At 44.0% G+C, this 280,194-nt stretch overlaps 31 protein-coding genes, 3 long non-coding RNA genes and 1 pseudogene across 45 annotated transcripts; 18 read left to right on the top strand and 17 right to left on the bottom strand.

Annotated features, from left to right (window-relative positions):
- Positions 3,803–6,981, bottom strand: LOC8067908 (UMP-CMP kinase 1). Of its 5 annotated transcripts, none has more exons than XM_002436307.2 (10): positions 6,719–6,981; positions 5,918–6,027; positions 5,693–5,747; positions 5,481–5,598; positions 5,221–5,377; positions 4,972–5,052; positions 4,774–4,881; positions 4,538–4,612; positions 4,310–4,382; positions 3,803–4,191 (listed from the first exon to the last, which is right to left on the bottom strand). In XM_002436307.2, exons 2-10 carry the CDS (start codon positions 5,933–5,935, stop codon positions 4,160–4,162), a joined length of 717 nt encoding a protein of 238 aa, XP_002436352.2. In that variant the 5' UTR covers positions 5,936–6,027; positions 6,719–6,981; the 3' UTR covers positions 3,803–4,159. The 5 variants fall into 5 exon arrangements, with proteins under 5 accessions (XP_002436352.2, XP_021304736.1, XP_021304732.1 ...); XM_021449061.1 differs by lacking the exon at positions 6,719–6,981 and adding an exon at positions 6,574–6,688; XM_021449057.1 differs by lacking the exon at positions 6,719–6,981 and adding an exon at positions 6,132–6,531.
- LOC8066887 (proteasome subunit beta type-7-A) lies at positions 10,713–14,115 on the bottom strand. Its single transcript, XM_021450394.1, has 9 exons — positions 13,955–14,115; positions 13,647–13,792; positions 12,414–12,555; positions 12,225–12,321; positions 12,078–12,147; positions 11,890–11,994; positions 11,653–11,751; positions 11,064–11,154; positions 10,713–10,978 (listed from the first exon to the last, which is right to left on the bottom strand). The coding sequence occupies exons 2-9, from the start codon at positions 13,785–13,787 to the stop codon at positions 10,902–10,904; spliced, it is 822 nt and encodes a 273-aa protein (XP_021306069.1). The 5' UTR covers positions 13,788–13,792; positions 13,955–14,115; the 3' UTR covers positions 10,713–10,901.
- LOC8066886 (haloacid dehalogenase-like hydrolase domain-containing protein Sgpp) lies at positions 18,133–20,539 on the top strand. Its single transcript, XM_002437646.2, has 5 exons — positions 18,133–18,369; positions 18,939–19,047; positions 19,164–19,318; positions 19,693–19,954; positions 20,044–20,539. The coding sequence occupies exons 1-5, from the start codon at positions 18,332–18,334 to the stop codon at positions 20,233–20,235; spliced, it is 756 nt and encodes a 251-aa protein (XP_002437691.1). The 5' UTR covers positions 18,133–18,331; the 3' UTR covers positions 20,236–20,539.
- LOC8067907 (haloacid dehalogenase-like hydrolase domain-containing protein Sgpp) lies at positions 26,496–27,909 on the top strand. Of its 2 annotated transcripts, none has more exons than XM_021450270.1 (2): positions 26,496–26,831; positions 27,004–27,892. In XM_021450270.1, the coding sequence occupies exons 1-2, from the start codon at positions 26,824–26,826 to the stop codon at positions 27,740–27,742; spliced, it is 747 nt and encodes a 248-aa protein (XP_021305945.1). In that variant the 5' UTR covers positions 26,496–26,823; the 3' UTR covers positions 27,743–27,892. The 2 variants fall into 2 exon arrangements, with proteins under 2 accessions (XP_021305945.1, XP_002437690.1); XM_002437645.2 differs by having other exon boundaries at positions 26,503–26,831; positions 27,001–27,909.
- LOC8067906 (cell division control protein 48 homolog C) lies at positions 27,763–32,417 on the bottom strand. The gene is made up of 10 exons (XM_002436305.2): positions 31,480–32,417; positions 30,227–30,840; positions 29,735–29,887; positions 29,387–29,503; positions 29,191–29,295; positions 28,970–29,035; positions 28,825–28,889; positions 28,539–28,740; positions 28,256–28,399; positions 27,763–28,146 (listed from the first exon to the last, which is right to left on the bottom strand). Exons 1-10 carry the CDS (start codon positions 32,291–32,293, stop codon positions 28,099–28,101), a joined length of 2,328 nt encoding a protein of 775 aa, XP_002436350.1. The 5' UTR covers positions 32,294–32,417; the 3' UTR covers positions 27,763–28,098.
- On the bottom strand, positions 33,359–41,267 carry LOC8067905. Its single transcript, XM_002436304.2, has 4 exons — positions 41,020–41,267; positions 40,523–40,771; positions 34,197–37,558; positions 33,359–33,963 (listed from the first exon to the last, which is right to left on the bottom strand). Exons 2-4 carry the CDS (start codon positions 40,532–40,534, stop codon positions 33,960–33,962), a joined length of 3,378 nt encoding a protein of 1,125 aa, XP_002436349.2. The 5' UTR covers positions 40,535–40,771; positions 41,020–41,267; the 3' UTR covers positions 33,359–33,959.
- LOC8067904 lies at positions 42,829–44,214 on the bottom strand. The gene has a single exon (XM_002436303.2). The coding sequence runs from the start codon at positions 43,818–43,820 to the stop codon at positions 43,221–43,223; it is 600 nt and encodes a 199-aa protein (XP_002436348.2). The 5' UTR covers positions 43,821–44,214; the 3' UTR covers positions 42,829–43,220.
- On the bottom strand, positions 44,556–47,936 carry LOC8067903 (WAT1-related protein At3g30340). The gene is made up of 6 exons (XM_002436302.2): positions 46,652–47,936; positions 46,429–46,491; positions 46,189–46,305; positions 45,301–45,718; positions 45,004–45,155; positions 44,556–44,862 (listed from the first exon to the last, which is right to left on the bottom strand). The coding sequence occupies exons 1-6, from the start codon at positions 46,840–46,842 to the stop codon at positions 44,730–44,732; spliced, it is 1,074 nt and encodes a 357-aa protein (XP_002436347.1). The 5' UTR covers positions 46,843–47,936; the 3' UTR covers positions 44,556–44,729.
- LOC8067902 (WAT1-related protein At4g01440) lies at positions 48,169–52,743 on the bottom strand. The gene is made up of 6 exons (XM_021450498.1): positions 52,470–52,743; positions 52,255–52,317; positions 52,020–52,136; positions 51,493–51,898; positions 48,743–48,894; positions 48,169–48,461 (listed from the first exon to the last, which is right to left on the bottom strand). Exons 1-6 carry the CDS (start codon positions 52,658–52,660, stop codon positions 48,317–48,319), a joined length of 1,074 nt encoding a protein of 357 aa, XP_021306173.1. The 5' UTR covers positions 52,661–52,743; the 3' UTR covers positions 48,169–48,316.
- Positions 76,308–77,587, top strand: LOC8066884 (E3 ubiquitin-protein ligase RHA1B). Its single transcript, XM_002437644.2, has one exon. The coding sequence runs from the start codon at positions 76,560–76,562 to the stop codon at positions 77,046–77,048; it is 489 nt and encodes a 162-aa protein (XP_002437689.2). The 5' UTR covers positions 76,308–76,559; the 3' UTR covers positions 77,049–77,587.
- LOC8067900 lies at positions 78,582–79,383 on the top strand (annotated as a pseudogene).
- On the bottom strand, positions 81,758–85,984 carry LOC8066883 (homeobox protein BEL1 homolog). Its single transcript, XM_002436298.2, has 4 exons — positions 84,967–85,984; positions 83,601–84,007; positions 83,390–83,450; positions 81,758–82,734 (listed from the first exon to the last, which is right to left on the bottom strand). Exons 1-4 carry the CDS (start codon positions 85,588–85,590, stop codon positions 82,252–82,254), a joined length of 1,575 nt encoding a protein of 524 aa, XP_002436343.2. The 5' UTR covers positions 85,591–85,984; the 3' UTR covers positions 81,758–82,251.
- Positions 96,298–97,512, top strand: LOC8066882 (expansin-A17). The gene is made up of 2 exons (XM_002437642.2): positions 96,298–96,594; positions 96,660–97,512. Exons 1-2 carry the CDS (start codon positions 96,411–96,413, stop codon positions 97,304–97,306), a joined length of 831 nt encoding a protein of 276 aa, XP_002437687.1. The 5' UTR covers positions 96,298–96,410; the 3' UTR covers positions 97,307–97,512.
- On the top strand, positions 104,473–105,512 carry LOC110430949 (B3 domain-containing protein Os06g0107800-like). Its single transcript, XM_021449211.1, has one exon. It carries the CDS (start codon positions 104,473–104,475, stop codon positions 105,196–105,198), a length of 726 nt encoding a protein of 241 aa, XP_021304886.1. The 3' UTR covers positions 105,199–105,512.
- On the top strand, positions 108,093–109,216 carry LOC8067899 (B3 domain-containing protein Os06g0107800). Its single transcript, XM_002437641.2, has one exon. It carries the CDS (start codon positions 108,388–108,390, stop codon positions 109,102–109,104), a length of 717 nt encoding a protein of 238 aa, XP_002437686.1. The 5' UTR covers positions 108,093–108,387; the 3' UTR covers positions 109,105–109,216.
- On the bottom strand, positions 113,691–119,117 carry LOC8067898 (WAT1-related protein At1g09380). Its single transcript, XM_002436297.2, has 7 exons — positions 118,608–119,117; positions 115,345–115,407; positions 115,056–115,172; positions 114,711–114,957; positions 114,468–114,626; positions 114,203–114,354; positions 113,691–114,029 (listed from the first exon to the last, which is right to left on the bottom strand). The coding sequence occupies exons 1-7, from the start codon at positions 118,886–118,888 to the stop codon at positions 113,876–113,878; spliced, it is 1,173 nt and encodes a 390-aa protein (XP_002436342.2). The 5' UTR covers positions 118,889–119,117; the 3' UTR covers positions 113,691–113,875.
- On the bottom strand, positions 123,207–128,329 carry LOC8067896. 3 transcript variants are annotated; one of them, XR_002448408.1, is made up of 10 exons: positions 127,996–128,329; positions 127,686–127,808; positions 127,479–127,594; positions 127,331–127,400; positions 127,166–127,251; positions 126,780–126,855; positions 126,220–126,321; positions 125,949–126,100; positions 124,451–124,841; positions 123,207–123,751 (listed from the first exon to the last, which is right to left on the bottom strand). It is a non-coding gene; the product is annotated as an uncharacterized LOC8067896 (long non-coding RNA). The 3 variants fall into 3 exon arrangements; XR_002448407.1 differs by having other exon boundaries at positions 124,451–126,100; XR_002448409.1 differs by having other exon boundaries at positions 124,451–126,100; positions 126,783–126,855.
- On the top strand, positions 138,427–141,182 carry LOC8066879. Its single transcript, XM_002437639.2, has 4 exons — positions 138,427–138,751; positions 140,139–140,205; positions 140,345–140,552; positions 140,753–141,182. Exons 1-4 carry the CDS (start codon positions 138,546–138,548, stop codon positions 140,980–140,982), a joined length of 711 nt encoding a protein of 236 aa, XP_002437684.1. The 5' UTR covers positions 138,427–138,545; the 3' UTR covers positions 140,983–141,182.
- On the top strand, positions 142,953–146,214 carry LOC110430965 (motile sperm domain-containing protein 2). 2 transcript variants are annotated; one of them, XM_021449278.1, is made up of 8 exons: positions 142,953–143,329; positions 143,442–143,593; positions 143,999–144,151; positions 144,395–144,541; positions 144,812–144,964; positions 145,386–145,508; positions 145,593–145,700; positions 145,813–146,214. In XM_021449278.1, exons 2-7 carry the CDS (start codon positions 143,477–143,479, stop codon positions 145,668–145,670), a joined length of 771 nt encoding a protein of 256 aa, XP_021304953.1. In that variant the 5' UTR covers positions 142,953–143,329; positions 143,442–143,476; the 3' UTR covers positions 145,671–145,700; positions 145,813–146,214. The 2 variants fall into 2 exon arrangements, with proteins under 2 accessions (XP_021304953.1, XP_021304954.1); XM_021449279.1 differs by having other exon boundaries at positions 142,989–143,280.
- LOC8067895 (ferredoxin--NADP reductase, leaf isozyme, chloroplastic) lies at positions 146,520–149,495 on the top strand. Its single transcript, XM_002437638.2, has 8 exons — positions 146,520–147,044; positions 147,124–147,257; positions 147,367–147,445; positions 148,239–148,330; positions 148,416–148,493; positions 148,597–148,659; positions 148,783–149,017; positions 149,126–149,495. Exons 1-8 carry the CDS (start codon positions 146,708–146,710, stop codon positions 149,191–149,193), a joined length of 1,086 nt encoding a protein of 361 aa, XP_002437683.1. The 5' UTR covers positions 146,520–146,707; the 3' UTR covers positions 149,194–149,495.
- On the bottom strand, positions 149,510–152,418 carry LOC8066878 (WAT1-related protein At3g30340). Its single transcript, XM_002436293.2, has 5 exons — positions 151,545–152,418; positions 151,229–151,291; positions 150,597–151,125; positions 150,323–150,474; positions 149,510–150,213 (listed from the first exon to the last, which is right to left on the bottom strand). The coding sequence occupies exons 1-5, from the start codon at positions 151,739–151,741 to the stop codon at positions 150,051–150,053; spliced, it is 1,104 nt and encodes a 367-aa protein (XP_002436338.1). The 5' UTR covers positions 151,742–152,418; the 3' UTR covers positions 149,510–150,050.
- Positions 150,036–150,663, top strand: LOC110430966. Its single transcript, XR_002448410.1, has 3 exons — positions 150,036–150,176; positions 150,259–150,482; positions 150,573–150,663. It is a non-coding gene; the product is annotated as an uncharacterized LOC110430966 (long non-coding RNA).
- On the top strand, positions 161,962–163,781 carry LOC8067894 (60S ribosomal protein L9). The gene is made up of 3 exons (XM_002437637.2): positions 161,962–162,487; positions 162,597–162,719; positions 163,436–163,781. Exons 1-3 carry the CDS (start codon positions 162,125–162,127, stop codon positions 163,520–163,522), a joined length of 573 nt encoding a protein of 190 aa, XP_002437682.1. The 5' UTR covers positions 161,962–162,124; the 3' UTR covers positions 163,523–163,781.
- Positions 164,086–166,147, bottom strand: LOC8066877 (uncharacterized membrane protein YjcL). Its single transcript, XM_002436292.2, has 4 exons — positions 165,603–166,147; positions 165,295–165,524; positions 165,082–165,192; positions 164,086–165,003 (listed from the first exon to the last, which is right to left on the bottom strand). Exons 1-4 carry the CDS (start codon positions 165,881–165,883, stop codon positions 164,279–164,281), a joined length of 1,347 nt encoding a protein of 448 aa, XP_002436337.1. The 5' UTR covers positions 165,884–166,147; the 3' UTR covers positions 164,086–164,278.
- LOC8066876 (desumoylating isopeptidase 2) lies at positions 166,605–170,251 on the bottom strand. 3 transcript variants are annotated; one of them, XM_021449491.1, is made up of 6 exons: positions 169,991–170,251; positions 168,975–169,236; positions 168,742–168,809; positions 168,148–168,307; positions 167,173–168,066; positions 166,605–167,092 (listed from the first exon to the last, which is right to left on the bottom strand). In XM_021449491.1, exons 1-5 carry the CDS (start codon positions 170,117–170,119, stop codon positions 167,960–167,962), a joined length of 726 nt encoding a protein of 241 aa, XP_021305166.1. In that variant the 5' UTR covers positions 170,120–170,251; the 3' UTR covers positions 166,605–167,092; positions 167,173–167,959. The 3 variants fall into 3 exon arrangements, with proteins under 3 accessions (XP_021305166.1, XP_002436336.1, XP_021305167.1); XM_002436291.2 differs by having other exon boundaries at positions 167,173–168,307; positions 169,991–170,250; XM_021449492.1 differs by lacking the exons at positions 166,605–167,092; positions 167,173–168,066; positions 168,148–168,307 and adding an exon at positions 168,318–168,588.
- LOC8066875 (probable polygalacturonase) lies at positions 177,467–181,255 on the top strand. Its single transcript, XM_002437635.2, has 6 exons — positions 177,467–177,621; positions 178,222–178,572; positions 179,241–179,361; positions 179,620–179,794; positions 179,982–180,052; positions 180,157–181,255. The coding sequence occupies exons 1-6, from the start codon at positions 177,577–177,579 to the stop codon at positions 180,879–180,881; spliced, it is 1,488 nt and encodes a 495-aa protein (XP_002437680.1). The 5' UTR covers positions 177,467–177,576; the 3' UTR covers positions 180,882–181,255.
- Positions 181,579–185,074, top strand: LOC8067892 (protein CWC15 homolog). Its single transcript, XM_002437634.2, has 7 exons — positions 181,579–181,815; positions 183,442–183,548; positions 183,730–183,774; positions 183,857–183,944; positions 184,367–184,457; positions 184,565–184,671; positions 184,794–185,074. Exons 1-7 carry the CDS (start codon positions 181,685–181,687, stop codon positions 184,915–184,917), a joined length of 693 nt encoding a protein of 230 aa, XP_002437679.1. The 5' UTR covers positions 181,579–181,684; the 3' UTR covers positions 184,918–185,074.
- LOC8067891 (protein ACCELERATED CELL DEATH 6) lies at positions 185,395–187,088 on the bottom strand. The gene is made up of 2 exons (XM_021450100.1): positions 186,312–187,088; positions 185,395–186,234 (listed from the first exon to the last, which is right to left on the bottom strand). Exons 1-2 carry the CDS (start codon positions 186,744–186,746, stop codon positions 185,524–185,526), a joined length of 1,146 nt encoding a protein of 381 aa, XP_021305775.1. The 5' UTR covers positions 186,747–187,088; the 3' UTR covers positions 185,395–185,523.
- On the top strand, positions 193,634–195,102 carry LOC110431242. The gene is made up of 2 exons (XR_002448638.1): positions 193,634–193,823; positions 193,938–195,102. It is a non-coding gene; the product is annotated as an uncharacterized LOC110431242 (long non-coding RNA).
- Positions 196,117–196,737, bottom strand: LOC110430948. The gene is made up of 3 exons (XM_021449210.1): positions 196,597–196,737; positions 196,392–196,490; positions 196,117–196,292 (listed from the first exon to the last, which is right to left on the bottom strand). Exons 1-3 carry the CDS (start codon positions 196,709–196,711, stop codon positions 196,117–196,119), a joined length of 390 nt encoding a protein of 129 aa, XP_021304885.1. The 5' UTR covers positions 196,712–196,737.
- Positions 210,673–213,613, bottom strand: LOC8066872 (putative septum site-determining protein minD homolog, chloroplastic). The gene is made up of 2 exons (XM_002436287.2): positions 212,879–213,613; positions 210,673–211,311 (listed from the first exon to the last, which is right to left on the bottom strand). Exons 1-2 carry the CDS (start codon positions 213,381–213,383, stop codon positions 210,878–210,880), a joined length of 939 nt encoding a protein of 312 aa, XP_002436332.1. The 5' UTR covers positions 213,384–213,613; the 3' UTR covers positions 210,673–210,877.
- LOC8066871 (protein REVEILLE 6) lies at positions 214,696–219,616 on the top strand. The gene is made up of 9 exons (XM_002437631.2): positions 214,696–215,110; positions 216,010–216,067; positions 216,521–216,644; positions 216,733–216,876; positions 216,960–217,058; positions 217,678–217,787; positions 218,487–218,546; positions 218,874–218,947; positions 219,039–219,616. The coding sequence occupies exons 1-9, from the start codon at positions 214,842–214,844 to the stop codon at positions 219,052–219,054; spliced, it is 954 nt and encodes a 317-aa protein (XP_002437676.1). The 5' UTR covers positions 214,696–214,841; the 3' UTR covers positions 219,055–219,616.
- Positions 223,526–226,144, top strand: LOC8066870 (WAT1-related protein At5g47470). Its single transcript, XM_002437630.2, has 5 exons — positions 223,526–224,025; positions 224,156–224,221; positions 224,895–225,011; positions 225,117–225,650; positions 225,832–226,144. Exons 1-5 carry the CDS (start codon positions 223,826–223,828, stop codon positions 225,962–225,964), a joined length of 1,050 nt encoding a protein of 349 aa, XP_002437675.1. The 5' UTR covers positions 223,526–223,825; the 3' UTR covers positions 225,965–226,144.
- Positions 229,967–238,796, top strand: LOC8067888 (protein transport protein SEC16A homolog). 2 transcript variants are annotated; one of them, XM_021448580.1, is made up of 13 exons: positions 229,967–233,172; positions 233,251–233,574; positions 234,283–234,408; positions 234,482–234,604; positions 234,707–234,868; positions 235,429–235,554; positions 235,636–235,770; positions 236,311–236,438; positions 236,531–236,642; positions 236,722–237,042; positions 237,117–237,221; positions 237,313–237,584; positions 237,660–238,796. In XM_021448580.1, the coding sequence occupies exons 1-13, from the start codon at positions 230,146–230,148 to the stop codon at positions 238,369–238,371; spliced, it is 5,673 nt and encodes a 1,890-aa protein (XP_021304255.1). In that variant the 5' UTR covers positions 229,967–230,145; the 3' UTR covers positions 238,372–238,796. The 2 variants fall into 2 exon arrangements, with proteins under 2 accessions (XP_021304255.1, XP_021304254.1); XM_021448579.1 differs by having other exon boundaries at positions 237,114–237,221.
- Positions 248,824–254,177, bottom strand: LOC8066868 (protein arginine N-methyltransferase 7). The gene is made up of 14 exons (XM_002436285.2): positions 253,801–254,177; positions 253,463–253,688; positions 253,019–253,144; positions 252,759–252,923; positions 252,573–252,691; positions 252,395–252,495; positions 251,587–251,840; positions 251,063–251,299; positions 250,885–250,958; positions 250,329–250,422; positions 250,079–250,228; positions 249,921–249,995; positions 249,307–249,403; positions 248,824–249,191 (listed from the first exon to the last, which is right to left on the bottom strand). Exons 1-14 carry the CDS (start codon positions 254,136–254,138, stop codon positions 249,052–249,054), a joined length of 2,196 nt encoding a protein of 731 aa, XP_002436330.1. The 5' UTR covers positions 254,139–254,177; the 3' UTR covers positions 248,824–249,051.

The raw sequence follows: 280,194 nt of genomic DNA, 5'->3' as shown, positions 1-280,194 counted from the left end.
CACCCCCTCCTAGCTAATAATGTACACGTTGTTGTGTTTGCTTAGAGTGCAAGGATTGAAAGAGGAAGCAGGAACCATGGCCACGAAGCAGGCACCGTACGTGATAAACCTATCGTTGAGATTCAGACACGTATCTACTCCCTCCGTCTCACGATACTAGGCGCAACTACTTTTTTAAATTGTCCCAGGATACAAGGCGCTGCTGCATGCGCCGCTCGCTCCGCGCGTGTGCAGTTATTGCCGAATACGGCGGACGTCTCGTACCCCCGCCTTCCGTTAGCAAAGGTAGACGGCGAGGCTTATATGCACCTGCACCTGCCGCGGGCTCGGTTTAACGACGTGGGACGGAGCAATGTTTCACGCGGTTATTTTAAAATGGAAACGAAGCATCGTTTCTTGGAGCACATGGTAATTATTACGCTCCTTGGTCTCCGTGATTTTTGAGTCACGCCTATTATCGTGAGACGGAGGGAGTATGTATCAAACGCCCCCCGAGAGAGAGTTGTATAGTTTTCTGAGTTCATGTTAAATCCTCATCTGCTCATATGGGTACGTGTCATCAGGGCTGGCTCTACAATTTGAAGGGCCCTTGGGCAAGCAAGAAGAGATAAGGATCCATTAATTAAACTAATGTTGATCTCAAATAATTTTTCAACGGTTTTAATTTGGAGAAATTTCTTTTGTCGACTGATGCTACTGATGGGCCTTGAAAAGCTTGTACATTAGTTTATGCCAAATAGAATATAGTAATAATCTATATGGTTTTTGGCCCTCCTGCGGTTGCACTACCTGCCCTCCTCCTAGAGCCGGGCCTGTGTGTCCCCAATTAGTTTGCTTTTACTTTTTTTAAGACTCACATGGAGACATAGATGCTCATAATACGAGCATACGCTCCTATAAACGTGCCTTATCTTTATAATATCTCCAAATTAAAGGACTTAATTGAATTGACAAATTTTAAGATCAATAAAGTTACCATAGACATCTAATTGTCAATGGACAAATCACCTACCATTAAGCTTAGATTTTTACTACGACAAACCTAACCAACAGAGATATACTCAGTTTCGCTTTTTTGGATGTGGCAGGTCGCTAGATACATCCCCATTATTGTTTTTCCTGGATGTGTGACCAGCCGGCTGGCCGGAACCATATCACCGACGACAAAGGCACCTTTCCGACATGAAAGTTCGTACCAAAGGCAACGGCGATGGAGAAATGGAGAGACGATGTTGCTTGTCTCCAAAATTAAAGTTGCAATTATATTAGCGTCTCCTCACTAATTTCTCTAGCTAAGCTATCTATAGGCCGGCAAATGGTATCTCTCAAACAAAAAGAAAACAAAAGTAGTGGCCATGCATCAGCTAGCATATGTCGTCTTCTCTACCTTAGCTACGACTAGTAGCTTATTACTACCTTGTTGGTTTTTCCTTATTTATCTTCTCTCTATCTCAGCAATAACATAATTTCATTGATTAATTTCAAAGAAATATTCCTTTTTTTTTTCTCTCTTTGACGAGACGAGGCTACTAGTAGTTCTTTTTTTTGTATATATAAGAAACAGACGATAAACGTCTTGATGAGGACCAAGTTGCAACTTTCTGGGCCGGTCGGCGCGATCTGCTTCGTTGGTTCACAGGCCCAATCACACGTGGGCTCGAACATAGCTGGGCCACTTCCTTAAAAAAAACACAGCTGGGCCACCTCACGGCCGTGGTGGTCTGCTTCTTCATTCATTCCCCATCCAAAATCCCAGCCATTATTTTCTTCATGCAAACTGAACAAAGTAGCAGCTCTGACTGATCACCACTATATTCGTATTATTTGATTTGATTTGCATACACTGATCCAAAGCAATTTCATACCAAAACTCAAGCTGTTGTGAGAAAAATTGGTAATTCTCTTATTGTACATTAACATGATGATTATTCAGTGATGATCGTCGGGGAAATCGACCATCTGCTCGACCAAGGCCTGGGCGAGGTTCGCCCGGTTGGCGACGTCGACGGCGTCCTTCCACAGCGCCCTCTTCAACTCGCCATCCTCGTACGACACGCGCTGCCAGCAGTCGCCCGCCGCGTCCATCACCCTGCCGGCGCACTCCAGGTAGTCGAACGGCGCCTGGAAGTCGCCGGGGCTGTACTCCTCGACGATCACGCGGCACGCCGGGAGGACGGCCGCCACCGTGCCGTAGTCCATCACGCAGTACCGGAGCGAGAACTCCGTGTCCCTGTCCTTGCCGCCCCTGCCCCCCGACGACCGGAGCGCGCTACGCGCCTTGGTGCTCGCGCTCGCGGCGGCGGTGCTGGCCAGGTCCATGGCCACCAGCGCCAGCTCCCGCGTGTCGTTCGCCGCCGCGCTCCGGTTGTCCGACCGGAGCGTCGTCTCGCAGAAGTCCTTGGTCAGCGCCGTCAGACCCAGCCCGCGGAAGTGGTGCGCCTCGTGGCCCTTGGCCCTCTCGCACGCCGTCGCCACCAGGTCGCCGTCGTCGTCGTCGTGCCGTTGTTGGTTCTGGCAGACAGCGGCGGCGGCGGCGTCGGTGGTGAGGCAGGGTGCTGATGCCGCGCAGGCACCGAGGAGGAGCACCACGGCGAGCGCGGTGGTCAGGAACGCCATGGCCATCGATCGAGCTGCCATTGTATAGCTAGTAGCTTGGATCAGTTGGTGAGTGCAGCTGATTTATTTGTAGGGCTAGCTAAGCTTTGAGAAGCAGTAGCAGTTGCTACCACAAGTAAGTAGTGTGTATTAATTAATTGCTTAATAATTAATTAATGTTAAACATGTAATAAACATGGTGACAGATCATCGTGATATATCCAAACAGGAGGATTCACGCGCATTAGTGTAAAAAAAATGTTGGATTAAAAAATTATTGCTACTCCATCCATTCAAAATTATAGGTCCATTTAATTTGCTTTGTTCTAAAGTTAAACTTTTCTAACTTTTAACTAGTATAGTATAAAATTGCAACAGACATCTATGGCATCAAATTAGTTTTATTATTTTTGTCATAAAATACGTCTTGGTATAGTGTATTGGTATCTAGTGCTGTAGATATTAAAATATTTTTCAAAAAGATCTAGTAAAAAATTGAGAAAATTGAATTGAACAAAATAAAAGTGGGCGATAGTTTGGAACAGTAGGAGTAAATGACAAGCAAAAGTGGAACCATGATGCTAAATTGAGTTGAAAATAAATAAACAAGCCTGGAAAGCTATTAGCCATGAACAGTCACTCACAAGCATCAGCTCAATGTAGCAAACTGAATGATCTGCACACATCACATCCATAGGACCAGCGGTTGTCTCCTCCCCTACCGCTAGATCCGTCCCTGCTTCGAGATGCTTATCTTGGAGCTAGTAGGAGCAAGAAATGGCCCATCTATTTGCAAGGTACTAGAGATGCTGGAGAGCGATGGATCAGAGTTGTAGCTGCCTCCAAAGAGAAATGGGTTTTAAAAGAAAAGAAAAACTTATCAGTCTACCCTATAGTCTTTGTGCTTACCGAGATCTCTCTCCATGTAGTAGCTGACTGAATAAAGCATCTGAACATATCGTTGATCTATACAAGAACAGGACAAAATAGGTAAAACAGGTCAACTCGTACTTGGTGCGAACAAACCATCTGATCAACTAGCTGCACTGCAATGCAGAACTAAGACCAAGTATTAACCATATATAATAGTGTATTCAGATAACAATGTTGATGCAAAGTGATATAAATTAGATACAGTTTTCTTCGCATTTCGCATCTTGTGTACAGGGATAATTACGGTGACTTAACAATGTTGATGCAAACTGAATGATCTGCACACATCACATCCATGTCCTGCACTTAAAATTACAAATGCAATCTGTGTGTTACAGGTGCAGCTGGGCAGGGCCATTCTCTGTTTTTTTTTTTCAACTAGTTTGTACATACACACACACACACACTCCGCCAATGGCATACTGGCAATGGATGGATCACAGCAAACTCGACAGACTGAATCTACACAACACGCACACTCAGATATGGACACACTTCAAGTCTTCAACCACACACAGCAAGTGTTATCTGAATCCTTTTTGGACGTATGTTGTTGCTTCAGCCTCGAGGACTGAACAAGGATGTACATACACCACTAGCACACAAGAATTCAGAACTACCATCTCATCAGTTAGCTTCTCGCTTCCTGCGTCCCAAAGCATCCTGATAATCAGTCAACCAGAAGACATTCATCATGAGTTTAGTTTCCGCCGAGGTCGATGCCAAATACTCGACGACAAATTGAAGTACTGATTGTGGTATCATCCATCTCAAAACTTACCACAGAGCAGGTCCAGGAACCGCTTCAGTGGATTGCTCTGTACTCTGCTGCTCATACTGCTACCTTGGTTTTCCTAGTGAAACGAAAGATACAGGATAAGGGCAATTATAGATAAAGTATCATCGATCCAAGAGGGTGAGCCACAAGGACGAACATCATCATTTAGCCATGCCTGACATGTTTCCTGAACTTAAGCAATTGTAAGAGAGAACATGAATGTGAGTGCACCTGAGTAGTGTTCAGTTGAGAGAATATAGCCTTCACATCTTCAAAAACTGCATCAGGGGATTTGGCGCCATCGATCTGCGTAGAGTACAAAGGGATATATATGTGAAACATGAAAAACTCAATTAAGTGAGATTAGGTTAGTTACAGTTCATATTTACTCTACGAAATTACAAATTTTAGCACAGTGCACGTTTCATGTAAAAACCAGAGCACTTCCTCAATGCTAGTTAAGTTACCTTTCGAAGCTTCCCCCTTTTCTCATAGTACTGAACAACAGGTAGAGTTGACTCCTGGAAAACTTCAAACCGCTTCCTAATAGTGTCAATGTTGTCGTCATCTCTTCCCTGTATGCAGTCAACCAAAAAACAAAACAAAAGTAACGAATGAGACAAAAGCTACAAGCATGTGCTGAGAAAGACAAGAGCAAATAAAACCTGATTCCGGTGTAGAATGCGCCGCTCCAACTCTTCCTTTGGGCAGTCGATGAACAGAATGAACTCAGGCTCAATACCAATCTGGTAACAACAAGACATGGCAAAATTATAGCGCTATTTCTTCCATGATGAAATCGTACATATGGCTGATGTGAATTAGCTCCTTTTATTAGAATCAAAATAAATATAGTATATGCCGATAGGTAGTTCAGAGTCAGGCATCAGGGGAAAAAAAGAGAACAGGCTTACAACACTCTCATATGCTTGGCGGTTCTCTTCGTTCCGAGGAAATCCATCAACAAGGAACTTATCATTTCCACTCTGAAGCATGGCCTTCAGCAGAAGCTTGATGATCAGCTCAGACGGCACAAGTTTTCCTTCATGCATCAGGTTCTTTACCATCGTACTGAGAGAAGAAAAAAAATTGGACATGTCTGAATGGTGCCCACAACATGTATACTCCTATGTGCAGAGCAAGCCGGTTTATAGGAAGAAAGGTTGTTTGTTACCCTTGTTCAGTATCAGATTTAGCTTCTTCACGCAGAAGGTCGCCAGCACTCAGATGGGTGAAGCCAAACTGTTTGACAATGTTGGAACACTGAGTGCCCTTGCCACTGCCTGGGCCACCTGCGCAAAAAAGTTCAGATCATGCCTGTGGTAAAGTACTTGCACGCTACATGTACATTTGTTCAAGGTTTGCTCAAATGATACACAAGCATACCTAGTACAAACACAACCGTTATCTTTTTCCCAGGAGGAAACGACCCAACTTGACTCTGCATCCAACAATCAATCCATTAGCAAGTTCTGGATGACGTTTGTGTGTGAAGACATAAGAAACTAGTATGACTGATGGGGCAGCATTCACAAGTACAGGGAGGGTATTGTCATCAGACTATCAGAGCACCGGATCGTCAGAGTTAGCAGTTGATGATGGATCACATACCTTGATCGCATCTGCCATCTGGGGGCGGCGTGTGGATGATGAACAACAATATGGGTGGGTGAGTAGAAAAGAAGCTCAATTACTGAAATCGACTGAATGCGAAATTAAACCTGTTCCAGATTCCAGAAGATGTTGTGATATGTGAGTGAGTGAACAATAAATAAGATAAAATAAAATAAAATAAAATAAAATAAACAGAGGAAGGTATTCAGACAAGGTGCACATTGGAAGTAACCAAGAATTATTATAAGCAGCTTTGTTTGATTTTATTGGACAAACCAGCACAATCGTCCAATCTTTCTAGTATATGAGTACGAGGCTTCAGGAGCTGGCAGGTTCAAAATTTGCATTTCTTCTCTTTTCATAAATGAAAAAAAAAAACTAAAAGAAACAGAGAAAGAAATTGACGCTGACGACGCGTGGTGTCTGTACTCTGTACTACTAGTAGCTAGAGGCTTCTTCCAAGTGCCACGTACGCAAGGTGAGGTGGTGTAGTCCATCTAGAAATGTCTTTTCTTTCTGCTATTTATTTTTCCCCCTTTTTATATATATTTAGGATATGATCTTTAGAACAAACTTAATTGCATCTTTTGTGATACAGTACTATATAAAATGAAAAAGGGAGGAGAGGAAACAGATAAAATGATTCATTATACCTACTGGAGTACGTGCTAGAAAGAATATCCGAGCAGGAACAAGAAAGCAGGAAATAAATCAAATACATGCAAGTTAGAAATCCATAATTATATACACATGCAACTTAAGAATGAAGCGATGATAGATGAGTGAAGATCTTAGTACCATGCATGTATGCCAGCAGAGGGAGAAGGAGGGATTCTTGATTATGTTGGCCGGCAATGGTGGCGGAGGAGAGGTTTTGGTGTCGGGAGCCCTCCAGAAGAAGCAAAGTGACATACTAGCTGCTACTAGTTGCAGCAAAAGGAGAGGAGGAAGCTGAAAGAGAGGGGCAAAGCTGGGATTCCCATTCAGATTCTGATTCTACTGGGAGAGGAGACCACTGGCAACGACGCGCAGGATCTGGCCCATTCCGTTGCATCCAATCCATTCTTGATTCTTCTTTAGTGCTAAGTAGGAGTATTTACTAGTACTAATAGCTAGTAGTACTTGTCTATGTCCTTTTCAATTTCATCTAATAAATAGATACAACCAAAGGCGTGGGGGATACTGCACAATCTTATATCTAAGCACCCGTCAGGTTCCAATGCGCGTCTTCTGGTTGACCTCTTCTACTTGATTAGTTTCTTTTGCATAGCTGATTAAACTCCCTCGGCTCTAAAATACAGTGGTAACTTCATTCTGAACACCAAAAATATACCTAGTGTTTAATTAAAAAAATCTAACTTTGAAGGGCCAGGAAAAGAATTCTTTATCTTTATGGTATCATATAAGAAATTCTCTCTAAGTAATACACTAATAATATACTCCCTCAGCCCTAAAATATAAAGGATCTAAATTTATTCTAAGTCAAACTATTTTAAGTTAGATTAAATTTATAAAGAAGAGTATTAAAATTTACCGCATCAAATAGATATATTATAAAAATGTATTTCATAATGTATCCAAATAAGCTAATTTGAGATTCTAAGTATTTTTTCTATAAATATGATCAAAATTAATATAGTATCTTATACTTCGTGACGAAGAAAGTAATACCTATTAAATTTGTGCAACTATTTAACGTAAAACTGTTTTTGTCCTGTTTTTTTTGTATTTTAAACATAATTTTTAAATATTACAAGACCGAGGATAGAAGATGAGGACTGGGCGAGGGCAAGCACTACCAAAATAGTGGATTTTTTTTTCTAAAGTTTTTAAATAATAGTAAAACACTATCACTTGATATAGCACATGAAAATCTCGCTAGAAAGCATTTAGTAAGGAAATTTATACAAAATTTTGAATGCTAAAATACTACTCCCTCCAAGATAAAGTATCTTAAGGCCTTGTTTAGTTCGCAAAAATTTTCAAGATTTCCCGTCACATCGAATCTTTGGTCGCATGCATGGAGCATTAAATAAAGATAAAAATAAAAACTAATTACACAGTTTACCTGAAAATTGTGATATGAATCTTAAGTCTAGTTACTCTGTGATTGGACAATGTTTGTCAAATAAAAACGAAAGTGCTACAGTAGCCAAAAAACCAAAATTTTGTGAACTAAACAAGGCCTAAGTCTGATCAAAATTTAAATGATAAAATAATAATATTTATAATATCAACTAAATATCATTAGATTCTTTGTTAATTATATTTTCAAAGTATATCTATTTGATCTCATAAATCTTTATAATTATTTCTATAATTTTAGTTAAACTTGAGATGATGTCTATCTTACTAGAAGAAATCTAAAATTCTGGTTGTGAAGGTATCAGTACCATACCAGCAGCAGATGAGGTGGTGATGAGGTACCTGCTTTTGACAATAGTGGTACGGTGGACAGAAGAGGCATAGGGGAGAAGCCCTGCCCTCGAGAAGAAGCAAAGCAAGAAGCAACGCGGCGGCCGGCGGGATTCCGATTCGATTCCACTGGATTCCGGCCGGGCCTAGAGAACGCCGCAAGAGGCAACGAGGTGGTGATGCATGCACTGGCACTGCACACGCCGAATCCGATGCGTACCACTCTTTTGTCCAGAAACGTAACGTTGTCAACTTTCAGATGTGTCTTGTTCTTTGGACTGTCCAAAGTCCAAACCACCACCGTGTTTTCTGTTTCCCTCCTCTTTTTCTCCGTTCCTGTTTATTAGATCTAGCGTGTGCGAGTTTTCGACTTGTCACAGCTTCGGCCCTCTTTGGTATGGAGTATTAGGCCTTGTTTAGTTCACCTAAAAAACTTATCAAGATTTTCCATCACATCGAATTTTGCGGTACATACATGGAGTATTAAATATAAATGAAAACAAAGACTAATTACACAGTTTGCCTATAAATCACGATACAAATCTTTTAAGCCTAGATACTTCATGATTGAACAATATTTATCAAATAAAAACGTGTCAGAATCAAACAGCTTTATGATCTAAACAAGTAGTTTTGAATTAAGGCATTATCATCGACGTACAGTATATATGGAGGTTTTATATAACCAATGTGCCAAAAGTGGTATAGATATATGATTTTTAACTGCATATGTCTCTTAATCTTTTTTCGAAAGCATGCCTAGCCCGTGCTTCGTCAAGAGAGGTTATAGTTAGTACGAACACGATCTTGCGGTAAACAATGGCAAGATGCCGAGGGCGCCGCACAGACAAATACTTACAAAGATCTTAAACGGTGGTGGAGCTTAGAGGAACGTACTAACTATAGTGCACTAATGTTGCGATGAATGGAGGGCAAGCAAGCTCAGGAGCGCTCATAGTACACCACAGCGACCAGTGCGGCTAGGCACCGGTATCCGGCAGCGATCTAGGAGTCGCCCTCCTCGCAGCTCAAAAGGAGACGACCTGGGTCGGCGATTTGGCAACATTACAAACATGTTCGTTTGAAAATATTGAGATTGAAGTTATCATAGCAAGTAAAAGACCTCGAGTCCTCATTCATTCGTTCCATGCATGTGCACATGCAGACTGCCTCAGGGGCACTCCCAATGCTAGAAATTACATATAGTTTCTAACCTATTAATTTTTATAGACACTATATATAGAAACTATGATCCCAATAGATAGTTTCTATAAAATATTTTTATATCTAATCAGATTCATTCTCTCTTCATTCTTAGCCAATCATATCATTTTATGTCTTGGATTTTGTGTAGACATAGTTTCTAACTTAGACCCAGTTTCTATGATTTTTATTCTCTATCTTCAATAACTACATTGTCACATCAGCAAAATACTTAGGTGGCACTGTAATTAATATCTTAAAAAAAAACCCACAATAGTTTGTGTGCTCCTCACGCGCGCCATCCCCAGCGGGCCGCCTGCGTTGACAAGACGCTCGGCGGCTCAAACGCTAGCAGTTGCTACCACGTTTTGGCCGGTCCGTCCATGAGCAATGGAGGGTTCATAATATCTTCCAGATTTGGGGTATATATATATATATATATATATATATATATATATATATATATTGATGAACTAACACAAGTAAATCCTTTGGCAAAACATGCTACGACCACATACATCTCGCTTAGCCAAGGAACTGAACTGAGGGCTTGATGCAAAAACTTTTTGAATTTTGACACTGTAGCACTTTCGTTTTTATTTGACAAATATTGTCCAATTATGGAGTAACTAGACTTAAAAGATTCGTCTCGCGATTTACAGGCAAATTGTGTAATTAGTTTTTATTTTTATCTATATTTAATACTCCATGCATGTGTCGCAAGATTCGATGTGATGGAAAATCTTGTAAAGTTTTGGGTTTCTGCATGCATCTAAACAAGGCCCGAATATAGGGCCTTGTTTAGTTCACCCCGAAAACCAAAAACTTTTCAAGATTCTCCGTCACATCAAATCTTGGAACACATATAAAGCATTAGATATAGACGAAAATAAAAACTAATTGCACAGTTTGCCTGTAAATCACGAGATGAATCTTTTGAGCCTAGTTAGTCCATGATTGGATAATATTTGTCAAATAAAAACGAAAATGATACAGTGCCGAAATCCGAATTTTTTTCCAAACTAAGACCTAGATATTCGGATCAAAAAACAAGCGAGACTTGACAGAGCTACTGTTTTGTAATCGAGACAGACCCCCTCCTTCGCAGTTCGCACATGCGCCAACCAACCGACGCAGCAGTAGGAACTCCAAGGAAATACCATACCGGCACGGGTTTTAGACATTCAGAAACAACAAGCACTTTAAAATGTGTCAAACATTAGAAACACCTTTGGCATAAGAGTCTGGTTTCGGTCCAGCAAGTACAACAAAGATCTTCATTTCTTTTTTTTTTCCTTGTTCTAGCTGCTCCACTAATCAAAGTAACACAAATTCATAGTAGTCTGAAAGCAAGCACACAAGATCATTCCTCCATCGCATCCCCGCCCTCGGCGACCTCAACCTTCTGCTTCAGAGGTGTGATCTTTGTGGACAGTACCTCTGCAAACAACAGAATCATGCATTTACTTTATACCGTCCAATATGCCATATCCTATACATAACAATTCATTAGCAAGGAACTCACCAGTCTGCCCCTTGGTGAAGCTAAATCCCTTCGAGCTAGCATAAGTTCTGGGATTCGGCAACTGGTGGTTTCTCAAGTATTCTGTCTTTCCCTGGTAATGTCAATAAGTGTTGATCAGCAAAGCACTCTGAAGAGTTACTAGTAGTATATTCATGTTCTTCGATTTGCTCAAAAGGCACCGCTGACAAAGAGCAGCATGCAGGATGCAGTGTTACACAGCTCAAATGAGCATTATTGGAAATTAGTGATCTCAAGTGTGAATCAAACCATATGTAAGTGCGACATATATCATATCAAAGCTGACAAATATAATGCTACGGATATAGTTCGAAACTTCATACTCTAATATGTAAATAATATACATTTTATTTCGATTTTTTTATTCAACACTTGCAGTGCTCTGTCAATTTCACTCAATAAACAGAAAATGCATCTTGCGGTTGAGATTGATCTATGTCACACACGAGATGAGGGCATGTTATGCTATAAAACCAAGTAAACACATGTTAATTTGGTCTTTTGCAATGGATTCGGACCAGGGCTTGGCTCGGTAAGGCTGTAACTCTATTAAAAAACTGAAAATGCATACCTTGGTTATCACACAGACATCAACATTGCTGCCACTGCCAAGGTCATTGAAGATACCAGCGCGGATTGCATCGGACACCAGTTCTATTCCGTCCTCCCTCTAGAAGATAAAAAGGAATTTAATATTAAACTTTTGCCATCATACCAAACGCCATGAAATGCAACTTCAGTCACCACAGAAGACAATACTCCATTAGCAACATAGTTAAATACAGAAACTATTGCCTGATTCACTTACAGTAAGCCCTTCTTTGTATTTTGATTCAAACACTGACATTGCAGCAAGAGAACCAGAGCCCATCGTTGCAAAAGGAAGAGTATCGGTGGAGCCGTGTGGATAAACCTGCACATTCCAAAGTTAACGTAACTACCCTACATCAAACTTTACATACAACAAGTAGAAAACAGGTATCCTCAGTTACTAACAGTGTGTAGATGTGGTCCAGTACAATCCACTCCACCAAGAACAAGGGCAGCACTGACATGGCCTTGGTACCTAACATAATGGCATAAGCAGGTCAGGTGTTGGCACAACGACAGAAAGTTGTAACTGTGCCTGTGAGAGGAGCTCACTTGAAGAGGTGTGACTTCAGTAGTGTAAGAGCAGTTACAACTCTTGATTCACGGCCCGTTGCATAGCGGTGAAGCTGTAGCTGGGAGCTTACCATATCTGAAGTAAGTGAATCAAATGTCGATAAGGAATTCAACAGAAGAAATGAGAGTGTGAAAAGGCAGCAAGATCTCATTCTTGTAGTCATCTACCTGTAACAGCCTCTGTGTCAGCAGCAGTTCCTGCTCCACAGCAATATATATTGGGCGCCATGAAGTGGATTTTTTCGCAGTTCTTATCAGCAACTATAGGGCCCTCAGTTGCTCTTGTGTCTGCCCCAAGAACAACCCCATCCTAGATATAAAAACATGGCTTAGTCCAACATTAACCTCAATGAATATGGGCAAATGAAACAATGTCCACTCAAACACAATGTTGCAAAGTCTTTCATTTATTGGCACTGGCTGAGAGCACTGGTGTGTATACCAAAAATTGTTATAAAGTTGTTAAGACAAAATTACTATCCATTAGATTTGTTCAACTACAAGTTGATGCAAATCACGGGATTCAATTAGGATTTGTCAGATAATCATTTGGAGTATGTTTTTTTTTCCGTTAGGATGTAGAAATTTGTATGTATATGTTTTCCCCTATCCTAATACAATGGAAACCAACATAACAAAAGAATGGGGGCTTTCACTGCTAGGAGGGTGGTTAGCGCTGGACATTTTCCTAGTTTGTATCATCGGCATGTAGAACAATGTGGCCATGTGTGATAGGAAGTTAAGCGTGCGATTGATATCAGAAAGATTTTTCCAATATTTAGTTGAGATGCTGAGCGCCCTAAAGAGATTTCAAAACTAACTAACATTAAGAAACAGCAGCACTAGGCTGATGCCTACAAAATCCGCAGATACAGTAATTGTCAAATATCAAAAGGTATTTCATATCTTAGCACTGGTTAAGACTTAAGAGCAGCGGTACACGTAGTAAAAGTTGCTACACAATTGTTGAGGCAAAATTACCATCATTCATTAGATTTATCCAATCAAAGTTGATGCAAAACATGATTAAAATAGGTAGGATTTGCCAGAGAATCAATTGTAGAGTATGTCTGCATCATCAGGATGAAAAAAAAAATGTATACATAACTTTTCCCCTGAACTAATACTCCTACAATAGAAACCAACACAACGAAAGAATGTGGGTTTTCATCACCTTGGAGGGTGGGTTTTTACCAATTTGTATAATCCGGTGGTTTTCTCTTTTTTTTTCCAATTTGTATAATTGGCACGTGAAAAATGAAGTTAAGCATGGGAGTGATACCAAATTCGCAGACACAGCTAGCTCTGAACGAGCAGAAGGTAACCACACCAATTGCCGGAATATACTAGAAGGCAACACAACGAGAGTGGTGGGTGGGGGGGGGGGGGGGGGGGTTGCACCTGAAAGACGAGGCCGACGATGGTTGTCCCGGTCTTCAGGAATCCCGGGAGCTTGAGCCCGTTCTTCTCTAGCATGTTGTTCCGGCGGCACAGGTCGAAGTCGAACCCGCCCTTGGCCGGGAGATCCATGGAGCCCGTCATCGTTCCTGCACCGGCAAAGGCACCGTCACGCATCAAGGTCACGGCGAATCGTATCGCCACGGGAAGAAGCAGTGGGGTGAGATCCAAATACAAATCGCTTGCAGGGTTCCGCGGCGCGCGCAGCAGGAAGGGAAAGGAGGAGGCGGCGGCGGCGGCGGCGAAGGTACCTGGTGGATGGATGGATGCTCGTCGGTGAGGGGCGCGCGGCGCACCTGATCTGACGTGCGTGCGCTCCGGGGACGAGACGAGGCGAGAGCGGCGGGCGGCGAGGCTTCTTCCGCTTGCGGTGGTACCCTTTTTGTTTTATTTAATTTAATTTAATTGACTGGAGTTGGAGTTGGATTGGGGGAGAAGAAAGAAAGAACAAGGAGCGACGCCCGCGCCAGTTTTCGTGCTGGGCTTTCGTTTCTGCTAATGTTTGGGGCCGTCGTGGGCTTTTACATGGAGGCCCTATCAAGATTGGGCGACTAGCCACAGCGGCCTGGAGTCTTGGCGGTAATGTTACGGTCACGTTTGCCATGTGTGGTGGAGGTAATTTTTACCAAATTGTAATTTTCTCTTTTTTTTTTTCACTTGTCTTACCCTCTACTCGCTCTTGTTTTTTCTTTATACTGATCGGGTATAAGGTACCCTGATGCATATTTTGTCTAAGGAATTTTTTTTTACCTTTGCTCTATAATTTGTTGGCAATCTCTCAGTCTGCCCTCGCTGCTAAGCCCATGACCCTCTTCTCTACTACTTGTAGCCACCAACAACAAGGTTGTTAGGATACACATCCGTATCCTAAAATATTATCAGTAATATATTATGGGTCTCAATATAAATCTCTAGAACATATTACAAATCTTATATAAAAAAATATATTTACTAAAATCCAACAAGATCCTGATAGTACAATCCAATACCGTGAGAGAACAAATGATCCTATCGATCTAAGACACTAATCAAAACAATCTTATTAGTAACAAGAATATCATCGTAACATGCTTATCAGTATGATGAACCTCGAGTTGATCTCTTCTCACTAAAAATACAATTGTATTTGAATACCACTCACAAGGTTTTGCAAGATAATAAATTAAAATGCCGCCTATCACTGCATTTAGTTGGTACTCAATACAATTACATATACCACTAGCATGCTTTTGCAAGTTGGCAGCTAGCTAGACATGGTGCGTCAAGATAGCTAAGCTTGTAAATTGGCATAAACATCATCACCTATCATAGCACGCATGCCAGATATTTTTGTATTCAATAGATGAATCTTAATGTTTCCTGATAGGAACTTGTTTCAGTTTGCTCTAAAATCTCAACTGATTTGGCAACCCACGTAATTATTGAATACATAAAGAGTGGCATATGACCATATGAACAAACACACTATGAGCCCAAGGGAGATTATTATATATATATATATATGTAAGGGCACAAGGGATAGTATAATATATAGGTCTAAGAAGATCACAGATAGTTGTATCAACAATGTTGTATGTGTGATTTTGAAAGGTGTAACTCATGAGGTAGGAGGGATGCATGAAGAAACTTACGTGCTCATACAATTATTGTGCTATTGTGTAAGCAACAAGGCATTTTTTCTAATAAAAAGCAACGAGGCATATGCCAATGCTAGATTATTTTTTTTTTTGCAAATGGAGGAATATTTATATTGAAATATGGCATAGTATATCCTCAAATTACTCATTAAAAACCTAAAATAAAATTTTATCAAGATTTCCTCCCATATCTTCTATCCTAATGGCTTTTGTCGATATCCTAGACGAACAAAGTTCAATATATAGAACATTGAACCCGTTGACCAGCTATAAACCTCAGACATACCGTAAGATCTAACATCCCACATCGGGCTGAAACACATTTGCATCGATAAAAGAACATCAGTGGTTGAAGAATCAAATACAACACACGCGACACATTGAGCATAATGTTTGTATGAAGGATCTTGGTCATTGTAAGGTGCTTAGATATTCAGATAACCTCATAGATGTTTGTTCTACACAAGGAAGATTGGATGATGTTGCAGATGGGGTGGAAAAAACACGTAGGTGGATTTGGTGTTCTTGAATTGTGATGGATTTGTATAAAGGCGTGGCACAATATTCGTATAAATTGTGGTGGGTTTAGTCCTTGTTTAGACTTTGGAAGCTAACTGGTGTCCCATATGCTGATGATACATAATTTTTTTTAGAATTATACGCAGACACTTATGACATATATATATATACTCACTCCTATAAAAACACGTATGCAAATTCTACCCCTATGAATATCTCTGAAGGACTTAGAACCGGCAGTTAAACTTGGTTTGGCTCTTAACAAATTTATTATGGTTACTACTTAGTATGGGTCGCAAAGAATCTGTCATCCTAGCTATAGAATATGCGGTTCTTTAATTTTGTGCGATGGAATCTGATGCTGGTTGCCGACAGCGTTTTAGGATCTCATTACAGGTACATCTATGGCATATTCGGCTGAGGCTGGAGGTTGGGCCTTGTCCTTTTATTTTCATTTTCCTTTTTTTTCCTTTAGCCAGATATCATTTCTTTTGGTAGATGAATTGACATGTGTCACAGATAGGGCCCAACCCAAAAAGAATATATATGTGAAGTTTATTTTGCTTTGACTATTCCTATTCCTATTAGTTTGTTCACTACAATAAAAAAGGAAATACTACGCTTGAGAGGTACTGATTCTGCAGCTGCCGTGATCAGCTATGAACAGAGCCTATATTACACTTACTCCGTCCTAAAACAAATTAACTATTAGAATCATGCTAAGTACATTTTTTTAGATAATGGAATCATGCTAAGTACATGCTAAAAAAAAGAATTATGCTAAGTTAAACTATGTTGAGCTTGACTATCTTTATAGTGAAGAGTAACAGAAGTTATGGTATAGAATAAATAAACTATGAAAACGCAAAAAAAAAAAACCGCAATGTAAGGCGTGGGCCGTGTAGGGCCTAGCCAAGCAACGCCAGTGAGGAAGGTTGAGCGTTGGAGCCATTTTGCTACTGTTAAGGCCATCCTCAATACAAGTTTTATGACAAAGTTTGCAACACATTTATATAATAAAAGCAGTGTAGAAGAATTTTATAGAGATGAAACTCTCTCTACTCCCATAAAACTCTTATCATCTCTCCATTAATACTGTGTCATATCAACATATTTAATATGCATGACTAATAAAACTCCATTAAAACTAGTTTAAGAGACCAAAACAGTGGGGAGTGCCTCGGTGCTTGCGCCAGCTGGGCGAAGCTAGGCTAGGCGAGCAGTCTCTAGAACCAACTACACCCTAATTCCATGTATAATAAATATCAATGTTTTTTTGTCTATAAATTTAATTAATCTTGAAACTCGAAATTTGATTTATTTTAAAACAGTACTCAATCAATCCTAAATTATAGGACATTTGACCTTTTGACACCAAATTTAACCATTCGTCTTATTAAAAAATTTATACAAAATATTACTTCTTTTGCTGTGGTTTGGTTTATTAATAAAAGTTTTGCAAGAATGACTTAAATTTAACTATGTTTGTATATTTTTTTAAATAAGACAAGTGGTCAAACTTGAAGTTAAAAAAGTCAAATGGCATATAATTTAGGGCCTGTTTAGATTGGAGATGAAAAATTTTTGGGTGTCACATCGGATATGTCGGAAGGATGTCGGGAGGGGTTTTTAGGAACTAATAAAAAATAAATTACATAGCTCGTCAGGAAACTGTAAGACAAATCTATTAACTATAATTAATCTGTCATTAGCACATGCGGGTTACTGTAGCACTTAAGGCTAATCATGGACTAACTAGGCTTAAAAGATTCGTCTCGCGATTTTCAACCAAACTGTGTAATTAGTTTATTTTTTTATCTACATTTAATGTTCAATGCATGTGTCTAAAGATTCGATGGGATGGATGAAATTTTTTTTGGGTAGGACCTTAGCATGGAGGGAGTATTTATCAACAAAACAGGACAAGAAGAAAAAGGAATAAATCGTCAGCTGTGCACGTCGTGCGTATACCACTGACTTACATTTTCAGCTCGTCGTATACCATCCACGGCAACACAAATCACAATTTTTTTTTTAAAAAAAAAACAGGTCAAACGACTTACATTTTCAGCTGACGATTTGCAACACAAGGATGGGCAAGTGTGATTTGCGGCAGAAGGATGGACAAGTGTCACCGTGTGGTGGGGCCCAAAAGACAGGCGACCAAAGGCCACAACCCAACCAAGGCGAGACGACGCGGCCGGGCCACAGAAACAGGGGAGACAAGGACAGATCCAAAATTCCCTGGATCTGTGTAAGAAAAAAAAAAGAGAAGATTTTCTGTGTATAAAGCTCGCGCCACGGGAGTCCCCGCACGCGGACGCCGGCACATTCGCGAAACCCATCGCATCGGCCATCCCCGCGGCTGCCTCCTCCTCGATCCATCCGGGAGAGATTTCTCTTGCCTGCTCGTCTCTCTCGCACCCGCCGGCCGGCCGGTGCTCTTCCCGGCCCACTTCGTTTCGATCGACCATGGCGGCTTCCGTCCCCAACGGTAGTCCCACTGTCAGGTACGGCTCCCTCCCCTTCCTTTTGATTTCCTTTGCTGTTGTTTTTTTTTTCCCAATTCCAACAACAACTAGCTAGATTCTCGTCGCCATCGATCCGCGTGCTTTGTTTCGTCATGTGGCGAGAGTAACAAACTATCCTCTTGTTTGTTTGTTATTATTACTCTGACGCTCTGTAAAGAACACAACGGCGATCTGTGTTGGGTATCAAAAGCTCATTCATTTTCTTTTCTTTTGTCGACGATTCGCTGAGTCGCGTGAACAGAACGCCACCCAATTAACGCTAGTTCGTCTCGTTAAAGTTTCAGATTTACCACCCACCCGTTCCAAGTCTGTGCGTGGTTGGTCAATATAAAATACTGCCGTTCGTGTGAACTGAATTACATACTGTTCCTCTTCTTCTTCTGAAACCGTCGAGTTGCGTGAATAGTGACTACCATCGAGCCATGCAAGTTACCAACTTGCAGCACCAGACACACTTGTTCAAGCTTCTGATCTGCTGATGATTCAAATGCACACTTGTTCCAAGTTTCTGATCAGCTGATGATTCAAATGCTGGGCATGATCTGCAGCTCTCTCGCGACGACTGTTCCCGTCCAGGCGGTTCTGTTCGACATCGACGGGACGCTGTGCGACTCGGATCCCCTCCACCATCTCGCTTTCCAAGAGCTGCTTCTCGAGGTGCGGTGAAATGGATGGATTTCCTACACACTTCTTGCGTCTACGTTTCTTACTTTCTTTAACCAACAAGCTGTGATGTGATTTGATTTGATTCACCAAATGGCTGGCATTCGCAGATTGGGTACAACAACGGTGTGCCGATAGACGACGAGTTCTTCATCAAGAACATCGCTGGGAGGAGTGACGTCGAAGCTGCCCAGAACCTGTTCCCGGACTGGCCCCTTGAGAAGGGGCTCAAATTCCTGGATGACAAGGAAGCGAAATACAGAAGGTACATACATAGTTGTGATTTGCTCAGTTTTTAAGATTAACTCAAAGTCCTCGCAAAAAGGATAACTAAATGATTCAGAGAATCAGAGTGTTATCCATTATTACAGCAGCAACTCATTCGTGTACCATATAGCACGTAAAAACATCAAGTTGAGCCATGTCACATGAAAAACATCCATGCTACTCACAAAGCGATATCAGCATTTGGTAGTACTACACTAGGTTGTTGAGGGCTTTGTCATTTCTTACAGCATCCGGTTGCTGCTGAATGTGATCCTTTAATAATCATTGCATTACATCACAGAACTGATAGGTTCATTAGCCATTACGATAACACACGATGGACTGAATGTTTCTAGTTGTCCCTTGTTTCAGTTTGGCAAAAGAGCGCTTGGTACCTGTAAAGGGCCTCGAGAAAGTGGTTCAGTGGGTCAAAGACCACGGGTACAAGCGCGCAGCAGTAACCAATGCCCCAAGGATCAACGCGGAGCTCATGATCTCCCTTCTGGGCCTGTCAGACTTCTTCCAGGCCGTTATCATTGGAGGCGAATGTGAGCAGCCAAAGCCTGCGCCATACCCTTACCTCAAGGCCCTCAAGGAGCTTGAGGTGTCTGCACAGCACACCTTCATCTTTGAGGTAAACCAAACACAGCTTTATGACTGGAACTTTGTGATCTGATGATTGTATCATAGGAGTAGTCACTGATCAGAGATTTTGGTGTGTAGGATTCTCCTTCTGGTATACGGGCAGGCGTCGCAGCAGGAATGCCTGTTGTTGGTTTAGTGACAAGGAACCCAGAGAACTCATTGCTGGAAGCAGGAGCCGCGTTGCTCATCAAGGATTACGAAGATCCAAAGCTCTGGGCAGCACTTGATGAGATCGACAGAGAGGAAGCGAAGCTGAAGGCTAGCGCATGATATGATCTGATGATAAACAATTGATTAATTAGATTTATTGCCGATCGAAGTTGGCTCAAATACATTTCTGTTCCTAGTTATGCTGCAGCTGTGACCGTGAGTAACGGCAGAGATAGCTCATCAGGGTCTTTTTGAGACTAGTTTGGTATATTATGTCCTTTTTTCTTGATGGAACTGAAGACTAAATAAGAACTCAGGAGTCTTCTGCCAGCGGTTACGATTGTTTGGTGGATACGAGTATGGGATTCGCTCTGTGAAAATTGACTAAGCAGTTGTGCCTCGTTGCGTATCATCTGTGTATTAACTTTGTTGCTTCTGTTAGTCGCTGGATCCTTGCTCTAGGAGTGAGCAGGATCCTTACTCTCATTGAGAGGATAGCACACTGAGTTGGGGCAATTTTCTGGATTTATTTCTCACACAATGCTATACCAACCTGAGGGATTGGGGATACATATTTATAGGGCTGCTAACCAGCCAGCATATGCCAAGATGCTAGTCTAAGATGCTGTCCTACAGATGCTAACTGCTGTCCTAAAAGCAGTCAAGATGCTGTCCTACAGATGCTAACTGCTGTCCTAAAAGCAGTCAAGGATGCTGTCCTACACAAGGACCATGTGCTGCCTACTGCAGCCCACAACCACCAGCCAACAGAGACTTATCCATCATTCTCCCCCTAAGTCTTGTGTGGCTCCTTGTGGGGTATCTGAGCCATCCCGATCCTGGCGCGAAGTTCCTGGAACTTGACTCGTCCAAGGGACTTGGTCAGAAAGTCGGCGAGCTGGTCTTGGGTGTTGATGTAGTTGGCCCGAACGCTCCCTTCCTCCAGGCAGCTCCTGATGAAGTGGTACCTCACCCGGATGTGCTTGCTGCGCTCATGGAAGACTGGATTCTTCGCCAAGGCCAAGGCGGACTTGCTGTCCACCCTGAGCTCCACTGCCTCTGCGTCTCTGCCAAGGAGATCACCAAGCAGCCGAGCCAGCCACAGAGCCTGAGTAGAAGCGGTAGTGGCTGCGATGTATTCTGCCTCGCAGCTGGACAGAGCCACCACCTGCTGCTTGACCGACTGCCAGCTGATCGGACACTTGCCGAGGAAGAAGAGCGTCCCGCTGGTGCTCTTGCTCGTGTCGATGTCGCCGGCGTGGTCGCTGTCACTGTACCCGATGAAATGTGCTGCACCGGGGCACCTCGGGTAGTGCAAACCGTAGTCGGAGGTGCCCGCAACGTAGCGGAGGATCCTCTTCACGGCCTGCTGGTGCTCCGTCGTCGGTCGCTGCATGAACCGGCTGACGTAGCCGACGGCGAACGCCAAGTCCGATCGCGTGTGGACAAGGTAGCGAAGGCTGCCCACAATGCGCCGGTACTGCGGCGCGTCCACCTCTTCCTCCGTACTCTCCCGACTCAGCCTCAGCCTCTCCTCCATAGGAGTGTGGGCTGGGTTGCAGCCGGTGAGACCGCCCAGCTCCACAATGCGCTTGGCGTAGGCTGTCTGGCGGAGAGAGGTGCCGGAGCTGTCCTGGTGGACCTCGATCCCCAGGTAGAAAGAGAGAGGGCCCAAGTCGCTCATCTGGAAGGTCGCCCTCATCTTCTCCTTGAACGCCTCGATCTCCACCTCCTCGGTGCCGGTGATCACAAGATCATCGACGTAGACACCCACCAGCAGGGCCTTTCGTCCCCTGCCCCGCCGGTAGATGGCCGCCTCGTGCGGGCTTTGCTCGAAGCCCATCCCCTTCATTGTGGAATCCAGTTTGGCATTCCACGCCCTCGGTGCCTGCCGCAAGCCATAGAGGGCCTTGCGCAGACGAAGCACCTTGCCTTCCTTGCCGGGAATCACAAATCCCGGCGGCTGGTGCACGTAGACCTCCTCCTTCAAATCGCCGTTAAGGAACGCCGACTTGACATCCATGTGATGGACACGCCAGCCCTCCTGGGCAGCTAGCGCAAGGAGAAGTCGCACGGACTCCATCCGTGCTACGGGGGCGAAGGCGTCGTCGAAGTCGACCCCCTCCTGCTGCACGAAACCTCGAGCCACCAAGCGAGCCTTGTGCTTGACGATGGCACCGGCTTCATCCCTCTTCAGCTTGAACACCCACTTAAGGGTGATCGCGCTGTGACCACGAGGGAGATCAGCAAGCTCCCAAGTGCGGTTCTGCTCGACCGCGTCCATCTCCTGCTGCATCGCGGCACGCCATGCCGCGTCTCCCTCCGCCTCAGCGAAGGAGCGAGGTTCACCGTCCTCGTGTGCCAGGTGCAGCTCCGCCTCGAAGTCGTGTACCGCTAACCCAGGGACACGTTGGTTACCGAGGATGTTGTCCATGGTGCGGTAGCGTAGAGGCTCATCGTCGTGGTAGGCGTCGACGCGATCCTCGTCGCCGGACAGTGGAGTGGCGAACTCCACCGAACGCTGACGGACCAAAGCTGCTGGTGCCGACCTTGGAGTTGCCGGTGCCGGTGCAGGAGAGTGGGGAGCCGGTGCAGGAGTGCGTGGTGTAGCCGGTGGTGTTGGACTCGTTGGTGGTGAAGGCGGTGGTGGGCTCGCCGAAGCTGATGGCGAGCTGAGTGCCGAGGAGGGCGAGCTCGGTGAGGACGAGCTGCTAGCTCCCCCGGCTCCCTCCAAGTGGACGTAGTCGACGACGAAGTCCCTGAGGGTCGAAGCCGAGCCGTCGTCCACCGCCTTGTCCCAAGTCCAGCCTCGCCCTTCATCGAACACGACGTCCCGGGAGATGCGGACGCGCTGTGTCACAGGGTCGAGGATGCGGTAGGCCTTGGCGCCCTCCGCATAGCCGATGAACACTCCTGGAGTGCTGCGGTCGTCGAGCTTGCCGACGTGAGTGAGCTCCTTGGCCAACGCCAGACAACCGAAGATGCGGAGGTGGCTCACCACCGGCTTGCGCCCGTGCCAAGCCTCGTACGGCGTCATGCCGTCAAGCGCCTTGGTGGGCGAGCGGTTGAGGAGATGGATAGCGGTCATCACCGCCTCTCCCCAGTAGATCGCCGGCATCCCTCTCTGCTTGAGGAGGGCGCGGGCGGTGGCGACCACCGTCTGGTTGCGGCGCTCGACGACGCCGTTCTGCTGCGGGGTGTACGGCGCGGTGAAGTGGCGCTGGATCCCCTCGTCGGCGCAGTGCGCCGCGAACTCAGCCGCCGTGAACTCGCCGCCGTTGTCCGTGCGCAGCACCCGAAGCTTGCGGCCGCACTCCTTCTCCGCAGCAGCTTGGTGGTGCCTGATGGCGTCCGCGGCTGCCCCCTTGGTGTCGAGGAGGACAGCCCACATGTAGCGGGACGCGTCGTCGACGAGGAGGAGGAAGTAGCGTCGTCCTCCAGGTGTAGCCGGTGTCACGGGGCCGCAAAGGTCGCCGTGCACGAGCTCCAGCTTCTCCTTGGCGCGGAAGCTTGCTTGGCGGGGAAAGGGCAGCCGTCGCTGCTTGGTGAGGACGCAGGTGTCGCAGAACTGCTCCACGTGGTCGACGCACGGCATGCCCTGCACCATCTCCTTGTTGCCGAGCTGCTTCAGGGCCTCGAAGTTGAGGTGCCCAAAGCGCTCGTGCCACCGCCAGGCTTCATCGTCTCGCCGAGCTGCAAGGCAAAAAGGTTGCGCCACCTGTACGTGAAGGACGTAGAGGCGGTTGCTCCCCCTGTTCACCTTGGCGAGAAGTCGGTGACGAGGATCCCAAATGCGAAGCACGCCGTCCTTGATCTCCACGCGCGAGCCATTCTCATCCAGCTGTCCCAAGCTGATGATGGAGTTCCTCAGCGCGGGGATGTAGTAGACGCCGGTGAGCAGCCAATGCTCACCATTCTTGGCGACGAAGATTACGGAGCCGGCGCCCTTGATCTCTACGGCGGAGGCGTCCCCGAACTTGACGGAGCCTCGAACGTTGGAGTCGAGCTCGGAGAAGAACTCCCGCCGGCCTGTCATGTGGTGGGTGGCGCCGGTGTCGAGGCACCACCCATCGATCTTGTCGCTGCCGCCGGACCCGCTGCTGAGGAGGGCGTGTGCCTTGGCCTCGTCGAGGTGGAGAAGAGCCGCTGCAGCCGGTGCTGCTGGAGATGGCTCGGCGCTAGCATGTGCCATGAACAGAGCTGGCTGCTCCTCCTCCGCCTGCGCGACGTGGGCCTGGGCGCGTCGTGGCTGCCTGCAGTCCTTAGCCCAATGGCCAGCAAGACCACAGTTCCTGCAGCAGTCATCTTGTGCCGGCTTGGGTTTTTCGGCGGCGGCGCCTTGGACACCTCCGCGGGCACCTCCGTTGGCACGCCCTTGCGCCCCGGCCTGGGCGCCTTTGCGTGACTTGCCGCGCTTGCCACGCTTGCGGCTGGCTGCTGCAGAAGAAGGCTCCCCCTTCTTCTTGTCACCTTGCCCGGCAGCCCACTGCTCCCGGGTGAGAAGGAGCTTGGGCCCCGAGGAGGGTTGTGGCTCGTCAATGTCGACGACCTTGAGGCGACCTATCGCCTCCTCGATCGACATCGTGGAGAGGTCTAGCAGGGACTCGATTGAGCGAGCCATCTGCTTGTACTTCTCGGGGACGCAGCGGAAGAGCTTCTCGACAGCTCTCTCCTCGCTGTAGGTGTTGTCACCAAACTGCACCACTTTCCGCATCAAAGTGTTGAGACGGAGAGCAAAATCATCAACGTCCTCACCTGGCTTGAAGGCCAAGTCCTCCCACTCCTTGCGGAGTTGCTGCAGTGTGGACTTGCGGGCGCGATCACTGCCGATGCGTGCTGCAGCAATGGCGTCCCAAGCATCCTTGGCAGTCCGCTTGCTGGTAAGTGAGAACTGCATCTCGGTCGGGACTGCAGCGATGAGGGCATTCAGTGCCCGTCGATCCTGGTCGTAGTCGACGTCGCCGTACCGGACTGCCTCCCACATGTGCAGCACCTGAAGTCTCACCTTCATCACCGCAGCCCACTCAACATAGTTGGTCTTGGTGAGGGTAGGCCACCCACCACCAGGGCCAACGTCCCTGGCAACAGCATGGTACCCGTGGTAGCCACGGTACCGGTCCGGGGAGAGAGAGCCACGCGGCCTGCGAAGGCCGTGCTCTTCCTCGACCCGTCCACCGCCGTTGCCATGTGCGCCTCCTCCAGGAGCGTCGCCGGCTCCACCACGGTACCGGTCCGAGGAGAGAGAGCCACGCGGCCTGCGAAGGCCATGCTCTTCCTCGACCCGTCCACCGCCGTTGCCGTGCGCGCCTCCTCCAGGAACGCCGCCGGCGCCTCCACGCCTGTCTGGATTGCGGCCACGCTCGTGGGCGTGCACAGCTGCCCACTGCGCCGCTCGCCGGCGTGCTGCATCTCTCTCCAGCAGCTCCAGGTCTGGGTCAGCACTGTCATCAGCAGCGATGGAGCTGCTGTGACTGCTGCGCAGGTCCTCAACCTCCGCTGCCGCTGCACGCGCTGCATCTGCAGCTGCTGCTGCCTCCACCTCCGCTCTGGCTGCTGCCAGCTCCGCTTGGGCCAGCCTCGACGCCCTCGTTGCTGCTGCAGCGGTCGCTGCCGCTGCTCGCCTGCGCTCCTCTGCTGCAGCGAGGTCGGCCTCCTGCCGACGCCGCGCGCTCGAGGTGCCCGAGTGCTGAGACTGCCCTTCTGCGGCCATTGCGCGCTGCTGCGCGGAGAGCAGAGGCAGCCGGAACAGCTGCTGCTGCCAGCCGGGGCTGCTGCGAGGCAGGGAGCTCGACTGGAGAAGGGATTGAGCAGGAAATGCTTAGGCTACAGGATACTACAGCTCTGATACCACTTGTTAGTCGCTGGATCCTTGCTCTAGGAGTGAGCAGGATCCTTACTCTCATTGAGAGGATAGCACACTGAGTTGGGGCAATTTTCTGGGTTTATTTCTCACACAATGCTATACCAACCTGAGGGGTTGGGGATACATATTTATAGAGCTGCTAACCAGCCAGCATATGCCAAGATGCTAGTCTAAGATGCTAGTCTAAGATGCTGTCCTACAGATGCTAACTGCTGTCCTAAAAGCAGTCAAGATGCTGTCCTACAGATGCTAACTGCTGTCCTAAAAGCAGTCAAGGATGCTGTCCTACACAAGGACCATGTGCTGCCTACTGCAGCCCACAACCACCAGCCAACAGAGACTTATCCATCAGCTTCAGCTGTGTTTGAGTAGTCTTTAATCTGAAAGAAAGATGAGATGGAAACTCCCTCTCTCTGGGAAAATGTGTTGAAATGCGCCATGCTGATTGTCAAATTCATCGTTTTTTTAAAATTTTTTTTAAAACTCTAACTGTGATATGGAAACCGTGTTGAAAGTAGTTTCTGGGGCTATGCAGAATTTTGTTGTGGCTCGTAAACTTGAGTCAGAGATGCCAAAAGATAGCAAATAATTTGAACGCCGTTTTGAAAGGCAGCCACAGGTCAAAACTCAAAAGGAAGAAAAAGGTGTGGAACATGAGATGAGGAGTAGCAGCCACCAACCGCGCCAACTGAACGACCGAATCCTCACCAACCAAACCCCCCAGTCTTCAATCTTCTCCTTATAAAATGTCCAGGCAGCATCAGCACTTCAGCACTGACCACAGATAAAAAAAAATAAAAATAAAAATAAAAAAGCCCCAGTTTGGCATCCAGCAGCAACCTGCCATGGAAAGGTAATCCTGCTCACAACCATCATCATCTAGAGTATTTTCTGCATGATTTCATTCACTTCTATCTATTTCCCCTAGAGACTGACTGCCAAGATTTCATTTCAATCCAAACAAAGTTCTCTGCAACCATGGCCATCCCAGTTGATCCCTCTGTCTCTGTGCGTGGTTGCAGCAGTGGGATCGGCAGAGTGGCTCCCCTGGAAGCGGTGCTCTTCGACATCGACGGCACCATGGCCATCTCGGACCCGTTCCACCACCGCGCCACGTCGGAGATGCTCCTCAAGGTAGGCTACAACAACGGCGTTCCCATCACGCCGGAGTTCGGCATGGCGCACATGGCCGGCCGGAGCAACGACCAGATCGGCCGCTTCCTGTTCCCGGACTGGGACCAGGCGCGGCTCGACGCCTTCTTCGCCGAGAAAGAGGCGCTCTTCGCCCGGTACGCCGGCGAGGGGCTCAGGGAGATCGCCGGCCTCACCGCGCTCTGCCGCTGGGCCGACGAGCGTGGGCTCAAGCGCGCCGCCGTCACCAACGCGCCCAGGGCTAACGCCGACCTCATGATCTCCATCCTCGGCCTCTCTGACTTCTTCCAGCTCGTCGTCACCGCCGAGGAGTGCGAGCGATTTAAGCCCTTCCCGGACCCGTACCTCAGGGCGCTGGAGCTGCTTGGCGTCTCGCCGGAGCACGCCGTCGTGTTTGAGGACTCCACCACCGGCGTGCAGGCAGGCGTTGCGGCAGGGATGCCCGTGGTTGCCATTGCTGAGGAGAGCCGGGAGGGCAAGCTTCTCGCCGTCGGTGCCACGCTTGTCATCAGGGACTACGAAGATCCCAAGCTGTGGGCGGCATTGGACAAACTGGACATCGCCAAGCCTGAAGCTGCTGCTGAGGCCAATGGAACTCATACACAACTGTAGCTGAGGACCACAAATACTAGTAGCGAAAAACAATTTCTTGCTATATTTCACTTTCATTCACGCATGATTGAATTATAACCCATTCGTGTATGATGTATTTTGATGAGATTGAGGTCATACAAAATTGCCTGTAGGCCAGGCTGTTACACAGATGAGTGATAACAAAACTGATTGCGAGAAAATACAGAATTCTATATCTATAATCTATCTATTCTCCCGCAAGAGCTCACACGAGATTAAGCACTTCAGAAACAGTAAGCTGGTGACGGTGCACATTCCTTGCAAACATGGAACAGACAATACATTTTTCACAAGGTCCTCGTATACACACTAAGATGTGGAGAGATGGTGATGGATCAGTTCGACGAGTATCTCTTTGACAACGCCTCGTAATGTTTGATTTGCTGCAGCAAAAGAGAACAAAATCAAGGGGCAAATAGGGAGATGGAAGCACAACGGAAAGCAGAAAAATTAGCACTGACATCAGGAAGTAATTCTAGCATTTGCCTATACCTGTTCAGATACTGATGGCTTAATCTTCGATAGAGCACGTTCAAAGTGCGAGATCTCAATCAAACAAGAGGAACTCATTGAGGATGTCCCATTCTCAAGGAATTCCAATCTCTCTTCCAATGCTGCCATGGCTGCTTCATTGACCTAATGAAAAAAGCACATTAGTTTGGTACAGATATCTTGTCGATTAAAGCTAGATTGAATTCATTGTGCAAACTGAAGAACTAGTGCTCCATTTGGGCTACATAAAGAAAACTGTTCAATGGAATATCACAAATATTACCAGTGATGCTAGGTCAGCACCAGTGAGATTGTTGCATTCAGCACGACGTGCAAGTGCATCCAAATCAACATCAGCTGAGAAAGGCTTGCTACGAGCATGTGCTTTTAATATTGAAACCCGTTCGTCTGCACCAGGTAAAGGTACATAATGTTTCTTTCCAAATCTACCAGGCCGTAAAACAGCATCATCTATCACATCAATCCTACATCAGAAAGGGCTGCAGGTATCAATGATATATTCAAGGATAAACATGTAAAATGGTAGAACATCAACTGCTGAAGATTACCTGTTTGTAGCTCCTATCACATAGACACCTTGTCGTTGATCAGCACCATCAAGTTCGATGAGTAACTGCGAACAGAAGAATATGAATAACACAGAACAGAAAAGCAATGAAGAGGCAGGTGCACAAACTAGGACAATACTCAAACCTGATTTAAGAGACGTTCAACAACCCATCCTCCCTCTTTCCCTCTTTTTGTTGTCAAAGCATCAACCTGCCACATCATATGGAATAAGAACTTGCAGAGACATCTCTCCAAACCATGTTGCTAAGTATAAATGTATGAAACATCCCAAACTTTATGACGCAATTGATACAGGTTCTCCTCAACATAATGTATTAGAGGACAGGCTACATGCAATCTCATACCTCATCAAAAAACAGGATGCAAGGAGAGTTAGTACGTGCACGAGTGAATATTTTTCTAACTTCAGATTCACTCTCCCCAACATACTTGTTCAATAGCTCAGGCCCCTAATGAACCATAAAAAAGGAAAATATCAGAACTACTTTGTATGGCTTTAAAAAGCTCAAGTGAAATTATGAAAATCCAAACATCAACTACCTTGATGTGAATAAAATTAGCCCCTGCCTCATGTGCCACTGCTTTTGCTATTAGTGTTTTCCCGCAACCAGGAGGTCCAAACAGAAGGAAGCCAGCTTGCATATTCACTCCAAATACCTTGGAAGACATGAAACAAAGAGAGCATGAAAACAATACTCAAATGTAAAAATTACATACAAAAGGTTAACAGTCATAGAAAAAAAACAGTATGGATGTGTATTTACTTATGGAGAAATAATATAGTGCTCACAATTTCTACAGTATCACAATCGTTGATGGAATACTAGACAAAATACATAAGAATTGTAAAATAAACTTCTGGGGCGGTAAATTCAATTCAGCATTCACCTCATAGTCTTCAGGGTGCTTGATACAACGAATAATGCAGCGGTCAAACTCTTTTCTTAATGAATCAAGACCTCCAACATCATCCCATGTGACATCAGGGACAGAAGAAAACCCTTCTCTTCTCAAAGATGGTTGAACCATTTTCGTTGCTTCCTTCAGAAAGTGAAGTGAGGATTATTAGAAATGATAGTCCATGTATCTGATAAAAATCTAACAACAGAATAGAACTAGAGGAGAAGGCATGCCCATGATATACAGAGGTGGCAAGAAAAGAAGACAAATCTATCATGTTGCAAGTGGTAGCAGCTTAGATGACACAAAATTAGAAGTAAAAAAAAAAATAAAAGGTAACTGAGCAAATACATGCCCTGAAAATTATAAAAATAAGAATATAAAGGTTCTGGGGAAAATGGATCAAGGTATAAATCGAGCTACACTGGATTAACTAATAGAGTTATATTGGTCATCTGCTGCTCATAGTGCAAAGCATACCTCAAAGTCATCCATAGTAATATGCAGGCCCTCCACCTCACTTTCATCCCAAGGTTGTCTCCACCAGTCATGATTGGTATTCCCATCGTGCTCGCGGCGATATTGAACTCTTCTTTCATCAATTATTCTCTTCATTGCTAGATTCCCTGCTTTATCCACTAATGCCTTCAAGTCAGCACCAACAAAACCTGGTGTTGCTCTAGCTATCTTGAACAAGTCAAATTCGCCTTCAAGTCGAAGATGCTGAGTAAGCATCTTCAGTATTTGTTTCCGTGCATTCTCATCTGGGACACCAAGAGATATCTCTCGGTCAAATCTTCCTGGCCTTCGCAAAGCTTGATCCACAGCATCAGGCCTATTTGTGGCTCCAATGACAATAACATAACCAGGTTTTTTTTCAGATGATTCAGCATCCAAATTGCCACTGCCTGATCCAATATTCTGGTGGAATTGATCCATGCATGTCATTAATTGAGTAACTATACGCCGTTCCATCTCTCGTTGCAGATTCTCCCTCTTGGATGCAATTGCATCTATCTCATCAATAAATACAATTGAAGGAGCAGTCCGATAGGCCTTCTGAAACAAGCCCCTGATGTTTTCCTCAGAAGCTCCTGCAAGAACATACACACATAATAAGGTGAGCTTCTGCATCAATCCTGACAGAGAATTTGAATTTATCCTCATGCAGGAATGAATGTGTAGCCACACAAAGAGAATATATATCCTCCCATTTGTTGGATATGCCATACGAACTGCAAAGCTGGATGAATAGACGGTCCTTTCAAAATATATCCTCACATCTGAATTTTTCAGCACCTATTTAGTATGGTTCTGATTTCATAATGGCTAACCAGGTTAAACATCTGGTAGTGCCTTGTTAGTAACAAAATACTATTGGCTTATTGAGCACTACACTGATATTGGGAAAAACTTGTCCACATATTGACAGTGCCTAAACAGAGCTCACACTTTTTCATCAATTCCTAGATTGTGCAAAATATTAGTAACACCAATCTTCCACAGTTACAGCTATGTTCAGTATGCTAAATACACATTGTGCAAGGTAAACAGCACTATTTATTTTACAGCCTGCACTGATGATATCTAATCAAGCAGAGGGCACAGGCAGCACACATGTTCAGAACCAAACATGACTAGCAGCTTAAACTCATTTGTCCAAATACTCTACATGAGCAAAGCATCAAGCTTTGTTCCCGAATATTTTGATGCAAAGGAATCAGAAAGCATACCAGACACCCCAGACACGACTTCCGGTGCGGAGATCTTGTAGAACGGCACGCCAGTCTCATTAGCAATGGCATGGGCTAGGGTGGTCTTTCCGCAACCGGGCGGTCCGTGCAGTAGCAGCCCCGCGACAGGCCTGACGCCAAGTCGGTGTGGCAGCTCCGGATGGCACAGGGGCACGACCACCTCCATCATGAGCTCCTCGATCACCGCCTCCAACCCGCCGAGGTCGGCGAACCTGGGCCCCTTGTCCCCTCTGCCGAAGCCTTCAGCAGCAGCCGGGGCGGCCTCCGGCTTGGCGTCACCGCCGCCGCCGCCGTCGGCCGTGATGAGGCGGCGCGGCTTCTCCGCGGTGACCTCGATCTCCAGCTGCTGGTTCCGCTTGGGCGTCTGCGCGGCGTAGTTGGAGCGGATAATGGATTTGGTGAGGTCGAAGGTGGGGGCTGGTGGCGACGAGTGAGCGGCGGCGTCGGAGACGGAGGTGGAGGACGAAGTGGTGGCGTGGGCGTCATGGCGGCGGCGGCGGCGGCGGGAGGCCGAGGAGCCTTCGTCGTCGGAGGAGGATTCAGAGGAGGAAGGGGAGGAGGGGGAGGGGATGGGAATGGAGGCGAGAGCGCGGCGGACGCAGGCGAGGAAGGGGCCTTGCTTGTGGCGGCCGAGGTCCGGGTGGTGGATGCGGAGGGTGTTGGCGACGTCCTCGGCGGAGGCGCCGCGGCGGGCTAGGCCGCCGTTGAGTATGTGGCGGTGGAGCTTCCACTCTAAGGACGTCATCTGGGAGCGGCCGGCGCCGTTGCCGGCGTGGCGCGGGCGCTTGGCCATGGGCGCCGTGACGAGGGGGTCGCGCGACTGCCGCGTGCGACGGAGAGGAGAGAGGCGGAGGGGCGGCGGCGGCGGCCTGGCCAAACCCTAATCGCGCAAGCCCCGCGGCCGCAGCGTGCAATCCAACGGCAGACGAGCTGATGCGTTCTCTTTTTTTGCTTCCGTTTGTGTTACAAGGCCCAAAGAAAGCCCAAATGAAGGATTTTCTTTTTTTTTAGGGTCCAAACTGGCCTTAAACTGCGTAGACTGTTCGATTTTTTTTTTTTTTTGAGTTGTGCATGACAAGCGATGAAGAACTCGCTAGCGAGTTGCTTTTTAACTGTACTTCTCCATGTTGGACATCAGCCGGTGATGTCGCTGACTGTTGGGGACACCCTAAGGGAGTGTGACCTCTTCAAACTTGTCAAAAGGTTAAAAAAAAGATGCTGATTCAGTAGTGATTCTAGTTCGAGATAGGAAAATTTACAGTGATTTTCCTTTCCTTTTTTTACTAGAGACTAGAACCACCTCCAGAGCAGTTCCTCCCGATTCTGATTCTTACTCTACCTGCTCTAGAAATATTTATAGTGATCCTTCTTCAAGTAAAATCAATTAACATCGATTGACTGGTCGCTTTTGAATTGTTATTCTAATCTATTTTTATGATTTTTTTTCATGTAAAACAATGATTTTTGTCATCCTTCAAGATCGGAATCCAACTAATACCTGCTGCTAGCCAAACAATCTGAGAGAGCCATTGTAATTCATCGAAAGAAATGTTTCTAAGCATCTGCATCTCTAGCAAATGCGGCAGAGTAAGAAGCTTTCCCATGCTTATTCCGTTGTTGCACTTGCACCGGAGGGTCAGTATCCATGTGTTAATCGGTGCATGTATACTACAATAAGGTACTGACACAATATTTAATTTAATTACTGACACAAGCAAACCATATAGACATGGACCATGCATCTCTAGTACGATTTGATCGAGTGCATTATTTACCCTAATATTTAATTTAATTACTGATACAAGCAAACCATATAGATTCTCCAATGACATGGACCATGCATATATAAAAAGCCAATATTCACACGTGTTTTTACATATATATACATACACATAGCTGTCAAGTTATTATTTATTACAAATAATTATGTCTCAATCCCGTAGCTGGCAAATATAAATCTCACGCATAGATGCACACTCAAAGCACACATTACATTACATGGGAGCATAGCACGGTACAACACCAAGTAGGATCTCATCAGAGCAAGGTGGTGTGCATGCATCCACTCCCTTCTCTGCTCATGCCTGCCGCTGAAGCTGATGGCGTACTGTACTGATGAGCTCCTTATTTATATTTATATATATATGTATATATATTCCTCACAAGCTCACCAAATTAACCAAACAGAAAACAGAAACCATGGCCGCATGGCAGCATATTAATTAAAAGATGCTGAGCACACACAATGCAAGCTAGCTAGCATCCATCCATGATATGATCCATATCCATGTTATACGATATGCATGCAGGCAGAAGGTGTAGAAGCGAGAACACAGAGGTAAGACTTGAAGGAAGCAGAGTAATACAAGCATCCCTTTCTCCTGTGGCGAACAATGATCGATCTATGCCCAGCTGATGATCGATATCCATGTACGGGGAGGATATTGCATACTGCCTGTCTACCTACATAAGGAAGGAAAATAATACGTCAGCGATGCATGCATGATCTAGTACTGTACATCGTTTAGGCAATTAACAAACTGTTTTGTTCCATATAAACAAAATAAAAGGTAGCTAGCGTGGGTCAATATAATGCATATGCATGCATGCAACAATTCAAACCAACGAATAATTAATAAGGAAGAAGTACGTATATATTAGGAGGAAAGAGGGAGTCATGGGGGGTCATGCATCACCTGAGTACAGAGGCTCTCAGCAGGGTCCTCTTGTGGTATGCAGAGTGGCACGGCTTGTAGTGCCAAGGATGGTGGCCAAACTCTTCCCCACTCCACTCAAGGCCATTCCACCAGTCCTCCTCACAGTCCACCGTTGGCAGTGTCGATTGGGCCTTATCCTCGTCGGATTCAAAGCCGTCTAATGACACCACGCTATCCAACAATTCTGCCTCAGCCACAGTGCTTAGTCTATGACGACGACGAGGGGGTCGTCGAACGGCCGGCAGACGCTTGAGGCTCCAGCAGCCTCTAATCTTCACAGTCTCAAGGTTACGGGCCAACATATGGTGCCTGTAGATGTGCTCTAGCATGGGTAGCTCATACAAATGGATGCGCTTCAGCCTCGGGAATTCTCTAGGCTTTTGTTCATGCACTTCTGTATCCGTTGGGAAAACCTCTTTGAGCTCACAACAACATACAATCTCGAGGGTTTCCAAGTTATAGCATCCACTGTCATTTGATATGTACAATGGGAGCACATGTACTAGCCTGGGGCAGTGTTCCAGGTGTAAGAATGTTAGATTATGGAAGGAATCTTCTCCTGGGAGAATGAATGTTGTGCCCCAGTGCCATATATAGCGAACATTTTGCAGCTGGGATGCCCAGAACGTCTCCAAGCACTTGAATATGTCCTTTTCATTCTCTCGTATTGAAGGGGGAGTGAAGACAGATCCTTCTAAGCTGGGGCATCTCTCAACTCGGCACCATACTAGTTCATCCCAATTCAAATCTACTATACCAGTAGGTGCCGCACCAGGTATACTAGTGATGGATAAACTGTCGTGCAAGTGTAGGATCTTGGTTCTCTCATGCACAAAACTTGGCAAAGTAATCCTAGTTTCTTGTCTAGTATTACTAGTAGTATACCCTTCGACATGCAGTTCAGGTGGTGTCTCATCTTGTATGCTAATGTAGCAGTGGACCCAACTAGAATTCATAGGAATAGGTGGGCAAGGCCACATCCACATGATCGCTGTTGGAGCAATATCAATATCAACGACATCTCCTCCATTGGCACCAATAGTTTCATCAGAATTATCTTTGAAGGTGGAAATGATATCATCCATGCTGTACAGACTACCACTAGTCTCTTGCAAGCTTATGGTTAATGGCACTGGTAATTCATTATAGCTGCAAGTAGTATCATTAGCTCTTGGAGCGACACCTTTGTGACCACCAATAGATGAAATCTTGACATGTAAGAATTTGGCAAGTTTGATGCGCAGCAGTGACCGAAAAAGCCTTGGATCCCTCAAGGAAATATATGAATCTGAGTAGGCCAATGATTTGTCGTTGCCATGCACTGCAACCAACGATGACTCTATACTTGTAAAATTACCATTAGTAGACTCTTCCTTCTTGGAGGCATATTCCCTATCCCATGTTACATGTGTGGTGTCAATGAGCAATACCTCCAGCTCTATCTTCTTGTTTTCCTTCCATGGCCATAGTATTGCATAGAGATTCTCACATCCCAAAAGAAAGATTTTCCTGAGCCCTAGGGCTTTCACTGCCCTAAGGTCAAGGGTTTTAACTAATGTGTCAGACATGTCCAACTCCACAAGGCTACCAAACCATCCTGTAAGCAACATGGATTTCAATTTAGCACATCTTGAGAAGCAGATGCTCTTTATCCTTGTAGCGGCGATGTTGTTGGTGAAGCTAAATGACTCTAGAGATGGGGGCAAGGCATTGTATCCAATTTCCTCCAACTCACCACAACCATCAAGGATGATACTTTTAAGAAAATGCCAGCTTGATATGTCTGGGAATGATGAAACTTGATCTCTATTGTCACCAACACCATTTATGCCATAGTCCTTATTAGATGATCTAGTTAACACCTGAGTTGACTGAACTAGCTCGTCGTCTTCAATTGACTTTGTAGTCACTACCACTCGGAGCTTGATGATACTACTTTTGGAGCCACTACAATGATGTAGATACCTCATACTCATATTGTTTGCTCCTTTTACATTCAACTCCCTAAGCTCAACCATTAGATCCAACATCTCTTTTGATAGCAGCCAATGCCAATTAGTGTAACTTAGCTCTAGTACCCACAAGGTATGAAAGCATGTTTTAATGTCTTGGCTGCAACCCTCCTTTTGACCATCATGTGGTTCAAGTTTCTTGTCTTCGCAATGGTCAAGCAGGAGGAACCTTAGGTTGCTACAACCTAGGAATGGAGGAGATGAATAGCTAAAGATGCAGTGAGAGAGATGTAACACACGCAGCTTGCTCATGTATGATTGCTCAAACATGCCACCAACTAATATCATATTGTCAAAAGTAAAGAAGGATTTTGAGACTTCAGTTGTTGCTTCATCTTGGCTAGTGAGTGAAACCCAATGTTCACTATGCCTCCAATTTGTGTCACGTAATATTCTATATAAATCATCCATCACACTCATAGACCAATCTAAGTTTATGTTCTTGTGCAAAGCATCACCAATCTCCCATGCTGGTCTACCATAATCATTCTCATCCTCTATGATTCCATCACATACCCAATAGTTGGCTGCATGAATACCCCAATCTATGTTGTAGTTCCGTCTTAACACCTTGTAAAAGATGCATTCCAAGACAATCTTGCTAGAGTTAGGTCCAGGGACACCACTGTACCTAGCAACTTCATCAGCCTCAGCTAGTAGAAAGTGCAATATGATATCATTCTCATTCATAATTGCATTCTTGTTAATATAAATATGTGGACTAACCCATATGGCCACATCACTCAACCCAGCTAACTCCTCCATTGATATCACATCCTCCTGGGTTCTACTATGATGAAGCAAGAACCTACCTTGGGAGGCCCACAACACCCTCTTGCTCATAACACCCATGACAGGGACACCACATTCCCATAGATCCACATAGTTGCCACTCCCGTTGTGGAAGACCACAAGGAATTTACAGTTGCTAAGTTCATTCAAGATTGCCCATTTGACATGCGGAATCACACCTCTAGCAACTTGCTCTATCCCATCAAAATCATCCTCCTCATCACCCTGGTCGAAGAAGGCCATGACTTCCTGGGGAAGCCTTAACTCCTTCGCAATTGCCTTTTGCAAGGACCTCTTGTTTTGCCAAAGTGAGCAATCAATGTGGATGATCTTATCCAAGCCTGCTGCTTTCCTAGTAGCAGTCCTTGATAATGGTGATCTAAGTTGTTTGACGAGTGCATTGAGGATGGCAGATGCCCCCAGTGCCGATCCAAGCCAGCCATCAACATATATCACACCCCATTGTCTTGTATGCTCTAGAAAGCCAATTATCTCCTCCACCGCACCATCAATATTGTTCGCTTTGATCGCAATCTCCTGCAATATTGATTACTAGTAAATAAGTGACACTTCTGGTGGATCTGGGTACTATATGGATGTTAATATTGTAGTGGGATATGGTTATTATTCAAGGTATGCATTTATCAGATTGCATTGTCCAAATCTATATGCCTTCTATTGTAGATGGAAGCTATACAAAACTACGTGCCTTATGTTAGAGATGGAGAAATGTTTATAGTGCTATAATTAAGAGGCAACATCATAAACTTTATATGTTATAAAGCTCTATCTTAGAAAATATATAAATGAAACTATTTTAGTTTCCCACATAAAAATTAATTAACATCAATAGATTTAAATAATTTTCACAAATTGTTAGTATGTTCATAAGTTTTAGGTAGTGTAAATTACATAGTGCCAAAATCATGGTTCCTTCACTAATAGCATGACCTGACCTAGCATTCCAATGATACATGAACATCTGCACCAAATTGACCAAATTAATCCCCTTTTCTTAAAACTAGCAATAAAGGAGATTGAAGCAAAAAAACATGCTCTAACAATCCCCTTTTTTCTAATTTTTTTCTCAATCCTTCAAAATCTTCCCTTAATCCCTCATGGAATGAAGGGGACCAATCACCACTCTAGTTTTTCTCAATCCCCTTTTCTCTTGTTCCCATCACCGACATTCGTCCTATCGTCATAGCTCTGGGCACCACCACCGTGCTGCGCATAGAGGTCGGTGCTGGCAGCTAACATCGAGCAATGGACCGGCTGGTCAGTAGCCACGGCCGCATCATGCATCCGTGCAGGCCAGTCCTAGCCATGCCACACACCCGTGCAGGCTAGGCGAGCAGCCACCGCCGCGTGTCAAGCGGGCATCCACAGCTTTGCCTCGTGCCATGCATGCGCCACACTCCGCAACATGGAGCCCCTTCCAACTGTTGCATGGGGTACTCTCCTATAACTTTCAATTTAGCTTTTCAATCCCCTGTAGGAAATTTTAAGGGAAGGAGAAAGGGAGATATCTTTGTCATTGATACATGGGTCGCACATTGCAGCGGTACTCTCCTATAACTTGCAATTCTCAGCTTTTTCAATCCCTTATAGGAAATTTTAAGCGAAATAGGATACTCAATGTGATGGAGATACTCTAAGGAGATACTCCTATATTGCTTTTTCAGTTTTCCCCATAGAAAATTTTTAGGGAAACATGATACTCAATCTAGTGGAGTTACTCTAAAAGAGAGAGACTCCTATATAAAATAAACAACAGAATGTGGGCTCACGTGTACGTGCTTGCTTTGAAGAGAGAAGAGGAATGCTTGCTTTGCCAATGAATTCAGAAAAAGAAAGATTTATACTTGAGTCAAAATAATTAATAACACTCGTAGTATATTTTCACTACTAGCTAGTACGCTACAAATATTGAAATGGTTAATTAGATTTAATCTATGATACAGTACTTTATGCGCTGATATCATTAGAAAAAAAATGATTGCTTAAGATCAAGATTCTACTGGCAAAACTACCAACACAGGAAGTATAGATTAGCCAAATGGAAAATTTTATGTCAACCTAAAATTTAGGGCGGTTTGGGCATACAAAATTTGTACTTACAAAACAAGTATTTGTTAAGTAAATGGTTATTTAAATTGTTGAAGAAAATGGCATGTGGCAAGAACTTTTGAGGAACAAATACATCAAAGATAAGATTGTAGGGAGCTGTAGTAAAAAACCAACAAACTTGCATTTATGGAAAAGCTTGATGAACATCAAAGAGACCTTTAAAGACAAGTTCTTAGTTTATCTCCACTAAATATTTCTTTTCGCCGAAATTTTGTGGGTGCGAACTAAAGGATTGGCATAAAATTGTAGCTTCTTTACACGATTTGAACTTAGAGGAGGAAATGGATGTTTTCGTTTGGGCTCTTCAGGCATCCGGAAGTTTTACAATTAAATCCATGTATGCTGTGTTAATTAACAATGGGGTAATTGTTTCATAAGATGTTTGGGGTATAAAAGTCCCTATGAAAATACAAGTATTTTTGTGGTACTTAAAAAAAGGTGTGATTCTAACCAAGAACAACCTAGCCAAGCGTAACTGGAATGGTGACAGGAGTGTTGCTTCTATCATTGTACAGAAACTGTTCAACACCTTTTTTCAATGGTCTTTATGTCAAATTTTTGTGGTGCGTTGTACATTTACTTTTTAAAATTTTGCCTCCTTGAAGTATTGATGATCTTTTTAATAGATGGTCAAAATTGGCTAGTAAGAAATATAATGCATTGTTATTAATAGTAGCATCGATGCTTTGTTGGGCAGTTTGGATAATAAAAAACTAGGTGGTTTTTTATAAATGTAGACCAAAATTTTTTTTTGCAAGTTCTTTTCATGGGAACACACTGGCTCTAGCAATGAGCACGATTACAATGACATGATGACCTGCAAGAACAGCCGACACAAGCTGGTCAACATCTAGAGATGTCGGCCTTACACTTCTTTGCTTTTAATGGGCGGTTATCCATTAGTCGTATTGGTCTTGTTTAGTCAAAACTTTACTCTCGTTCTATCCTTCCTTCCATTTGGCTATAAATGAAATTATTTGCAGCTTGTGTGTTAACGGGCAGAACATTTTAGTAATTGATCTGATTCTACTTATTGATAAATGAAGCTGAATATATACTATCCTTTATTATAAAATTAAGCCCGATCGGACAACCAAACTGTGCAATGCAACGTACGTAAACAACAGTAATGACAAAGAGAAATTAAGGGAGCAAGATTGAAGAGTCAAATCCAGTCGATTGAGAAATATAGGATAGGAGAGGGTGAGGCACGATTATTAGAAAAAACAGTAACGGAGACAAATATAATTAGCACATCGTATCGTCAAATTAATGTGCAAACAATATTAGTAATATAGAGGGATCGAGTATATGTAGCGACCATTTTTGTAAAAGAAGAAGTACTGCATATGCATGAATAATTTAGTTTACCTGCAACGGCATGATGAGTCGATCGATCTGTCGCCTGCTAGTTGTCTTAGACTGCTTAATTGATTGCAATTTACAAGCTACGGCCGGGCTCAACACCTTTGATGAGATCGATCATATGCTTTCTGGATCTGCCGCCTCGTACTACAGACTTCGATTCATCTCTGAGAAATCTATATATCATTTGCATGTAGCAGAGCCATGAGCCCGTCCATGATGAAGCTCCAGATTCTGCTCCACCAGTAGATCAATCTGTACATGTGCATATATATAAATATGTAGATTGAGGAAATTAGAGTACATTATTAGGCAAACTACTAAATGCTAACCCCAGCACACTAGTCTCAGGCAAATTACTAAATGCTAACCAAACAGCACCTAAATGCTAGAGTTGATAAGGAGTATACAGAATAATACTGTAACTATGTCAATGCACGGACGAATTAATCGTATTTGGAGTGGAAAGAAGGCTACAATAATATTGCTCAATATATAATTACCTTGATCGATCACGGCGTCAAGAAGAACAGTCCAGATAGTTAAGAGTGCTAGACTAGATAGCTGAACACGTACATGATCTACCTCTCTGCAGTAACTTATTAATGCATTCCATGCTGCATGCTTGAAGTTAGATGAAGACGATGAATCGATCAATCTCAGCAGGTGCTCATGAAACGAAGATGAACGATATATGTCAGCAGTATAATGTTTGTGAAGTCCACCGACAACCCTAAATATATATGGTTCTGTCAGCACTCCCGCAATCTCGCACGCGGCACGCAAACAGCTAGCTGTGTGCATTACTTGCTGCTCTAATATTATTCCTTGCGTGCTTCCTTTTGCATGCTTTAGTTGTGCTCTACTTCACGCATCATCGATAAACAGATTCTTTGTTGGTAGATGGTAATATAAAGGTAAAGTTAACGCGGTAAAGGTTAAAGTCTGTGTGTCTGAATCTCTGTAGTGTAATGATGAAGAAAACTTTTTTTTTAGGAAACTGGAGGGATTGAATTTATTAGTTACTCCCTCCATCCTTGCTGCAAAATGAGAATGTTAGTACACATGAAGATAGCTGACTGAGGGTTCCCACCTCGGGCCTTGTTTATACTCCAAAAATTAAAAAAAATTTAAAATTTCCCGTCACATCGAATCTTACAGCACATGCATGGAGCATTAAATATAGAAGAAAATAAAAACTAATTTATATATCGCGAGACAAATCTTTTAAGTCTATTTACTCCATGATTGGACAATGTTTATCAAATAAAAACGAAAGTGCTACAATGTTAAAATCCAAAAACTTTTTAGATCTAAACAAGGCCTCGGTGTCGACAGGTTCCACATCGTCGAGAATGCTTGCGCCGCCAAGGGTGAACGACCCCTAATAAGCAAGGTCGTTCGCCACCGCACACGTCCGCGGTTGATGCGGACCTCTCCCTCGTTATATCTGGTGAGATATAACCTCTAGATTTTAACTTGGCTTATTAGTGGTGTTAGAGCAACTCCAGCAGGGCCCCTACTCAAGCCCCAATAGCTAAATATGGGTGCCCATGCTAAAAACATTACTCCAGCAGGGCCCCTACTCCAGACCCCATATTTGGCTGGGCACCCATATTTCTCCCCCAGACCCCATTCCTGTTGGCCCAACAGGGCAGCCCCCATCCTCCATTGTGTGTTCTAGCCCCAGCGCATGCTCCCTCTCTCTTTACCCTTGCATGTGCATGACACCCTACGGTAACCGGCTCGATGCTCTAGTTGTGTCCATGTCCAAAGGAAGAAGAAAGAGGAAGAAGAAAAAGACACTGACGAGTGGGTCCCTTCTGTCATTCTATCTGGAATAGGTTTGGGGGCTCAAATTTGGGTGCTACTGTTGGAGTTGAAGCAAAAAAGTAGAGCCCCAAGAAGTAGGGGGAGCACCCAAATTAAAAATAGGGGCTTAGTTTTGGGGGGCTACTGCTGGAGTTGCTCTAAATGTAGGCATGTAGCCCATTGTTGGTGCTATGTAAGCATGCAACTCGTGAACCCCAAGTGTATGGTGAAGTTGTAGATTTTCCCTCAAAGTATCAATTCCAACCCATGTTTATATTGAATTAATCCACAATGAATAAGTGTGGATGGCTTTGTTATTTACTAATCTTTACTAATGTAAGGCTTAGAAAGTGCCTAAGCTAATCCAATAAACTACACCAAAGACATGGTTTAAAACTAACTATATTGTCAAACGAGGTCGAAATCAAGATAGATAACACATCTCTACTACACCAACAGTGATGCTCAAGCCATGCTAGTAATAGTATAAAAAGATCATATGACAATAGAAATGATAAGATAAACAGAAATAGAGGGGGGAATTAGCCCTTGCAAGATCTTGTGTGGTAGTTCATTCAAGATGTGATTTATATACTTACCACCATGCAACCGTTCAAAGTCCTACAAACCCAAAGAACGAACAACAACAGATAGGAGTGTATATGTATCGCCCTACATACATGCACGCATGCCCTTTCTACATACATGCATGTCAGGATTATATTTCCAACTTCCAAGGAGACAGATGATGCGACTTTATATAGCTTTTATGATGACGACTTGACGACAGCCATGGCGTCGTCAATGGCGTTCGGGCTGACAAGTGTAATGGACCGATCGATCGACGCGATGATGAATCGATGAGACGACAGCATTAGCGTAGTAGGCGCGATCAAGCGATGCCGCTGGTGAGGCCGAGCGCGACCAACGCCATGCGGCCGTACTCCCTGTCGTGCGCGGCGACGGGGACGTGCTCCTCGCCCTTCCAGACGTCCTCGCAGCTCTCGGCGGCGCCCAGCGCGGCGGCCAGCTGCTGGGACGCCTTGCCGTAGACGCGGGCGTGGAGGTTGTCGAGCGCGTCGCGCAGGACGTCGGCGGCGGCGTTGTAGAGGTCCAGGCAGTGGTGCAGGCGCGCGCGCGCGTGGGGGCTCTCCTCCACCTCGCCCAGGTCCTCGATCTTGGCCTCCGTCGCCGCCGCGTGCTCCACCGCGATCCGCGCGGCCAGCGCGGCCAGGTGGTGCAGATCCGCGGCGTCGCGGCTCCGCGCGTCCGACGCCAGCGACGCCACGCAGTGGTCGTAGCTCACTTTCCCCGCGCCGCCGCTCGTCGCCATCCGGCACGCCTCCTCGATGGTCACCACCACCTGCGCGCTGCACGGCGCCACGGCGGTGCTCAGCAGAAGCAGGGCCGAGGCCGCGGCCACTGCCAGGTAGCAGAGCGGCGTCGTCACGGTGACACCACCCATGGCGGCGGTGCGGCGGCGTTCTTGCATTGTGCGTTGTGACGACGATGGCTTCGTTCTTCGATCCGATCGTGCTGGATATGATTCACGCACACTGTTTCTGATCTTGCTGGTGTAGAATGAATGCAACTATGTGTTTTATCGCCCAGATGTGTGCTAAGAGCTGGGAGGCGAGGAGTTGTTGTCGGAGCGGGAGAGACAAGTGTCTGATGCAGAGACCTTTACTGACCGAGCGAGCTAGCAGAACCATTCAACAGCTACTAGTAGTAGAGTGCTTTGCTATTCTTGAGCGACATGAGGCTCTCTGGACCCACTTGTCAGCGACGTACACGTGGATGGTGGCCCAACCGTACCACCAGTCGATAGTGCTGTACGTTAGCTCTGAAATAGTGAAGCCTGAACTTTGGCAGCCTCTTTCTCAACACTTAGGGCCTGTTTAGATTGGGAATGAAAATTTTTTGGATGTCACATCGGATGTGTCGGAAGAATGTCGGGAGGGGTTTTTAGAAACTAATAAAAAAACAAATTACATAGCTCGTCAGGAAACTGCAAGACAAATTTATTAAGCATAATTAATCTGTCATTAGCATATGTGGGTTACTGTAGCACTTAAGGCTAATCATGGAGTAACTAGGCTTAAAAGATTCGTCTCGCGATTCTCAACTAAACTGTGTAATTAGTTTATTTTTTTATCTATATTTAATGTTCCATGCATGTGTCCAAAGATTCGATGGGATGGATGAAAAATTTTTGGGTGGGAAACTAAACAGGGCCTTAAGAGAATTTTATTTACAGCATTAAGAGATATATTTGGATGACCTAGTAGAATACAAGCAGCAGTAAGAGCTTGGAGATCATATACACTCTGTCACACTCACACAGGCTTCTTCTAACTGTATGGTCTCTGCTCTGTCACACTGTGATGAGTAATAAAAAGAATCACACTTTCTCTTGCTGTTCTACCTCGGTCTCCTGAACTGGCTTCGCCGAAGCAGCAGCAGCAGCAGCTTCCTCTTTCTTACCCCACAGCACAAGGTAGAGTCCGATAATAACCAGCACTGATCCTAGCACGCTGCAACGTGAAAACAGAGCAACAGTTAGCTAGGGTGAATGTTCAGTGAGGAACGGCACAATGTTCAGTCTTCAGTGAAAATGAGGCTGCAGTTAGGTAGCAGATCGATGGGATGAGCAGCATTGCGTTGTGACCTCTCACCTTCCAAGGTAGAGAGGTTCATGGAGAATGGAGAGATCGATGCCGGCGACGAAGATCTGCGCGAGCGGGCTGAAGGCAGCAGTGAACACAGGGCCTCTCTTCTCCACGCAGTATGTGAGCAGAAGGTACCCAATGCCAGATGCCACTATACCCTGCATGCACAAACATGCATTCTGCATCATCAATGCTGCCCAATTAGTTTATATGGAGATTAATTAGCAAATACTAAATCCAAGCACGTAGCACATCAACAGCAGTAACAAATGTGTCTGCAGTCTGCAAGACAAGAAATCTTACACAGTAGACCACCGTGGCGATCTCTAGGGTGCCCCTGAGAGCCCACACGGCAAGGCTGCTCCTCTGGATCGACAGAGCGAGCGCTCCGGCCTGGACGAAGCTGAAGAGCGACATGAACGCCGTCGCCGAGTACACGGTCGGGTACTTCCGGGTGAACTTCCGCTGCAGGAGCAGCCACAGCGCGAAGCCGACCACGTTGGCGAGCATGGAGACGGAGCCCAGCACCCACCGGACCGTGCCGTGCTCGCCGCTGCTGCCGGAGGAGGATGGAGCCATGGATGACAGCGACGGCGATGTGGTGGTGTGGGTCAGTGCTGAACCCTTGTAGAAGGTGAGCATCATTGCGCCGCCGAGGGAGATGAGTGTCCCTGAGATCTTGGCGCTCCCTGACCTGCTCCTCACCTCCAGTGCTTCAAATCTGAAAGATGAAGTTGACTATCGTGAGCTTATATAATATATTATTAAATGGTCAGGTGATGAGTTGACCTAATGTGCTCTGCTGGGGATCGTTAGTCGTTGTAGCATGTGCTTAATCTGGGGCGCATTTTAAAACCAGCTAACTTTAATTTCTCATGGGAACAGAGTTGAAGTGTCCTTTTTAGGCACTTCATTTAGGATGTACTGGTTGATTTGGAAAGTATAAGGTTCCATAGCAGCGATGGCACTATATCAATTTCTTCTTCTTTTCTTAGTAGCAGTGATAGCACACTCTGCTACCTCTTTTTTTTTGTTTTTTTTTGCGAGTGACACAGTCTGCTACTTTGTAGTCAATTTTTTTGTGCCATCCAGTTTTATAATGCAAATTTACGGTATAGATTTTGCAAAAACAAAAGATATAGAGAAAGGGGGAGCCTTTCAAGCTGCTGCTGAAAGAAGGTGGGTTTTTACCTGAAAGCCAGTGATATCAGAAAAGTAACCACCGGAAGCAAATTTCCGAAAGTTGCAGCAAATGTTGCTGTCGTGTAATCCAATCCGACAAACAATGTGTACTGAAGCAGCACCGGCCTGCAGCCGGCAACAAGTGAAATTAAGAAACGATTTACATAATTAGTCCAGGAACAATGAAGAACAACCAACTGAATCATTAATAGCATAGTGTGTGTGAGAGAGAGTGGAGTTGGTGTTTACCCAAGAATTCCACTGAGGAACGTGTAGACAAAGATTTCGGTAGTGAACTTTGGTCTCATCTTCCTGGTTGAAGGGAAAAGAAAAAGAAACAATGGCCGTCAACAATATAATATATAGTGAAATATATACCCATGAATGCTTGAAACGACCATCTACTGTTCATATTTTTCCCTTTGGATGGCTTTTTGACACCACAAAATTAAGCACGTACAGCATCACCTACCTTTCCTTGAAGTAGGCAATGGGGCCAAGGAACAGGGTGGCCAGCATCTGCCGGAAAGTGATGAGGACCAGCCTGTTCATGCCCTGGTTCAGTGCCTGCTTGATCAGCGCGTTCATGACGGCGATCACGACGTTGGTGGCCACCATTGCCGCCGTCGGCGCCCACTGTTCCATGCATCCTGCACTCCACATCTCGATTCAATTCAAGCAGCAGCACAACTAACCAGCTTCAGATAGCCCTAGCTAGCTAGCTAGCTATAGCTGTTCTCGATCCTGAGCTAGATAGCTTTGATCTGACGATGGCTTTGTGTGATGACCTGAGCAGTCTGTTCTGGTTATGTCATGGTTTTATAGTGCTGCTAGCTACATGCTGAGGTGCTGATGATGTTTGCAATGGCATCTGAAAGGATGTTCCCAATCGACCTCGTTTCGATCGTTTTCCTAACACGTGATCATGCTCTAGCTTGAGTTGTGACTAATAGGGTACGGTTTTGCATTGGGTATAGGACAAAGCACTTAGCAACCATTGGCTTACATTATTTGCATGCTTTGCTGACCTGAGAATATTATATTTGCAATCTGGAAGATGTGCATGTTTGATCAGTGAGCAAATTGTGCAGCCAAGTGAACAGAATACCCAGCTCTTTAGGTAGTGCAGTGCAGTGGATCGAACATTTAAAAGCTCCTCATCTTTTTTATCAGTTTTGGCAAGCAGGGTATTGTTGTGACCTGACCCGTGATAGGATGTGTCAATCGCTTCTACTGTAGGGGCATTGGATGCTGCCTGCTTCAACACTCATCAGGCATATTGTCATGACTACCTCTATTTAGGGCTTGTTTAAGAACATGCACCGATATGTAGCTAGGAAATAAAAAACATGCACCAGTATGCATGTATCTTTTTCCATGAGAAAGGACTAAAATCCAATGCCCACTGTCTCTGCTTTCATTGGCAATACGTTGCTTTAGGTCCACATCAAATCCGGAGCATCTATTCTCGCTCGCTAAGCCGCCCTCATAGGAGAATGGCGAATTTGGGGTACAAGACAACCGCCATGTGTGTATGAAGAACATTTCTCTCCTTTTCTTCCTCCCACGCACCCAATGCAGTTCCGTGTTCAATGTGACAGAAAAAAACTTCTAACGTGTCGAATTATGGGTGACAATCTTCCACCGGCCCCCTTCTCTAAGATCCTAGATAGGACTGAACTTTGGAGAGATTAATTGCATGCATGGTAACTTTTTCCATGCATGGTTGAGCTTGGGCACACTAAGAAAACTAGGATATTAATTAGAGTAAGCAAAAACAGATGCTAGAATACAAGTAGTGCTATCTTTATTTTTATGGGGAAATGAAATACTAATGTTTCTTTTTAGACAGGAAACAACACAGATGCTTATATATATATACCAATTTGGCCTCAAAGGAAATTAAAATACTGTATATACTAGCAGAATTATTAGACCATTCTTCTTAGTACATTAGTACTAGTTCCATCTAGAGGAGTACTGTAATAGTAAATCATGAAAGAAGGAAATTATTATATTAAGTATATATGTCAAGTATCCATCACAGTCCAAAGAACTGTATCTTTTGGTCCTCCTCATCCTCTGGTTTAATTTGTTTGTTTTGGAAAAAAAAAAGATAAGAGTGGTCTGCTGGTCTTCATGATCTGACTTGCTTCTCTTTGTCCTCCTCCTCCTCCTCCTCTTCCTTGTCAGCAGCTGATGATGATGCTTCTGAGGCATCCCTCTTCTTTCCCCACAGCAGAATATAGAGGCCCAGAATCAAGAGTATGGATCCCAGAACACTGCACGCATGGATAACAACAAAACACAAAAGTGATGCAATTTCGTCCATCCATTGCAGTTCCAAAAACCCAGCTAGCTGCATGCCATCACCTCAACGTGATGTACTATATATGTAGGCGTCTGCAGAGCTAGCTATATAGTATGGATACTCCTGTTTTTATTTATTTTTTTCTTATGGCCTGCTCATGCATTTTGCTAGCCAACAGCTTTCAATTCTTCAGCTGATGATCGATGCGATGTTGATGAGGACAATAATAAAGCTAGCAGATAGCTTAATTACCTTCCAAGATAGAGATTCTCATGGAGAAAGAAGAAATCGATCATGGCAACCATGATCTGGATGACAGGGATGAAGGCTGACGTGAACACCGGCCCTCTCTTCTCCACGCACCACGTCATCAACACGTAGCCCACTCCGGACCCCATGACTCCCTGAAACATAAACATGATATATATATGTGTGTGCTTGAAATATAAATTTTGATTTGATTTAAGTTGTGCGAACAGATACATGAATGAGAATTATTCATCAGCTTGTGATCCTTTTTCTAAGACAAGAAACATTTGCACAAAAATTGTTGTGTCGTTTGTGTGGTGTGTACTCTCCCGTCTGGATTTACTTATCAAGTATAGTACTGAACATTTGTATTCACGTGAGAGGCAGATTAGAAGGGCCACCCAAGCTCATGCATGTGTGCTTTGATAATCTAGCTAGCTACATCGGATCGCGTTAGATGAAAAAGAAGAAGGATGGGATGGGATTAAATCGCGCGCGCTGGCAATAGTCTTTGTTGAATGCATATGGACTGCGTCAAATTGAGAGAGCCAGCAGATAAGACACAAATCAATCCAACGAGTGGTGAGGCGTTCATGACAACAATCATATAAGGTTCATGGAGATCTTGTGTTATTGACGTCTGTTTGCATGCATCCGTTTCCACCGATCGTCCCCCCTTACATAGAGGTTGCAGGGATCAAGTCCGCTCTTTAATGTTAGGTATAATTCATGTATGGATGGGGAATCCGACTTTTATAACAATGGCGGATCCAGGACAAATATCTTGTAGGGCTCAAGAAATCAAGTTCATACTATGGTGAGAAGGCATGAAGCTATTCTTTTGGCAATACAAAAGCAAGTTTTCACAAGGTTTTCTACTCTGCCTCCTTGTATTCTGTCAAAAAAAACTCTGCCTCCTTGTCGTGCACTCGTTCCCGATCATCCCATTGGACATGTTCAGCCGCTGAGAGTCGTGCCTGCGCCTACCCCTTGTGCATCCACCCATCCTCTCTGTCTCCCTTGCGCATCTACACTTTCTGGTAGCACTCTGGTTGCTCTCATGCCACATCCCCCACCTACCATAGCTCACAACTGACAACCAAGGAATTGAGAGAATGAGGAGCACGAAGAAGGTAGAAAGGTGGGTTACCAACGGGTCTTTTCACTTCATTGAAGCCCATAAAAAACTTAACCCACTCTGCCAGCCCAAAATCATGAATTACATATCATTTTAACCTCTGACAACTTCAGTCTCTCCTCAAGGTGCATACATGGCAAGAATTCCTCGGAGGGGCTAAGGAGGGTCCATGGGTTTGGTGGCAGCAGAGGGGATTGAGCCCTCCTCGCCCCACCGCTAGATCCGCTCTTGGTTACTGAAGAGTGAAAAATTGCACCATGGCCACCTCCGCCTTCGTGGAAGCCTCCACCACAATCCTCCTCGTTGTTGTGGCTCTCGGCGCCACCACTCTCGTCGTCATCACCACCTCCACTTCAGTTGAGGCCTTCGTGACCCTAGCTTCCTCCACCGCTACCCCCCTTGCTATTGTGGCTCTCGGTGTTGCCGCTCTTGTCGTCATCAACTCTGCCACCTCTTCTATCATTGTCGCTGCCAAGAAGTGGTCTAAGAAGCAACCGCACTTCCAGTGGACGTCAAATGCTACAACTACTCTTCTTGATATCCTTCTTTGGACCTGTAAGGAGGCCAAGTCCGTGGGGGCTACTTCCATTTGAGGGAGGGCAGTATGGGAGGAAACTTCTATGTTAAGCCCCTTCCTATCCTTTCTTTTAGCCCCTTCTTGCCTTGAGGTATCCGTCTTAAGTGTGAGGCTTCAGTTTTGGAATTAACTTAAGCTTGTGTTCTCTTCCCATCCCAAGGCTCTTCACATGCTCAAGGAAATCACTAAGACAAGCGATGCCTGTCAAGCCAGGTAGGATTCAACTATGGGCTACTACAAACATAATAAGGGCAACGTAATCGGGGAAAAACTACAAGTTCAAGGATAAACTTGACTAGATTGTCCCCTTGCAACACCTCCTCCTCCTGACGGTGGCGTCCCTTGACTATAACATTGCTTCACCGATCCTCAAGGTGTATCCATGACAAAAATTTCTAGGAGGGGCTAAGGGGGCTCCATAGGTTTGATGGCAGTAGGGATCTAGAGCCCCACCCCACCCCCACCGCATGGCGTCGCCCCACCGCTGCATCCGCCCTATCTTATATGTGGTTGCACATAGGGTAGATTCATAAGCCTAGACCCACTTGTCATGATTTTGAGAGGATAAAAGAATAAACTCTCCATAGATACTTCAATACTAGATTATTTAAAGATAAAGATGAAAAAAAAGTAATAAGGAGTTGTGCGCTAATGGCTAAGTTATTTTATTACTAACTTTCCTAAGTCAAAGCTACATGGGGTTTTAGGATAGATTCTTCCTGATCTATGTCAAAAAATGTGGCATCCATCTTAATACTACGTACTTTTATCTGAAAAGGCTATGTACAACTTATCAAATGTACTGTTATTACTACCGTGCCGACAATGGCTTCACTTAGCCAAGCAGGGATTGGAGGGCTTTTTAGATTTTAATATATACCAAAAAAAAAAAAAAACAGAAGTAGGCGAAAAGATGATATTTTTCCTCAACACGTAAAAAGTTTATGCGTCTTTGCATCGAGGTAGAGAGAGTCGTAAAGACGATATAACAACGGAAAGTGGCGATAAGGAAAATAAGGTCGTCATCAGCTTACTTACTGTATATAAGACCGTAACGATCTCCAGCGGCCTTGTCAGAACCCACACCGAAGCTCGCCTCTGGATGGCCGCCGTGAGGGCCCCGCCCTGCAGCGAGCTGATGAGGAACATGTAGGCCGTGCTGGAGTAGAGCGCCGGGTATTTCTTGGTCAGCCTGGACTGCAGGAGAAGCCAGAAGGAGAAGCACAGGCAGTTGGCGAGCAATGCCAGAGTGCCCAGCGTCCAGCTCTTCCTGTCAGACGACGACCCTGGTGCTGCTCCGTGGTGATCCGGGCTAGGTTCGTCAGCTAGGTGCGTCAGGGAGACGCCCTTGTAGAGGGTCAGGAGCATGACGCCGGCGAACGACGTGAGCGTTCCGACGATCTTCGCTGCTCCTGCCTTGTTCTTCATGTTCAGTGACTCCACCCTGAATGGAAGGAACGAAAGGGCCGGTTTCAGACTTTCAGTTTCAGAGTTTCAGCAGTTTCAGAGTTTCAGTTTCATCAGATGAGCAGGTTCAGGAGACTGAAAGATGCTGGAAAGAGCACCTTAGCAAGACTGCAATGAGGAAAGTGAGCACAGGAGCCACGTTGGTGAAAGTTATGGCGAACGTTGCGGTCGTGTACTGAAGCCCGTAGAAGAAGGTGTACTGAGAGAGTGCGGCGCTGGACAGGATCACAGGACAGGAGCAGCAAAAAAGGAATAGTGAATCAGACAGAAATGCTATGAATCCTCATCATAAAGAAAAAAAAAAGACTGACTAGAATCTGTGACTGTACGTACCCAAATGCTGCACTGAAGAAGAGGTAGACTAGGATCTCTAGTGTGAGCTTAGGCCTTGTGTTCCTGCATGAAAGGACAAAAAAGAGGCATGGCAATGCACCAGCATTAGCATCACATTACAAGTTTACAACATCATAAGCTTTGCAGTAGCGAGGTTGGTTCTGAATCTGAACTTTGGTCATTCAGTTCTCTGAAAAAATGTCACATGCATGTACCGCTCTCTGAAGTAGGCAATTGGAGCGAGGAAGACCGTGGCCACAAGCTGCCGCAGCGTGATGAGCACCAGGCGGTCGAGCCCTTCCTGCAGCGCCTTCTTGATCAGGGCTGTTGTCACGGCGGAGATGAGGTCGAAGACTAGCATCGCGATCACCGGCTTCCACTCGTTGATGCGTGCCATCCCCAACATTGCTGCTTTGAGTGTGCTGTGTAACCGTTTGGCCACCGGCTTCACCACCTCACCTGAATTTTGCCACAACAATGCTCCTGCAATGGACTATTTATAGGTCTTTTACTTCGTTCGTAGTGCGCCTGATAAAAAAAAAGAAGAGATGTGACAGCATATGCCTAGTTACCCTTTACCCACAAACAAAAGGCGATAAAGGCTCTCCAATGCGGATCGATGACTTGAAAAACATATAAATGTGTGTGTGTGTGTGTGTGTGTGTGTGTGTGTGTGTGTGTGTGTGTGTGTGTGTGTGTGTGTGTGTGTGTGTGTGTGTGTGTGTGTGTGTATGTTCAGCTGGTAAGGACACATATGAGACATCCAGAATCAATGCAAATCAGTCGTGTAAATGAATAAGATAATATGAAAGTGAAGAATCCTGGAACAGTCCATCCTGATATAATTCTCTGCTAGCTCTTGAGCACCATGAAAAGTTATTTTAACCCCACAAATGTCTTCTCAATTTTGTCCTGAATTTGAGAGTGGAGGTAATTAACAAAAAGTAGGGAACATTCAGCACTACTGACTGAAATGAAGGTTATGCAAGCAGCTAGCAGCAGGCAGGCCCAACCCAATTGCTTGCACACTTTGGTGAGCGTTGGAAAGTCCTGCCTGTCCTACAAGCTCCACGCCTTTCGCATCAGTGATGAGCGTGCAGTACTACTCCGTAGCGAAAGAAAGGCGCCGCTGCCCAATCCAAAGGGAAAGCAGGAGAATTAGTGGGGTGATCACCTCGTATATCCATGCATGTTTGAAAGCTCTGTGCCTCATCCACCATTGTGATCAGATCACCTGTGCATAACATGGATATAGTACTTACCTCACTCCTGTTTCACTGGTGGTGCATCAGTATTAGTATCACTGGCAACAAAGGAATGGACAGAGCGGTGCGCAAGCGCAACACATGCCATATATTGTGCCTCTGCACTTGGCTGCAACAAGTGGCCAGCATGACCTGGATGGACTGGGGGCTCTTCATCTCGCTGACGACAAGAGCTAGTAGACATTGTGTAGTGAGCACCTGCTCAATGGTCATTTTCAGTTTCAGTGGTACTAGCTAGTAACTGCGCATGCAAGTTAATATCCACTTGCACCAGCATATATACGTGCATCTGGCAACAATGGTCACTTTCAGTGGTTAGATTCAGAATTCAGACAAGATCCTGAAGCAGAATTCGTGCCATGTTCTGGAGATTGTGTTCCAACACCAATATCTTCTCCACCTTAGCTACAAGAAGGGAGGTACCACTCTGAAGAAGAAAAAAAAAAGAGGATCGGAGCACATTCAAGGAATGGAAAAGCAAAGCAAAGATAAAAAGGAGGTGCCCAGGCTTGTGTGGCCATGCCCTAGCCACCAAAGTGCTTACTGCTTACCCTCCATACTGATGATTGTTGTAAAGCAGCTTGTGTATATTATTAGGCCTTTAGTTAACATAACATAACAAAAGCTTTTTGTCTTTTGCATGCATTGGCATTGTCACTACTTGATTTTCTTTGGGGAAAAGAGGTTATGCGTACTAGATATTGGTAGTGGATCTGCTCTTGTCACTGACAGAGCATCTTACGAAAAGAGAGGCCTTTAACGGCTAATAAACAACCGTAATGCTAGTGCGCATTGTAATCAGCAACACTTACATTGTGAGCAGTGACTAATGGGCGTCAGCTTCGTATCCATCTATTGCTCATTGTACGGCATGGCGTGCATGCCATCATGGACCAAAGCTAAGTGATAAAATTATTCAGATCCTTGCCTTTATTTGGACCTCTAGCATTGGAAGACGCAAGCTCCTTTTCAATCTGTTGTAGTATATGATAAAAATCCTGGAACGAAGTGAAGCAACGAACCTTCCCAATCCCATCCATGTAAAGTTTGCCAAGAAGAGATACAGTGGCTTTATATTACTAGCTAGAGGTGATCAGTACATGCTGCTAGACCTTCCCAATACTTATAAGAGTATAAGAGTGCTACACGTCTATCTCTCCATCCACAAAAGAAGAGCTGTTGAATCTTTTCCAATTCTCTAGTTGTTTGGGTTCTCCTTAATAAAATCTAGTATATATATATTCACGAAAAAATAGGATAGAAGAATAGCTTAAAGTTAACTAGCCTTTTAAATCTTCTTCATGGGCGGTACAATCCTAAAATATGTTTGCAATTACTATTATTATTTCTTCTAGGCTTACTTATGGTGCCAAATAAATGTTGGGTCTGGGCTTTCTGGGCTTTTTTTTAGTGATGAAATGGAGATTACTTATGTTACGTCTGCCCTTGCTTGGGCCTTGGGCTGAAATTGCAAAACCAGAGACAGAGAGAAAAGGAGGTTTGCTGTTGCTGTCATTCCGAGGCACGCGCGCGAGAGCGACGTACGGCCTACCCACGGGAACGGGATGGATAGCCCAACGGCCACCGTGCATGCATCTGTGGGCCCCGTCCCGGTCCACGGTGGGCTGGCCCCATCGGCCATCCCATCTTGTCTCTGTGTCGTCAGGGGGCCAGGGCTACCCATCCAGCTCCTGTTCCTCGTTCCTCCTAGCAGCTCTCATTAGGCCTGGTTTACATCTAGGATTTTGATATGTTAACATTTCTGTTTGTATTTAATAATTATTATTTAATTATAAATTAATTAGTATCAAAAGATTTATATCATAAATTACAATTAAACTGTATAATTAGTATATTTATATCATTGACTGAGGCTTTGTTTAGTTTCGAAAATTTTTTAGATTTCGGTACTGTAGTATTTTCGTTTTTATTTGATAATTATTGTCTAATCATAAACTAACTAGACACTCAAAAGATTCATCTCGTGATTATTTTCGTCTATATTTAGTGCTTCATGCATGCGCCGCAAGATTTGATGTGACGACGAATCTTGAAAAAGTTTTTGGTTTTTGAGTGAACTAAACAAGGCCTTACCCATAGAGAGCCTTGGTGGTGTCCGTACAACTGCACATGCATGCACTACTACATAAAATTAACTGAGGTGTTTTTTTATTTACCGAGATGGGCATTACAAACGCCTCAAATGAAAAGTCACGATAAATCAATCTTTGTCGAGGTGGTTAAAATATCCACCTCGGTAAATCAAATAAAAAAAAGGAAAAACCTGTGGACAAAGCCCAGCAACCTCACCCACGGGGCCACTGAGCCCATCCACAGGCTGCCACCGCCTTCACTTGCCGGATCAGGGGCCATCGCCATCATCATTAGATCCGCCACTGCAATTTTGCTGTAGGGGCCACACTAGATCCACGTGGATTCACGTGAAGCGGCCACTGCTCGGGGTCGCACCTCCACTAGCGAAGTCAACGCCGCACACGGAGAAGACTGGATCCAAGAGGAGGGGCCGGATCTGGGCCACGACTGTTGGATCTGCCCACTGCCATTGTGGATCTGAGCACCAGCGAAGGAGAGAGGCTGCGAGCACCGGCCACTCCTGTAGTAGGTGCCTCCTGAAGGGCCTTGGGCTCATCACATCTAAGGGAGAGGGTGGAGGAGGGAGGCACCTGGCTCGTTGGATCTAATTAAGGGAGATGGAGCCACCGTTTGCTAGCTGCTCATCGGATCTGAGGGAGAGGGTGGGGGGGGTGGTGTCGCCACTGCCGTTGTCTGCTCAGTTCTAGAGCGCGTCGAGAGAGAGAGAGAGAGAGAGAGAGAGAGAGAGAGAGATCGCAAGGACGGAGGAAGGGCATTGCTCAGGCTCATCTTGGAGGGAGAGGGAGGTCGCCAGGGAAGGGAAGAGGGAAGGGCACGGTGTTGAGCGTACCGCAGAGAGAGAAGGGTGCTGGAACTACGTGGCGAGGGAGAGAAAGGAAGGGAGAGTGGAGTGTTTAGGGTTTCTAGTTTCGTTTATATAATGGATATGGTAGTGGGTTGGTGTAGGCTAGCATGCTAGATCTAATTTACTAAAGCAGTTGCATTATAATACCCGCCTCAGTTAATATTCATTAACCGAGATGGTTAGGTTAAGTTGCTCGCCTCGATTAATGGTTTACCAAGGTGATTGCATTAGAATATATTTCTCATTAACCGAGGCGATTAGTGGGGCGGATGTCCTGTCATGAATAAGCGAGGCGGGCAGCCGACCCAACCAGCTTGGAGCCCATTTTTAAAACGCCTTGTAAATTTTTTTTAGTAGTGCTGTATTCATGCCACCGGCCGTCAACATCCATTGTAGCTTAGGCGGGCAGCATGCACCGGCTGGCAACATATGGCTACGACCCTTTTTCACAATGCCAAGCCCTGTTAGCTGCAGTGAAGCTGGCTGCGGCTACAGTTTTTGAATTGCTAGCTACTATAGTTTGGATGGACGATCACACAGCTCAAGCGAACAAGCCCATAGATAGGTACATAATGGTTGGGCAAACAGCGACTTTGTCTACAATTAGTTGTAATTCTCACTTCTCAATATATTTCTCTTTTTCCAATGCATCTTAATCTTTATCTCTCTCCTTCTCGGTTCCTATGTACTACACCTTTTTCATTCCTGTTTGCCCAGAATTAAAACACCATCTCTTATGGGGCATAGGGAGTACAGCATTTGGGTACCCAAAAATGTTAAAATATTTGTATACGTATGCATGCTTATATATGTAGCATTGAGATTCAGGTAGCGGGAATGCATGGAAAGAAGAACGTCGCTGGCTAACACAATTCGTCGTTCACTAGTTTTCAATCCAGCGAACTCTCACGGTCGTTCAGTAGTTTTCAATCTAGCGAACGATATCCAGCGAACGATCTGACACCTGATACATACTGGTCGCCCACCCTCCTTCCCCCTCCTCCCACTTCTCTTTCTGCTTTTGACGTCATCATGAAAAAAAGCAAAACATTTATTTCAAATTACTATAACTTTTAAATGATGTATCTATTTTTAATTCTGTCTACACCGGTGTGTTCAACGTGACGAGGCGAACAAAACTAGACCCCACTTCTGTATGTTTCGAAGATTTTTATTTTTCTAGTAGCAATTTATTTATATTAACTTATAACATATAAGTTATATTACTAACTTATTCTGCTAAGTTATGCTGCTAACCTATTATGCTAAGTTGTATTGTATAACTTCTGTTTGTGTATAATAACTATGTAACTTTCTATATACACTAGCGTATTAGTTGTGTAACTTATGTACATAAGTTGTATTGTGTAAATTATGTCTCCCTCTATTCCAAATTATAAAATGTTTTGATATTTCTACATATATTGATTTTGTTATGTATATACATATATAGTTGTGTCTAGATACATAGTAAATTCAATTTAGAAAAGTCAATATGCCTTATAATTTGAAATAGTGGGAGTAAACTTATGTACATAAGTTATATAGTACAACTTTTTTGAGAACGACTAAGTTAGCAGTGTTTAGTTATTTCTCGAACTTATGTTGTCTAGAAGCACTGCTAAGTTAGTACTGTTAAGTTTATCGTGAACGTTATGCTTTTTAATTCTGTTTTATAAGTTATGAGCACATGCTTCTTAAAAAAATAAAAAAATATTAAAGGACGGGTGATCTAGCAAAAGAAAGTGAAAAAAGAATCGAATGTCTTAAAAAATAAAGAGAAACGATTCTTATTCTGTAAAAAATAAAAAATAACATATGTACTTTCCAAAAAAGAAAAAAAATAGCTGTCGGAAATTGACCGCTGCTTTCCTTTCCGCTGAGCGTTCGTGAAATAGTAGCGTCGGCTAGCTAATAAGTTATTCCTTCGTTTCATGTTAGAAACTATATATATATATATATATATTCTAACTTTCTAAATATATAAGTAAAAGTTATGTACCTATAATAAAATCTATATATCTAGAAAAGTTATAACAACTTATATAATCTAAAAAGGAGAACGTATATTTGTCTTCATCTATCTTTTTATTAGCTGCTACATGCCGCAGTGAAGGACAAGACACCTATGCTCTATGTAGCTGTTATGAAGTGTCCGACAAGGACCACTGTCCACTTACATAGTGTTATAATATATTATTCAGCTTAATTAAGGCTATCTCCAACAGGGAGACCCATTTGGGAACCAAACCTAAAATGGGTCTCCAACACAATACCTATAGCCTCCAACAGAGTACCCATACAGAAGACTTATTTTTGGTATCAGGAGAGGCATAACCCAAATTTGGGTATCCTCTCTCCTCGAGACCCATTTGCAGAGAGTGTTGTCTTTTAGGTCTTGTTGTTGGAGAAGACTAAAAATAGGTATAGAACCTTTTACTTGTAGCGCTACCCAAAAAATAAATGGGTCTTGTATTTTGGGTGACGATTGTTGGAGATAGTCTAACATATATATATATATATATATATATATATATATATATATATATATATATATATATATATATATATATATATATATATATATATATATATATATATATATATATATATATATATATATATATATATATATATATATATATATATATATATATAGTGATCAACAGGTGCACCCACATGGCGTGCCGGCCGGCCAAAGTCGGTGGCTACATATATCCAATCCCAATTCCAATGCATGCATGCATCATCGATCAGAGCTTGCATTGGTTGCTTGCTTGCTACTCCCGACCGATCCAACCAGCACGTACGGCCTAGCTACCCCTACACATAAATAGACACATGCTGAAGTAGATAGCTTCCTCTTGTTGCTACCTATAGCTACTCTCTCTCATCCATCATCGATCGCATAAAACTTTACATGTACTACAAACATCTATCTCACGACCATCTCTCATTGTCGCCATGCATGCATGCATGCTCGACAAACTTAGTTGCATTCATATATGTGTGTGTGTCATATATATTATTAGCTGGTTTGATCCGTGCATCTTTAGATTAGTGCGGCTCATTAGATTCACATGTCATGTCTCCTTTCTGTCTCCTGTAGGCTAGGAGCCTAGGAGACATGGTAGGGCATGACCAGTACACATAGGTATGGTGACATATAAATATTAGGTTTTTGCTATGAATCTAGAAAACATTGATCTGTTCACCCTAAAGAGATGATTGTCGTTTTTATCTAGATTCGAAGTAAAAATGATCTAATAGAATCATAGCAAAACTAATCCAATACTTTAGATTTCTTTCACCAATTTCTTTTTTTACAAATCATAGTACAAACACAGATGCAGACACAGGTATTCATACATGTATGTATACTCACTCCTATAAACATGCACACACACCTTACCTATTTGAGCGCCGACGGATACATCACTTACCACTAAAAGAAAAAATTGTTAAATTTTTAAAAAATTACGAGCACCCGCATTAGGTCAAGGACATGAATCAAAGAATCCAACTAGCTAAGCTATGCTCACTTTGCAGTTTCACTAATTTATATTTTATCCTCTGAGCATTTTCTCATGAAGCTGGTAGTTCAATATTTATTTTTCTTTAGTGAACATTCACGCTATTCAGATTAGTGAACAATTTCTTTCTTGAGTGGTACATTACTTTTGTTGATAGGAACATTTTTTTCTAACAATAACATTTGAAAAATGAGGCCAATGGGTTTGCAAAATATCAATCACTTGATGATGAGAAAATATGTCTTAAAGTATATTATGTGAGATACAGAAAATTAGAAAATACTTAAAAAGTACATTGTGAGTCCTTGTTTGTTACCCTGGCCAGATTATATAGTCACCTTATAGGTGCTAGATTACATAATTAGACTTGTGACTGGATTCATGGCTATAAGTTAGATTATATAAGTTGGGCTAGGTGTTTGTTGGCACCCTAGATATATAAGCTGGTTTATTATTAGATGTGTGCAAAGCAAAGTTGAAATAAGTTGTGGAGGTGTAGTTGGGAGATAGATTATATAAGGTGTGGTGTTTGCTGGCCACATGAGCTTAAGTTTAGGGGTATACAAAATAAACAAAGTTCTAAATAATTGAGGAATATGCTTGCATGTTATTGCTAAGATTAGTTGGCACGCTAGCAAAAGGCCAAAATCAGTTTACATCTTGTATTTTTGTGCATGCCCAACAAAATGTTAATTATTTGTCTAGGTTTAGAGTTAGAATGATTTTTTCCCATTCCAAAACAAGTGACATTTTTATTTTTTAGATATCTTGTTCGACCATTCATCTTATTTAAAGTTTTTATATAAATATTATCTATTTTGTTATGACTTACTTTATCAGTAGATGACTTATTTTATCAGTAGAGATACTTAATAATGATTTGTTTATTTTGTAATCTAAAAAATAAATAAGGGCGTGTTTGGTTGTAGGGACTAGAGTTTAACATGTGTCACGTCAAATGTCACATGAGCTAGCTTATGGGATATTCGGATACTAATAAAAAAATAAATTACAGATTTCGTCAGTACCCACAAAAAATTTTTATTAAGCATAATTAATCCATCGTTAACATATGTGTTATTGTAGCAATTAGTGTCTAATTATGGACTAATTAGGCTTAAAAAAACGTCTAGTCTCTAGCTATATTTTTAGTTTCGTAAATCTAACTTAATACTTAATACATATGACCAAACATTTGATATGTTAAGTTTGAAAATCAAACACCCTTTAAGATAGATGGTCAAACATGATATGTAAAAGTTAAAGACGTCACTTAGTTTGGGACACGTGATTGTGAGAAGAGAGGGTCGGTGATGATTGATGAGTGATGAGGAGGCACGCATGCACGTGACATAGCAGCTATGTGAGCGAGAAGGCCAGGTAGAAATAGAAAAATGTGACGTGTGAACGACTGAGAGACCAGGGGAATATTTTCGTACAGGTAAATGAAAATGGCAGCAGCCTGCAACAGCCAACAGCCATGCATCAGGCCACGTCCTCTCCTCCTGCTCCTGTCTGCTGCCATATATGATATATGGTACGAACGAACGACTTGTACCATGCCTCTCGATCTTGTTTAGGGCCTGTTTAGATTAGGAATGAAAATTTTTTTAGGTGTCACATCGAATGTGTCGGAAGAATGTCGGGAGGAGTTTTTAGAAACTAATAAAAAAACAAATTATATAGTTCGTCAGAAAACTGCAAGACAAATTTATTAAGCATAATTAATCTGTCATTAGCATATGTGGGTTACTGTAGCACTTAAGGCTAATCATGGAGTAACTAGGCTTAAAAGATTCGTCTCGCGATTCTTAACTAAACTGTGTAATTAGTTTATTTTTTATCTACATTTAATGTTCCATGCATGTGTCCAAAGATTCGATGGGATGGATGAAAAATTTTTGGGTAGGGAACTAAACAGGGCCTTAGTCCGATACGTGAAAAGTTTTCGGAACGTTAGCACTTTCGTTTTTATTTGACAAATATTATCCAATCATAGAGTAACTAGACTTAAAAAATGTATCTCGTGATTTACAGGTAAACTGTGCAATTAGTTTTTATTTTCATCTATATTTAATACTCTATGTATGTGGCGTAAGATTTGATGTGACGGGGAATCTTGAAAAGATTTTGCTTTTTGAGTAACAAGGCCCAGGTTTGATTAGCTTTTATTTTGAACAATGATATGCCTTTTCAGTTTGCTGTGTTGATTTCTTGTTTCTTCACTGTTTAAAAAGGCAATAAATTTTAACTCTGCAATTTCTCTTATAATATACTCCTTTTGTCTTATAAAGTTATAATACAGTGTATTTTATAAATTTTAAGGCAACTTAAGAGAACACTTAAATGATACATGTACTCGTAGATTATTTTAATTATAAAGTTTTCTCATCAAATCATGGTTTTTTTAAACAAACTTTATTAAATTGAAACATAGTCATTATGGAGAATGTATTGTATTTCAATATAAATTTTAGAAATCATAATATACTCTATTTCAGGACGGAGGGAGTATAATAGTTAGTTTCTAAAATACTAATATGAACTCAAAGCCCCTTTCAACCCAAGTATATTGACACAAGTTTTATGTTCTAAGTTTACATATAAGTGTAAGTTAAGGTTTTTTTTCTGATCATCTTATTTTTAAACATATATATAATCTATGTTTTTTATATAAAAAAACTATGCATGCCCTACCTTTCCCCCTACCTTTTTAAACTGTACATGTCCTGCCCATCCTCCTACCTTTTTAGATTTGTACATGCCCTACCACCCTTCCTCCTTGCTTATTCAACACATATTGATCGACACATATACTCATTCCATCCTAAAATACTTGATCTTATGGACTTGGGTATCAGAACTTTTTAGAAGAAATAAGGTGTGGTGTGCACAGAAAACAAAAAAAAAGATAGAGAATGATGAGGATATAAATATATTGAAAAAGGAGAAAGGTGTATTGGAAAAGAGAAATGTAGTATACTGAGATACTATAAGATCAAATATTTTGGGATAAAGTCTGAAAGTTATAAGGTCAATTTTTTTTTTGGGACAAAGGGAGTACCCCATATCCATGGATCATGACAGTAGTATATGTAGTCAATTTCTAAAATGTTAAAAATGAACTCAAAGGTCCTTTCAACACAAGTCTATTGACACAAGTTTTATGTTCTAAGTTCCGTTTAATTGTTGGTTAAGACTTATATTTTTTCTGACCAAATATATATTTTTATTATTTTAAACATATAATATATATAATTACTCCCTCCATACCAGGATTAGATGACGTTTAGGACATGATTGTGCTTACCAAGGAGTCATTAATTAGGGGCTAATTTTCCAGTTTTGCTCTTATTAAATGTAGCCGAAGGTGTTCCCTAGACATTAAAGATTCTCTTCTCTATTGGTTAGAGGGACTGGTTTCAAGGCATGCGTGGGTGAGGGCAGGAGCTTTTTTCTCTTGGCCGTCATTTTGCTGCCTTGTGGCGTGCGTCTGTTGGGAGCGGGGACCGAGACGCGCGCCTTGAATGCGGCGGCAGAGGAAGAGACGGGCGGCAACGGACGCATTCGTGAGGGGTATTCGCGTCAAGTTTAGTCGTGTCGGGTATTCGCGTCAAGTTTAGTTGTATCTGGTTCAGAACGTCATCCTTTAAGAAAATAGCATGGGTGCCCAAAATGTCATCTAATTGAGGTATGGAAGGAGTATATTAGTCTGCTATGACCTTTTTTAAAACTGTGCATGCCCTACCTTTCCTCCTACCTTTTTAGAAAACTGTACATGCCCTGCACTTCTTCCTACCTTTTTTAGAACTGTACATGCCCTACACACCCTCTTCGTCGTCCCTGCTTATTCAACAAGTATTGATCGAGACATGCTCATTGCAAGTCTCTCTTCCAAGGACGGTCAACATTTTTTTTCAAAAAAAAAAATCAAATACATGTGTCAAGTATACACATAGGTATATAGTTGCATTGTATCGAGACGTCAATATATCTATCCCTAGACAAGATTGCAAGGGCAAGCGAAATGCCAAAAATTAACTCCATCACACATGAGGTCCTCCATTCTACTGTTCCCCTAAAATATTTTGTCCAAAAATAAAATCACTAAAAATCTACCCTAGATCCCGTATGATAACTACACGAGGCGAGTGGCTGGCGACCCAGCGTTCGGCATGACCATGACGGGCAGGACGGTGAAGAGATCGAAGGCAAACTGGTCAAGTTTGTTCAGTTTAGATTAGAGATGAAACCTGGGAGCATCTCTAACAACTCTTTAAAATAACTTGCTATCCTTATAAATTTGGCAAAATCACAAAATCTCCTCTCCAACAACTCCTTAAACTAACTTGCTATTTTTCCCAATTTGCCAAATCAGGCCTCGCGCGCGCATTCTTCCGCGCGCGGAGCAACTTGCTATCGGCGTTTTCCCCCACGCGTGACCGCACCTGCGACGAAACAGAGAGAAGGGGCGGCCACCGCCAGTCGGGCGTCGGCCCCGCGGCCGCAGCGTCGCGCCGGGCAGGTGCAGAGCCGCGTCGCGCGGGGAAGAGCTGGCGGACGCGGAGGCGTCGCTGCGGGCGCTACGCCGGAGCTTGAGCGCCCGGAGAAGCGGAGGCCGGGGAGGAGCCCGCGCGCGGCAGCGCGGCGCTGGCCGGAGCGGAGGCGCTGGCGGACGCGGAGGCGTCGCTGCGGGCGCCACGCCGGAGCTTGAGCGCCTGGAGAAGCGGCGCCGAGGAGCCCACGCGCGCGGCAGCGCGGCGCTGGCCGGAGCGGAGGCGTCGCTGCGAGCGCCACGCCGGAGCTTGAGCGCCTGGAGAAGCTGTGCGACGAGCTCGCCAGGGGCGTCGGATCCGCAGCAACGTGGGCGACCAGTGGAGCAACCTGCAGGGCGACTGCGCCGGGGACCGCGTCTTCAAGGTGCCCAACCCCATGTACTTCGTCCCGTGATCTCATCAGGAGCACCCAGTGATGTCCTCGCAAAAAAAAGAGCACTCGGTGATGTCGTGCGTGCGTGCGTGTCCCTGCCTGCGTGATGTCGTGTGTGCGTGCGTGTCTCTGTGCCGCTCGCCGTCGTTGAGCGGATTTGGGCTCGTGATGCCGCCGGAGAGGAAAGAAGATGATTTCGATAGACGCAGCTGGTGATGGGCTTCTTCGTTTTTCTCGAATACGCAAAAGGCTTGCGTATCTTTTGTATTAAGTAGAAGCAAAGTTTTTACAACCGTGTCGGGCGCGAGGTGGCCTGATACCCAAGGATTTACATAGGTCTTAGCTTGCCCCCCCTTTTTCTGTATGGCCTATTACACCATGATTAGACAACCCAAGTTCTTTGCTCCGGCTTCGATCCACAGATCGGCGGTGTGCTTGATAGTGGACAGGAGCTGGCTGCAGGTGGAGGAAGCACTTCGGAAGCAACGCGCGTTCCGTTCCTTCCAAATTTCCCACGCGGCCAAGGCGAAGAGAGTGTCGGCTCCTTTTTGCTTGTCTCCGTGCCATCGTCTCCGCCATTGGTCCCACCAAGCTAGCAGGGACGTGCTGCCCACCTGGGATGCGTCTACTCCGAGGACGGCTAACATAGTCCACTAGACTTGGCGCGAGTACGAGCACGAGGCGATGATGTTATCGATGGTTTCGGGGTCTTGGTCGCAAAGGTAGCAGTGATCATCTGCGGGCAGCCCGTGTCTCCTCCTTCTGTCCGCGGTCCAGTGACGTCCCCGGATGGCCAGCCATAGAAAAATTTTTACCCGCAAGGGTGCCCATGTCGCCCATATCCTGGAACATCCTGGGATCGGGTGGGAAGCTGTGAGCAGCGCCTGGTACGCGGACTTGGGGGTGTACTTGCCGTCCGCTGTCCAACGCCAGATCAATCTGTAATCGCTATCACTTAGCTGGGTTTGGGACACTAGGTCCCACAGCCTGAGATAGTCTAGGATGGCCGGGGTAGTGATCCCTCCGGATATCTGACGTACCCAAGCTCGTCCGGCTAATCCTTCGGCGACGGTCGTCGTCTTGATGTCTCTTTGGCTGACGAACTCCAGAAGTGAAGGCGCTAAATCCTTGACCGCCTTGCCTTGGATCCATCTCCCCGTCCAGAATGCCGTAGATCGGCCGTTCTCGAGTATCGTGTATGTGGATGCGTCGAAGAACGCCTGCACTTCCTTGGACGGAGCGATGGGCAGGTTCGCCCAGGCCCTGTTCTCGTCGACTCGCTGTAGCCATAGCCACCTGGTTTGTAGGGCGATGGCAGTGAGGTGTAGATCCGGAATGCCTAGTCCTCCGAGTTCTGTCAGGCGGCAGACAGTCTGCCAAGCCACCATGCATTTCCCCCGGACGGAGCCCTCTTTTCCGGTCCATAGGAATCTACGGCAGATTGCGTTAATCTCTTCTATCGCCCACGGTGGAAGGCCGTCCTCAATGAGTGTATAGATGGGGATGGCGGAGAGGACCGATTTGATCCAGATGAGCCGCCCGCTTCTGGCCATGAGTGGTCCGTAGCAACCTGGGAGTCGTCTTCCGATGGCCTCGATGGTGGACTGGATCCTCGCCTTCGGTATCCTCCTTGTGCTCAAGGGCAGGCCGAGGTATGTAATAGGGAATTCGGTGATCTGGAATCCTAGAATCTGCTGGAGATGAGGTAGGTTGTCGTCTGGTGTGTAGATCGACGTGATCGAGCATTTGGCTAGGTTCGTCTTGAGGTCGGATACCTCGGCGAAAATGCAGAGAATTTCCTTGACGGCTCTGGCGTCTCTGGCACTTGGTTGCATGAATATGATTACGTCGTCTGCGTATAGGCTGCAGTGGTGTCGTAGGGAGGGTGGCTGCGTCGGCTGAAGCAGGCCGTCATCTGCTGCCGTGGAGATGAGGCGGGCGAACACCTCCATGGCAATGATGAAGAGCATGAGGGACAACGAGTCCCCCTGTCGCACTCCTCTCTTGTGCCTGATTGGTGGCCCGGGCCTTCCGTTTAGCAGGATGCGAGATGTAGCCGTAGCCAGCAACACAGTCACCCATCTGCGCCAGGAGGTGCCGAAGCCGAACGCATGCAAGGTGTTGAGCAGGAAGGGCCAGGCTACCGTGTCGAACGCCTTGCTGATGTCGAGCTTTAGGAGCGTCATAGGCGTTCTGCTTTTCCTCATGAGCACAGCAGCCCGCTGGACGAACTTGAAGTTGTCGTGTATTGTCCTCCCGCGAATGAAAGCGTTTTGGTTCTTGGAGATGATGTCTTGGAGTTTTGGTGCAAGTCTCAATGCCAGCAGCTTGGAGGCTAGCTTTCCGAAGCTATGTATCATTGTGATTGGCCTAAAGTCGCCTGGTGTGCTGGCGCCCAGCTTCTTGGGCAGCAGCGTGACGTAGGCGTTGTTCAGACGGCCGAAGGCTCTGGAGTCTCCGAAGAACAGCGCATTCAGGGCGGCCATGATGTCCGGCTTTATAACCGGCCAGGCGGCTTTGTAGAACGTCCCCGTGTAACCGTCCGGCCCTGGCGCGTGGTCTGGAGGCATCCCCCTGACGGCCGTCTCGACCTCCTCCTCAGAGAACGGAAGGTCTAACGCGGATAGGTCGACGGGGGTTATCCCGAGTGCTTGGAAGTCAAGCGTGTGGGATCCCGACCCGGGCTGGCCAAACACTCCCTTGAAGTGGTCATAGATCATGGTTTCCAATTGCTCGTGTGATGTGTAGATCGTGTTGTTGTCGTCTCGTAGGCGGGTGATCGCGTTCCTGCGCTTTCGCCCTCGGGCAAGCAGGTGGAAGTATTTTGTGTTGGCATCCCCGTCGGCTAGGAAGCGCACCCTCGCCTTTTGACGTGCCATGGTTCGTTCAAGGGAAGCCAGGCCTAGGGTCTTTAGCTTGAGGTCTTTTCGCAGCTGGTGCTCGCTGTCCGAGAGTTGCCTGAGGTCGGCCGCTCTGTCTAGCCGGAGGATGATGGCTCGAGCCATCAGCAGCTGTTCCCTGATGTTGTCGATCCTGTGCGCGGCCCACCTCTGGAGTTCGCGTGTCAGGTTCCTGAACCGCTCGTCGAGCTGGCGAAGCGGGTCCGAGGATCCTGAAGTGCTGACCCATCCTTGTATAAGCGCCTCCTGGAAGCCGGCTGTCTTGGGCCAGAAGCTTTCGAAGTGGAAGCGCCGCATGTGGTGAGAATATAGGTTTGTTTGAAGGAGGAGGGGGCAGTGGTCCGAGGCGTCCGAGGAGAGTGCCAGAAGGTGGCAGTCCGGATGCAAGGCCTCCCATTGAAGCGAAACTAAGGCTCGATCCAGCCGCACCAAGGTGGGCGATCGGCGCTCGTTGCTCCATGTATAGCGTCGGCCGTGGAGGTGCAGGTCGATGAGCTCTAGCTCGGTCACCGCCTGTCTGAAGCGTCATAGATTGCGCCTATTGATTGCGTCGTTGTTTTTGTCTGCCTCGTCGAGGATGAGGTTGAAGTCACCGATATAGCCCAAGGGCCGGAGCATGCGTCTCTGACGGCTGATAGCTCTTCCAAGAAGAGGACCTTGTCGCTGTCTTCCTGCGATCCGTAGACTACTGTGAGCCACCATGGCTCTCGCTCGCCGACGGTACCTGTGTGCACCCTGACAGTAGCGGAGAAGCAGCCTATGTGTACATCGGTGAGGTGGATGTCCGGCTGCCGCGCCGCGATTAAAATTCTGCCGCAGGACCCGACGGCCGGCACAAACGTGTAGTCAACGAAGTTCATTCCAAACAGCGAAAAGATAAGCATTTGAGGTACATCATTCAGCTTTGTTTCTACAATGCATGCGATCTGCGGCTTCTCGGTCTGCACCAACGTGCGGACGGAGTCACGCCGGGCGCGTCCGTTCAGTCCGCGCGCATTCCAGCATAGGATTGTATTGTTATCCATTACAAGCTGCTACCGGAGCTTTGCAGGTCAGCCCTACGTGGCGTGTTGCCTCGTGGAACGCCGGGGACGTTCACCGTCGGGGAAGAGCTCTCGCATTGCTTCCGCATGTGTCCCTCCATCGCTTCCTAGGAACATGGCGTCCAGTTTCTGCTGCGCCTCCGCGATTCCTGCTGCAGGTGCGAGGCCCAGCCGCTGCATGACGAGGATATCCCCTCTTTTGGCCACGGGCACCTTGGAAAGGGGCTGAGCCGCGATCCTGCTGCTTCGTAGTGGCATTTTGGAGGAGGAGTCGAAGACTTTGGTAGGCAGCAGAGGAGTTGTGGCCTTCTTGAGTACCTTCTTTGCGAACTGCTTCAACCGGCCGCTGAGGGAGCCCGTGCGCTGGTCACTGGCATCACCATCTAAGCCGTGGATGCGCCCTGGAGTGCTGTGGCCAGTGCTGGCCTTAGCTGGTGTGGTGCTGGCAGCAGCGTCATTGCTGCCGAAGTTCGCTGGCGGGGTTGGCTGCTCCGGGTGTTCCTCCAGCTTCGATGAGCCCTTTAGGGAATGGCCCGGGGGGTTGAAGTCGCGCAAACCTCGTGCTGGGGGTGCATGCTGGGGTGGACTCTTGTCCGCTGTGAACCGCGGGCGTTGCTCCTCGTGCTGGGGTGGACTCCTGTCCGCCATGAACTGCGGGCGCTGCTTGAGCGGGGGATCCCCTTGCGGGTGCCTCTTGGCTCTGGCTGACGGCGACCACGGAGGGAAGCGGACCCTCGAGGGCGATGGCCCAGTCGGCGTTTATGTCTTGCGTCCCCTAGCAGTGGCCTCGATCCCACTTTCAGGCGTATAGGAGGTGGCGCTGTGGTCGGGACGTTGTGTGTCAGCCGTCGGGGGGTCCACGGCGTCGTTCTTGGTGTGCGCTGGGTCATCCTCCTGCGCACTTCCCGTGGCGGGAGCGAGCTCCGCCAAGCTCTCGTGACGCGGGGCCGTATCGCCGGCTTGGGCGGGCAACCGTACCCCAACAGGTCTAATGCTGCGCTGCTACTGCGGTTTGGTCTCCGGCCGGATCGGTCTCCAGACCTGGCGTGTGGGATTCTTGTTCTGGCGCGCGGCCGCTGTTGTTCGTGGGCCGGGAGCTGCGCTTGCGTTCCGGTGGCGCGCCGCCGTTGCCTGCTAGGATGGAGGGCCACGGCGCGCAGGTCCGGCAGGTCCCGCGCTTGCGCACGCCCGCGCTGCCTGAGCCTGGAGACAGGCGGGCCCATGCGCGGACCCGCACCCACCGTGCCTTTGGCTGTCGTAGTCAGCGTCGCCGTCTGGGATGCCGCGGTCTTGGAGACAGACAGGCCCTTGCGCGGACCCGCGCCCACCGTGCCTTCGGCTGCCGTAGTCGGCGTCGCCGTCCGGGATGCCGCGGTCGCAGGCGAAGGCATGAATCCTTGGCCCGCTTCCCCTGGAGAAGTGGTAGCCGTCGTCGGGGTCGTCGAGGCCGCTGCTGTCCGCGTCCGAGGGCGGAGACCCCCCCGGTCTCGGCGACGGAGACCGCGGGTTGAAGTCTGCGACGCTCCTGATGTGGATGAGGACCTTGTAGGCCAGCGTCTTCTTCTCCCTAAGGTAGGGCGGCAGGGCTGGTCCTCCGGCGTAGAGGTGACAAGGTGGCTCGTCCTCGGATATGCCCGGCCAGCAAAGCAGAGGGATGTAAGACGGGTGAGCAGTCCAAGCGGTTACCTTGAAGGTGGATAGGTCGTCGGCGGTCCGCGTGGTGTTGTCGATCTCCTGGATCCAGCAGGAGGGCGTGAGGATCTTCGCCGCGGTGTCTTCCCGCCACGCATGGGGAGGAATGCCTTCGAGGACGATGTTGACCCGGTAGCGCAGCGTGGACGCCTCGGCATGGCGGAGCTTGGTCCACGGGCGCAGCACAAGGGCAGTGGAGCCGATCGGCAAAGGGGACACGACGAGAACCTGGTCCTTGATCTCCTGGGAGCCGCAGAGGATGATGAAGTTCTCCGGGTAGAAGTGACGTAGCAGGAGGTCCTCCGGCCTGACCCCGGCCGCGGCAGCGATGGCCGCCCTGGCGTCCTCCGCTGGAATGTCGAAGGAGCCGCAGCGGGTTTGGGCGACCACGGAGAAGCGCAGACTCGTCTCCGTGTTGGAGATCGCCGCATCTCGCGAGATGTAGCGCCAGCACTCCCGCGGGCGCGAATCAGGTGCCCCTGGAGGTCCCGTGACGTTGTCCCCGTCGATGTCTGACGTCGGCGGCGGCGGGGACGGCATCCTCCCGCTTGCTCCTTCAGGTGTTCCCGGCGAAGGCGGCGGAGGGGTGGGCCCGCTCGCGCCAGGCGGTGTCCCGGGGCTTTGGCCACGCCGTTGGCGGACGAACCGGCCGTCGTTCCTGGCTGGCGCCCCCGTGCCGCCGGATGACCGCGGCCTCTTGCAGTCCTTGGCGACGTGGTTGGCGTCGTGGCAGTTGAAGCAGCGTGTGGGGCGCCGGCATGTCGCGACGCGGTGCGCCGCCGAGAGGCAGTTGAGACAGCGGTCCTCGACCTCCCTGGGGAGGACACGCTCTCTGCTCGGCCCCCGCCGGCGTTGCGATGCGTTCTTCCCCCTGTACGTCGCCCCGTTCGCTCGCGCTGCCCGGGCGGGTCGCTGCGGCAACACGTGCTGCCAACCTTCCTGGTCAGGCGCCGTTGCCCGGCGGCGAGGCCCCAGGCGCTGGTGGACGGGGATCCGCCCTGGCCCCGGCAGTCTTCCGGCCGCCGTCCCCGTTGGCGCGTTGGCGTTCGTCGGCCTTCTCCGTCGCCTACGCCGTCTGCGACGCTTGGGCCTGGGGTTGCTTTTTCCTGGCGGCGCCTATGTCCCCTCGGCGTCCGCGGCGGTTCGTCTCCGGGGCTGCGCCGCGGCGGAGCCAGGTGTCGAAGAGGGCGCCGAGGACCCGGATCTGTGGTGGGGGGCGCTCTTCGGCGGCTCGCTGGAGACCTGCGTCAGCGGCTCCTTGTCGGCGGCTCGACGGGCGGCGGCGAGGTAGGAGCCCCCCGGAGCGCACGCCTCAGGAGCGCGCGTCGGCGCCGCGGGTCCCCCCCATCTGGCGGGGGGGAGACCCTGGCGAGTCGTGGAGGGAGGCCCGGCGGTCGGCATCGGCGAGCCGGCGCTGCGGCCCAAGGTCGTCAGCCTCGTCGTCGGAGCAGATCTCATCCCACCTCATGGATTTGGATCTGCCGCAGGAGGTAGGGCGGAAGGGGGTGGCGGAGGGGGCGAGGGGCTTACCGCACTGACAGGTGGGTCCCATCTAGTACCCTCTATTTTTAACAAGTTGTAATAGCAAATTGTTGGAGAGAGATCTTTTTTGACTTGCCAAATGAAATAGCAACTTGCTAAAACTCAAGATTTGATAAGTAATTTTTACCAACTTGTTGGAGATGCTCTAATTATTTCTTCACAACTTAAACTCTTCCTTACTTGCGTAGAGATATGAAAGGTTTAGAAAAAAAAATAAATTAAAGGTCTTGATTGATGAGCTTTCTATTATATTTTTCTCAAATTAATGCTAGCATTTCCAGTAGCGACTGGTAGTGTTGAGAGGGTCTTTTATTTCTCAATACAATTATGTGAAGAAGAAATTAACAAATAAGATGGCGGGTGATATATACTTGAATGGTTGCTTGACCATATATATACTATTTATCTTGCAAGTGCAAGCAAGCTCTCTCGATCATGGGAGACAAGGCGGGGCTCCCGGGCAGCGACGCGGCAGCTAATCCCGTCCACACTGACAGTGGACAGTCAGGAAGACATCACACATGGATCCGATTTCTGCCTGAAAGCAGCAGCAGGAAGGCAAAGGAGGAGGAGATGAACAGAACAGTGATGGGGATGGATGGCGCCATTGGAGGAGCAGGCAGACAAGCGCACCTGCCCTGCCTTGCTCGGCAGGCACAGGCAGTACTGCCGCTGAGAGGGAAGCCTGTGAGAGTGATGAGTGAGAGCTAAGCTATCCCTGTGTTCTACGACGATGATGGTCTCGCTGCTAGGATTCGATCTGCACAGGCACAGCGTCCTCGATACTTCGGGCCTGTTTAGATTGGGAACGAAAATTTTTTTTGTGTCACATCGGATATGTCGAAAGGATGTCGGGAGGAGTTTTTAGAAATTAATAAAAAAACAAATTACATAGCTCGTCAGGAAACTGCAAGACAAATTTATTAAGCATAATTAATCTGTCATTAGCATATGTGGGTTACTGTAGCACTTAAGGCTAATCATAGAGTAACTAGGCTTAAAAGATTCGTCTCGCGATTATTAACTAAACTGTGTAATTAGTTTATTTTTTTATCTACATTTAATGTTCCATGTATGTGTCTAAAGATTCGATGGAATGGATGAAAAAATTTTGTGTGGCGAACTAAACAGGGCCTTCGATAGAGACAGCCATCTGACCAGGAGACGCGCCCTTCGTCAGAAAAAGAAAAACACAAATAATTCTAGCGCAGTAGCAAGTCAAAACATAACTGCGAATGTGATCAAGTGTATACAGAAAAATAGTAATACTTACAATATCAATACAATATCAATATAGTTAAAGCTTTCGTTGAATATATTTTGATAGGAATACCCGTTATAAGTATTTGGATAAAATTTAGATGATTTGACTAAGGAGAGAGAGAGAGAGAGAATTCAATTCTTTTTAGGATGGATCGATGTAGTTATCAACTTGTGTTTGCGGTGTAATGTATCTCATAAGTTTTTAAGGGATATATACTTGTCATGTCATTTTGTTTACTAGGATTTGTTTAGTGTGGTCAACAAGAATTTTTACATTTCCCTGATCAGCATCGTAGCTTTACCGTGGTTGTCGTATGGTGGCTCAAATTCTATTTGTAGCAGAACTTAGAGGATGTTTGGTTGGCCGCCATAGCCTACCACTGCATGTGTGGCGCTACCGTAGCTTTTTCCTTTTTGACTGTGGCTCTCCACTCTGCAACGATGACAACACCGAACCTTAGGCGATGACTTTTGGCGCCACAGCTCTGGCGTGGTTTTGTGTAGGGAGTAGCATTAGCAGCCACAACTTTCACAAGAACCAAGCAGGAGCCACCGAAGCGGTGGCAACCATAGTCTATGGCGTGGCTCACGTCGGTAGGAACCAAACAACATCCTAGCTCGCTCTTGGTAGCGGCCACATGTGTGGCATGGCACACATCGATTGGCAACCAAACAACTCCTCAATAGAGATGTACTATCAGAACTTCTAGGATTTAAGTATAGAATTGTACTAGGAGTAGGACTGCTACTTGCATGTATGTAAACCTTGGAAATGACTATATAAACAAGGGGTAGAGGACATATGCATCAGCCAAGCCAACAAAAGTATCTCATCCAGGACTTGTAGAATCAATCACGAGCGTTCAAAAGGATTAGGCTAGAGTTCTACTGCACTAATTTTTTTTAAGGGCAAGAATTAGTAGGCCCAAGAGGGTCAAGTAGGGTTGCGAGTGCTACACAATCACTTTGCAATCGTTTGGAATTGTGCTTATAGAATTGGTGGTCGTTGACTTTACCAAAATCTTAATCTCTTGTCCCTCGTTACTTGTGCTATTGAACTACATCGTTCTTGATACGGTACAAGGTTGTGTCATATTTGCAATATCCTTTCAAAGATCCGAGAACTATTGTGCATAAATAAGGGTATCATATTATAACAGTAGTGACTCCAAGATTACGATGAATGAATACATATATAATATAAGACACACACATGCACACTCCTCTTATGTGCTAAGGGATATTATGATCTAGGTTTATGAACTTTGGAGGTCCCTCTCATACCTAAAGGTGGTGATGAGCATGCCTTGATCAGCTGAGATGAGAGGTGAAGATGAGGGTATAGAGTTCTTAGAGCAAATGCACCACTATTGAGTGTGGTATGACCATATGAACGGTGGAGAAAGCGTCTGAAGCTAGATCGATGCTCTGCTATTTGCATCTGGTAGCATTTGGCAAAGGACGCTCTAGATCTTAACTTACAAACTCGTAGCCTTATAACCCGCCTCCTCTAGCCTCGATAAAGATGTTGAACATGGGGTAAAGAAGGAATGAGTGGAAAGAAGGCCCACGTGTCCAATGATGGAACATTTCTATTATAGTTTGGGATTCACCTATACTAAACTATCTACATGACATGCTAACTATATGATGACGTTACCGCTAATGTGTGAGGTAAATGTCGTCTCATTTTCTCTCTTATTTGCTTCCCCACCGTTGAAGGCTCCTTGTCACATTAAGGTTTGGCACAACTAAGGTATGCTTGTACCAGTGGTGATTGTCTCATTATCATCGCTCGTTCCAAAGATCCACTGTCACTTCATAATATGCATGGCTAGCTCACTGAAACGAAGAAGAAGGCTAGAGAGAGAAGGGAAGGAGAAGGTTAGAAGGAGATGGCGTTGACAAATGACAACCACACCAAATATGAGAGCGACATCATTGTACGGTCAGTGTACCACACAAAAGCGGTTTAACACAAGTTTCGAAGACTTTAGACCTAATACGATACAATTAGTAAGTTTAGTAAAAATATATTTTGCAAATACTGAAACCTAAATAAGAACGTTGGATAAGTTTGAGGACTGCTAACAAAATGTACTCTTAGATTTAACACAAATGCTAGATTTGATATAATATACTCCCTTTGTCCAGAAAAGAATGTAATTATGGGAAACGTGCCACTCAACGTAACCCAACTTTGATCGAGTTTATAGTAAATAGTATTAACATTTATGTCTCGAAATAAATTTATTATAAAAATATATTTTTATAACTAATCTAATGATACTTATTTTTTTATAATTTTAGTCAAAGTTGAAACAATTTGACTTCAAAATATGAGAATTGCATTCTTTTATGGCAGGATAGAGTAATGATTAAGTTTAGAGTGTTTGTGGTGTAATTTGAGAGTAGGACTTTAGATGGAAATGCGTGCACGTGACAAGTCGAAGGACACAACTAAGCCTTGTTTAGATTAAAAAGTTTTTGGATTTTGATATTGTAGCACTTTTGTTTTTATTTAATAAATATTATTCAATCATAGAGTAAATAAATTTAAAAAATCCGTCTACTAATTTACAGGCAAATTATGTAATTATTTTTTATTTTTATCTATATTTAATGATCCATACATGTGCCACAAAATTCGATGTGATGGAAAATTTTGAAAAGTTTTTGGTTTTTTTTTATGAACTAAACAAGGCCTGATTGTGCGAACATCTGATCCGTACGGATACTATGAATCCTGTTGTAACAAAAAAAAAAACAGTATGTCCTGTTTTATACTACTACTGTATACAGTATGCACTGCCGTCTGCAGGGACGTACGTACGTGTATTACTGCAGGAGTAAGTGCGTTAAAATAAAAAATAATAAAATAATACTAGTAGATCTCTGTCACCGTCCTGCGCCTCCCATCACTTTTTTAATGAGCTGTTTGCTCGCTGTCAGTGTTTGTTCGCCCGCCTCTTCACTGCTCTGCTCTGCTCTGCTCGTCTCCTTCCCTGCTTGTGCTTGCTTGCTTTTTATAAAGCCCTGCCCCGCCATCCATCCATACTCGCTGGTGCACTGCTGCAGTCACACAGACAGACGCCATCTCCTTCCTCCATCCAAAACCAACAGCTGATACTAGTGTGCAGTGCAGCCAAGAAGCTCTCCATTGGACCTGCCCCGTCGCGATGCTGATGGGATTCCCCATGGGCTACTCGGAGATGCCCAAGCTGGTGCTGCACCTGCTCTTCCTCCTGGGCCACCTGCGCCGCCTCTCCTCCTGGCTGCTCCGCCTAGCGGGCGCCTCCGCCGACGCCGACAGCTGGGCGTCGGCATCCGACGCGGACCACCACCCGCGCCACCCCGCCGCCGCCCAGCGCCTGGAGGAGCACTCTCCGGCGGTGCGCTTCGACTCGCTGTCGTCTGGCGGTTCCTCCTCCGCAACTGCCGGCGAGGTGCCGCGGCCGCTCCCCGAGGGGTGCTGCGTCTGCCTGGGCGACTTCCACGCCGCCGCCGAGGTGCGCCGCGCCCGGGGCTGCCGCCACGTCTTCCACCGCGCCTGCCTCGACCGCTGGGCCGCGCACGGCCACCGCACCTGCCCGCTCTGCCGGACCCAGCTCCTCCCGCCGCCGCTGCTGCTCCCCCTGCCCCTGCCCCTCCCGCTGCCGCCATCGTAGGGGATCCGAATTACCTCCTTCCTGCTGAGCCTTTGTGCAAAACAACCGCTCGACCCGCTTGACCAGGCCAGGTGGGTCTCTCTGGTTTGTTGTTATTTTGGAAAAACCTCAGGGGGATCCGTGTCAAAGTATACTGCTCTGGGAAAAGCCCCCCCAAAAAGAGGAAAGATGGTGATAGACAAGTTTAACTTGGTAATTAGGGAAAAGTTAAATAGAAAGACTACTTATCACGTAGAGTAGATAGAGCAAGTTGCCAAGAGATGTGGCTCTGCTCATTTTCCTTTTCTAATTATTTTTATTTTCTAATTTCTGTTTTTGTTCTTTCCTCTCCACTGTTGGTGGGTGGAGATGATACATAACATACAATACGGGCGTATCCTGATTTCACTGTTTTGTGGGTCAGATTTTACTGTTGGAGTGGATGGAGATAGCCAATAGGGATGGCTTTTTAGTTATTATTACTTTATACCTGGATGAATTTGTATGTTGGTTGTGGTATATTGGTAATCTGGTATGCACGTTCAGATAATTGTGCAGCTTCAAACTACCTGGGTTTGGCTTGAACATGCATCCAGTGCAAAAACCATTTTATGTTATCTTTGTGAACTGCAGAAAATAAAAAAGCACTGTATTAATCTTCTTGATAAAACAAAGTATCTGCAGAGTAAAGAAATACTTGGTTTCAGAGTTTTAAGAAGTATATTTTTTTTAGAAAAAGAAATAATTCTAGCCGCTGCAAATAAGAAGTATATCTACCTATATCTATCTATTCGCTACTTTGTACTTTGCATGTATCTATGTACTATGTAACTATTCTGGAGCTGTATATAGTGCTCGCAGAGGGTAAAGAAAGTTGGATAGACTCTCGTTAATCTAAAAATAGAAGGTCTGGATTTTCAATGTTTAGTTCCAATTTTTTTTAGTTTTCGCTATGGTAGCAATTTCGTTTTTATTTGACAAACACTATAAGTAATTAGGCTTAAAAGATTCATCTCGCGATTTACTGTGCAATTAATTTTTATTTTTATCTATATTTAATATTTATGCCGCAAGATTCGAATCTTAAAAAAGTTTATATTTTTTTAGGGTGAACTAAAGAACGCCTGAGTCAAATAATTATGTGTTTACCAGATGATGAGTACATGGGCCAAGTCGAACGGGCTCAATTTGTGTTGTCGTGGCACTCGGAAGCACATGGGCCACTGGGAAAGAAAAACCGTACGGGGGCCCATTCACAGCCCATTGGGCTGTACGGCAAAAGCTTCTAAAAGCCTGCTAACGGCAGTGCATGTGGCGACGACGCACGCCAGTCCGACTAGTGCTAGTGCGAGTACACGAGGAGGCACGCAAGACAGAGACTGAGCAAAGCCCGCGTGTCGTGTTCATTACTCTTGAGCTCTTGGCCACACAATTAATCATCAGAATGCAAAAGCTAGCTAGCGTGGCATTGCACACTAGCTACACATCGACGACACTGATGATATATACGTGCAAGCACAAGATATATATATAGCTTCTCTCTTCAACTCCTAAACAAGTGCCGGCCGTCGGCGGCGGCAGCGCTGGTGGTGGCACCGCCGGCGGCCGCGCTGCTGCGACGTCTGCGGTGCCGGTGCTGCGAGGACACGCTGGGCGTCCCGCGCCGGCGCCTGCAGCAGCTCCCCGCCGTCCCCGGGCTACAAGTGGACCGTCCGCCAGTTCGAGGGACTCGACAACCTCGCCAACGGCGGCGCGCTCGTCATGCAGACCGGAGAAGGAGGGAGGTACAGTACAGCCTCCTCGTGCACCACACCGCCGACGAGCTCAGGGCGTTCGGGCTCACCGACGAGATGCTCCAGGACCAGATGTGGCAGAAGACGGCTAGGCCTGGTGAGCTCAACCACCGCTTCATGACCAATGGACAGTCCTTCTTCCATCCATTTACTACAATCTACTAGTCATTGTGTTAACTAGTACTCCGTACTATATATATGTACTAATAATAATTACTATATAAGCTGCAGAATACGGAGTATACAGAGGAGTAACTTACTACTAGCAACTTGTTCTGCTTGTATATGATATACAGAGGAGCAAGCAGAGTTCTTCCAGTGGCTTTCCATCAACCGTATAAAATTTCAATTAATTAGTTAACTAGTTGTGCTAATTGCGTTGATTCATCTGGGTCTTTGCGTTGGACACTCACCATTAATTAATATATTGTAATGTGTGTGTTACACTGTTAATTACGTGCGCACAAGCACACAGAATCATCATTCCTGTCAACTACTTGACTGTAAAGTTGTATTTTTCTTATGTTTTCAGTTGTGCATAAAACGAAAGAAATGTTCTTTTATATGCATGGCAACAACAACTCATACGAAAATGAAAATGAAATGGCAACAGCTACTTGACTCTGCATCACCTACAAGGAGCCATCAAATATTCTGCTTTTTTCTAGATACTCGGGTTCAAATACCCATGATTTTTTTGTTTGTTTACTGGCTTCATATAATTCTGAAAACACAAATTTTCTTGAAGCCTCTTGCTCATATCTCTCATCAAAGGGTGCTATTCTATAATGTCTCTTTAGCAGATCCCCTGCTAATCCGAGCGAGCTTTCACATTCATTCGTGAGGGTACTCCTAAGGGAGCTTTTCATGCTGTCCTATATTCAAAGTTTCTTGGATTTACGGAAAAGCCTTTCTCTTTCTTTTTGGTGACGTCGGATGCCCGCCTTTGGCGCTCAGAAGTGGATTCTCCTTCAAAGAGGTTTTTTCCCTCGGCGAAAGGACACCATTTCTAGTCCTATAGTGGAAGAGCAGGTAGGATCATACCTACACGTAAGTTCGTTCGTTGGGTTAGTGGTGGTTGAATTAGATTGAAGATAGCATCATTTATGGACAATCAAATTGAACCCATCAGAATAGTTATTTCAATATAAAAAGGAACCGCTAGCTGCATTTTGAAATTTGCAAGCTCCTAAAATTATCAAATAAAGATGAAGTATGCATCCCTACAGTCTAGAGATAACTACAAATCCTTTGCGAAAGGGCAATGTAATAAAAGATGTGTTACACTCTCCTCAACATCATCATTAGTGCATAGAACACAACTATATGAAGGTAGAGCTTTGCACTTGAGAAGCACTCAAGATAGCCAGAGACAAAAAAATGCTTGTGTTTGGCATGATGATTTTCATAACCATTTGAAAGCATTATGAATCATTGTATGCCTGACTAGAGATTTACAAGCTTTTGTCGAAGAGAAGAGAGAGGAGACCCATATATATGACCACTGGCAGACCCAGGGTCTAGCGACACGGGCGCTTGCCTAGGCTCCGGCATCGGCGTGAGCATTGCGCTGCACTTTGCAATAAGGTAAAAAAATAAGCGGTGTCATGAGCGATATCACGTAGAATCACTTGGGACGTTGAATCCGCTACTGTATACGACCAAAGATCACCCTCATAAGAGTTAGGCACATTGAGAAGTGAATGGTCAAACCCTTGAGACTATTCAAGGGCTTAGATTTGAGAAGTGCAAGTGGAATAAGTATTGTGAGGAAGCTGCCTCTTTGGCTTTGAGTAGAGTCATCCTCTTCTTATTTGCTAAAGAGAAAAAACTCAGGGAAACATTGATTTAGGATTTTGCTATTTCAATGGTCATGCCAAAGTAAACAAGTGGATCCATCTGAAACTATGACTGAAGCTATACCTTTGAATTGGTCAAGAGTTTTAGAATGTCACACTACCAAAATGATGCTTTTATGAAAACATATAGTAGCTTACCATTTGAGTAGTGTCTTTCCAAATCAAGTTGACCCATATGGTGTCTAGATTATCAAAAGGCTCTTTTGGTTTCTTTGAAGCAAATTATGTCACACTAGATCTCAATTATTTTTATCTTCCAATCTCTCTTATTATTTGTTTATTGCCATTCATATCATCGGAAAAACAGAAGGCAGTAAATACTTCATGCATATCATAAGTATGAAAATATAGCCAATAGAAGAAGCAACATCCATAAAAGGTGTAGGACCAAGATCACAAGTAACCTTTGGGATTGGAAGCATATATATAGAAAGGCTTGGAACCTCTCGGTTTAAGAAAATCAAGTTTGGCTTACCAAAGCCACCTATAATCCTATATATAATTCAAACTGATTATCTTAGAGTTACCTTTTAATCTTTCACCAAAGAAATTGAAAGAGTATGGAGAACCTTCCTTCTAATAAGTTCTATAAAACATGATGGCTTAAATGGTGGTTTTTCTCAAGAAGTGCTCCGACAACTATATAGCGGAGGAATTCTATAAGCTTTGTGGTGCCTTTTGATAACAGAATATTTGTTGGCAAAGTATTAGTTTGCTCATACATTACTTTAGCAAAAAAAAGACATCCTCGAGGTACTTGGAGATTTAGGCTAACTTTCCTCTTAAATTCTTATATTAAACTTCATTAAGCTTCTAGCTAATAGACTATAAGTCATAATCCTACAACTCATGCACGCAAATCTTTGAATATATTTGTATCTCTGTCACAACTCACGAGTCCAAAAAAAGGCGGCATCCTTAGGCTAGATTTTAAAAGTCTAGCATGAGGTAACTATAGATATTCTCTTTGGATATACAAGTGGATGTCATGGATACACAATATCTTGAATCTTGGGACATTTGCTCCCCCTACACAAAACTTATTACTAGAAGTGAATAAAACATATCCAGATCACCATTTACACAACTCAAACAATCACAAAAATATTCAATAACAAAATGTCTTTTCTGCAAATGAAACTACAAACTGTTTGGTAAGATGAATTACCTAAATAAATCTTGTGTCAAAAGACAACGCCAAATATAATAATTCCTAATTACTAAGTACTTCTCATCCGAAAAATATACACCTTTTCCCAAACATAATAAACGGCTGAATTAATTATTGACGACAGAAAAATGATACTCTCCTATATGCACCAGGCGTTTGGTGTGCTTCACTTGAATAAGTAGAGCAGCTGCACTTCTACTGAAATTAAATAAACTAGCTCTAAACATATAGGATCCAAATAAAGCACATGGTTGCTCGAGAAATTAAATATACAGTATATGCATGATTTGCCCGGCCGGCGGAAAGCTAGTAGCAAGCTAGGAACCAATTTGTGTGTTTTTATAGTGTAGTCATGAAATTAAAACAGATTTTACCCCACCCTCCTAGTAGACCTAGCTAAGCTACCCTGCGAAATCATGCAGCAACTGAGACCCCATAAGGTCTCTGTACGGCAGCACCGGCTCTTGCTCGTCACCATGCAACATCAATGGTCGCTGGTGGTGCATCATCGTCGACACAAACGGCTGCTGTTGGAGCCCTAGGGTAAGCGACACGGCGCCGCCGTGACTCCTATGCATGCTCGGATAACTACTGAACAGATGGTCGCCACCGCCACTGCCACCGCAGTCAGCAGCAGTCATCAAAATGGAGGATGAAATCATGGAGCTGCTAGGGTTCCCAGCACTAGTAGCTAGGAAGTGGCTATGATCTCCTCCAATGGCGGCGGGCACCGCCGTTGTGCTCATCTGCTCAGGTTTGATGACGCCGCCGCCGCTAGGGTTTTGCGGAGTCGCGTTTGATTTCTGGTTGACTTCTTCCGTGTACATCTCCTCTATCATTGGCTTCCACAACCTCACCCTGGCGTTGATGAACCAATTGGAAACCTAGAAAAGAAATTTGAGAGTAATTTATTTTTCATATGAAAGCATATAGATTCTGACACTGATTATTATGTTCTCCTCTACGCAACCTTAGTAGACAATGGCGACACATATAGCCTTGTTTACTTCCAAATTTTTTTTGCAAAATATAAATAGTAGCACTTTCGTTTGTATTTGACAAATATTGTCTAATTATGGACTAACTAGGCTCAAAAGATTCGTCTCGTCAATTCCGACCAAACTGTGCAATTATTTTTTATTTTCATCTATATTTAATACTTCGTGCATACGTCTAAAGATTCGATGTGACGAGAAATCTGGAAAATTTTGCAAAATTTTTGGGAACTAAACAAGGCCTATGGTTCCATCAAGTATTAATTAAAGATGTGGAAAGAAAGAAAAGAAAACTGAAATCTAGTCCACACGTTCATAATAGGGACAGATACAGGTGGTGGTTGGGTGTAGTACATAACAAGAAAAGTGTGTGAATTTACACATTATTATATATTTGTCTGCTGGTTAGCTCACCTTGTACCTGACGAACTGTTACAAACAGTATGTGGCTGTCCAGTAACTGTACATATATGCTGATGATGGAATTGGAAGGCACATGGATGGATCATGCATAAATTTAGCAAATACTATGAATTATTATTACCTGGCTTCTTGACAATCCTGTCTGGCGCGCCAGAATGTGCTTGTCCACATCATTTGGATACCTGCATCAGTTCATAGTCCGGTCGAATTATTTAATTACCACACATGGTTGTTAACAAAATTAATCTGAATGAATTGGTAAAGACATGGAAATAAACTAGAGTGATGAAATAATGAAGGGAGGGAGAGGGACGACGACGACGACGACGTACGGGTGGAGGAAGTGCTCGAAGAGCCAGGCACGGAGGACGGCGACGGCGCGCTCCGGCAGGCCGCGCTGGGGTCGCCAGGGGTAGTTCTCGATGGTGCCGGGGTGCTGGAACGCCCGCTGCTGCCGCAGGCACTGGTCCAGCACCTTGAGCCTCGGCGTGTCGCCCTTGGTGGCGCCCGCCGCCGTCGCCGCCGCCGCCGCACCAGGTCCGCCGTCCCGCTCCCCCATGGCCTTCCTCAGCGCGCGGACCTGCGCCACCAGCGCGTCCCGCAGGCACCGGAAGTGCCGCGACATGGCGCGCAGCGCCAACCTTGTGTACACCTGCGACGCGCCGGCTCCGGCCACCGCCTCGAACGACACCTCCACTGCCCTCATCTGCTCACGGTATCGCCGGTACCGCCTGTCCACCTGACCATGCATGATTCATCGATCGATTTGCATATGTTTATGATATACTTGTAGATAAAATTGACCGAAATGCTAAATTGAGTATAATAATTCATAGTAGCTGATCAGATCGATACTACTGTAATTAATAAGGCTCTAGGTGGTCATGATATACATCGCTTTCTTATATTGAGAAAAAGAAGAAAATTGAGTAATTTGCTCCTTTTGCTAGAGGACATGTACATCATCTTTGGCAAGAATGAATAGACAAAGATTTTATTTAGGGTTAAACAATTTTTTTGATAAGTAACAGAGTATTAAAAAGTAAAGTTTCTAGGGGTAACTTTTTTTTTTTTGGAAATAGGAACTACGTACGACTACCAATTGCTGTAGTAGAGAGAGAACGAACTTGATAAAGGAAGAAGAATCCTGGAAATGGTGAGCAGGCATCAAATAAAAACAGTATGTCACACATCATGATCAGTAGCTAGTATTAGTCTTGTCTGAGATATATAGCAGGCAAGATGCCTCTAAATGGGGGTGAAAAGCTAGGCGATAAGTGAGAACAGAAGTTTCTGAAAGTACATATGTAGTGGCTGTGTCGCTGGGCATCCACTGTTTGCCCAATGTCGACATGTGTGGATTCCTTTCGAGGAACGTAACATGAGTTGTGACCAAGGAACTCATCAAAAGGCAACAGTGATTTACAATAATAATGGTCCAAAGAACCGACGACTAGAATAATAATTTAACTGAAATTAAAAATCTAGCTGGATGGAACTGCAAAAAAAAATGTATGCATGCACCATATGCAGTGCTAAGCAGGAGTACTACTATTTAGTAGATATATATGGTAAAGTGACAATTACCTCAATGGTATCAATTGAAGCAAAAAAAGAATTGCTTGCTGGTTGCATGTATGTATGATTAAGAAAACACCGTGTGCTGATGTACATGCTAGTAGGAGCTAGCTAGCCTACCTCTTCAACCATGGACAAGAGCCTGGCCTTCCGCCTCTCAAGCTCCAAGAGATCCATGGAGCTCAGGGACGGGTGCCCCCAGAGGCCAGAGGAAGACGACGACGTCTCCACGTCGTCCCACTTGTTGCCTGCTCTCGGAGCTCTCTTGTTCATGGCGTGCAGCAGGTCCCCTTCAAGGCTGCAGAACTCGCTGAGCAGGTCCTGCACGGGGGCCAGATACTTGGAGCTCCTGAGCTGGAACGGCTGCTGCATGCTCGACGTCGTCGTCGGCAGCTGCTGGTGGTTAGGCAGTGCCAACGCCGCCGCCGGGGGCATGGCGCCGAACTGTGGCTCGTCATGGCCGAACAGCGACGACGACGAACCTCCCGCCGTGTTGTCGTAGTTGTACAAGGACAGGGAGACCGCGGCCTGCGGCGCCCATGCTGCCACCGTGTCGTCGTCGGCGAGGGCGCGGTGAGGCACGCCTCCTCCTACGGACATGCCGACGCCGCCGTCGACATGGAGCCCGAGGAGGTGGTGGTGGTGGTGGCCACCATGGTCGAAGTGGGGTGCGGGCGGCGCCTCCATGGCCACCGTGTTCGGAGGTGGCGAGAAGTCGAGCAGGTGTGGGTGATGGACGGCCATGGACGATCAATTGGCGAGCAGCAGCAGGAGAGAGGCCACACTCTGCTATGCTTAGCTTTTGACTTAAAGACTAGAACTCGCAAATAAAGATGCTACTGCAAGCGGTAGTACTAACTATGCATGTGTTCCTTCCTTGTGGCTATGAGGCTATCCTTAATCCTTACCACATAAATACATATATACCTACTAATTAAAGAGTGTATTTACATACATAGCATAGCTTTTGTGTGTGTGTACGCCCAAAATGGAGGAGAATTTGAAGGTAGGGTTTTTGTGAGGGAGGTGGGGGTTCAAAAGTACTTCAACTAGGAGTATATTGGATATGTGGGGGATAGCAGGAATCATTCACATGCACCCTATTGTGTTGCTAACTGTTGTTTGCTGCAAAGTGATGCCTTTTTAGAAGTTGTCCTATATATGCTTTGTGTGGCACTTGTTATGCTTATGCAGTGGTCACCTAGGATGTATGGATATGGATCAACATCATCTTCACATGCCGAGAAATAAATTCTATGGTACCTAGGCTCTCTCTCTCTATCTAGCTCCCTCTGTCGGTCCTATTTGCCTCAAATCAAATTTTGTCATCAAAGTAGTGTAGCTACTAGGTCATATATAGTATATAACAGATTCCTACCATTTCATTAAATATAAGATTGATAAGCAAGGTGAGGAATTAATAATACTTCCTCTATTCCAAATTCTAAGTCATTTTTACTTTTTTTATATCTAGATATATAACAAATTCGATGTACCAAAAAAAAGCTAAAGATAATTATAATTTCGAATAGAGAGAGTAGAAAAGAACATGTGTCAAATGAATTCATTACCAAATGATGATTTAAAATACTCAAACACACTACCCGACTCTGGTGTTTTGCCGACAAAGTCTTTAGGGTTTAGTGAGGTCATCAAATTTCGAGGGAGGCCCTGGCCAGCCGCTCCATCATTGAAGTCATAAGTCGCGGCATTTTTCGCACAAAATATGTGGGTAGTGGGATTCGAACCCATGAACTCCCTCTTGTGTGTCTTCCGCACTAACTAACGCACCACATTGTCACTTATGTTTATATTGCATTTTAGTTTCTCATATATTATACCAAACCACGTGTATATTGATTGTTTGAGGTCCTAAATAATTTCAAACCAAAAAGTTGTCAACTACAAAGTTTTTTTTGAGATCTACAATTTTTATTTAGGGAGCCGTTTACAAAATCTGAATCTGAAATTTGAGAAATTCAAACATAGTTTTTGCATTACAAGATGATATCAAATAAAAAAGTTGTCAACTATAAAGTTTCATAACTTTTTGAGATCTATAAAGTTTATTTAGGAAGTTTTTAAATCCGAGGCCGTTTAAAAAAATCAAAATTTAAAATTTTCAAATAGACATAGTTTTGCATGACAAGATGAACTCAAATAAAAAAAATTGCCAACTACAAAATTTTATAACTTCTCAAGATCTATAAAGTTTACTTTGATTGTTTGGTCATTTGTTCATCTAACATGATGATTCTACCATTTTTCATAAAAGTTATATAGCTTCTTTGCCGAGTGCCTGAAAAAACACTCGGCAAACCATTTGACACTCGGCAAAGAGCTGGATTTCGGTAGTGACTACTAAATACAAAAGATGCATTTTTGAGGTTTCCAAGAAGATATATAAATTGTAAATGTTGGGTTGGGTGTGGTGCTACATGCATATATATTCCAATGAATTATTCGCCTTGTACATCCATGGATGGATCCCTCCGGGCGGCCGGTGGAGCTGTTGGCTTCCCAGCAACTTGCCAATTGTGGTCCAAGCTTGGACTGCGACACCATTTCAATTTGCATCGCTACCAGCTAAGCTACTAGCCCTTCGCCTCTTCTCTTTGGTCTCCTGCCATCTGCGTCCAGCAATGGACGCCGATTGGCCACACAGGGACGTACTACGAACATTCAACTCGAGATAATGAAACAATTTATTCATTTATGAATAAATGCTCCGACGATCCAATGTCTAAGTTTCCTGTAGCCAGAGTGCGTGACAGGAAAATGTATCTGTGCCCTGCAATGTTGAAAGCATCATGCAACTAATTATAATTAAGTGTCAGACCAAATAGGCCATCATGAGGGCACCCGTAATAGTTAGAGCTAGTTACTAGTTCTAAGACAACTTCTTCAATAGTGTTAACTTTTACCGTATAGTTTTTAACATAGATAACCTCATATAACACTGTCACATAATCTTAAAATGTGTGCTAAGAGCTTCAATAGTGTTAACTTTTACCGTATAGTTTTTACCGTATAGCTTTTCTATCTCTTCTATTAAATGAAGAAATGCTTATTAGAGCTAACAAGATCGATTGTTGGAGCTGTCTGGGAGATAAATAACCCGTCCGGGTTAATGCACCTAAGACCTAGCTTGCATTGTATTGTTCTACATACAGTAGTACAACATCTCTGTCCACACTTTTGCTGCACCTATGCTTCATGTATGCCCACCTCACTTAATTTCCCATGCTTCCCCATAAAGAAAGAGAACATAAAGCTGCTACTGTTTAGAAATTAAATTGACCATGTTTCCCAAAACTGAATTTTTTCCATTTCTCATGTATTATGGGCTTGTTTGGCACAACTCAACTTCACTAGTAAAACTGTTTTTTTAAAAAAAAAAAAAATAGCTTCATGAGTGACTTTCTAGATGAAGCTGAGCTGTTTTGGAGAAAGTATTTGGCAAAATAGCTTTACCAACTACTTCATGCATAGTTGAGACTTGAGAGAGAGAAATGAGGAAAAAGCTACAATAAGCTACTTTTTTTCCAGCTTCATCCAACTTATGTCTTTGTGAGAGGAGGAAAAAAATAGCTTCACCCATGAAGCTGTTTTGGAAATAAGTGTTTGGTAAAAAAAACAGCTCACAACAGCTCATGAAGAGCTGTACCAAACAGGCCCTATATATGTATAGCCTAAAGTGTTAAGCTGATCAGTTGTTTCGGTTTGTTGTGGTAGAATTTATATCCACACGACTCACCGGAGGTCCTCATTTTTGGCTAATTATTGTTTTAGTGGTAACTTGTCTATTGACGTTGACGCCACGCTATCTAGGCCTTGTTTAGTTTTAAAAAAATTGCAAAATGAAAATTATAGCAATTTCATTTGTATTCGACAAATATTATTTAATAATGGATTAACTAGGCTCAAAGATTCTTCTCGCAAATTACAGACAAACTGCGCACTTAGTTATTACTTTTATCTATATTTAATACTTCATGTATGCGTCGTCAGATTCGATGCGATAGGAATCTGAAATTTTTTAAATTTTTTTTGAAAACTAAACAAAACCCCAGTAACTTTGTCAATGTCAAAAATCTGCATATCTTCACCGAGACAAAGGATGTACATGTCAGCTATGGTCCATGGCGGGGGTCAACTTCCCGAAGCCTCTATTTATTGTGCAGCAAAATATTATGTAATAACGACCTTAAATTCATTAAAAATCCCCGTAGCTTAGGCTGCGGGGAGGAACGCCACTCGCGTATGTAATGACTGTCACTTTCCTCTCCATATTATAAATCACGCTGGGCAATCAGATCTTTCAAAAAAAATTTGCATATCCAATATCTTTGGAGGCAAATTAAGGTATATATATGTTCATAGGAGTGTACTTGAGAGCGGGCATTTGGGTTGTCTGTACCATATATTGAAGGAAAATACTGTAAATTAGGTGCATGCAAGGAGAGATATATATGCTCCCTCTATTTTAAATTATAAAATCATCTAAAATTGTCTAGATATATAATTTTTCATGATCCTAGCTAGGTCTACCTTATATGTGTCTACGTATGTAGTAATATATATCCACAAAGGACGTTTTCAGTTTGAAATAGAGAAACTATGATTATTATGCATGCATCAAAATAAACTATACAGAGTATGTATTTCAGGAAACAGTTAGCTAATAAGCTAGCATCCGACAGCCCTCATTCAATTTTCTGTGCATAACACTGGAATAATAAAGTGGGCACGAGCGAGGCGGCCGGGCCGGTGTGCCCAAATTTCGTGTCTGTCGGCATCAGCTAACATGCACCAGGGCCAGTTCAATAATAAAAACTATACACAATGTCTAAGAATATCATGTTAGCAAAAATCATATATAGAAACCAATTCACACAATGATAATAAGTCTTTGCGTAATAAATATATTTTTCTCTCTCACCCATGTTCCTTCCTCTCTCATCTCATCTTCTACTTCTCTCCAGCACCCTGAGCGCGCAAGCGTAGCACGGCCAGTAGAGCGAGCACGCACATGCACAGTCCTAGCATGGCTAGTAGAGCGAGCAAGCACGCACGGCGGCGATGGCGGAGCCAGGATTTGAAACTTAGATATTTCCTTGCTGGTGTCTGATGGGCCGTTACTCAACTATTGCCTCTAACCTCATGACCGACGTGTGTCCTTAGTCCTTACTGGTCACCATGTAGGCGTAGCATAGAGACAGAGGTCGCGCCTGCGCTGCACGTCCCGCGCCGCTAGGAGCTCAGGATACTGGGAACCAGCAGTGCCGCCACCACGTATCCCTAGTCGGCTAGGGTTAGAGATTTCGGAATGAGGATTATGGAATTGCCTCCCACTCATGCCTCGTTCGCTCACACGAAAAGAATACTTTGTTATACATGTTGCCATGTGCATATTCCGATTTGTCTTGAAAAAGAGTTTGGAAATAAGATATGATTTGTACTAATATTTGGTGACATAAGTCAATATGTATATGGTCTGGAGATAAATAATTATATTTTCATTTGCAGAAACAACAAATTAGAATAATTTTGACAATCGAGCTAACATAGAACCTATGTGAAAAAAGGAATACAAGGATAGACTAGAAAATGAGAGAAAAAAAATTATTTGCTAAATATAAAAATGCTATATATATATATATATATATATATATATATATATATATATATATATATATATAAGTTGAGTATTCCTGGGATTAGGGTTGCAGCACACCTAGCTAGGCCCTATTGCGAGGCATCCAGCACGGCTGGCTTGGCGTATCGCAGCGGCAAGCGAGTGCGCTGGCGTCCAGCAAGCAACGCGCGGCAGCCAGTCAGCAGAGCACGCACGCACGCGCAGCGATGGCACCTCCGGCGAGCAGGTGCAACACAGTCTTGGTGCGTATCGCGGCACATCCTGCGGGCCGGCGATCGAGCGCGACGGCGGCGTGGCCTAGTGCCTGGGCCGGGCGGGGTGACGGCAACGACGTCCTGCTTGCTTCCTGCTGTCCTGCATGGCAGCGGCGAGCGCCGAAGAATCATTGGCAGCGAGAATTCTCATCGCAGGAGCAGTCCTATCGCGGGCCTCACGGCATAGACTCTGCTCATTGGTTTCTACGTGCATCGTTTCACGCATAAACGTAGTTTCTCTCATGAGAAATTATTTCTTCAAGATTTCTTCTCATTCTTCATTGATTCGAATACCACATTAGCATTTTGCTTAGTTGGCAAGGTATTTAATAGACATAAAAACTATTATTAATATGCTATTGGGACTGCCCTCGGTAATAGATGCATGTATGACCAAAATGAGAAGCAAGAAGTTATTACTACTAGTATTTTTTTGTGCAATGTGCGTCCATGACTGTGGAGAAAATAGAATTGGTGTGGAATTTTGTTTATATTGCATTGGGCCTCGTAGACTATAGAGCTAATACCTCATGTAGATAAACAATGTTGTACTATTCTTATTTACTCTAACTTCCGTATGGTTACTCAAAAGTTACTCTAACATTTTGTCAAAGTCATAGCAGTCGATGTATCACATATGCTGTGGATGGGCGAAGAATATAATTCTAACATAGGGCTATGTTTTAAGATTTTATAAGTTTAATTAATTATGATAAAAATATTAATATTTTAAATAAATAAATACCATTAGATTATTAACTATGAAATGTATTTTCATAATAAATTGATTTTGGAACTATTAATGTAAATTTACTTTAACTAATGTTAGTTCATAGTTATATTTTTTTTGGGGGGACAGAGGAATGAGTAACTTTTGAGCTATCCATGGAATGAACGTTAATAATTCCACGTGCGCTTATAATCTCCGCTTGATGGATGGACCACAATAAAGTTAGTTGGAGTTGGGCGCATCAACGGCCCTACACGGTTGTACGGTGATGGCTACGGATGAAATGACCTGCCTGCGGGTTTCGCAGGTGGCTAAGCCTTGTTTACTTCCCAGAAAATTTTGTAAAATTTTTCATATTTCCCGTCACATCGAATCTTTAGACGCATATATAGAGTATTAAATATAGACGAAAATAAAAACTAATTGCACAGTTTGGATGAAATTGACGAGACGAATCTTTTGAGCCTAGTTAGTGCATGATTGGACAATATTTGTCAAATACAAACGAAAATGCTACAGTGACTGTTTTGCAAATTTTTTTGAACTAAACATGGCCTAAATTGTGTACTCGCGTCACCTTCAGCAAACGTACCTGAACCAAACAACTAGCTAGCTATGGGAGCCCCGGCCGGCCGGGTCTTTTCTTTAAGAGCAAACGGTGCTTCATTCATTGATCTATAATACGCCGTAAGCCTGATGCATGGTATAGTACATACCATTCCTCCACCAAATTAGTAAGTGATATTGGTTTATCACATTCATAAGCTAGCTTATTACAAATTTTACTAGAGAAGAGAAAAACAAATGGGTGCGGTCACAAGTCATGCTTTAAACAAGCCAGTAGCTAGAGAGATGAGAACACACAAAATTTATCCTTAAGGACCTTCTCATGTGCATGCATATATCCCCATGTGCATACAAGGGTGCATACATATGGGGCACATGCTATGCTGTACACGAATCATCATGTGCATCCAACGATGCATGCATAGGGGGCAGATGTCCTTAAGGGCCAAAATAACTTCCTCACGTGGCATCCCCATATAAGCCGACCTCAACTAGTGCAACAACAGCTGCTGAATCTGCTGGCATTGCTGCCTCTGTCCCGATGTCAAGTGTGGGATGTTCATCGACAAGGACTGTCATAGTCCCTCCACTCCAAGCTAGGCAACAAATGGTCCGCCATCGCCACCGCCAAGCTCCCTGGGTGAGTGGGCTACGACATAAAGAACCATTGGAACATGGACCTTAGTAAGAACCAGCTCGTCAACGTGGATGGTGGCAACGGTGCCGCAGTCGCAAGGAGCACTCTTACTGGGGCGATGATGATCGGGAGCAACAACGTCGGTATTGTCGGCGTCGTCGACCACATTCGACATTGCGGCCTCGCCCTGGAAGACCTAGACTTCGACCCCAACAACGACTAGTGGAAAAACTGATTTGAGGAGTTTTTCTATGAAGATGCAATCGGCGGAATAACACTATGTGCTCTTAAGGGTATGCGATCTGATGTTCATCACCATTTGGATGTACATTAGGATACGTGTGCAGTAGCAGAGAGAACTCTCTGCAATTTGCTCTTAAGGGCATGTGCCCCATGATGCACATGGGGATGCGTGTGTAGCAGAGAGTTCTCATGCGTGTGCAGCAAGAGAGAGAACTCACGCATCCCATGTGCATCCAATGATGTATGCACATGGTGACACAAGTTGGTTTGTTGTCATTGGTTATATTTGGTAGGTGCTGATGATTTTTTTTAAAGGATGCGGCAAAGAGTTACTGATTATACCCAAACTGGGCATTATTACAACATGGAGTGGAACAGTCCCAAACAATCCATATATAGGGTTTAGGGTTTAACACATATGACAAGAGAAATACCGAATCAAGAGAGGACACCAAGATTCATGTAGAAACCTCTTTCAAAAAAAAAAACAAGAGCGACAGTGATACAATTCCACTATGAGATGAACCAAATATAAGAGGTGAGAGCCAACGAGTATGGGAAGGCTTTGGATCCCCTCAGATCTCTCTCTTTTAGTAGTGGATTTTGTAGATCAAATCCTCTCCACTCCTCTCCCTAACCTAGCTCTCGAGAACCTAAGAATACTCTTTTATCTGTCTATTACCAAGCTAGGGATGAAGGCTTATAAGGGCTATTTCAGAAACAACCTCAATTTTAGCATACAACACGTATAAGTTGAGTTAATTGACTTCTGAATATTGAAATTAGTAGGATATCACAAAGACATAAGCCCCAGTTGCAAAAGGTGATTTCCCAGTCAAATGCTTTGCTATGCTATCCTAGTCTTTTTCTCGAATACGCAAAAGGTTTGTGTATTATTGTAATTAAGAAGAAGAGTTTAAACCACACACATATCACGCTTCTAATGAGCGCCCTAGGAGGTCATACAGTTGTGACTGGTCCTTCCTAGCATACTACTTCACACTTTGATATTACATAAAAGCAAATACCCGACCTAAGATCAGCATCGTAACCTACGGAACTAGGCGTCCCCACTGCTGGCCGCATGACCTTGCTTCGTCATCTGAGAAGAGTCTTCTACCAGTCCAAGCATTGGTCACCGAGAACAACAATGAGCCAACAAGATGAAATGTGTTTCATAGACTTGTAATCTAGCGAATGACGACAAATCATATAGTTGCATGTTTTTTCAACTATCGACTATCTTTATCCACCGATCATTCAAGAATTGCATCCTTTTTTCCCAAGCAAAAGGAAAAATAACAGTTTACCATGGAGGCATCAAACCTCCACATGTACATCCCTCAAATTGAACAACAAATGAGCCCCCATATTGCTCTACCACTTCAGCCAAGACAATGGACTGTATCACGACGTTGCTACGAGATCGAGACATGTATTCATGGAAAAAAAGAGAAGGGGAAGAAGATGAATAGGTTCTAATTGGTTTTAGACCATATGATTGCAATAGTAGGAATATAGTATATCTATTATCGATGGCTAACGATAAAAAAAATCCATGCAAATTTATTACCTTATTACATCACAAAAAGGGAGATGTGGCAAAATTAGGCTCCTCAAAATTGTGGGAGCAATTCAACTAATGATATAATCCATGTTAGATCATCTCCAACAGTTTAGCAAATGACTTCCCATCCATAATTTTTTTTAGCAAAATAAGAAAAAACTCTCTCCAATAGTTTGACATCTCAATTTTCCATCTTTTCTAACTTGACATATCTTCCTATCTAGCATGCAAATATGCGTGCGGGCTTCGTGCTTGGCATCAATATTTCTTCCCATGCTTAGCGGGGCTCTTCGTTCGCTTAGCGGGGCTCTTTATTTTGTTAGCGGGTTTTGGAGCTTTTGAAAATGAAATTTGCTAAACGGTTGTAGATGAGATCTTTCTTTTCTCTTCATATTATTTTGGAGGTTGGCAAACAATAAGATTTAGGAAATAAATTTTGCCAAATGGATGGAGGTGCTCTTAGATAGAGGCACGAAAGGCCTTAAACCAGCCACGTTTGATCCTAGACTAGGATAACTACCACCATCAACCAAACCAACATACATGAAAGGAACGTATATAAATATAATAAAATAATAATGTTTCCTAGCTGAAACAACAACAATAAAGAAAAGTCAGCAAGGATCTTTTTGTGGATGGAAAGTTTTATCATTTGTAGCCAGATTCCCTGTTATGGTCCTAGTCCCACATCATCAAAATGAAAAGGAGCTAGCATGTTGCACGGTTAAGGCAAATAGTTTAGCTCTATTTTTTTTTTTGCAAGACCTCGTATACACGAGTACACATTCATCTCTATAAATACACACACATACTTTATTCCTATGAGTATCTCTAAATTAAAGAATTAAGTTGAACCGGTAAATCTGGTGTGTTTGACACAACATGAGATCTTTCAGGCATGCAAAACAAAAATCTGGGACCTTATTTATTTGCGTGGCATTGTTTGCCCTAGCTGCTTTCTGATCATGGTTTTTATTTCTATGACATATAATATGAAACTATTGCTAATATTTTTAATCATAATATAGACACAAATACTCATATATGCATGCTCATTCATCCTTACGAGCGTACGTATATATACTCTTTCTCTAAGGTCACCTCTAAAAGATTGAACTGATAAATCTTGAGAAGTTGCTGTTAAATTTTTTTTTTTGTTCTTTTTTCTTTTTGTGAGCTTGCTCTTTAATAGTCAGAGGCTGGACTAATAGGGATTGTCTGTGTAACACTGCAAGTCATGCGGAAACCTGAAAAAAAAAAGTCTAAAAAGTAGTATAGTACATTGTAAACTGTGTGCAGAAAATTATTTTGAGACATACCGTTACCACCAGCACGTCGCTTTGGTTGATGGGCCGGATGTTTGAGGCCCACGTTGCTCAGTAGATTTGGGCTGCGCTGCGTCCCTTAAAAAAAAGGAAGAACTTGGGCCAATCTTGCTATCGGAATAGGATTCCTAACCGTCGCCGTCCTACCTACCGGCGGACGATGGATGTTTCACACACACACACACACACACACACAGTGCTGCGTGCCTAGCATGTTGTGCTGTAATGTAATGAGAAGCATATGCATTCCTCGGCGAGCAGAGATCGAATTGAAGCAAAGCTCGCGCGGCCATGGACACCACCATATATGCATATAGTTTGACCAGCTGCAAAATAATTATATCGTGCGGCCAACAAACCAACTCTAGCTCGGAGACGAAGACGAAGACGATGTGCTTTATAAACGTGCTGCCCAACACGTCGTACCGGCGGCCGGCCGGCCGCTAACTGCTGCTGCTTGCTTTATAAACGACGTCAACCCGGCCGCTCAGCTCGTCTGTGGTGGCCAGCAGAGCGAGAGCACGTCCGCATATCCATCTTGATCCGTCGACCAAGGAGATACACATTACAGCGCGTACGACCATGGCGTCGTCGTCCAGGGCTCCGGCGATGATGGTGGTCGTCGCGGCCGTGATCATGGCGGCGGCACACCTCGCGAGCGGCAGCGGCTATGACAGTGCTGCGGCGGCGCCTTTCACCAAGTCGGACTGGCAAGACGGCAGCGCCACCTTCTACGGCCAAGACTCCGGCCTTGGCGCAGACTTCGGTACGTAGCATGCGTTCATTTGAACTAATGCTGGAGGGAGTCAAATGCTCATCATTGGAATGCAGGCGGCGCGTGCGGCTACGGCGCCAACGACATCCTGTCGCTCTACTCGACGCGCACGGCGGCGCTGAGCACGCCGCTGTTCGCGAGCGGCGCCGGGTGCGGGCAGTGCTACGAGCTGCGGTGCGTCAGCTCCCGGTGGTGCAACCCGGGTTCGCCGTCCGTCGTCGTCACCGGCACCAACCTCTGCCCGCCCAACTGGAACCTCCCCAGCGACAACGGCGGCTGGTGCAACCCGCCGCGGAGGCACTTCGACATGGCGCCGCCGTCCTTCCTCATCCTCGCGCAGCGCGTGGCGGGCATCGTCCCCGTGCAGTTCCGCCGCGTCCCGTGCCAGCGCTCCGGCGGGGTCAGGTTCTACGTGCAGGGCAACTACTACTGGCTCCTGCTCTACGTCATGAACGTCGGCGGCAGCGGCGACGTCGGCGACCTCGCCGTCAAGAGGGCCGGCGAGCCGGACTGCAACTACGTGCCCGCGTCGCGCAACTGGGGCATCACGTACCAGGTGTTCGCCGCGCTCGGCAACAGCAAGGGCCTCGTCGTCAGGATGACCACCTACAGCTTGCCGCGGAAGATCATCGTCGTCGACGACGCCATCACCGCCGGGTGGTGCACTGGACTCTCCTACCAGGGATCCAACAACTTCTATTGATTATCGATCATATTCCTTCTTAATTTGTTTCACTTGTTTTTCGTGCATGATGGATCGATATGCCTGCATACATGATCCTTGTACATCAATTTCAGTTGTTTTTTCGTTTCCTGGATGCTCTCGCTTTAATTTTGTTTTGGATTCATAGCTAGGATCTATCTATCTATATATGCTGCTAATTGGTCTTATTCAGTTCGAATTGAGTATGTTTTTTTGTTGTTGTAAAAAGAATAATCTTTTGCGTCGACAAATATACTTTAATTATATATGAACACAGTATTTACTAAGCATCCCTGAAATGTGTTTGTTTTCTGATATCGTTAAGTTGAACCTGATCAGAGCAGCAATTGTTGTAAAATCGACATGTCTGGCAGGTTGAGTCGTTAGCGCAAGACAACCGGAGTTCGTGGCTTCGTGCCAACGACGTTTATATATGCCATTTATTTATTTCATGCCTCAAGCTAGCTAAACTGCGTAGCATGTCTGCAAGCCTGTATGTAATCTACGACAATGAGATGAGGTACAGTAGGAGAATCCTGCAAGCCTTTAAATAAAAACCACTACTACTAACAGCCCAACACTGGCGGTTCCAAAAACCAACTTCACTGTCGGTAACTGGCGGTAAGTGATCGGCAATGGTACCATCTACCAAGTGATACCAAAAAGACGGGATACTAGAGTTCTACACTGTAGAGAGAGCCAGAGAAAAGTAGTAATTGGCAAAATTGTCTTGCCTTTCCCATTACAGCAGGCTTGGTATATATCCCTCCCAATATACATAATTAACCTGAGGTAAACAAGTTATAAGAGTAAAAAATTGTATGCAGCCGTTCCAGTGTTTCACCTGCGGCATGCCGTGTCGCTCTTCTTCAGTTATCTTCAGAGTTTCGGCATCAGATATTCAGATTTCACCATCAGACATTCAGACTTGCCCCTGACAGCACCGGCCGGTCCATCAAATTGTATGATTGTATTTTTTTTTTTTTTTTTGCTACTTCTTTTACAAATGCCGCCCCTAACGTGACACTATTAGCTAAATATTTTTAATTCTCCCTTTTTAGCTTGCACTTGTTATCGTCTTCTTTTTTTGAACTCTTTTTTTTTTCTTTTGATTTGATTGATGAAGCGACGGTTATTATCATACAAAGACATGGAAGCGAGCCGGAGCTAAACGCCTACGTGCATTCAGCCCATACTCAGTCGGGCCGGCCGCCCGGCCCATGGTCACTACTGTGGTTAACCTGATGGGCTCCTTTGTCAGCCTGTTGATCTGGGTCAAGGCCCATTATTCACATGCCCATCTACTCGTGGTTTACCTGACAGCCTCATTTTTATTTCTTCCGGTTCCAGATTAATCCAAACTAAAACCAATATGACAAATTGGAAAATGCCGTGCATTACCCGTGTTAACTAACATCCACTTGTGCCTTTGGTAACGTTGAAATGCAAATAGATTAGAATTACTGTAGTAAATTAGAGGTTCGAACAAATTGATGTATCATATATACGTACATGCACCTGCACTATATTATGGTTGGCCTGTATATATATTTTATTGAAGTAATATGAAATAATGGCATGTCGTTCTTCCTCCTGTCTCAACGGTGGTGGCAGGCAGGGTAAATAATTAATCGTAGTCCTTGTAAAGGTGACACAGCTTGAGTAAACAACCAGTTTTGACAGGCGAGTGGACAGTCAACGAGATGGATAGGATTACAGCTTACTGCACCATTCATATGAGAGTTTGGAAAGCAGACTATCGCAACTTGTGGCAAATGAAAGAATTTCCTGAATTTAATGGTTATCTATATGACTGTCAGCCACTCAGGGAGCGCAGATAGAAATAGAATCATGCATTGCTCCTGCTTCGTTCCTGACCCTTTTTGCTGAATTCTGTTTGAACTTCCCAGTTCAGAATCGAATGGAAACTGAGTCTGAATTGAGCCGATTCTTGTACATGTTTGGAAAATTCAAGTGGTAGGAACACTGGAACAGGTAACTGCATATGTACATGTTTCCCTTTTATTACAAATGCATGTGCCTTGGAATACCAACTTAATTCTTCTCAAGAACAATGCCAAGCCATACCGACTTAATTCTTCTCAAGAACAATGCAAGGTGGTAGCTAGTTAGTCGGCCAATACAGATACAGGAAACCAACAATCGCCGACGATGAAGAGCAGTTTTGAAGAGCAGTTTTGATTTTGGCAGAGAACCTGAACCTTTGGTTTCAGATACACATGTGGGATCAAATGCAGTGCACTACTCTATGGCATTCATATATCAAGTACTTAACCTCTAATAACCTACTGCAAAAATATGTGGCGACTAGTCTTCAAAGGCAATAAGGGCACTCACAATGCAAAACTCTATTATAGAGTCCAAGACAATTAATTATATATTATTTATGCTATTTTGCTGATGTGGCAGCATATTTATTGAAGAAAGAGGTAGAAAAAATAAGACTCCAAGTCTTATTTAGACTCTAAGTCCACATTGTTCGAGGTAATAAATAACTTTAGACTCTATGATAGAGTCTGCATTGTGAGTGCCCTAAGGGCCCTGCACCTAGCTAGACAATCTCCTGGCCAAGGAACTTGCATGCCCATTTAATTTTTTTTTGTTTATTTTTTCATAAACAATTGGTATGTGTTTGATTAGTTAAGGAGCAACCTGTAGCTAATCAGAATCCGCGGCCTTGAACGAATTTTGTTTGACTAATGACTTGACCACGGGCAAATGGCGCTTAACTAGTAGGCTGACATACACCACCTTTCCGAATTCCGAGGGTGACATCATGCACCAGGCTGGCCAGTGGCATTATATTCTCAACTAATTATGTTGCAACTGTATATGTGCCCACACTCCATCATTGTCTTTCTAAGACTAAAAGATTGTTTACTCCCAGTTGCAATAACAATGGCTGTTGTAGGAGGCCGACAAGCCCCCCACCACACAGCACATACCTAAATTTGAGTTCAGTTCATTTTTAATTTGCCCTTTTTCTCAAAATATGCAGACTGATAATAGTAATAGCTACTACCATTTTTGTTGTGTTTTAATTTTCAAATATGTTGTCCTGGCATCATCAGTTTATGCATGAACGTCCCTTTGACCAGTCGGTGTTCGATTCAGTAGCAGCCAAGAGCCAACAACACGGAATTTTTTTAGCGATGTGGATATATCTATCTATAGATAGTATGTTTATCACTACAAAAGTTTCCAATAGTTTCAGACAAGCTGATGGTGTGTCCATGTCAAAGCAGTTTCGTTCAGAAAAGGTTTCATATTCATCTGGGAGAGAATTTCGATCTTCTGCATATATTCATCAGACAGACTTGCATAGCTAGCGATTGTTTGACTGTTCTTCGCCATACCAATGCATGCAATAATTACTCTGTTGTTTAGGCTAGATCACAGCTTGCTTGCTAAATACGCGCTTTGTCAATAAACCTCTCACGTTTGCTCGATCGCTCTCTTTGATCAATTTCTGCAACTAAAAATCATGTTGGATAGCCACCAAACCACTGAAGCCAAGGACACCTGGACTTTCATTTGGGGTTCAGAGGTATTTTCTTCATCCAAAATCTATAAACAGATCAGAGGACTCAGCAACTCCCATGCAGCATTCAACTGGCTATGGAAGAGCGCCTGCCAAAACAAACATCGTGTTTTCTTCTGGTTAGTGTTAAATTTCAGACTCAATACAAGGGGGGTCTTAAGAAGAAGAAATATGAATCTAGAGTGCTATGAGTGTGTTCTCTGCAACCAGCAGACTGAAGAATCAATTGAACATCTCTTCATTGGTTGCCCATTTGCTGTACAAGCCTAGCATTCCATCAACCTAGATGTTAATTCTGATTTACTTCCACTTCAGAACCTAGAACTCCTTAGGATCCAAATCAATGAGAGCTTTTTTATGGAGGTCATTATACTGCTCTGTTGGGCGATCTGGATGTGCAGGAACAACTTCATCTTCAGACAAATACCCCCCTCAACCCAGAACTGCAAATTTATCTTCAAGACTGAATTCAACTTGCTTCTATGCAGAGCAAGAAGAAAGTATTTCCCCAAGATCCAAGAATGGCTAGACAACCTACTTTAGCCTGGCGTTTCCTTGTCTGGGAAATGTATCTTTTCTTCTTTCCTTTCTTAGTTCCCTAGTTCTTTTCTAGCAGTATTATTGTTTATTGTTTTGTTTTGTTCTGTTTTGTTTTTCCTTTCTTTGTACTTGTTTCACTATTTTTAATATATTCTCAGTAGGGGCTCCTTGCCCCTCCTGTTCTTTCAAAAAAAAATAATTGCAGTATTTATAAGACTTGCAGGAACTTTTGGGTACATATATATGTGTATCCAGCTTGATGCAACTCATCCAAGCCTAACCAATTTATCATTGTTAATATCTCCCTGCACTATAGGCTATAGATTAATAGGCTATACGTCTACCATATTGTCCTTTTTTTAGAAGAGCAAAATGCACAGACATGGCATCTCAGGCACCCATGAGTACTTACAAGTACAAAATCTGAGCGAAGACTTTTCAAACGATGCGATAAAGCAAAGGAGTTTGACTTTGTTAATGAATTGGCGTGTGCGTGATCAAGAGTTTACTAAGAACAATTATGTAGGTGGAATAGGGGCAGATAGGAGAACACCATGATTGGCTTATGCCTGCTAATTGAAATTATCTAATGCGAATAAACACCAGTCAAGTCGCATCATCGTCGCTTGCATTGCTAACAACTACGCTCTCTAATCCCTGGCCTCTGCATTAACCAGCTGACATGTTCTTCCTTCCTGGCCATAAGCCATGGACGATCTAGTCGTTTTTGACAAACTCACTGATCTGCTTGACCGAGACTGTGCGCGTTGCATTGATTTCACATTGACAGCGAGCTAGGTGAAGATTAATTACCGATTATTACTGGAAGAGCAAGCTACATACATATAGGTACAGCTGATGGAGTCAGTCTCGATGATCCAGAAGGAAGATGAGGCAGCTGTGACCAGGAATGCACCCATGGTTTCACATTTGTTTTTCTACCATGTTACGCATGAGAAATGATGAAAGCACATACACAGCAGCGCTCGTTTTCCTTTCGTTCCAGATTTGCATTGCTTCGAATTCGAATGACATATGCGTGGTATATACATATATAATCTTGTAAACCACGGCGAAGAAATATTCATATAATCTCGTATTGAACAGGTAGTAACAACGAAGTTACGAAGTAAAACAATCTAGGTAGAAGTTAAGATTTATGTATATTTAGCAGAGGAAATTTAAGAAGCTCGCCAACCCAGTGGTAGTTACAAGATGTAGAACATTTGGAAGAAAATAAACAGAAAGATCTTTCGAAACGTGGTGATGGACGCACAACCAGATTTTTCAATTTCTCCTAGTAGTGTGGGGTTCTTCTAGTGTTTTAGCATTCAAAATTTAGTATAAACTTTCCCTAGTAAATACCTCCTAGTGAGGATTCCCTAGTGTTTTGACTAGTGGTAGTGTTTTATTACTAACTAAAAACACTAGGAGAACTCCACCATTTTGGTAGTGACGCTCACCAAGTGGTCTCTAAAAGCCAAAGAAGACATTGATAGGCGCTCTAGGAACTTAGCCATTTATAGCCTGACCCCAAGGAGAGGTGGGATCATGTGTTTGTATAAGCCCTTTGGTGTATTTCGGTATTCGTACGACCCTGCGCATAAACCTCTTTCCTTCCAGATATAGCTCTTGCCAAGTTTCAAAAAAAAAGAAAAAATTAAGATGCTCATGTGCATGCTGCAAATGGTTCATATATACATATAGGCTTTGCTGTGGTACACTTAAATGACTATGAGCTGTTTATTTGATTAGATCGGAGGGTTAGAATCATCTATTACTTCCTAGGAGGTAATAAATGAAATAAGTAAAGTTTTAGATATGAACATCTTTTTTAGATCTAATTGATGCATGCATAATCTATTAGATGTGATAAATCTTTTTATTTTTTGCAACTTTAAAAATTTAAGAATAAACTAATTCTTTTTTATGCACTTGTTACATATGCGTATATATATGCCCAACTTACATGCAAATATACAAATATGAAACTTTACTTAGTTACATGTCTTATTAGGAAATCATATCAATTATATATATATATATATATATATATATATATATATATATATATATATACACCAGTTTTTAGTTTTAACATAGAACATCATTGAGCTTTATACATAATAATGAACCTGTTAAAAATTAATTTCTAGTACTCTGTTGTTATTGGTGTACAATTTTAACCTTATAATGTGATACACATTAGGACATGAGAGTGATGAAAGTTTTCATTTTAGTTTAACTATGAGAATAAAATAAAAAAAGGACATAACACAATCGCGCAAAAGAAAAGATACAACCATGCATAAGAATAAGGAACAATGAAGGGACTACATGCCCACCTGTGTCCTCGCATGATTAGAGGGATTTGAGAGTATTTTCCTTTTAAAATTAATTAATTGATTTAAAAATATATAAAAATTTAATGGCTCAGATTTATTTAAGATATTGCCTCCTAGAAAGTAGAAAGTAAGAAGTGTACCATATATAGCATTGCCCTATACATATTAATATTTTCAGTTTCACTAATAATAACAAGAGCGAAAATGCCATTGTGTGGCCGGGCTTAATTTATTTGTATCAAATATATCATATATATACAAGTACTATCTATGTCAGCTACCTGTAGAGTAAATAAAGCTATAATAAATAAATAAATTAGACCAACGATGGATATATCATCAGTAAACGACGAACAAGCTCCGTACGGTCAAGGAAGCGTAGGTGAACCAGTGCGGTCCATGCGGGCTGGCCGTTGGATCCAAAGCACCAACGGATGCGGATTGCTGCTTGCCAACCGACCGCGATCCACACGGCATGCATGCATGCAGAAAAGTCAGAGACCCCAGGTCCAAATGCCACTGCATGCTTCCCTTCCCTATAAATTCAGACGGAGACAGCGCCCGATTATTCATCAAAACTAGCTAGCTAGCTAGCAGTCGCAGATATATATATATATATATATATATATATATATATATATATATATATATATATATATATATATATATAGCTGGATCAATCCAGTGCACTACTGCATCATCGATCGCTTGGCTTCCAGATGGCCCTGACGCTCGCGTTCGAGCTGGATTCGTCGGCGCCGGGCGGCGGCGGCGGAGGAGTCGGCGACGTCGACTACAGCCACATCGGCAGCAGCAGGCGCGAGCGCATGTTCGAGAAGGTGGTGACGCCGAGCGACGTGGGGAAGCTGAACCGGCTGGTGGTGCCCAAGCAGTTCGCGGAGCGGCACCTGCCGCTGCGCGGCGCGGCGGCCAGGTCGCGGGGCACGGTGCTGTGCTTCCACGACGCCCGCGGCGGCGGGACAGCGTGGCGGTTCCGCTACTCGTACTGGAGCAGCAGCCAGAGCTACGTGATGACCAAGGGCTGGAACCGCTACGTCCGCGACAAGCGACTCGCGGCCGGGGACACCGTCACCTTCTGCCGCGACGGCGCAAGGCTCTTCATCGACTGCCGCCGCCGGCAGAGGAGTAGTCGTACCGGGGAGCAGGCCGCGGCGGTGCCGCATGCGGTCGTCGTCCCGGCGGCGATCCTCGCCGTATCGCCGACGACAGCTGGGCACCAGCAGCAGAAGCAGGGCTTGGTCATCTTCTCCGGCCAGCACCAGCGCCAGCAGGTGGAGGAGGCGGTGGCGGTCGTGGAAGCAGCAGCAGAAGCGGAGGAGGACGACGAAGAGGCGGGGCGGCGGCGCGGGCGGTGGCTCCGGCTGTTCGGCGTCAACCTGCTGCAGTTTCGTGCCGATCCGGTGCTGCTTGATCTGCAACTTTGACGACGACGTACATTAATTGAATGAAAGAATGAATTGGCTTCGATTCTTGCTTGTAGCATACTGCCAAAGAGTCATAGGACTACTTCTCAAGAACAACAAAACAACACAGGCATGCAATGCTAAGTGCTACTTAGTTAGTTTTTTTTTTTTGATAGAAATTGGAGGGGCTCGGGCTCCTCCTCCTGCAGGAATTTATTTTTTTTTTTAAAAAGTCTTAAAAGTACAGGGAAACCGAAATTGAAAAGAAAGAAAGGAAGAAAACAAAGCTAAGCAAAAGAATTACAACAGATTTTGGATCCATAAATTCAAGATGAGAGTCTTTTGTCTTGACCCTTAGGGATGAGCTGGATTTCTTTTCTGAACACTTTCTTTCACTCGACGAGCATATGGTAATGTAGTTGAAGATGAATCATTTCTAGTAGTCTAGCTGGCTCAGGACATCAGGATGCCAGAAATCATGAAAAATCGTTGATTGAAGTCTGTTCGCTTGAGGCTTATTAGCCGAATCTATCAGCCATTTAGCAGTGTTTTTGTCTCACAAGAAATCAGCCAACAGTATTTTCTATGATGGCTTATTAGCCAAACGAAGTCCAGCAATCCTTGGCGAATGGACAATCCAAAAACAGATGGTTGGAGGTTTCTTCTACCGAGAGGTTGCATAGCACGCAGTTGTAAGAATCTAACTGCTTATGTTTCCTTCTTAGAATGTTTCTTGTGCTTAGTCTATCTCTGAGAAGAAGCCAGAAGAAGACCAGGTCTATTTGTAAGCTTGATGCACTTCTCTGTGACCAATTAAGAACTTATAAGCTCTTGAGGGTGAAAAAATTCCCCATATTGAGCTTCACACACATCCTGTGTTGCTCTGTCAGAGGAAAGTGATCTGTAATAGACTCCAAAGACTGCAATTGAGTGAAGGCTTTCAGCTGACAGAGGCAGACTAAACAGATCAGTAGTTGGATGCTGAGCATACAAGCTATGCACTGAAATCCATTTGCAATTGAGTGCCTGTGCTAGTTACTTAGTCGGCCAATACCAGAAACCAATAATCCCCAAAACCTCTGAACCTGAACCTGGGGTTCAGATACACACATATGGGATCAAATGCAGTGCACTATGTGCTACGACATGCATCAAGTGCTTCTTAATCTACTGCAAAAATGAATGGCGACTAGTCTCCAAAGGCAAGGCCTGCACCGTAGCTAGACAATCTCCTGGGTCCTGGCCAAGGAACCTGCTCATTTGAAGAAAAACAAATTGCCATAAACAATTGGTCAAGGATCGACTTGCAGCTAATGGGAATCCCTGAACTTTGTTTGACTAATGACATGACCAGCAGGGGCAAATAGCTTAACTAGTAGGCTGACATATACCATCTTTCCAAGGGTGACATCATATAATATTTCAACTGTACATGTGCCCATTGTTATATGTTTGTTACTTCGCTCCTCATCTTTCTGAAACTGAAAGATTGTTTACTCCAAGTTGCAATGCAATAGTTAATAATGGCTATTGTAGGAGGCCGACAAGCCCCCCACCACACAGCACATACCCAAATTGCAATAATGTTTCATCCATTCAGTTCATTTTTAATTTGCTGCAGTTTAAATTAATTATGCAGATTGATAATAGTGTAGCTAGTACCCTTTAATTTGATGTGTTTAGTTTTGAATTTTGCTGTCCTGGCACCAGTTTATGCATGCATGAACCCTTTGACCGGTCAGCGTCCACTAACAGCCAACAAGAGCCAACACAGATTTTAGTGATGTAGATATGTCTGTACGTAGTACGTTTTATATCACTAAAAAAGTTTACAAGTTTCAGGCAACCTATTGATGATGAACTCCATGTCAATGCTAGTTTGGTTCAGAAAGGTTTCATATTCATCTGGGAGAGAATTTGTTTGCATATATTCACCAGATAGACAGATTTGCCTAGCTAGCTAGAGGCCTGCTAGAGCTCGACTGTTTGAACTGTTCTTCCATACCAATGCAGTAAGAGTTTACTGTGTTGTCTAGGGCTCTATGCTGGATCACAGCTTGCTTGCTAAGTACGCGCTTTATCGATAAACCTCTCACGTTTGCCCGATCGCTCGCTCTCGATAATGGCAGTATATATAAGCCTAAAGCTGTAGTAAATGATACTCTAAGACTTGCAGAGGCACATATATATATGTAGTATGTATCCAGCTTGATGCAGCTCATCTCTAAGCATAATCAATTCATCATTATTAGTGTCTCCTGCACTCTAAGCTATAGATTGATAGGCTATGTATATATCTGCCATGTTGTCTTTGTTTAGAAGAGCAAAATGCCTGGCATCTCGATCATCTTGTCGTGCTAGCTATATACAGTATACTAGTACTTGCAAGTACAAAATTTGAGCAAGGACTATTCAAACAATGCGACAAAGCAAGGAGTTGACTTTGTTAACCAATTGACCATTATTCAAGAGTTTACTGTTAATCAATTGACCATTATTCAAGAGTTTACTAGTACGAGCACCCGGTTGGCTTATGCCTGCAAATGGATTTTTTTTAGCAAAAGAAAAAAAAAACAACTGAGCAAAGCACAATACAACACAGAAGAATATGAGACAGATTGCACAAACTGCTCTAGCCATGAAACATTTAAAGGAAAATGCCGCTTCTTCGTCTAAAGAATATCTAGGCTAAAGACTTCTTTGAAGCAGTGCTTGCACCTTTCCAACGATGTTGCTTGTCCTCTGAAAATGCGGCTCTCTTTCGGACAGACCAAATGCTCCAGCACATCAAGACAATAATAATCTCCATGAAAAAGGAAACATTAAGCTGGGATTTTAGACTTTCCAAAATCTGCAAAAGGAGCCACTCAATTTGGAAAGACTTATTTGAGCTCCCACAAGAATCCAGCAGGCTCTGGCGAAATGACAATGGAGGAATAGATGTGTTACAATTTCCTCACAGGACAGGGAACACATTACATAAACACCCGTCGTCATATTGCTAAACTACTCTAATCCCTCCCTTGTGCAGAAAAGTCAGAGACACCCTACTAGCTAGCACTAGCAGGTCCAAATTGCTTCGTTCTCGTTCCCTATAAATTCAGATCAGACGAGAGACAGCCGCGGATTCACCATCCATCAGCTACCAGATATCGATCCAGTGCACTGCATCTGCATCATCGATCGCTTGGGGCTTTGGCTTGCATACAGATGGCCCTGACGCTCGCGCCGGAGCTGGAGTCGACGGCGGCGGGCAGCAACTACAGCCACAGCAGCGACAGCGGCAGCGGCAGGCGCGAGCACATGTTCGAGAAGGTGGTGACACAGAGCGACGTGGGGAAGCTGAATCGGCTGGTGGTGCCCAAGCAGTTCGCAGAGCGGCACCTGCCGCTGCGCGGCGCGGCGGCCAGGTCGCGGGGCACGGTGCTGTGCTTCCACGACGCCCGCAGTGGCGGGACGTCGCCGGCGGCGTGGCGGTTCCGCTACTCCTACTGGAGCAGCAGCCAGAGCTACGTGATGACCAAAGGGTGGAACCGCTACGTCCGCGACAAGCGCCTCGTGGCCGGGGACACCGTCACGTTCTGCCGCGACGGCGCAAGGCTCTTCATCGACTGCCGCCACCGGCAGAGGCGGAGTAGTCGTCGTACCGGGGAGCAGGGCGCGGCGGTGCCGCATGCGGTCGTCGTCCCGGCGGCGATGCTCGCCGCCTTGCCACCGGTAACACTACGGCACCAGCAGCCGCAGGGCTTGGTTGTCTTCTCCGGCCAGCACCAGCAGCAGGCAGATCAGGATGCAGTTGTCGTGGAAGACGAAGAAGAAGAGGAGGAGGCCCAGCGGCAGCGCGGGCGGTGGCTCCGGCTGTTCGGCGTCAACCTGCTGGAGCTTCGTACGGAGGCGCCGGTGCTGCTTGATCTGCAGCTTATTTGACGACGATGTAGATTAGTAATTTACACCCTCGCATGAATGCGTGCGTTGCCAAAAGCCAGAAATTAATAATAATATAAATTACAGGGATTTTTTTACATGTATATATATGGATCAAATCGATCCATGGTCGACTGGTTGTCGTAGCCGAGGAAGCAGGCTTTTAAATAGCGTGCTAAGCCTCTTAGCGGCAGTCTCTATACAAGGCTAAGAAAAGCTATAGCGCGCTAATAGCGGGCTAAGCCATTTAGCGGTTGAGCAAAAAATATGTCAAATATCATGTAATTTTACACATAATAAAGATGAAAACATTATGAATACCAATAGTGATAGATATTCAAATGGTTACTAACATATTACATCAAAGTTCGTAGTTCATACATGATATATCAATAATAACATACATCACATAGGAGCATATCCCTGCTATTTGGGCCTCCAAGTTATTCGGGCCGATGAAAATGAATCCCAAGGCCAAATAGCGGCGCTAAACTAACCCAATTTAGCGAAATTAGCGCGCTATTAGCTGCTAATAGCGGGAACAATCATTTAGCGTTAAAATCTCCATAGCTTAGCAGTCCTCTTCCAGAAACGCTAAATAGCGCTATAGGGTCCGCTATAGCGCGCTATTTATAGAACAGGGCCAGGAAGCAACGAGGAACTTCCCGCCCGTGCGCGTTGACCGGTCGACCGGTTTCCCATTCCTCATGACCAGTCACCACTCGTCTCTTTTGCCACGTACGCACCCTTCATCTCCGACAGGCGGCAGCGGCGCTGCCACTCATCAAAAGTAACCGCCGCCAGTCGGCCTACTAAGCCACCTCACCGCCGGCCACCGCTAGGTCCAGCCGTCCAGGTGCATGTATGAGATGGGCAGCGGGACAACAATACGGTCTTAAAAGTCTAACTTTGATTTTTTTTTTATAAAAATATTTATTAAAAAGTATTATATATATATATATAATACTTTTGAAGACAAATCCATTTATATGATTTTTATATTTCTAAACTTAATAACTTAAAAATTATTTATAATTTATATTTCCAATATTTAATCTAAATCTGATCTAAAATAACTTTTTTATGGTCTTATAGGTATAAAGAGAGTACTAGGCTACTAGCTCGCATGCTCATTGCATCGGCACGAGGACGGAAAACATGCATGCATGCAAGCCGGGTTGGGCCCAAGGCGCCGGAGCCTATTGGGCCGACTGGGCCGCAAGAGAAAGCTTCTCGTCATGCTCCCAAGTCCCAACCCGCTTTTTTTCTTTTTTTTTTGTTTGATGATGATAAAAACCTGACTAGTTAGAGAATGCGGTCTTCGTGTTTTTTGGTTAGCCATTTTTTTCAAGAACTGATGAGTCAGATTTATTTTGTAAACTAGCATTGTAGTGGTTAACTAGCAATAATTTTGTGATTTTCTCTCTTTAGAGAATGAAGCCGGAGTCAAAGAGGATATTCAACAAAGGAAGAGGACATTAGCTAGGAGGAGATAATCTACAAAACTGTAATTGTTTTCCTTAAGGGGGCGCGCCCTCTCCACCTATATATAAACTACTATTTCCTCTCTTAATTGAAAGACAGAGCTCCTGCCATTACGTTCAAAAAAAAATCTTCTATTATATAAAAAAGTAGGAGGTTTGCCAATGCAAGTAGCTACTGGATTAACCCCGTTTAAATCCATATCTCATATGTTTGGTAATTGATTAACAGGCATATTGAAAAATGAGAAGATATTGATTTGTGGATCTTGCAGCTCTTCGCGTTGAGTAATATGATGTACAAACAATGACTTTGTTTTTGAGAAAAAACAATACACACTTTTTATTTACGTAGCCTACCTTATTTGGATACTGGTTGCAGTTTTGGACATTATTGTAACACATGATGACGCAAGACGACAGGCGAGCAGAGCTTTAGAGGTTTTTTTTTTTTGAGTCGAAGCAGAGCTTTAGAGGTTGTGCATTTCGACATTTTCACCAAAAAAAAGGATTTAGAAGCAACAAAGATGGCACACTTGCTGTTGAAATGTAAGGAGGCCAGGGGCTGCGGAGAGAGCTAAACATGGAGGAGACAATAAGATGCAGACTAGCCGAGGCTAATTCAGCAAAGGAGATGATGGAATACATTCTTTTTTTTCGCGACCAGGCCATTCACCAGTATTTCATTAAGAGGTGATGGAATACATTCTCAGGGTGGGGAGAAAGGAACAGCTAACAACGGTTATGCTGCTGTGGCTCGGGAAATAAACAAGTTCAGAGAAGGAGAAAGAAGATCGGCCTCTGAAGTTGTATATACAGCGCTATTGACTGACACTTTTCAGAAAACACACGGAAAAAGGATTGTGCCAGAAAACTGTGAGAGGAAGCGATGGTTAAAACCTTAACTGGCATAATAAATGAATGGCAATAATACGTGGCTCTTTTGTTGGGTAGACACGTCATCTAGCTAGCTAGCACGCGATCTTATAAGCAACTCACCGGTACGTCGCCAACAATTGGTTCATGAATACCATCTGCACCCTGTCCCCGGCCTGAAAGGCTGAAATAAGAAGAAGAAAAAAAATGGATGATCATCGACGATATGATTTGTGTCGTGCATATTATGCATGAATATATGGTCATGCCATAATCACATTGTCTAGGTAGCTTATTAACATAGTTTTTGGCCTGGAGCAAAATTCAAGAGACTGAAACAAGATTGATAGATATATCATGCAACATGCATGCATGGAGGGAAACACGTCAAGTCGTCAACCCTCAATGCAGGCTTCATTGCAATTCTGCCCATTCAATATAGCTAACATTAAGTACGTCATATATATGTACTGGACTGCATGTGATGAATTCTGAATATTTTTTTTTTGAAGGTCACCGGAGGAGAGGCGTTCCCCACCTGAATTTTATAAATATAGTGGCCCAAAACGGCCGGATAAAGTTACACATTTGTTTACATGTTTACAACGGCACACGCCCAAGCAGGGGGTGAAAAGTGCCAGCAAGCAAAGGAGAGGAGAGAAGAGTAGAGAGAAAAGGAGAAGAGCAAGAACAACAACCGCACTACCACAATCACCAAGACACATGAACTCATTGACGATGCCTCCATGGAGGTGAACGACGTCGCAACGTAGTCATCGTCAGCCAAGCATGAAGAGGAGCTCCACATGGGCATTGGCACGGCTTTCGCCCAAGTCATGTGCCAGAGGTGTTGAGCGGGTCGAAACGAGGAGACTGCAACCAAAACTGAGGTTCTTCAGTGACGCCTTTAGGAAGGAGATCTCGTCACTGGCCCAAAAACATCTGAGCTAAGCTTTCGCCTAGAACCATTGCAAGTACTCCCCGTTGACACGCCCAAAACGGCGTTGACACCTACACAGACAAGCAAAGGCGCATGGACAGGGAGGTAGTGGAAAGACCGGTTGCCGCCAAACCGCGCGGAGCCGAAGCCGGACTCGCCCGCGACAGCAGTAGGCACGACAACATCCAAACCTAGCCGGACGGGGGCCGGAGTGCTTGCCAGCCGCCGCCACACCTCGCGGAGCCGTTACCGGACTCGCCCACGGAAGTGGGAGGCGCGCACTGGCAAGTTACGACGAGACGGGGGCTAGGGAGCTTGCCAGCCGCCGCCACACCTCACGGAGCCGTTACCGGACTTGCCCGCGATAGTGGGAGGCGCGCACCGGCAAGATACCATGCCGAGACAGAGAGGGTCGCCGGTCGCCGTCACACTACGCGGAGCCGTTGCCGGACTCGCCCGCACTAGTGGGAGGCGCGCACCATGACCAGCCATACGTCCGGTCCTAGCCTGCCACGGCTGCTGGCCAGGACCGCACGACAGGCCAGCCGCGGCCCCCGGCCCACCGGAGACGAAGGGGAGGAAGAGCGCCGTTGTTGTAGATGTAGAACTCACGCCGGTGGTGGCGCAGTGGATCAGCCGCACCCGCCCCTGTGCCGGAGGTGTCGTTGGAGGGGAAACGGAGCTGACGGGGAAGGCTGAGACGCACAGGGCGAAGAAGCCGCGTCGTCACACGCCGTCCGACGATCCAGCGCGAGAGGACGACGCCCGGGGCAGCAGCGCCAGCAGGACACGCCACCGCGCGCCGCGCCCTGGGACAGCCACAAGGCGACTGCCCAGGTGCTGCCGCGGCAGGCCAGCACTTCAGCAGGACACGCCACCGCGCGCCGCGCCCTGGGACAGCCACAAGGCGGCTGCCCAGCTGCTGCCGCGGCAGGCCAGCACGTAGGAGAGGCCTTCACCGCACTGGCTCCCTGAGCGCGGATCCAGGTAGGCAGGACCCGGATCCGGCCATGGAGGGCGCGGATCTGACCCAATCCGGCCACGCCGGCCGCCGACCACCATGGAGAGAGGAGGCTCGGAAGGAGGAAAGGGGAAGCGAGTGGAGGGAGCATGGGGTTGCGGACAGCAGCTTTGTTGGGCGCCGCCGCGGGCCGCCGCCGCCGCTCTCCGGTGAGCAGCGACGGCGGCAGAGGGCTTGCTCCGTCGAGGTAGTTTTCCGGCCGCCGGTGGTGTTCGCCCCCGAGTCGCCTGAGCGACGACGCGGGGGGGGGGGGGGGGGGTTGGCATGAATTCTGAAAATATGTTCTCTTTTCTCTTTCAGGTGTTCAATTTAGCATGGATGATATATCATCAGTCGTCTTACCTTACCATCACTAGGTTTACATATATTGCCTCACAGTATATAGTTAGACTACAATTGCTACTAGCACCCCCATAATCATAATCAGGTTGTTGCTAGCAACTTATTAGAGACTAGCTAGGTCATCTCGCTTTCGCCCCGCCTCTGCTCCTCCTCTTCCTGCTCTTGCTCCAGCTTCTTTTTCTTTTCCGCCGCTGCAGCCTGCAGCTCCTTGCCTTTCCCCCACAGGAATGCGTACAGCCCCACGATGATCAGCAGCGCCCCCACCACCCTGCGCTTGCACATATATAAACACCACTTATTAGTAGTTATATACATACATATGCCATATTGCCATCTGAATTTTACTGATCACCGGCCACTAGACTAGCTCAGTTGTCGGATTTGCTACAGTTACAGTACAGTAGCATCAGGCCTGAAATGAAAAGGTGCAGGCTCACTCACCCTCCAACGTAGATCTTGGTGCCGAGCAGCAGCGAGTCCATCACCACGGTGATGATCAGTGACAGTGAATTGAACATGGAAGGGTAGATGGGCCCACGACGGCTCACCGCCCATGAGATGAGGACGAAGTTGATGCCTGTGTTCAGCACGCCCTGGTGCATGATGATTCGTCATCAGCAGAAGATAAATGTGTAATCCATCAGGATTCAGGCTATTGATCATACTAGTTGATCACTCTGGTTTGTCAATCAGTATATATAATTACCGAGTAGACCACTGTCAGAAGCTGCAGGTCCCACTTGAGCCTCCAGTCTGCCCTGTCATGGCTGAGGAACAGGCTGACGACGAAGGCCTGTATGCTTCCTAACAGACACGTCAGCATCGTCCCCCAGTACATTGATGGAAACACCTTCCCGACCCTTGCCTATCGTCATTGGATGCACGATGGAGCGATCAGGGAGATGTGGATTTCGATCAGCTCTTCAAAGCAAATACTAGATATATATACCTGCACGATGAACCACACGGCGTAGCTCAGGCAGCTGCCGGACAGGAACAGTGTGCCGGTGAGCATGTCATGGTGATGGCCGCCGCTCGCCGGTGCACTGCCGTGGGAGAGTTTCAGCAGGTGCGTAGGCCACAGGTGCAGAAGATGGCCTTTGAGCAGGCTCACGATCATCGTCCCGCCCACGCACGTCAGGGCGCCTAGGACCTTCAGCCTGCTAGGCCACTTCCCCAACGCCACCTTCTCGGCTCTGAATGCATTTACATACGAATCACACCACACGCGCAAAATGGGAGACATGCATATATACCACCAAAGATCCATGTATGTTTTGGTTTGTTTGCGTACCTGACCAAGATTGCAATGGCGAAGGTCACGATGGGGATCAGGTTCAGGAAGACGACGGAGTACGCGGCGCTTGTGACCTGCAGGCCGTAGTAGTACAGCCCCATCGCCAACACCACTCTGCGTCATACGTAACAACAATTTTACTTCTTCCAAGCAGATCATCAAGTTATATGTATATATAGATCAATGAAGTAAAGGTTTCCATAACAGTTTCTCTTGTCTTGTAGCATTCGTTGGGAAAAGACAGGGGAGTATGACAACTGAAATCAGGCTGAGTGCGAGTGCTCACGCAAATGTAGCATTTAAGGAAATCAAACCCAACACAGCCAAGTTCAGTTTCTTCCACATTTCCCTGCAACAAACCAACATGGAAAGAAATCATGAAAAGGAATCGGAGAAGATCAATCGATCGTGCTATATCAGGAGTCAGGACATATGTAGTCAACAGTTTCTAACTGCTGTGTTAACAAGAAGTTGGTAGTGCATCGTGATCGTACCATGAAGAAGAACAAGTATGTATAACAGAGACGGATGAGCAATAACATTGGAAAACACTGAAAATGGAAGTAGTAGGTACGGATCTGTCATCAACCTTTGGCATACACATTGTGTGTAGCAAAGCTGAATTCGCCTTCTCTTGATATCTTTTTGCATTAATTAGCACGCAGAGAACTAGGCATCATACGATAAGGGTGTCCGCAACGATAATTTACAAATAGCTAGTTAGATGGGGCAAAGAAATTAAAAAATGAACATTGTAGTGGAAAGTTTACATGAGTTGTGAGAGGTGCTTCTGAGAGATCGTGCTAGACTAGCTATTTAGGAGTCGCTAACTATTTGATCTCTCTTTTTAACAACCAATGAAATTCTTTATAAAGTAGCTATTTAGAAACCATTGAGGACGTCCTAATGATATGCAGGTGCTGACAGTGCAGTAAGAATCAATGGAGTGAGGGTGAGGGACAGACACAGACTCATGGGGGTCTTTTGGTCATGGAGGCAGCAAAAAGGCATGATCTCAGTCATCGCTCACAAGAGGGTGAGGCGTGAGGTTCGCTATATCTGTCTGTGAGGCATGAGACGCGACGGCGACATGAGTCTGACAGAGACAGCTCTTCGATTTTCTGTCTCCTGACTGACTAGTGCTGAATCAGATGGCCATGCATGCATTACCCATTAGCACTGCAATTAGTGGAAGCCATGCACATCGACAAGCCACTCTAAATCCTGTCCCTGTTCATCAGAGAAGTACTAGCTAGCTCTAGTTGTAGCTCGTAGGCACTAGCTAATCCAAAAGGACGACAAAGACAGAGATCAAATCGCTTTGAAATTTCGCGGTTTCTTCGAATCTGAACGCAGCAGGGGTCAATGGAGATGTGCACTGCAATGGATTCAGGTTGAGGTTGTATCGTCTTTTGGGGGTAACAGGGTACATATACAGTTGGCAGTCAACAGATAGTAGCTGCTGCCCCTTGGATCCCGGATGCAAATAGTCATCAATCCAGTCATCTATCTTTTTCATTCAAGGACCCAAACTATTCTATTATTAAAGTATCATATTTGATATATATGTTGATTTAATTAATTGGTATCTGTAACTGTGAGTACGTACATATTGCTGTGTTGAAATAGGCTTATTTATTTTATTTATACAAACACTAGTTATTCCGTTTTATAAGGCATGGTTTGGAATGGTACGATCTTCTAAATTACTTACCTCGGTCCCAAAAAGTCTCAAAAAGAATGTAATCCTCGTATCCCGAAGAGTCAAAGATTTTTAATTTTGACCAAATATAATTTAAAAGGTATTGATATTTATAATGTGTAATAAGTATCATTTGATTAGGCATAAAATATATTTTCATAATAAACTTAATTAGAGATCTAACTGTAACATCTTATATAAATTTGGTCAAACTTAAAGATCATTTGACTTCTCGGAAAGTAAGATTTACATTCTTTGTGGGACAAAGGGAGTATTTTTTGACTATTTATTTACTTTATATTATTATTAATTATGTTTATAAATTTATGATTATTGGATAATACAATTGCTTATGAATCTACATATCAATTTTAAATTATGATAGTTAAAAATTAAAAATTGTTAGACAAACTATTAATTAAAGTTTTTAGAGTTTGACTTTATGCATGTGCGCCTTATTAAGGGCCTGTTTAGATTGGGAACGAAAATTTTTGAGGTGTCACATCGGATGTGTCGGAAGGATGTCGGGAGGGGTTTTTAGAAACTAATAAAAAAAACAAATTACATAGCTCGTCAGGAAACTGCAAGACAAATTTATTAAGCATAATTAATCTGTCATTAGTATATGTGGGTTACTGTAGCACTTAAGGCTAATCATGGAGTAACTAGGCTTAAAAGATTCGTCTCGCGATTCTTAACTAAACTGTGTAATTAGTTTATTTTTTTATCTACTTTTAATGTTCCATACATGTGTCTAAAGATTCGATGGATGGATGAAAAAATTTTGGGTGGGGAGGGCCTAAAGGGAAGGGAGGTAGTATACTGTTGTCACGTGGCATCCGGACGGGTGATAGCTCAACTGAAAAATGTCGTTCCTTGGCGTTAAAATATATTTCCATGTAGTCGTATTCGGTATATATGCACACACATCATCAAAAATGTGCATGCACGAACAAAATCTTCTACAGTAGTATTTAATATGAATATATACTTATACATATCTATAATATGTACTTACTAGATACGTACGTACAGAGCGGTACAGGGCAAAGTGTACTGCATGTGCACGCTATTGTCAACTACTCCTTTCGAAAAATAAAACATGTACGGTGATTGTTGTCAACTTGTCATGCCATTTCAAGATAATTAGATAAAAATAAAATCTTTAGGATGACTAGTACTGTTGACATGCTGTTTCAAAATATAAAAAATAATAAAATGAAATGTGTTGTACCGTTGCCATGCGGCGCCGACCAGGGCGTGCATGCATGCGAGTGCAACTGAAAAATCTATGTACATATCTTTTATGGATTCAGTTCAGGTCAAAGCAAACAAAAAAAAATCTTTTGTGAAAAATATATATTATTGAAGCGCGCATCATCATGTACTACTCGTGTTGACATAGCGACGTATACGTACGTATGTATCTAGAGACCAGCAGGAAATAAACAATTTTGTATGTGCATTTAGTTTGTGTATTAGTGCTTTTTCACATCACATATTCACAGGAGGTGTTCGTGTAACCACCTACTATGCATGTATGTGAGAATAATTAATGAGAAGAAATGTGTCTAGATTAATTCTATATGTATATATATCTTGTGAAGAATTAGCAGAGTTAATGTTATAGACTTATATATATTGCTATATAATTGTGCATATGCTATACGAGTTATTTTTCAAGTAACGAGAAGAAAGAAATCGACAAGGAAAAACTAACAATAGCACACAATGCATGACAGGAATTTTTAACTTGCATGACAAAATAAATTGTTTGCAGGTATGTATTCTCGATTGATCGCAACTAAAAAAAAAGCTGGAAGTTTATTCGCACAACGTAACCGTACCTCTCGAAGATTAAGGTGAGTGGTGCGACGGCGGCGGTGGCGACGAGGTTGCGGTAGACGATGAGGACGCATGGGCGCATGCCGGTGTTGAGCGCCAGCTTGGACAGGAGCAGCATCACCACCGTGAACGCCTGCACCACCACCATGCTCAGCGGCAGCGCCGCCGTCTCCCACGCCGACGCCCCCGGCGCTGGCTTGACGGGCATCTCCACTACGATCTCCTCCTCCTCCGGCGCCGCTGCCATCATCGCCGCCTGCCGATCTTCCCCGTTCGCCGCCATGTGTGTAGTCAACTGCTTTCCTCCTCCTTAGCTAGATAGATGCCGCGAGCGCCGCCGCCACGTAGACGACGACCGATCGAGGAGGCCGGAGGACACGAGCAGGAAAAGGAAGCAGCTCTAGCAATGCACGGGCGCGGGCCGCGGCCGGCAAGAAGGGTGGGTGGAGAGCCCGCCCGCCCGTTGGCATGCAATGGAGATTGACTCTCGGCCGGAGGAGCCAGGGAGAAGAAGTGTAGGTGACTCTACAAGATGATGATGAATTGAAGGTGTAGTAGTAGTCAGTCGTCTATATCTATATATAGGAAGTCGAAAAACAAAGTTATTAATGGCGGCAGTGAGAATTAGATGGATGGAGACGGAGGGAGGTGGGTGGGTGCCGAGCGATATGATCGATCGAATGCCGCAGCTGCACTTGTTGCATGCATCGTCGGGAAACAAATTAAGATGCATGGGAAACGAACGAACCCGGCCGGCCGTCCGTCCGTCCGTCGATCCGTGCACGGGAGGGATTCTTCTTCTTTCATTGATATTGATAAATCTGGTTGAATGGACCGTCATCCCATTCTGCTCATGGTTTGCCTGCTCGTTTTTGGTTGGGTTTGATTTCTTCTCCAATCCGATCCGATCCTTGCTAGCTGGTAGCCTGGTACCAACACAGCACAACAGTGGATATGACTTGCTACGTTCCGCCAAGGATATATTGCATTGCATCTGCATGGATGATGATAGCTAGCGGTTCTATCGTCCCACAGTTTGACTGGCCACTGCTGCGCTAGCTGCATGCTGGTAATTTCATCATCATCGTATCAGTGTGCGTCCTGTCTGCGTGTGCATACATCCATATGCATCAATGCTTGCTTGTTATGACTATGAAGTTCCTTACATTGGATTTTGTTTATATCTTTTATTCATTTACTAGCACATATACTACGTTGAAGGAAGATATATTATTTATGAACAATGATATGTTTATCTGCATGTGGGCACATCTTCTTAACGATTTCATCCATGGCAAAATCTATATCTCTCAGATTTTATTATTTAGTTTGTACAGATTAGTCTAAGAAGAAAAACAATGTGCTAATACAATCCCAGAACCAGGAATTAATTAAATACTCCAGGTACAGAAATCAGATCAACGTTTTATTGTGAAAATCGCAAAGTATTTTGTCATTTCATATTTTCCACCCACGTACTTTTCAGTCCACCGGTTACACATGAAAGATTTGGAGCTCAAATCCATTGATAGTCCAAATAAATATAGTATCTAGTAGATATTTATCTATCTGCTCCGTCTTGCCTAAATTTTCAATAAAGTTCGGTGGGCCTTTTTGGGTACATATACCAGCACTGGCATTCATGCTATCTAGTTTTGTTCTGTGTGCTATATCCTGTGGTTTCACAATTCATGTTTCATTGGACCAAAACGATTTCCAACATGTAGTTCGATTTTGATTTTCTGTTGTAATATGGCCAAAAAGAATAAAACTATATAAATTGATCAAAGTACTTCTACAGACTATTTTAAGAGCTATCGACGACAGTGCTAATTCTTGAATTTGACCTCATCTTTGTCCAAAATGACAAGAATACGTACACCAGGTAATAAAATATCTAGCATTAGATTCAACATTGTCAAATTACTATGGATTTGTTATGCATACTAATGTCAACCTTGTTGTTATGCATATCCTTGTCTCAGGTTTTGATGCATAGATGAGTGTCCCCATGGACGGATCTTGCACTAGGTCCGAGTACCACTACTTGGATCATGGAGCCCCTCATAAGTCACTCCTATAAATTTTTCAGCCGCCGTAGTAGAGACTTTGAAAGAGCCTACCCTAACATATTTTACTAGATCTGCCTACGTTACACTTCCCTTTGCTCTCCAAAATATGTAAGGATTGTTTTTTGACTCGAGCATGGTACGTGCAGTGCCTTCATCTGAATTGTATTGATATAGTATAGCATAACCACATATACATTACCTTATTTTGGGGGGAAAATGAGGCAAATTAAACTCTACATGACTAGCTAGTTACAAAATCTCTTGTATTTATTTGCAAGATTATATTCTAGCTAGAAGAAACTAGTAGCCAAATAGACAGATTTGTGCAGACAAAGTTAGATTATATTTATGGACGGAATGAGTAATGGTATTTTAGTAGGATCTTTTTACAGTCCTTGGTAAGGTACCACAACAATATATACACACCAAGCAATCCTTCTAGAATACTCCTTCCGTTTTTTTAAGTGTCACATTTGGTTTGTCCTAAGTTAAATTGTGTATATTTGACCATTGATTTTTTTTAAAAAAAATATATAGTTTCATGTCACAAGATTTATATTTATATATTTATTACAAGAAATACTATCATAATATAATTCATATATTGTCAAACTATAAGGATTTTTTAAAAAAATGGTTGGTTAAAGATTTCAATGTATGATTTAGGACAAACCAAATGTGACACTTTAAAAACAGAGGGAGTAGTATTTAATTGCAGTTTACTTCTCGGTGCTGAAATTTAATATTTTGGTAAATAATAATAAATTGATGGCGCCTTTTCTCTGTACTTGAATAAATGAATTCTTAGAGTTATCTTAAGTTAAACTTTTAAAATCTCACAGAATTTATAGGAAAAAAAACCAAGTTTTTGACACCAAATTAATATCATTAGATCCACCATAAACTATACTTTTGTAATATGTTGTTTTGGTGTCGTAAATATTTGTACTTTGTACTATAAATTCAATCAAACATAAAAACAAAGGTTGACTTAAGATAACTCTAGGAATTGGTTTATTTAGGAATGGAGATATAATTCCTGTCAACGATACAGTAATAAAAGATACTGATTTTTAGTAACACGATAATATAACAAAGCTGGCGTAATTAACCTAGCTAAGGGTATTTGTTATTCATTATCTAAAAAAAGGGGTATTTGTTATTCTCTGCCATGCATAATCTAAAAAGGGTTGGGCTAGCTGAGAAGCCTAGCTAGCATATGCATATATCCGGGTTTGTAGGGTCACACATACCTGCATCGATCTCCAGCTAAATCGTAGTGGGTGTTTGATGCGTGTAGGTCTTGGCTTGATCACTCAACTCAAGCAAGCTCATTGCATTGGCGTGACGACGGAAAACGTGCATGCATGTAGTAAGCCGCATTGGGTATGAACGGTGGGCCCCAAGGCGCCGGGGCCTATTGGGCCTATTTTCTTTTCTTTTTTTTGTTTGAATGAGAAACACTGGAAATTGGATCAACTCCATGCCTGCAAGGCGGCGACTCAGACACCGTGTGTGGGGATATGAGTCGCACTGACGACAGCACCAGACCACCAGTAGTAATTTCTCTAACTTTTTTTTTTGAAAAATAAAATCCTCCAACTCTAATAGAGTATTAATTTTAGTAGGCCACTCAAATAGCTTGAGCACTTGTTTCCGATTCTAGAAGTACTCCACCCCATGGTCAGCTTCCCTACTTTTTATTGTTAGGCCTTCCTAAACAAAAACTTTTTACCATATCTCATAGAATATTTGGACACATGGAGCATTAAATATAGATAAAAAAGAATAGTTTGCATGTATTTTGCGAGAGAAATCTTTGAACCTAGTTAGTCCATAATTAGACAGTAATTGCTATAGTTATACATGTGCTACAGTACCCAAAAACTTTTCAGGGTGCGAACTAAACATGCCCTTAGTATTCTGTTGTATTTATGCAATTAGCCTATTTCTCAGTAGAGAGTTTTGTATCATTGTTTTCTAACACTGTTATAGCATGTAAAATAAAATAAAATAAAATAAAATAAAATAAAATAAAATATGGATAAAACACCCACTCCGAATGTATAATTAACTTCATTCTATTATTTAATAGACATTTACTTTTGTGAAACTCACTTCTTTTTCTCTTCTATAAAAATATTATCATGTTATCAAAAATACCTATTTTGACATACAATTAAACGTAAATGAAACTCTCATTAAACTTTCGCTGAGATAGACCTGGTGAAATTTTTGGTTTCTAGCTTTCCAATCTAGGGACGCCCATAATGAGAAAACCAGATATACGGATCTAAAAATTGTGAAAGTTAGGTGTATTTTGAAAGTATAGTAAGTACTACTTGCATTGGCTGTGTTTATGTCCCGTTTTGTGACTGTAGCAAAAGGTTACTTATATCTTCAATCTTCTCAAACTAAACTAGGACAAGTGCAAGTGCCACCACTATTTTTGACTTGATCAGTTTTGGTTACTCCGTGGAGTGTAGCGGCAAGGAGCCGGAACCATTCCTAGTCATATCCAATGGCGAAGCTAGAGCAAATTAGAGGGGATGCATTTAGCTTGTGGTTGTATAGACATCTTTTATAGAAGGTGCATATATAGTGAAATTTTAGACCTAATCACTGTTTTTATAATTTTAGAGATACATTTGCACCCCCTAATGTGTATGTAGCTTCACCACTGGCCATACCAAATATGATTTAGAGTTTGCTCTCTGCTATCTCTATTAAAAAATGTGTGGATTACGCTGGATTCTTCCTTTTTCTTCGCTACTACTGGAGCTTTAGCACGAATATCCTACAGATATTGTTTGTGTCAGGATTATTACTGACAAATTATGTTTGACGAAGAACAGCTATCGAAGATGCATGAATAAAGAATATTACTGACAAACTATATTTGACAAAGAACAACTACCAAAGATGCATGAATTAAGAAACAAGTGCAACATATGAATCCACAAATAAATTAAATCTTCTGATTTATCTTCATCAGAATCACTGTCACAGCTATCAGATTCTTGGGTCTTCTTTTGCACAGAGGCAACAGGCTTCTTTGGGTTAGCAGCAGGTTTCTGAAAAGCAAGAAAGCAAGACAAATGTCAGTGAAACCAGGAAAAATGAAATCAAGGTAAGCTGAAGATTACCTTTTTTTTAATCATGTAAGCTGGAGATTACTGATTACAGTAACCGAGCACAGAAATTACAGTGGTGCCGGATTGTACATTAGTACATGGGTTGTATCTATACATGTGTTCCTCTATTATTTTTACATATGAAACTTATAACTGCCTAATTTCACAAATAAAGAGAAAATATTATAAACATTTAAATGCATCCTGTGCACATTAGTTAGCAAATAGTAAATCTTTGTTGTCATCGTTTAGATAGGTGTCCAAAGCAGGAGCAAATCCAGCCCTTGCTATCAGGATGAATGCACCCAAACGGAATTCTGTAATTTTTTAGCTAACAAATTGTTCTTGTTGATGTTAAGTTTGACCTCAGTAATTTATTAGAGCTGATCCTGGTGTCATTGTGGGCTGCCTCATAGGACATCTCATAGTTAGAAGGGTACTATTTCATTCATCTAGTGCAGTGTGGGAGCTCAAGATGCACGAATAAGAACATTAATAGGATGTGAACCATCATTTTAACACATAGCAGATGAAAAAAGAGACTGCAAATGTCATCAATGGAAAGAAAAATCCAAGAATAAGAATCCAAATAGCATTCAAGATTTATCTCTCAAGATAGAATAGGAAACAAATACTTACTTCATCCTCATCTGAGCTACTGTCGGAGCTGCTGCTATCGGACTTAACCTGTTTCGAACCATTACTAACTGCTGTGACAGGCTTCTTTGAAAGGACAGTGGGCTTTTTTGCAGGTTCCTCATCAGAACTGCTATCATCACTGCCACTGCTGTCATCACTGCTGCGACTACTGGCAGGTGGCTTATTTACCGGCAACTGGTTTTTTGGAAGGTTCTTAATTTAAGGAAAAAAATAAGTATGTATGATCTTAGTAAAAAGAAAGCCCCAAAAGCAAGTGGATAATGCTTGCATCATCTGAGGAGCTCTCAGAGCTACTGTCATCACTGGACTCCTGTTTAGCAGGTTGTGTACCTTTCTTTGGTTGAATAACCTTCTTGGGCTGGACCTTAGCCTGCAAACATGTCTTTTTTCTAGTAAGAAGTTTCTAACAGAAATCAAATGAAAAGCCAAAGTTTCATTCATACACTAGCTTCCTCTTAAGCACAAGAGGAACTGCAAACTGATGTCATTAAACAAGTAAATTTTTTCTTTGTTAATATATATCAAGGAGAAAAGCAAAAGGTGCAAAACCATGTTGCTTTTCAAACACTGTTGTAATTGACAACCAAGGTATTAACAGCATGTGAAACAATAATACAAACATCTAACAAATAATTGATGTTAAATCTCAGTTCTAGGTATTTAGATGATCATATCCAGATACCAAAGAATGATAAGGAATTTTTTTGTTGCCTTTTCCTTGATGACATACATTTTTATGCAATTGGTTACTTTAAACATATTATAAACTTTTCTCACATATTCAATAAAGGAATTGCAACACCAAATAGATAGCACACAGCTAGCTCTCAAGCCTAAGAGTATCAGAGAAACTAAATAAAATCAATCAATAGCACACAGAATATGTAACAATGAAAACACTACCGTACAATCAATTATGAGTTTTTGACATAGTCAAGGTACTAAATAGCGTTTGTAGCAGCCGCAATAGCGGCCCCTTACCACTACCGCTACAACATGGTGGGTTGGAACTTAGCGCCCGCAATTTGACACAGCAAGCCGCTATAGCGGCCATTATTTGACGTAGCAATCCGCTATAGCAGCCCAAGTCTAGAACATAACTAGTTCATTCTTAATTTAAGATATATTTGATCGAGAATCAACTCTCCAAATACAATTAAATATCTATATTATTTAAGTTATATGTTTATTAGTCTATTATTAATTTGTACTTAGTTAATTTGCTAATGTTTAAAAAAGTCATTATTTAAGATATACATATATCTAAATTATATGAGATTATTAGATAATATTATTGGAACTTAAGTCCGCTATACGTAATCCACGATGTAGACATCAATCTGCTACAGACCTGGTTACCGTTATTTGTTACCTTGGACATAGTAAAGCAAAGCAGTCAGTTCAAGCATATAGCTTATGATTATAAGTTTATAACTAAGGGTCAAACATGAGCCAAAAGAGAAGAACGTGATAGCACCTCCACTTCAGAATCTGAAGAATCCTCCTCAGAGCTGCTGCTCTCTACTTTCTTTGGAGGGGGCTGCTTCTTAACCGGCACGACCTTTTCAGGTAGCTTTTGTTTCTTGGCACTCACAACCTTCTCAATTTCATCTTCTGCATTTCTCTTCCCTGCATATTAAGATTAAAAAACTCTTGTGACACTGATAAGCACGGTACATCCAAAGCAACAAGACAGAAACATAACCAGCAATTATTCCAATTTGCAATAGAGCTATCAAAAGCTTTACCGTTCTTTACAGATTTACCCTCTGGAACCAAGAGAGCAGCAGGTGCAACCTCAACACTGAACTTCTTGTGTTACTTACCCATAATAATGCCTCAGCTAAACTCTACAGAAAAAAAAATGGGGCCACTAATTTAAGAACAATCTATAACAACACTAATAGAGCACATGCACAACAACAAAAACATATATATGAATATAGCCATTCTATCACAGGCAGAAGACACATCTTAACATAAAGGAAAAGCTTTAAGTCCCACTACATCGTAAATATTGGTCAATCCAGGTGTAACATATTAATTTTTTTAGTCCAACAACATCTCGATTCCACTAAACTTTTGCGGACACTTAGCCTGAACCAAAGTTCCTGAACAAAGATGAAGATGGTTAACTTTCATATTAATCTGGTCACAAGTCCACAACAGGTGCTCATAACCAGCAAACAACTATCAAAGCAGAAACTTGCTTCAGCTAGTTCACTAAGTATTGACACTACAAGTAAAAAAACCTCTAAATCTATGCTGCAGTGGGGGAGAGAATCAAAGAAAAGCAGGCTGCACTCACTACCCGAGCTGGTGCTTGGAGCTTGGTGAAGAACGGAAGGAGGAGCGCCAGCCTATCATGCTGCCATGACCATTGACTGTCCATAATACAGAGAGTGGATGTCATCACAGCATGAACCTAAAAATATTCAAGGAAACAAAACTACAATGGTCTAATTCACATCAGATTGGTTCCATGCATAAACTGTCATTTGGTATAAAAGCAAACATGTATCCCTCCTTCCACTAGAAGATAAAAAGAATTCAATATCAAACTCAGTCACCACAGCTTACAGAAGACAGAACTCTATTACCAACATAGTTAAATGCAAATTCCCCTAAAAATAAACATAGTTGAATGCACGAATTGTCGCTCTGGTTCACTTACAGTAAGCCTTTTTTTTGTACCTCGATTCAAAGATAAACATTGCAGCAAGAGATCCAGAACCCATTGTGGCAAAAGGAAGAGTATCAGTGGATCCATGTGAATAAACCTGCAGATTCCAAAGTTAATGTAAGTACGCCAATATTTCGCTTACGACAAGTAACAAACAGCTACACTCAGTTACTAACAGTGTGAAGATGTGGTCCAGTACACTCCACTGCACCAAGAACAAGGGCAGCACTGACACGCCCTTGATACCTAACATAATGGCATAAGCAGGTCAGATATTGACACAATGACAAGAAAATTGTACATGTAGCTGTGAGAGGAGCTCACCTGAAGAGTGTGATTTCAGCAGTGTAAGAGCAGCTACAACTCTTAATTCACGGCCTGTTGCATAACGGTGCAGCTGTAGCGCATAACGGTGCAGCTGTGCTGGGAGCTAACCATGTCTGAAGTAAAGAGGCAAATGTCAATAAGGAATTCAATGGAAGGACTGAGAGTTTGAAAGGGCAGCAAGAATTCACTGTTGTCATCATCTACCTGTAACCGTGTCAGCAGCAGTTCCTGCTCCCACAGCAATATTTGTTTGGCGCCATAAAGTGAATCTTCTCGCAGTTCTTATCAGCAGCTATAGGCCCCTCAGTTGCCCTTGTGCCTGACTGCCTGCCCCAAGAACAATAGTCAAATGTTAACCTCAATGAATTCAAACACAACACAAAGTAGTTAAAGTTAAAATTATGGTCATCAGATTTATTCAATCACAACTTGATGCAAATCAAGATGGAATTATGATTTGACAGAGAATCAATTCAAGAGAATTTCTGCATTAGGATGAAAATAAACCATATACCTTTTCCCCCAGGTTTATGGAAGCCAACACGTGGTTGTCCTAGTCTTCCTGAATCCCGGGAGGTTGAGCCCATTCGACCCGAGCACATTGCTCCGGCGGCACAGGTCGAAGCTGAACCCACCCGCGGCCGGGAGATCTATGAACCCCGTCATCCTTGATCCTGCACTGCAAGTCACGGCAAAACGCCATTGGAGGAAGGGTTGGGTGAGGTCCACCTGCTTGGATTAGTGATTGGAGTGCTCGATTGCACCAGGCCGCATGGAAGAGGCGGCGACTGGGCGACCATGCCCGCCAGGCCGCAGCCGTAGGGGAGGAGGAAGCGGGCAGCGGCAGGCGGCGGCGGCGGGCGGCAGCAGAGGTAGGAAACGGAGTCGTGGGGCCTACCGGCCAGTCCTCTCTGTATACGAGGCTGACATACGGGCCCATTGGTCAACCGACCTGCCCCGTCACCGTCAGCCTGAAATTTAAGCCAGGCGCCGCCCGCTCTTTCCTTGCCTTGCCATCTCTTCGCTCGCTCTTCTACTCGCAAGTCGCAACGCCCTCAAGAAACCAAGAAACGCCGCCGACGAGCCCACGCCGCTCCAACGCCGCGCCACGTCGGCGATACGGACCTTCAGGCCGTGAACCTGCGGAGCCGCGACGACGACGAGATGGTCGTGCTAGAGCTGTGCGACGAGGACAGGCACGGCGACCGGGACAGCGTCGGCGACGTCCTCGGCATGGGGCAGCCCACGACACCGCGCCACGCCGGCGATACGGACCTCCAGGACGTGAACCTGCGGAGCGGCGATGAGGGCGAGATGGTCGTGCTGGATCTTTGCGACGAGGACGGGCACGGCGGCCGGGACAGCGTCGGCAACGACCTCGGCACGGGCCAGCCCACGACACCGCGCCACGCCGGCGATACGGACCTTCAGGCCGTGAATCTGCGGAGCCGCGACGAGGACGGGCGGCACGGCGACTGGGACAGCGTCGGCGACGACCTCGGCACGGGCCAGCACCAGAAGCACCCCGATGGCTTCCGACACACCTGGCTCGGTCTCCACGGCGCCGATTTCGTGCCAAGAAACCTCGTCGGCACCGCCCTCTTCCACCACCAGCACTGGGACGTGGGTGTGTGGCTGTTCCCGGAGCCCGGGAGCGTGCGCATGCCGTTGGACGTCGGAAGTTGGGTTGCGCGTGCGGCCGTTCGTCGACTCGGAGACGCCGGCGGCGGCGAGGATCTCGGGAGGCAACTCCTCCACCACCACCAGCAGTACGGCTACGCGGACGACGAGGTGTGCCCTGTGTACCGGCCGCTGCGCCTGCGCGGCGGCGCCGCTGAAGTTGATGTGCCTCCTACCCACAGTTGGGTAGAGGTGATGGGACTACCGATGGTCCAAACCATTCCCGGTGAGTTGTTAATACGATCGAGGAGCTCCGACTCCGACTCCGACTCCGATGGATACGTGATTGAATTGCAGAGACCTGCGCTCTGGTGGCAGCAACGGTGTGCGTAGAGGCGCAGCACCGCCGGAAGTTCGAGGCCAATCATGGGCCAGGAACCTTCGCCTGCAGAGCCGCTGCACCCCGGAAGCTCCGGCAGGCGTGCTTCCGCGAGAAGGTGTGGAACCCCTCCACTCGCGAGCACGAGCGCACCTGGGACCCAGAGAAGGGCGGGCACATGGAACGAATCTTGAAGATGATGAAGCGGCTCGGCGGTGTTCGTACCACCAACGGTCCCCCGCCGGCGCCGTTCCTCCTCCCGCTCAAGGACTGGGAGCGATACAGCTACGAGGGCGGCGGGCTCACCGCCGAGACGGCGGCGCGGCTCCTCTACGAGCGTGGGCCGTGCATCGGGACGTTGTTCGCGACCCAGCAGTTTTGCAACACCTTCGTCATTCCGGGCAGCAACAGGCCCCTCGCCGTCTTCCGTGGCTGCCGCCGTGAGGACCGGAAGGAGGTGAAGGAGAATGATCCGAATGCGTCAATGCATGCCGTGGTATGTTACGCATATTGCCATAGCAACACAGGCCGGCTCTGCATCTTCATCCTTGACAACCAAAGAGCTTCAGGCCCCGTCAGATGTGTGGATTTTGATGAGTTCGATGAGTTCTACGTGCTGTTCGTAAAGGCCCTATCTCCTCATCATCTGCTGGACTTTGATAGATTTCCTCCACTGGAATATCCACCCAGTGGTTATTAGTTGTAGTAAATCTTCAGCTGCGAAAAAAGAAACTGATTTCCTTTATCTTAAGTAATGCTTTGAAGCTATGTATGCGCTATTTTGTCTAAAGCCTATGTCAGTTCTGGTAAAGATTTCATGTATACTAGTATTATGTTACAGGTGCATTATTGGGAATGGTTTTTCTGTACTCTGATATAGAAGATCTGGATTTAGGGGCTATGCACAACATAGTCAATAGAATGCAACTTGTGGATTGAACATAGCTGAGAACAACAGAAAGATATTTAGGGTGCATTTGGTAGATATCTTGATTCTCATAAGAAACATTTCGGACGATTGAATCAAAATCACTTCTTTATATTATTTGGGGAAAAAGTCTACATCACCCACTGAACTATGGGGTGGTGTCTACTTTACCCCCCGAACTATGAAACAGTCTAATTTACCCCATGAACTATCCAAAACCGTTCAAATCACCCCCCAGAGTGGTTTTTGATGGCGGTTTTACTACAGTAACAATGGTTTTCCTACGGCAACCGTGGTTTTGACTTTATCTTTTTCCCTATTTGTTTTAATATAATCTTTGAAAAATCATAGTAAATCATAGAAAAATCATAAAATAGAAAAAATAATTTTGTTGGACTGCACATGAGTAGATCTACGCAATGAATATATAATATGGTATACTTTAGTACAAATTTTTTCTATAGCTTTAAATTAGTTAGAAAAATCAAATTTTCTCTGTAATTAATTGGAATAATTCATAGCTGCAGCTTCTGTGATCCAATTGTGGTGAAATTTTTGTGGTAGACTAATTATTCTATGCTTGAACTATAGTAAATATTTCATACTCATCAGATCATGTATAACTTAGTTATACATTTATTTATATTTAACAAGCATAAACCTGAATAAACTTAGTTATACATGATCCGATGAGTATGAAATATTTACTATAGTTCAAGCATAGAATAATTAGTCCACCATAAAAATTTCACCACAATTGGACCATAGAAGCTACAGCTATGAATTATTCCAATTAATTACAGATAAAATTTGATTTTTTCTAACTAATTTAAAGCTACAGAAAAAAATCTGTATTAAAGTATACCATATTATATATTCATTGCGTAGATCTACTCATGCGGAGTCCAACAAAATTTGATTTTCTATTTTATGATTTTTCTGTGATTTACTATGATTTTTCAAAGATTATATGAAAACAAATAGGAAAAAAGAAAAAGTCAAAACTACGGTACTGTAGCAAAACCGCCATAAAAAACCGCCTGGGGAGTGATTTGAGCGGTTTTGGATAGTTCATGGGGTAAATTAGACTGTTTCGTAGTTCAGGGGTAAAGTAGACACCACCCCATAGTTCAGGGGGTGATGTAGACTTTTTCCTATTATTTGGCTAGTAAGTTGGATTCTAAAAAAATGGGAAAAAAAAACTTTTTCATAAAACTTATATAAATTAAAATATGCTAAAAAATGATCAAAAATTTTCATGTGCAAAGAACAACTTAAATATAACATATTTTAACTTGTTGCGCTTTAAAAAGAACTAACTAAAAAAGTATGGTCACTATTGCAAAAGAGAGGCAAGAGACAAATGGGAGAAACCATCCTCCAGCCGTTCCGACTCCAACGACGTTCCAGCTTTGAATCACTTGGTGAAAGTTTCATTTGGCACTAATTCTTGCAATTCTCTTTTGAGAAACGGGTTGGTTCCGGCCATCTAAATGATCCCTTAGTTGTACAATGCTAAAATTCATACCCCAAATATGGTGGAAATAGTACCTAATGCTTCTTGCCAATTATTGCCACCGATTCTACCATGACCAAGAATCTAATTGTGCAGAATGCAGCAAGCAAGAACCAGTTTGACTTGTGTCTTATAAGGATGGTAGGGCTTGTTGTCTAGAATGCGAAAACGATTCTTCAAAACCTTAGATTGAAATGCCTCAAATTGAACAACTCCCTTTCATTTGCTGGATAGTTTCTTCCACTATATTCATTCAAGTGATACCTAGTTCCTCGGTAGGGAGCTGAATCAATGGTCTGATTTGAGTCCCGCTCGACATAGGTTTTGCACTAGGATCTCCCACACCCATTTTCTTTGCAGCCTCAAGTTCGGATATTCCACAATGGTCTTGGGTCTGATAATCTTAAGTATATGTCAGTGGTGAGGGACTTATATTAAATCTTGGCACAGTACATCCCTAAATTACACATTAAAAAATCTGAAATAAAATATATATAATATTCTTTCTAGATTTTTCTCTCGTCTTCTTCCCCAATGGCTTTCCTTGAGCGCCGAAGCCAAAGTGCAGTGCTGATGTCGAATCAAATGACCAACCCTAACATTGGACATGCCGCAAGATTCAACATTTTGGAACTAGTCCAAAACACATCTAAATCACGTATGACATAGAATGCAAATTCATCACCTTGATTTCCTCTCTACGATCATCGATGATGAGATCGATGACCTGGAGTCGTTGTCCTCATCGAGGCTCCCGGAAGCACCCCTCCCCTTGTAGATAAAGACCAAAATTGACACCTACAATAGTGATCTCGTCGTGACAATCATCAAAGTCATAGCAAGACACATGATCCCGACTGAAAATCATCTAATTTTGCCAAAAAAATTATTTAGACTCAATCCTAAGACACTAGAAAACTACAAAAAAGGATAGGTCCCACATTCTTGTCTCGAGCAGATGCACCAAAGGGGAAGGAGAGTAGCCCTAGGCGGAGGCGACGACGGCGATAAAGAGAAAGCCTTACTTGTTGGTGGTGGTGGTGGCACTTTCATGATGGCCTGTACTATCCATACATCGCCAACCAGTATCTTTGCCTCCATATAATAGAAAAATATTAAAATAGCAATATGATGTGGCAGGTTTTGAAAAATAGATGACAATAAAAGAAAAAATGGTGGATAATGCTTGCTTTTTTAAAAATATGCATTTTTTGAAGTCTCTAAGAGCATCTCCAACGATTTTGCAATTTTTGTTTTGCAAAACAAGGAGTTTGCCAAGTCTTAAATTAATATGCCAAGTCACAAAATTGAGTGTCTCCAATAGTTTTGGCAAAATTGAGTTGGCAAAATCAAGACCCGATCGTTATTTTTTCACGCGCTTTTTCTCTTCGCGCCGTCCACTCCATCGCGCGGGAAGTCTCGCATGTTCTCCCGCGCTTGTGTTGCACCGCCGCCTCCTTCAGTTCGCGCTGGTGCGTTAGCTTCAAGGAAAAAAGTGAGAGACGAAGTACTGCAGGCCGCTAGGGCATCGTGGTTGAATAAAGGTATTGATGAACATGAAAAAAACCTAAATATACTTGAAACGTGCTAGGAAAACAGATCACGGCACCACAAAAACAATACTGAATTTGACACATCAAGAACCCCAGACGATTTAGTACTAGATCAAATGAAACCTACCATTCCTACCACATTTAGGGAACTACCATGACTGATACGAACCAGGGGAGGATAGAGAGACATACCCGTCTTCTTCATGCGCGATCTGACTGGAGGCTGACGTATGATGGACGTTGGGTGGCCTTGAACTCGCGTTGAATGTCGGCGTGGGAGGGATGGAGGGCGGCCTTGAACTCATGGCCTCAGGCGGCGCGATTCTCCGACTACGACAGCGGACGACGACACGTGTGGAGGTGTTTCTGTCGCGAGGCGAACGGCGGCACATGCTGACTTTGTGTCGCGATCGGGACGGCGGTGCGTGTGGAGGGGTTTCTTCACGAGGCGGACGACGACGTGTGGTGAGACTTTGTGTCGCGAAGAGGAGTCGGAGGCCGATCGGGACTTTGTGTCGCGATATGTCACGATGGAAGTTTCCACTATATGGCGCGAAGAAGAGTCGGGGACGCGCGGGAGGAGAGACCGATCGGCCTTTGCCAAGTCGTCCTGGGTTTGGCAAAAATGCCAAGTTTCCTCCCTCGTTTGCCAACTTTGCCAAAATGCAAAACTCAAATGCAAAACCATTGGATACCTCAATTTGAGCTCTTTGGCAAATTAGTCAAATGCAAACCTCAATTACAAAACCGTTGGAGATGCTCAGAGTGTGTTTGGTTGGAGGGTTGTAGTGGGCTAGGTTGGGTCGGACCCATTTCTAGGGTTATTTGGTTTGGAGAAGAAGTGGATGGGTTCGCTCCTTGAGGTAATATCCTCTATAGATCTGGGTCCGCTCCATTTCTCAGAAATGGAGAAATAGTTTCCAACCCACATCAAACCCACATCGAGCGCTGACCCAGGGACTCTTTGAAAGGTCCTTGTTTAGTTTTGGTAATTGAATGCCAACTTAGGTGGAGTAGTTGTGTTTAATGTGAGATGCATAGGTGATTAGTCTATAGGTACATATGTGTGAGCAATATATGCCATGAAGGTGATATGTTGCAAGGCTCACACATGTGATGATGGAGAAGCTCATTGCATATCATACATAACATGGAGTTATGTGGCCAAGGTGGAGAAGATCAAGATGAGGATTGGCTCGACAGACCGATTGCAAGTGTGAAGGGTAAGTTGAAGGCTTTGAAGTGAGAGACCGTGTGTGATGGTGAAGCTTGAACAAGACTTCACCAGTGAACCGAGGCAACAATGAAGAACAAATGAGGTCGAGATAGATGAACTAATATAGTCATGTGATGATATAAAGTGGATCATATCATTTGTGATTGGTTAGTGCATGTGTTGCATCAACAAAAGAGGAGATAGAATAGAATGCACAAGGCAAAGGTATAATAACTTATAGGGTATTTCATTTCACTAGTCATAGGTGTGTAGAGAAGTTTATGACCATGTTTAGGATAGATAGCCTTACTATTAACAGGGGCAAACTTGTTTGCATGTCGGTCATCTAGTGCCACTCGAGTGATCTAACTTTGCATTGTTGCTAGGATCGAGTGTTGTGGCAAGTTGAGAGGCTAATTCCTCTGAGAAAATATTTGTGAAAAGCTAACACATGTGCACAAGGTGTGTTTACACTTAGTGGTGATGGCATATTTACAAATGAGAAGTCATTGGAGTTGAAGTGGATCAACTTGGCAAAGAAATAGAGGCGAAAGGGGATCACTAGAAGTGATCGGACGCAGGTCTCGGGGTGCACCTGCGTGTTCGGTCATTTTTTGCATGTGACCTAACTCAGAGTTCAGTGGTGACCTGACGTGGGCAAGACATTGTGCAACGTTCGGTCTTGGCGACGTGGTAGCACGCGCACTAGCAGCTCATGCAAAGAAGGACCAGACGCAGGGGTGTGTCCGATCGTGGTTGACCTACCGTCTTCAGTCGTTCCCAAAGCCTCTCGATGTAGTTTTGGGGCATGATCGGACTCGGCTGCAGCGTGTCCAGTGGTGTGGCTTGTTTCTAACCTACGCATTCGATCTTGGTGGAGAAGTGCGTCTAGTTTGTGGCGGTACTATGTTTGCGCGAGTTAGCCATTGGTGACAATGGTTGAATTCAAATGGCTAGTACACGTGGTCGCTTAGAAGTGACCAAACGTAGGGCCTGGCATGTTCGGTTATAACGACCTACACATCCAATCTTGCCGAGTGAAGGGGCAATGGTTATTTTAGTCATGGGACCTATAAATAGAAGTGCTCCTTAGCCATGGCTGAGGTTGAGCACCTTGGGGGACTTTGCGCCCATGCTTGAAAGTGCTTGGAAGCCCTCTAACTCTCACTTGTGCTTGCTAGATTGTGAATCAATAGTGAATGAGTGATTCTAGTGCATTGTATTGAGAGATTGCATCGAGTGACACTAGGTGATTGAGTTACAAGTTGGCGGTGCTTGTTACTCTTGGAGGTTGTCACCTCCTAGACGGCTTGGTGGCGAGTTCTCGGCACGCAAGAAGATTGTATGGTGCTCTAGAGAAGGATTTGTGAGGGGTACCATGCTCACCCCGCGGGAGCCGCGAAGAGCAACACTAGTAGAGCATGCCATTGAGCTACTTTCACTTGGTTTATGGCCGAGGTTCTTGCAGTGTTCAACGTGTGGACGAGGTTTGTACAACACCTCTTAGCCGTCGAACCACCAAGTGAGCGGTCGACACAACAAGGACTAGCGTATTGGTAAATACGTGAACCTCAGGAGAAAAAATACTGTGTCAACATTGTTCTTCCCGTTGATTTATATTTCTATTACATAAGTTTGTATTTACTTTCATATGCTTGTGCTTGTGAGGTGCACAAAGTTGTGTGTGTCGGAGAACACGTCCTCGAGGTACCCGTACCCCACCAAACGTCGTTGAGGTACCCGTACCCCACCAGGCGGCGCCCTCGGCTATCTCGTGCAGTGGTGTATGACCTGAGACCGAATCGGGGTGCTCCGAGGTCTGATGCCGTCGGGGAGGAGGAGGGCGGCTGCTTAAGGTGTGCGGGCGCTCATGGCCACGTCGCTCATGCGCTCGCCGCCACGGGCGCTCATCGCCGCTCCGCTTCGCTCTCTGGCTGTCGCAGCTGAGCGCTCCTCCATCACGGGTGTCACTTATTCTAATGGAGGAGGCGTGAACTTAACGTCTATATACGTTACCGTAGGAATACGTGGCTCACAATGGACCCATGTACACAAAAGACGTAGAAAATGGCATAACAAGCATGAGTTAATTTATAATGACAGTTCTCCAAATAGGACCTTGTTTAGTTCGTGAAATGAAAAGTTTTCGGCCACTGTAGCACTTTCGTTTGTTTGTGCCAAATATTATCCAATCATGGACTAACTAGGGTCAAAAGATTTGTCTCGTGATTTACAGGCAAACTGTGTAATTAGTTTTTATTTTCGTCTATATTTAATACTTCATGCATGTGCCGCAAGATTCGATATGATGAATAAACTTGAAAACTTTTTGGTTTTTGGGTGAACTAAACAAGACCTAGGTGAATTATAATAGCGTATCTTCAAACTTATAGAATTGTAATGGTATAAATAAAAAATCCAATAAAAAACCGGGATAGACGTAGATCCCCTATCAACCAAACAAGAAAGATGGGTTCAACCTGACAAAAAAAACTAGGTCAAATCAAACTCGTCCACGTGGTCATAAACCAAACAATATTAAGGCCGTGTTTAGTACGTGAAGCGAAAAATTTCACGACACTGTAGCATTTTTATTTGTTTGTGATAATTATTATCCAACCATAGACTAATTAGGTTCAAAAGATTTGTCTCGTAAATTTCGACCAAACTATGCAATTAGTTTTTATTTTTTATCTATATTTAATACTTCATACGTGTGTCTAAAGATTCGATGTGAGGGAAATCTTGAAAAATTTTGGGTTTTAGGGTGGAACTATACAAGGCCTAAAATTTCGGGTTCCCAAATTTTGGGGTGTTTAGTTCCCATTTTTTTCAAAAAATTTTGGGTTTTGGTCCATCATTTTGCAAAATAGAACTAAACACATGAAAAATTTTTGGCAAAAAGTAGTTATTCTCCATTTTGGATTTTGGCCTCAAGAGGCCAAAAAAAATCCAAAATGAGCCTCAAGAGGTTTTATAAGGACAATAAATTCTGTATTTTAGATGGAACTGAACATGACTTTAAAATTTTTGTCATTTTACGGGCTCACAACAACTTCATGAACTGTTGTGAGCTGTTTTTTTGCCAAACACTTATTTCCAAAATAGTTTCATGGGTGAAGCTGTTTTTTTCCTCCTCTCACAAAGACATAAGTTGGGATGAAGCTGAAAAAAAGTAGCTTATTGCAGCTCTCTCCCTCATTTCTCTCTCTCAACTATGCATAAAGTAGTTGGTGAGGCTATTTTGCCGAACATTTTTCCCAAAACAGCTCAACTTCATCTAGAAAGTCACTCATAAAGCTATTTTCTAAAAAAACAGCTTTATTAGTGAAGTTGAGGTGTGTCAAACAAGCCCTACATTTTATCACTCCAAAGTAGTTGACATTTTACATTTTGAATTCTATAGGAACTAGGGATGAAAACGGTACGGATATTTTATGACTGTATTCGAGACCGAATTCGTTTAGAGAGGTTTAGATCTGTCCGTATCCGAGTCCAAATATTCAACATCCGATACCGTATCCGAATACTTAATAAATCGTATATTTGTGATATCGACATCTAATCATATCTTATCCGACATGGTTGATATTATCCGTATTCGAATCCAAATTCGATCAGAAATATAAAAATAAATATGATATCAGTAATATCCATGCCTATCCGATCGGTTTTCATCCCGGAACTAAACACTCCTTTATATAGAAAAATGATTTTCCGGTGCGGTGCTGGGAATCCGCCCGGCTGCTCTCCTGTCCACCACCGTTTTCCTTTTTTGCCCCCCTCCCCAATCCCAATCCCCAGCGCGGGCCGGAGCCTCGCGAACGCGATCGAGAAGGGGATCTGGGTCCCATGGATTCGTCGGCGACGGGATTTAGGGGACGCATAGAGTGGGCGGCGCCGGCGTTGAAGGATTTGCTGCCGGATCTGTCCCGCGACGAGCAGCTACGGCTGGAGAACGGCGGCCAGGCAGACGGGCGCAGGCACAAGCACAAGGGACGACAACGCATCATCAAGCAGGACGAACAACTGATGTCCATGGCGTTGCGCACAGAAGGGTACGCCAACTATACGCTGCTGAAATTCCCCTTCCCCTCTCATCGCAACCTGGCCGCCTAGCCATACGCACACACACTACGTACTGGAGTACATGCTAGCTCATCTATCTAATCTAATACTGAGATCCCTACTGTATATCCCTATGTATTGCATTAGTATTGGACTAGAGGTGCGAATCCGACAATTAACTGCAAACATCTCATGTGATTGCTCATGGTTCTGTTGATTGATTTTTTTTTTATTTATTTAGCTGATGGAATATACTTACCTTATTAGTACTTACTAGGTCCGTGCCCCATGCCTTGCTAGTAACAGGGATCAAAATAAAGCCTAACTCTAATGTGGGGGCCATGCAAGTCTACTATGCATATGTACACATTACTATAGGTGAAGCTCATAGAATCTTTGTGTAGTGCCTGTTGTTTTAGCCACATGATTCTATATCCATCTACCATGCTTCTAAGCATTGCCTGTATGCCCTGATACAACTTAACTGAATGAACCCTTGCCTCATTGAAATATGGAAGACATAAATTTTGTTCCTATACATCTGGTTGTATATATAGTACACAAAATTAAGTGTAGTGCAAACTGCAAAGGTCATAATTAATTGGAACTGTAATTTGCAGCAAATTTTCAAATTAATGAAAAATACATCATGTTGTGTCGGAAGATATAACAGACAAAAACTGCCTAGATCATGAGTGGCCAAAAGATATTTTCAAATTTAATTGCACCTTACATATCTAACATGTAACATGTGAATGGATTCGCCTCGGCGTCGCACCACAGCAAGAGAGCGATTCGAGGGCAGGGAGGGGATTAAAAGTTAGCCATGTCACGTCGGATGTTTGGACACTAATTTGGAGCATTAAATATAGACTAACTAAAAAAATTAATTATATGGTTTGAGACTAATTTACGAGACAAATCTATTAAACCTAATCAGTCCGTGATTTGACGATGTCTGATGCCACAGTAAGCATGTGCTAATCATGGATTAATTAGGCTTAAAAGATTTATCTCGCTAATTTGTCTACTCCTGTGCAATTAGTTTAGTTTTATAATTAGCTCATGCTTAGTCCTATCTGAAAGTCTGATGTGACACGGACTGAACTTTAGCTTCTGGATCCAAACACCTAAGAGGGGAGTACCGAAGTGGAAGCAGCAGATCCACTTGTTGTGGTTAAAGGTAGACAACTGGCATAGGGACCACCTATTGGCGTTTTTATTGGATTCCTCCGCTTGTATTGGATTTGGAATAATATTTATACTAGAAAATATTTTTGAAGAATGTATACTAGAAAATATTTCCCTAGTATTCACTGCTCTTTACACATAACTTAGCAATTAAAATTTCTCCGCTTGTATTGGATTTGGACGCAGAGAGCGTGACGCCTTGCTCATCAGGAGAGTCCAACATGCTCTCTGTCACTACAATGCCAGGCACAAGGTATGCGCTTACTTCTCATTTGATTAATTCGAGTATTTTTCATGGTGACTAGACTACTACTACTAGTAGTACTACTTCCTGCTGCACCAGCGAGCTGGATGACATGCATGTATATATATATAATCGATCTCTACATCAGGGTGGTGAGTTTGATGCTGTGAAGCCCCTGATGGAAGCCCGAGTTGGTTTCAGGGACCAGGTGTGGTTCCACCTCAACTTCTGGGCTCGAAGCCGCAGCACCAACAAAATCAAGCGCTTCTTCGCCGAGGTGCACTACAAGCCATCCTCTGACACCTCCAAATACCCACGTGCAACGACTCCCATCGTCGAAATATGCACCATCATGGGTACGTACACGTCCGTCCGTGCTGACTGGACTTCCTTTCATTATTTTCTCTTCCTTCATCGTCTTAACTACTAATAATTGGAATGAATCCATGCATGCATGCTTCTATAGATGTTAACCATACTGCATGTTACTTATAGTGGAGTAATTAATATATGATCTGATGTTAGTGTTGGTTCAAACATAATACAATGCCTGCAGAAGACCCTCTTTCCCAGTACAGGAGGGCGTGTGCGTTTTGTCCTGCCAGTGACAACATTTTGCACCCAAAGGGGTGCCGCAAGTTTGTTTGCGGGAACGACAAGGACCGGTTCGAACAACGTCTCTTGCGGTGTGGGACTATGTACATCGAGCCACCATTCAGTTGCCCCTCCAAGATAGAAAGGCAGGGCCTGCCTTATCGCTCCTCATCGTCTTCACCATCACAATAAACCTCTCCTCCCCACAATTGATGCCCCTCTTCTTTCGACAATGTACGTCAGTCCAGAATTACCTTGAATAATCATACCTGATCTTACCAAAAAAAAAGTTGGGGTTGTATATATATCCAATCTTCAGAAGTGTCATAAATTTTGTTTCCATGTGCTTGATTGATTATTATATATGAAGGTGCACTTACATATTGTTGTCTTATGTCATCTCAACAAAAAAAAAAAAGAAGCATACATATAGAGTATCCTCGCTCGTGTGGATGAATCTCTAGTGTGAACAATGTTGCATATTCTGAGCTGTGGCGGTACGTAGCATATTCACCTTGAACTCAATTGTTGTTTGTGACGTCCCAGTGCTACTGATCCCCACTGTTGGAGATTGCCACCGCTGGGGTCTTGCCTGAGTCGCCTGCTAGATCATGGCTAATTGGTTACAAAAGGCTGATTGTAATACAAAGTTCTACCACGCATGGGTGAGGAGGGAAAGGAACAAAATGAAAAGAAAAAGAAAAGGTGAAAGAAGATGATGGGGGTGGCAATGGCAATGGAGGTAGCCCAACAAGAAAATGCAGCTGCATGTTCTCTGTTACGGCCCAACAGGCCGAAAAGCGTAAATCTAGGGTGACCAGCCCAAAAGCAACAGCAGCAGCAGCTCTCCTGACCTGACCTGATATTTCCTTGCAAGAAGTCCACTTTAGGTCCCTCAACTTTCGCGAAAGTCTACTTTTCATCCCTGAACTTCAAAACCGGGTAAAATACATCCCTCAACTTTTCAAACCATGCATATTACGTCCCTGACATGGTTATGAGCGGTTTTCAAGGCAGTTTTGTTTTTTTATTTTTATTTATTTTGGCTGAATATTTGTAAAATTGTAGTAAATCACATAAAATTCATAAAATAGAAAATCTGATTTTGTTGCACTCTAGATAAGTAGATCTACACAGTAAACATATAAAATGGTATGCTTTAGTACAAAGTTTTTGTTGTAGCTTTAGATCTGTGTTTTTCTATAATTAATTAGAATAATTCATAGCTATAATTTGTATAGTCTAATTGTGGTGATTTTTTATGTTGGCCTAATTATTATATGTGTTAAACTGTGGTAAAAATTTCATAATCATTAGATCATGTGTAACTTAGTTATATATTTATTAAGATTTAACAAGCATAAACCTAAATAAATCTATAACTAGTCTAATTAATTACATAAAATCATAGATCTAATTAATTATAGATTTATTAAGATTTAACAAGCATAAACCTAAATAAATCTATAACTAAGTAATAGATGATCCAATAAGTATAATTTTTTACTACAACTCAAGCATAGAATAATTAGCCCACCATATAAATTTCATCACAATTGGACCATAGAAACTTTAGTTATAATTAGTCTAATTAATTACATAAAAGCATAGATCTAAAGCTGCATCAAAAAATTTGTACTAAAACATACTTAATCCATCCCAAATTGTAAGTCGTTTAACTTTTTTAATATCAAGTTTGACCACTCGTCTTATTCAAAGTTTTGTACAAAATATCACTTTTTTTGTTGTGTATTGGTTTATTAATAAAAGTTCTTCAAGAATGACTTAAATTTGACTATATTTGCACAAATTTTTTAAATAAGACGAGTGGTCAAACTTGGGGTAAAAAAAGTCAAACGACTTACAATTTGGGATGGATGGAGTACTATATTATATATTCAATGTGTAGATCTACTCGTCTGAAGTCCAACAAAATTGACTTTTTTATTCTATAATTTTTATGTGATTTACTGTGATTTTTCAAAAATTCAGCCGAAATAAATAAAAAGAAAAAGACAAAACCGCTTTCAAAACCAGGTCAGGGATGTAATGTGCACGGTTTTAAAAGTTGAGGGATGTATTTTATACGGTTTTAGAGTTTAAGGACGAAAATCAGACTTTGGTGAAAGTTGAGGGACGTAAAGTGGACTTTTTCCATATTTCCTTTCCTCAGTCCCCCCCCCCCCCCCCAACCCCCCCACCCAAATCAATCTCCGACTCACGGCTGGCTCAGCTGCACGCTGTTGGCCGGAGGAGCACCGGCGCCAGGCTCGCCGACGGAACTGCAGGCCGCTCTGCCTGCGCTGAGCCACTGCAGCCAGCCACCACGCTTCTCCACCGCCCGGCCACCGAGTTCTTCACCTCCTCCACGCCCACGCCCACGGAGAAGACAAGGCAGCAGCAGGGAGGTCAACGGCAGCGGCAACGGCAACGGCGTGGAGCTGCCGGCTGCGTCTGCGGCCCTCGCCCTCCAGGCTCCGCGGCGCTCACGTTCACCTCCTGGCTCCCTCCCTCCCTCAGTCTGCTGCTGCATCGTCGGGTCGGGCTTGGGCCCCGCTGTTTTTGCTGCTGTCGGCCGGGTTCTCCATGGCCCGACCCCAACTTTTGTCAGCTGTAAATATCCAGAATCCCACGTTGCATTTGCATTGCAGGGACCAACAATCGCAGAATCCGAGTGAAAGCGAACATGATGACTGCCTCTTGCTACGTCTGCCGATCCGTCGTCCGTGCTCCTCCGCTCAAGTCCAGGACTGCAGTGCGCTGCCAAAGCGCCGCGCCGCCAGGTGCCACCTCCACCTCCAAGGTAACCCACACCCACCTCCAAGCCACCAGCAGAGGGATATGTAGCTTTTTATTAGGATAATAAAAGAATGGGATCATATGTAAGCTCAGAGCACCTCTAAAAGACTCTATTATTTCCTACACTCTAATAGGTTCTCATAACTTTCTTTGTGTGATAAAATCTATTACAAAATACAAACTACCATATATTGCATTTAGAGACCCATGTAGCCTCCCCAAAAACAGAGAACGACAAGAGTGGCTTTAAAAAGCGGAAAAGATTGAGAGTGATTTGGATAGTCTATTGGGAGCATGCTTTTTTGTATGTTTTCTAAATTTTGCCATGTAAAGGGTCTCTTGGACTTGGAGATGCTCTTTGACTAATGATCGACTTGTCTATGTCGCTTTGGTTGCTTCCCGTCTGAAGCTTGTCCTAGAGGTGAAAGAACGGCTAGCGAGGGAGCACCCAGGCCTCCCCACTGGCAGGAACGGGAGAGACGATGACGACATGGTCCTCTGGTTCTTGAAGGACCGCAAATTCTCTGTCGATGAAGCCGTCCCCAAGCTCACCAAGGCGATTGTATCCTCATGTTTGAATTTATTTGATGTTATCACATACTTTTATTGTTAAGAGGGGTTTTCATCCCTGATCTTTGAACCAATGTGAATTTTGATATGAAGTGATACCCTGCACACCTCAAGATTGATGTTTTGCAAGATCACCAGAAACCTAATAATTTACTCACTAAATTCCTGGTATTGTAATTTATAACCGAATTTATAGAAGCATTGGTATCTTCAGTTTTCCTTTCAACTGCATTAGAAATGGCGTCAGGAGTTTGGTGTTTCAGAATTATCAGAAGAATCAGTGAAAGGCCTCTACCAAACTGGCAAGGCATATGTACATGATTCTTTGGACGTTTATGGCCGACCTGTGCTGGTTGTAGTGGCAGCCAAACATTTTCCTTCGGTGCGTTCCTTTTGTTTCCCAATCTTGATTTGGAAAAATGTTCAACCAGGGATAGTGGCTACACAGTGTTTCCAATTTTTAGAATAGCACAAAGAACAAAGGATGACAGTATGCTGTGGAAACAATCAGTACTACTTCATACTTCATAGCAGCTCCAAAATTAAACTACATGGCTTAGCTAGCTGACTTGCAACTTACAGATGTTTCTTGTATTCGACAAGCATTTGCTCTTAATAATAATGATGACCCATGTATAATATGCTACTGCAGACACAGGATCCAGTTGAAAACCAGAAGCTCTGTGCCTATTTGGTTGAGAAGGCAGTAAGCAGACTTCCCTCAGGAGCAGAGAATATACTTGGGATCTTTGATCTGAGAGGCTTTCGTGTTGAAAATGGTGATCTCCAGTTCCTAAAGTTTTTGGTAAGTTTGATAGCTTCAAGGCATGCTAAACATCTCCGATTACCTTTTGTGTTGTTCAATGGTAGATGCATACTTTTATTTGCGACAATATGGAAGATTGTAAAAAGAGGCAGTAATGCCACAGGAAAATATTAGCAATCATTCATGCAATGTATACATCTGTTGCAAAAAGTAATTCCAGTCGAATAAAACAAGAAACTTTTTTCTGCATATGAAAACTGTGATGAGGCATTTTAATTCCAAAAAAAAGGCGTGTTCATGCTCTCAGAAGTCAGAAGAAAAAAAAACAAATTTATCTAATGGGTTAATTCAAATCACATATGGATTTCTAATTTCTTGCTTTATGGTGCAACTAATATACATATAAACATGATTTTGGGGGGTATATGCATCACAATTAATGGCCCCTCCCATTTCCCAGATTGATGTTTTTTACTATTACTACCCGAAGCGGCTTGGCCAAGTTCTTTTTGTCGATGCTCCATTTGTTTTTCAGCCAATGTGGCAGGTTGTTAAACCTCTGTTGAAATCATATGCCTCCCTGGTATGCTCTCCCTCTCTCTTAGGTTAGTGCTTCATCAAACGATATGGATAATCTTACAATCTACTGCTATGTTGCTCCTGCTAGGTAAGGTTTTGCGACGCGGAGACTGTGAGAAAGGAATACTTCAAAGAAGAAACTGTGCCTCCTGATTTCTGCAATTAGATCCCATGATCATTTCTTCAGTAATTGCAAGTCAGTTCTACCTCTGCCTTTATGGAACGATTAAAGTTCTAAATTGTGCAGATTACATTTAGTTCTTTCGATCTCTCCTAAAAATTATTTCTTTTATCGCTCCTATTTGCAGAAATGTGCAGGTGGTTTCGGAAACATGGCCTTTAATTGATCGAGAATGGTGAATGGATTTGGCACCCAGTGGGGCTGGCGCCTTCCCTATCTGTACCGTTGGATCAACTTCTCAAAAGTTGCTCAGACGGAGACTAACGGCAGCAAACGTTTGGTGAGAGTCCAGTAAAAGAATGGCCCCCGTGCTTGTACAACTTCTGTGGAGCAGAATGCTCTGTTTAGGCTGCTATCTGGAATGGTCCTGTACCATATTTTTCTGGTTCTGGATGAAGCTATATATGGACTTCATCCATCTCCCTTGAACAATTGCCAATTACAATACTTGTGTATGCCCAATTCCATGGTGTAGTACCATAACTTTTCAGTTGCAGACAACACATGGATTCCATTTTTTTTTATCAAAGTTCTATCTGCTATAAGATTGAAATCATGGCTTAGTTTCTAGACTTCATAAAGAAACACACAAACTAATCAGACCAGCGTTTGAAGAGTATGCTATGGGTACAAAGTTGTATTACATAAAAACCAGGTATGAATCAAACCAGTTGCATTCATAAAAAAAAAATCAGGTATACATCAAATCAGTTACATTCCGGAAAACTAATCTGCAACAAAAGAGAAAAATCGAGCAAGTGGGCCCGGTGGCACGAATCATGGAGCACAGAAAAGACCAAACAACATTTTCGCAAAAGACCACAACCACTTGCTTCTCATCTCCTTTCTCCCCCGCCTTCCACTCATCTTTCCCCGGCCCTGCCCTGCCGTCGTGCATCCATCATCTCCGGCCAGGCCGCCTTCATTCCTCTCCCCTCCCCTCCCCTTCCCCTCCGCCTGGTCCGGCCGCCTCCACTTTTCGCACCCCAGAAGCGTACGTCACTGTGTAGCTGCTGGCCGCCATGGCCACTACAGTCATGGCCGCGGCCGTCTCCTTCCCGTCCTCCTCGGCCGCCTCTGCGGTCGTCAAGGCGTCGCCGACGTCCCCATGTGCCGCCCCGCACTTCCTCTCTTACCGCCCTAGGCCCGCGCGGGCCGCCATCCGGGCGCAGGCGTCGGCTACGGACACCGCCGTCGAGGCGCCCGCCAAGTCCAAGGAGTCCAAGAAGCAGGAGGAGGGCGTCGTCACCAACTTGTACAAGCCCAAGGAACCGTACGTCGGCAAGTGCCTCCTCAACACCAAGATCACCGGCGACGACGCGCCGGGGGAGACGTGGCACATGGTCTTCAGCACCGAAGGTATTGTAGTCTTGTTGGTTTTCCTTCGTCCCACGATGACAGGTGCCCAATCCAACTGTTGTACACGCACTGCACGCAGGCAAGATCCCGTACAAGGAGGGCCAGTCCATCGGCATCATCGCCGACGGCGTCGACAAGAATGGCAAGCCGCACAAGCTCAGGCTCTACTCCATCGCCAGCAGCGCTCTCGGCGACTTTGGCGACTCCAAGACAGTCAGTAGTCCCCTGCTCTCTCTGAACCTGCCATGCTCCGTCATTTTCTTCATTTCTTTCCGGCAACAGGCGAGGTGAGTCGCCCGCCTGACTTGTGCTTCGTCTGCAGGTCTCGCTCTGTGTCAAGAGGCTCGTTTACACCAACGAGGCCGGAGAGATCGTCAAAGGAGTCTGCTCCAACTTCTTATGTAAGTCTCGTCACTTTCCGCCTGCATTGCATTCTTCTTCTCTGCATCTCCTCCTTCTCAAGAATTGGATTTTCTTAGAATCGAAGTCGTCAGGATTCAGATTTTGACACCTGATTCTCATGACACCGGCTTTTACTGAATGTGGATGACACTGACTTTACTAGCTGCTTCATTATCTTTCCTTTTTTTTTTGGAAAAGAGTTTTTCTTTGCTTTTAAGAAAGCAATATAGTTTGATACAAAGTCTGCTGGGATTGCCAGATCTCCAAACAAAACCAAAAGGACCTTATTACAGCTTAGATTTCAACAATGTCTGAATCGACAACAGCCAGAGGGTCCACTCCAGCACGATCGCCATTATCTTGCCAATCCTGTCTTTGTCCACCGGCTTAAGCAGTACCAGCCACTTCTGCAAAAAGATTAAAGCACGAAAAATAATCTCAGAAGGCTTATCCATTTTTTTCCAATATCCATCTTATTGCGCGGCTAATATTTTCTTCTTGTGCACAGTTACTGTCCAATTAAATCAATGGTACCCTTGGCCTTCACACATTACTGTTATATATTTAATCCACTAATCCTGACCTGACTTCATTGAGCTGACACGGTACCAAAATGGAAGCCTTAGAACAAATGTGGTCCTATACCAGCACCTTGTCGTGGCATCCATCCATAATCCTCATTTCATTAACATGTATCCGGATCTGCGCATTATATATATGATCCTTCACTTTAAAGGTTGACACCTGAATGCCTGATCCAACTTGTTTCCCTGTGCTCATATCATAATGCAGGTGACCTGAAGCCAGGTGCTGACGTCCAGATAACAGGACCAGTTGGCAAAGAAATGCTCATGCCCAAAGACCCCAACGCTAATATTATAATGGTAAGCTTGAGAGCCAACCCCTGTTGATCAGCGCCTAATAACTGACGACAGCCAGAGATTTCACAGTCATGCCAATTGCTTCCAGCTTGCCACCGGTACAGGTATTGCTCCATTCCGCTCGTTCCTGTGGAAGATGTTCTTTGAGAAGCATGACGACTACAAGGTACAGCGGTGTTCTACTTTAACCCGGCAGTATCAAACCAAAACCACCCATATCTCTTCTTAAAGTTCACAGAGAAAGACTAAACAAACGAACTCTTGTGCAGTTCAACGGTCTGGGATGGCTCTTCCTGGGGGTTCCAACGAGCAGTTCATTGCTCTACAAGGAGGTCAGTACATCCATCTCTGCTATTTTCATGAGGAACTGCACAAGTGCTACTCTCCTCTTATTTGTTTCCATGCGGCACTCAACCTATCTAGTTGCACTGCATTTGTGAATGGACATTATTCAGGAGTTTGAGAAGATGAAGGAGAAAGCACCGGAGAATTTCCGGGTTGACTACGCTGTCAGCAGGGAGCAGACAAACGCGGCGGGGGAGAGGATGTACATCCAGACCCGGATGGCGGAGTACAAGGAGGAGCTGTGGGAGCTTCTGAAGAAGGACAACACCTACGTCTACATGTGTGGGTTGAAAGGCATGGAGAAGGGTATTGATGACATTATGGTGTCACTGGCTGAAAAAGACGGTATATATATACTCTATAAATAGATAATCTTTTGAACATGTTATCTTTAGTTTGAACCCTTCTCGCTGTGAAATGCTGACTTGTGTTGCATTGCTTGCACAATGTCAGGAATTGATTGGTTCGACTACAAGAAGAAGTTGAAGAAGGGAGAGCAATGGAATGTGGAGGTCTACTGACTGTTCAATTTTGCATCTGACGTTTTGTGTTGTGTGTATCTGTACTTGAGGCGAAGGTGTACTGCGTATATAATGTAGATAGTGAGTTTGTTCTGTGTTTTACTATGGTTATTTTTTGGGGGTTTTATATGTACTCTTATATTATGTCTATTCGATTTTTGTTATGAGTAATGTCATCAGTACACACATGAAAAGAGTGATGAAGTGGCTCAGAATTTCCGTCCCCACAATTTTCTTGTAAAGCTCTTGTGGATATTTTTTTAAATTTTGGTTTATGTCAAATGCAGGAGAAGTTTTATTTACATTGAAATTGATATCTACACAATGAACATTTGCCCCTGACAACCAACATAGTTACACAATAAAGTTACATTAGCATATCCGTACTGTCTTTTTTCTGCACATCTCTTGTACTTTTTTTGTGCAGTAAATAAATATACTGATGCAGAAGCATACATAGGAAAAGGTGAACAACAGCTGCTTATATTTGCAGAAAAAATCTGCTCTCCAGTATTGCCCACACTCACTCTACTCTGTATTTCTCCAGAGGCCTACAAAATGGCTACCTGGTAGTGGTGGTTCAGTATGTGATGTTGCTATCATCAGTAAGTAGGAGTACTATATTTAAGACCGTTCTACTGTTTGGATTAGAATCTAAAACACTTTGTTGGCACCAGACTGATCGACCTGAGAAGGAAGGAAGGAAGGAAGGAAGGAAGGAAGGAACATCGCCCACCCTGAGACACCAAAAGGAAGGGGGAAAAAAAGAAAAGAAAAGGAGGGAGCCAGGCAGAGATCTTATTGCTGGGACTGTTACAACCAAACGACCAACAGTCAGAGGATGCTGCTGTCCGTCTTCAGTCGTGCTGCACTTGCTGCTGCTGCTCTTTGTCAGCAGCAGCGTCTTCTTCGGCAACCTTTGGAGGAGGAGGAGGAGGAGGAGGACAGTGCAGGGCCTCCTGCCTCTTGCCCCACAGCAGAAGGTACAACCCACCTATCACTAGCACTGATCCCAGCACACTGCATGCACAAAGGAGCAGAGCAGGTGACTTCACTTTCGATCAGGTGGATTGGAATTCAGTTTCAGTGATGGCATGGCATGGTATGGTATGGTGTCCGTACGACGTACCTTCCGAGGTAGAGCTGCTCGTGCAGGATGGAGAAGTCGATGACGGAGACGATGATCTGCACCACCGGTATGAAGGCGGCAACGAACACGGCCCCCCTCTTCTCGATGCACCATGTCACCAGCACGAACGAGACGCCGCAGCCGACGATGCCCTGAGGAAGTGAGGATCATTCATTCATTCATTCATTCATTCATCAGAATTGATTATTTGATTGATGCATGGCAACGACGAGACTGAAATAAACAACAGGGAGAGCAAAGCAAGCAGGTATACAGCGTATAGGACGGTGAGGATGTTGAACTTGCTGGTGATGATCCAGGGTGAGATGCTGCGCTGGGTGCAGAGGCCGACGACGGCGACCTGGAAGAAGCTGAACAAGGACATGAGCGCGTTGCAGGAGTAGACGTGCGGGTACTTCTTGGCGAGGCGGCCGTGGAGCAGGAACCAGCAGGAGAGGCAGACGCAGTTGCCCAGGATGGCCACGGTGCCCAGCGTCCACTTTCCGCGGCTGGCGGCGTCGGCGTCCGCGGCGGCGTGCGTCGGCCGGTGCGGCGAGGCCGCCACCGCCGCGTGGGTGAGCGCCACGCCCTTGTAGAGGGTGAGCACCATGGCGCCGGCCAGGGACACCAGCGTGCCCAGCAGCTTCGCCATCCCCGTCCTGCTCTTGAGGTCCAGCGCCTCTGACCGCGTGGCGACGGCGAGGAGGAAGGTGAGCACGGGGGCGATGTTGGAGAAGGCGGTCACGAAGGTGGCCGTCGTGTAGCGTAGGGCCACGAAGATCATGTACTGACGCAGAGCTGCCCTGCAATGGCGCAGCTTGTTGGTTTTACTTTTTGTTGGTTTCAAGATTCAGTCATGAGAATTATTGAAGCAGCTTCTTCGTTGATGAAGATGATGATACATACCCGAGCGCCGCACTGACGAAGATGTAGGCGAAGATCTCCAGCGTCAGCTTCGGCCTCGACTTCCTGAAATTTTTCCAATCGAATTCAGCTTACCAGAGAGTTGCATTTGCAGCAACAAAAGACATGCTGAGCTGAGCTTGCAAAAAAAAAATGCATATATTATACCCATGCTGCCTCCTCTAGGCTCTAGCTTCTTTTTCTTGAAAAAAAAAGAAAAGAAGATTACTTAAAAAAAACGAAGAAAGGTGCATGGGTGGGTCAGCAGTCATGAGGCTTCGATCATCTTGCTACTACTATACAGTACATGCTTACATACCTCTCCTTGAAGAATGCGATTGGCGCGAGGAAGACGGCGGCGGTGAGCTGCTGCAGGGTGACGATGACGAGCGGGTTCATGCCGCCGTTCATGGCCACCTTGACGAGCGACACCATGACCGCCGCCACCACGTTGAGGCAGAGCATGACCACCACCGGCAGGCCGCCGCCGAGGCAGGACCGCATCATCATCATCATGCTCAGCTCTCTCCGCTGCCCACTCTGGATGCCTCTCTGCTCGTTCAGACTTCAGACAGGGACGATGATCCCAGTTCGCAGGCGGCGGAAGGTCTTTTATAGTGTGGCTCGCCGGCCCCGATGGATATGGAGTCGAGTCCCCGATCGACCAGGCGATGCGAACTGCGATGCGACCCGGGCGGCGGCCCTCACGGCGAGGTAGCTAGACACGATGGCTGGAATGGATCGGTGAGGTAGCAGCAGCAGCAGCAGGAGGAGGAGGAGGAGGGAGGGATGAGATGCAAATGCAAGTATGCAGCGGAATGGAATGCGGTAATGCGATTATGCAGGGAATCGTTTCAGGTACGCCTTTTTTTTTCTCATCTCATCTCATCTCATCTTCTGACGAAGGAAAATAAATAAAAATAAAAAAAAAAAGCAAAGATGGGTGAGATTGGTTACAGAAACCTAGCTGCCATAGCTAGCTAGCTGCTGCTGGGGTAGTCTCCGACTCCGAGTAGTGCAAGGGAGCTGTAGCACGTCTCCCTGCTTTATTTCCTTCTCTCTTGCGCTTTTGGTGTGTGGGCAATGATGATGCAGTCGCCATTGGTATTGGCCTGCCTGGCCACACACCCACACCCAGCTGCTAGCAGCACAACCACACTAGTGAACACAAATGAGGATGTGGCCACCTCTCTTTCTTTCTCAAAGGCGCCCCTTGCCCCCCTTTATTTGTCACTGTTTGACATGGTTGATATACATATGCCTTTATCTGCTCGATGCACTTGCAATGATAGGTATACATATAGCACCTTTGTGTGTCTTTGAGAGAGATATATACCCAGCACGTTATTGTGTCTACAATATCAACTTGTCCAAAGTTCTCATTCTAGTCCCGCATTATACATGAGGCTCCTTAAACTTATATTGACTCCCTAAACTTATACTGTTGAACTCTCTAAACTTATTCTAAGTTCTCGATCCTGATGCTTGCAAAATACACACTCAATTCCGTAAACTTGTACTATATTGTACCATCCCAATACATCCCCACACCCCACCACCACTGCACTGTGTTGCACGTGCCCACCGCGCGCATATGCGTGTGCAGTACCACGTGAGTCCACCCATAATGGTCGCAGGTCATAGCGCGCATGGGTGCTAGGACGTGTGACCTAGTCTCAAGCACGATGTACCGACCTACAATGGTGAATGTAGAGCAAATTAAGTTACAATCATAGTGAACCTAATATTGGGTTTTTTTATCTACACTCGCAACCTATAACGTATCTTTACCACAACCGATCTAGGTTTCTGACCTGCCACACACGCTTGGGCGCCCATACCATGCTTGTCCTATTGCAAGTCACAACTGAGCCCTCACCGTCGTGGCCCTCCTTGCTTCCGCTAAACTCACTCCTGCTCCACCTTACTGCGGTGCTAGCCCCCACATCATGGCAATTGCACTTGATTATGCCACTGTTACCACCACACTCCTTCCTCTTCCCTATGGCACAGAAGCTCGTTCTCGTTCTCGCCATCTCCTTGCACCTGTTTTCCCACCCCTCCTAGCTTTCTTCGCCTCCCTAGACAAGGGCAAGGCCATCACTGGAGCCAGGTAGGGCAAGTGTGCATGGTATGGCGAAGCGGGCGGGCACAACAAGGCATAGCGTAGCAACAATGCAACACCGGCAGAAATGAGGTGATAGGGCAAGCACAAGTGCAACACTGCATAATTATTAATTGCACGGGTGAGGTCTGTGGTGCGGGACTAAGTGTACAATTAATTTGAAGTACTATTTGCACAAAAAAAAAATAGTTTGCAAGTACTAGGACCAGGGTGCAATTCGAGACAAGTTTAAAGGAGGTGTTTGGGACTACTCCACAAACTCCACCATGGAGCAAGTCCACAAAAAACTAGAGTTTGTGGAGTACCTCTTTAGGTGCTCTCACAACTCCACTTTTTTTCCTCAAACTGAGTGCGTAGAGCTGAAACTGTTTGGCTAAAAAACGTGGAGCAGAGCAGTCCCAAACACCCCTTAAGTAACAACAATTTGCATGTACGGGATCAGAACGAGAACTCGAGACAAGTTTAGGGATCCGAACGTGTAGCACCCGAATGAGAACTTTTTTGAACGAAAAGGTAAAAGCTCCTCCACTCAATTAAGAATAAGAAGAGCACCTAATCGGAATTTGGGAGAAGTTTAAGTAACACTAGTGATATATACTCCGTATATATATATTATACTCCACTTTTCACTAGCTCTGCTTGACATGCAGAAGCATCTGTACTTGATGAGGCAGAGAGGCACACACATCATCACGTATATAAGAAGCGGTTAAAGTGGGCGAGCAAGGGAATAAAAGCATATCATTTTCTGCTCTCCTGCATGCACTCGTGGAGCTGGAATAATCAGCTAGCTGAAATATAAAAACCTTAAACTACTACCAGTAACATTTACCAGAAAACTTTATGGATGATTCGATCCCTTGTGGCGTCATGTTGTCGGCGAAACATTAGATTATTGTTATATGTTATAGGAGCTCTAGACTGGGCGGACTGAAGATGGAATTGTCCACCTCAATCTCAAGGAGGAACCAATGTAACTGTGGATTCAGATGAGAAAGAGGTGAGGTGAGAAAAGAATGGTTGGAGTGGAGAGGAAAAGGAGAGCTAGCTAGTGTATGACCTCGCAATTGCTGCCACTTTAGTTTGTGTGCGTGTGTGTGTGGAGAACTGAAGATGAGATGACCTGAAACGAGAGAGATGAAAACAACCCATGCATGGCCATGACCATGACCATGAGAGTTTTTTTTTTAAAAAAAAATATGGGCACGGGGCAGCGTTGCGGCTCTCTGCCTTTTTCCCTGGGCTGGCTGCTGGCTGGGGATCGGATCGATAGTGCTAGACTGCTAGTGCATGAGAGAATCATCATCAATCATCGGTCAGTCAGTCACTAGCCGTGGCCGCAACCGCAACTAGCTCCTCAGGCTCAGCTGTGTGCACCTGCTGTTTTGCTGTCACTCAGTTCCATCGCGGCTGCCAAATTGCCATGGAAAGGAAAAGAGCGATAGATGGGGACGCCATGGATCTGATGCTACATACGTACTCTCTTTCTCTCTCTGTCTCCCTCTCTTTCTTTAGCCGAGATTGTCAGTCAGGGAAAGCGAGGAAAAAGGAGGAGCAAGACGAGTCAGCCGAAACGACGTCTTCGGTCCATGCTTAAATCGCTGTACTGTCATCATCCATCAGACTATCATTTATTCATTCATTCACAAAAAACACACAAAGATATGATTTGAATGAATCCGTCTCTCTCTTCTCCCCCGGCCCCCTTTAATTTCCTTTTATTAACACAGAAACTTAACTTCTTGATCTTGATTGCATTGTTTGAGGAGAGGAGATCGTTTCAGGACTAGTAATTTGATTCGAGCTAATTAAGCTGCCGGCCGCCTTTGATGTGTTGCCGTCTGAAACCAACCTTTTCACCGCCGCCGCTCTGATTCAGATTCACCACCGACACGACTTGACTCTTGTAATGTCAGCTTGCCTTTCCTCAACCTAATCTGTAATTCACCAGCATGGAACTGCAAACAGTGGTGACGATGTGAGGTTTCCTTCTTTTTCTTTTCTTTTTTGCCTTCTTTTCTTTTTTTTTCTTTGAGGGAAAAGATTTTATTCTCACTCTGTGTCTGTCCAGTATAGAAAAAGAGAGATAATCTTTCTCAATTATTGGTGTTATGTTTCATGGCTAATAATTTAATTTCCACCTAACTAAGCAGTACCGTACCTTTGATTTTTTTTTTCTTTTGCATGCACACTACATAGAACTTGGCCATCATAGCATATCACCTCTTTGATCTGGTTTCTGAAAGCAAGCACCCTTCTTCAGGTTCTTCTCTCCTCACCGACCCTTGTCAGCTAGCCTTCCAGTCTCCTCTTGTAACTGAATCCAGCGAGCTTTCTTCCAGTGCTGGTGGCGTGTACGGTTTGCAAACACAGGAGAAGCGCTGTGTCTTTGATGGAATCCAACCGGAGATCAACATGGTGCTTCAAGCAACAAGCAGCTGAGCAGCAGGCTTTGGAGCAGATAAGGCAGTAGTTGTCAGTTTGGGCTGCTCAGTCGTCTTTCCAAGGGCGCCAATGTATCTATCTTAAAAAAAAATATAAAAAAAAACTAAGCCGAACCATGGAACCAGCATGCAATCTGACTGTTTTTGTACTTGTAATAGCGCAGTTCTCAAACAAAAGGAGCTTGCAGGGTAACACTTACTCTGCAGATATGCTATGCAGAGCCTGAAACTTCAGCAAAAGGAGCTGCTAGCGAGACGTTTTCTTCAGACATGAAACGTGGGAGCTTAGGCAGGACCAGGAGGAGCCGTGACCAACACAAATGCTAGCTCTTGTTGTTACCCTGTTCTCATGTTCAGACCATGCATGCATATCCATGAGAGCGACACATGATCAAAAGCTCACATCGCCCTGCATATATATCTTTGAGACTTTGACAGGGAATTGCATGCAGCAGCAGCAGCAGCTAGTAGTCTCTGGTTCAGTAGCTAGCCTGCATATACATGCACAGCCACACAGCAGGGGCCGGCGCCGGCCGGGGGAGTGATCTCTTGGGAATCTAGCTAGCCATTGCACATGCGGCAAGTCCAAGTTCTTCTCCTGTAGTCCAGTCCTGTGTGCATGACCAGCAGTAGTGCCATCGGTCGCCATTATTCTGCATCTGTGTGTAAGAGTTCTTCTTTTGCATACGACTCCGATCGATCCTCTTTTGCCCAGCAAAAATATCCTGGGTAGATTCGGCACACAGAGACAGCTACCTGTGCAAGAACATGCATGCATGTGTAGTGTAGAGTTAGCTTGTATTGGTCGGTATTGCAGAGTTGCATGCAGTGGTATAGGTGTAGACGACCGACCCATGCCATGCCATGCCATGATCGTCCAGCACTCGCTCTTCATCAGCAGCAGGGTTCAGTCCAGGGCCACCTCGCACTGTCTCCTCGATCGCTCCCTCGCTCGTTTTTTCCAGCGAGACATCAACCTTCGCTTGTTGCTTTCGCGTGCCTGCCTCGCTAGCTAGCTGTATACGTACATAAAGTCATGCGCATAGTGTTGCCAAACCACACACCCCAAAAAAAAGTCATGTATACTATCAGGCAAAAAAAGAGAGTCGTGTATATAGTCTCCCTCAAATGATATGCACTGCTACTCAAAGTGCATACCTTTCTTTTCACAAGATTTGTTTTTATTTTGTTTTCCTAATTAATTTAGATATCATAAAAGTAACTTTTCTTTTGTACTAGAAAAGAGATTGCGAGGTATCCACACCTGTAGCTACAAGCCTATAAAACTGGAATATTTAATTTTATCTATCTATAATTCCATGCATGTAAGTCTGTGCTTGTGACTTTACTTTCTGGAGTGATGAAGGGGAGCGTGGTTTGTTGAGATTGATGGTGATGACTGTTGAATCACACAATATGAACATCATCAAGGAATGAAGGTATAGAGAGAGCGCTTGTTGAAAGGCCATATGCTATATATATATATATATATAGCTCTCTTTACTAACAGGTGGCTCCTATTTTTTTAGCTGGATGTGCACGTAGAAAGCCATATACCAACAAATAGACTATTATAATTGTATTATATAGTAAGAAGGTTACTTTAGAATCCTAAGAAATATTATTGTAATATGATAATAAAGGGGGGGGACAAGCTATAAATATGTTAGTACTCCATCATGTAAAGGTAGAGAAAGGAACATTTGGACGCGGCATGTGTCCACAGAAGAGTAATTTGTTCTGGTCTTAGACTCAGAAACTCTACTTTTTAGTTTTGGTCAAAAATTCTACTTTTTAGTTTTGGTCTAATTATTTTGATTTGATAAACACTTTTTCCACATTCAAATCTAATAAAATCATACATGTATAGCCTTTTTCACATGTTTTACTTTTATTTTTTAAAATTTAGATATCATAAAAGTATAGAAATTTTGAAAGATTTTCTACTTTTCTTTTGTACTAGGAAAGAGATTATCAGGTACCCACACCAGTAGGCTAGAAGCCTATAAAATTGGAATATTTACTTTATCAAATTCCATGCATATGTATGTCTGTGCTTGTGACTTTACTTTCAGGAGTGACGAAGAGGAACATCGTTTGATGAGATTGATGGTGATGAGTCACAAAATGTGAACATCAATGAGTGAAGGTATAGATAGAGTGCTTGTTGAAGGGCCATATGCTATAGCTCTCCTTAACTAACAAGTGCCCCTTTCTTTTGCTGAACGTGCACGTAGAAAGCCATATACCAACAAATAGATTGTAATTGTCTTATAATACAGTAAGAAGATTGCCTAGAATCCTTAGAAATGTTATTATAGTACGGTAAAGTGGGGTTAAAAACAAGCTATAAATACGTAAATACTCCATCATGTAAAGGTAGAGGAAGGAACATTTGGACACGACATGTGTCCAAAGAAGAGTGATCGGTTCGTTGAGATTTGTCCTTGTCTTGGACTTAGAAACTCTACTTTTTAGTTTTTGCCTAATTATTTTGGATTGGTAAACACATTTTTGGTCAGAAACTCCACTTTTGTGATAAAAGTATACATGGGTAGCCTTCTTTTACAAGTTTTACTTTCATTTTTTAAAAAAAAATAGATATCCTAAAAATATAGTGATTTTGAAAGACTTTTTTCTTCTTTTCTTTTGTACTAGGAAAAAGATTGTGTCTGGAAGCCTATAAAACTTGAATCTTTACTTTTATCTAACTCCATGCATGTATGTGTCTATGTTTGTGACTTGCTTTTAGGAGTGATGAAGGTGAACGTCGTTTGCCGATGTTGATGGTGATGAGTCGCACAATGCGAACCTCGTGGAGTGAAGGTATATATAGAGAGAGATAGAGCTTGTCGAAAGGCCAGTATGCTACAACTCCCCTTATTGATAGGAGGCCCCTCTTTTTTAGTTGGATGTGCATGTAGAAAGCCATATACCAACAAATAGACTATGATTGTCATATAAAAGTAAGAAATTGCCAAGAATCCTAAGAAATATTATTGTAATATGACAAGAATACCTTATAAATATGCTATAACATTACTCCATCATGTAAAGATAGAGAAAGGAACATTTGGACGTGACATGTGTCTAAAGAAGAGTGATTGATTGGTTGAAATTTGCCCTTGTCTTGGAACCAGAAACTTTACTTTTTGGTTTGGGACCAATTATTTTGGTTCAATAAATATTTTTTGCACCTCTAAATCTAATGATATTGTTCAATGTATTGTAAAGAATAATCCATATTACATAAAAAAGAAAACCCTACCGTTCAATGAAATTGAATGGCCCCAAACGCTTTTGAGACGAGTGTCTTTGAGACTATCAGAATGAAATCGAGCTAGGTAACTAGTCATGAGCTTGATTTAATTGGTGGTTGGATTTATCGATATCACTAAGGTTGTCGACTTACTTTTTGTGTTATAGTAGGAACAATGAGAATGGATGGCAGCAGGAGATAGAGATATGGATCGAGGGGATATGGCAAACTTAGTTTTGACGGTTTGGGGAAAATATGAGAGATTGTAAGCACCCACCATTAATGTGGTTTATGAAATTTAAGGTTGATTGGAACTTGATACAAGTAGGGAAGAGGTGGAATGTGGAAGAGAGGTTTGGGAAGGTAGATGCGGAAGCAACTGAGTTCACCTTGCGATCCATCCTTGTTAGAGATGATTAAGAGTGTAATATGTGTACTAGTACCATGTTTTTGCACAAAGAAAACAAAGAATGAATAGATCGAAGGGCTACTACTTCTAGAGTGGGGAAAATGAGGTCTAGGGCTCGATGCAGTGGAGGAGTTTCCTGATGGCACACTTTAGTTGTAGTGGGTCAATGAATGAGGTAGTGGAGGAGTATGGTGGTGCAAAACCAACAATGTCACGATGTTATGTTATTTATTTAGTTATGCAATGGGGGCAGATTATTTGTGTGTGGTGTTTTGGCAGGTTTGTATTGTTTTTATTGATTTATTTGTTAATTTTGAATTGAGGACTTGTTGGTCAAAACACTTAAAATAACTAATGTCCTGGTCAATTTCTTTCATGGTCATATGATTTTCTCTGTGGTGGTTAATTTCTTTGATATAAAGACTAATACAGTTCCTCTATGGCTGATTTTTTTGATGTGTGTGAACACTAACAACCTAATTTAGCACCACTAGTTGGTTAGCAACTTAGCATGCTGAAAACAAAGACACATGTGTTGGTTAGCTGTGGGTCAACATAATTACTCATGTATGTTATACATGCGAGTGAACATTAATCCCACCCACACTTGCCTCGCCTCGCCTCTAGAGCAAATGGCTGCCTCCTCCTCAGTGGCCGGACCAAGAAAATAGGACGATGATTTTTCAACAATTGCTCCAGATCACGCACAACCTTCACGCATCCTGCCATGGAGCCGTTCACTAGCATGGCTCACTTGCTCGACCTACGTGGTGGACTCCGTTGTAGTAGGGAAGGGGGCTCATGCCCCCTCCGCCTCACAATTGGATTGTGTGTTTACTTTCCTTTGCTTTTCGGTGGGTGGCATGACACGCCACACGCGGATGCATAGATATATATTATGTTTAGATACATAAAACAAAACCTGAATCTAGAAAAAACAAAACGACTTATAATTTGAAATTGAGAAAGTATTAATCCGGCTTGTGGTCCCATCCAGGCTTCTTTGAGAGCTCTACTAACATCAAACATTTTTTGAATAACTTGAAACTCTATAGATAAAGCTAATTTTCCATAGCTAAGCCCTATTATAGGCCATTGCTTCTAACATCTTTGGGTTAGTGAATCCTTCCTTGACCACCACCTTCGCTATTGTCAGTATGCCACTGTCATTGGTAGGTTGAGGATCCTAGCGACAACAAGATAGAGGCTGCTCGATCCAGCACATCCCTTAGTCTACATCTACATGTGCCTATATTTTCACCAGAATGCGTGTTTGGATAGCCACAATAGCAACATAAGGCTGATGGATTCCACATGTTAGCCTCACAGATAAACAAAATTGGAATGAAGGAATGTTGAATTCATAGTAGTGCAAAACAAAGGAAATAAAACATGAGAGATTTACTTGTATGGCCCTCAAAAAAATGCCTCTTCCTTGTATAACCTCTTTTTTTGAACTTCCTTCTATGGCCATCAAACGAACTTTCATTCCTTCTATGGCCTTCCGTCCGTTTTCAACACTTAATATGGTGTTAAGTGGAGGGTAAAAAGACCACAATGCCCCTAGCGTCAAAAAAACACACAAAGTTTGGTTGTTTCTTGTATATTTTGAGTAATAGTAAACAAATAAATTGACAATTTAGATATTATAACAGTACATATTTGGATCATAACTAATATTTGGACAATATCACAGTACAGTACAGTACAGTACAGTATGTGCTCAAAAATTTTATTTATACAAGAAACAAACCAAACTTTGTGAAAAAAATTTCATGCCAGAGTTATTATGGTCTTTTTATCCTCCACTTAACACGGTTAAGTGCTGAAAACGGACGGAAGGCCATACAAGGAATGAAAATTTGTTTGAGGGCCATAGAAGAAAGTTCAAAAAAAAGATCATACTAGAAAGAGACATTTTTTAAGGACCACACAAGTAAATCTCTCATAAAACATGCACTCCAACCAAGGGGGGAAAATTTTTGCTCTTCCTATCTTACTATGCTTGCTCATATACCTGCAGCCTTTTCCCCCCTCCATTCCAAACAACTCAAAGTATTCATTCTTGTGTTTTGAATTGAAATCCTACAGTTTTCCACTATTCACTCCACTTTATTCCTACATTTTTTTTTCATTCCTTTTGTTTTATATTTCTTCGTTCCAAACAAACTCTCAATATTTTTTTTACACCCATCCGCTCATATAATCCGACCAATCACACTCTCCTTGAGATTTTGTACACCATATAAGCGTGTCCAAAACAACAAGGTAGTACAAGTCCACGTCGAGCAACCAAGTATGCCCAGCTATCCACTCGGCAGCCCATATGGTCTGACAGCCCAGACGAATGGCCCAGTAGGCCCACCTGACTCCTTGGCTCGCAAACAAGGAAAGGAACGAATGGCCCAGTAGCAGTAATGGCCCACCTGATCTCTTGGCTGGAAAACAAACAAACAAACCCTAAGCCAGCGATCCGACGGCGGGGATCTCACGATCAAACCACAAAACCCTACCCGTCACCGCCTCCTTATATAAAAGGCTCGCCCTCTGCGCGCCGCAGTTCCTTCGCGCACACAAGCAAACCCTCCTCCCCTCCGCCGCCCGCCGCCCGCTCGCCCGAGGAGGAGGAAGAGAAGGCGAAGGAGTAGCAGCACCGGGCAACATGAAGACGATCCTGGCATCGGAGACGATGGACATCCCGGAGGGCGTGACGGTGACGGTGGCCGCGAAGCTGGTGACGGTGGAGGGGCCCCGCGGGAAGCTGACCCGCAACTTCAAGCACCTCAACCTCGACTTCCAGCTGCAGGAGGGCGGGCGCAAGCTCAAGGTGGACGCGTGGTTCGGCACCCGCCGCACCATGGCCGCCATCCGCACCGCCATCTCCCACGTCCAGAACCTCATCAAGGGTGTCACCAAGGGGTACCGCTACAAGATGAGGTTCGTCTACGCTCACTTCCCCATCAACGCCTCCATCACCAACAGCAACACCGCCATCGAGATCAGGAACTTCCTCGGCGAGAAGAAGGTACCCATCGTTGTTTCCTTTTCCCTTTTCCTGTGTGCTGCGGCGCAGCAGATCAGATCTGGGAGGGTGTTGATGTGTACTGACTGGACTGGCTGGTGTGCATGATCAGGTCAGGAAGGTGGACATGCTTGATGGCGTGACCATCCTGCGGTCCGAGAAGGTTAAGGATGAGCTCATCCTCGACGGCAACGACATCGAGCTCGTCTCTCGCTCCGCCGCCCTCATCAACCAGGTGAATACCTAACCCATTGATCGCATCCCGCCTGTCCTCGCTTTATCATCTCTTACTAGTAGTAAATGCAAGGTGGCTGCTAGATGCAGTATCAGGTGTGCTTTTATGTGGTAGAACTGCAGTCCCTCTCTGGTCATCCTCTTATTATTGCTATGTAATGAAGCAAGTATTTCTGGTTTAACTAAATTTTAGTAATCCGATATGAAATGGTGAAGTTTTATCACATCGGTTGTCCTTAAATGTTAGGAGACATGTGGTTTTGGCTTGAAATGTGTAGGTAGTCCATATGATGCTAGCTCTGTCAGATCAAATGCAATGTATATGTATATATATTCATCATCCATGTTTAGCAATTTTAGTTTATAGTTAAATAGTTAAATGAGCTCTCATCAAGGCCTCGTTATAGTAACAGCTATCACCTGATGCCTGGAGAGTCTTGTGATTGATCTTAGTCCTAACCTGAGTTGAGATGCACATGCTATAGATTACCTATGTGATGAATTCAGTAGGCATTTTTGCACCAGTTGCTGATATCGTGATATTTTACACATCCCTTCTTGTTTCCTGCCTGTATTTTGATACTTGATTTGCTCTGAAGTACATCATGAATTTACAGTTTTTTCCTGATCTTGCTGTTATATGATTCACCTTACTACTGGTGGATTGATGTGCTATGATTTGTGTTACTGAACTGAGTTTTCAACATTTCTCTACAGAAATGCCATGTCAAGAAGAAGGATATCAGAAAGTTCTTGGACGGTATCTATGTCAGCGACAAGGGTGTGATCGAGGAGGAGCAGTGAGCGACAACGTAGCTAAAATGCCTGGAGATGATCCAGAAGTGCTACATCTGCCTGGCATGTTGCCATTATCGTTTGGGTTGCAATTTTCGGAGACTGAATTTTGTTCTTGGTTAGGATGTGTTATGGAGCATGTTATCTTATCCTACATATTGTCGTCCCTGTTTAAGAATATGAACCTTGTTTCTCATTCCCTAAAGATAGTTGACTGCCAGTGTTGTGGTTGAAACGAAAATGGTAGGTTTATTAACTGATTTGCGCATTCGATTGGATCGCCATGCTGACTGCTACGAGTTCATCTTGTTTGAATTTTGCCTCAGTTAAAATTCTGTTTTCGAAAGGTCAAGAACATGAAAAACCGTCAAAGGCCCTTGCTGTTCTCTATTTCAACTGACCATGGAGCTCCTGTTGCACGAGCACGCTGAATGCTTGGGTGAATGAGCACTAATATGTTGTTTACTTAGATGGGATTCTTTTAAAATTTTCAAATTCACATTGAATGTTACATCTAAAATTTCCAAATTCGAACTTGTACGCGTATATACCTTGAAAAGTAGGGACGTTGGTAATGCAAAATTGCAAATTACTACTGTCTATATAGATCCAATCTATCATTAGCAGTCATAATAAGTTTAAGGATCTTTTCAAAACATCCATAAGTTTCTGAACTCTAGGGAAAACCTCTTTGTTCTAGCTAGTGTGCGACAGCTACTGGAAAAAACACATCTTGGGTCGCTCGACGACAAGTTCATGTTGAGTTCAGCCGCAGATTCTTCTGAGCACGAACATGCCGTAGCCGATGCCAAGAAACGTGGCAATGGAGATCCCGAAGATGCCGACGAGGATTCCGGGCACGACGAGCGAGGTCCAGCCCTTGGCCGTGGCCATGGCGGCGGCGGTGGTAGGCCCGCCGACGTTGGCGTTGGAGGCGATGAGCAGCGGCTTCCTCTCGAGCCCCATGACCCTGCCTGCCACAAGCACGACGGCGAGGTGGACGGACACCTGCACGAGCGCGAAGGCGAAGACGCTGGGCGCCCGGGTGACGGCGTCGACGACGTTGCCGTTGGCCCCGACGACGGCAAAGAAGAGCTGCATGAGGATGAGCGCCAGGGACTCGCCGGCCGGCGCGAGCCTGCCGAGCGGGCCCGGGAACGCCGTGGCCAGGAACACCACCAGCGCCGTGACGCACGGCAGCGTGCCGCCCTGGACGCCCACCCGCGCCGCCATGGCCGACCCGGCCTTGCAGATGATGAACGACAGCGCGACCGCCGCGCCGCCGTTGAGCACGAACAGCCGGCCCCCGCCCCCCTCGTCGTCCTTCTGCGGACTCGACGTCGCCGTCTTGGGCTCTGCTGGGATGTTTGACGCCAGCGAGAAGAGCGCCATGAAGTAGAGCGCCGAGATGAGGTTGTCCGCCGCGACGCCGGCGGCGAGGACGGATGGCGTGAGGCCCAGAGCTTCCGAGATGGCGACGTAGTTCACCGCTGCTCGTTGCAGTCGATGGTGTCATTCATCAGTGGGCAGTGGCTGGCAGTGATGAGTGAGTAAGCATTTACAGTTACCTCCGCCAATGTAGCTGCCCATGAGTGCAGCTGCGATCTTCCAGCTATCTTGGCCCAGGGATCTCATGGGGATCAGAAGATACGCCACCGTCGTGCCGATTACAGTTGCAACTGCACATCAAAATGTTCAACATTCATTCGATCGATTGATTGATAGATGAGCCTGAGCCGTACCAAAAGAAGAAGAAAAAAAATTGGGATTTTGTGAGCAACCAGATCCGAGCAGGAAGGCCTTGAGGAGGTCGCCGGTGGTGCGGACGACGCGGCGGAGGTCGGCGCCGAGGAGCAGGAGCGGGACGGCGGCGGGCAGCAGGTACTCCATGACGGCGTCGTGCGCGGGCGCGCCGGGGGTGACGAGGCCGACGGCCGTGGCGGCCAGGCCGGCCATGATGCTGACCAGCGCCCCGCTGAGCGCGGCGCCCCACGACGTGTTCTCCTCCGCCCTTCAGTTGGCGAGGAAAGGCAAGCTCCGGTCAATCGGTCGTCGGTGACAAGGCCAGGCCCGTGCTCGGGTCTCTTACCATGTGCCGAACGCGGCGGCGGAGAGGAGGAAGGCCCAGTTGCCCCAGTGGTCGCCCGGCGCGATGGTCACCGCTGCGGCGGCGGGCGGCCGGAGGGCGTGGCGAAGGCCAGGGGAATAGGAGGCGTACTTGTCGTGGCCATGGTGGTGGTGGTGCCGGATGGCGTAGGTGTGTGGGCGAGGCAGCAGCCGGCGGCGGAGGAGGAGGCTACGACGGTGCGGCGGCGACGGCGAGGGGTGGTTGGAGAGGAGGAGCTGAGTCTGAGCGGCGGGTGGCGCCATGTCGCCCCCCACCTCACCCGAAACAAAATCCCCTTTGTCCTGTTCCTGTTGAGGCGCGCCGCGCCTGGGCCATGTGTTTGCTTGCTCTTGTGCACTGGACACCGGTGCTGCCGGCCGGCTGGCCCTTTCCTCCTGTTCTTCTCCTACTGTATTTTTCTTGCCATTTTACCTGTCCTTTTAAGGGAACAATTTTTTGTTTTCTCCCATGGAAAAATTGACATGGGTCTAATGACCATCTTTGTGTTTATTCTGCTGATGATGATGGCAAAATGTTTGTGACCTTTATTTTCTTCGTTGTGTTCTTCAGAACAAAGGATTTATACGTATATATAGGATGTTTTCTTTTTTATTTTAGAGAAAAAAGGATTTTTTCTTTTGCTAATCTACGAGCGTCAAGATACCCAAGCAACCTCCAAGATTCCAAAGATGCAGGCGGCCGAACCTGGACCAATATTCGGCTGCATATAGATGTCAGTGTGACCATGCTGACACTTGTCAGTTGCCCCTGTCCGTTCCACCGATTTCCAAATGTTTGCTCGCCGGCGACGGCGATGCACAACATGACAGCATCTAACCTTGATTAGCACTATGACAGCATCTAACCTTGATTAGCACTGCTTGACTACCACTCATTTCTTTCATCATAAAAAAGTTCCATTTGAAAGCAAAAAAAAAAAAAAGAAAAGAAAAAGATAAACCATGATGTAATGACCGGAGAAGATGTTGCAGCATCATTCAGCTGTATGAAGATTGTAAACACGTCTATGAATGAATGGGTTTCAGAAAACGACGTGATACTGAAACACCACAAGGAGAGACAGAGACCAAAAGGTCTCCAGGAAACTTCTTCTGATCTTCTCCATCGGATCCAGAGTCTGTCAAGCAGTCAAGGGCCAATCAGCTTGTCACAGGTAAGGTAGGACTGCAAGTCTGCAACTGCCACACGACACAAGGATCATGGCAAAACTAATGCAAATGATTAGCGCTCAAGATGGAGACGGCCTCTTGTAACCGCTCCAGCAATCAACAAGCATAATCCCAACCAAATGCCTGTCTCTCCCGTGCAGCGGCAAAGCACTCAGCCCTGGGGGCACCACAGCCTGGCATCATTTCTCTGCTCCTCCACAAGCCTAGGATTCTGATACATTCACATGACATCACAGCCTCACAGGTGGCACTTGTCCGGCATGGCTCTCGTTCTCAATTCAGCTGCCGCCAAGAAAAATATTGTCACAAATGCGTCTTCTGTTCATCAACAAATATTCAGGTTTTGGGCTTTGGGGACATACCTACCAGGTTGGCAACAATTCCTTGCATTTCGAATATACATATATACATATAGTACATGACATCAGAGGTGAGGGGCCAAATGTCATACTACTACCTTTCAAGCCAATCATTTGTTCCTCATAGGATGCATACGTGTCTGCTCCAAAGAGACGCGTATGGACAGCAACAAGTCAAAGATTTGCAGATTCGGGCACACGGACAAACATACCAATCATGACTGAAACACACACGCCAGCAGAGGTTTCTCATACCTACAGACACTGCAGGGTTATTATAAGGAACAGCATTCTGTTGATACTACACAGAAACAAGAATTTAGCTGTCATGTCTTATGTTCAGATAAACTCCTCGACATCTATAAATAGACCACAGTAGCACGAAATTAAGCATAAGTGCAACCAGCTCCCAAACATACATCTCTTCCTTCACCGTCTGCTTCCTACTACTCTCTACGAAGAAACATCTCCTTCGTTTGACAAAGATGGCAGAGAAAGCGAGCGCGACTCGTCTCATCAGAGTTTACAGGGCTGAAAGGCAAAGGAGAGTTCGCCCGCTCCCACGGCGCGGAGAGATTAAGCTCAAGATTGCACACATTGTGGTGCGCTCCATTGCTTCCGCACTCCTCAGGGCCCTTTCGCCGCTCCCAGCTCTCAATCAGAAATGAACGTGACAAAATTGTAAAGTTAGTTTCTGCTCTAGGTTTTCCTCCCTGTGTAATCTGTTTATCAGAAAACGGCAGTATGGTAGAGGTCTTTCCTCTCTCTGCAGTATTGGTGTGAGTGAGCTTCATGAATGGCCCTGTGGTTTGTTATTCTCATTTTTGGTGCCTGGCTCCTGTGTTGCGCCTTTAGCTTGTTGCTCAGCGTTGTCATCGCTGTTAGGCCGATCGCCATCTGATACGGATTCACTCTCAGAGCTGTCACTATCTGAACTATCTACACAGACTAGACTCTTTGACGGCTTTATAGTCATACCGACGATACTTCTGATCCATGCCCCCTCAAAAAGAGAATTTCCTGACGATGTTGACCCACCCATATCCTCCGCATTTGATGAGCTGCTTGACGATGTGCCAGTCAAAAATGTTGAGGCTGCTTTGCATGCAGTCACGATCTCTTTTTTCGCTTGTTTCAGCTGAGTGCAGAGGACAAAGATTTATGAGATTCAATATGTGTCAATTTTACAAAGTAATTTCATTTGGACAGTATTGCCAATGGATAAGGCTACTGCTACTGTCTCACATAATGGCACAAATTCCTTTGCATAAAGACTTCTAAGAAATATACCAACACAATCTGACAGTGTACCACAGCAATTTTCTATGAGATTTCCTTCAGCTAGAAAGAATGCAGGTTAATTTCTGGGTCTTCTCCATTCTGTTTCAGATTGCTTAACATGATGCCATGGTCTGCTCACTATCAAGTTTTCAAAGAGTGCGATGTTGAACACAGAAGTTTAGAAGATACACAACAACTTGGGGCGAAATACATCAAATTCCATTGGTACAACAGGAGACGAAAAAATTTAGAGAGAGAAATAAAACTAGCAAAAAAGTCCAGAATGCGTACCTTTACTGCTGTAGTTTCAGCGACATCTAGAGCAGCATCACCCGCATTTGCAAAGCGATTGACCCAACCTGCACATAACCAATCACTTTGGAGTCATAAAACAGTTTAAGTTTGAATATGTTTCGTGATTGACATTCAGTTCAAAATGAAGGGTCTACATTCCAGCAGCCATTATAGACAAGGAACGACCAAATAACTTGTTTATGAGTCAAATGGTAAGAAATTGTAAGAACCTGGAAGTTTCGGCACTTCAAGTTTTTCGCAGAAGGTATTACAGAAGTGATTGCAGTTTCTTGACAGGAGTTCATATGACTGTCCAGGCCACTCCCAGCTCAGTTCCCTGAGTATCTGATTTACCTTGAGGATACAGCAGTTAGTCTTCCCCAGCACTATGGACTCGCGATAAGTGTACATGGGATTTTTGCATGGGGGGCAGCTAAAAACCCCAGTGCCACGCTCGCAGTAGCCAAAGGACCATTCTTCATCACCGTAGACCTGTTAGTCGAGATGCTCAGGAGTTAATCACAACAAAGCCTCAAGAGTAAGCACCTTCTAATGAATAGTCAGTTGCTAGGAATCCAATCGCAATAAACGCATTGATAACATGAATGGACTAGTTTCATAGGATGAATTTACAAAAATTTCATTAAAGAGAATAGTAAATATGAAGGAGCCTAAACAATCAGTGCTCAGTCTAGAGAGCCCAGGAGGTAAGCAGTTCACAGAACCAGGAGGAGAATGGGTGTAAACAATGTTTTCCTTTTTTTTTCACAATTCATTGCGTCTGCATCATCATTAGGGCGACACAGATATCTCTCTTCTACCACATGTCTGCATTCAACACTACAGGCTTAATAGGAAATCTCCAAGTTCCCAGTGAGAATTACAGTTTGAAGTCACACCCTCTTCAAGAAGCACGATGTCAGGCTAAATGGTGACTAGTGGCTAGCAGTACATATAAGGCACAGTTTGTACGCTTGTCAATTCCGACGAAAAATCAAGTTAAATTCTTCACAGGAGCAATAAAAACATAATCGCCCCAATTCAGTACCAACAGCATTGAATTATGATTTGGGGTAAAAAAAAACAATTTGACGCATTAACCAACACCACTTATATAAAAAAAGAACCGATTTCTATCTCTCCAGGAGACGAACCCGCTGGAGTCGAGATCCAATCATTGCGGGCGTTGCAGGCATTCCAAATGGAGAAAAAAATGGCGGTGGGATCGGGAGGAGAAATGGATGACCTGGATGGCGGTGTGGAAGATGCCGCCGAGGCCGAGGCCGTCCTTGAAGAAGCGGTTGATGTGGAGCACGGTGGTGTCGGAGCCGGCGGTGGCGACGTCGTAGACGTGCGCGACCACATCCTGGCCCATCCCCCGGCGCGGCGCCTCGCCGCCGGAGATCGCTGGAAGGCAGGCTTTTTGCCGTAGTCACCTTTTTGCCGGAGCAGATGACGAACCGGGCCCACCTGTCGGACGATCACCGGCTGGGTCCAGGCAGGCAGTCTACACTTTGGATGGCGCCGTTCTATTTTACGTTTCCGTTCTCTCTCTCTCTTATACTCCAAAAAAAATTAAGTCATTTTACCTTTTCAAAATACATACATTTTATTATACATCTAGATATACATCATGTGTAGACATATAATAAAGGTTACGTATATAAAAAGACAAAAGTCACAAAACAACTCATATTTTAGAATAGAGGGAGTAGTTTTTCCCTTAGAACGACTTGTTTTTCTCTATATAGCGGTTTTGCACTCTCCACGCTTGAGTTCATTGTGCATTTGAAAAGCTAATGTTTTGATCGACTCTATCACCATGCCATTTATGCTTGGTGCACATTCATCATGAGGGTTAGATTTGTAAAGTTTCATGATTTGGATTCATTGTCGAGCTTAGAGGAGCAATTATGGTAGGTCAATCAATTAGTGGCGAAACCTGAAATTAAGATCATGAGGGACAAGTGTCAATAGGGGGCTATTTACTCTTTATGTACATGGCAAATTAGCTAGGTTATTAAAGGATATAGAGGAAAACAAAAAAGTTAGGGGGAGGCTAGGCCCTCTCTAGGCCCCTATCTTTACCCATGCAAAAAATGATGGGCAAGTCGTGTATGCAGAACCACAAGGTTTCATTGAATCATCGAGGTATCACTACCATGATGGCTGACCATAGCCCACGTCAAGCCATTCACTAGTGTGGGCAGCGCTTGAACACTATTCCATAACCTTGAAAAATTGATCTTAGACTGAATCTTAATTTGTCTTGAAAATGATGTTAGATAGAAATTTGCCTTGAAAAAAACACACCCTAGGATTTCAATTTTCCGGGAGCACATGCACGATTTTGAGAGTAAATTATTTTGCAAAGCATTTAAACCTTGTATACGTCATCCCATATGTTGTATAATAAATGCATCTTGATACCCGGTAGATCTTAGTTTTGATCCGTCCTCCGTCCTCAACCAATGGGAAGAGGGAAATTAAAGAAGAAGAGATGGCTAGAGAAAAAGAAGAAAAAGAAGAAAGAATGATAAACCCTATCTAAGATTTAGGACATGTTTGGTTGAGACGCTAGACACTTTTATTTACTTGCCATGTGTCTCGCGGTTGAGATGAATGCCTATAAAAAACATTAAAAAAAAACTGCATGGCAGACCATAGCAACCAATCACATAATGTTATAGTATACTCAACTCTTTATGAAAAAAAAGGCCTCAGAGGAGACAATCGGGTTAACTAGCGGCTGCCACGCATGCTCCACTCTTTATGCTGATAAAAACCACTGAAGATATAGATGGGAACAGCAGGAAGGAAAAAAAATAATGGAAACATGTGGCTGCCACCGACCGATGGCGACGGATGCATGCGTGCAAGTAAAGTGCACGCTTGCATATGTCGTAGTTGAATCGTTAGAATTGTATATATTGAAATTTACAGGTGATCGGCACTGCTGCAGGATTAGACATTAGCACTGGTCGGGAACGGTTTGTTGCCCCGGTTCCCGAGCCGGTGCTGCCATTCCGGGACTAAAGGCCCACCCTTTAGTTCCGGTTCGGAGAACCGAGGCTAAAGCCCCACCCCTCCTTTAACACCGGTTGGTATCACCGGTTGGTATTACCAACCGGTGTTAAAGGGTTTCTTTTTTTTCACTTCTTCGGTTATGTTTATTGTTTTTATATAATAATAATAGATTTTTCAATACATGTTTTTGCTGATACAATAATATATTTATATTACACGCATATTAAGCATATATAAATGAAAATTATAGGCTTAGCTTAATAATTAAGCTTTGCCTATAATAAAATGATTCAAAATAATATATATATGGATACTAATTCATGTGAATGATTCAAAATAATAAAGTGGATTTGAGCTAAAAATAATAGAAACATCACAAGCCAAAAACAACATGAAAAAGACAAGAAACACAAAAGTTAGTCACCTCCAAACACGAACAAACGATGACGGAGTCGAAAAAGATCAACGATGGGCGTCGGAGATGAAGAACAAATGAAGAACAAGGAAGAAGAAGCTCCAAGAACAACAATGGTGAATGGTGCTCTCGGTTTCAAATGGGCAGAGAGGATCCGACCTATAAACCGGACCATTAGCACCGGTTCCGGGCAAAAACCGGTGCTAAAGGGTGAACCGGTGCTAAAGGGTTTGTCTCGGCCCGTGGCGCTGGCCGGTGCTAAAGGGGACCCTTTAGCACTGGTTTGTAACACGAACCGGTGCTAAAGGGTCCCTGCCCCGACAGCACCTGTCAGTAGCCGTTGGGTAGGACCCTTTAGCACCGATTCGTGTTACGAACCGGTGTTAAAGGAGTCTTTAACTCCGGGCCGCAAAAAGGCTGAAGTTTTTGGTCATTTTGGACATCGACCAATGCCTCATTCTGTAGCAGTGCGGAGAGAAAAATATGTGTGATGTAGGGCTGAGTGCAGGTCACAATTGGATTGAGTCGGATCCGTTCGTTCATGCGGTTTATTTTTTGAGTCGATCGTCAACCATGCATGGTGGATGGATTATATGGTACTGTATATATGTTGTGCGGATGGATAGAAAGGGCGGGTGGGCGGCTAATCGGTTTGGCTTCCGGCCACCACCGGCATATAAATTGCATTTAAAAATATAAATCATCAATAACTTTTAAAAATTGTTGAGTTTGTAAATATAAAAGACATATAAAGATTTATTTTGAAAAATACTTTCATAAATGTTTTACTGTTCTAAACGATATTTAAATGGTATACAGAGTGAGTACGGCCTTGTTTAGTTCACCCTGAAAACCAAAATGTTTTCAAAATTTTCTGTCACATCGAATTTTGTGGTACATGCATGAAATATTAAATATAGACGAAAGCAAAAACTAATTACACAGTTTAGCTGTAAATCATGAGACGAATCTTTTGATTCTAGTTAGTCCATAATTGGATAATATTTATCACAAACAAACGAAAGTGCTACAGTAGCAAAAACTTTTCACTTTTCGAAACTAAACAAGGCCTACACATCGTTGTTATCTCCGTCAGACATGGGCGCTAGCTAGGCATACACACACTAAGACACACATACTGCATGCATATAGTCGTAGTTATGGAAATTAATGGAACAACAACGTACGCACAACCGCAAATGCTAGTGACATGGCATGGCCCATCACTGGCAGTCTGCACTTTTGCAGCAGGCCGGGATCGATGTATATATATACCGTACGCGCGTGCGTGCATGCGCCCGGCAAAAAGGCCATGAAAACGACGGAGCACTAGCTAGCACACGTCCATGGTCCGATCGACCACAAAATTTCGGTGAAGATATATTATTGAGCTCATGGTGTGCCATGTCGTGAATCTATATATATACTAGATCCATACTGATTTTACACGTACTGCTGCACCAAATTAATTAGAGGTATAAATGTAGCCGATCGATGAGCAGGGCAGGGCAGGGCAGGGCAGGGCAGGCAAGCATGCATGTCTGCAGAACGAACTAACCCTTTTGCCTTTTGGACGGAAAGTGTGCCGCGCCAGCCGGCGTCGTCTCGTCTCTGGTCCATGTCCATGTAGCAGCCAGCCCCACTAGGCCACTACTAGCAAGCTGCTGTATATAGCTAGCTTCTTCAATTCAGTTCGTGGATGACAACGAATTGAATTCGTGCATGGGTGTGTTGCTAAATTTTAACTAGTAAAACTATTTTAATTATTTTTGGAGATTTAGTGAGACTAAACTATTTTACCTTATTTTTAGTTCATATATATTTAAAGTTTAGCTATTAAAGTGACTAGAATTTAGTTAACTAAAATTTAATAAGGCAAACTAAATACATGCTCTAATAATACTTGGAGAGAGAAAGATGCATGCACATATATGCATTGCAATCTACGCGGTTGCCATCTCCATCGCTAATCATCCTGAATGTGCTCTTTGTGTGTCTGTCGACAGTGGACAGTTGCGGCTGCCACCACCGACCCACGCACCCAAGAAGCAACCCACGTAGATACGCACGCACGCGCATCAGTAATTCGTGGTAGTAACTTCAGCGGATCCTCTTCTCTCTTAGATCCTCTCTCTCTCTCTCTCTTAAAACCACATTAAGAAAACTGAATTTGTGTTTTTAGATTAGAGAACTGTTCCTGCAGTAAACTAGCTAATAAGGGTCTTGTTTGGATCTCTACCTCTAAAGTTTAGAGCTCTAAAAACTTTAGAAAATTTTAGATTATTTTTAGGTCTAAAGCTCTAATATGTGAAGTGGGCTAAAGTTTAGAGCTAACTTTAGACCATTTGTTTGAATTTTTAGCTCTAAAGTTTAGAGGAGATCAGAATCCAAACAGGCCATATCCATATCCTTGTTATTTGAGTTGGTGGACCCACCTATCAATAGCTAAGCCCTCTCCTCTCTCTTAATCCTACTGTGGGTTCGAGATGCCATTGACAGAGGAAGAAAGAGGATCGAGGAAAAAAAATGTTGCTTGTTCCTATCTATTTGAGGGATCAAGGAAAAAATATAGAAAAAAGAGTATTATGTTGGATCAGGGTTTTTTGTCCCATTTCTCTACATGAGAGTTTTTAAGAAAAAGGAAATTGTCTTTCTCAATCTAGTGAGTTGCTTTTAAAATTCCTTTGTTTTTCACATGCATAAAATGCATTCATATTATTTCTATAATTTTCCTATTCCGATGAAATCGAACTGATTCTTTTGAAATTTCTGCGTGATTTCTATGAAATTCTTGTGCTTTTGTTTTACTCTATTTCCCTGTTCCTCCGTTCCAATCCTTGTTTAGTTCACGAAAATTTTTGGTTTGTTTTCGTCTATATTTAGTACTCCATGCATATGCCGCAAGATTTGATGTGACTGAAAATCTTGAAAAATTTTTGGTTTTTGGGTAGAAAACTAAACAAGGCCAAACAGAGCTAGAGCAAAGGGCTATACCCAAGGTACATAGAGTAAAGGATGCACGCACGCTTAAGCCGCAGGCGAGCTATACTATACCCATGCATTGCGTAATGTGAAGGCCGAAAGCTAAAGCTAGCACAGAGAGACAGAGAGCGATATACGTACGTACTAATAATCTTCTTCATCAGTGGGGCTGCCAGTGCCAATGCAATAATGTGATCAGAGCACTAGCTAGGCCACTAGCTAATAACCTCCCTCCCGTGATCCGGCCATGCTTTGGATTATTCACTACTGGAACCAACGACGACACGCAAATAAGGCCAGTCTCAATGCATGTTTCATGAGAGTATCATACACATTAAATAGGGTGCCACATAAGTAAAATTGCTGACTTGACAGAGTCATTAAATGAAGGAGTTTCATCAGATGAGAGAGGAGTTTTAGGGCACTCACAATGCAGACTCTATCATAGAGTCTAAAGTTATTTATTACCTCGAATAATGTGGACTTAGAGTCTAATAAGACTTGGGCCTAAGACTTGGAGTCTTATTTTTTCTACCTCTTTCTTCAATAAATATGCTGCCACATCAGCAAAATACCATAAATAATATGTAATTAATTGTCTTGAACTCTATGATAGAGTCTTGCATTGTGAGTGCCCTTATTCCCATGAAACTCCTGTGGCTCGGATATAGTCTTAATAACTGTATCATGAAACTATACATTGAGACTAGCCTAATCCTACAGCTACTGGCTCGGATTTGGAGACAGATGCACGCACGGCGACCTGCGACGACCCGTGCGTGAGTCCGTGAAGACGACCCTCTCCCTCCCTCTGTTTTTTTCCTCTGATTCTGACCACAATGCAATGCACACAGCACACGGGATGGATGTATGTTTGTGTGTGTACTCCACGTGAAGCTGCAACGACAAACACCAGCCGACGAATTGAAGCAGCAGCACTTTACCAAATAATATAGTATTACTACTGATTCATTATCACATCGAATCTTACAGCGTGTGCATAAAACATTAAATATAGATAAAAATAATAACTAATTGCATAATTTGTCTGTAATTTACGAGCCGAATCTTTTGAGCCTAGTTAATCCATGATTGGACAATATTTGTCAAATACAAACGAAAGTGATACACTGTTCATTTTGCAAATTTTTTTGGAACTAAACAAGGCCTAATAATCTCAGAAATCAATCTATCTCACAGAAATTTCAGACTCCACACAACGTTCATCAGCCAGTCTTTCACCATGCTAAACTAAAGTTGCTAATGAATTGGTGATACGATATGCCCCATGACTAGCAGTGTCAGTGATGCAGAGGTCGTAGCCTACTAGTACTAGTATTCAGGAAGAGAACAGGGCAGCTCATATCAGTATACAGGTGAACAGCCGTAATAAGCCATTATACTCAACAAAAGGCAAACTGAAACTAAAGATTTTGCATACGTCTTCCCTAGCATTAGGCCGATATAAAACACAAGCGATTAACCTTTTTCTTATCAACAAGCAATTAAGTGAAAGTAATTAAGATTGTACATACTTCTTCCGTAGTTGAGAATGACATGCATCTTAATCTTAAGATGTAAGTAGGCCGGACCGGTGAAAAGCGATTCAGGCAACTGAGATAGCTCGTCAGCAAAAGATATACTTTAATACAGTGCACTCTAACATTCAAAATTTATCTTCAAATACAATGTATTCTAAAGAACAGAAATCAATTTTTATTAAATACTTTCCATATATCAACCAATCACTGTCAATCACGTTGATGATAGCGTTTGCTTATAAAAAAATAAAATGACACAGGGAGTATAGAAGAAAAACTTTATTACCTACCATGGTTTTAGATCTTCCGCTATAACTATCTCTATCTTTTGGATATAGCTGTTTCATAAAAGTTGTCTAATTTAGCTACTATTGCCTAATTTAATCATGGATTAGTTGTTTTAAGGCAGATCGTAAATCCATAGTCTATGATTTAAAACAACATTAATAACATACTCCACCCTTCTAAATTTATTTTCTTTTCATAGTGGTACAAAAAAAGTGTAAGTTCAAGAAAAGGAGGCACTTGATAGTGGTAAAAAAAAAGAAAACGCAGGAAAAATGTAGTTGTGAACTGCATAATAAACCACCAGCTTATTTTAATTAATGATGAAGGAGATCTCAATGAACAGGAGAAGTTTGCTATTTTTCTCTGATCAGCGAAAAGTACTTTTTAGCCAAGTGAAAATAAAAGTTCTCTATTAATGAAGCAGCTGATGTCGTGCTGAACAGTGCAGCAAGGACTCCTATAAATTGGCTACCGCTCGCCCTGCCGCTACCATCCAATCCACTCCATCATCCCGTGATCTCACGAGTGAGTGAGTGAGTGAGTCACTCCAAAGCAGTTACCGGCACCAGCAGAGCAGCAATGGCGCTGCGAACGCTCCACCTCAACGCGCCGCCGCTCCTCCATGTACGAACTCGCTACTGCCTCCATCCTCTACTCTCTGCTATCACGCGTTTCTTCTTCTTCTTCTTGCTGCGCGGTTCTGTTCTTCATTACTCCACATGTCCTGCAAATCCCATCTCCCAGTTGTTGAAAGTTGCAATTGCGGAGCATCCTCTCTGTTCCGCTCTTTCATGCCTTTTTTAGTTCTGCGTTCTTCTTCTTCCCGTGATTATGTGCAGAAATTAATGATTTTTCCTCTTCGGTCGCCAGTTGCACATGGAGGTGCCTCCTAAAATGGCGCACTGAAAAGTGCCGTCTTTTTGCCTCACAAATGTGGGTTAGGTTAGGTCCTGCACCGCACTGCAGCAATCTGGTAACAAGATTAGATATACTGCTATGCTACTTTCGCATGCACAACCAAAGATTTTTGGTCTACTTCTCGTTTCCTCCCCAAAAGATTTCGCACATATTTTCCGAGAATTTTCAATGAAAACATCATTTTTTTTTTGCCCAAATTCGAATTCTACCCAGTCCAGCAATCCGGATCAGCTCATGTATGTAGGCTGTAGCAGACAATTTCTGAAGCACACACACTGACGGCCTCCCGTTTGTTTCCTGGACCAGATTCTGCGCTCGCTATGCCTCCTCGTCCTGGCCGCGTCGGCGGCGGTGTCGGTGTCGGGGCGCCACCACGCGCCCACCCCGGCGCACGGCACCGGGCAGAGCATGTACCTGGCGCCGGCCTGCCGGGCGCACACGGCGTCGCTCGCGGACTTCGGCGGCGTGGGCGACGGCACCACCTCCAACACCGCGGCGTTCCGCTCCGCGGTCGACCACCTGTCGCAGTACTCCGGCGAGGACGCCGGCGGCGCCATGCTGTACGTGCCCGCCGGGAAGTGGCTCACGGGGCCCTTCAACCTCACCAGCCACTTCACCCTCTTCCTCCACAGCGACGCCGTCATCCTCGCCTCCCAGGTCCGATATTTGGTTTTGGGCTTGTCTCCATTTTCTTTTATGATGAGACGATAACTGACAAAACCGATGTGCCAAGCATTTCAGTTAGATATTGGTATTTCTTTATGACGATAACGTAACTGACCAGATATAACAAAAACGATCTCAAATATTGCAATTTTCAGTCAGGTCGGTGTCCAGACATGGTGGGTGTCTTGGGCACATAATTTGCTGGTTGCACAATGTTGCCACCGGACAACAAACAATGGTTAAAATGAATGAGAAGATCTTGATGTACTTGTATATTCTTCTCTATATGATTGACTAAAGGTTATTCTTGATGCGTAGTCTCAGATCTTGATTTAATTACCCTGTTCGCTTGAATTTATCGGCTAGAATTAGCTATACTTTTCCAACCATAGAATAGTGTTTTTCTCTCGCAACGAATCAGCATCAGCCACAGAAAGTAGATAAAGACATGCACATATTCACATATTTGCCCTGTTCGCTTGAATTTATCGGCTAGAATTAGCTATACTTTTCCAACCATAGAATAGTGTTTTTCTCTCACAACGAATCAGCATCAGCCACAGAAAGTAGATAAAGACATGCACATATTCACATATTTGGGTCCTTTCAGTAATTCAGTTCAACATTTTTTATAACACAAAGCAAGTCTGGTGGTGCAGGACATAAACGAATGGCCAATCATTGATCCCCTGCCTTCTTATGGAAGAGGAAGGGATAAAATTGGAGGAAGATTCGCTAGCCTCGTCGGTGGATCAAACCTGACCGATGTAGTCATTACTGGTGAGTAGTTAGAAATATTCAGTATTCAGGCTGAAAGATGTTATTCAGACTGAAACATTTCATATTCAGTCTGTCTGGACTCTGGAGAAATGAATGTTCAGAGCCTGACCAAAGCACCATGTATATGGAAATGCTTTCCTGATGCAACATGCTAAAAAATGTGTTCATTTCAATACACAATCGATGTACTGATGTACAACATTTCTGATTTGGCTGTGACGACTGTGATGTCGAACGATGTGATTTTTCATGGTCCAGGTAACAACGGCACAATTGATGGACAGGGCGCGATGTGGTGGTCGAAATTCCACAAGAACCAGCTCAAGTACACGCGCGGGTACCTGATCGAGCTGATGCACTCGGACACCATCTACATCTCCAACCTGACGCTGCTCAACTCGCCGGCGTGGAACATCCATCCGGTCTACAGCAGGTAGCTGATTTGCTTGTCTGAAGGTTTTCATCTTGTCTTTCAGGAACTAAACTGAGCTCTTTACAGTCTGTATACAAACACCTGAATTCGGCATAATAATTTGCATAGCATGCTAAGTTATGTGCTGACATTATTGCTCACTCACTCCGATCCTATATATATATATATATATATACTATAAACGCAGCAACATCGTGGTGCAAGGCATCACCATCCTGGCGCCGACGAACTCGCCCAACACGGACGGCATCAACCCTGGTACGGTATATATATATGCAGAGAAGCTGCTGATTCATCATTTAGTTGGATTGTTGTTAGAAGAAAGGAGAACGCATAAGTGAAATGAACATGGATGGATGCAGACTCTTGCTCGCACGTCCGGATCGAGGACTGCTACATCGTGTCTGGCGACGACTGCGTGGCGATCAAGAGCGGGTGGGACGAGTACGGCATCTCGTACGGGATGCCGAGCCAGCACATCGTGATCCGTCGGCTGACGTGCGTGTCGCCGACGAGCGCGGTGATCGCGCTGGGGAGCGAGATGTCGGGCGGCATCCAGGACGTGCGCGCGGAGGACATCACGGCGATCAACTCCGAGTCCGGCGTGCGCATCAAGACGGCGGTGGGCCGCGGCGCCTACGTGAAGGACGTGTTCGTGCGGCGGATGACGCTGACCACCATGAAGTGGGTGTTTTGGATGACGGGAAACTACAAGTCCCACCCGGACGACAAGTACGACCCCAACGCCATCCCCGTCGTCGACAACATCAGCTACCAGGACGTGGTGGCCACGGGTGTGTACAAGGAGGCGGCGAGGCTCGAGGGCATCCAGGGCGCCCCCTTCAAGGGCATCTGCGTCGCCAACGTCACCGCCGACCTGTCCAAGTCCAGGAAGTACCCATGGACGTGCGCCGACGTCGAGGGCGTGTCGGTGAACGTCAGCCCGGCGCCGTGCCAGCCGCTCCAGGGCGCGCACGACGGCGCATGCCCGTTCCCGACCGACACGCTGCCCATCGACCAGGTCACAGTGCAGCAGTGCGCCTACGACGTCCCCGGCGGTACCGGCGCCAGCGGCGGCGGCAACTAGCAGCTCTTCTCGGGTCATCAAGAAGCAACTAGTGGATCGTGGATGCGGATCACCAGCTTGCAGCCTACCACAACTACTAGTAGTGCTCGCTCACATACACATACACTTGTCGTCCTGATCCAACGCAAGCAATTAGTACTAGTCTCAAGTCTTATTATGAGTGATGAACACAATAACGAGCGCAGCGAGCAATTAAGCTGATCCAATGTAGTATATCTTCTTTGTGACGATGTGGCTGATGATGTCCGTGTGAATTTGCGTCAAATTAATCAGCTGGCCTGAAACTGGAAAAGGTTATTTAGGCCCAGCTGTTTGTTGAGTTTGCTGTTGCTTATGCTTATATACAAAGCTACATGTCATATAATATTTATAAATATGAAGGAAAGTGGCTTCGAAAGTCCACATGCAACAAGAGATCGCTTCAAACTGGATAGTAAGGCCTTGTTTAGTTCCATTTTTTTTTTCAAAATACACACTGTAGCACTTTCATTTGTATTTGACAAATATTATTTAATTATGGACTAACTAGGTTTAAAAGATTCGTCTCATAAATTATAAATTACAGACAAACTGTACAATTAGTTATTATTTATATTTATATTTAATGTTCCATACATATGTCACAAGATTCGATTTGACGGAAATCTGAAAATTTTAAAACTTTTTGGGAACAAGGCCTTGGATGATATCTGAACAGGTGAGTAACGCCGGAGCCTAACAGACCAACCCCGGTCCGGAGCCGAAGAAGCCGGAGCGACAAGACGACGGGCACCGCAGCTTACCTCGCCGCGTAGGGTTTCCAGATGACGACGGCGGCGCGCCCCACCTGGGCGCCGGCCAAGGGCGGCAACGAGCAGGGGGGCACCCGCATTTTCGGCCCCTCCCAGAAGTACTCCTCCCGCGACCTCGCCGCGCACACCTCCCTCAAGCCCAGGTACATTCTCTTCCTCTTCCCTACACCAACCCCTTCTAGAGAATCAATTGCGGGGAACGACTAGGGTCCGTTTGCTCCTCGATTTGGGGAGATTTTCCATTCAATTTGTGTGGCCGTCTCCTACGCCGCCGCCAAACCCTAACCTTCAAAAGTTTGCGCGAAATTTCGCTTGATTAGCCTTTCTGTACCACGCGTCATGTGTTACTACAACTTAAATTTTTGAATTACCCAATGAGTGGCTACATTAGCATTTCAGAATCATTACATTAGTAAGTGCCTAAAAAGTATATGTATAAGAGATGGCATGGTTTTCATTCTTTCCAGCAAAGTTTCTCTTTGTATTATTATTATTATTATACTTCAGGGCAGAGTTGCTTACATGCTAGTACATTACACTAGATGATGGTGGTTCTGTTCAGTAGAGATTAACATCTACCACCAGTCCACCACTATCCACTGATGTCGAGTTCATCTGACAACTCATTTCACTTTAGATATTACTACTAGCATGTCTATTCGGTGGTATGCTGTAATATTAATCAGTTCATCTTTGTAAGTCCAACATTAAGAAGGTGGCTGCAGAGTCTACCAAAAACCAAAGCAGAGGAATGCCTCCTGTTTTTCAATTGCCATGAGCATCTAGTTATTGCAACTGACATCCAGCAGGAGCTCTTCCCTCCACTTTCCACCTGATCACCGATAAGATTGTTGTCCAAGAAATAAAGAAGTAGTTGGAGAATTGCTGGACGTAAAATCTGACAGAAAGTCCATTGATAATCCTATTACATGTAAGCATGTTATATTGTTCTCTTAGAGTTTTGATTCAATTGTCGAATTAACTATGTACAGATACAAGGAAAACAGTTTTAAGGATCCTGACTTGCAATCAAATAGCTTACATGGACAAGTATTTGACACTTAGTCCGAACTCCCAACCAACGGTAACAGGTTTCTTAGTTAGCTGTCAAGATGCAGGATATGCAGTAGTTCCTAGCTTGTATTTAGAAAGGACGGATACAGCATGCTGTGTTGGCCTTTTCTAAGATTTCTCACTTTTTGCATTCATGAGGCATACAAATTTAACTCATTCTCACTTTATGCTTGGTTTGGTCAAGAGACCTGAAGACGAGTTCATTATTTTTCAACAACCTCTTTAATATCCTGCTGCATGTAGAGTGCTGTTCATTTTTTATAGAATATGTGAAGTCATGTGTTTTTGCTACACTGAATTGGCATGGTGTCTCTTTAGGGGAATTTACAATGCTTAATCCCGCTTTATTGTCCTTTCTGCACCACCTGACTGCTTGCAAACAACAAAATGCATTTGCTTTTGCTCCACCTCTGATGACCGTTATGACTACCACCTGCAAATCGAAAAGGAGCACCTAGTTTCTTATGCGAGGTTGAATATTTCCTAATATCCAGCTGGTAACTTGAGATTATATATTGTCTAGGAAAATAAGGCACAAAATGTAGGAATCACCCCTCAGAGATGGTTAACATATTACTTATAATTATTCTCACTAATTATCTTTGTCAAAGCCGTTGGCTGTGTATTTTCGTTGGGAATATGTCAGGCTGAGGTTTGTCCCTCCATGACTCACTATTTTTTACCCATGTGTGCAGAAAAGACGGACAACAGACCCAAGAGGAGTTACAGAAGAGGAACCTCAGGGAGGAACTTGAGGAACGTGAGCGCAAGCACTACTCTTCCAAGGATAAGTCATATGCTGGTATACCTACTTTCTTGTCTCGTTCTTTTACTTTTCCGTTCAGGATATGTCCAAGGATAAGCCATATGCTGGTATACCTACTTTCTTTGTCTCGTTCTTTTGCTTTTCCGTTCAGGATATGTCCAAGGATAAGTTTCTAACTGGTACATACAATCAGTAACAATATGTATCTTGCCTGCAGAAGAAAGAGACCGACGGAAAAGTTCAAGCCAGCTACTCTTAGAAGGTTGTTGGAACGAACACCGCATCAATATCTGCTTATGATGTGGCTTATTGATGACTTATTCCTTTATTACTGTAAATCATAGGGTCAAAGAGAGAGGCGGAGGATAAGATAGTTCCACGAGAAATTGATGCAGATGATTCCGATGTGGAGCCTAAAAGTGATGACGAAAGGTAGGTATCATTGTCCTTATAAGTGATGAGTGTTTTATGAACCTTAATCGGTGAAATGCTGCTGGGATTCTTCATATGTTAGCAGAATGAATTAAACTTGCTGCACATTAACTAATGTGTAAAATTGTTTTGCGCCCCCCACCCCGGTCACCTTCCATAAAACTTTGTATAGGCATGCTTACTTGTGGAGCGGTCTCCATTACCCACTATTGTGCATTTCCTAGCATAGTAGCATGCTTTGTTTTGTTTCCTGTGATAAGGCTGTCTTCGCTTCAAATGGGCAGGGAAAATAAGACATCGTCTTCGTTGACATTATTTAGAACAAATATTTTATTTGGCTTTATGTTTTCATTGTTTACCACACTTCTGCTTCACTATGTTTGGTTGCTCTTTACACACATTGGGTGGCAAATTGTGTTTAGTGATGACGATGACGATGATGATGACACTGAAGCTCTAATGGCAGAGCTTGAGAGGATTAAGAAAGAAAGAGCTGAGGAGAAGCTTAGAAAGGTTTTCCTATCTTTGCATATGTGTAATAAATTCTAATGATTTGTAAACGATGTTTTTTTTTTCTATAGGTTTTGGAAACATAAATAATGGAAATCATTTGATTGCAGGAGCGGCAACAAGCAGAAGAGGAGGCCAAGATGAAGGAGGCTGAGCTGATGCGGGGAAACCCTTTGATCAATATCAACAATCCTAGCTCCTTCAGTGTTAAGAGAAGGTAGGATGTTTGCCGTGATGTTGTTGTCATATATAGTAGGCATTTGTCCTAGCATTCGATTGAATTCACAAGTGGATTATAGTGAACCTAATATCTTGTTGGGCTGGGCATATGGTTTGCAGGTGGGACGATGATGTGGTATTCAAGAACCAGGCACGTGGAGAGACCAAGACACCGAAACGGTTCATCAACGACACGATCAGAAGCGATTTCCACCGCAAATTTTTGCAGAGGTACATGAAGTGAGCTAGTGCGGGCGTGCCGTGTACAATTTAAACTTCTCTGCTGTTTGTATTGTGATGTTTGTGTATGATGAGTGAAAGATCACTATTGGGCTGCTGCTGTATGAAACTCTGAAGCAAGAGTTTAAGCATTTGCCATTGTCAAACGGGCAGCCCCTGAATGGTGTGTGTGTGTGGGGGGGGGGGGGGGGGGGGGCATGTTCCATTTATATATCTACTCAACTGTTGCATATCTAAGATCCGATTGAGCAGGACATGCCCACATGCGTGCACCGGAGTACCGTCGTTGTGGTCACCGCGTGCAAGATGCATGCGTTCACTACTACTTTAATTATCTACCTATCTATCTCAAGAGTGCACTCAGCTACACCCGTTACATAATATTCAGCACATAGCTCAAAGTGCCACAATGCGCACAGCAATGATCGATTACACATGGTTAATATATTATGCATAGGAAAAACTAGTAAGAGACAATTAATGGAGAATTAATACTTGTTCGATTAATTATATATAGCATGATGAGCTGCTAGTGCAAGGAGTGGTGACTCTGGTCCATCTTAGAATTTGTGGTGAGCTATAGCTTCTCATGAATCTTGGCACCTACGTACTACGTTATTACCTTGTCCACTTGAGAGTTGACCCGCTTGCGAATTGCTGGGAGGCCGAAGATTATTACGTAGGACCAGAAGTGTCTCAAGACAGTAAAAAATATCTTTCTTGCGTAACTCACTACCGCATATCGTTGCATTCCAATCCGAGCGAGGACCGTTGTCGCCATATGGATGATCCCCCAAAATTCCATGTTCCCATAGAGCGAAGATGCCAAAACAATGGCACAAGCAGCAATCGCACTAGCAGTATGGTGAACCACTAGCAGCAGGTAGAGTCCGAGGCCAAAAGCGGCCACCAAACTCCTTGCTGCACTCTGCAGCAAGATGGCGGAAAGCCTCAAGTACCTGAAACGTATGGAGATGTCCATAGACGGGAACCCAACATAGACAAGGGAGAAGGTAGCTGAGATGGAGCAGATGAATGCCAAGGTGTCGGCGAGGATAAACGCGTCGAAAGCATAGCTGCCAGCGAGCACTGGCTGGCCGTCGGGTCCATAGCCTCCAGGGAACGTGAAAGCTGATGCGAATGTGACAGTCGCAATAAGAGCAGTGACAATACTCATCACCTGCGTTGCTTCTGTATGCTTCTTCGCTTCCATGTCTAAATCTCTTTTGGGGATGTGTCTTGCATAGAAGAGCTCCGGCCGAGCTCCACCGTGCGGAGCTCCTGCAGCAAGTAATATCCTGCGTACACTGCTTCTTGGATTCTGCATGAACGAACGAATGAAATTGAAGGAATATAGCTAGCTAGCTAGCTAGACAATGAATAATTATGTCTGCTTACCAATGAATAATTAAACCTTGGAGGGATCCTAGTATAAGAAAGATCGACAGGTGTCATGCCGTCTTGATTTGCCACATCCAAGCGCACCTGGCGGTTGCGAAACAGGCAGCTGAAGACGGCAAGGTTGCCAGCACGAACAGCGGCGTGCAGCGGCGTGTCCCCGTTGCTGTCTTGCGCATTCAGAATCATATCTGCAGACGATGAGACGACGACATATCGGACCAGAGCGAGGCGCTCCTTCTCGGCGGCGACATGGAGGAACGTCCGTCCTTGGCCATCTCGCAGGTTGGCGCAGTCGGGACACCACTCCAGCAGCAGCTTCACCACGGCGAGGCTGCCTGCTTGTGCAGCGACGTGTATGGGGTATGACCCTTGGTCGTCCGCCTGATACGCCGTGGATATGTTGACGGATAGCAGGGCTTTTGTGGCTGACATTGACACTCGCCTAATCTGTGGAAACCATGTGTAAACATACCGCGCGTCTGGCCATCCTTCCAGCGACGCGGCCAACTGAAGAGGGGTGCTCCCCTTCTGCTCACTGTCCCTCTGCCTAGTCAGCTATGTCAGGAGACAATAATAGTCAGCAGCTGCCGCTGGCACAGTACTAGTACTGCTGCTTCCAGCAGGCCCGGGGGTTCTAGTTCTAGGGTACTGGGCTTCAGACACCCCATGGGTCGCTCCGTCTTCTCTAGCCTTAGCCTTCGCGTCCTTGATGAGCCATCCCAAAATCATATGCAGCACTGCATATATGCATTTATTAGAGTCATTTCTGTCTTAATTACGGCGTGTGTAGTTGACCAAATTTTTAAGTATGTTTGTATTTATCAATTATTATCCAACCATAAACTAACTAATTAGGCTCAAAAGATTCATCGCGAAAATTACAGACAAACTAAAGAGAAAGAAAAAAAAATACTAACACTTATCGATCGTAACCCTCTCGGCTTTTTGTTGATGGTTTATTAATAAGCATGTTTAATTTGTTAAACTATGCTTACATTTGATATATTTGCAAATTTTGCCATAAAAGTCTTTTAGAATAATTCCTGAATATTTAATGTCAATATAGAGGTTAAAGCCACATAGTACCATAGGAAAAAATTCAAATGGGTAAAGTAGCTAGTCTATTTGCAGTTGAACTTATTAACTTGTCGATTTCTAAATGGAACAAGGGCAAACTCTACCTTTATTTTTAAAAAGCGGGGGCAAAATCACAAAGTTAAATAGGCGAGGAAGAACACAAGAGCCCCTACTGAAAAATAACACAAAGTAATATCTTAATAATATTGACTTAGTTATTCTACATAACATTATTGGCTTAATAATTTACATACCTTGGCCACGAGGAACCGCTGCATGCAATACGTTTCTTCCGTGTGGACCAGAGTAGGACAGCTTCCCTTGACTCTTGCTATACAGATGCTCTGCAATCTTGTGTTTGCCCAATGAGATGGCCAAGTACAATGGGGAAGTGCCATCCTTATGTAAGACGCATGCCAGATCTGGATCATGTTTCATGAGCTTGTCGATGACGATGCACGCCTCGTTGTTGTGGGGAGCGCGGACCGCGTGGTGCAAGGCGGTCTCCCCACACTCGTTCCGCATTCTCACCAATTCCTTCTTCTTCACCGGCGTCGCCTCATCGCCGTCGTCGTTGTACTTGGAGGGGAGGATTTCAACAAGGCATGTGATCATGCGGTCGTTGCCAGCAGCAGCGGCGCAGTGCAGGGGCGTGTCGCCCTTGCTGTTGCGCGCTTCCAGTGCTAGGCGCACCGCAGCAGCACCGCCCTTGCGGCGCTTCTTGTCGCGGACGATCATCTTGGCGCAGTCGAGCAACTTGTGCGTGTCGTCGCCGCCGCGTGCCGCCGCAACCACGTGCAGCAGGGAGTCCCCCTCCATGGTCACCCCATCCGCATCAAGGGGCTCATCATGCTCATCTACCGCCGCCGGCGGCGCATCATCATCACCATGAGATGAACTTCGTCGATGATCGTCATCTAATACTTCGATTTCGCCGCTGTCGACAACTTGCAGCAGCAAGTCCCCCTCGTTGGTCCTCACTCCTCCATTATTCGCCTCATCAAGGATCAAACCCCCCTTCCGCACGGCATTATTCGCATCATCCTCCTCGTCCTCGTCCTCGTCCTGGAGCTGGAGCAGATGCTTGAGAAGCTTGCTGTCGCCGCGGCGAGCAGCCATGAACAGCTGCGGATCGAGTGTGGCCCGCGGGCAGGCAGGAGCGGGGGGTGCTGTTGGCTCAGGAGCAGCAGCCTGCTGCTCGCTTCCGCTAGCGGTGGCGGCGGCCATTGCTCGATCGCTAGCTAGCTAGCTATCTATCAGTCTATTCTGCTACTATATATGGGATGTGGGGTGCGTGTGGCCTATATCGTTGATCCTTCGGACTTTATAATCGCACATCACCAGGATAATGAGCCCATGCACACCACAGGCCAGGCCAGGTCACTATAGCTCGTTGTGTGTATGTGCACCCACTAGTGATTATAGATTATTGGTCGCCTCTCTGGAATCTACTGCGTGGATTTCATCCTCCATGCATCGTATAATACTCCTTCGTTTTAAATTATAAGTCATTTCAGATTTGACCAAATTTATAATATAGTCCCACATTGGTAATAATTGATGCTTGAGGAGCACATAATATATAATTTCTCGCATATCAGACTAGTCTTTTAGATTCAGTTAGGTCCAAGGTCTTAGTATATTATGGGCTTCGATGGATCTGGACCTGAGAAGCGCTGGTTCATGGGTATAGCGCGCGGACCAGGCCGGATACACTGCGCACACTCAACAAAAAAAAGGTATACTATATATGAACATTATTTTCATGATAGTCAAATTCTGATATTTGATGTGTAGACACATAAAAAAATAAGCAAGTATTTCTATAGTTAAGCATTAAGCAAATCCAAATATTTTGTTATGTGATGTATATATATGCTATATATGAACATCATTTGCATCCAGTCAAATATTTCGTTATGAGATGTGATGTGATGAAGATCACTTGCATGATAGTCAAATTCTAGTATTTGATGTAGATACGTCACAAACGCACAAATTATTTTTGTATAGTTAACCAAGGGAAAAATAAAAACAAAAAACACATAATAAATGTCAATTAAAGTAATATCATATGGATATTATTTAAACAACCTAAGATATATTATAGCAATAATATGCTTACTTGGGCTAAGCGGTCTATATGAGAATATATATATATATATATATATATATATATATATATATATATATTATTGGCCTTGTCAAGTGTTGACCAATTGACCAAGACGAACAGTAAAATAGTGCTAGTAAATTATTTAAAATCCGAGCTAACTGTGGCACCACCTACCACACGGCGTATTAATTGGCCCTAACAATGTGCAGAGCAGTGATTTGGGAACTAGGAGGCTTTCATATCGAAAGTATCTCTTCATATTGGAGGACTCTTGTTAGTGATTTGAACCTTGCTACAAACACCATGGCTAAAATACTGAGGGAATTTGCTATTTTTCTACTATACAGTGGTTGTGAATTGTAGCCCTCCCAAAGTTCAATTCCAGTTGGAGATTGGGTTGAGTGCACATGCCAAGAGGAGTAGAATTTTCTCATGCGCTGCAGCAAGTAAGAAAAGTAGACATGTATATATTCTGGACCTTTTGACGTGGAGAAGTAGGGACATCTTTCTCCATCGTCCAAGAAGCAGCTCTGCCTTCATCTGCCGTGCAGCAAACTGAGCTGACCTTCTGTCGTAGCCTCTGTTTGAAGAGCCGCCACCCCTATCCAAGGTAAAATCACTAATCGATTTGTCCTTTGTGATGTTCTTGCTTGTGTGATCGGTTTTGCTTGGTCGTCTAGCTACTAATTTTATTGAACTGCCTATCAAAAGATCATACCTGTGAATGTTTTTTAATTCCCTGTATCATTCATAGTGTAGAGAAGTGAAAACCTATAAGATGACACTCCATTTACTATATGTGTCAAGATTGTTTTCTAAATCATGCTTTTTTGTTATTTCCTTTGGTAGGCTACAAGCAAGAATATAAAGGTGGTTATTGGACCCTCAAGAGAGTCTGAAGGTCAGTACAAACTACAAAGAGACTAATTAACCCCAGCAAGACCGCAAAATACTACATGTATATCTTTGAATATATATCTCTTTATTTATTAGGTATAGAAGGGATGTTATTGGATCATAGCAGCAGCAAAGATAGTTTCAGTTTGTGGATGATGTTAACTATCCCGCAATAAAATATATGTTCAAAATGTATCTAAAAGAATTCCACGTGCTGGTTATTACAAGTTCCCTTTGTTTCAATTCTGCAATCCATCTGTGAATAAATATTAGTTTGCTACCACATTCAAATATGTTTTAGATTAATACATCTATAAATTGATGTATCGAAAAGTGCCGAGCTCATATTTGTCCAATCTAAATGATAAAAGATTATTTTTAGACGTGCATGTGTCATCATCGTATTGATGATTAAATAGAAACATTGTACCACGGTTATTTAAACATGCTAAATGATTGCTTGCCTAGCAATGGTGTGCTGTGACCGATCTCTATAATTTTAAAGATTATATCACTCATACGGTCCATATGTTTTTAGTAAAAAAATTAGTTGTTCCGTAGCAACGTACGAATACGCAGTCTAGTATATAATCAAAGACTTAAAGTCGTCGTCATCGTCTATGGATGCTACATGCATGGCCGCAGTGTGTACTTACAGAGTTACAGTACATATTCTTCGGCGGCTAGCTAGCAGCACACGCAAAGGGCTACTCTACGTTGCGTGCGTCGTCCATGGATGCTGCATGCATGGCCGGAGAAATTAAAGCAAGTTTAAAGGTGCACGTGCGGAGAGAGATACTGTCCGGCCGGGATGCTGCATGCCTGGCCGGAGTGTACGTACAGTGCATATTCTTCGGGAGCCAGCAGCACGCAAAGGGCTACTACGTTTCGTGCGTGCCTTCATGCATGGCAGCATAGAGAAATTAAAGTAAGTTTAAAGGTGCACGGAGAGAGATCTTGTCCGGATTTGGGTCTGTATCCTGCCATGTATCAAGGTGGCAATGGCCCCCATTCCCGATTCCCTGCAGGAAAAGGCCGTGTTTAGGGCTTGTTTGGTTGTTAGCTACAATTTGCCATACTTTATTTTAAGCAAGTTTGACTAAGTTGACAAGTGTTTGGTTGACAACTAAGCTTAGACATGATTCTTTTGGGCTCCACATGTCAAAGAGTTAAAAAGTGTGACAAGATTCCTTTAAGCATAGTAAAGTGTAGCAATCAATTTACTAGTCACACTTTTATTGGCTTGCCACACTTACCTAAAGTTAGTCGTGGTAAACTATGGCTAGGAACCAAACATCCCCTAGTTGCCGAATAATTTTACAAAATAGACAAGATTTTTTGTAACATCGAATCTTACGTATAGAAAAAAAATTAATTACATAGATCGTCTGTAATTTACGAGATAAATTTTTTAAATAGTTAGTCTATAATTAAATAACAATTGTTAAATATAAACGAAAATACTACAATAGCATTTTACAAAAATTTTCGGGAACTAAACGAGGCCAAAGGCTACATTTTCAGCTGTCCGATTCATCCATCTCGCTAGTGCGTCATGTGTCCTCCAACCGACCAGTTTAACTTTTTTTTCCTTTTCTTTCGCTGCTTTCAACACTCCAAAACCCAACCATATTTAAAAAAAAACAATCGGGTAAAGTATAATATTCCTTTCCTCAGGCAACAAGCAAAGATGGTAAACGAAGGAAGGAAAGGCTAAAACTCATTATGTACAGGTTAAAGTTAAAGCATCGCTGGATCAAACCATATACGTACACTTCAAACCTTAAAATGGTAAACAAAGGCCAACTATGTCATTTAGGATGTAAACAACAGTAATTTGATAGTGTAACCGGTTGAAACGAATAAAAAAGGGTCAAAATATCAAACGAAATATATGGAGGCAAAATGCGATTAGACGGGCTAGATGGCCGTTTTATTCACCCTTAGTCAATAGACGGATTTCAGCCACTATGGTCAACTAATTAACCATAAATATTACAAGAGGAAGTGCGATTTTGTTTCTTGTCCCAAAATTTTCTTTCTTGCTAAAGTACTTGTTTGTTTATATATATATATATATATATATATATATATATATATATATATCAATGTTTTAAATAGCGCGCTATTTTTGCGCTATAGCGGCCAGAATAAGTCGACGCGAAGCTATACCTCATTTTTACGCTATCAGCGCTATTGGTGCTATAGCACGCTATAGCGCCGCTAAACTGAAATAGCGCCATAGCGCCGCTATTTGTGCGCTATTGCTGTTTATCTATGATCATGTTGTCATGCACTTATTTGTTGTACTGTGCTTATGCACTTGTGGTTATGCACTATACAGTCATGCATTATGATTATGAGTTAGTTATGTGTTAAACATTTAAACTGTGAAACACCTGCGATTTGTGATTTGTGATTGTGAAATATGATGGTTGCTTGAACTTGTTGTTGTCTATTATATAATTTGCCTGTTTCCAAATAAATAGCGCGCTATAGCGTCGCTATAGCGTGGATAGCTACAGCACGCTGCTGTGTACAGTAGCCGCTATAGCGGGGCTATAGCGTTCGCTATAGCGCAAATAGCGTCTAGGATAGGAAGACGCTATTTTCTATAGCCCGCTATTTAAAACATTGATATATATATATATATATATATATATATATATATATATATATATATATATATATATAATCCTACAGCTGGCTACAAAATAACATATTTTGTAGCCACTTTGAGTTACGATAATAACTATGTTAATTTATGAGATTATAGTAACTTCTTACTAAGTGATTTGCTATAATATTACAGTAAATATCTTCATGTGTTATAGTAAGCCAACTATTGTATGGACCGTTAACTAAACTTCATCTAAGCAGTCTAAACAGTAAAAAGGTTGATCGACTGTTCATTTTGCATTTAGGACAACATTAGTCACAAGTTTAGTGGAGCACCATATATATAGACTATAAGGCAATTATTTGGTTTACAACCACATTTTTGGCACGCTGAACTTTTCGATTGTTTTGGTCTAACCATACCTGATGTTTTCTTGTCCAAGGTACAATTTATCAAAAATGTGACAAGCTCTCACTACTGCATAAAACTTAATTGAGGCGGGCCTTTTAAATTAAAAGAGGTAGGCAACGCAACCATGACAGAGAATACTGTTGGCTGATTTATTGTTTTAGAAAAACAAACCTAGGCTACTAGCAAATCAAGAGTCTCCCCTGTACACATGTTTTTTTTGAAGAAACCCCCTGTACACATGTGCTCACGGTAGTAGTACGCTAGTACTGCGAGCACAGGAACTCCCTCTCTCTGCCTCATCCATCGCCCTCCTCTGCTCTTCATTTTGCCCAGGTGCAGCAGCTCACTCTGCCCAAATCCACCACCGCGATGGGTGGGGAATCTCGCCGTTAGTCACCTCTCGGCTATCCCACAGCTACTCATGTGTGTTTTCCCCTGGGATCTAATCCCCTAGTGCCATCTAATCATTTTTTCCCCTTCGATTTCCCCTTTCTGTGTGCAGGGCTGAAGGTTGGGTGGTGGCGGCGTGCTCCACTGTGGTGCGGGCTCGGCAACCATGGCGCCCAGGCAAGCCAAGAAGGCCGGAGCATGCTGATGTGCGGGGATTTGGACTCCAGCAACAACCCTCCTCAACTTGACACTCAGTTCTTCTCCCTTCTCCCTCACATCTTCCTGTTCTTTTTTTAACCTATTTGCAACTCCGTAACTCAAAGATATATACCTGAGTGCTCTAGATGTACAGGTCCTTGTGTTAGTGTTTTAGTCAAAGCTCAAGTTTTTTTTATGTGCAGCTTTCTACTAAAGAAGGAATGCTAGTGCTTGTTCTGATAATAGTTAGCATATATCTCTTGGCCCAAAATATTATTGAGCACCTAATTATTGTGCTGCTCTAGAATAGATTTGAGGTCCTTCCCGTGAGATGTGCTTTGTGTTTTCAGTAAAGGGGAAAAGAAATATTCTAAGGCATGCCTGTGAACCTCACCTTAATCTTGATGATGTTTAACTCCAATCTTAGGCTTGTTTCCCTCAGACACTCACTCCTTCTCTTGCAGGTCTTGGTTGCTTCAAAAGTGCGTCCAGAGTTGCTTGCAAGCACTTGGGGTTGTCTGGTGATTTCCTCTCCCGGTCAACCTCCTTCCTCCTCAAGTCCTCATCCGGTCACCCCATGTCGACCTCCATGGTGATTAAGTCACCCTCTTGTGCTGGTGGAAGAGTTGGTTTTTTTTTTTCAAGCAAGGAGTGGACGAGGTGTGTTCCTGGAGACCTCAACTTTGAGTGAAGAGCCGGGAACTGAGTGGCTGCTACTTTGATGGAGGCAAGACCCCTTTCATCTATAATACTGAGCTCTTCTTCTACTACTACCCTCTTCCTGCACTCCCAAATATTTAAATCCTAGTCATGGCTTAGTCAAAGAAATTCACTGTATATTGTCCAGCAGTTGCTACTAGAGTGGATTATCTCGTTCTAGAAGGGCATGGCAACTCTTGTAGCTACAGTGAGATGTAGTACTATGTAGTGGCTCCAGTGTTTTGTACTACTACTCTCTATCCTTATTTACCATAGCTCAAACTAGTGCAAGAGTGGACACAAAGATATGTATGTGCCTCAAGGTGTACAGAATGATATATGTTCCTGTGAAAATTTTTATGAAGTTACATTGGTCCAAACATATCCAAATATTAATATAAAATTATGTATTTTGCCAAGTCATATTAACTTACCAGCTTGATTTAATTAAGAGAAATTGATTATCTACTTAAGTATGGTTGTTGTTTTTTTTTAAAAAAGAGGGTCCTCCATAGGAGCTGCTTGAAAGTGATTTTGAAAATCTCCAGCCCACGCAAACTGCTGACCACAATTCCTATGAAAATGAAATCATTTCTCACGGCCCAAATGCTCCAGCACATAATGATGATTATTTCCATGTAAAACTTGGTGTGCAGCTGTGATTTGAAGCTTTCAAATCGTACCAATGGGTCAGGGTCACTGACAACTGTCAAACCAATCAAAGCCCAGCATTCTCTAGCAAAAGCACACTCTAAGAACAAATGATTTAGTGTTTCTTCAGGATCCAACAAACAAAGCACACAGCCGTAGGACGGCAGGTGCATGTTTTTCCTTCTCAGTAGATTCCGAGAGCTTAGCCTATCTTGAATTAGAAGCCAGAAGAAAACCTTGTGTTTGGGTTGACATGAAGACTTCCATATCTTTTTGAAAATTGGGTCAGCCCCTCTAGTACCCAGCAGCTGGCGATATGCTTTCTTGGAAGTAAAGAAAGAGTTGCCCCAAATATAGGACCAGGAATCATTCTCATTGGTTTGAGTGAAATCCGGAAGAATAGTCTGAACCTGCTGGAACTGATCAAAAGCCTGTACAGAGAGTGGGAGATTGAAAAGATTGGAGGTTGGATTCATCAGGGCTGCAGTATTGAGTGAGATAGTTGGCTTTTTCACAAAGGAGAAAAATTCTGGAAAAGCCAACTTTAATGGTTGACCTGCCCAACAGTCATCCCAAAGGAGACATGAAACTCCATCCTCAACAAAAACAGAGGCCATGCCCTTAAATTTATCTAACAGCTGTAAAATGTTTCTCCACCAGAAGGATCCTTTTCTGACATGACTGGGTAATTTGCCATTTGAATAATGTTTTTAGGACATATATCTTATTTGGGGTTCGTGTTTTCATTGTTTATTACACTTCTGTTTCACTATGTTTGGTTGCTCTTTACACATTGAGTGGCAAACAGTGTTCAGCGATGACGATGATGACGATGATGATGACACTGAAGCTCTAATGGCAGAGCTTGAGAGGATTAAGAAAGAAAGAGCTGAGGAGAAGCTTAGAAAGGTTTTCCCATCTTTGCATATGTGTAATAAATTCTAATGATTTGTAAACGATATTTTTTCTGTAGGTTTTGGAAACATAATGGAAATAGTTTGATTGCAGGAGCGGCAACAAGCAGAAGAGGAGGCCAAGATGAAGGAGGCTGAACTGATGCGGGGAAACCCTTTGATCAGTATCAACCACCCTGGCTCCTTCAGTGTTAAGAGAAGGTAGGATGTTTGCCGTAAGCTTGTTGTGAATATACAGTAGGCATTTGATTGAATTCGCAAGTGGCTCATAGTGAGCCTAATCCTTAGTTGGGCATATGGTTTGCAGGTGGGACGATGATGTGGTATTCAAGAACCAGGCACGAGGAGAGACAAAGACACCGAAACGGTTCATCAACGACACGATCAGAAGTGATTTCCACCGCAAGTTTTTGCAGAGGTACATGAAGTGAACTAGTGCTGGCGTGCCCTGTACGATTTAAACTTCTCTGCTGCTGTATTGTGATGTTTTTGTGTATGATGAGTGAAAGATCACTATTGCGCTGCTGCTGTATGAAACTCTGAAGCTCAAATTGCTAAAGTACGCACAGCAATGATACTTGGTACATATGTTCAAAAAGAAAAAAAAAGATACTTGGTACACTCGGGTCAAAAAAAAAATTATATATTTTGTGCAGAGGAGAAACTAGAGACAATGGAGAATACTTGTTGTATTAATTATAGCATAATGAACTGCTAGTACGAGGAGGGATTGGCGAGTCTGGTCCATGTGATTGAATCTTGGCACTTAGCCTACTATGATATGATATGATATGATGATATACCTTGTCCACTTCAGATGAGTTGGTTTTGGTGGACCCTCTTGCGAATTGCTGGGAGGCCGAAGATGATTACGTAGGACCAGAAGTGTGCCAAGACTTGGAGAGATATAGCTCCTAGGTAAATCAGTGCCGCACGTAGTGGAGTTCCAATCCGAGCGCGGACCATGGCTGCCATGCGGATGATTCGCCAAGCTTCCATGTGCCCATAGAGCGAAGATGCCAAAACAATGGCAAAAGCAGCAATCGCAGTCGCAGTCGCAGTAGCAGTATGGGCGAGGAGGAGGTAGAGTCCGAGGCCAAAAGCGGCCACCAAACTCCTTGCTGCACTCTGCAGCAAGACCACGGAAAGTGTAAAGTACCAGTGACGTAGGGCGCTGTCCACAGCCGGCACCCCGGCATAGACAAGGGTGCAGGTAGCTGAGATGGAGCAGATGAATGCCAAGGTATCGGCGAGGATAAACGCGTCGAAAGCATAGCTCCCAGCGAACACTGGCTGGCCGTCGGCTGATCGATAGCCTCCAGGCAACGTGAAAGCTGATGCGAATGTGACGGTCGCAATAAGAGCTGTGACAATGCTCATCACCTGCGTTGCCTCTGTGTACTTCTTCGATTCTTCGTCTGTATACGCCTCTCTTTTGGGCATGTATTTTTCAGCGAAGAACGCTAATGACGACCGACCTCGGCTGTACCGAGCTCCTGCAGCAACTAGTGACCAGTGTACAATATTTATTGGATTCTGCATGCACATGAGATGCAAGCAGGGGGCATCAATCAATTAATTAATTAATTAATTAACAAAGTGTCTAGTTAGTTGATTAGCTGATTTCAACTTTATTAAAAAAGAAAGAAAGAAAGAAAGAAAGAAAGAGTAGATAGGAAAAAGAGATGCTGGGATGCATGCCTGCCTACTTACGAGTCCATAATGAAACCCTTCAGGGATCATAGTCCATGAAAGATCAAGCGGTGTCATCCCGTCTTTATTTGCCACATTCAAGCGCACCTGCCGATTCCGAAACAAGCAATTGAAGACGGCAAGGTTCCCAGTACGGACAGCGGAGTGAAGCGCCGTGTCCCCGTTGTTGTCCTGCGCATTCAGAATCATCAACGACAATGGTTGCGGCATTTCTCCAGCTGATGAGACGGCATATCGGACCACAGCCAGGCGCTCCTTCTCGGCGGCGACGTGGAGGAACGTCCGTCCTTGGGCATCTCGCAGGGTGGCGCAGTCCGGACACCTCTCCAGCAGCAGCTTCACCACGCCCAGGCTGTTGTCAGCCCATGCAGCGACGTGTATGGGGTACGATCCTTGGTCGTCCGCCTGGTACGCCGTGGATTCGTTAGCATCCAGTAGCACTCTAGCGACGTCGCACCACCCCATGGACGCCGCCAAGTGAAAAGGGGTGCTCCCATTATACTCCCTTTGTCTAGTCAGCTGCGAGACAAGACACACACTACTACTGCTGTCTTCTTTAGGCTTCGTGTCCTCGAGCCATTCCAAAACCTTACACAGCGCTGCAGCCAAGTACATGCCATCATTAATTTCTATATATCTTTTCATTACCTTACTTAGAAAGATTAAACAACCTACTATTAGGGCCTGTTTAGATTAGAAACGAAAATTTTTTGGGTGTCACATCGGAGGTGTCGGAAGGATGTCGGGAGGAGTTTTTAGAAACTAATAAAAAAATAAATTACATAGCTCGTCAGGAAACTGCAAGACAAATTTATTAAGCATAATTAATCTGGCATTAGCATATATGGGTTACTGTAGCACTTAAGGCTAATCATGGAGTAACTAGGCTTAAAAGATTCGTCTCGCGATTCTTAACTAAACTGTATAATTAGTTTATTTTTTTATCTACATTTAATGTTTCATGCATGTGTCCAAAGATTCGATGGGATGGATGAAAAAATTTTGGATGGGGAACTAAACAGGGCCTTACATGGAAAGTGTCATGTTTTAAGTTTGGAATATGACTAGATTTATAAATATTATTAATATGTATATCTCTAGATAGATTAATTATGAAAATATATTTTCATAATTCATTTAGTGCTACTTATTATTGCATATATATATATATATATATATATATCATGTTTTAAATAGCGAGCTAAGGTCAAGGTGTTTAGCGTTTTATAAATCGTAATTAGCGTACTTTAGCGGTAAAATTGTGCATGAATACAAATAACGGCACAATTTTTTTAAGCTATTTCGGGCTATAGGGGTAAAAATAGCGGGTATATATATATATATATATATATATATATATATATATATATATATATATATATATATATATATATATATATATATATAGAGAGAGAGAGAGAGAGAGAGAGAGAGAGAGAGAGAGAGAGAGAGATGAACTTGAGACTGATTGGTTCTTCAAAAGTGAGAATGACACTCTTTCAAGACAGAAAGACTAATGAATATAGCTTTTATTACCTCGGTCAAAATAAACCGCTGCATGCAAGACGTTACGTCCATCTGGTCCGGAATAAGACAGCTTGCCTTTACTCTGGACATACAGATGCTGTGCAATCCCGACTTCACCCAGTGAGATAGCCAAGTACAGTGGCGAAGCACCGTCCTCGTGTGGAATGCATGCCAGCTCTGGATCCATGGCCATGAGCTCCTCGATGCAGGCCCAGCAGGCCACCTCATTAATAAGCTTGTGGTTGGCAGCGGCGGCGCGGATGGCCTGGTGCAACGCGGTCTCTCCACACTCGTTCTGCATCCTCAGGAACGCCAACTTGGCCGCCGCCACCGTCGTCGCCTCGTCGTCATCGGCGGTGTTGGCCATGAGATCGACGAGGCGTGTGATCATGTGGGCGTTGCCAGCCCCGGCGGCGCAGTGCAGGGGCGTGTCGCCCTTGTTGTTGCGCGCTTCCAGCAGAGCTCGGCGCTTGGCAGTGCCACCAGCACCAGCACCGCTCTTCTTCTCCTTGTTGCGGACGACAACATCAACGCAGTCAAGGAACTCCTGCGTGTCGCCGCATGCCGCAACTACGTGCAGCAGCGAGTCCCCCTCCATGGTCACCCCATCCTCATCAAGGATTACCGCGGGTGCTGCCGCTGGTGGCTGCCGCGCCGGCGGCGGCGCAGCATCATCATCATGAGGACGAGGCGGTGGCTCGACGACGACTTGTTCCACTATTTCTTCGCTGTGGACCAACAGCGAGCCCTCCTCGGTGGTCACCCCATCCTCATCGAGGACCGGGACCGGGACCGGCTGTGGCGGCGGCGGCAGATGCGCAGCAACAGCGTCAAGACGCCGTGGATCCACTTCCACTATGACGTGCGGCGGTGATATCGATGGTGCCACCGCCACGGACGTGGTCGTAGACGCTGCAGCAGCGGTGGTGGGTTGTGGCGTCCCGCTCCCCTCGTCGTTGATCCGCCCGTGTGTGTCTTCACCTTGTTGGTCGTCGTCGTCGAGCTGGAGCAGGTCCTTGAGCGCCTTGCTGTTGCCGCGGCGAGCAGCCATCAACAGCTGCGGATCTAGTGTAGCCAGTGCCCGGGCATCGGCGGCTGCGGCTGCGGTGGTGAGTGGGGGCTCAACAGCAGCAGCAGACTGCAGCTCGCTTTCGTTACCTGCTGCTACGGCGGCCATGGCTCACTAGGCGACTAGGTTCGTCGTCGTCGTCGTTGTCGTTGTTGTTGTTACCTGCTTTCTGATGATCTCGTTCGTACCACTACCACCGCCGGTTGATCAGCTTGTATAGATGGGGGTAAGTTTTTTTTTTCTCTATCTTGAGGGCATGCCTGCTCCTTCCACCACTCGATTCGTATTGAGAAACATGCAAACACATATCTTTATACGAATCTACGTTGAGATATGTATTTGCATACTTTTTAATAAAAAAATCAATGATGGAGAGAGTAGTAGCACATGACCTTAGGCCAGTCTCAGTGGGGGTTTCACGAGGATGTCATGCACATTTATTAGAGCGTCATGTCAGTAAAACTGTACTTTTTGCATGAAACGAAGAGGCGAGAGAAGGAAGTAGTTTCACCATGGTGAAACTCTACGGGCGTTGTTTCCTACGCGGTGAAACGAGATAAATTCCCCATTGACGGCCAGATCGTTTCACCATTTTGCATGTGATCTAATCATTTTGCAGCAATTAAATGCTTTGCTTCATTGCTGGGATATTTCATAGATGGTTTTATTTTAATTTTGATGACGTATTGGTACGTGAAACCATACCGTGATACGACATACAGCCCATGTGGCCCACAATTTTGGATATTTTTTTTTCTCTTTGTCCCAGTTCCTGTGAATATCATCGGGATATTTTTTCTCGTCCTTATCACCAGAAAATTACACTAGAAATAATTCTTTTCTCATCCCTGTCTCCACCAAGAACCTAATTTCTATAGAGATTCTCTGTACGTATCCACGTAAGCTTATTAGTTCTTATAAATCCAATAATAGATTAACAATGAGAAAAAGTTTGTTATCACGACATACAGCCCATGTGGCCCACAATTTTGGATATTTTTTTTTCTCTTTGTCCCAGTTCCTGTGAATATCATCGGGATATTTTTTTCTCGTCCTTATCACCAGAAAATTACACTAGAAATAATTCTTTTCTCATCCCTGTCTCCACCAAGAACCTAATTTCTATAGAGATTCTCTGTACGTATCCACGTAAGCTTATTAGTTCTTATAAATCCAATAATAGACTAACAATGAGAAAAAGTTTGTAGCCTATAGTGGTTAAGAGTCTCAGTAGCATCACATGTCTTGGGTTAAACTTTCTGTGGGAATAAATATTTTAAGATTTAGTGGTATTATATTTTCGATGGTAGACGACATTTCTCGTGAGAGAACCACACTCGCCCACGACAGCCGGACACATAGGGCGGAGGCACAACCCCATTTGGCCATCTACAGTGGGGGCGTGAGAGTACAATAAACATTATTTGCTCCTAATTATTCATTTTGGTTGGCAATTTGTACGTAAACTGAATTACCAGTTTTATTTAGCTTTTATTCCCCGTCCATAGTGGGAGCCTGGGAGTACAATAAACATTGAACTCCGACACCGAACCAACGTCGTCTTCGTTCCGCTCGTTTTCTATCATTTCCTGGAATGTGCGTGGGTTAGGCGACCCGGACAAATGCAACATTGTGCGCAACGCTTTCATCAATGCTAATCCTGTTATTCTGTGCATTCAAGAGACTAAGCTAAGAGAAGTTGATTTCTTCAAAGCTAAAACTTTTCTGCCTCCCGGTTTCAAATTTGTTCTCCAGCCCAGCGACGGCTCACGCGGTGGGCTTCTCACTGCTTGGGACCCAAACGTTTTTTCCCTGCAAAACCATTTTTGTAAACCCTACACTATCACCTGTGAGTTTGCTTGCAACCTCTCCAACACCGATTTCACTGTGACAAACACGTATGGTCCTTCGGACCACACCTTTTCTCCCCACTACCTTCAATGCTTGCTGGAACTGCCGAGCCTAATTCATGGTGCTTGGATTCTAATCGGTGACTTCAACCTTGTTAGACAGCCTAGTGACAAAAACAACGGCCAGATTAACTCCTCCCTCACCAGTGCTTTCAACTCCACGATAAATGACCTTTGTATCAACGAGATCGACCTTTCGGACAGGCTCTACACCTGGACCAACCTTCAACCCTTTCCCATCCTAGCTCGCCTGGACAGGGCATTCGCCAACAACCATCTAAACTTCCTTTTCCCTTTTGCCACTCTTTCCTCTCTACCAAGACCCACCTCGGATCATAATCCGCTGCTGCTAACCCTAAATACAGAAATTCCTAAAGCTCAATTCTTCAGATTTGAAAAACATTGGCTTCACCACCACACCTTCCTTCCTTCCATCCTTGAGAGCTGGCGTTCGGTGGCCGACGTCGGCGATGCAGCCGGACAGATTGTCGCCCGTATCAAGTCGGCCAGGGCTAAGGCAAAGGTTTGGGCTCGGTGTAACAGGGCACCCCCTTCTATCCTTAATAACTGCCGTTTTATCACCCAATTATTCGACTTCTTTGAAGAATTTCGGAACCTGTCGACACATGAATTTCAGGTTCGCAGCCAAGCCAGGCATATGCTGCAGCAACATATCAGAATGAAGGCAGCCTACTGGAAGCAGCGAAGCAAACAGAAAGTTATCAGAGAAGGCGACTCCAACACGAGATTCCATCATGCCAATGCAACCCAAAGACTCAGAACCAACTACATCAGACAGGTTCAGGTTGACGGGCAACAAATTGTGAACCACGCTGGAAAGGTGGCTGCTCTGACGGATTACTTCTCATCCATCATTGGGGTCCAAGGAAGCTGCCAGCCGTTTGACCTCAACGAGCTATACGCGGGATCTTACTGCCCAAGCGCAACCTTAACTGAACCTTTCTCTGCCAATGAAGCGAAGCAAGCTCTGTTGTCCATGAACATGAATAGTGCTCCTGGCCCGGATGGTTTCGGGCCGATGTTCTTCAAAGCGGCCTGGGAAACGGTTCAAACAGACATCCACAGCCTGTTGTGTGCATTCCACCAGGGTGACATCGAACTTCAGCGACTAAATAGATCTCACTTGGTTTTGATCCCTAAGAAACCTGGGGCTGTCGAGGTCAATGAGTTCAGACCGATTGCTCTTCAAAACTGCTGCCTGAAAATCATTTCCAAGGTTCTGACAACAAGGCTGCAACTTGAAATCCCTAAGCTCATTGACCTAAATCAAACTGGCTTCATCAAGGGAAGATCCATCACGGACACTTTTGTCTATGCAATGGAATTAGTTCAAGTTTGCCATAAAAGGAAAATGCCGGCAATTGTTCTAAAGCTGGACTTTGCAAAGGCCTTTGACACAGTTAATTGGGAGGGCCTTTTTCAGGTCTTGAGGGCAAGGAACTTCCCTGAAACTTGGATCCGGTGGATCAGGTGCCTGTTGTCTTCAGCGTTATCTGCTGTTCTTGTCAACGGGTCAGCTGGCCCCTGGATCACCTGCAAGCGTGGGCTACGACAGGGGGACCCTTTATCCCCATACCTGTTCTTAATCGTTGCTGAAACCCTGCAATGCCTCATCAGACGCTCGCAGAGGATCAAGCATCCAACTGAGCCTGATCTCCCTTGTGCAGTGCTCCAGTACGCTGATGACACACTTCTCGTGTTCAAAGGAGACGTGGAAGGTGCCTCTGCTGTCAGGGAAATTCTGGACTCTTTCGCTGCTGCCACTGGTCTGCACATCAACTACAGCAAGAGCACTCTAGTGCCGATTCACATGGCGGAACAGGAAGCTAGTGTCTGTGTTCAAGCGATCGGGTGCTCGAGGGGGGGTTTCCCCCAAACGTACCTTGGATTGCCGCTGTCAGTGAACAAATTACCACTTACCGCCTTCACCCCCTACATCCAAAAAACTGACAGAAGGCTAAGCTCATGGCAGGCATTCCTACTAAACAAGATGGGCAGAGCCGTGCTAATTAACTCTGTACTCGATTCACAGTTGGTATATATCATGGGCTCGCTACAAATCCCTCCTGGGGTAGTTTCTCTAATGGATAAAACCAGGAAAGCTTTTCTCTGGGCTGGAGACAAATCGGGGAAGGTGCCTCCTGCCTCCTGCCTTGTCGCCTGGACTAATGTGTGCAACCCGAAAGAGCAAGGTGGTCTCGGGATCACAGACATTGGCATTCAAAACATCTGTTTGCTGCTCAAACTCCTCCATAGGCTTCACTGTCCCCAGTCGTCAGCCTGGTCATCTTGGGTCAAGAATAAGATCTCCTTAGCAAACTTGCAAGGAGACGTTCATGGTGACCACTGGACTACACTTAGGCAGCTTCTGCCTCTCTACCAAGCTATCACCACGGCGAGCGTGGGGAACGGTGAGTCGACTTCCTTCTGGAATGATGTCTGGCTGGAAGATGATGCACTTGCTGATGTATACCCGGCCCTCTTCAGTCACTGCAAACTTCAGTCGGCCTCCGTCAAAGAAATCATTGATGTTGGCATTCAGAACACTATGGTTCCTCGGCTAACAACAGCTGCTCAACAAGAACTGCGGGATGCCCAGGAAGCGATAAGCAGTCTGCACCTATCAGACCAAACTGATGCCAGGAATTCGGTGTTCGAAAGACAAGAATGCAGCCTGGACAGCGGTGCCATTTACAAGATGATCAAAGCAAAAACCCAACCCTCTAGCCCCAAGGCCAAATTCATCTGGGAATCATACGCTCCTCCGCGCGTCCAACTCTTCATGTGGCTGTTAACTAGGGGCAGGATCCAATGCAGAACGGTTCTCTTCTCCAAAACCGTGGTTGACGACCCGACTTGTGAAATTTGTCGGGCTTCTGAAGAATCTGCAGATCACATCGTTTGTGGGTGCAACCTCGCTGGTCAGCTGTGGCAGAGGCTGCAGATACAAGTAAACCCCGGGGACCTGGACTTCATTCACTCATGGTCTCCCCCACCAACCTTCCCGCGAGAGGCTTTCTCCTCCTTCCTGGCAATTTGCTGCTGGCAACTATGGAAAGCAAGAAACGCTTTCATCTTCAGAACGGATACTACCAGCGTTCAAGCACTACTCCTGCAGTGCAAAAATGCCGCCAACCAGTGGGCCTTCAGACTTCCGGCATCCAAGAGGCATATCGCACAGGCTTGGGCACTCGCCTTCCAGCGGGCGAGGCAGGGCGAAGGTTAACTGTCTTCACTAGTCTAAACGATGTTTCTTCTTCCTCTGTGCTAAGTGACCCTAGTATACGCCTGTCCAGGTGCACCTTGTACAAAAGACCTATGTAAAGTAATTTAGAGGCATTTTGGCCCGTGAGTAATACAAATTTCAGGTGGGGAGCGACTCCCCCCCGTTGACCGTCAAAAAAAAAAACAATAAACATTATTTGTTCCCAATTAGGCATTTTGGTTGGCAATTTGTATGTAAACTGAATTACCACTTTTTCCTGCGACCAATAGGTTAAAAACCCAATGCTCTACCAACTGAGCTATACACCCACAAAAGAAAAAGAAAAGAAGAGTTCGACGTAGGAGGAGCGAGCCTCCCCCAGAGCTTTCGGCAACCATACTTTCTTCACAAAAATTTATGAGAAAGATGAACTCTCTTTCACCCCAACTTCAGATGGAATTGATTCACAATCAGCCTCTTTCCAAGCCGTATATACGACTTTCATCGAGTACGGCTTTCCACAAAATTCTGTAGGAACTATCTAAGCTATATTTTACTTGACATGACTGTCTATCCTGAAACCCAAAGTACTTTATGAATCGATATTATGAGGAAACAGATGCTCCAAAGAGGCAGTGGCAAAAAAGTCAAGGCAGCTGTCGTCGCTGAGCACCTTTCTTTCCATTTTTCTAGGCCCTGTTTAGTTCCTACCCAAAATTTTTTTATCAATTCTATCGAATTTTTGGACACATGCATGGAACATTAAATATAGATAAAAAAATAAACTAATTACACAGTTTAGTTAAGAATCGCGAGACGAATCTTTTAAGCCTAGTTACTTCATGATTAGCCTTAAGTGCTACAGTAACCCACATATGCTAATGACAGATTAATTATGCTTAATAAATTTGTCTTGCAGTTTCCTGACGAGCTATGTAATTTGTTTTTTTATTAGTTTCTAAAAACCCCTCCCGACATCCTTCCGACACCTCCGATGTGACACCCAAAAAATTTTCGTTCCCAATCTAAACAGGCCGAGCATCTCCAATGGTTTGTCATTTGCACTTGCTATCCTTGTTTATTTGGCAAAAACTACAAATTTGATTCTCCAATGGTTTGCTAAAGGACTTGCCAAATTTTGAGGAGTTGCTATCCAGAGGCGCTCCACGCGCAAATTTGAGGAGTTGCTATCCAGAGTTGCTATCCGTGGTGGTCATTGCCGCCCCGTCCTCTTGCCTCCGTCGTCCGCATGGTCGTCCTCTGTCGTCGTCCGTGCGGTCTCCGTCCGTCGTCGTCCGCGCGGTCTCCATCCATCATCATACGTGCGGCCGTCGTCCGTCATCGTCTGCGCGGCCTCCATCTATCGTCATCTGCGTGGCTGTTCTCCGTCCCTCGTCCGCGCGGCCTCCATCCGTCGTCGTCCGCGCGGCCGTCCTTCGTCGTCGTCCGCGCGGCCTCTTTAATGACAACGGTGGCCAGCAGATGGAGATCGCCGCGATGAAGCAGCGACGCACGGCGGCCACGAGAGTCACGACAGTTGAACGGTTGGAGGATGTGGGCCTTCTTTTCTATTTTACCAAGTCCAAATGACAAACCATTGGAGATACAAGATTATTTCACTTGCCATTTGTTTTAGCCACTTGCCAAAACACAAGATTTGACAAATGCAATTTGACAAACCATTGAAGATGCTCTAAGAAAGAGGTGGACATCTTCAAGGCAATTCCCGTGGGGCCTGGTCGCACAAAGGATGGTAATTGCACAATGACTCAAGTCTACCCAAGAAAGGGAGCCAGGAATCCCTGGTTCATATCTTTAGTGGGATCAGACTGGAGTTTACGTCCAGGGAGATTTTACGGGGGAGGAGCGCCACTAATTAAATAGACTCCTGGAAACCTCCAAGTGCTGGGTCTACTTGTTGCTTTGAACGAAGAAAAGGGACGCGTCAAGATCAGTCTCCTTTTTCTTTTGTTTTGGAGCAGAGCTTAAAAGGATGGGAAATTCCAATGATTTTTCGTTCATTAGAATGTTAATAATTACCACTTCCTCAACTGAAGAGTGTAGCTTTTATTCCACGTCCATTAAAAATCTAGTAGTTGCCCACTTGCGCTTTGCTACTTTTCTCCCTTGTGAGACGGTGAGAATCGTAATGATCCTGAGAATAGAAAATGACGAAGTGCGATTCCCGGTGTACGACATTGTTTAAGTTACGTGTCGTCTCAACAGCTATTTAGCTTTGTTCTACTACTAATAAATATAACAACTAGACAACAGGGCAGCGTTGCGTTAATTAGTGGGTATTTTAATTTTCATACCATGACAGGAAATGATTCCGGCCTTGTTTATTTCGCGAAATGAAATTTTTTAGTGTCGTTTCGAGAAATTTTTGAATACTAATAAAAAACAAATTATAAAGCTTGCATATAAACTACGAGACGAATTTAAACCTAATTAACCCATCATTAGTACATGTGAGTTATTATAGCAATTATGGCTAATTATACACTAATTAGGCTTAACAAATAATACGAATGAGTTAGGTCACAACCGCTCACGCCATGAGTTAGCTCACCCACAGGCTCTACTGAGTGATCACAAAGCTCTTGATGGTTGTTGACACCTCTAACGCCATCTAAGCTAGGTTGTCATCCTCAGCATGGCACCAAAGGTGCTGATATTAATAAATGCAAATGCTCCTCTAGAATGAATATGAAATCCGTAAGCGCACAGATAATACCGATATAGCATTTTAACAGGGAGTAATCGAGGTATCGTTATTTATATTTTTACCACTGGAAAAGAGAGTGCTAAGGATAATGAGCAATGAGCATCACTGCATGTGGTAATGAAGAGTATAACATGTATTTATCTATCTTTTTATACAGGGTAAGTGTCACAAGATAAATAATATATGAAAGATAAATAATAAAAGATAAACACATAGCCACATAATAAATGATGAACATCTCAATAGATTACTCTAAGCTTAAAACACTAGCATGGAATAGGATGAACTACAAGGATAAATCCTAAGTTAATCTAACTATAAGGTCAAAGCATACATGACTAGTGCAATTACACTTGGCAATCATAGCAAGAAAAGGTTATATCTACGCATAGTGATATTACGAAGGAAGATGAAGAACATAGCAATCACTTCCCTGTAATAGTTGTGTTATGCATGTCCTATACTCGAGAGGTGGACTACGAATGACTCAACAGGACCGCCACTCCCACGACCTACCACACAGTCCGGAATATAGGATGTAATTGTAGGAAAATACGATATAGTCACCACGCCTACATAATATTTACCACTCACCCATGAATTCAATGAGCAAGCACTATACGTTCCTACACTTGAATATAATTCTAATCTAACTATGCCAAGCATATAATCAAAGTAGACTAAGAACAATATAATTGAGAACATAATCAAATAGAGCAAAGTCATATCCAATATGATAGAATAGACTAAAGTTATATTCATACAAATGATGAACTAGATGAATAATACAATAACAAATATAAAAGTAGGAGAGAATTACCAAATCCTCTTAACAGATTTGGAAACCAAGCAATGCTTGCCTCCTTCTAGTTCTAATCTTATGTAGCTATGCTACTAAACTATAGAGATCTAATTGAGATGGTGGCTCTAGGGCTTTCTCTGAATCTTGGATTGAATGACGAATGAATTCAGGGTTTGTCCTAGGGCCAAGGGCCTTCCTTATATAGCCCTCTAGAAAACACTATAGCCCTTGGATCAAACCTACCTCGACGAAAGATTATTATTATTCCTCAAAGACGATGGAGGCATAATCTACGAGGTGGCTCCTGATTGGCCACCTAGATGGGGCGACCACCTAGGGGGGTGGGGCGCCCGCCCCTGTCAGAGTGACAGGTGGATCCCACCTCCCAAGGGATTGCTTCCCGAGTCTTAGATTCTTCTTTTTATATACATGGCCCTTTTCTCTCTATGTAAATATGACATGTGGGTCTCCTTTGGTCATTTTCTGATAACCGCAGCAGAAATAGACATTCACCAAAACTCGTTAAATTTGTTAGTGTAACCCCTATATCTAGATGGTAATTATGTTTTAGATCCTTTCTCATGCTATGTTGACAATTAAAAATGACACTTATCTACCATCAACAATGGCCGCCAAGCGATCTAGGTGATGTCGATCACTAAGAGTAACAAATACACTTGATCCAAACAAGCATAATGAGAAAGGTGGATGCACACTTGCTACTCCCTGTGCACTAATGTGGTAATTAATCTTAGATTAACAAATCTCAATCTACTCACTAGACTCTTAATTAATCTTAGATTCTTGCTCTCTCTTGTACTCTAATAAATAAACAAATGAACAAGAGAGCTCCTTGGTCGAGTAGGTGAAGTATATATACTAGTCACTCAGCTAGTTGTTGCCCCCCAAAATTGAGAGCCTCGAACTGGACTCCCAGGGGCTTCGGGTATATATGGGCACGGGCCAGCTCGGCATGGCCCGACATGGGCCCGTGCTAGGCACAGCCTGATAAGACACGGCATGACAGGGCCCGACGTGCTGCCAGGCCATGCCTCCATGGGCTTTGTGCCTGGCCGACGGCCCAGGCACGACACTAGAAACAGAAGCTTTGCTGTGCCTAGAAAAAGAAGAAAACATGCAACAAAAAAAAGGAAAGAAAGAAAAGATTAAGAGTTTGCACAAAACAGCAAAATAAAAAAACAAATCAAACAAAATGCACTTGACAATAATTAAAAAAAACAACCGTGCAGCAGCATGAATGCATCAACCATTTATGTAGCTTATTATGGCTATTTAATTTGATTTAGAAACTAATATTTATTGCTAAAGGTTGCCAAAAATTTTAAATTTCAAGAAAAAAAATCTTAGGCTTTATTTAGGATCCGCGATCACATCCCAATACTTTGGGGCTATGACACATTATGTCGAACTAGGTCCTCTAATATTAGAAGCATCAATCCAGAGTTACATATTTCTTCTACACAATCACAACAAATGAATCACTCTAACCTAGAACAAAGCAAAGCCAAAAGGTACGTAAATCATTCAGAAACTCCAGATTGCGAGCCTGTACACCATCTACAGCCTAAACTCCACAGCTGAACTCCAGACTCACCTACCCGAAGAACGAAAAGAAGCCGCCTTTCTTCTTGGGCCTCTCCTGCTCCTCAACCATGACTGCTGTCATCACATCTCTTTCCACCAATCGCCAAGTAGCCTGGTCCAGAGCAAGGCCCGCAGGCGTGGGCGGGTCGTTGAGCACCAATGGTACACCCCTATTTGTACTCCGGATTACTTCCGCATCCTCAGGAACCACACCAAGCAAGGGCAACCCAAGCATTTCTTGGACATCAAGTGCTGACATCATGTCCTCCCCCTTCACCAGGTCTGGCCGCACTCGGTTGACAATAATCTTGATATCTTTGATGCCATCGCACTCCAACAGTCCTGCGACACGGTCAGCATCACGGAGAGCCGTAATGTCAGGGGTGGTAACGAGCACTGCCTCTTCTGCAGGTGCAATGGCAGTGACAAACCCGGCATCAACACCTACAAGACAAACGGCAAGCAGCTTTACATACATAACAGAAGTAGAACATATTGCTGATTCTAAATTCACCATCATGACTTCTATTTTGTGACCACAGTTGATACTTTTAGACAACCAGTGTAACAAGCCATAATGTATGACTGGAATAAATATGGGAGTGCAAGTTCCATGCTTCCACTTTGACCACAGTTGATAATTTAAGACAACCAGTGAGCAGAAGTTTCAAACCAAATTAGGCATTATCTTCATTGCTGATAGCCTGATACTAGCAATGTCTGTGTTCCACAAGTTCAGAAATATACAAAGATACGGCATTCTAGGAGATAAGGACTAACATCTTGGCAAATGGATCTAAACAGTATTTTTTATATTTCTTTTTACATAGTAGTAGGTTCGGAACATCCCACTATAAGAATGGACTCAGATCATGGGAAGGATGCAAAGTGCATCCTGGTTCAGAATTCTTAATCTGTGGGATGCACAGGGGAAAAAAAGTGTGTGCGGTCGTGTGTGTGTGTGTGGTGGGCGGGTGGGGGGGGGGGGGGGGGAGATGAGTTGACATCAACACCCCAAGCAAACTCAGGGATACTTAGCATCTAGATTCTTCGACAGAAAACTACCGAGTATCTAAAATTAGACCATCATTAATTTTGTATCCTGGCTCCGAAATTACCAGTACTCTGAACACCACATCACAAACATGAACTAGCATTGTGAAACCACGGAACTGGATTATTAGCCTGTAGAAACTGACAATAAAAAATGTGGGAAAACTATGATGCATTGATGTTGGAATCAGAATCCCAATCAAACCAAAGGCCACCGTTCCAAATTATAAGTCGTTTGCATTTTCTAGTTACATAGCTTTTACTATGTATCTAAACATAATGTATATCTAGATGCACAGCAAAAGCTATGTATCTAGAAAAACTAGAACAGCTTACAATTTGGAACGGAGGGAGTGGATTCTAGGGCTTCATTATAAGCTCCTAAATTGTACATTTAAACATGGTGCGATTGTCCCCATTTTATACCAGTATATGATGGAACAACAGGTATTCTTAGGTAGGAAGCTACTGAGCATCTAAACTTAGTACATTGGGCCCTGGCTCTGAAATTACCAGTTTTCTGAACATCACATCATAAACATGAACTGTTATTTTGAAACCAATGAGTAATACTGGCTCTGAAATCCTTGTTGATATTGGACAACCAATGCTGATGAAAGTAGGAAAGCTGAGGTGAAATCAACATCCCAATTGCTGCCTACTAGTATTAGTTCAGGGACTAAAGCTCCCAGACCATACGTTTGAATAGATGGAAATTACTAAATGTGACTAGAGCAAGGCTCCTGGAACATCCCAATTCAGTTCAGTCTATAAAAATTACTAATATATGAGGCGGAGATTACCAAGCATGTAAAAATAGGTGAAAAGGTCAACCAAACCCATAAAAATGGCTCCTTAATCTGTTGGATCGAGATAATAAATTCATTACAATCGGCATTGGATGTGCGAGAAATGCAATGAAGGACAGACCGAAATGCCGGGGTCAGGAGTGGCAGACCTGCGGGGCAGTCGATGAGGATGAAGGCGGGCGTGTTAGGCGAGCGCCGAAGCGCGTCGGCGACCCAGGTGAGGGTCTTGGATCCGAACGCGAGGGGCAGCTTGGAGCGTGGCTTGGAGAGGCAGAGGAGGTGGAGGTCCTGGAGCGCGCGGTGTCGGACGAGCGCCTGGTCGAGCCTGCAGTCCCCAGCGAGGACGTCGGCGGCGGTGAGGTGGACGCGGTTCTCGAGGCCGAGCAGGAGGTCGAGGTTGCGGAGGCCGGCGTCGGCGTCGACGGCGACGGCGGGGAGTCCGAGGCGCGCGAGCGAGGCGGCGAGGTTGGCGGTAGTGGTGGTCTTGCCGACGCCGCCTTTCCCGGAGGTGACGACCACCACGCGCGGGGTCGGGCCCGAGAGCTCCGGCGCCGTGCGCCCTCCGTGGTGGCGCGCCGAGACGGCCCGCGTGGATGCCGGTGCCGCCGCCGGCGGAAGGGGTAGCGGGAGGAGGCGCGGCGGCGTGAACGCCATCGGCGGGGATACGGGGGAGGGGTTGGTTAGGGTTCTGTTTGGGAGGTGGGAGGTCAGTCCGAGTCGGAGGTGGTGGCGGCGGCCACGACCATGGCCGATGCTACAGTACCGGGGTGGGGACTGGGGACAGAGAGGTGGCGCTCGCTCGTCGCTACTGATGATTTATGTGCCACCACATCTCTGATCTCTCTGGGGGAAATTGGGACCCACGTTCACGAACGGGGACACACTTTGCACCAACAACTCAGCCTTGGGCCTTGTTTAGCTCACCGCGAAATTCAAAAAGTTTTCAAGATTCTCCGTCACATCGAATCTTGCGGCACATGCATGAAGCATTAAATATAGACGAAAACAAAAACTAATTACACAGTTTTTCTGTAAATCACGAGACGAATCTTTTGATCCTAGTTAGTTTATGATTAGACAATATTTGTCGAATAAAAACGAAAGTGCTATAGTAGCGAAATCCGAATTTTTTTCGGAACTAAACAAAGCCTTGTTTACTTTTAAAAAATTTTGTAAAATAGGAACAGTAGCATTTTCGTTTGTATTTGATAAATTTTATCTAATTATAGATTAACTAAGCTCAAAAGATTCGTCTCGTCAATTCCGACCAAACTGTGCAATTAGTTTTAAAAATTCGATGTGACGGGGAATCTGAAAAATTTTACAAAATTTTTCGGGAACTAAACAAGGCCTCAAAGGCTAACTTTTTTTAAAAAAAAAAACTAGTTATAGACATAGACGCGCACACTGAAACACATGGATCAATCAAATTAGTTTTATAGAGAGAAAAAGCATAGAAAACAAGAAGAATCCCAACAAAATTTCAAATGGAGCCTCAAAGTTTCTATTAGGATTTATAAGGTTTTGAAATATTAGAAACAAAATAACCTCGTGACTGGACATGGATCGTAGTCGTTTGGCTAAAAAAATGACAGCTTTGATACATACATAGTGCTAAAACAAGACCTCTAATCCTTTTAGTTTGGCGCATTGATCGATCATCTCCATGTACGGTGCACTGCCACGCTTATTTTAATTATTATTAAAAATAAATAAATAAAAAAAGGGTTCCAAGTTCCAACAAGGAGTAGGAGTAACAATGTCGATGCAAGCTGGAGTACACGAGAAGAAGGCCTGCCTATCAACGAAGATTTCATTTCGTGATGGGCCAATCCGCGGCCAGACGAAACCCAAGGCCGGCCCAGGGAACGAGAGAGAGAGAAAGCAAAGGCTGTGTGGGTCCCGCATACCAGTGTGTGTAGAAGAAACTTGTGGACAGGAGAAGAGCCGCGAGTCATGGTCGCTGGCGCTGCTGGGTGTGTCATCACTGTCCTCTCCTCCTGCCCTCACGTCTCACAGGCAGCACCACGAGCGACCACCACGCCGCCACGCCAACCCTAGGGTCTACGCTACGCTACGAGGAAGGAGGAGCAAGAGGGAAGCGGCAGGTCGATGGTGTCCATGAGCACGACGCCGCACCCGCTGGATCCGTCGGTCCCGGCCGTCGCCGGGGGCGGCAAGGAGGAGGAGGAGGAGGCGGGGCGGGCGCGGGAGGAGGCCGCCGCCGCCGCCGCCGCCCCCGCGGCGGTGCCCGTGCCGACGGTTGGGAACGACGACGACGACGACGGGCCCCGGAGGGTGCGCAAGCCCTACACCATCACCAAGTCGCGCGAGAGCTGGACCGACCCCGAGCACGACAAGTTCCTCGAGGCGCTGCAGCTGTGAGTCCTCCCATCCTGTTCATTCCTGCCCACCACCTGCGGGCTGCGGCGGTGCTTACCTCTGCGAATTGTGCTCACGTGGCGTGTCTTCCTGTGCTTTAGTGGTCAGGCCTTGGTCAAATGGTAGATCTAAGGGCCTGTTTCGATACAAGAGCGAATTTCTACCTAGGTAAAAATTAGCCAAATTTAGCTCTAGTTCATCCAATTAGCCAAGTCTTCAACTAGTTGTAAGCCAACTAGCTAGCTGACCTCAGCTAATTTGAGCTCATTTTCAGCCCAACTAGTAACTAGCCCTAGCTCATCCAAATGCTGCTGCTGCTGCTCGATTTGTATGAACATAATTGGAATCCAAACTTATTATTACAACTCAGTCCTTACGCACTGTTCCACTCTGTGTACAGGTTTTGGCATATATAGTTCTGTAGAGGTAGTTGGGGTCCTTATAGGTTCTTCGTTTCTCGTTGCATACTTGTTGGATTGATGTACTAGTTGAGTTCCCAGATGCATCAAGTTATGTATCTGTTGTCACAATAGACCCTAAAGTCTCTTCTCTTGTGGGCAGCCACTCTTTGTCCCACTGTGGAACATGACTGGCAGTGGCAGACATTCTAAATTGTTTGTTATTGTCCCATAGTTAGGTTCTGCCTAGTTGCCTCTTAGGATTTCACCCTTCTAAGTTGTTATGAATGGCAATGTCTTACCCTAAGTATAGACGTTAGGATTTTGGGCACATGATATCTAATCCATTATGGATCCGGATCGCATATTTGACTTGTCACCTAAACAGATGCTTTAGCTGTTTAAGGACATTTCATACTTGTAGAATGCCTCGTGTCACACATGTGGAGCAGCTTTCTTACATATTATGCTATAAGTCCTTCTTTCTTTTCGTGTAACAGCTTTGACCGTGACTGGAAAAAGATCGAAGCATATGTTGGCTCCAAGACAGTAATACAGGTATAGTTAAATCTGCCCTTGGATCCTCAAAGCCGTGCCATTGTTTCCCTTTGTGTTTGACTGGCTTTGTCACACAAGGTTTTTGGCTAGTTATGGTTTTTAGTCACACTGTTTTAGGTGAGGATATTTACATTTTTTTTAAGTACCAACTACCAACATAGGATAAGGGATCATGCAGGCAACATTAAACCTCATGCTTTCTCTATGCCATCCCACCATGCTACTTTTATGTTACTGCAAATACTTATACTGCTGGGTTTGCGTTTGAACTGGTTGCCACTGAATACCTGTGTTATTGGGGGGCTAAGAAAGTTGATCATTTTGATACTAATATTTTCCCCAACCACTGTCAACTTGCTACTCCAAGACCTAAATTGGTTGCTGATTTTTTTTTTTTTTGTGTTATGCTGCCTGACGAACTGTGCATGATCTAAACAACAGCTTTTTTAACAGATCAGGAGTCATGCACAAAAGTACTTTTTGAAGGTTCAAAAGAATGGAACAGGTGAACATTTGCCCCCGCCTAGGCCAAAACGAAAGGCTGCCCATCCATATCCACACAAAGCCTCAAAAAAAGGTAAGCATCTTTCCTTGTCTTGCATCTGAATATCTGATTGCCATGAAATTATAGATATATCTAATTAGAGACATTGGGGATCATGCAGCCCTTCAAGTTGTCTTACCACAACAAGCTTCACATATAATGGAGCAAGGCTGTGGTACACCTATGGATACTGCTACTGTTGCTACAGACTCGAGTGCAAATGATGCTTTTCCTGTTCAACATTTCAGTCCGAGGCATACACAAGGTTTGTACTGTTTCTTTGTTGTGAACTCCATTTCGGATCAATTTCTTTATAGGAGATACTTATCAGAGTTGCTACATGTTCAGGTGCAACATATAATAACTCTAGTAGCATAGGTAGCCAATCTGGAACTTGGCCAACTTCTGAAGGCACAGAACAAGACATCAGGCATCCAGCACTGAGTGGTGAGTTTCTCTTTCAACTCTGTGTCAGTTAAATGTCTTGTGGATCCTTACTTCCTCTAACCATTAAAGTGGAAGAGTTTAACATTTTTTTTCGTTCTGGCTATATTAACATGGTAGATTTGTAGCTTCACTTCAGTCCTCACTCTTACTTTACTGGTTGATGACAACTGTTGGCAACCTGGCATGTACACATTATTAGGATAGTTATTGGCATATTAAGCACTTGTCACTGTCAGTCAGAACCTTTGGGTCTTCTTAGGAAAGTTAAGTTACGCCAAAATAATTTTCTTTACACAGTCTCTGTCTTTACTGCTCTGCTTGCCTTAATGAAAAATTATTATGTTAGATCCATCTTCTTTCTGCATATCATAACCATAATGGGTCCTTCAAATTTTTAGATGCGACCTTAATGCTTTGATGTTTGATTGGTGAGGGTCCTTCAAATTTTTAGATGCGACCTTATTACATCACAGTGCAAATGGGATCCTTACATTGATCCTGTTGTATTTCTGTTTGGAGGTGGCATTGGTATTATCAACTGTAGTTGTGTCATTTGTGCCCCTTAATTCTAACACATACTGACTTCTTTCTCCCCTCGCGATTCTGGTGAAACTTGCAGCCATGCCAGACTTTGCTCGTGTATACAACTTCCTGGGAAGCATATTTGATCCAGAGACAAATGGTCATTTGCAACAGTTGAAGGAAATGGATCCTATTGATGCTGAAACGGTATTTCCTTCACTCAGTTTCAATTTAAAATCGAGCCAGATGTCCTTTCGTTACTCTTATCTGCAGGCATGAAGCTCATACTTCATTAGCTTTTTCTGTATAGATCCATCTTGTTATACATGTTGAATGAAGACGTTGCTATGGTTCTATTGCAAAATTATCTATAAGCTCCTCTTAAAACCATCATTCTAGTAGTTTGTTTTTCTTTTTTGAAAAATGAGCTGTGCAGTACATATGTTAAATCTATTATATATGCAGTCTAGTGCAATGTTAATACATTTCAGCTTAATTGTTGTAATTTATGTGTACTAGTATACAATGTATTTGACTGAAATAAAATCATAGGCAAATGGATTTCTACCACAAACGATATCTGTCTGATCTTTTGGACATCACTGGCACTTTTCATGCTTCCGTCTCTTGTATATACCTGCTGATACCAAAGTTTTTACCTCTTTCTCATTACCCTTCATAGTAAAATAAGGCGTGGAGTTTATAGGCTTGGTATTTTTATTAATTAACTTATTGGGTTTGTGTAGACTTGTCCCAAACATGTTATCTTGGACTGGTTCTCTCATTGTGCATTACACTTTTACTTAGTAAATCAGTTTCTTCTATTGACACGTACATTCAGCATTTGTTGATCTTGTCAGTTCACCTAAAGATATAACTTGCTTGTTTGATGATCTTTATCTCCAGGTACTGTTGCTGATGAAAAACCTGTCAATCAACCTAACTAGCCCAAACTTTGAGGAACATGTAAGTACCTGTTCTTTTTCACCTCATTTTTCCTTTTAAACTGACTTCCAGAATGTTTATTGTTGTATACCCAACAAGTTTTGAATCTATAGTATCTGGTACTAGTGTATAATTCATTTCTAATCCCAGTATCTGATTAGTACTCCCTTCCCATAATTCTAATCGACCCAGTTAGCCTGGTGGAATGCCTTGTAGCTGGAAACCATAATAACTTAACCCATTACTAATACTAATGAAGTGCATGTATTAACAGTCCTGTAGAATATTTCCCTGAAATGCATTGTGTTCCTTGGATTCTGACCTACTGGCTGCCCCTTTCTGCTGCAGAGGAGGTTGCTCTCTTCACATGCCTCAAGCATGGATCAAGAAATGGGCTCTTCTCACATTCATCTTCCATTCATGTAATTCTAACCGTTCCCTTTCTCAATGTCAACTCTGCTCCACATTATCTGCTTAATCGTTTCACTAAAACTATGTATCACCACAATCTAGGATAACAAGCAAGTGAGAGAAGCTGCCCTCAAGCCAACGGCGTTGGAGTCACTCTGGAGCATGGCGATGTCCCTAGGGGTGCTTGCTAGCCTCCTGTTGTAGTGCGGCATTTGTACATAGCTCTTAGTAATGCCCCTAACCACCTTAGGCTAGGTTTGCTCGACATGTTGTAGGTTATGCGCCTTTTGATTCTTTGCCCCTCCAGTTTTGCCCATTGTAACTTATAATATGCGTGCCTTATGCCTCTTTACCCCTTTTCCCCCCTCATAAGGATGAATGGGTGGCATGTAGTTTTGGCCGTGTGTGTATATAGCATGCGGATGTATGTGTACAGCAGGCGGCTATAGCAAACTGTTGTTGTAAGGCATAATAAGCTGATAGTGTGTGGTCCTATTCTACAGCAGGTCATGCCAGATACACCTCCGAACTTACTGTCGTTTTGTATTGTATGATAAGGGCACATGTAACATAAATAAAATTTTAGTTGCCCTTCTGGTTGCAGTAACTCTTGTGGATCTGGAGTTTTGTCCTTGTGTATCTGATCTTGATCTGATTCGGACACGCCAATGTGAGATTTAGTTTGGGCTGTACTAATGTACTATTTATTCTGTGGGGTTCTATTACCGTCGTAGAGTACTTCTTTATTGCTGTTATTAATATTATATGGAATAGTATGATATAGTACATCTGTTATATATACTTGTGACCAATTGGCTGCATCATCTTGAGGTAGCTGCCGCCCCGTGTGGCACCGCATGCACAGCTCTGGATCGGTCGATATCTCGCGTGCGTGTCTGAGACCGAGTGACACAACAGTGGATGTCCGCATGCAAAAGCGTGTTCTGTTCATCTGTTGGATGAACAATCCCAGGCCTAGCGAGCTAGCTAGCTTTGGCCAGGCAGATCGATCGAGGCAGCCAGAGCTAGCCCAGAAGCATGACGCAACACACATATATATATATATATATATATATATATATGAGGTCGATTGCATTGCACTTGCACATATGGCAATTGTCAATATTGCAAGTGTGCAGCACAGCAATGTACGTCCTACTATAGTGCGTATTGGATTGGATTGGATTGGAACAGCAAGTAGCCAGGCACCACCGGCTACTTGCATTATAGTTCAAGATAAATTTATACTAAATCTTAAATACTAAAATAATAATAGAATGCCGGAAGTTAGAAATTCTGACCGTGAATCCTAATGTATACGCACGTGTCGTCGTCGTCGGCGCTAGTCAAACACTGGCGATCGATGGACTGTAGCTGTGTGACTCGTGTGTCGCTACAAATTAAGGCTTTGTTTAGTTCCTGAAAATTTTGCAAAATCGACACTGTAGCACTTTCGTTTGTATTTGACAAATATTGTCTAATCATGGACTAAGTAGGCTCAAAAGATTTGTCTCGTCAATTCCGACCAAACTGTGCAATTAGTTTTTATTTTTGTCTATATTTAATACTCTATGCATGCGTCTAAAGATTCGATGTGATGAAGAATCTGAAAAATTTTACAAAATTTTTTGGAACTAAACAAGGCCTAAAGCGAAAAGCCGAGTGCATGGCATGCATGGAATCCCGGATCGAGTGCTTCGCGTACAAGTGGCCAGTGCCACGTACGCGCGCTCCAGGTGTATAATGATTAATAAGGCTTGCCACTGCTGCCACGTCTCTCTTCTCCGTCGTCGTCGTCGTAGCAGGGCCCCCGTCCCGTCCCGTCCCGTCCTCCTTCCAGAATCACGTGCCCTCCCATGCATGGTCGAAAAAGACGACGCAGTCCTCCCCTCCCGTGTGCCCTCGACATTATATTTCATAAAAGTCTTCGTTTCATTCCAATTTGTCTCACCATGCGTGCATTTAGTCAAAGCATGCATGGAGAGGATTAATTCGCGTGTGCAGAGGAGACAAAGTACAATTAGCTAGCCGCCTAGAGGGTGTTGTGCGCGCGTGTGCATACACGCAACGCATTGATCTCTCTTTTTTTAGCCATAGTATAACACGAAAATAGATTAACCATGACCTAGAACAAGGACTAAGTCTAGTCTAATAACCACCTATATATTAAATGTCTTGTGCCTCTTACAAAATAGCTATCCCTCCTTTGACCCGCCTCTAAAACCGTCACAAGGTCACATTATAAATTAAATAAATAATCAATATAAGATGGTCGTACATCCATCCTCTTGGATGGCCCACTGGGAATGACGCCGTGGACTCGAGGTAGGTACTGGAGGCAGCAGCTTTGCATGCATGCGCCGTGGAAGCTATGTTTTTTACTTGACCTTCTTGTTTAACCATTCTATCTTATTAAATAAATTTTTTATATAAATAATAATATGTCATTTCTTAAATTATCTAAAATGATAAAATAAATCATAACAAAATAAATAATATTTTATAAAATTTTGAATAAGGCAAAGGATTAAATAAGAATTTTAAGAAATAAAAAAAAAAGTCATTTATTTTGAGACCGATATAGTATACTGAAGTGGTTTAAGTGTGGATAGACTGAAGTTGTTGTAATAATCATTTTATTTATTCATTTATAGAATATTTATGTGGTATATAGGTATAGGGATGAAAACGAAAATGATAATCTCTGATTTTCAAAAATCATTTTTGAGTTGTTCCGACTTTAGGTCTAAATGAAAATGATAACGGTAACGAAAAAACGAAAACGATAACGGTAAAAATAATTGAAAGCGAAAATAATTTTGCCTTCTTCCAATCATTTTCGAAGATTCCCGTATTTAACTAGTAATTTACCATTGATAATTACCGATTCAAATGTCTTTAATTAATGACATATCTGACATTTATCAAGAGGAACTCTAATAATTCATATTTTGATTACTATGCTATGTCGAGTCAACTTGGAATATGATTGTTTATATTGTAGTTTTGTCAAAAATTATCGTACTGTTGCATGGTTTAGCTGTCAAGAATTGTCGTTTCAGCTTGTGATCTTATCAACTGTTGCTTTATTTATCATTGTCATTTGAGATAAGTCGAGTTATATAGATCTTTTCATGTTCGACAGTTTGGCGTGTTTATTGTTTTTAAGATATCGTTCTCATGGACTTCGATCGTTCTCATATATTTTTCGAACGACTACTATCATTTTTGAAATTATCGAAATGTCGACTTCATATTCATTTTCGACAATATCATATGATTTCATTTTCGAGAAAAAAATATGAAAACAAAAGTGATTTAGCCTTCTATCGATCCGATCGTTTTCATGTACCTAGTATGTTCAATACTAGCCATGTTCCATTTTCAAAAAAAAGGTTCAATACAAGCCTTGTAGGAGTAGTACACTACTACTTCTTTTTTTCCTCCAAATTTTACACTAATACTTCCTACTTGAGAGGAGGGAGGGAGAGAGAATGGAAAAAGTATACATAACTCCCTTAATTAACTAGTATAGCCTATTTCATCCACTGAACTATAAAACTGGATATTCTAGCCCCCTAAACTTTTTAAAATCGGTTAAATAACCCCGTTGAGTGGTTTTGAAGGCTGGTTTTGTTTTTTTGTTTTTTGTTTATTTCCACCGAATTTTTAAAAAACATAAAAATCATATAAAAATTATAAAAATGAAAAATCTAATTTTGTTGGACTCCCGATGAGTAGATCTACACAGAAAATATATAATATGGTATACTTTAGTGCAAAGTTTTTGTTGTAGCTTTAAATCTATATTTTTCTGTAATTAATTAGAATAATTTATATATACGGTTTCTATGGTCTAATTATGGTGAAATTTTTATAGTGGGCTTATTTTTATGCTTGAACTATGGTAAAAAGTTTCATACCCATTGGATCACGTATAATATAGTTATAGATAAAATATAAATTTAACAAGAATAAAGCTAAATAAATCTATGACTAAGTTATACGTGATCCAGTAGGTATAAAATTTTTAGTATACTTTAATCATACAATAATTAGCTCATAAAAAATTCACCACAATTGGACCATAGAAACTGCATATACTAATTATTTTAATTAATTATAGAAAAATATAAATTTAAAGATATAGCAAAAACTTGTACTAAAACATACCATATTGTGTAGTTCTACTCATGTGGAGTCCAACAAGCTTAGATTTTTCATTTTATAGTTCTTCTATGATTTATTATGATTTTTCAAAAATTCAACAAAAATAAATAAAAAAAAAGACAAAACCATCCTCCAAAACTGTTCGAGGGGTTATTTGATCGGTTTTAAAAAATTTAAAATAGAATATCTGGTTGTATAGTTTAAGGATAAAGTAATTAGTTTGGGGTCGTGTAGATTTTTTGTGAGAAAGAAAGAATTGATGCTAGTCCCTGGATCTTGGTGGATGGACGGTGGCCCCGCTATAACTATAACTACTACACACGTACGTACGTCACCGCTCGCATTTGACGGTCTGCTGCTGATCTGCTATAAATAACTACCTGACCTCGCAGTGAAGCAGAGTACATAGAAAGCCAAGAAAGGCCAGCGATCGCTTCAGGCTTCTTCACATTCTTTCTTTCTTCTCTTGATTGATCGAGCAAGGAAAGGAAGGAAGGAAGCTGAGTAGTTCCGTTGGGCGTTACAGTGCCATCCATCCATCCCACCTACATCCCTCTTCTTCTTTCTTTCTCTCTGGCGGTGGCGGTGGCGGCGGCGGCTTAAGCTTAACAAGAAGAAGAAGAAGAAGAACAAGTAGATCAATCACATCGATCGCTTCTTCCTCCTCCGACTCCGATCCGTTCTTCAGCGGAGACGACACGCGGATAGGATAACCGAAAATGCTAGGCCAAGGTAGAATCAATTTGGTGGAGGAGGTGCTCATCGTCGGCGGCCTCCTGCTGGCGCAGTGCGTGCTCTCCTCCTACGTCCTCTTCTCCCACCACCTGCTCGCACTCGGCGCTGACTCGCTGGCCGTCGTCGTCGTCGCCGGAGCCGCCTACGCCGCCTTCTGCCTCCCCTTCGCCGTCGCATTCGAGAGGTACAGTACAGTGGTACACTACTTCTTCTTCTTCTTGTTGCTGCTTCAATTCCACCGCCGCTGTGCTCTGCTCTCTTCGGTCGATCATCCTTCTTCTTCCGATCCGATCCATTGACGTCCATCTGTGCAGGAAGCGATGGCCTTCCACGATCTCGGGGACTTTGGTGGTGCAATACCTGCTCATTGCTCTTGGAGGGTACGTAATTAAGTAACATCCATCCATACCGATGCCAGTGCCATGCATTATTTCCTTCCTTTTATTTATATTACTCTTGAGAATTCATCATACATATATATATATATATATATATATCATCATCATCTCGTGGATTCATCACAAGTAAGTCTATGAAATCAGGCAGGTCGTCAGATGATTCAGTGTAACAAACAGGCTTAGCTACCTCATGCATGCCGCACGTACCAAGGATAAGGAATGCTGCTTCTACGACGTCTCTGTCGCCATCTGCACCTACTCTTCTTCTTACCTCTACCTCTAGTAGTAGAGTACGTAGCAGTAGTAGTTGAGTCAGTGACGATGCCAACTTTTACCCGAAACCCTCAAATTGGCAACCGGACAACTCAAAATTCTACGCACAATCTGTACGCATACGCAATTCAGTCAGTAAGCAAACAACCACTATTATTGATATTGATTGGGATCGATGACAAAGGGATGGAGGAAGTTATTTGCTGTTTGATAATTAATCACATCATAGTGGGTTTATTTTTTTGATTGATTGATTGGGCGTGTGGGGAAAATGGTGGTCTTCAGTTCAGAGCCAAAATTTCCTGCAATTACTTATTGACCAACAGCAACAGATTGGTTGGTTGATTCATTGTGTATTCATTTCATTCAATTCATCAATCAGGACAACTGCGTTCCAAGAGCTGATGCTGCTGGGGAACAAGAAGACAACGCCGGCGATCGCTTCCGCCATGCCCAACCTCATCCCCGGCATCATCTTCGTCGTCGCAGCTTGTTTCAGGTACCTACCTAAACACACACTCACTGATCGACCCTTAAAAATCCCCTTTTTTTTTGAAACAAAAGGACACTGAACAATTCTTCACAACAACCCAACAAAAAAAAGGATGGAGAGGTTCCAGAAGGCGTGCAAGTACACGCAGGCGAAGATAGCCGGGACAGTGGTGTGCGTGGCGGGAGCAGTGGCCATGAGCTTCCTACAGAGCCCCTCGTCGTCGCCGCCTCTGGCAGCAGCAGGCGGTGACGACTACTACGACTGGATCCTAGGCTGCTTCTGCCTAGTCGCCGCTGTCACCATCTTCGCGCTCGTCACCATCCTGCAGGCCGTGACGCTCGCCACCCTCCCGGTGCCGCTGACCATGTGCTGCGTCACCACCGCGATGGGCGCCGCGCTCACCGCGCTCCTGCGGTTCATCCTGGAGGGCAAGTTCCTCGACATGGGGTCGCCTAACATCGACGCCACGCTCGTCGCCGGGATCGTAGTCCTCGGCGGCGCGTTGGTGGGCGCGAGCATGGTGTTCCAGGCGTGGTGCCTTGGCAAGAAGGGCCCCCTGTTCGTCTCCGTCTTCGGCCCCGTCCAGACTGTCTGCACCGTCATCCTCTCTGCTGCTCTCCTCCGACAAGTCCTCAGCCTAGGAAGGTACGTACTACTCATCAACTTTAATTAATTTCTGTCTAGACAATCAACTTTTTAAATGAACTTTGATTATATATTTTGGACGGACAAAGTTTCATCCTAATTAATTAAGATTTCAATCAAGAAGTTATTAAATAAAGAAAAAAGTGAACTAATTAACAAGCTAGGGAAATGGTGTGCACAGCCTCGCAGGGATGGTGCTGATGTTCAGTGGGCTCTACATTGTCCTATGGGCCAAGAACAACGAGAGTTCGGCTGACCAGGATCACTTGCAAGCTGCCGGCGCTCACGACGCCGAGAAGGCCCTGCTAGCCTAGCAAAATCCCACCCCCCCCCCCCTTTTTTCCCGCCCTTTTTTCTTTCTCCAGATGTTTGTGTGTGATATACAGTATGTATTAATATTGCTGGTAGTAGTGAATACCACGATTTATGTTGTAAAAGGGCATGGTTTTAAATTTTTTTACACAAAGGTTTGACATACGACAAGTGTCTACGCACCAATTTCTATACCCGAGAGAAAAAAAAATAAAAGAAGGCCACGAATAAATTTGTTAATAATTTATACGAGCAACTACTTTAATTAATATAACATTGTTCTATTTGTCTAATGTGTATGAAAAAGGACATTGACTGATATAAGAGTAAAAAGCATGTGATGTAGTGGCGGACCTAGAAATTTTCAAGAGTCTGGGGTGAGGCACAAAGCTGAGTTATAAGTACTCATGTGACGCTATGCCACTTCATTTCGCTGCATTCATGTTTCATAGCTGCACCAAAGACTGGACTTAGTGGCCTTCGTAGGGGACGAACTCGAGCAAGGGTTTAGGTCTTTTTGTTGGATCCCTATGGTCTAATGTTTAGCCACTAAATTTTAGACCACTTAAGTTCATGAGGCTCTAGATAGAAGGTTCATATTATTGTCTAAAGTTTAGATCGTTTCACAAAACTTTGGATCACACAAATAAGCTAAAGTAGTCTAAAGTTATAGTCCTTAACTTTAAACTTTACACTTGAGAGTCTAAACATGTCCTTAAGGCCGTCAAGTCTAAGTTTGCCCTTAATAATGTGATAAATATAGGTTCAAATACAGAACTATATCCATGTCATATGCAGTAAAGATGTAATTATAATGTCATTGGTTGCTTATATTTCTTTGGCTAGGCTTTTCATATCCAAAATCCGTTTATGCTTTCTTTGCCTAGAAGATTGAACACGTCAATGCAAAAGCAATATCAATAGTGTCTTGGGGTTTCACCAATGCAGGTTGATATGTTTGTTAGCCTCAGACAAAAGTAAAAGTCTATTTATATGAAAAACATGAGGCTGGTACTTTTCCCAATGTTAGTTACCGATGTATGTTCTTTTCTGTGTGCGCCAGAATTGCATTGTTGGGTAATCGTACTCCTAGAAACTCATACCGAGGTCACTACTTTTGCTGCAACATGAGTGCTTCAACATTTTGTCAGATAAAGCATTCGACGTATCTGCAAGCTAATGTAACATGCTGCGAGGCCTCTATTCATCTTGATTTGGACTTGAGTGCAGATATAGAGGCCAAGACTACTAGCCACGTTGTCGTGTTAGGCATAGCTTAGACTAACTGGTACGAAATGCGGATGAACATAGATTCCTCGCTATACCTGGGCTCCATCTAAAGGCGCAACACACAAGATAATCATACTTTGGCTAAGTATTCTATAATGTTTTCACCAACGAACGAAACAACATTGTCTTTATGCACCTTGTTTAAAAGTACACAAAAAGCTAGTGAAAGGTGAAAAAACTCCAAGTACATTGCAGCTATATCCGCGATCATAGCAGGTGTGTTGCAGCTGCTCTATGAGGTGTCACTCACACTCTCTCGCATTCAGTCATTAACATTTCGGTGATATATTTCCTGAAAAACATACTTCGTGGAAACTAGGACTTGCTAGAACTATTCTTGTAGTTGCAACACTGTACTCAACTAAACAAAAACAAGTTACAACTTGTCGTTTAGGATAAGATTGGTCATTGTTCACTTCTTTCCCTAATAAATAACTATCAAAATTTCAGTATGTCAGGTTCTGTCCGCCTAAGCAATCATGTATATAAGGATGTGAAGAACTTCGGACAGAAAGAAAGAAAACTATGCCGCAGGTATTACCGGACTTAACTGGATGGACCTATATGGAACATGAAACCTGAAAGAGAAAAAAAATCAAGATTGCCTTTCTAAATGGACTACAAGTCAGATACAAGTATACAACACACGAATGGATTGAGCCATATAAAAAACAGTGCGTTACATCAAGTGCCCCACCAAAATCATTGAATCTCCCCTCTCTCGCGAAATCAGAATGCAAGAACCGTGGAGCCTTATCTCCTTGTTGACTAGATTTGATGAAGAAAAAAATATAGAAAACCATATGGAGCACAACCATGTGTGGGGGAATCACAACAAAATCAATGAAAAAAAGCATGATCCAGATCTTTCTAAGCATTGCAAGAGACAACACGCAATATGATCAAATAAAGTCATGAGCCTCTGGATTAGGAACATGCGGCCAATCAACAACATCGACAATGCAACACTAGATTCACGATTTGAGAGGGATTGACTAGGATCTACACTACCAAGCCAAAGTCCTCGTTGCCCCAAACATGGGCCTGCACCAGCCTCCTTGGATCACCATGTAGCCGGCTCTGAGGCCTGTCCGTCTCCACCACAATCGCCTTTTGGGCACATGCTGCCATAGCCTTGACCTCCCGAGTCCGTGCCACAGCTGCGACTGCTTCCTAGGTCCGCGTCACTATAGTTACCTCAGCACGTGCCACCACCTCTGATGCTACCTCTAGGGCCCGTGTCGTCGCCACCGCTACCTTTTCCCGAGCACGATCGTCCACCTTCATTGGATATGTGCTACTGCAACTAAAGAGAAGAAGGTGAAGACTGGTAGATAGAGTGAGTAGAGGCACAACATGTGTGAGAGAGAGGATAAAAGAGAGCCTAGATATGGATGTGGCGGGGGGTGGGATACTGGGATGTTGATGATGCTAGGGTTTGTAACTGCATTATATACTCATGAGGATGCATCGTTCCAACAAAGGCCTAGTAGCCCAAGGCCTAGGTTGGCGCCTCGATTTAGATTGGGCAATATTTTCCTTGTGTATCTAGCCCAATCTGGTTGAACGTCCGTGTGTGTGCGCGCGTGCGCGCAAGAACAAAAAGAAACTATGAAAATATGTATTGCATATGTTGAAATAATAATGCACATATTATACGTAATAATGTTAAAATAAAATACGTCCGCAATCCAGTTTAGATAAACATATGATTACAGTTTAAAATATACATAGTATGAGTAGAATCAAGTAACTCATTTGACAAGTCCTAATTTCTAAATGTGTGAACTTGCTCTGATTCTCTTCTAATTTGCAATTGCAATGGCCATCCAATACGTCTATGAAGAACATGTACTTGGCTAAAATTTATTTTGTATCTTTTAAAAATATGCCAATAGCTACTACCTTCTCTTCAGGCTTTTCAGAGTCGAGGTGATGCTTCATGTTAGTTTTGTTTTACATAGTTTAGTACCCAAAATCAAAATTTTTTCAAGATTTCTTGTCACATTAAAAAACTAATTATACAGTTTGTCTGTAAAATTACGAGACGAATCTTTTAAGTTTAGTTACTCCATGATTGAATAATGTTTGTCAAATAAAAATGAAAGTGCTACAGTATTAATATCAAAAACTATTTAGTTCTAAATAAGGCCATAATCAACAAATGACATACAGAGAAAACGACATATAAAATAGAAACTTTAGTTCGTATAAACTGGCGCGGCTATCTCCACCCACTGGCTGACTCGCCCCTATGCTTCTCTGTACGTCGTCACTGACCAACTAGCAAGCCAAGGGCGGCGAACTTCATAATTTATTTGATTATTTAATGTTGGAGCAAACCTAATTAATAAATTTGATAAAAAGTTATATTTAATTACTATTGGTATAAGAATCTTACAATTAATATGGTTCATGTATGGGTATTATTATATCTAATTAATAAAAATATATATTTAATTACTGTTGGTACGAGAACTATATAACAAATATGGATCCGTTGTAATACACGGACATTCTGGCTAGCTATACAAATTGTTCACTTTATAGAACCACGATATGCTAGTGCAACTACGACTACCGTTTAAAGTTTGACGGCGTAATTGTTTCCTCGTCTAAAAATATAAACTTTGCTGTCAAAATTTTTGTCCATGCTTGAATAATAAAGCACATTACTAGATCAGACAAAATTTTAGTATTCGAGTCGAGCAGGAAAAAAAAAAAAAAAAAAAAGCACGCGTCTCCTCCCCTCTCCAATCTTCTCCTTCCTTCCTTCCTTCCCCACTGCAGGTGCAGCGAGCGCAAGTCTACCAAGGTCAAATCCACCTTCTTCCCCACGTCCATCCAACCAAACCCTAGGCAGGGGCCAGGGCTAATTCCCCTCCCCACTCCCATGGCCTCGGATTTTGACGAGACCGACGAAGCCTTCTTCGACAAGCTAGTCAACTCCGACGACGACGACGACGATCCCCCGGTCGCCACCGCCGCCGCCTCCGCCTCCGCGAGGGGCCTCGCCGCGCTATCGCTGACCGACCAACCCGACGCGGCGCCGCCGCCTCGTGACCAGCCTGCGGTGGCGGCGCCACCGACGGAGGAGCCGGAGCGTGGCCCCTCGCCGGAGGTTGACCCTGCGGCCGTGCTGCAGCATCCGGAGACCCAGGCTCGGGCCGCGGAGCCGGTCCCCGACCTCGCTGCGACCGCCGGGGCAGATCCGTCCGGGGACCTCCTGCCGGAAGACGGAGAAGCCTTATTCGGGGCTGCGGCTGTGCCCGGGGATCACCAGGGCCTGCAGGCGTCGCCGTTGCTGTCGCTTCCAGCAGGTACCGGCGATGTCAGCGCGCCGGATCGCACCGTCTCTCAACATACGGATAGCAATGCCAGTTCCCAGTTGGATTCCAGCACAGCTGCGGAGGGGTCTGGGGATCAGAGCGCCAATGTGCAGTTGGAATCCACCGATCCCAGGTATCTAGAGAGCCTCTACCCTGGCTGGAAGTACGACGACGCCACGCAGCAGTGGTACCAGGTAGATACTCTTAGCGCGCAGAGCTATGCTGCTCAGAATACTGGTGCGGCTGTGGCAGGCCATGGGAGTGATGTTCATCTTCAGCAGCAGCAGCGGCAGCTTGGTGCTTCGTACATGCAAAACACTTCACATTCAGAGACTGTGCTTGAACCTACGCAGCCGACTTCTCAGCCTGAGACTGAGGCTGACAATCAGCCTGCTGTGGCGCCACTGAAAGAGGAGGAGGCAGATTGTGAACCCGTGCAGATGCATCATGTGGCTCATACAGGGGTGGGATATGGGGAGAACAATGCCAGTTCTCAGTTCCAAACAACGAGCAATGCCAGCTCCCAGTTTGATTCCAGCATAACTGCTGAGGGATACGGGGACCAGAGCGCCAATGCGCAGTTGGAATACAATGATCCCAGATATCTAGAGAGCCTCTACCCTGGCTGGAAGTACGACGAGGCCACACAGCAGTGGTATCCGTTAGATACTCTCAACACACAGACTTATGCTGCTCATGATACTGGTGGTGCAGTGACAGACCTTGCGAGTGGTAGTGTTCAGCAGCAACAACAGTCTAGTGGTTCGTACCTAGAAAACACTTCACATGCAGAGCCTGTGCTTGAACCTACAGAGCCGACCTCTGAGCCGAAGCCTCAGCTTGAGCCTGTGGTAGCCCCTCCTGGGACTGAGGTTGATAATCAGCCTACAGTGGCCCCACAGAAAGAGGAGCGGGTGGAGCATGAACCCATGCTGGTGTATACAAAGCCGGAAGCTGAGGAGATTCCTGCTTATGCTGGTGACACTGCCACAGCGAAAGAGGGTGTGTCCCCAGGGTCAGAGAAAGGTATCCATACCGCCATCAAGCAGGTGCAGTGGAATGACTTTGGTGCCAGCACTGGTGGTGGTGGGGCAGATCTGTTTGGGGACCTCCTGCCCGATGGAGCTGGGGATGACTTCTTTGGGGGCACTGTCCCTGGCAACCAAGGTGTCCAGTCATCCTTGGTAGGTGCTAAAAATGTTAGTGCACCAGATCACAGCTTCTCTACAGGACTGGATAACAGTGCCATGATTAGTGCTGGACACAACTTCTCTGGCGGAGTCAATAAAAATGCCAACACTCATTTCAGTTCCAGTGGAAGTAGTGCAGGGTATGGGGATCAGAGCACTAATGCACAATTGAACTCCACTGATCCCAAATACCTGGAGAGCCTCTACCCAGGGTGGAAGTACGATGAGGCGACACAGCAGTGGTATCAGGTAGGTACCCACAGTGCACAGAGTTACATTGCTGATAATACTGGTGCTGTTGTAGCCCTTGGGACTGACAATACCCAGCAAAATCAGCAGCAGTTTAGTGCATCGTACTTGCAAAGCAATTTACATGCAGTACTTGAGACCATTGCGGAGGAGAGCAGCACCAATGCCACGAGCTGGCCCCAGGGTGGGACCAACCCAGGGCCTGCAGAATACCCATCGAACATGCTGTTCTATGCAGAATACCCAGGATGGTACTTTGACACCAACACTCAACAATGGCAAACACTTGAGTCATACCAGCAAAGTGTTGCACAGGTTGCAACTACTGTAGCAGCCTCAGATGTGTTCGCAGGGGCAGGCCATAGTGTAGCTCATTACACTGAGGATTCTTATGCAAGTAGCTATAACCAGCAGAGCCAGTGGCAGCCAAATTCGTTGGGTAACACCATGCAGCCTGATGTTTCGGGGGGTAAGAGCTTGTTAGGTAGTTCCTATAGTTCCAATCAGCAGGCTGGGAATCAGATTGGGCAGCAAGCCAATGCTGAGTCTTTGCAATCGTCTATAAATCACGAGCCTAATCATATAGAGACATTCATGCCTTCTACAGGTCAATACACTGGTAGTGAGGGAAATCAGGCTAGCTATAAGGGGTTCGAACCTTTTACAGGGAACCAGAGTTGGTACAGGGGTTTGGAGCATTCTACAAGTAAGGAGTTAAGGTACAAAGGGTTTGAACCTTCAACAGGTTTCCAGAATAGTCGCAAGGAATTCCAGCCTCCTAAAGATCACCAGGATGGCCACATGGCAGACGAACCTTTGATAAGAGATGGGTATGTTAGTTCAAATGGGGTTGCCAATACACAAAATTTTGTACCAAAAGAAAGCATATACAAGACACAAATGCATGATGATTCCACTGCACATACTCATTTGGCAAGTAACTATTGGGGTACTCAGACCTCATCGGGCATTGCTCAACAGCAACTGATTGGTACAAATGATCCATCCCAACATTTTGGTTTCTCACCACACGAGCAGAGATCATCAGCTGGACGCCCACCACACACTGTGGTATCCTTTGGATTTGGGGGGAAGCTTGTAGTTCTTAAAGAAACCAGCTCCATGGCTGCAGACTTTGACAGCGGAAATCAGGTACCACAAAATTATTTCCTTGTAATATTCTTGCTGTAATGAGTTGTAACTAAAAGCTTTTTGTTGCTGCAATCCAAGGGCAATTCTGGTCGAACAATATCAGTTCTTAATATTCCAGAGGTTGTTGCTGATAAAATTGACCACTCAAGCATCACTAACAGTGGTGCATTTAGCTACTTCCATGCTTTGTGTCGCCATCCTATTCCTGGCCCTCTTGTTGGTGGAAGTGCTGCATCAAAGGATGTGAACAAATGGCTTGATGATATGACTGGAGTATATGAATCTTCTCAGACGGAATTCCAGGGAGGGGATGTTCAGAAGGTGCTTATTTCATTGTTGAAAATATTGTGTCAACACTATGGAAAGCTTCGTTCACCCTTTGGGTCTGACCCATCACAAGAGGTATTTTCTGCCTGTCAATGATCCTGTCCATGGAATTAATATTTTGTTTGAACAACATTTTTCATTTGCTGTATTGGAAATCCTCCAATAAGTGAAAATATATACCAGGCACCACTGTCATTCAGTGTCAGTTCTTCTCTATGATTGCACATGCTAGGTATGCATCTGTTCAACATTAATATGTTAAGGTGTCACTCCTAGATACTTGAAGATTTACTCGATGTCATATCTGAATGCCTTTTGCGTCTCTTTTTAGTCTAATCTTCAAACTGGGATTTGCATTCTTGCTTGAATGACAGTATCTTGATGCTTAAGCTGGCCGTGTAAGAGAAATACTAAGGTGTTCTGTATCATGATTGTGTTTTATTTATTGACTGACCACCAAAATATCAGTTTTTAATAGAAATTTATTGAGCTATGATAGTGAAACAACAGAAATATGTATGGAAGATGATTAGTTATCAGTCTGATATTGCCCATGTATGCATTTTTTTTCTCGAAAATGCAGGAGAGCTGTGCATCATTATATTATAAGAAAAGGTATTATATATTCTGACATGAGAAATGAAAAGATATATTACTCTCTTTATTCTCTTAATTAAATCCAGCCTGATGAATCATGTTGTGCGAAGGGCTCTTTTGAACAAGATGCTTCACTCTATTTATTTTCTAATGGAATACTCATTTTGTTTGAACTATTTGCTAAAGGGTATAGATGGCCCAGAGATGGCAGTGACGAAACTTTTTTCATCTTGCAAGAGCAGTGCTAATATGAAAGGGTATGGAGCTGTTGTCCATTGCATGAGAAATCTTCCCTCAGAAAGCCAGATTCAGGTAATTCTAAGTTCTCTCTGTGGTGCATTATTTAGCAATGTATACCCTTGTTTAGACAAATACCCTATTGCAGACTACTGCCCAGGAGGTTCAAAATCTTCTGGTTTCTGGTAGAAGGAAAGAGGCCCTTCAGCATGCACAGGAAGGTCAGCTTTGGGGCCCTGCACTGATCCTTGCTTTACAACTTGGTCATAAGGTCTGCTCCAGAGTTGAAATCTTCACTCACTAGTTAGTTGGATGGCGTGTGCATTTCTCTTTCCTGAGTTATTTCTCATTGTCTAGCTACCTGACAATGCAGTTTTATGCGGATACTGTGAAGAAAATGGCTCACTGCCATTTTGTTTCCGGATCACCCTTGAGGACATTGTGCCTTCTTATTGCTGGACAACCTGCAGATGTTTTCAATTTTGAGAATCCTGTTAACAGTGGTTCTTTGTGTTCTCCCCACCAGCCTGTAGAGGTAATATTATATTATTATGCTCTCTCCTGTGCATATATGCTGTTTTGGGCATCAACGTGGTTTCTAGCACCCTACTTTGATCACTAGTTTTTATATGACCTTTTTCCTCAAAGATAGTAAAACTGCTTTATCATAGAACTATTTTTTGTTACAAATCCATTGATACTATATTCATTGATCTATTGGATTAGTTCTTTCAAAATTACAGGTGAAAGTTAGAGAGGTTTGACCAATTATTTGCATATGGAGTTATTGTAATTGAAAATAGTCTTACATAAAACAATAAATGCTGCAATGGAAAATAAATTTGTCATCCATGACTCTAGTGATTGTTTACTTTGAGGCAGGAGCATCTACATTCTACATTTTTTATACCATGATACCTTACTTACATTTCTGTATTATATTATAATCATGTGCTGTTATGTCACATCTCATATGTATCCTTAAATGATTTTTCGATTCACCGCTCCCCTGCTCTTGTGTTTTGATTCTCATATTTTGAGAAATCTTGTTAGACATGCCCTTATTTTTTCATTGTAATATTCGGGTTTGGACAGGCTGCTCCTAAGGGTATGCTGGATGACTGGCAAGAGAATTTGGCAATTATAACAGCAAACAGGACAAAAGGTGATGACCTTGTAATTACCCACCTTGGGGATTGCCTCTGGAAAGAGAAAAATGAGGTTCGAGTCTTGTTTGCTGTGATGAATACAGCCTCTTTTCAGTTTTAAGGTTGAGTCTAATGGACCATTGATTTTATGCAGGTTGCATCTGCTCACTCATGCTATTTAGTTGCTGAACTAAATATTGATTCGTACTCTGAAAGTGCAAGGATGTGCCTTATTGGTGCAGATCACTTGAGATGTCCGCGCACATTTACCAGCCCTGAAGCAATCCAGGTCTTTTTCAATATCAAATCTGCACCATTTGCTTCCTAGTTTACTCTGAAGATGATCTAATTCTGGTAATGCAAGTGTTAGGTTCTGACTGAGGGTGCTATGAATAACATCATGCTTTGGTGCCAATTTTAATGACACGGATCAAATTAACCCCTAGGGCTTGTTTGGCTGCACACCAATGCCACACGGTTTGGGCAACCCATGTGGATTGGGTGGTTTGGTGTGCAGCCAAACAAACCCTTAGGCAATCTCGCAGATGCATGTAAAGGATATTTTCATGACATAATGCGATATGAGCATTTCTGTATGTGCTTCAAAGTTCAAATTCTCTATAGCTGTTTGGCAGATATATTTCCATATCTGTCAAGGATTTATCATGTACTCCAATAACTTGTAGTGATTTTTTAACTTACTCTTTTGTTCTATTTTGGGACTCCTTTTGGCCATATCTTTATTTTGCCCCATTACTGGATTCCATACTCGTGTTTTTTCTTGATTTTTCATTGTCCCTGATTAATATCCTCCTTATGCAACTAACAGAGAACAGAGGTTTATGAGTATGCAAAGGTTCTTGGCAATTCTCAGTATATTCACTTGTCATTTCAACCATACAAGCTGATATATGCATATATGCTTGCGGAGGTTGGGAAGATTTCTGATTCACTAAAGTAGGTTGTTCAATTATCATTTCCATATTTATCCTTTGTTCATTTCCTTATTTCTCCTGGGTTCTTAGTTGACATTGAATTGCATTATGAAGGTATTGTCAAGCATCTCTAAAGGTGCTGAAGTCCTCTGGTCGTGCACCTGAACTAGAAGCATGGAAGCAATTGTTTATGACCCTGGAGGACCGGATACGTACCCATCAACAGGTTTGTGTATATTGTAGTTGTTTTTGTTTTAATTAAGCATTTTTTTCTTTTCACTGATAGTTGACTCACTTCTATTTAGGGTGGATATGCAACAAATCTTGCCCCAGGAAAGATTGTTGGAAAGCTTTTCACATCACTTGATAAATCTTTGTCCCGCATGATGGGTACACAAGCTGCACCGTTGCCTCAACTGCCGCAGGGTGTTGCAAATGAGAGAGATGTTTATTCTCCTCCTGATACAAAAGTTGTAAATAGTCAGTCAGTGATGTCCATGACACCTTTAGTGTCCTCTGCTTCGGAGCAGTCTATGAGTGAAATTGGAGGAAATAGTGGCTATGGCAGGGAAGTTGCGCATAACAGAAGTATTTCTGAGCCAGACTTTGGCAAAAGCCCCCAACATGTACTTGTCTCTTCGTATTGTTTTCTGAAGATTTTTCAATTCTTGTTATACCTATACATGTGATAATGCAGCAGGGTGTTGTATCAAGTAAGGCACAAAGCACATCAGGTTCAGGCAGTTCACGCTTTGGATGGTTGGTGGAGAAGACAATGGGGCTTGTTTCGAAATCTCACCGCCAGGTACTTGTTAGCACATTAAGTACAATGTTTTGTCGTCGTCTATGCCTCTGGTTCTCTGCAGTAACATGGTTAACCTCTTGATGTTCCAAAGGCAAAGCTAGGGGAACAGAACAAGTTCTACTATGACGAGAAGCTGAAGCGGTGGGTGGAAGAAGGCGCTGAGATACCTGCTGAGGAGCCTCCACTTCCCCCACCTCCGTCAAAAGTGCCATTCCAGAGCAGTGTTCCATATCCCAACTCGAATGCTCCTCCCACTGGTGGAGGTTATTCCTCAAATCCCCCGGAGCCTAGTTCCGGGATGCCACCCATGCCTCCCACCCAGAACCAGTTCTCAGCGCGTGGAAGGATTGGTGTTAGATCAAGGTGATTTGTTTAGTTCTTTCCCCTAATTCCTTTCTATATCATCTGGTTGCAACTGTATAACTTTTCCTTCTGTAGATATGTGGATACTTTTAACAAAGGTGGTGGTGGTGTAAATGCCTTTGGAGCAGCAACATCATATAGCAAACCAGCAGCTCCATCTATAAATCCAATGTCTGGTGCAAAGTTCTTTGTGCCAACTCCAGCTACTGTTGCTTCAGAACTGATGGCTGAGCCAGGTGCCCACAGTGAAACCACGCGACAGGATGAACCATCTTCCTCACCAGCGATGGAGACAGCATTCAGTTCGCCGCCAGCACTGATACCGATGCAGTCAACCATTCAGCGGTACCCAAGTGGTGACAACATTCAGCGGTACCCAAGCGGTGACAACATTCCACAGCACCCAAGCAGTGACAGCATTCAGCGGTACCCAAGCGGTGACAACATTCCACAGCACCCAAGCAGTGACAGCATTCAGTGGTACCCAAGCGGTGACAACATTCCACGGCACTCAAGTAGTGACAACATTCAGCGGTACCCAAGTATGGACAACATTGTGTCTCCCTCAGGTAGCGTTAACAGCTCAATGTCAAGGTCAAGAGCGTCGTCATGGAGCGGAACATTACCAGAGCAGTTGAGCAGCACTGCTGCTACCAGGTCACCTGATGGACAGATCATGCAGTCACCATCGATGCCTGGAAAAAGGCCTCCGCACAGCCGTTCCAGCAGCACTTCTTCTGCCCAGTTCAATGGTTTGGGTGAAGAACTTCACGAGGTGGAGCTCTGACACTTGGCCGCAGATTTCACCTTTTTGACCATCATGTGATTTATTACTAGCTGGATGTGTGTCTAGAAAGCAAAGGAAAGGAAATTGAAGGAGAAAAAAAAGAGTGGTATCCCTTTTCAATTTTTACATGAGAAGCCTGTGGATGCTGCTGCATTGTACAGATAGTTCACAAGTTCGCCAGATGAAAAATGTATAAGAAGAGACGTAGGTTCAAGATAGGAAGTTGTAGAAAGGCTGACAATACCTCTTTTGTTTTGTGCTTAACACTTTAAGATTAAAACCATGATGATTCATCATTGTTAAGATGGACGCTTGGAAAAACTTGGACAAATAAGGCCTTGTGGCTGGTAACACTAACCTCAATAATGTTGGTCCGCATCTTGTTCGTCTACCCTCGTGTACTGGATGAAACTTTCTTGTTCATATGCTTGTGTTGTGTATGCTTATTTCTTTTTCCCTGTATCGACAAACGAGAGGAATTCATTCGTGTTGTGTGTATGCTTATTTCTTTTTCCCTGTATCGACTAATAATAAGATAATGTGGGTTTTGTGGATGAAGCTTGAAAAATCACACATGCATGACCCTTGGCAGCCATATGCATCCAACTGTTTGAATTGGCTGTCAAGAACTACAAACGATTAGAATAGAATGGGCATCAAATAAAAATAAAGGATTAAGTCCACTTTTAGCTCCTTAACTATTGGCCGAGTTTAATTTTGGCCCTCAACTACAAAACCGTTTATTTTTCACCCTCAACTATCAAAACCGGTCACTTTTAGCACCTGGAGGGAGGACAGGGCGGTTTTGAGCCATTTTGAGCGGTTTTTCCTTTTTCTTTTCTATGGTTAAATCTGTGAATTTTATAGTGAATAGTTTGAGCATGGTAAATTCATCAAATTTTTTGGGTAGCCTTGTCATAATGTTCTCTATGCAGAAAAAATGTGAAACTATGAAAGTAAGTATTTTTTGGATGCTAAAAAATTAGCTCTTTTAATTAATAAATACATGTTCTATGATTTTTGTAAGATAATATATATATATCCTATGATCATGAAACTTTTTGTGTAACTGTTTTATACTAAGATAGACCTTCAAAAAAAGTTTAAGATTATTTATATATAAATTAGGGATATAAGCAAACATCATCAAATTAATCTCAAACTTTAATTTGATGTCCGCACTCGACCCACCTCCTCCAACTCTAGCATGCTTAGAAGAGAAAGGATTTGAGAGAGGAAGACTAACTAGACAATAGGGACGATGGCAAGGCGGTTTAATGGCCCCAATAATGGTAGAGATGGATGGGCCAGGTCGAAACAAGGGAGCACCATAGTCGGAGCTCACCACAGAAGGAGGGGTGGAGGGGAAGAAGATAACAACCACAACACCGAAGCTTCGGCAAAACTCTTGCACATTGTGGCGGGACGGTGGGAGGCAATGAGGCGAAAAGGAGGAGAGCACCGCCGATGAGGAGGCTAGGAGGATGCTGGCGCAAGTTTGCGTCACGTGCAGGCTGCAGCCCATATATACCCTTAATTTTTTTATAAAAAAAAATCATCTTTTTAAAGGGCAAAATGGCAACATAAGTCTTGTTTAGTTGGTAAATTTTTTTACAAAATACTACTGTAACATTTTTGTTTGTATTTAACAATTATTATCTAATTATAGATTAACTACGCTCAAAAGATTCGTCTAGTAAATTACAGACAAACTGTGCGATTAGTGATTTTTTATCTATATTTAATATTTTATACATCTATCCCTACTACTAAATTGTGAAAATTTCAGTCTGCCTCCATAATTCTTCTGCCCTCCGGTTGTCACCGTGACCGAGTAGTATTTTGTTTCAACCGAGAAAATCCCGTGTCTGTAGCGCCTCTCCCGTACGACGTACGCGTCCCCATCCGCGCCCCTCCCTCGTTGCGGTGGCCGTGGCCGAGAACCACCACGCCCGCGCTGCCCCGCACACAAGATGGAGGGCAACCGCGCTGCCCCACGAGAACCACCGCACCCCGTGCTACTCCGCCTGCACCAGCGCCATCCAGGTCCAGGCCACCATCCGTACATGCGGCAAAGCAATACGAGATGGAGGACCATCGTGAAGAGCCAAAATGTCTGCCTTTTTTTTCCCTGCCCGCTCCTCTCCCATCCGCTTCCCCGCGTTGTCCCTGTCCTTGCGTGTCCGATGCTTCTCTCCCGTCCGCCTCTCGGCTTCCTCGTCCGTGCCTCCTCCCCAGTCAGATTCGCGCGGCCGGCGTCGCCATGGCCGCCGAGCATGCCGCGGCCGCGGTGGGAGAGCCTCCCATCCGCTTCACCGCATCCCCGTCCTTGCGTGCCCGATGCTTCACTCCCGCCTGCTTCCCGGTTTCCCCGTCCACGCCTCCTCCCCAGCCAGATCCGCGCGGCCGGCGCCGCCATGGCCGCCGAGCATGCTGCGGCCGCGGTGGGCGAGCCTCCCATCCACTTCACTGTATCCCCGTCCTTGCGTGCCCGATGCTTCACTCCTGTTTGCTTCCCGGCTTCCCCGTCCACGCCTCCTCCCCAGCCAGATCCGCGCGGCCGGCGCCGCCATGGCCGTCGAGCATGCCGCGGCCACGGTGGGCGAGCCGCCGCCCGCCGCCACGACGCAGCCGCCAGCGAAGGGCGTCACGGTGCCAGCGGCGGCAGCGGGGCAGAGGTCTGTGCCCACGCCTCACGAGGCAGAGCGGGGGATGCGGGAGATCACCATCACCTGCAGAGGGCGAACCTGCCTTCGACCGGCGCCGGGAACCTGTCCTCGCTGCGCCCGCCCGCCGCCACGACGCAGCCGCCAGCGGAGGGCGTCACGGTGCCAGCGGCGGCCGGGCAGAGGTCTGTGCCCACGCCTCACGAGGCAGAGCGGGGGATGCGGGAGATCACCATCACCTACAGAGGGCGAACCCGCCTTCGACCGGCGCTGGGAACCTGTCCTCGCTGCGCCACCATAAGACGCTCCCGGAGTCAGAGGCGGAGGGTTCGTAGGCTACGACATGGTCCCCGCCGACGGCGAGGTCTGTGAGTAGGTCCGGACCATGGTAGAGGCGGCAGAGCTGGTCCCACTGCGGCACAGGCGTGGACGGCCAGCAGAAGAGCGCGGCGCTTCTGGCCTGTAGACCGCACACGAAGCCTCGCCCCGCTGAGAGCTCCGCGAAGTTGATGTTCGCCGCGATGGCGGAGGAGGAGTAGGTGGTGGTGCATGAGGAGTTGGAGGAGGTGGAGCCTGGGAGCGCAGCACAGTAGACGGTGTTGTTGTACTCGTCGATGCTGTAGACGGTGCGGGAGGTGGGTGGACGCCGAGACGGCGAGCGTGGACGCGGCGGGCAAGGCAAGGGCGAGGAGGAAGAGGAGGAGGGCGAGGGGCAGGAGCAGCAGGAGGTGGGGCGGCCGCGGGGTCATTGGGTGGAGGCGGAGGAGGAGCATGCTGCCGACATCTGCGAGGTGCGACTGGCGTGGCGTGGAGATGGGGGAGGGGAGGAGGTGTGCGGGGACAAAACGGATTACAGGATTAGCGCGCGGAGAAAAGTTGAAGAAGGGAATACGCGTCGGGTGCTGTTGAATTGAAGGACACGGGCAGCCGCGACCTGGACGCCATCTGCGCCTCCGCCGCGTGGGTTTTTTGTCTGGGTGTCGTGCCTGTGCTCTATTCCACTGTGATCCGCAGGCGCAAGCGCGGCGCTCCTCCTGCTCCTGCATCCGTTAAATGGCACGTTCCTACCAATGGGGTGTGCGGCTTGTAGTACGTGCGGGGTTTCTTCGTAGTTTACGGCTGTCGTCTTCTCCAGCCAATGAGTAATAGTAATACAAAATAAATATACATGGTTTTGGGAAGACGTAAATGTTTGAGGCGCATGGTGAAATTGGAATAAAACACACACGCAACAATGCAAAGCAGTCAAGCTGCAAGCGCCGACAGTTATAACCACGCCGTGCCATTTCAGCCAGCTCTAAATGGACAGTGTCTACCGGTCCAAAGGGAGTACAGTTCGACAATCAACCTATTTTTGATTTGATTAACCTTATATTAAATAAAATGATATTTTGTGATACCAAATAATATGATAATACATATATCAAAATTATATCATGATTCGATATATATTAATAGGATATTGATATATTATTACCATCACTAACTTATATTATTTTATGTGTATGTGTACCATTCGTTATCATTTTCATTAATATATAAGAGTTTTTCTCTCCCGTTGCAACGCACGGGCATGTTTTGCTAGTATGCTATAAAATTCAGGCCTTGTTTAGGCCTTGTTTAGATGCACCTAAAAACCTAAAACTTTACAAGATTCCCTATCACATCGAATTTTGTGGCACATGCATGGAACATTAAATATAGATAAAAAAGATAACTAGTTGCACAATTTATCTGTAAATCATGAGACGAATCTTTTAAGCCTAATTGCTCTATAATTGAATAATATTTGTCAAATAAAAACTAAAGTGCTACAGTGTCAAAATCCAAAAAGTTTTTGATCTAAACAAGGCCTTAGTTCACCTCAAAAACCAAAAACTTTTCAAAATTTCCTGCCACATCGAATCTTGCGACACATGCATAGAGTATTAAATATAGATGAAAACAAAAACTAATTGTACAGTTTGCCTGTAAATCGCGAGATGAATCTTTTAAATCTAGTTATTCTATAATAATTAGATAATGTTTGTTAAATAAAAACAACAGCAGTATCCAAAAAATTTTTAGATGTAAATAAGGCCTCAATATGAGAGGAAATTTTGACCATTTTACAAAATGGTTCAGGAACAAACTCGAATCGCTAGTACTCCCTAGGCCTTGTTTAGTTCACGAAAATTTTTGGTTTTGGTTACTATAGTATTTTGTTTTTATTTGATAAATATTGTTCAATCATTAACTAACTAGGCTGAAAAAATTCGTCTCGCAAATTATAGACAAACTATATAATTATTTTTTATTTTTGTCTATATTTAATTGTCCATACGTGTGTCTAAAGATTCGATGTGACTAAGAATCTTGAAATTTTTTTGGTTTTTTGAAGTAACTAAGGCCTTGTTTAGATGCGAATTTTTTTGGATTTCGTTACAGTAATATTTTTGTTTGTTTGTTGCAAATATTGTCCAATCATAGACTAACTATGATCAAAATATTCGTCACACGATTTACAGACGAAGTGTGTAATTAGTTTTTTTTATCTATATTTAATACTTTATATATGTGTTACAAGATTGGATGTGACAACTAATCTTGAAAACTTTTTTATTTTTTATAATGTGAACTAAACAAGGCCTAAACAAGGCCCTAGTTTGGGCGAGTCTGCGAACCTAACCGCCGCCGCCGACCTCTCCACTCGTATCGAGTCGATAGATCCAGCCAAAATCCATTGCTAGGGTTCGACAGAAGCCAAGGAATCGGGGAGAAAATCAAATCCAGCGACACATCCATCCATGGACGTGTATAGATTGCGCAAACAGAGGTTTCATCCGCCAGCCGTCGACGCCGTCGACGCCGGCGACGAGGCTGAAATCCCTTGGATACTCATCGAGAATCTAGCCTACGTCGCCGACCGCCGCAACAGCACCACCGCCTTCTCAGATTGGAGGTACGACGGGCAGGTCCAGGTCACCCTCATCGTTGTCCCTCCGCCGCGCGTCTCCTACCTCTGCGTCTTCTGCCGCCGCCAGCGGCGGCGGAGAGGACCCCCATACTGATGAGGAGGAGGAGCAGGGACAGATGATCCCCATCGAGCCTGACATCATCGCCACGGACGAGGACCTCGTCCTCCTCCGCATCGCCTTCAGCAATGGGCAGCACTGGACCGACGCCTTCGACTTCTTCGTCTACCAGCTCGCCGGCGACGGCGGGCCGTTGCTCACGCGTCTGGGGCGCCCCAACTCCTCCTACTGCAGTTATGGCTTCAATTGTAGTTATGGCTTCAATTGTTACCAGGTTGGCCTTGTGAGCTGCACCGCCGACCGCCGCGACGACCACGACGGGAGCAGCAGCAGCGGTGGCGGCAGCCTCTCCTTGCTGCGCCCCCCCTACATGGTCGCTGCTCTCTCTCAGGACTTCTATGACAGGTCTGCACTTGCACACGGTCGCTTCATCCTCCACGTCTACAACTCCAAGCTCCAAACCTGGACTGCCATGAACGTCTCGCTGTCGGGTGAACACCACCAGAAATATCAGAATGAAGAAGGCTACTTTCTCCATTGTAACACCAAGGTTATTGCGGTTGGAGGGGAAGATGCCACCATAGCCTTTGTCGATCTCTGGAGGGGAGGGGCATCCTCCTCTGTGACTTGTCTCGAGTCCAAGACCAGCCCTGCCTTCGCTATGTCCCGCTTCCACACCGACAAAAAGACATGATGTTCATGGGCGATTCCCGCCTTTCTCGAGACATTGCTGTTGTCAAGGGTCACTTTAAGTATGTCCGCAACTGTAGAATCTATGGTGACGACGGTTGGGCGGGTTGGACGTCTGCCATGTTCACCAGGCCAGTGTCTGCTTGCTCTCTTTTGGATGACACTTGGGAACCTGTCTGCCGCATGGAATCCTCCAAGATGGACACTCAAGACAGCCTCAATTTTCATCTCCTTCCCAAGCTTGATGGCAGGTCTTTCTCACCCTTAAACTATCTTGACATATCGCAACCCACGCTCAGCTTGGATACTGATCATACTGTTTGCTTCATGGCCAAAATCGAGTTTGATGATGATAAAGCTTGGGTGATTACTGTAGACATGAAGGATAACAGACTGCGAGAGGTGGCTGAGTTTGACGCAAGTAGGTACTCCATGTTGGGTTTTGCCTACAGGCATAGTAGGATATCCAAATATTGTGTGGATTCGTACAAATAGGAAGTTGTAGAAAGGCTGATAGTTGTTTTGTGAAGATTTAAATTAAACCATGATGATTCATCATTGTTAAGATGCATAGTCGCTTGGAAAAACATACAAATAAGGCCTTGTGGCTGGTAACCCGTAACCTCAATAATTAATGTTGGTCCGCATCTTATTGGTCTACCCTGGCGTACTCACTAAAACCCTCTTGGTGTGTGCTTATATGTGTTGTGCGTATGCTTATTTCTTTTTCCCTATATCGACTAATGAGAGGAATGTATTTGTGTTGTGTGTATGTTTATTTCTTTTTCCCTGTATCGACTAATGAGAGGAATGTGGGTCCTGTATGGATGAAGCTTGAAAAATTGCACATGCATGACTCTTGGCAACCATATGCATCCAACTGTTTGAATTGGCTGTCAATAATAGAATGGAATGAGCATCAAATAAAAATAAAAGACTCCTAGAATGGAGCCGGGGTCGCCACTTTGTCAAGATCTCGACACACATGGATCCATTGAGGGTTGGTCAATTTACTCAACTTATTACATGGGACCACAAAAGTAACAGGAAGGTGAGCACGAATCTTAAAAACATCTAGACCATACAAAAAGTGAAAGATAATAAACACAATAATCTCCTCGAAGATATTTATAAATTCCGTTGACGGTTGGTCCTCGCTTGGCCACTATGGGCTCGTTTCGTGGGTGGCTAACCTCAAACCAGATTTCAAGCTGTTGGATTGCCTATCTTCACCCAGCTAAGCCACTTTGAAGGCCTTAGCCTAACTCTAGAAAATGACCTAGCATGGGTGACTGTTCCCCTCATCGCTGCCCCCCTCGCGGTCACCCCTACTCCTCCCCGCTAGTATGGACCGCTCCCTCTCCACGAAGGCAATCGTGGCCATCCAGTTCCTAAAGTGCCTCACCTACACGAGGCTCGCCACCAAGGCGCGCCCCGTCACTTTGCTTCGACCATGATGGGATAGTCCTATGCCGCCGGCGAGGCCCTTGCGGTGCACCACATCCTCACGATCCACCACAGCCCACGCGCTGGACCGCTTCGAGGAGTACCGTGACCTCGTCCGCGCTCGAGCTGCCCAGCGCTGCGGCGAGGGCACCATCGTGGAGGAATGCTTCATCACGGACGACAACTAGCGCCTACACTTCCACTGCTCCAGCATGCTCTGCTCCCTACTAGGCAACACTGGCGTGTGTAGGAGCCCCTACTATTGTGTGTCCAGCAGCCTATGGAACAACTTTGCGGGCAAGCAGGCTATAATGTGATCGACATTGCCTCCTACACCTGTGCGTGGGTCACACATGTGCCCCTACGGCCTGTCGGAGTCTAGGTCCAACCAATCCATGGCAAGCAGCACCAGTGAGCATGTGGTACGGTGGTGGTTCTTCCACAAGCCTTGACGTCGCCTCAAATTGTTGTTCGCGCCATGCCACCACCATGCACTCCAGTTGTTCTACGGAACGTTTGAAAGGAGAGAACTTTTACCAGCTTTAGGAAGAGGGTGAGTGTATTTAAGACAACCTAGCTAACTAAACACACTCAAACATAGTCAAGCTTGAGCAATCACTCTAACCAAACAAGTGACTATTGGCTTGTGTAAACCTGGCTATGTCTAGCCTGGCTCAAATAGCTAGTCAGGCTTGGATTTGAACATGAACCAAACACACCATAGCGCTCAAGAGCTTGGCACCGGAGCCGAGAGAAGAGGTGGCTACCTCTCGTGGGAGGCTACAGGGCCACGACGCGGTAGTCAGACCAAGCAACGACGAGACACATGTGGTGATCCACAAGGATAGCGGCGACAGGGAGAAGAGAGAGAAATGACATAGTGGAATTAAGAAGGGGTTAGGTATAGAGAGGGCTCATCATAAAATATCTTAAGAGAGGTTTCATGAACAAAATTGCACAATTTCAAATTTTCTTTTCTTTGTGATAAAATAAAATTTACATTAGGGTAAAAAACCAAACAGGATATTGTTCATGTCTAATAGACTGGGCCGCTGGTTAATTTCTAAAAAACTAGAGTGCTTTTATGTAAAATGGACAACAGGACGTGTTAGCCCTATATAGTAGCCATGCATCCCCGTATCCTCCTAGCAGGCAACACGTACTCAGCGTCAAGGTTCTCACTGCACTCTAGTCTAGGACCCAACAACCCTAGTGGCTTTGGATGAGAGTGTCAACCCGCTCACCTTGCTCCATGATGACAAGACATAGATTGGTCAGGAGATGACAAGTGGAAGTCTAAGATGCTAGACTATTTGAACACAAAAGAAAGTCGTTGAACTGAACAGGTCGGTCACCAACCACCTTCTCCCTTATTTGTTACTCCATTGTACTCAATACATTTATTGTATTTTAGACACCACTACAATATTCATTTAATATTATACCAAATCAAAGTTAGAAACAAAATAAGTAGTAGTAAAACCTTTAAGGGTATTCTGTAATGTGGTTCAAGCATATTGTAATATTTATAAAATTAAAATTCATTCATGTATCATGGTCGAAGAGCATTAGAAACAATTATCTGTGGTTGATTGGACAATTTAGTCATTGGGTTAAAGACAAGTCCTGATGTTAGCTGAAGATTCTAAAGGCAAAAAAACTTCTAAAGGCAAAAAACTTATTATTACCAAGGAACTAGTAGTCAAAGACAATGCTATTGTTGCAGAAAGATTAGATGATTTATTGACAATATGACATGTAGTCTAATTATTTTGTCTAGTCAGAGACCGATTACTATTTTATTTTTGATTGGTTATAAAAGGATCTGCTGAATGCCACACTAGTTCGTAAGGGTGGTAGGAGAGGAAGAAAGGTTTTCATTATTGTCCTCTTCACATTCCCTCTCCCCCTTTTATAATGGTGGTGGGACGGGAAGGAAGGTTTTCATTATCCCCTAGCGAGTCTTGTATTTATAAAAGAGTCTTGCTACAAATGACTGAATGAGCCCTAAACATTATCTCACAAGTCTCTAGAGATTGGGCCTGTGTGCTAAGGTCTAGCCTCTCCTCAAACTTTGTGTTGAGAGCCAAAGAAAGGATACAGAAGAGACAGAGAGGGAAATTGTGTGCTAAGGGCCGGAGAAGGTGCGCAAGAGACCGAGAGGGAGTTGGAGCAGCCATGGAGAGAGCCACACATAAGAAGAAAAGAATGTTTAGAGGGGAGACCGACTAGAGACATGTGTTGGGAATAGAGGATTTAACTCTGAATAATGATTTCATGTCTAGAAAAAGTACATGTCAGGGGGTATTTATAGAGGATGGAACCTCTGTTAATCCTAATACAATCTCTATAATACCCCTAAAGCGTTAATAAGCTTTCATTACATTCAAGGGCAATTTGGTCATTAGTTTTGCTTCTTCCGTCTTTAGGACGAGTCATCATGAGCACAAGACAAGTTGACTTCGTTCCACTCACCCTTGACTTCACTTCATCGTGTAAGTTTGTTGATCATGTAAGTTTGTTGCTGGGTTATGGATGATGATCATGTAAGTTTGTTGCTGGATTATGGACGATGATCATGTGTCGGAGGCATTGAGAAGGCAGTAGTTGGTGCTCGCACAAGTATATAACAGACGTCCGGCGAACCACCTGAATATGGAGGAGCTGATAATGAAGGCACAACATGATATTCCTGTCTATCATAGTAGACATTATCAAGGTCTGCGTAATCATGAGCTTGACTCACATTAGGAGCTCCGACAAACAAAACGCAACGACAAATGCTAACTTTAAGAAGAACACGCTAGGAAACACACTCATGAGCTTGGTTGTTCTCACATTACAGTTTGCATCACATGATCACATCATGAAAGCGTGGTGGATTTAAACGCGAGCTCCCCCATTTCAGCATCGAAATGGGCCTCCACATGCATCACCGAATTCGCTCGATTCACTTGTACAGGCTTGCTAAGCAGCTGCACTCCTTGCTTCCAGTATCTGCTCTCTGAACTCAACATCCACACGTCAATAGCAGGTGGCCATCAGATTCCGTTGCAAATCCCAGGCTATATAGTATATTCATTTTTAAGCAGCACCACATGGATGTGCATCATCTTTACCTGGTCCGGTGCTTATCACGATGGCATTTTCCTTGTCAAGTACCCAGTCGATCCAAATAGCGAAACCATGGCATGTTCCATCGTGGGCAAACTCAATCTGCAAGATGGTATGTATAAAGGGGTTAGGAGACTACGGGGAGAAAACAGCAAGAAAACTACATGCACATTTCAGTTGAGAGAGCAAAGCTGCATCCAAGAGTATAGTTATCTAGTAATAAGGGGAAAAGACACAATAGCTTCCATGCTGGCTGAACATGTGAAGAATATCATTCCTGTATCAAATTTGTGCAAGGCAACTATTCTACTAATCATACTGCTTTGAGGTTTGGTGTCATTATGATTTGCTAAATATATATCAGTCCTAGTTTCACTGGTAACAGTGCAACCTTTCATATAAAAAAAATTACAATAGAATTGCACCAAAAATACATCGAGCAGACTGTCAGCATTAGGGTCTGAACAACTGACATCCCCTACACTCAATTTGCACAATATTTATCAATTCCGTCAGAATCACCCAGGCTAGTACTCAATATCTTGCATATTTGAAGTGACTAGCACAGCCAGAAATGTCAACGAATGGGATACTTTGTCCAAAAAAGTTAAAATGATACCTTTGTTTCACCAAAACAAGAGTGAATAGGCTCAGAAAAGTTGAAGTCCATGAGAGAGTACACTTCACTTAATTTCTGTAGAAAAGAATGACAGATTATTAGTTGCTTTTTAGTGAACAAATATTTGTCATGTGTTTAAAATGTGGCAGTGACTTTACCTTGGTATAACCACATTGCCACACATAATAAGGTAGGCAAGGGCCTTGCTGCTCTCCAGGCAGGTCACCGCAGGCTCCTAAAGTATCATTAACTACTGAGTGGTCAAAACCCTCAACATCTTTAAGGTCACGACGGCTTCTCCACAAATCCTGCAATATCATAATTCTCAGGACAGAAGGAAGAATTTTATGCCCAAGCGAAGACAATAGAGCCAATAGAAACAGAAAGGTAGATATATGATAGGCTAACCGGAAGTGACATGGCACAGAATCTTAATATTCCCTTACAAGGCATGATGAATGCATCCTCAGATAGCAATGGATCAAGCAGAGTCCTTTCATTCCTAGTGTCAGAACAACAAGTTTTTTAAACTAAAAACAATAAAAAAAAGCAATGAAAAACACAAAAAGCAATGAAATTCCATATTAGTAAAATGAATTGTTAAGAAACTTCATCAATGTGGAGGAGTGAACCCTACAAACTAGGTGTAACACCCTGACTTCATCCAGCCCATACAGAGTCTCGAACTTTTGCTCTTGCTTCTCCTAAACCAGTTAACCTGGCTGGTATGGATGGGTCTCCATGGTTTGTATATGCAACTATAACTAACCATGTGAGACTCAGATCACTACTTCCAGCCAAACATGGACCAACTTGGACTAGGGTGTTACAATGGTGACCCCTATAGCAAATAACTGGAAGGAAAATTGGGAAAATAAAAAGTGGTAGCCATTAGTTATGGCACAAAGCTTGATTCGATGGGTAATGATTAACATGGGTTAAAGTATTTTAATCTTATACGAACCAGAAACGCAGATTTTGCCATGGCAGCATTCCTTCACTTCCATGATAAAAAGGCTCCCCCACTATCAGATTAACCTAGAGTGATAAAGGATCAAGGATCATTCATGATTCAAAAACACTATAGTATGGAGTTTGGAATTAAATGAGGATGAAAAATATTGGACTTCAACAGTATTTACCTTTTCATGATTTAAGTCATTCATAGTAAGGGATGATGCCTTTTTACCAATCACTTTAATCTGGTCCATGGATAAATTATTTGCATCTGCAACAGCTTGAAGATAGTTGAAGCCCTTGTCTCTAAGACTTGGAAACATTGTAAAAACTTTGGAAGACGGTAACAGAGAAGAAACTACGAGAGCTAGGAACACGCTGTCATCAGCCACAATGCAGGTTGGAGAGGATCTTTCACTCATCTGGGCAGAGAAAAGTTAAACACAAAAAAGTTAAGGTGGGGAGATGCACAGGATAGAACAACTACAAATAGTGTCAGATCACAGAATTGACCAATATGATTCTGTATTCCTAAAAATGAGGAAACTGCATCACAGATTGAAAGGTTGCACAGGCTTTTGAATATTGGGATACTTATTATAATTCTTTGGGAGTTACAGTGAGCAATCATAGTATGATGCACAAGCTCATGGAATACTAGTTGGATAATAAGAACATATTATACCAAGTAAATCGTGGGATTACTTACAGAATTCCTGATTACACTTATCAACGCTGATCTCCAACCTTTATCACCATAAAGTGCTACCTTTTCTGGCAGCAATGTTAGATGGTTACTTTTGGGGCTTCTACTTCCTTCGCCATTCATATTCAACTGATATGAGATGCTAGTTTGGTTATGGCTAGCGCTCAAAGAAAGAGCTTGATCTTTCTTTGCAGGAGCCCCTGTCCCTTGTATAAACCAAACACACTGCTTCCAGTGATCACACCAATCCTTTGTGCCTAGCAAAGAAAATAAGGAAACAAATGGTGTAAATAAGCTTAAAATATTCCAAGCACCCTGCCCTCTTATTGTTACCCTTCTAGAAGGCTATTTTATTCCAGTTCCTAGGTAGAGAAATGAACTAGGTGAAGTCTTGAAAGCTTCACATGGAGAAACTTCCACTTCTAGTCTACTTCGAAATAGATTTCTACACACTAAAAATATTGAAATAGCATTCATACTCTTAAAAAAATACATCATTCATCAAAAGGTAATATGCCAAAATCATTTATTCCTCCTGCAAGGTGCTAGGTTGCATCAGTACAGTTTGCAATATGAGCATCACCGCCATGCAGGCACAGTAACATTATGCTTTTTCCTTAAATACAGTATATGATTTACTGCATTTCAGCTTCAGCACTGTGTTGTTGTGTCAATAAAACTTTTTACTTATAAGTAACAATAGACTACTAGTTCTGCAAGCATGGTATACGAACTAATCCAGGGGAATTCCTTAAATGAATGGAGAAGAAGATATAGTGCACAAGGTGAGAATCACAATAGTTTTTCGAACCATTGGCGTATTGTGGTAAATCCACACTGCTGGATTGTCTCACCCATCTAGGAGCAGTTGAGTAAAAGATTGACTCAGCAGAATCCAGTTGAAGCACCCACCTGCAATCAAACACAAGCAAATTAAGAGAAATTTTAGAAGAGTACAGACTAGAGAGACAACAAGACCTTATGGTTACCATGAAACAATAGCATGAGCATGCCCATCAGCAGTTGCTTTTATCTCAATCTTTGTTTCACGACGACTATCTGGCCGTTTCGAAAAGTCAAATTCAAAAACTTTGAAGGGTTCTGACAGCTAAAGCAAAGAAATTAGGACTTGGAACAACATTATATAAAACAGCACGCGAAGAAAAACTCCATACCAATCTTATTTCATCTGCCAGAGCATCACATTGCATCGCATGTTGTTGTGACTTCACAGAAAGGACATTTTGTGTTCCACTGGGAGTAAGCCACACACCATCTTCAGCATTTGCTTCATTGCTGTGCAGATCATGCATCTTCCACAAGGACACGCTCTCAACTAACTAGGGTACCAACAGGTTCAGGTTGATTTAACATGAGGTATTAGCAGGAAGAATTTATATGGTATTCTAAAAAAAATGCAGCAGGCAGTACTAACCACTCCATATGTAGTAGCTCGATATGGAACTGTCTTTGGATTTTTCACCAATAACATGTCATGCGCATGCTGTAGAGTAGGTATGAGACCCTCACCCAACAGCTCAGAATCAAGAATTTCACTTACCTGCACAAACCAGAGAGGTGCTAAATGACTAGGTATCAGTAACTGCATGAAAGATTACGAAATGTTGTGTGCTATGTTGACATTTAATGAAGGAGAATTGAGGATCTGTTGCTCGGGGGTAACAGAGGAGCTGATAATTCAAATCTTCAGCATGTATAAGTGGACAGTTGAAGAAGCATCATAGGGTACAAACTTGACAGAACATTACTATGGCTCAATTCAGAGGCAAATTGCGTTTTTTTTTTGGTATAAGAGCAGGGGCTCTTCGATACAACAGAATACAGTACTATGACAGTGGAGCCAAGATAAAGAGGTTACCAGTATATCAGCTCGAGAATCAAGCTCGACTCCAACTCTGAGCTCATCTGAACGCTTGTGAAATACTTTGACCTTGTTTTCCATCCCATTGGCTCTGAGTACCCTCCGTGTTAGTTTGCCCATTGGAAGGTAGGACTCGCATGCTGACACACTTCCCCTACCTTCTTCACCTCCAGCAACTGCCAAAGCTCGCGCAGCCATCATGGACAGCAACCCCGTCCCAGCTCTGGATTCCATACCATACCTGAGCATTAGCATCCTTGCGAGCCAAAACCAATCCAACATTTGGTGGTGGCAGCCAGCTGAAACTGAGAGAGAACGGAGGCTCTAGGGCTCACCCGATGTCGAGGACGCGGGAAGTGGGGTCCGTGACCGTGGCGTCGATGGCGAGGCGGTACGCGCGGTTGCGGGAGGCGTCGTTGAGCATGTCGAGGTAGGAGGTAGCGGCGAGGAGCTGCTTGTGGTGGGTCGGCGCAGGCGCTTCCGCTTCCGCTTCCGCCTCGTCGACGACGAGCCACTCGGAGTCGCCGGTGAGCGGGTTGAGGCGGAGCTGGAAGGCGCGGGCCGGCCCGGAGGAGGCCATTCTGCGGCGGCGGAGGAGGAGGAGGAGGCGGCGGAGAGCGGCCGGCGGTGGGCGTGGCGCGATGCCGGGGAGGAGGCAGAGGCAGCTCGGCATGGGCGGATACCTCTCGTGGCGGCCTCAGTGACACGTGGCAGATCGAGGCCGTTCGTTTCCGAACGGACGTGGATGATGATGCTCCGGAACATATGGGCCCGGACGGCTCCGATGGGCTGGACCCATTCACGGCTGCCTGCGTCAGGCCCACTGGCCCAGCAACTAATAACTGCTCCCTCTCCCTCTCCCTCTCCCTCTCCCTCTCCTTTGATGATTCCAAGGTACTTACTATTTGCTTGTTCTGGTTCGGTTCTGCATTCATCTTAGGCCCTATTTAGATTGGAGATAAATATTTTTTTAGGTGTCACATCAGATATGTCGGAAGGATGTCGGGAGGGGTTTTTAGAAACTAATAAAAAAACAAATTACATAGCTCGTCAGAAAACTATAAGACGAATCTATTAAGCAAAACTAATCTATCATTAGCACATGTGGGTTACTGTAGCACTTAAGGCTAATCATAGAGTAACTAGGCTTAAAAAATTTGTCTCGCGATTTTCAACCAAACTGTGTAATTAGTTTATTTTTTATGTATATTTAATGTTCCATGCATGTGAACAAAGATTCGATGGGATGGATGAAAAAATTTTGGGTTGGAAACTAAACAGGGCCTTATCTTAACAGTTTATAATTTCCCTAGGTCACTTGCTCCAGTCAAAGCAAACCATTCCACACTACTATCTGATAGTTGATACTCGTGTTGACAAACTTATCAAGTATATGGTTTGAGGCTAAACTTAGTCAAATATTTCACATGTTTTATCTAACAGATGGTTAAAACATTGTTTCAGTTCTTCTTGGTAAGCTTAACCTCATTGTTTTTATCTTGTCAAAAAAAAACCTCATTGTTTTCTGGAAAGATTTTTTTTCATGTAACATTCTTTATTTATTGTCGTTCAAGGTTGCGGAGTCAGCTGAATCCTCTTCAGGATACCACTGGTGGGAAGAAGGTATCTATATGTAAGGTTCCTGAGTGTAACAGCTCTTGGATGGATGATTTTATCCGCCAGTAAGAAGTGGATAAATGGATTCGTAAAATCGGGGGCTCATTTTTCTGCTTAGGATGTGATGCATTTAGTCTATATATCTCATGCAGGTATCACAGCGTGAACATTAACATTGCTGTACAAACAGATCATGGTTTGTTTGTTCCAGTAATTAGGGTGAGTTGTGTTGCTACTACCAAATCGAGTATTATTGATCATCCTATATTCTTGCTGCTCTGACTTGTATTTGTTTTACAGGATGCAGACAAGAAGGGCCTAGCTACTATGGCTGATGAGATGAAGCGGTTGGCTCAAAGATCAAGGATATAACAGCCTAAAACCAGAAGATTATGAGGTATGGACTGGAATCTGTCTGGGGATGTATTGCTTAGTATCTTTTCTCAGCAATTGATACTATGCTTTGCAGGGTGGCACTTTCACTGTGTCATATTTGGGAGGTCCCTATTGGAATCAAGCTATTCTGTGCCATTGTTAATCCTCCACAGTCAGCCATGCATTTTGGCCATTGGCTCAGGTAACGTGTTTTCTAAATTTTTATTTATTTATGTATTTAGAGTTTTCTGAACTTTTGTGCTGGTCCTATCCTACTCCTTTACTGCCTTGTAGTTGCATTATAGTTTCTTTTTAAAAAAAGGACCGGCAGGAGTTCTACCCAGCATTATAGTATGACAGTTTGTGCCTTAAGGTAATATCTGTTATTTGCAAAACAGCATGTTGCTCTGTGTCGCTAGTGTCAGATTTTTCCTATTGCTGCAATACACAAAAACCCTGTGCACGATCTGGGTCCTTAAACCACACATATATATAGTCACCTACTATTTGTTACGTACCAATATAGTAACACTGATAATAATAACTGCCCATGACTTGTAAGGAAGAATCTATACTCTTATGCTTTTGATTGTACTGAAAATTTGTTTGGTGCAGCGGAGAAGAGGGTGGTCCGTCCAAGGATCTGAGTCTGACTTCATGTCGGCCACACAGCTGTGACCACCGTGTCATCGATGGTATCCTCTGTCCCTGCCTCTCACTACACATATAAATTTAAGTGGTTGACACCATGCTGAATTTAAATTTAAATTCCATTCAGGAGCTATGGTTGCAGAATGGCTCGAGGCATCAAGGGCTACATCGAGAATCACCTCCATGCTACCCTAGATAGGAACGTGACCCCCATTCTTTTTGTATGATTTCTTTCACCATTATATAAATAATATATATAAGGATTACATACAAAAACAACCATGGTCAGTTGGTTACATTCTTGGTGGCATTCGCTATTGTTGTACTAGTGCACAACGGCATGCAACCTGACCGTTTCGCACACGTAAATAAGTGAATGCAAAGTCCAAATGAAATTTTGAAAAATGGATGTAGGAGCCGCTCCACCGTAGTTTAATTTGACTGAAATTTTCTGCATCCAATCGAATGCTTAGCACTTTGGTGACATATGTTAATTTGTAAGCGACCTTGCAACAATTCTAATTATCCGTCCAGGTAAAATTTGAGCACCACTAATTCATACGTTTGCTTATGTGCTTTCTGGGCACGCTCGTTCGATCGTACCCCAGCTTGCCCTTTGGTAGTTTGGTGTGGATAATCAACAACGCAGTTGCTCCGAATTGCTGCCGCCTGCTGCCTACATCCAAAAAAAAAAAGGAGTCTTGGGCTAGTAGCATCGTCTTCTGCGTCTCCGATGGATCAGAAGCAACTGGACCGGGAGGTTTTATGAGTCAGTAATGCAACAGTTGGCCTTGCATTGCAGAATGCTTGTATATATATTTAGTATCAGATAATAAATATAGATGAGACTGAACAGTGTGGAGCATCCTAAGTAAATCCCGATGGCAAATAAATAAGGTGTTCCGAATGCAATAAGAGCAGAACGAATCCTGATGTTGAAATGCAGTATTAAGAACTCATCGTCGCTAATGAGGGCATTTATCAAAGTAAACTTTGGAACACAATATTTAGTAACTTATTAGGAGATGAACTGGCAAATGAAGGTAGTTCGATAAAAAAACAAAAGCACAGTAAAAAAATCATAACACAGGTAACACTCAAAGAGCATAGATACAATGTTTCTGAAGGTTGGTCATACGAAATCACCAATAGAATATGAGGTATGCATGATCAATCTCACGAGTGATGATAGTGAAATATAACAAAAAGTCTTTCATTGGTCTGCGCACAACTCTACCTCACTGCCGTGAGACAAACTGACAGGACCTCTGCTTTAGCAAATTGGTTTAGGATAATATCATTATTAGGACCTGACAACTATATATATATAGTATGCTCCATTTAGTGATCTTTTAAGTCAGTAACAAAAACATATTTAGGGCAGGGCTAATACTATGCAAAAAAAAAAATCAGAAATAGAGAAAACATTAGATGTAAATATACTATTGAGCATATGGTGCAAGGAAGGAATCCAGGAAATAACAGCAACCAACAGTAGAGGTGTATCTATGAAAATTGTTAGCATTACAATATGTTGCAGTACTGAACAGGAACCACATGTGGTCTAGTAGCAAAAGTAAATCATTTACAGTTTGTCAGAACTGTTAGTTGTTGGTTACAGAACATTGGTTCAACTATATGATGTAAATTGAAATAAAAATGGGATGTAACTATACGACTAAACAACAGAATTTTTATATTGTTTTTGTCCTGCATCGAATAGGAAGCATGTAATATAATAAACTGGAATGCTTGTAAGGTAATGCAAGATAAGAGGAAAATGCTGTACACCTGTTTCACTTTACGGGACAAAAATGACAACTATGCGTAGCAGTTGTCTTGGTGACAGCATGCCACATTGAAGGTGGCGTAATTCCATTAGTTCACATTGATGCCCACCTGAAGCAAATTAGTGGACAATAATAGTGTTACGCTGAGAAACCGTTTTGCCCAGACAAACAGTAGTCACTACTGCATACAGGGGCTTTGCCTAGAGCCTGGGACGCTCGGCAAAGGCAGTTTAGCTCTCGGCAAAGGCTTTGCCGAGAGTCGCTCTCGGCAAAGGCCTATCGGCACATCTTTTATCAGCAAAGAGGTCTTTGCCGAGAGCCATTCATCGGGCTCTTGGCAAAGCGTTTGCCGAGAGCCAAACCTAACTCTCGGCAAAGAAAAGTAGCCGTTACAGTTGTTGGCGGATGACGGCGATTTTGCCGAGAGCTACCTGACCGAGCTCTCGGCAAAGAAATTTAATTGTTTTTTTGGGAAAAGGTCTTTGCCGAGAGCTGGTAGGAGGGCTCTTGGCAAAGAGATTAATTTTTTTTTAAAAAAAAACTCTTTGCCGAGAGCAGGTAGGAGGGCCCTTGGCAAAGAGATTAATTTTTTTTTAAAAAAACCTCTTTGCCGAGAGCTGGCAGGAGGGCTCTTGGCAGAGAGATTAATTTTTTTTAAAAAAACCTCTTTGCCAAGAGCCTCCAGGAGGGCTCTCGGCAAAGTATTTTTTTTAAAAAAACCTCTTTGCCGAGAGCCTCCAGGAGGGCTCTCGGCAAAGCTGTTTATTTGGCCATACAGATGGCTCCTTTGCCGAGAGCCGTGGCCCTGGCTCTCAGCAAATCGACTATTTTTTCAGCTTTGCCGAGAGCCTCTCTCGGTAAATCGACCAAATACTTTTTTTTCGGTTTTTTCGTCCAATTTCCACTAGAATGATCACATGACACATATATTTCTAAAAAATCACATATTTCACATCCAAGAGCCTATAGCTCACATATTCGACATCGATGACAATATATACCACATAATCCACATAAATGATTATTTCCATCACTTTGTCGATCATAACAAGTTCAAATACTCCAAACTAAGTTCACATACATCCAAACTAAGTCCAACATGTTCAATAACCACATTCCACAAAGTTCACATGTTTAAAGAAAATAAATCCATCACCACATAGTCCACATACTCCAAACTAACTGCATCTCAAGCTAAGTCGACCTGACTCACTGTGAAGACCCCCAATTGATATGAGGGACAGGAGGCGTCACATGAGGAGGCGGCGCCGGCTGGCGGCTCCTGCGTCCACGCCTCCTCGGAGACGGCTCTGGAACCGCCTCTTCAACTACGGGACGCGTCCTTTGGAAGAGCGACGCCACGCTCCTCTGACGGCCGCCCACCATCTTCGTTCAATGACCTGCAGTTAAAAAGGTCGCTATAAGCCGCTATAGCGACCGATCATCAGTCACTATAAAGTTATAGCGACCGATGTATAAGTCGTCGTAATTGCTGAAGACCTTACAGGCCGTAATTGCTAAGTTTCATGTCTGACTAGTCCAGCACAAAAAATAACAGTAATATCAAAACCACATCAGTTATCTATGTGACATGTATAAATAAAAATTGTCTCTTTCAAATACTTGTTTGGAGTTATACTCAGTAAAACTGGGGGAAATAAGGTTAGCTTATGAATAATAGTTCACAAATAAGTTTGGGGTTGATCGTGTTAAATTCCAGGGTCGTCATGTCCTTCCTCAAAGATTCCCAGAAAGAGCATCACGCTCCTCTGACGGCGGCCGTGACGGGTGATTACGGCAGCCGCGACGGCGAGGGCGGTGGCCCCTGCGAGCTCGCGAGCGGCGATGATGAAGAGGCCGCGACTCCGCGAGAGGAGATGCACGGAGTGGCTGAGGTGAGATGCGGCTGCTGGGGTGGGTGGGTAACGCTGGAGATAGGGTTTTGGATGTGTATATGCATGCTTTGCCGAGAGTCCAAGATCTGACTCTCGGCAAACATTTTTTTTATTTTTTTATTTCAAAATCAGTTTAAAATTATTTAAAATGGTTATTCACTATAAAAAGTTTTAAAACACTGTTCTTTTTTTTTATTTGTCGTGTATTAAATTTACTATACAAAAATTACTTAAAGCACTGTTCTTTTTTTATTTTTGAAATTCATTTGCCAAGAGCTTCTGTCACGCTCTGCCGAGAGCCTGGGCAAGGGCTCTCGGCAATTTTTTTTTTTGTATTTTAGCCACCAAACTTTTTCTTTATGCTCCCTAGTTAGATTTATCTAACATATTCAAGTTTGGTGTAATTTTATCATTATTTGCTATATTTCATGGTTTTTGTTCATTTAATTGAATTTCTTGAAAAATATAGGTTCGAACTGCGAGTGTATGAAATAACACGTTTCTTGGCATGAAATGTTGATATTCATGATACTAACCCTAATTCGAGGCCGTGTGCAAGAAAACACCCTAGTGCTCGCACATTTTTTCGCAAAACCTCACTTGGAAGATGGTGGCGAACATATTTTAAATTATAGAAAATTCAAACGAGTTTAAAAAATCGTGAAACTTGGTGAAGTGTGAGGATATGACATGTGTAGTTTGTGGTAAAAATTTGAGAAAGTTTCGTGCACGACGTCATGTCAGATGTTTAGAAACCCACATATCTCCACATATGTTTTAAGATCCCACTAGAAGAGATGTCTGGGTTTCTAAACATCCGACGTGACACCATGCACGAAACATTCTCAAATTTTTACCACAAGCTACACATGTGATATGATGACACCTTGTTTCGTTTCGTGATTTTTTGAACTCGTTTGGATTTTCCATAATTTAAAACCTATTCCGCACCGTCTCAAAAGTCAGGGTTCGCGAACGAAACGTGCAAGAGCTAGGATGTTTTCGTGCACACGGCCTTGAATTAGCGTAGGTACTATGAATATCAACTTTTCATGCATAGAAACGCGTGATTTGATGCACTTGCAGTTCTAACCTACATTTTTCAAGAAATTCACCGAAACAAAAAAAAGCAAGAAATATAGCAAATATTGATAAAATTATACCAAATTTGAATATGTTGCATAACTTTAACTTGGGAGCATAGGGAAAAAGTTTGGTGGCAAAAAAAAAATTGCCGAGAGCCTGTGTCCTAGCTCTTGGCAAAGAACCCTCTTTGCCGAGAGCTAAGTCATAGCTCTCGGCAAAGACCTAAGTTTGCCGAGAGCCCAGAAAACGGTGTTGGCCCCATCAAGCTCTTTGCCGAGAGCTCCAGTTAGACTCTCGGCAAAGATCCCAATATGCAGAGAGTTTCCATATGCCGAGAGCCAGGCTCTCGGCAAAGACATCTTTGCCGAGAGTGTTCCTTCGCCGAGAGTCACCATGGGCAAATTTCAAGTTTGCCGAGAGCCCGATAGAAAGCTCTCGGCAAAGCTCAAAGCTCTAGGCAAATCTAGTGTTTCCCGTAGTGAGTGATACTGGTATACAACATATATGTTGGGAGAAGTTGTACCTTCAGTCCTGGCAAAGTTTTACTGCTTGCACAGAACACTCACCAAAATGCTCACACACACACATCAGACATCGTGATGCTAGAAATGTTACAGTTGAACTCAAGAGGAAATGCTGATTGAGCATATCACACGATTATTGTCATGATCCTTCTATTGCAATCCCAACAAAAAGCTATTAATGGTCTAGGAAATGAAGAAACGACTATCAGTCCATCTGAAACATGCATACATATAGATTCAAGCATATAATATGCAGAGAGAGAGAGGGAGAGAGAGAGAGAGAGTAGAGAACATGTGCATCAACAAGGTGGAAAGTTAAAAAGAAAATAATATTTTGGTTTGCTAGCTTCCGCATGCAATTATGACAACATATATAGACAAAGGTAAACAATAATCTTATACCTCATTACTTCTGATAACAATGCACAATCTCAGTTCCATTTACCAGCTCATGACATAAGTTGCTACACTAAATATCAAGACAGAGATGCTGGAAGGACATACTGACAAAGGTATCCAGGAATTTCTTTACTGTTTTACCTCTTATTAAGGAAAAAAACAGCAATCAGAATGAAATCAATTAAATTGCAAAGCACCAAAAATAACCATCAACCCTTATCATCTTAACCAAAACCAACTCAGCCTTTCTTAAGTGCCCATGAAACATAGAATGCACAGAAAAAAAACAGATACAAAATGTTGTCATGACGATAATAATATAGATATCTGTAGCAGATATTAGTGGCTTGTACTTGATACATCTGAGTAACCAGTACCAATAAGAGACAATATAACACACCTGGATGCATGATTACATCACATATAATTATGAGCAGATCTTAGGATAGTTGCATCACAGACAAGATACTACAACTTAGGAAGCTGGCAAAGGTTTTACTCATGAATGAAGATAGCATCAAATCCCTAACACCAACCCTCCGGCCAGCGTCTAGCAAACGAACGCAGATTATTCTGCCTCGTCGTCGGTGGCTTCGAACTGGATGACCGCGGAACCATTGGTGCGGTACTACTGCTGGAGCACGTTCGCCTGGGTTTCTATGGACCTCCTACGAGAAGCTAAATATCTGGCATCACTGTAGGGATCGCAGATCACATCGATTTGCCAGAGGTTGCATTCTCGGAACGTGACCATGGGATTAGCCACCATGTAGTCCAAGACCTCATAAGACAAATAGTCTTCCATGTGAGCCTGGCTCAACTCCACCGTCAGCAGCCTCTTCTTCTTGTTCTTCTCAATTTCCGCCAGTTCAGCATTGATCTTCCCCTCCATGGTTGAGTTTTTTGTGACGAAATCCCCCATGGTTAAGTAGGAAACCCCCTCCACCTTGTTGGGCTGCTTGATCTTCTCCTCAGACGTCCTCTTCTCCTGGTTGGACCTCCTGCTTTTCTCCTCTGCCACCTTCTCCTTCTTGGATGCCTTCTTGGATGGTTTGTTACCAAGGATCCCTGAAAGACGACAGGTAACCAACAAATTATTATTAATAAACTAGCCTCGACTCCTTACCAGCAAGGATCCTTGCTACCTGCTGTGAACAAGCATGTAGTTTTTCTACGGCTACTCACCATCCGCCTCCACATCATCCTCTTTGTCGGAGACCTTGTCATCAACCTCCTCATCCGAGACCTCCTCTTCGATCTCAACATATCCCTTGGTGCGGTACTGGTACAAGACATGGGCATCGAATTCTCTGTTCTCCTGGAACTCAGCAGCAATTTCTTCCTTGAGGTCGAGGTCATCCTCGGGGAACAGCGCTCGTGTCGTCTTGTTTGTCCAGAGTGGAAGAGGTGCCTCAGCCGCTAGGAGGCCCACCACCTCCTTGGTGCGCAGGTACTCGAGGAGCTCCTGGCTCAACCTCCACGCCACTTCTTCCCGCCAGCCTCGTTGTCCGCCATCTTTCTCATCACCTTGTTGTCCGCCACCTCGATGCCCTCGGGCTTCTTCGTCCTCTTCTCTTTCTTCATGCCGTCACCGGCCACCTGCTCCTCAATCTTCTCGATCCTCATCAAAATCTCCTCTATCCTCTTATCCTGGTTGGATCTCTTGCTCTTCTCCTCTGCCCTCTCTTTGTCCAACTCCGCCAGTTTGGCCATGATCTTCTCCTCCATGCTTAAGTCATGGACCACCTCCACTCCACCTTGTTCGGCTTCTCCTCCGCCCCCGCCCTCTTCTTCTTGGATGATCTCTTGCTCTTCTCCTCTGCCCGCTTCTCCTTCTTGGATGGTTTATCGGGCTTGCGAGCGCGCTTCATGGCGATGCCGGCAGCCACGAGCTTGGGGGAGCGCCTGGTGGTGCCATCGGCCGCCTCCGGCTCCTCAAGCTTGGCGCGCTTGGTGATGCTGACGGCGCAGATGGAGCCGTCGCCGGCCACGGGCTCCTCGGAACACCGCCTCACCGACGGCTTGACCTCAGCAGCCCTCTTCATCGTGCCGTCGCCCTCTTCGTCGTCCCTCACAAAACCCTAATGTGTTTGCGGCGGCGGCTGCTGCAAGGACGGACCGAAGGAGTGAAGGAAAAAGGGTCGGGGGACGAGAGGATTTTTTTTAAAAAAATTAACACTATTTTTAAATCTAATACTATTTTTTTTAAAACTAACCTTTTTTGACTAGCGTAAGGTGCGACAAAATATATAGCGGCGCGGCAAGACTGCCATATGCATGGCAGACAACTGAGCGCTGATTTCCTAACAGAGCGCAACTTTAAAAAATTATACTTTTTTTATACAATTTTAGATGAAGATAATTTTTATATAAAAACTGTAGGTTTCGATGAGATCTATAACTTGTAATTTTAAGATTTTTTCGTTTAAGGTTGTTAAGATGCTAAAAAAATAATATAAAGTTTCAACATCTTATTAATCACGTACAAGCACTTGCCCTCTTAGAAAAATCGTATCAATCTTATATGGTGCCAAATGGAGATACTTTCTATACAAAAGTTATAGATCTCAATAAGATCTATAAATTTATAGTTTTGAGTTTTTGCACTTGAGGTCATTAAAATGCTAAAAATTATAAGAGCTTATACGAGATTAATACGATGATAAAACCTTATATTATTTTTTGAGCATTTTAATGATCTTAAATAAAAAAAGGCTCAAAACTTTAAATTTGTAAACCCCATTGAGATCTGCAACTTTCACAAAGTATCTCTATTTAGTACCATATAAAAAAGATAGGATTTGCGTATGTATGTACGTGATTAATACAATGCCAAAACTTATTATCTTAAAGACCTCAAATGGAAAAACTTAAAACTACAAAGTTTTGGGTCTCGTCGAAGGCTACAATTTTATATAAAGACCATCTTTATTCGAGATTGTGTAAAAAAAAATAATTTTTCTAAGTTGTGTCATGTCAGCGAGTCACATTTAGTTGACTGCCATGTGGCAGTCTTGCAACACCACCATGCCTGGTGCTGCAATGTGATTTTGCCACGCAGTCATACATGGTGCCGCCAAAAAGGTTAGTTTTTTTAAAAAAAAAGTTATGTGGTGTTAGATTTAAAAATAGTGTGAAAAGTGTTAAAAAATTCATAAGAGAAGAGACCCTACTAATAACGTATTCCAAATGGGCCAAGTGGACCCAACTCATTGCTTAGGTTGGGCTTATGCTTCTTTTCACTGTGCTGATGAGTTGGTAAATCATGTAGCTCTACAAAGGCGGCTCAAAATACAGTGCTAATTCTAGATCCATCACCATATGCTAATGTGGCACACTTACATGTTTCTCACCATCGCCGCTAGGGACCTCCCCTCCCTGCCTCCACTCCAGTTGTCGTCATCGCCCTCCGCCGCACGGTGGCGGCGGCCAGCGGCGGTTCTGAAAAAAGGATGTCATGGTAGCCCTCCTCCTCCTTCCTCTCTCCTACACCATTTCTCCCTCTACCCTTCTTCTCTAGCGTCTAGGGTCTCTGGTGGGGTGGATCTGGGCATCCCAAGGCTAGATCTGTTGCTCGTGACCGCCTAACGGGCTCGTCAGTGGCTGCTAGGGTTACTCTGGGTTAGGGGCCTACAACCAACTAGGTGGCGACTGTGAGCATGGCAACCTAGGCCTAGGCCTCCAGCCACCTACCCGCGATGGCCTGACGGCGACCGGCCGCAGCGGCTTCGCCCAGCCTTGTCGAAGTGTTGTTCACGGTATGTGTCGTTGGGGATGAAAGTCCATCTCGTGCGCTCCTTCCAATGTCATTGACGTGTGTAGATGTCATCCCCTCCTTGGAGGCTTCATTGGAAGCGCTTCTTTTGTCGCTTCGCTTCCCTCATCGGAGTTCCTCTTCAATGTGTTGTGTTTTGTGTCTACGTGTGCTCAACTCTTTCCTCGCTTTGGAGTATCAAGCCTAGTGTGTGGTGTTGCCACAGTTGTTTGGTTCTTTGCAGCAGATACTTTGTTGCTGACGTCGTTTTGGGCCCCCTCATATAGTTCTTGTTGAGTGCGTGTTGGACCTCTCTCCTATCGTGGATACTTTGTTGCATTGACTCTAGTGGATGCTTTGCCACCGTGGTTCTTGCTCGGGCAGATACTTTGACATACCGTGGTTCTTGCTAAGGCGGATACTTTGCTGCCATGCCATTGCTTCATCTTCTTCGGACTAATACATTGCCGCGACGTGTCGACTTTGGCAGATGGTTTGGTGCCCTACTATTGGATGTTTCGTCCTCTTGGAGAGGTGGGAAAGAAGCAGAGACCTTTTTACAATTTTAACTCTTTTTTTTAAAAATATTTCAATATTAATCCTTTCAAAAAAAAAATATTGTATTCTATAGTTCTTTTGATCGCGCTAATCTCGCTGGCGCGACCAAATAACAAAGTCACGTGACTCGCGCCACATACATTGGCAGGGCAAGAGTGGCAGTATTGTCTTGTCGCGCCACCGGGAATGACGTGAAAAGATCAAACTTTCGAAAAATCATAACTCTTTGATACGACATTAGATGAAGATGATTTTTATATAAAAATTGTACATCTCGATTAGATATATAACTTTCTAGTTTTGAGTTTTTTAATTTAATAATGTTAAGGTGCTCAAAAAAATTATATAAAAGTTTAGCACCATAATAATCACGTACTTGTGCTTATCACATTATAAAATTAATATCTTTTTTGTATGTTGTCAAATGAAGACACTTTTTCTACTAAAGTTGTAGCACTCAAATAGATCCATATATTTGTAGTTTTAAGTTTTTACATTTGAAGTTGTTACGATGTCGAGAGAATAGTATAAAGAATCAGCAGCATATAAAGTTGCTGATGTTTTATATATATTTTTGAATATTGTAACAACTTCAAATATAAAAACTCAAAACTACAAACATGTAGATCTATTTGAGTGCTACAGCTTTGGTATAGAAAGTGTCTTCATTTGATAACATATAAAAAAAGATATTAATTTTGTAATGTGATAACCAGAAGTACGTGATTATTATAGTGCTGAACTTTCATATAATTTTTTTGAGCACGTTAACGTCGTCAAATGAAAAAACTCAAAACTAGGAAGTATCGAGATCTACAATTCTCATATAAAAATCATCTTCATCTAATGTCGTATCGAAGTGTTATGATTTTTTGAAATTTTGATCTTGTCACAACATTCCCGGTGGCGCGACAAGATTATGCTGTTACGCCAATGCATGTGGCGCGACGAGCTTTCCACGTCGAAAACAACGTCGAATATGTCGTATCTTGCCGTGCCAACGCATGTGGCGTGACTATATTATTTGGTCACATCAGCGGGATTGGCGCGATCAAATGGGCTATAGAATGCACTATAATTTTTTTGAGAAAATTAATATTGAAATATTTTTTTAAAAAAGATTAAAATAAAAAAGGCCAGAAGCAGAAGCCCAACCTAAGCAATGATCTGGGCTCGTGGCTAGATATGGCCCATTTAGCTAGCGCCGACCGGCCTAGTAGGTTCTCCCCCCTCGTGTGATCCTATTCCTGTCTGCCACTCTACCCCCGCCCCCCAGCCCCCTCTCCTTCCTCGAAAATAGTCGTGGCCGGCGCTGATCACATAACTAGGGTTTCTTGAGTGGGCAACGGGCTACGGCGACTCGGCGAGATGAAGAGGGCTTCTGAGGTCAAGCGGTCGGTGAGGTGTTCCGAGGAGTCCGTGGCCGGCGACGGCTCCATGTGCGCCGCCGTCGGCGTCAACAAGTGCTCCCCCAAGCTCCTGGCTGCCGACGGCACCATGCGCGGCGTCGGCATCACTAAGAAACGCCCCCGCAAGGCCGACAAACCATCCAAGAAGGAGGAGAGGTTAGAGAAGATTGAAGAAGAAGAAGAAGAAGGAGGAGGAGGAGGGCAGAGGATAAGATTGCCCCCAAGCTCGAGAAGCAGGCGGCCAGTGACGGCTTCATCTTGAAGAAGGAGGAGAAGAGGACAAAGAAGCGTAAGGGCGACGAGGTGATGGGAAATACGACGATGGCGGACGACAACACGGCTTGCGGGATGACGAAGCTGAGCCAGGAGCTCCTGGACTACCTGCGCACCAAGGAGGTGATGGGCTTCTTAGCGACTGAGGCGCCTCTCCCGCTCTGGGCAAACAAAATGGCAGGAGCGCTGTTCGACTTCGATCAGAGGCTCAAGGAAGAAATCGCCACTGAATTCCAGGAGAACAGAGAATTTGATGCCCACGTCCTGTACCAGTACCGCAATATGCCGAGATCATCAAAGAGACAGAGACAGCGACAGAGGAGGAGGAGAACAAGAGGAGGCCCAATAATCAGCAGCCCAACCAGGTGCAGGAGGAGGGGGAGGAGCAGGTTATGACCGAGACCGAGCTGGCGGAGAAGAGCAAGAAGAAGAAGAAGCTGCTGGTGAGACACGAGATCAACCAGGCTGATATGGGCCTCTTTTTGTCTGAAGAGATCTGGAGCTACGTGATGTCTATCGGCGTGTTCACGTTTTAGGACTGCACCATCCATGAAATCGAGATGTCCTGCGACCCTTCCACAGAAGACAGAAGGCTTGCTAATCGTAGGAGGCACATAGAAAACCAGGCGAACCTGCTCCGTCAATACCGCATCAATGGACACGCGGTCCTCCAGTACGAAGTCACCGACGACGAGAGGGATGCAGAGGTGTAGAATCTGTATTCACTTGCTTGAAGCTGTGTTATTAGGGAGTTGATGCTATATCTTGATTCATGAGTGACCTTTGTCAGATATGCGGTCCTCCAGTACGAAGTCACCGACGACCAGAGGGATGCAGAGGTGTAGAATCTGTATTCACTTGCTTGAAGCTGTGTTATTCACCGCCACACGTTCGGGCATTAGCACCGGTCGTGAAGTGCCTGTTGCCCCGGTTTCCCGAACCGGTGCTGCCCTTCCGAGACTAAAGGCCCACCCTTTAGTCCCGGTTCGAGCAACCGGGGCTAAAGCCTCCCCCTTAACATCGGTTGGTAATACCAACCGGTGTTAAAGGGTCCTGCCAGGGCTGCCACGTTGCAGAACTCTTTAACACCGGTTAGTATTACCAACCGGTGTTAAAGGGTTTCTTTTTTTTTGGTTCACTTCTTCGGTTCTGTTTATTGTTTTTATATAATATATAATAATAGGTTTTTGCTGATACAATAATATATTTATATTACACGCATATTAAGCATATATAAATGAAAATTATAGGCTTAGCTTAATAATTAAGCTTTGCCTATAATAAAATGAATAGACCACATCAAAAATTAAATAGATATGTAAAAAGCTTTATATATATATATATAGTTTTATATGTACAAAATTCGTAACACATATATACATAGAGTTTTTTCTCCCAATGTCTACAAACGATACAAATGATTATCGTTGTTTGGAATAAGAGTTTCGTTGCCGTTGAAGTGAAACTCGCCGTTTGGATTGATCACTTGGTCGCGGAGAAATCCTGCTATCGTCTCTTGGATAGCTTTGATTCGGTCTTGTTGTAGGACCTTTTCCCTCAGCCATTCCGTCTTTAATTTGAAATAAATAAAAAAGGTATTAGTTATCTAAGTTATTCAATATAATTCAGGAGATAATGAAAAGAGACATGTAACGTACTCTGGGCGTCTCTGTGGGTGTTTGATTGACTTGTGCCATCATGAATTTGCACACGTAATATGCACATAGATTGTTCCCCCCTTCTTGTCTTAAACACCACTGTACGATATATATATAAAAATATTCACGACCACGACAATAAGGCTAAAAGTTAGCGAAAGTTTGTTAGCTAGTAGAACTTACTTGTGGATGTGGATGTATTATGTTAAGCGGCGCTTTACATCCACTGAGATGTTCACGGTCAATGAATCTTTTCCAAACCCTATACACAGCCATTGTGGATCGTGAACTAATAATTACAGAGTCATATTATGATATTTTTGTAGTTGAGATCGACATTACGTACCTTTAAATAATGTTTACCATTTGTTGATAATTTTCTTGTGGTTTTCTCATTGAGTCAAAGATTATCAACCGGTTCTTGGGAATTTCAATGACCATGAGTATCCAGTGAAAGCTGTTTTACACACATATATATATAGTCAGTCCTGTAATGTAAAATAAAATATGTATGCACTTAATAACTATATAACTCACTCGAAGTGAAGGGGAAGAGTATTTTTTGTTTTTCTTTTTGGTTCACAAATAACCTCATAAGATTGGTGCAGACTTCTGTCTCATGATCTGCTGTCCACATTGCCTGTGGAGCCTTGAAAACAATATAAGGGTCAACGAACCCAATACTATTGTCATTTCTCATTCTGAGCTCTCTCATTTGGTGCCTGCATATATACATACAAATCCTAAGTGTGTAAGGATTATATACATGTAATTAAAGAAGTTAGAAGTATAATAAAAAGAAAAAAATACTTACAGACAAAAGCAGCTGACAATTGATTTGTCAAGAGCGTCGAGGTGACATAATTGGTGCAATTCTTCGAACTGCACGTATATGAGGTCATCTCCACGGAAGTAGTGATGTTGTCTAATACGAACAGAAATCCAATTCTCTCCCCTTTTAGACGCCTCAATGCACCATTTGTTTATTGCAAACATTTGTGTGCCGAGCTCGTGTAAATGCTTAGGGTCGAATAGACTCCTGCCCGGTTCATATCTTGCCCTCCATTGATCAACTACCTCGGCTTTTTCAAATGTTTGGCATCCAAGAATGGCGGCAATTTCTTCCATATTTAAACCGCTCTGTCCAAAGTAACGCTCAAGCGAGTCTAGCTCAGACAACGCAAAGGATTTCTTTGGCATCAAGTCTTCATTTGAGCCGTATTGATTTGGCACAATCAAAGGGGGCACCGGTTTTGATACTTCTCCGAGCTGTGGGACCCCCTTTCCTACTCTCTTCTTAGGCTGTGAAGACTTGACCAGAGACCGCTCATAGTCCGAAAGTGCTGGCTTTTTCTGAGCTTCGCGTTGCTTCTTTTGATGGTCCGCCACCTTCTGTCTCAGTTCCGATGGCTTCACATAAAAGTACGGCTTTTCTGGGTTAAGCCATTTTTTCCTATCCTCCTTTATTTTATCAAAAATTGTTGGACCTCAGCTTTGGATGTAGCAATTACCTCCTCTTCCCTCTTATTTGACTCGGCCACACTTAAGAAATAGTGCACGCCATTAATGAACTCTTCGGAGCGCCGATCGGCATTATACATCCAATTACGTGTTACCATCTGCATTAAATATAACATATATATTATGAAAACCATGCACACATATAGTTTCTCATCTTATTGCACAACATGTCTAAGATACATAGTTGATTAATTTAGGAAAGCTTGGCTACAACAAATACAATCGCAACTAGCACTAAAAAAACCAAAACTAAAATGCACTTAAGCAACATAATTAGTTCGCGTCCGATCCCAACTATAATAGATAGATCATTGGCTTGATCAACATCATTGAACTCCTTTCGTCGGCTCACTGCCTCACCACCTTCAGCCTCAACCACCTGTGCAAAAGATTTCTTAATGTGTTCAATGTATTCTTCCTCCCAGTACCAACCTGTACATCCGCCGGTACCGTCCCACTGAAATTAAAAGAGAGAATCAAAAGTTTAATTAATATCATTTAAAAAAATATGCACATATATAAGCAAATGTCTGGAAATAACTCACATTATGATCTGGACACTTGTAGAATATACGACCCTTGTTAACTCCCTCTTTCGACACTTTGTACTCCATCAAAATCTTCTGCCCACACTTGCCACAAGTAATGAGAGGGAGTTCCGGACGGTATCGCTTTTGAACCCATTGAGAGACCGAAGACCCGGTCACGGTTGCCATCTACTATCCATACTCAATTTTTAAACAATTATAAATTCCACATTTACTAGTAAACATGTATGATACAATGGACATTATATGTAGTAATAAAAATAAATCAAGTGATATTAACAAACCAATTAATTTGAACTATCCTACTTTCTAAGATCATAAAAATATACTATAATTCATTCTTGCAAACTACATTAATACTAGGTCAACCATGAAATATGATATATATATATATGGAAACTAATTCATGTGAAATGATTCAAAATAACAACGTGGATTTGAGCTAAAAATAATGGGAACATCACAAGCCAAAAACAACATGAAAAAGACAAGAAAGACAAAAGTTAGTCACCTCCAAACACGAAGAAACGATGACGGAGTCGAAGAAGATCAACAATGGGCGTCGGAGACGAAGAACAAATGAGGAAGAAGAAGCTCCAAGAACAACAATGGTGAATGGTGCTCTCGGTTTCAAATGGGCAGAGAGGAGGAGTGATCCGGCCTATAAACCGGACCTTTAGAACCGGTTCATAAACAAAACCGGTGCTAAAGGGTGCTAAAGGTAACCCTTTAGCACCGGTTTGTAACACAAACCGGTGCTAAAGGCTTTGCTTCGGCCCGTGGCGCTGGCCGGTGCTAAAGGGGACCCTTTAGCACCGGTTGGTAACACGAACCGGTGCTAAAGGGTCTCTGCCCCGACAGCACCTGTCAGTAGCCGTTGGGCAGGACCCTTTAGCACCGGTTCGTGTTACGAACCGGTGTTAAAGGGGTCTTTAACCCCGGGCCGCAAAAAGACCGAGGTTTTTGGCCATTTTGGGCATCGATCAATGCCTCATTCTGTAGTAGTGATTAGGGAGTTGATGCTATCTTCATTCATGAGTGACCTTTGTCAGATATGCCTAATAAGTTGGTTTTTTTTTTCTGAAAGAATGATGCCTAAGTTGTAGTATCTTGTCTGCTATATGCAGCTATCCTAAGATCATCTCATTATTATTATATATATCATGCATCCTGGTGTGTTATATTGTCATCTATTGCTACTGGATACTCAAATGTATCAGCTACATAAAGCCACTAATATCTGCTTTAGATATCTATATTATCGTCGTAACATATACATTTCGTTTCTGCTTTTTCCTGTGCATTCGTGTTTGATGGGCACTTGAGAAAGGCTGAGATGCATGCTTTATGCTATGGTCAAAGATTGATATAACACGGATAGTTCCTCAAGACAGACATGCATTTGATTTACTTGTTTTGCTACCATACTGTACCTTGTGCCGCTGCATGCTTGCAGTAAATTAAATATAGTGAGATTCATTAAGAGTTAGTAAATGTTGCATTTGATGGGGGTCCGTTATGGTGTGGAGCCTTTGTTTTGTCATCGAATTCTGTACACGTGGTCGTTTCATAACATATATAGCTCATCTTTCTGTTTCCTGTTTCCTTTTTTTTTGTGAAGGATCACCCACTGGCACAGCATAGACAAAGTCCGTGACAGTGGTCAGTGGCACACCCCCACCCAAGGCAGCAGATTTCAGGTGACTAGCCCCCTTCAGCCAGGCGCTGCATCATCTTTTTATCGGGCCGTGAGATCAGCTCAGTGGACAGTGACCACATGTCTTTTTGAACAAAAAATGCATGATCTGGACCTTGTTGCGATGTTCTTAATTAATACAGTGATAGTGTCATACAATATCTTTGCTGGATAGCCATTTGGAACATTTTCTATCAATTTCCACTTGTATCATAATGGTGCTTATGTCATTGTGTGTGAGTTTGCACTACATTTAAACACTTTTGTTGCCTGCTTACACTGCTGATGATGATCAAGTGATGAGCAATTAACTGCTCCAACGATATGATTGGAGTTATTCTCCTATGATTCCCAAGTATTTAAGTCTATGATGATCCTATCCTTATCCTTGTGCGTCATATTATGAGCAGCATTATCCTAAACAATGATTGTCACTGTTTCTCTTTGAAAATCTCAACATTTTGTAATTGAAGCTCATAGCACTACTTGTCCTACTCCTACATCCATGCTGCTATATTTCTTGGCGAAGCATAGCTAGCTTTTTCTTGCCTGTTTCCATGGTCAGATGATGAGTATTAAACTCCAATAATATGATTGGATATTATTCTCCTGTGATTGTATTTAAGTCTCTGATGACCCCTCCATTTCTGGATTTTCTTTTCATTCTGTATCTGTTTCTCTTATGATTTTGCCTTCCCAGTAGCTTACATATTTCTGGTTCATTTGTTTGCCTCATGAGTTTAGGTTTACAATGATAGTCTGAGTTCTAAGGAATTGAACTGCATTGATTGGAAATCCTGTAAACTACAAACCTTGTTATAGTTTATAAGCTGTGTTCGCTTCAACTTCATAAACTTTGCCCTTGACCTGGACGAACTCAATGTTAACATAGTGGTTCATGGTTAAACTTTGTGAAGCTGAAATTAGGCTTATGATTAAGATGTGTTGCTTGGAATGTTATATCTTTCATGCATAAAAAGGGAAGGAAGTAGGCATACTGACAAGGAAGGCTCTGCATGTTCTGTTTTCATCCCTAACTATTACATTATGAATTTTCCGTATGAATCTCATAGTAATTACACTGCGTACTATTCGGCTGATGAATAAGCTTGATGACATTTTCAGGTCTGCTGCTGCTTCTGACTTGAGCAGGCTTGGCAGAGTTAGCTACTGTTGCCACTTTTGGTAGCAACTGCATGTCTGCATCGCTGCACTAGATTCACGGATGGCAGCTTTCTAATGTGTTAGCCTTTTAGATTTCAATTGTTTCTTTTGCTTTATTATGAGTGTAACCAGATCAATTTGAAAGGACTAAGATCATGTTTTGCTTTATTATGAGTATAACCGGATCAATTTGTTTTTTGCTTTATAATGAGTGTAACTGGATCAATTTGAGAGGGATATGGACACGTGTGCACTGAATTGTAATGATCCCTGGCCTAACTGAACAACAAACAGAGAGTAGGGGTGTGGAGATCATGGCCATGCACAACCGCACAGGACGTCTTCTTAGAGGAAATTTTCACCTCCCCTTTCCCTTGTTTGTGTAGTTGGATTTGGATCACACAAACAGAGACATAAGATTATCATGAAGATATATGACAGAAATAGTAAAAATCCAAATTCATCACCACAAACTAAGAACTGAGTAGGCATGCGGATTTGGCTTATTATACAAAGATCATTCGGACTCAGGATTTGTACTTATTCCAATCACAGTTATAGTAATTCCAATATGTGCAATCATTCCAAAAAGTTGTCCCTCTTTGATCTCGGCGTATCCCTTGGTGCAGTCGAATTCTCTCTTGTCCTAGAATTCAGGGGTGATTTCTTCCTTGATCTCCTCTTTGATCTCGGCATATCCCCAAACTCTCTCTTCTCCTGGAATTCAGGTATGACTTCTTCCTTGATTGATCTCCTCTTTGATTTCTTGCTTGATCTCCTCTTTGATCTCTACGTATCCCTCTTGCATTGGTGCGATGAAACTCTCTTTTTTTTCCTGGAATTCAGAGGTGATTTCTTCTTCCTTGAGTTTCTCTCGCTGCTTAGTGTAGCCCATCACATCCGATCCTCGGTGGGTCGGTACTTGAGGAGTATCTCACTCAGCGTCCTCGCCGCCATCTTCATCTTCCTCGCTCGCTCGTCATTCGGCCAGCCGCGCTGTCGTCCGCCGCCATGCATGCATCTCTCTCATCATCACCTCGATCGTCGCCGCCCTTGGGCTTCTTCATCCTAGCTCTTCTCCTTCTTGATGTCGTCACCTGCCGGCCACCTGCTCCTCGATCAAGAAGATTGGAAGCAATCTCCTCTATCCGATCTTCTCCTTCTTCCTTCTCATGGTGTCTGATTGCATTGCATGTTTGTTTGAATCTAATTAAATGTGCATGTATGATGTATGCCTCCCGCGATGCAATCCATGAAACCTCGAACGCCCTCCGTGGGAATTTCGTGCACTTTCCAACGTCCTTGATACGACGCCAATACGTTTCGTTGGGGATGAAACATATTCATTCTCTCTCCTCCTCATTTCATATAAAAATTCTAAATCTGCTAATGTGACATTCTATTTAATGTGCATGAAACACCCTTTGAAGCCCTATTGAGACTAACCTAAATATTGTTTATATTTATGATGTATTATCTACTGCTCATAAAGAAAGGTAACAATTAATTCAAGGATGCAATTGATAATTAAGGGATTTATTTTGGTGCTGCAAAATAAATTCTAGAAAGCAAACATACAAGCAATCAAGCAAGCAGACATTCAAACAATCACACAAGCAAGCAAACATTTCCTCACACGATCATTCTAACCTAATTCATATGGTGAATTTTGATGCAAGATTTTGGAAATAATTTTTTTAAAACGATTTTGTAGAAAATAAACTAGTTAAGTTTTAATTTGTTGTAAATTATTTAAAAAATTTCAAATTTTTAGTGGTTTTATTAAGATGCAAAAACACAGGGGTTACAATCACACCACGTATGAATGAGTTATGGCCTTTCAATGAAGTATAGTTCGGTCGCCGATGAACTGAAAGTCCAACTTCGATGGATTTGTACTTTGAGATATATTTGTATATACAAACAAATGAAAGATGCAAAAGAGCTCTTTGAATCTAATCTATATCTCCTATAAAGATAAACCCCACTAACCTAATTCTCTAGCATCTTCTTGAGCCACGTCATCCACTGTTCCTCCTAAGGGCCCACAAACACACGTTACTTCACAGAGCCTCTCTATTTCTGGTAATTGAATTGAACAGTCATGCTTGCTCCACCTCCACCTCCACCTCGCATTCCCTGTCTGCTCCACTTCATCTTCCCACGAGCTGCAATAAACCTAAACGTTGCAGTGCTCATAAAAGACGGGAGAGTTAGAGAAGTGCAGCCGGCCGCCAAGTGCTGCGTGAGGCACCTAGGAGCTTGTCATCTGCTGCCACCAGGCGACTGGCCCCTCCGACCGGATCCAGGAGTAGGGGTGCAAATGAGTGATGATTAGGTGCACCTCTAAATCTCTTTAGTTCAAATATTTATACTACTTCTCCAAAAAAATTAAGAAGTAGTACAAATATTTGAACTAAAGAGGTTTAGAGGTGCACATAAAAGTTACCCCTTTGCACCCCTATCCAGGAGCCTGATGCATGCCATCGGCCGTCTGCCAGGCAGGAGCCGTCAAGGAGCCTGGAGTCTCCCTCCCCACCAGAGATGCAGGAGACCGCTATCGCGAGATGCATCGGTCAAGTAGACATCGAAGAATCGACGATTTTTGGTAGGGTCTGATATCTATTAATCTATGTGGAGTCCAAAGGCACTCTGTCCCGAGAAGGCGTTTGGTGGATCAGTATCCTCTTTTTGTTTTCTTTCTTTCTTTTTTTTCTCCTCACATAAGGAAGATAAGGTTACGGGAAGAACATAGAGACATTGAGCAAGCTAGCCTATCGTGCACAAGACAAGGCAATTCAATCAATTATTTTCTATCATTTTTTCATTCGTTCTTTGTGTTTAAATATTCTACCGCATGTGTTAGTGATTATGACATAATAATCTACCTCATTAGAATTTACCCTTCACATTGTAATTTCATCTCTAAATTCCACGGCAACTCTTATTAGTTAAAGGTCTAACCTATTTATATTTCCTACTTCATACCCACGGCAACGCGCGGGGAATCCTCCTAGTAGTACATGAATGATAGATGCACAACACATAGAGGTCTAAATCTAATAGCCAAATTAAATGAGTCGGAGACATGCGAGGAGTGGACGACCGAAGAGGTGGGACGAGCGTCAAGCTATCGACTATGGCCTACGGCTGCGGGAGTGCAGGGGAGGCGCTGATACGGGAGTTTTTGGTGTGGGCGTGTGGCTACGTGGTGGGGTGGTTGAGTGTGGTCACGTGGAATATTAGGGTTTTATATGGGGTGGGATAAACTAAATGGGCCAAGTGACCACTTTTGTGTATATATGTTGTACGAGGCAATGCTCTATTTAGATCGAAGCTGCTAAACTTTAGCCACCTCTGTTTGTACGAGGTAAGGCTCAAAAGTGATTAAAATGTAAGACATGGGCTTTAGACCCATTTAGCAACCCCTTGGTGACTAATTACTCTAGCTAAATGTCCATTTAGTCCCATTTTGTGATATTGTTTAGGTAAAAATTAACTAAAAGAGACTAAAATTAGCTAGCTAAACTTTAGTAGCCTAAACTAAACACCCCCTAAATTGCAGTTACGAGATGGTTACCGACGAACGAATGCCTGTACTCGTGCCTTACCTGCATATTTGCGGGTACTCGCCCCGAATGTACTTGCAGGTGAGATTTCCTAGCTATATCCATATCTATTGGGAACAGACCCGCGGATCAAACTACCATCATTAGGTCCGGATTGACAGAGCTTCTTTACCGATTTCACGAGTCATTAGAAGTCATTCTTTGTCAAATAGTGTAAAATAGCATGCTAAAAACGTATTTTTTTAAAGAGCTTTGGTGGGAAAGCAGCCAATAAAAAAAGGGTTAATTATATTTGTGCCATTATAACTTTACCATTTTTGAAGTGTACTACTTTACCATTTTTGAAGTGCACCACTACTATTCGTGAAACTATGTCACTATTATTGTCGTTTTTCTTGCTAAACTTGTGTTCTACAATGCTTTTTATTCCTACTCCTATTCCTGCTTATTCCAAAGTAGGAAATTTTGATCCAATCCATTTTTTGTGAACTATTCAGCAATTCGTTCTATTATTGTTCTTAGAATGTAAATTTGCTCCTTTTTAACAGATCTCCGTGCTTAAAAGGACTACCCACAGTTCACAAGGAAGTATCCTTATTCTTATACCCTAAAGATAATGCAGAATGCAACCGATATTTAGAGATGAAGTTCAGTCTGTTGGCAAAAAGTATGAACAAAATTTGCTTTTTTCGTCATCAGCGACTTCGTTTGGGATTTGATGCTAGGGCCCATGTTCCTTTCAGCCGGTTGAGTGGTATGTGCTCTCTCATTTCGTGATCACCAGCTTATTGTGCTTATTATGACATAGTTTATTTGCATTTGAGATCATAAAATCCCGTGAACTTTTTTATTTAGTTGTTAGGATGCCCGACTTATTTATGACATGGTTTATTTGCAGTTGAGATCCCAGAATCCCGCAATTAATTGATTTAGTTGTTAAGTTGATCAGCGATGAGAAGCAAGATATGAAGATCAGATACTCTCGATGTCAATTACACTTCGAGACAAGATCATGGAGGACAATTCTCTAATTAATTATTCCCAACTATCTGATATTTATTGTCTCTACCCCGAAGGTTTCCCAAAGAGTAGCTCCATAATGGCAAAACAATCTATGTTCTGTTAGAATCTGTTATGGGTTATTCACTATTCAGTGCCAATAGTACTCCATCTCCCTTGTTGTTGGTAAAATGATTCCTAAACAGGTTTAGTACAGGAGAGCAGAGAGAGACAACTAGGATTTTTTGACTAGGGTTGGAAGGGGTTGCCCCCTTTGCCCTCATGATCATGGCATTATATAGACAAGTAGAAATTTACAAGCAACCCCTCAGTGGGGGTGGATTTTACATGTCACTCCAATGGCTCTAGTTGGGCCTCTTCTAGAAGACTTGACCCATTTGAATATGACATGTCCCAACAATTAGCCCCTCATCTACTAGGTTATGGCTGGTACTGAAAGGATCAAGATGCCCAAGAGGGGGGGGTGAATTAGGCTTCTCTAAAAATTTAAGCAACCTATAAGTTCCAATTCAACCCCTTGTGGCTAGTGTGACTAGAGAGCTACCGGATAAAAGTTTTGCAACATAGTTCCAATCCTATTTTAGCATGACAATTCTAGGAATGTAAAAACTCAAAGTAATTGCACAAAGTAAATGCTAGAAAGTAAAGGAGTAGTGGAAGAAAGTGCTCGGTGATGTTTTGCCGAGGTATTGGAGAGTCGCCACTCTCCACTAGTCCTCGTTGGAGCACCCACGCAAGGGTCTTGCTCCCCCTTGGTCCGCGCAAGGACCAAGTGCTCTCTACGGGCTGATTCTTCGACACTTCGTCGCGGTGAATCGCCCAAAACCGCTCACAAGCTTGACACGAGCCACCCACAAGAACTCCGGGCGGTCTTCGTGTCTCCAATCACCACCGAACCGTCTAGGTGATGGCGATCACCAAGAGTAACAAGCAAAGAACTCTCACTTGACCCAAACAAGGCACTAGAGAGTGGTGGATGCACACTTGACTCTTGGAATTCAACTAGAGAAGGATTCTCACAAAAAATCTCTCAAATCTCAATCCTCTCTAAGCTCTTGCTTCTCTCTTGCTCTACAAAGTGTTTCTCAACTGTTCAAATGGGCAAGAGAGCTTCTATGGACGAGGTGGAGGAGTATAAATACACCCCACGAAGTCCAAGGGTCGGCCAACCGTTTTACACTGAAAACGGAGTCACCGGACGCTGTTGATGTTGCACCGGACG

This window comes from Sorghum bicolor, chromosome 10 (assembly GCF_000003195.3).
Source record: "Sorghum bicolor cultivar BTx623 chromosome 10, Sorghum_bicolor_NCBIv3, whole genome shotgun sequence".
NCBI classification, from domain to species: domain Eukaryota; kingdom Viridiplantae; phylum Streptophyta; class Magnoliopsida; order Poales; family Poaceae; genus Sorghum; species Sorghum bicolor.
The sequence above is the reverse complement of the archived record's forward strand: the minus strand, read 5'-3'. Positions and strand labels throughout refer to the sequence as shown.

Excerpts from the sequence above, each read along its gene's own strand:
- LOC8067908 (XM_002436307.2), bottom strand. Across the intron at positions 4,613-4,773 it reads AAAGGGGGAAGCTTCGAAAG|ATCGATGGCGCCAAATCCCC; the intron begins GTAACTTAACTA and ends TACTCTACGCAG. Across the intron at positions 4,383-4,537 it reads CTCAACTGAACACTACTCAG|GAAAACCAAGGTAGCAGTAT; the intron begins GTGCACTCACAT and ends TCGTTTCACTAG.
- LOC8066887 (XM_021450394.1), bottom strand. The coding sequence starts at position 13,787 with ATGACGGGCTCCATGGATCTCCCGGCCAAGGGCGGGTTCGACTTCGAC. Across the intron at positions 11,752-11,889 it reads AATACAAAGAAGGGCTTACT|AGGGAGGACGGAATAGAACT; the intron begins GTAAGTGAATCA and ends TTTATCTTCTAG. Across the intron at positions 11,155-11,652 it reads ATGTCTGTGTGATAACCAAG|GGAAAGACAGAATACTTGAG; the intron begins GTATGCATTTTC and ends TGACATTACCAG.
- LOC8066886 (XM_002437646.2), top strand. The coding sequence starts at position 18,332 with ATGGCGGCTTCCGTCCCCAACGGTAGTCCCACTGTCAG. Across the intron at positions 18,370-18,938 it reads AACGGTAGTCCCACTGTCAG|CTCTCTCGCGACGACTGTTC; the intron begins GTACGGCTCCCT and ends CATGATCTGCAG. Across the intron at positions 19,319-19,692 it reads AAGGAAGCGAAATACAGAAG|TTTGGCAAAAGAGCGCTTGG; the intron begins GTACATACATAG and ends CCCTTGTTTCAG.
- LOC8067906 (XM_002436305.2), bottom strand. The coding sequence starts at position 32,293 with ATGGCCAAGCGCCCGCGCCACGCCGGCAACGGCGCCGGCCGCTCCCAG. Across the intron at positions 29,036-29,190 it reads GCATCCTGTTTTTTGATGAG|GTTGATGCTTTGACAACAAA; the intron begins GTATGAGATTGC and ends ATGATGTGGCAG. Across the intron at positions 28,741-28,824 it reads GTGATAGGAGCTACAAACAG|GATTGATGTGATAGATGATG; the intron begins GTAATCTTCAGC and ends TTTCTGATGTAG.
- LOC8067904 (XM_002436303.2), bottom strand. The coding sequence starts at position 43,820 with ATGCAAGAACGCCGCCGCACCGCCGCCATGGGTGGTGTCACCGTGACG.
- LOC8067903 (XM_002436302.2), bottom strand. The coding sequence starts at position 46,842 with ATGTGGAGTGCAGGATGCATGGAACAGTGGGCGCCGACGGCGGCAATG. Across the intron at positions 46,492-46,651 it reads ATTGCCTACTTCAAGGAAAG|GAAGATGAGACCAAAGTTCA; the intron begins GTAGGTGATGCT and ends CCCTTCAACCAG. Across the intron at positions 45,156-45,300 it reads TCGCCACGGTGGTCTACTGT|GGTATAGTGGCATCTGGCAT; the intron begins GTAAGATTTCTT and ends TTGTGCATGCAG.
- LOC8067902 (XM_021450498.1), bottom strand. The coding sequence starts at position 52,660 with ATGTTGGGGATGGCACGCATCAACGAGTGGAAGCCGGTGATCGCGATG. Across the intron at positions 51,899-52,019 it reads CTCATTGCAGTCTTGCTAAG|GGTGGAGTCACTGAACATGA; the intron begins GTGCTCTTTCCA and ends CCTTCCATTCAG. Across the intron at positions 48,895-51,492 it reads TCGTTACGGTCTTATATACA|GGAGTCATGGGGTCCGGAGT; the intron begins GTAAGTAAGCTG and ends TTTATGTTTCAG.
- LOC8066884 (XM_002437644.2), top strand. The coding sequence starts at position 76,560 with ATGCTGATGGGATTCCCCATGGGCTACTCGGAGATGCCCAAGCTGGTG.
- LOC8066883 (XM_002436298.2), bottom strand. The coding sequence starts at position 85,590 with ATGGCCGTCCATCACCCACACCTGCTCGACTTCTCGCCACCTCCGAAC. Across the intron at positions 84,008-84,966 it reads TCTTGTCCATGGTTGAAGAG|GTGGACAGGCGGTACCGGCG; the intron begins GTAGGCTAGCTA and ends ATGCATGGTCAG. Across the intron at positions 83,451-83,600 it reads TTCGAGCACTTCCTCCACCC|GTATCCAAATGATGTGGACA; the intron begins GTACGTCGTCGT and ends GAACTGATGCAG.
- LOC8066882 (XM_002437642.2), top strand. The coding sequence starts at position 96,411 with ATGGCGTCGTCGTCCAGGGCTCCGGCGATGATGGTGGTCGTCGCGGCC. Across the intron at positions 96,595-96,659 it reads CGGCCTTGGCGCAGACTTCG|GCGGCGCGTGCGGCTACGGC; the intron begins GTACGTAGCATG and ends ATTGGAATGCAG.
- LOC110430949 (XM_021449211.1), top strand. The coding sequence starts at position 104,473 with ATGGCCCTGACGCTCGCGTTCGAGCTGGATTCGTCGGCGCCGGGCGGC.
- LOC8067899 (XM_002437641.2), top strand. The coding sequence starts at position 108,388 with ATGGCCCTGACGCTCGCGCCGGAGCTGGAGTCGACGGCGGCGGGCAGC.
- LOC8067898 (XM_002436297.2), bottom strand. The coding sequence starts at position 118,888 with ATGGCGGCGAACGGGGAAGATCGGCAGGCGGCGATGATGGCAGCGGCG. Across the intron at positions 114,355-114,467 it reads TTCTGACAGTGGTCTACTCG|GGCGTGCTGAACACAGGCAT; the intron begins GTAATTATATAT and ends ATCATGCACCAG. Across the intron at positions 114,030-114,202 it reads ACCAAGATCTACGTTGGAGG|GGTGGTGGGGGCGCTGCTGA; the intron begins GTGAGTGAGCCT and ends GTGCAAGCGCAG.
- LOC8066879 (XM_002437639.2), top strand. The coding sequence starts at position 138,546 with ATGGATTCGTCGGCGACGGGATTTAGGGGACGCATAGAGTGGGCGGCG. Across the intron at positions 138,752-140,138 it reads ATGGCGTTGCGCACAGAAGG|AGAGCGTGACGCCTTGCTCA; the intron begins GTACGCCAACTA and ends ATTTGGACGCAG. Across the intron at positions 140,206-140,344 it reads ACTACAATGCCAGGCACAAG|GGTGGTGAGTTTGATGCTGT; the intron begins GTATGCGCTTAC and ends TCTCTACATCAG.
- LOC110430965 (XM_021449278.1), top strand. The coding sequence starts at position 143,477 with ATGATGACTGCCTCTTGCTACGTCTGCCGATCCGTCGTCCGTGCTCCT. Across the intron at positions 144,152-144,394 it reads CCAAGCTCACCAAGGCGATT|AAATGGCGTCAGGAGTTTGG; the intron begins GTATCCTCATGT and ends CAACTGCATTAG. Across the intron at positions 145,509-145,592 it reads TGAAATCATATGCCTCCCTG|GTAAGGTTTTGCGACGCGGA; the intron begins GTATGCTCTCCC and ends TGCTCCTGCTAG.
- LOC8067895 (XM_002437638.2), top strand. The coding sequence starts at position 146,708 with ATGGCCACTACAGTCATGGCCGCGGCCGTCTCCTTCCCGTCCTCCTCG. Across the intron at positions 147,258-147,366 it reads ACTTTGGCGACTCCAAGACA|GTCTCGCTCTGTGTCAAGAG; the intron begins GTCAGTAGTCCC and ends CTTCGTCTGCAG. Across the intron at positions 149,018-149,125 it reads GTCACTGGCTGAAAAAGACG|GAATTGATTGGTTCGACTAC; the intron begins GTATATATATAC and ends GCACAATGTCAG.
- LOC8066878 (XM_002436293.2), bottom strand. The coding sequence starts at position 151,741 with ATGATGATGATGATGCGGTCCTGCCTCGGCGGCGGCCTGCCGGTGGTG. Across the intron at positions 151,126-151,228 it reads TTCGTCAGTGCGGCGCTCGG|GGCAGCTCTGCGTCAGTACA; the intron begins GTATGTATCATC and ends GCGCCATTGCAG. Across the intron at positions 150,214-150,322 it reads GAGCAGCTCTACCTCGGAAG|TGTGCTGGGATCAGTGCTAG; the intron begins GTACGTCGTACG and ends TTGTGCATGCAG.
- LOC8067894 (XM_002437637.2), top strand. The coding sequence starts at position 162,125 with ATGAAGACGATCCTGGCATCGGAGACGATGGACATCCCGGAGGGCGTG. Across the intron at positions 162,488-162,596 it reads ACTTCCTCGGCGAGAAGAAG|GTCAGGAAGGTGGACATGCT; the intron begins GTACCCATCGTT and ends GTGCATGATCAG. Across the intron at positions 162,720-163,435 it reads CCGCCGCCCTCATCAACCAG|AAATGCCATGTCAAGAAGAA; the intron begins GTGAATACCTAA and ends ATTTCTCTACAG.
- LOC8066877 (XM_002436292.2), bottom strand. The coding sequence starts at position 165,883 with ATGGCGCCACCCGCCGCTCAGACTCAGCTCCTCCTCTCCAACCACCCC. Across the intron at positions 165,193-165,294 it reads GGCCTTCCTGCTCGGATCTG|TTGCAACTGTAATCGGCACG; the intron begins GTTGCTCACAAA and ends TTTGATGTGCAG. Across the intron at positions 165,004-165,081 it reads GGGCAGCTACATTGGCGGAG|CGGTGAACTACGTCGCCATC; the intron begins GTAACTGTAAAT and ends TGCAACGAGCAG.
- LOC8066876 (XM_002436291.2), bottom strand. The coding sequence starts at position 170,119 with ATGGGCCAGGATGTGGTCGCGCACGTCTACGACGTCGCCACCGCCGGC. Across the intron at positions 169,237-169,990 it reads TCTTCCACACCGCCATCCAG|GTCTACGGTGATGAAGAATG; the intron begins GTCATCCATTTC and ends CTCGACTAACAG. Across the intron at positions 168,810-168,974 it reads TGAAGTGCCGAAACTTCCAG|GTTGGGTCAATCGCTTTGCA; the intron begins GTTCTTACAATT and ends GGTTATGTGCAG.
- LOC8066875 (XM_002437635.2), top strand. The coding sequence starts at position 177,577 with ATGGCGCTGCGAACGCTCCACCTCAACGCGCCGCCGCTCCTCCAT. Across the intron at positions 177,622-178,221 it reads ACGCGCCGCCGCTCCTCCAT|ATTCTGCGCTCGCTATGCCT; the intron begins GTACGAACTCGC and ends TTCCTGGACCAG. Across the intron at positions 180,053-180,156 it reads CACGGACGGCATCAACCCTG|ACTCTTGCTCGCACGTCCGG; the intron begins GTACGGTATATA and ends GGATGGATGCAG.
- LOC8067892 (XM_002437634.2), top strand. The coding sequence starts at position 181,685 with ATGACGACGGCGGCGCGCCCCACCTGGGCGCCGGCCAAGGGCGGCAAC. Across the intron at positions 181,816-183,441 it reads CACACCTCCCTCAAGCCCAG|AAAAGACGGACAACAGACCC; the intron begins GTACATTCTCTT and ends CCATGTGTGCAG. Across the intron at positions 184,672-184,793 it reads TCCTTCAGTGTTAAGAGAAG|GTGGGACGATGATGTGGTAT; the intron begins GTAGGATGTTTG and ends TATGGTTTGCAG.
- LOC8067891 (XM_021450100.1), bottom strand. The coding sequence starts at position 186,746 with ATGTCAGCCACAAAAGCCCTGCTATCCGTCAACATATCCACGGCGTAT. Across the intron at positions 186,235-186,311 it reads CAAGGTTTAATTATTCATTG|AATCCAAGAAGCAGTGTACG; the intron begins GTAAGCAGACAT and ends TCGTTCATGCAG.
- LOC110430948 (XM_021449210.1), bottom strand. The coding sequence starts at position 196,711 with ATGTACCTCTGCAAAAACTTGCGGTGGAAATCACTTCTGATCGTGTCG. Across the intron at positions 196,491-196,596 it reads GAATACCACATCATCGTCCC|ACCTTCTCTTAACACTGAAG; the intron begins ACCTGCAAACCA and ends GGCAAACATCCT. Across the intron at positions 196,293-196,391 it reads CTTGGCCTCCTCTTCTGCTT|ATGGGAAAACCTTTCTAAGC; the intron begins GTTGCCGCTCCT and ends ACATATGCAAAG.
- LOC8066872 (XM_002436287.2), bottom strand. The coding sequence starts at position 213,383 with ATGGCGTTCACGCCGCCGCGCCTCCTCCCGCTACCCCTTCCGCCGGCG. Across the intron at positions 211,312-212,878 it reads CCTCATCGACTGCCCCGCAG|GTGTTGATGCCGGGTTTGTC; the intron begins GTCTGCCACTCC and ends TTTGTCTTGTAG.
- LOC8066871 (XM_002437631.2), top strand. The coding sequence starts at position 214,842 with ATGGTGTCCATGAGCACGACGCCGCACCCGCTGGATCCGTCGGTCCCG. Across the intron at positions 217,059-217,677 it reads CAGGCATCCAGCACTGAGTG|CCATGCCAGACTTTGCTCGT; the intron begins GTGAGTTTCTCT and ends TGAAACTTGCAG. Across the intron at positions 217,788-218,486 it reads ATCCTATTGATGCTGAAACG|GTACTGTTGCTGATGAAAAA; the intron begins GTATTTCCTTCA and ends CTTTATCTCCAG.
- LOC8066870 (XM_002437630.2), top strand. The coding sequence starts at position 223,826 with ATGCTAGGCCAAGGTAGAATCAATTTGGTGGAGGAGGTGCTCATCGTC. Across the intron at positions 224,026-224,155 it reads TTCGCCGTCGCATTCGAGAG|GAAGCGATGGCCTTCCACGA; the intron begins GTACAGTACAGT and ends CCATCTGTGCAG. Across the intron at positions 225,651-225,831 it reads CAAGTCCTCAGCCTAGGAAG|CCTCGCAGGGATGGTGCTGA; the intron begins GTACGTACTACT and ends TGGTGTGCACAG.
- LOC8067888 (XM_021448579.1), top strand. The coding sequence starts at position 230,146 with ATGGCCTCGGATTTTGACGAGACCGACGAAGCCTTCTTCGACAAGCTA. Across the intron at positions 234,869-235,428 it reads CTCCCCACCAGCCTGTAGAG|GCTGCTCCTAAGGGTATGCT; the intron begins GTAATATTATAT and ends GGGTTTGGACAG. Across the intron at positions 235,555-235,635 it reads TCTGGAAAGAGAAAAATGAG|GTTGCATCTGCTCACTCATG; the intron begins GTTCGAGTCTTG and ends GATTTTATGCAG.
- LOC8066868 (XM_002436285.2), bottom strand. The coding sequence starts at position 254,138 with ATGCCGAGCTGCCTCTGCCTCCTCCCCGGCATCGCGCCACGCCCACCG. Across the intron at positions 252,924-253,018 it reads GAGCTACTACATATGGAGTG|TTAGTTGAGAGCGTGTCCTT; the intron begins GTTAGTACTGCC and ends TTGGTACCCTAG. Across the intron at positions 249,192-249,306 it reads CGTGATAAGCACCGGACCAG|AGAGCAGATACTGGAAGCAA; the intron begins GTAAAGATGATG and ends TGTTGAGTTCAG.